Raw genomic sequence first — 271399 nt, 5'->3', positions numbered from 1 at the left:
TATATATATATATATATATTATAAATTCTCTTCTTTTCACAAAGCTTTGAAATAAGCAGTTCCTTGATGGATATACAGAGGTTTGATTTTCTGTGATTTAGACTTCAGGCAGTGTGGTGTAATAGCAAGACCTTTGTTACAAAAATGACTCCAGAGTCTGGGTTTCACATACTATTACATTGCCATCTAATAATTTGGTGACCTCATCATGACATCTCTCTGAACTCTAGATTCTCCTTTCTAAAATGATGTAGCTAACTGTCCTTTTGGATTCTTTCATTTTTTTTTAATGAAAATATTCTTGTTGACTAGAGGAGAGGAAAGAGACAGAGCAACTGAAAATTATTTAGGGCTTAGATTGTACAGAAGTGCCTGATTTGGAAATTTATTTGGTTGGAGTTTTTCTTTTGCTTTCTCTCTTTTAGCTTTCTTTCTTTCTTTCTTCCTTCCTTTCTTTCTTTCTTTCTTTCTTTCTTTCTTTCTTTCAATAAAATGGGCCACTTGGATGAATTTCCTCTATGGTTTGTAATGAACAAACTCAGTCGAATCACCTGCCATGTTTGTGGAAAAGCCTAATACTGAAAACTAACTGAACTAAACAATAAAAACTCAAAAGAAGTCTCATAGGACAGGGAAGAAAATAGTCTAAATATTGTTCACCTCAGTTTACCCACAAGATGAAATGTAATTTGACAATGAATTAGCAAATTTGGAAAGCAGAAAAGGATATAGCAAGTAATTGTTAGATGAAGTGAACACTTAGCAAAAATACAAAAGTGGCAAAGTGAAGCATGGTTCGATGGGAATGAAAAGTTAGAAATAGATAGCTTCAAGAGATCATGCATAGAAAGAGACAATAGATATTTTTGTCTAATTAGTAAACACAAATTTTTACTTACGTATTTATGTATGTATGTATGTATGTATGCATTTATTTATTTATTTATTTCCTATCCTTGTATGATAAGCAGAATGATGGCCTCCCCATAGTCCATACCCTAATCTCTGGAACCTGTGAATATGTTATGTTACATGACAAAAGGGGACTTTGCAGCTATGATTAAATTAAGCGTTTTGATGTGAGGAGATTATCCTGAATTGCACAGCTTTGTCTAATGTAATCATAGGAGTCCTTGCATGAGGCAGGTAGAAGAGTCATAGAGAAAATGTGATAATGGAAGCAGAGGTTCATAGCCAGAGAAAGATTTGAAGATATTATTCTAGCTTTGAAGATGGATGGATATCGTAGTTATCTGACTATCCCCATTGTGGACCAGCTACAGACCTATGTCAGATTCCCTAACCCAGTCTACCCTCCTTTCCTCTGGCAGAGACCCATACTACTATGGTTCTGCAAACTGCATGGCAGGGGCTGTCCTATTGATGACACGTCCTCTGCAGAGGAGAAAGAAAGAAGCAATATATTTTCTCTTTACTTGTAGTATCAAGGCTATGAACCTATAAGTATTTTTTCTGAAAAAATATCACTTTTCAAAGAAAAGGAATTTCAGTCGAGCATTGACTATTCCCTGCACTTGAGCAAATGGAAGGTAAAATTACAAAGGCTTAAGTCTCCAGTAAGGAGCAGAAGGAACCCCCAGCCCAGGGAAATCTGCAACATGTGGTGTAAGGCCTAAAATTAAGGCTCAATATTACATGCTGCCTTGACATCTGGCAAAATCAGAAGGGCTGTGAATGGTCTAATGGACTACAAAGTCCCCTCTCAACTCCACTCCCTGAGATAAGGTCCTCTAGCCAAACAGTTCTTCTTATCAAAGGAACCGGCACAGTTCCTGCTCATCCCTGGGTAGGGAGTTTCAGTTTCCTGCCAACCTACAGAATGATTCAAACAAGCCAGTCACATCCTCCCAAAGGAACCAAGGAGCATCTCACCCTCTTACTACTACACAGCCTGTTTGCTCTGTATGGCCCTCAATGGCATACCATATCCGCTCCTACCAGACCATAGGCTTGTGTGACTAGTAAACTGCTGTCAAACTCATTTGTCCAGTGTCAGGTGTCATGTGTTTAGCCAACTCCATCACCCCGGGATGGGAATCTTTCCCTCACCAACAGCGTGAACAGGAGGCAATTAAAACATATCAAAAAAGGGACCGCTTGAAAATGTTTACCATTCTCATGTATGTGAGTTGGTTTTTTATTTTTTCCCCCTCAGACTTGAGTTCTTGGGAAGATGTAGTTTCTTCTTATAAAATCTTCTCAACTGGATGTAGCTGAGTGGTGGGACAGCATCAACTATGAACTCAGGGCTGCTCTCAGTTTGTTTCTCTCCAGCACCCAAGACATAGTCAGCAATATCCAGAGCTGCCAATCTCTGTTTTCTTCCCCTAAAGCCTTTAAACAACACACACAAAAAATATTGTCATTGTTTTAATCAGCATCCAAGTCCAAGTCAAGGATTTCCGGGAAGGCAGGACCAGAAGATGAAGATCTCTTAGTATACTGATAAAAGAAAGTTGTTCCTGGCAAGTGTTTTCAAAAGTTCCTAAGCCTGAATCAAAATACCTTCAGATGATAATTTGAATAGGCATTCTATATTTTCCATCTGTTTCTTTGTTTTTGGGCTTTTGCTCTCATCCTTAAGGAAACAAGGGAATAAATTAAAACATGCTGTGGCAGGATGCAAGTTTGCTTCAGCAGCCAGTCTTTAGCCATCATCTTGATTATGGGATAGAAACATAGCCTCTCAGTTGACAGACTAGATTTTCTAGGCTTGCTTGCTCCTACATGTGATGCTGTAGCTAAATATTAGACAAAGAAGTGTAAAGAAAAATGTTGCATGGGTCTTCAAGGAAGTCTTTGTTTAAAAAGGTGCCATACCTTTCTTCCCTCCATTCTCCTACCTTCCTGCTGGCTGGAATATGGCATGATGACTGGAGCTTGAGTCACTGTTTTGAACTGTAAGACCGAATGCCGAGTATGACAGAGCATCAGAAAAGAAGAGGAGGAACTGAGATTCCTAAAGACTATCAAGCCACCATACCAGCCCTGAACTTTTCAACCAGTCTATATCAGTATAGCCATGCTAAGCATGCAGTTATGAAATTCTTTTATATGGGTTATGTGGATAAACTCTCCACCTAAAAATGTTGTTCAGCAACAGCAGAGGCAGGAAATTGAACCTGTGAATCTTGCTAGTACCAACATGGGCAACACCTGGTGGATGTTGAGTGGACAAAGCTGGTGGAAGCAACAGTGCAGGGTCATGTTCTTAGGCCCACCTGCTGTCTGGAGGGAGCCCAACATTTGCAGAAGCAAGTTGGCAGAGCAGCTGGTAGCCCTTGTGGCAACATTATCCTGACTGGTTGAAATTCAGACTCTCCTCACATACAGGGAGGGCAGCCAGCTGCCTTCAAAATGCTAAAAGTACAAGTACCAGGAATGTATTCACTATCCATTTAATGAAGAAGTCACTGAAATAGCGTATGTGCTTCCCAAAATCAAATCATGACTCAGCCAGGAGAAACATTTAGTCTGTGACATGACAGATAAAAGATCATGCTCTCAAATTTCTAAACAAATCAACAACTGATTTGAAAAGTATTAAATTGGATGAATGATTTATGTCACTAGGTAAATAGTTACATGGTTTTATACATATACATGGATATTTAACTTAGAGGTTAAAAGGAGCGTGGCAGTTGTTTCATATTTTTATATCATCCCTGATCATTCTCAGATAGGAACAAGTCTTATTAAGTTAGAATTTTGTAAGAAGAGCTGCTTTTCTACTTTTCATACTCTAGACATCAAATTACTGATGCCATTCAAGACCTACCCACTGATAACTTGCCCATTTATAAAAATAGATGAGTGATAGTTTACTTTGGGACTTCATTTTTTTAGAAAAAAAGCAATTATGATGAAATGACATCATTAAGTGAGAACAATAAAACACCTGCAATGAGAAAAGAACTATAAAGATGTCACAATAAACATAAACTACAAAACACTGTGATCTAACATTAACTCACAATCCATCTCTAGTCGCAACTGGTGAAACCATCGGCCAGGTGTTGATAAGGGAAATGTGTCTCTTCTACTTTACTTTATTTTCTATTTTTATTTCACCACAATGATTCACCGATCCTCTTTTACCATGTTTCAAACTCTAAAATTTTGGAGGTTGTTCAACTTCTTGTGTCAAGAACTTGCATAATAATTGCAGAGAATTCTATCTCCTCTCAATTGCTCTTTTCTCAGACTTAATTAAAATATAGAGTCTTTATCAACTATGTCTTTTAAGATTTTTCTTTTTCTCAATTATGATCTTCATAATTGTTATCCCCAGTTACCAAAAGCAGTGGTTCTCAAATACTAATGTTTTGGCCCTGTGCATCAGAATCAATTGGAGAATTTGTTAAATATTCGTATTTCCATAAAATATTCTAGGTGAACCTACAAAACTGTACTTTAGCAAGATCTCCAGCCCTGAAGTCAAAAGCACAGCCATATTTGAGAAATTACTAGTCAGAGAAAGGCTGTCCTCGCTACCCAGTGAGGCTAAAGCACTGCTCTGACTTTTTGCCACTCCTACCAAGTTCTTTAGGGTCTTCCCCTTACTACATCCATTGGGTGAGGAATAGGAAAGGGTCTGAATTGTGTTAAATAGTGTACTTCCCAGATTCAAACACGGTATGAACCCAACATGGAAAAAAGTTCAATCTCTAAGAGGCAGAAATTTTTATTATGTTTTTATTGCTCAGAAACATCATCCCAGACCTCCTGTGGTTGCAGTCACCTTGGATTTTACTGTATATTGAACATTCATCCTCAGGTAGCCAACTTAGATAACTTTGGAATAGAGCAATGAAGAATTATTAGGAAAACTGTAGAATAACTAAATGAAAGCGTGAAGTCAGGCCCAAGCATTGAAGAGGGTAGCAATCATCAGACAGAAGCAAAATGAGAAGTTTTGAATTCTAACCAGAGTTGAACAAATATGAATCTGAAGTCAGGAGAGGCGGCCAGTCAGGAATCCAAGATGTCCTGCAAACTGGGACTCATAAAACAGAAGTCTGAAGTCAGCAGAGAGCAAGAAGGGGTTAAGTCCACAGTTTTAGGAAAGACTGGAGATATCAATAGAATCTTGAAGGTCATAGCAGGTTCAGAATCCCAACAGCTTCAAGAATCTGAAGCAGTAGCATTCATGAGTAGAAACAGTAAAGAGGCTCTGGGCCCAAGGCAGTGAGTGGTATTCTCTGCTCATGTTGTTGTCTCCCTCCTGTTGGATATGTGCGGCCCCCAAGACCACAGATGTGTAATCACTGACAGGATGATTAGAGACTAAAAGGAACCCTGTGTACCTGACTGAAGTAAGGGCAGAAGTGTGACAATTACTGGAAGCTCTTCAATATTAAAAGTGTCCAGCAGACAATTCATTCCTCCTTGTTTATTAATCCCTTCCCTGTACCTCACAATGTACAAAGGCAAGTCCTGGTCCCTGCCTGTATATCCTGGACTTTGTAAACAGTGACATCAAGATATAGTTGCTAGATGGAAGATTGCTACATCATGTCCAGTAGTCTCCCACTGAAGAAGAACTTAGCATTAGTTACACCTGTCAGGTGGACAGGCTATCACTTTAATTAGAAAGTAAATAACATATTTTGAAAAATGTATGCTCCATGCCAGTTTCTATCAGAATTGTCATGAATTCTAAACTGAGAATCTACAAATTTATTAAGTTGTATAATAATGCTAATTTTCTGTACATACCATACAAAGAGAAATAATGCTGAGGGAGAAAATATGAGGAGAAGCAACGTACATTTCTTTGAATTAATAAATTGAGGCATTTCGTTCCAACTTTTTTTGGCATGGTTGTTCATATGTCCTGACTCCTAGAGCCACCACAAAGGTCTGGTGCAGGTTTTCCAAGCTTTCTTTCTTGTCCTCTCCATCCAAACAGAGGATTTGCATCCAACTTGATTCTTGCCTTTGATAGGATAAAAGCCAATTTAATTCAGCAAGGCCCACCTTTAAGCAGCTTCCAGAAGCAGAATATGTACTCCATAAGGAGTCATGGACATCACTAAAGCCTCTTCAATGGCAAGAGAAATGGAAAAAAAGAGCATCCAGATGGCTATGCTGGAAGTCTTTTCTCTCTTCTGGATCTACCCAGGGATGGATTCTGATCAGATGAATGCTACTGGACTCCTTTCAAGGCATTAAATGTAATTAGCTGTTAATTGTTATCGTTAAAGGACTCTGCTGAGTGGCTATCAGGGCACCATCTGGACAACTCATCACATTCACTGGGGAAACCCTGAAATCTCTATCCAAAAATGTGTGTGTCACTCGAAGACATTTACAATACCTGTCAAAAACCTTTGTATCCAGTGAGAAACTTGTTTGCAAATGGTTGATATTTAGAATAGAAATGCTCTTTTGTGGGTCAAAATTTCACTTTATTTGCTCTTTAAAGCAATCCGTTTTGAGTGAGGATAAAGAGTGATATGTTTTCTTACAATTTTAGCAACACCATCTATATCACCTGGGCAGTTGGTTGCAAACAAAAGAAAATGACACATATAGTCTGAAGCAAAAAGAATTTATTGAAATGATATCAAAAGACTGGAGGACTAGGCTTGTAAACTTGACAGGTACCAAGTGAGTTCTAGAGAACTATGCAGAAGAAAACCAGGGAAGGTCACACAACTCTAACAGTCTCACTGAATTGTGCCATCACTGTCTCAAGATTGGAAGTCCTACCAGATAACACCTGTTGGCCAAGTGCATGTCATAGCTTTACTGTCTGATTTTACTGAGATAAAAAGAGAAAGGGGACATATCTCCTTCAGTTCATACAGTAGAAGGTAACCACTGCCTTCAAGGAAGGGTCTCTGAATTAATATAAGAGTACAACTACGAAGCATGCTGGAAGCCAAACATCCCCCAAATGGCAAAAATTTTCTTTATTTTACCATAAATCAAACCCCTATATGACAGCCAGAAAAAAACTGTCCTCCAGTTGTATTTGGAAAATCATTCCTGACCCAATCATGACCTAAATTCATATTTTGTTAAGAAGGTATTATAGGGAAACCCTGGGAATTGTAGATTTATTCCTTACTTTTTGAGATCAACGTCATAAAAGGGAAAAAACATGGTGTTCTCCAAGATAGACTACTGGTCTCAGTGACCCATTTTCATGACACGTAATGTTATTTTAGAGGTTTCGTTTATTCTTTTTCATTTATTTATGCCACATGCATCTGTTAAGTTTTTATGTGTACTTTTGTAAGGTGGTGGTGGATGGACACAAAATAGCATTTAACACTGTCTCAACTTCTTCTAATCGGGGAAAATAAGATACATCTACCTCCAAACAATTAGTGGGTACTATAATACAAATCATATGCTTTGATTAAAGTCAATTAAAATTCTGAATAGCCTGATGCTTTCTTAGTATTCAGTTCCCAACAAGTCTTTCTGGGCTAGGAAAATAGATATGGCAGGAAAGCTCATTTTATTTTCTACTTTCCCATCTGCTATGTAATAATATGCCAAAATGTTCCCATTTTCTCCTTTTACCCAGATATTTAGGTGCATCTTATCTAGTTCCAGGAACCTATCTGCTCCTCCCTTCTCATCCTGTTAACTCCAGTTCATCCTTCAAGATTCATTTCAGATGTGCCTTCTGTAGGAAGAATTTCTTGATACATACTCTATGGATTAGGTATCCTTAATCTGTGTTCTGGACATCCTGATTCATGTCTTCTTTTTTTTTTTTAATTTTTTTTTTAAATTTTTTTTTAACGTTTATTTATTTTTGAGACAGAGAGAGACAGAGCATGAATGGGGGAGGGTCAGAGAGAGGGAGACACAGAATCTGAAACAGGCTTCGGGCTCTGAGCTGTCAGCACAGGGGCCCGATGCGGGGCTCGAACTCACGGACCGCGAGATCGTGACCTGAGCTGAAGTCGGCGCTCAACCGACTGAGCCACCCAGGCACCCCATCTTCTTTTTTTTTTTAATGTTAATTTGTGTGTGTGTGTGTGTGTGTGTGTGTGTGTGTGTGTGTGTGAAAGAGAGAGCCCACAAGCAGGGGAGGGACAGAGAGAAAGGGAGACACAGAATCTGAAGCAGGCTCCAGGTTCTGAGCTGTCAGCAAAGAGCCCAATGTGGGGCTCGAACTCACGAACCACGATATCATGACCTGAGCCGAAGTCGGATGCTTAACTGACTGAGCCACCCAGGCGCCCCCCTGATTCATGTCTTCTTAATGGCACCATACTCTAATCCCCCAGAAAATTCATCCTTACCCCTGCTCCTGACTTCACTTCACCCACCCCTTAAAAAGAAGAAAGAGTACCAATCAGTGTACCAATCAAGGACAAAATGGAATTCTCAGGGACATATGCGTAAAGCAGAACACCATGGGATAACGTTCACAGTTGGGGGTAGGGGTGGGGGATGAAAGGATTATAAAGAGAATTTGAGGAGAGAAAATGCTTGCCCATGGAGATTTGGCAGGGCCCAGAAGTTCTAAACAAGTTAAATAATGACCTCTCTGCAGAATCCAACATGTTTCCCTTTTTTAGCATGCTTAGCTGATTGTCAGCTGTGCTATGGCAAGACCTGTGGATCGACATTATTATTGTATCTCCGTGTGGAATAGATAGAGGGTTTCAGGCTATGCACTCCCATGGTGAAATTAAAGTAGCACTGGGGCTACTGTAAATAGTCCTGCAAAGTACATGTATCAGTCACGGTCACATTTATCAGTGACTTTAATAGATATTTAATATAAAGAATTAATGAAAGACAAAAAAAATAGTGAGGTATTACAGAAATGGTAAATGCAACAAGCAAGTATGGCCCTAGGGAGCTAAGAACTTAGAAGTGTGGAAGAAAGGTCCTAAAGAACTTGGCACTCATCTCTAAGAAAGAGGTACCAGTGCTAGCCCTGGTACCTCAGGAGTTCAGAAGAGGACCTGTGCAGAGCTGATACTCAGACTTATGGGGAGGGACACAGCTGGTGAGTGTTAGTGATCTGGAAAGATTCAATGAGGCTGGTGCAGGAAATAGAAAAAAGAAAATGAAACCTGGAGCCACCTGCTACTACTAGTAGGGCCACTGGGGGGACCCTGATGGGATCAGGAGACAAAAAAGTAGGAGCAGTCTCCTTTTCCATCCTCAGCCTTCCCATTTCTCTCTAGTTCCCCATCTTAACAGTGTCCACTAGGAGCCAGCTGACAAAAAGGAATTGTAGCCTGCCACATCCCGACCACTGTATTACCAAGCCAAAGCTGGGAGATACGCACTTCATAGTTGGCAGGGAAGGCCAGTAGACAGGGAAGGAATCTCTACTGTTAAAGTTAGGTGTCAATTCCTCTCGTTTTTAGATTTTCGACTCTCTTAAGGTTAAGTTTTCTAGACTTCTAATGGAGGCCATCCCAAAGACACTACCACAGCCTCGCAATTACACTTTTTATCAGACTTCTGACATGAACCAACTTGTCCATACATTAAAGGCTGGCCTCTAAGTTGCCTCTAAAGTGCCAACTTGTCCATTCTTTAAGTTGCATTGCTGATTTTTTTTTAAGTTTCCAGGGGGCGCCTGGGTGGCTCAGTCAGTTAAGCATTTGACTCTTGATTTCAGCTCAAGTCATGATCTCACGGTTCATGAGATCAAGCCCCACATTGGGCTCTGTGCTGACAGCACAGAGCCTGCTTGGGATTCTCTGTCTCCCTGTGTATCTCTCTCTCAAAAAAAAGTTTCTAGAAAGTGACTAATTCCTTGCTTCTTCCTTCATCACCGTAATTACTGATCCAATTAGAAAAACTTAAAAATGCAAATTTCCCTTTAAGTTCCTGGGAACAGGACTTTCTTTATCTTGTCTGCAAATGTAGGGACCCATTTCTACTCTGAAAACTTCTGACCTTCTAGATACAGAAAGAATTACTACACTGTACAGAGAATAATGAGTCAGTCTGTTCTCTAGGCAGCAATGAGCTGTCAATCACATTTTGTTTTCATCACATTTATCAACTTTTGTTCTTAAAAAGTGTTTGTAATCTCTGCATGCCCTTCTCTAAACGCTATTAACCAATACAGACAAAAATGAAAAGTAAGTTCTCCATGAGCCTCATAAGATTGTTGAGCACTGAGCACAATTTTATCAGTAAATTAATGATGAATGTTTTTTTCATACCTAAACATAACATTGAGTTAAAATCAACACTACATGAGTCTCTTTTAAAATTCTTCTGAAAGTTCTACCCTGGAGCTTGGCCTTAAGCCTGTCTTGTCTTTATGGGCTCTCAGATTTGTTCAGGAATCTCCAACAAGCAGCAGCCCTCAGTACCTGCAGCTTAGAGGTTCATGATGGAGGAAACATTCTTTCCTGGCTTTGAATCTACTAAAGCAATTTCTCCCCCACTGATTTTATAGCTGGTGTCCAGTTGGTCAGTCAAGCATATCTGCAATGAAAGGAAAATAGCTCTGGGTAGTAACATGAACTGCTTAGAGTAAAACAATCAACATAGGAAAGGTCCTACATAGTTTATTCTCTCTCAACTTTTAGAAGACATCTTTCACACTTCCCCTCAGAAATTAAGCAATGTAAAAATCATTGTTCAATTCAACAAATTAACTTTTACAATGACAGCCTTAGAACTATTAGAAATAGTAAACCAGTGTCTTAAAATTCAAAGATTTTTTACAGTCTAGTATGAATAACATATTTTTTTCACTAAACACTTAAAAAAATTAATGTTTATTTATTTTTGAGAGAGAGAGACAGAGTGTGAGTAGGGCAGAGACCAAGAGAGACAGAGACAGAGAATCCAAAGCAGGCTCCAAGGCTCTGAGCTGTCAGCACAGGGCCCTACGCAGGGCTCAAACTCACAAATGGTGAGATCATGACCTGAGCCAAAGTTGGTCACTTAACCAACTCAGCCACCCAGGTACCCCTTTCATTCAACATTTTAATTTAACCATGGATAATGGGGATCTATGACCCTTCCTGTGTGCACTCTGTGATTGTTTTAATGAACAGAATACTGCAGAATGCACCTGTTTCTCAGCCCAAGACTTATGAAACTGACAGAACATTCACTCTTTTTGTAAAAATATAATTTACAGGGGCCCTTGGGTGGCTCAGTTGGTTAAGCGTCTGACTTCAGCTCAGGTCATGATCTCACAGTTTGTGAGTTCAAGCCCTGTGTCAGGCTCTGTTCTGATGGCTCAGAGCTAGGAGCTACTTTGTATTCTGTGTCTTCATCTCTCTCTGCCCCTCACCCACTTGCACTCTGTCTCTCTCTCTCTCTCTGTCTCTTTCTCTCTCTCTGTCTCTCTGTCTCTCTCTCTCTCATAAATAATAAAGCATTAAATTTTTTAAATATATATGTATACATATATACACATATATGCATATATGTGTGTGTGTATATATATATATATATATATATATATATATATAATTTACATATACCAAGGCATAAGTTTAAAGTGTACAACATATTGATTTGATACACGACTATATTGTAATATGATTACCACCATAGCATTAGCTAACATCTCTATCACATCCCTTAATGATTAGTTCTTCTTTGCAGTGAGAACGTTTAATAGTCAACAGGCACCCACTATCCAGGGTTCTGTCGCCTCACAGGAGATAACCTTCTTAAGACATTTTGAGATTTTTAGTCTAGCACACTAGTAATCCCCTTTATTTTCACCCCCAGCATATACATATTTCCCACCTTAGAGAAATGTATACTCTGAAAGAGGGAAAAAACGTTGACATACAAATATATGATAAGATAGAAAATTCTAAGTTCCATGTCCTGTGATTTACCTTGATGTGAGCAGCATCTCAGGAAGGAGGATTAGTGGCCTTTGCCTCTTATTTCCCTCTCATCTTTCTTCCACTTCTCCCTCAGCCATTGTGTCCTCCTCACTTATTCCCATCTCATCTCTATTTTTTTATCTCAACAAATCCAGAATGAAAACTCTGGCCACAGAGAATAGAACAGGAAAAGAGGTGTCAAACCACCCAAAATAATGCTCCATCAGCCACAAAGCATGGTTTTTGGTTTGGAGTTTGGTTTTGTTTTGGTTTTATTTTCTTTGTCTGTGTTCACAACTCCTGGTACATTTCTTCAACCACTGCAATGAAAACCACCTATTAAAATTGCAGCCGTACCGATGCACTCCATGTCCCTCTTCCTGATTTGTTTTTCTCCATAGAACTTACTGCCAGATGCTATACTATATATTTAGTTATGTGTCTTTTTGTCCCCCCTAATATAATGTAAGTTCCAAGAAAAGAGGAATATTTGCCTGTTTTATGCACTAATATATTTCTATCCCCTAGAATAGAGCCAGGCCCATGGAAGATTCCCAATGAATATTTGCTAAATTATTACTATTAAATTGGGTAGGTTACCCTCAGAACATATCATTGTTGATATTAGAAAAATGTGCTCCAAAATCCAAAGGGCCTATTTTTGAATATTATCTTTAAAGCAGTCTACTCAGAAATAGAGGGTTCATTTTTTTAGTTATCTTTATAGCATCTAATTTTTTAAAAAATTCAGCAGTGTAAAAATATTCCATGAGTTAGTATTAAATAATATCAAATGCATAATTTTCTTCTTGGATTTTTCTCAGCCTTGACCTTGATCAAGCCAAACTATTAATAACTTGCTAAGGAAGAAAATCTTTCCTGCTCACTAATGAAAATTTTCAATACTTAAACCATTTCAGTGAACACAATCTGGTCACCTTCTTCCCTATCTAGTTTTTAGCATTGGATTTATCTCTACTGTTTCTTTTTTTAAAATAATGATTTATAAATGTTAAGAACTTCTAAGCCATCTGTACAGATAAATAGGTGACCACAATAAATATATATCATTTTGAACAATAAAAAAATATTGACATAATAACTTGAACCCTTAGGTAAATGCTAGAAATAAGTAAAATCTGTGTCTTGTCACTCTTCTGTGTCTTCATCTCCAATAACCCACATCTTAAGGATTTTTAACTCATATTTGTATATTACTTCACACTTTGCAAAACTCATTCATGCACTGTCTTATCTAATTCCCACAGTAACAATGAAGTATTTTTATCAGTTAGCTACTGCTGTGTAACAAACCATCACAAAAGCTGAGTTGCATAAATCATTTATCTTTGCTCATGAGTTGGTGGCATTTGCTGCACAGTTCAGCTGAGTTCAAAGAGGGCTCATGTATGCATCTGAAATTAGTTGCAGGTCACGTTGACAGCTTTGATGACCTTAGCTCGGTTCTCCCACATGCCTCGGGCCCTAGCTGGTCAAAGTGGGCTGTCTTGACTGGTTCACATTCCTCATCCCCTAGTTTTGTCATGTTCTCATGATAAAGACAGCAGAGCAAGAGAAAAAGCAATTCTTTTTCAAGCCTCAGATGGCATTATTGACTACTGAATCATTGGCCAAAGGAAGTCACATGCCTGACCCCAGAGTTACAGTGTAAGGGAAAAGATGTTGCTACAGAAATGCCATTAATTGTGGTCATGAATGAAATCAACCTACCACAAGTATGTACTGTTATTTTCATTATTTGATATGTAAGGAGACCAAGACTTGAGAAGTTTAGATAATTGCCCAAAGGGAATCAGCCATGTGAATGAGCCAGAAGCTCAGGTCTTCTGACTCCAAATATGTTCTTTCCAGTAACATGTCTGGCCTATTCATTTATAGTCATAGAAGCTGATTTTTTTTCCTCTGGAAAGACAGAATGATTTCAAATTATTATGATACTTCAGGTATTCCAAAAACAAAAGTTAAGATGTCAATCAGATTACTTACTCCTTTGTTTAGCTAGATAAATGCAAATCCTGAGTTCTTCACACTGAGATTAGTTCACATTAATCTCCATTGTTTTTAATTATTGAATTATTATTGAACTTCTGATGTATATTGTTTGTCCCTCCAGCTATATCATCACCTTCTTCCAGATGGAAACTCCCTATTCTACATGTTCTATGCCTTTGTATTTCTCCTAGTGCCTGACACAGTGCTCATGCAGATAGTAGTGTACTCCTTGATTAACAAAGCTTAAAGAACATGAGGTCAGCTTAACGAAGTTCTCTGTTAAAGAAATTAAGATGAAAAGGGGAAATAAAAATTGATCTGGGATTGAATGAAAGGTAAGAGAGAATTTCCAACTGTGCTTTCTTAAGAAAAGAAAAAAAGAAATACATTTATTTTTTATTTTCAAACTCTTCACTCCAGCTAATATATATGAATATTTTCCTTATATTTATTTGCTCTGCCCTCAGAGTTGAAAATCAACTAGAGTGAACTGCCAACAGCTAATTGGTGAACTAATGCCTTCATTCAGTGTAATAGCCAACACAAATGTTGGGTTCAATGAGGTAATCACTTTTCCATTAACAAATACAGATTTTCTTCACTATACTCAGAGATAACTGGGTTGATGTCATCTCTCTGTCCTCTATAGCTTTTTAATTCAAAAACTATATCAGACCTAGGAAGGGTAACTGTTCTAAGGAATGTAAGATTTTGTCAACATTTTTGTTTATGACTAAGTCAGGTTGCCCCCTTTCCCATGTCTGGGTCACCCTCCAGAAATGGAAGAAGGGAAGAAAAAAGTAAAGTAATAATTTCCTGTGAACACTCCAAACATGCCATTCTCTTTTAGCAGTGTTTGAGTTTTAGAAGGAAGCACCAGATGATCCATGTTGTTAAGTTCCCATTGACAACACTCTCTATAGAGAAAGGTAATGGAAAAACTCTACAGTGCTAAAATATATGGTCATCAACTTCCACATTTCAGTAAAAACTGAAATTCTTTCTTTAATGTTGAGTTTTCGATCTTCAGTTGGGAGCAACTCAAAGCCACATCAAAGTATACTGGCACCTCAGAATCCTTGAAAGGGGGAACTTATCTTCCTCGTAAATAAGCCTCTCAAAAGGATCCAGTTTATAGTCAAGGCTAACTTCACTATTAAAGCAACAATTAAGTAGCTATAAATGTGAAGAATGCTTCGCATCACCTTTAAACAGGTCTATACTTTTTGAAACACATTGCAGTAATGCCTGAGGATAACGCTGTTTCCTTCTGACTTAGAATGACATTGGTTGAATTGTTACAGATATGGAAACATTGATTGATAGGGACAGGCAAACCAAACTGCTATACAAAATGTGAGATAAGGGTGGATTCAATGGTAGATTATTTTTCAACAATAGGACAACATAGACACTAGAATTTTGAGTTCAGAGTTAAACTCAATCAATGTCAGTTTCTGAAAATAAAAAACGTAACCACTATGATGGTTGATTTTACGTGTCAACTTGAGTGGGCTAAGAGATGCCCAGATACTGGTAAAACATTGTCCCTGGGTGTGTCTGTGAAGGTATTTCTGGAAAGATTAGCATTTGAATCAGTAGATTGAGTAAGTAGATCTGCTCTCACCATTGTGGGCTGGCATCATCCAATCTACTGAGAAACCAAATAAAACAAAAAAGTGTAGGAAGGGCAAATTTTCTTTTCTTAAACTGGGATGTCCATCTTCTCCTGCTCTTGGACATCAGAGCTCCTGGCTCTTGGCTTTAAGATTCCAGGACTGAATTATACCACTGGCTTTCCTAGTTCTCTAGCTTGCAGATGTCAGATCATGGGACTTTTTGGCTCCCATAGCCATGTGAACCAATTCCCACATTAAATCTCCTCTTTAATATCTATATGTATACTATCAGTTCTGTTTCTCTGGAGAACCCTGACTAATACAACCACTAAGAATCTTTTCCTATGTGCAAAATGGCAATAAACAATTCATCCCTCTCTCCAATAATAGCATTCGCATAAAATGAGCCAGCAGGAGCAGCTACACTGTGGAATAACATGGGCAACAGCATGACCCTAAGATGTTTTCCATCAAGACTCTTCATTAATTGTAATAACAAGCATTCATGTATATTAAAATCAGACAAGGCCTAAAGGAAACAAGATTTCCTCTAAGAATTTTTATAATGTAGAATAATGAAGTATTTTTTTAAGAGACAGCAGTTCATTATCACCAGATACATTTCATGGTAATAATGATGAGGTTGAAAAAGATGCCAAAAATTTAGTGGAATAATGATTACAACCAGCATGATTACAACAGTTAATAAGCTATCTGAAGACTGATGTTAGAAGAGGCACCTGGGTGGCTCAGTAGGTTAAGCAGCCGACTTCAGCTCAGGTCATAATCTTGTAGTCTGTGGGTTCCAGCCCCATGTCAGGCTCTGTGCTGACAGCTCAGAGCCTGGGAGCCTGCTTCTAATTCTGTGTCTCCTCTCTCTGCTCCTCCCCTTCTTGCTCTCTCTCTCTCTCTCTCTCTCTCAAAAATAATAAACATTAAAAAAAAATTTTTTTAAAGACTGGAGGTTAGAAGAAATGGGTGCTGCAAGCTTATGTGCCACCAACAAGCCTCAGGAAAGTCATTTAAACTCTCCTTATGGTTTTCTCTCCAACGCAGTAGGAGATCGGATTATGTGATTCCTTCTACCATTGTGACTCACTGACCTTTCTCTCTCTGGATTTTGGGAAACCATACAGTGAACCTCATTATTACCTTTTCTGATTTTCATTATGTTTTAATTTATTCTCTATGATAATTTTCATAAGTTATTTAATACAAGGGAATAATACCTCTTGTTTGATTCACAATGATGATGTGGTTGTTAAGTGTCTAGCATTTATTTTAATTTCTTGGAAGAGAGAAATAGAAAAAGAACATTTTATACTTTAAATACTGTTCTATAATGATTGTAATTTTTTATAAAGTCACAATTCTTATGAAGAAAAATTACCCTTATTAATAATGAAATATTAAAAATTTTTCAAATGATATTTTATGGCTGAAGATTATGTAACAAAAGTTGTACTTTCATAAAGTGTTAGTGAATGATGTAGATTAGTACAAGCCTAGTAGAATGAAATTTAATGGCCTGATCAAGAGTGAGGAAAATGTCAGTATTTTATTTCAGTGTTGGCTATAGAATTCAAGTAATTCAGTGCTACAGAAATAAGCAACTTAGAGCTCAAATCTGATTACTATATATTTTTAAAATGTATTGAGGGGCACCCAGGTGGCTCAGTTGGTTAAGCGTCCAACTTCGGCTCAGGTCATAATCTTGCTTTCCATGAGTTCAAGCCTCACATCAGGCTCTGTGCTAACAGCTTAGAGCCTGGAGCCTGCTTCCGATTCTGTGTCTCCCTCTCCCTCTGCCCCTCCCCTGCTCCCGCTCTGTCTCTCTCTCTCTCAAAAATAAATAAACCTTAAAAAAATTTTAATGTATTGAGAAGACAAAATGGGATCAAGCAGGAAATCACAAAATCAGAACTTTAGCTCATGGATCTTAAAAGATGTTTCCAGGGATTTCAAATCCAGAAGCTCAGATTGTTTCAACTGTTCTATTCAAAACAAAAGTGACTACTCCTGAAGCCCAACTCCAGAAGTAGGAAGAAAAGGAAGAAACAGGAACAAATCAATACATGGAAAAGCATGTCTATTATTGCCTAAGTCTAAAGAGGTTAAGATACCAATTTATTCGCAGTAAAACTCATTTGATTACATCAACAAATAATGGCTTCTATCCTTATATTTTTGTTGTCATCATCATCATTGTTGTTGATGTCCAAGGGAGAGTTTGCCAAAAAATGATCATAGCCAGTGGCAGGAAGGCAAGCTGCTGCGAGTAGCTCAGTGCTTGGGAATAAAAGATAGCAGGTGCTCGTCTAGTCCACCAGGTGCCATCTCTGAATGAAGAAGTAGGCTTGTAGGTACTTTTTAATTGCAAAAAATGTGTATTTTCTTCACATGTGTTACTCTTTTATTTTCCCTTTTCCTGTATAATCAGCAGCTAAGACATTAAAACCAGCCATTTTGAGTTGTCATCCTGGTATGTGACAGGAAAGGAAGTTGAATGGATAGGACTACTAGGAAGCCCAGGGAGACAGTTCCACTTCACAGCCATATCCTGGGAGAGCATATACCCAAGGTGTGGGGTGAAGGATAACCCAAATTTCAAAGAAAAGAAAGGAGATACAGTCCAGATCTGAAAAGCAGGAAGATTCAGTTGGATAAAAGTTGGGAGAAAGGGATGTGTAGGGGAGTACAGGCAGCCCAAGAGTGACCATAACAATTTTAGAAATTAATTTGAGATAAGTCCAGAAAATCAGTTTTCTAGAAAAGTGAAGCAGTTGCTTTTCTGCCAAGGTTTACAACTCTATTATTTTCATGCATCTATATTAAAATCCTTACATTACCATGTTCCCTCCAGGGACTCCCCATTGTATCATACCTCTAGCACACTCTGGATTTCACCTCAAATGAAAGTGTTCACAGTTTGAATTTATAAAGCACTGATACTAATTCCCTATAAGGCACCAACCACCTATTGAGAGGTAAGAAACTTCATATTGTTTAAATTTCTGAAGTCCATATAGCAAATATGGCATATATACATACATATGCATTTATATACGTGTTTATACTATATGCATATGCATACGTGCACATATATATTCATGCATAAATATACAAAATATACAGATACACATGCTGGAAAATGTTAAGAAAGTGACCGAATCAAGAAGTTTGCTGTATTTTCCTAGGACACTTATCCTATTTCTTGGTAGAATGAAATCTAAAGCACTCCATCCTATAGGGAACTGAAAACTAGAGGAAAATAGTCTGGAAGCTCCATTTTAGGTAGTTTTCAAGGCAAAACAATTTAATTATGACCTAAACATTGCACTAGCCACAAATATTGGAAAAGCAATACTGTCTATGTATACTGCTACACAGTCAGGCATTGCTCACTTCGTTTAACAGCCTCTTGGATGTGGTTGACCAGCATATTCCGAGTTGAGAGAGAGAGAGAGAGGAAACCACAGTTATGAAAATAGAGCCTACCAGAGCATGAAATGCTGTAAGATGGTATTCCCTGAGTAGGCCCTCCTAGTATGATTCACTTGGGAGAGGACTCACTAGATTAACACAACATAAACTAGAAAGCCGACACTAATCTAATCTATGTGTAGTATTAAAAACCCACATCTCTTCCTTTTTTTTTTTTACCAGCAACTCAGAAGAATTTCTTGCTACCAGATTAAATAACTTAGTGAAAGGCACCAAAAAAGTGCATATTCTAAAAAACATCCAGTTTCCCTTAATTATATCATTTTTCGATATTTTGTTAAATGTCATCTGTCCTTTTACCACTGTGTAACTTGTGCCCTGTGTCAATGCACTTGGCCAAGAGTGTGAAAACAGAACAATCCAGTCCTGGTTCTCTTGAAGTCATGCACCCTGTGGAGGGGTTCCCTCTGCAAGAAGGAGAGGGCAGGTACTTTTTTCCTAATTCACTTACAGGCGTCCTGGCGCTAACGTCTTGTCTGCTCCGGTCTCCTACAATGACACCTAAACCTCCATTCTCTCCCTTCTTTCTTTTCTGTTTTTCTATCTGCTTCCAAAATCCTCTTCTTTTCTAAGGCAATCCCTTTTGGTTGTCACCTATTTTCGTGACCCCTTGTGACCCATTTTCTCAGGGTCTGACTTTACCCAGAAGTTCCTTACTTTGGTGTTGGCCATTGTCACAATATATTTTAACCCCATTATTTTTGCTTCTGCTTCTGTGACACCGTGGCTTATTAGCCACAGCTCCTGCAGCAATGGGGCACAGAGCTGCCTGCAGTGAAGGCTGATACATGCAGCGAGCAGAAGATTGCTTTCTCAGGGCAGGAAGTAGTGCCAGAGACATCAGGCAGGGGTAACTGCAGGATCCACATTGATGGGCATCCCCAGAAGTGCAACATTTCCATCATGGGCATCAGCATCCTTAGGAGTGCAACACCTTCCAGGGACTTCCAGAAATAGTGGCAAGAGACTTAAAATGCAGTGCAAGAAAACCTTAAAATATAGATATGACCATATTTGAGAACTAGTTTGATCTGGAAAACATAATTTGTTTTTGTAGCAAGTTTATATCTTAATATCTGAAATATCTCAAAAGCTTAAGTTCAGAGTATTTACTTAGGCATTAATTTGTGTGACCAGTGTAGAAATGAGACTGTATAACTATATCTAGTGCTAGAATATGGAACATCAAGGCTTAAAACATACAATATGGAAAATAGAAGGTAGACATAATAGCCTACAGAAAGAGAGGGACTAGTTATAAAGTACAGTGATTGCATATTCAAGGGATGGAGACTATAGGCCAGTAGATTCAATAGGTATCTATCCTCTAAAGGGTAAAACTATCTTTATAGTCTTCATTTAGTCTCTCCTTAATTTAAGAGAGGCACTCCCTAAAATTAAACAAATCTATTTTCATCAAATGAGACTTCTGATTAAATGTTGTAGCCTTTGTCTGTTGCCTACAGGGAAAGAAAATGCTGATCTGCTAACAAGAGTAATTCAATCCTAGCTACAGTTATATTTTTCATTACAAGTGAGTAAATTGATATTCTAGTTTATACATCTCTCTCTCTCTCTTTATTGAAATGAAGCAATTTCCTAGGGTCTAATTGTCTCAGAGTTCTGACAAGATCAAATTTCTGGCCTTGCAAGGCTGAAGACTAGACCCTGGAACGTGATAAGTCAACCACTGGACCGAATCTCTAAATGGCTCTTCCTAAGCTGCACCCACAATCCCTGGTGGGTGTTGCACTGCCATGAACCTGGGAAATCAACACACCTTGCTCACTGAATTGCATATGAATTTCATTTGTTTGCTTTCTTAATACTTTCATTTGGTATATTTACTAAAAGATGCTCACCACATTAGCAGTTAGGGGATATATGTAGTTTATACATAGTGAGTAATGTAAATTTAATAATTTAAGAAAGAAGTCATTTTTTACACATGCATAATTTAAGTTAAATGCCAATATTTCTAAATTTTTCTTTAACAATTTATTTTTTGAGAGACAGACAGAGCACAAGTAGGGGAGGGGCAGAGGGAGAGGGAGACACAGAATCAGAAGCAGGATCCAGGCTCTGAGCTGTCAGCACAGGGCCCGACGCAGGGCTTGAACCCACAAACACTAGATCATGACCTAAGCCGAAGTCAGCTCAACCGGCTGAGCCACACAGGCACCCCTAAATGCCAGTGTTTCTAAGGCTGGAGGTGATATTTAATAACATAAAATAGGAAGGAATATGAAGCCAATATCTTTTGCATAATATGCAAAACATTCTCCATTACTCAACCTAGAAGCCATTGTCATTCAATCAAAAGCTATCATGGCCTGTAAAGTCCTGTTAAACCACAACAGAAGAGACAGAAACCATTCTGGACCAAAGATAGCTTCAACAAGAATGTTTCAAAGCTTGTATCACAGGAAAATTAAACTCCTCAATTTCTAATTAAAAGAAATAAGGGGTTAAATAAAGAATTGATGATGAGTGCACTTAAAATTTTATAGTTGGAAATTACATCTAAAGACTGGGAATTCTCTGCAATTCGTACAATATTAAAGATCTAATAGTCCACCCCACTCCTGTGCCGCAAATAAAAGCCTATTGCAATACTGTGATTTATAATAGAAATATGTATTTGGTCTTCATCCCCGTGTCTGGTGCAAAACTCTGAAAGCCTTGGAATTTCCTAAGTGATTAGAGGGATAAAGATGTCTTTTGTTGTGTTACTGAGGTGACTTTTGGAAAGTACCTAAGGCTGGAGGCCAGTTGCCAGGGGACCAAACCAAATGGATCAATCACCAATGGCTAGGGATTAATCAGTCACACCTATGTAAGAAGCCTCCATAAAAATGCAAAAGGACTGAGTTCAGATGTATTCTAAGTTGGTGAACACATGGAGATTTGGAGAAATGGTGCTCTTCGAGAGGACATGAAAGCCACAAATCATTTCCCCGTACCTTGCCCTATACATCTCTTCATTCTGGCTATTCCTGGATTATATCCTTTTATAATAAACTGGTGATCCAGTAAGTAAAATATTTCTCTGAGTTGAGCCTCTCTATTAAATTAATCAAACCCATGGAAGGAGTCATGAAACCTCTAATTTATAACAAATGGGTTAGAAATTCAGGTAAGAACCTAGTTGCTGCTGGCATCTGAAATGGATATGAGAGGAGGGACTGGTCTTGTGGAACTTGAACCCTTTATCTGATGCTCTCTGCTGGGTCGATAGTGTCACAATTGAGATAAATTGTAGGACACCCATCTGGTGTCTGAGAATTGTTTGTTGGCATAAAAAAGCCCCCACTGCCCACTCCTAATACACACACACACACACACACACACACACACACACACACACATTGGTATTGGGTTCAGGGACCCAAAGACCTATGCTCAGGTAGATCAGCAAATCTTGTGTAGAGGTCCTAAATAAGTGGGTGTGCCACATGTTTACACACTTAGAATTTTCACATAGACCATTAGACAAAATGCCTAATATTCCTTTCTAACAACAAGGAATTCACCTCTCTATCTAAAATAATTAAACTGTAAAAGCTTTCAGACAAGTTTGCAGAATTATCTTTAGGTATATGTACATAGCATATTATAGAAGAAGGGATGAATCAAAGGCTACCACTGACTTCTGGCTTTGTTTCAGTAAAGAGATCATATAATGTCCCTGTGTTCCCATATGTGAAATGAAAATAATCAAACCAAATGATCTTTCCTTCCATTTCTGACTGTCCAAGATTCTCTAAGACACCAAAAGTGGGAGGTTTTGAGGAACAGTTGAAGAATAACCATAGTGCCCTGCAAAACAACAACCTATTGGAAAGGTATTAGGCAGTTATGGCCAGTAAGATTCTCAACTGATTGTTCTTCACCAATTTTGACACAGTGTTTTCACTAAACATCTTCAAACTACCATCACTATGTCTCATAACTTTATTTTTTTATTGATTTGTTTATTTTGAGAGAGAGAGAAAGAGAGTGTGTGTGTGCATGCACACGTGTGCGTGCATTCACATGTGCATGCAAGTGGGAGGTAGAGAGAGAAGGAGAGAGAGTGGGAGAGAGAGAGAGGGAGAGCATGAAACCCAAGCAGGCTCTGTGCTGTTAGCCTGGAGCCCATCACAGGGTTTGAACTCTCAAACCATGAGATCATGATCTGAGCTGAAGTCAAGAGTCAGATAATTAATTGACTGAGCCACCCAGGTGCCATTCTCATAAGTTTATTTTTAAACTCAAAGGTTTTATTTGAAAGACACATGCCTTTTTTGTTTGGTACAATTTCCTGGCTTTCTACATATATAAGTAATATGTTTATATTTTACTAAATTTAGAAAATATAGCAAAATAAAAATTATATGCAATTTCTCCGATGACTCCTACAAAGATCAAAGATATTCACTAATAATATCTTTCGGTCTTTTTTTCCATAAAAGGAATAGAAAGTTGTTATTTAAAGTTGGACATCTTTAAATAATTTTATAACTAACATTTTCCATGTTATCTTGTAACAATGTATCTTAAGAACTTAAATATGTTATTAAATATCATTAAACGTGACTTTGATAATTGTACAATATTTCATTCAACTCTTTATGGGAAGACATTGAGTCTGTTTTAAATATTTCAATATTATAAATCATGCCTCAACAAAGATTCCTGTATATAAATCCTTTGGTTGATCTCTTTAGATGTTCTAAGAATATATTTCTAGAGGAAAAATTACCCAGTCATAAAGCGCAAGCATGGGGGCGCCTGGGTGGCTCAGTCAATTAAGCATCCAACTCTTGATTCTGGCTCAGGTAATGATCTTGTGGTTCGTGAGTTCGAGCCCCACTGCAGGCTCTGTGCTGACAGCATGGAGCCTGTTTGGGATTCTCTCTCTCCCTCCTCACTGTCTCTCTCTGCCCCTCCCTTGCTCATTCTCTCTCTCTCTCTCTCTCTCTCTCTCTCTCAGTCTCTCAAAAATAAATAAATAATGACACATTTTTTAAGTGCAAGGCTCTTCTCTGGCATACTGCGACATTTCCCTCCAGGGTAGTCATAATTGCACCCTAGCCCAAACTAGGCATTACCATTTTTCAAAGCATGCAAATTTCCAAATGTAAAACTGGTAGCATGTTTCTACTTATTTTACTTTGGTTATTCTTGGAATTGAACATTTTTTCCGTATTTTATTGGCTAGCTTCCTCCTTGTGAATTATTTGCTTTTTTGACCTGTTTCTCTATTGGGGTATTTGTAGTTCTTGTATTGATTTCTATCACTGTTTTTTTATATTAAAGATATTAAACTCTCTTTCACAAACTATCCAAGAGACTTAACACCAGTTTGCTATGTGAACTTTAGTAGGCATATATATTTATTGTTCAGATATTTTTAGTAAAATCCATTATAATGCTTTTTTCTTTGATTTTATGTTTGGAGAATACTTTCCTACCCTAAAATTAGAAACATATTCAACATTATTTTTTTCCATATTTCTATAGTTTCATTTTTTCTCTTAACTCTATTCATACTGAGTTTATTCTGATATGGAATCTGAAACAGAGAACTTACTTCATCTTATTTCCAAAGTCTTTATCAATTGTTAAAATAGTATTTGTTTAATAATCCTACTTATTTGAAAAGCTAGCAATTCATCCATTCAACAGATGTTATTGGATGACTATTATGTTTACTTTTCTGTCATACAACACATTTTTTACATATTCTGTGATCTGTAGCTAGGCTTCATTTGGATCCATTGACCTATCTGATTATCCTCAGGCCAATACCATACTTTTTAAATTATTATAGCTTTGTATGTCACTTAAAGAATTTCTCTACAACTGTTCTTATTATAAGTTGTCTTTAGCCATCACTTGATTTTAATTCTGGCCCAATGCTTATTGAGAATGTCTTTTTTTTTTTTCATTTCCCACGTAGATAGGTTTGGATTTGTATAGAGGATATATGAACTTTCATTAATTTCAAATTTTACACATTTCGATCAAGGCATATGGCCTTACTTTTCCTAGTTTTGAAGATTAATTCATGCTTTTTGTAGCTTAATTTAAGAATATTTTTGCACAGGGGCATCTGGGTGGCTCAGTTGGTTCAGGATCTGACTTCAGCTCAGATCATGCTCTCACGGTTTGTGGGTTTGAGCCCCACATCAGGCTTTGCTCTGGCAGCATAGAGCCTGCTTCACATTCTGTCTCCTCACTCTCTGTCCCTCCCCTACTCACACTTTCTTTCTCAAAAGTAAACATTAAAAAAAAATTTTTTAAGATTATTTTTGTACATGTATGGAATTTTAAAAAGAAAGTATATTCTCTGTGGCACACAAAGTTTGCTAGCTGTCTATTAGAAATGTTTTTTCTTTAATAATTTTCAAATAGCTTGTTTTTCTAAGTTATTCCTTTTTCTTCAACAAATGATTATTGAATTCTGAAAGGCACTGGGTAAAAAAGTGAGCAGAAAGCTCCATGGTTCTTACCTTCAAATATGAAAATTAGGTATGTTGATGTTTATCTGAATGACTTACATATTCTAGTTTGAACTTTGTTTCCTCTCCTCTCGTCTCATGGCTTTGGTTCTCATTGTTGTTACTTTTTCTTCATGTCTGCCTTGGGTAGAGTGTCTCTGTTTTATCCAGCCATCACTGATGTGATTTTTTTCATATTGTTTTTCTTGGTTTTCCTGTCAATAACTAATTTTAGTTTGTTTGTTTTTTTTATTTTTTTAGGGTTTTTTTTTTAATACTTATCTGTTTTTTGAGAGAGAGACAGAGTGGGAGTGGGAGGGGCAGAGAGAGAGACACATACAGAATCCGAAGCAGGCTTCAGCCTCCGCACTATCAGCCCAGAGCCCCACGCAGGGATCGAACCCACAAACTGTGAGACCATGACCTGAGCCAAAGTCAGATGCTTAACCACCTAAGTCATCCAGGAGCTCCTGCCTTTTTTTTAACAATGCATTTTAGTTTTAAATCCAAGATAAACATTTCTTATTTCCTCAATCTCCATTTTTATCTAAACTTGTTTTCCAATTATGACTTCCTTTTTTTCTCGACCATGTATTCTTGCATCACATTGAAAACACCAAACAATCATCTGTGTCCCACAGAATGAATTTTCAGGAGTATACCTTTTGACTGAGTCTTCAGAATGTTGTTCCCTTTCTATTGTTCTGCTTTATTCATTCAATAGGTTTATATTTTTCTCTTTAGTCATCTTCAAACAAGGTAAAATTAGTTCAGTTCAATTCTTGTCATTAGAGAGGGTTTGCATTTTGCTTTCAGCTTTCATCACTTTATTATTTACATGGCAGTTGAGTTCTATTCTCAAAATCTACAGCTAGAAGGTAGGCTAGCAATTTTCAACCCAATTTCCTAGAAGGTATATATTTATAATAAATATATATACACACACATATATAGATAATTATATACAATTATAATTATATATCTGATTTTTTTGTTTTTGTGTTATAAGAGTTCTTGGTGTATTTGGATATTAACTCCTTATCAGATATATATGTAAATATTTTCTCCCACTCTGTAGGTTGCTTTTTCACTCTGTTGATGAGTCCTGTGATGCACAAAAGTTTTTAAGATTGATGTAGTCCCAGTTGTCAACTTTTGCTTTTGCTGCCAGTGGTGACATTTTTAATAGTATCCCCAGACACTTGGTCAACAACACACCTTATAATCTCCAAATGACCAGATTAATTTGTTTAAAAAGTATATTAGTAGAGCTACAAATCCTAAAGGGTCATTGTGAACAGTTGTTATCTAAGCATTCCGTGTGAAGTTTCCAAATTTTCTCACTTCACAACACCCTTAGTGTCTTGTGAAATAATGGCACCCCGCCCCCCCAAGTCAAAAGAAACATCTAAGAGTTCTAGTTATTAAGTAGTTTGGTACTAATAGAGCCTAGAGCAAGTCTGCTAACAAGATGGTGTCTTATATACTGTAACAATCAGAGGCATGACATCCCATTACCTTTGCCCTATTCTATTTGTTAGTGAGAGGCAAGTTACAGATCCACCCACATTCAAGGGGCAGGAATCACACAAGGACCCCCAAATCACACAAACACAAGGACCCCCAAAAGTTGGGGGTCATGGAGGCTGCCTTAAAGTCTGTCCACCACAATTGTTAATATGAAAGTAAGTATACACTTCATTAGTATTAATATTTTATATTCAGTGATATAAGTGTGCTAAAAAAAAAAAACTTGGAAAATCCAAATCATGTCTACTATCTTAATGAGCATTAGTTGCTATTGCATTTATTTCAATGTCAGTTTTGACAAAAACATAACAGCAACTCACAGTCAATTTCAGAATACTGAAAATGTTGTTAGCAATAATTTGGTCCTACATCAGCACTTAGCAGTGATGATCATGACTCTTTTCTTGGAGGCATCATCTTATCTTCAGTTAATGACATGTCATAAGTATATTACCTATTGGAAGGTGTTAAGCTGTAAATGGGAAAATCATACCAAGCAAGGTATACAGCTAGATAGATTTATGAAAGAGTACTATGGTATGGTTTCTAAGAGTTCTCCTGTTTATTTATTCAGCAAATATTTATTGTTCATTTACTATATGCCAGTTACTGTGCTAGTTATTAAAGATACAACAAAAATAGGTAGTTACAATAGATCTGTCTTCATATTAATCCCTAAATATTTCCTTAGGAACTTATCTGATTTGCTTAAGGTCCAGATTTCTTACAAATTACGTTTTTATTAATGGTTTGGCAACATCTTCATTACTCTCTAATCAGCCACATTTATTTTCTTTCCTTTTCGTATTGATGAGCAATGGACTCATTATTGCCTTCATTTCAGAGTCATTAATTTTACACTCTTCATTTCTTAGAGTAATAGAATAGAGTGACAGAAAGGAACTTCAAATGTCATTTTCATGTAAAACTCCATCTGATCCTTGAATCCTGTATACAACATCTTGGCCTGCAGTATTTCCAGTTCATATCGAATACCTTCCATCATGGGCAACTCCCTCCCTCCAAAGGCAACCTATTCAGTGTATTTGCCCAGCAAATGTTCATATCAAACTACTTACAATCAGTACAATACCTACCATCAGTATTATACTAGACGCTGGGTATAAAATGGGGGAGTAAAACACACATGGCCCTTGCACACAGACAATAAGCAAGAGTGAAATAAGTGATTGCATAATGGGAAGTAGTTATGGGTGTTCAAAAAGGAGTGAGACTGATGCTATGACAGAGAATGGCAGAGGATTGTCAGAAAGGGACTCTCTTAGGAAGTTAACAGTTAAGATCTAATTTGGGATGATGAAAATACAACCTGAAACTTCTTGGTGGTCTTCAGAAACTGAAAGGGAACCAGTGTGGCTCTGGCATGGCAGACAGAGAGGGAGAGTGGCATGAGACAAGGCTAGAGAAGAAAGTTCTCATTTTAAACTGAAATCAGTCTCCCTTTCATTCCTACTCATTAGCCCCTATTTTTCTCCCTCTGAACCATTCAGAACAGATGGACCTGCTCTGCCTCTGAGAGCATTTACTTGAAGCATCTCTCTTGGACATCTGTGGCTTCCCTGTACCCAGTGAAGCCTCTCCATCCCTCCACTCCTTCCTATGACTAACAGGCCTCACTTTCAGAGTATGGTCTGGGTTTGAAAGGATGTTCTTAGTGGTAAAACACAATCATTACAAATTGCCTTCTAACCAAGTAGGAAATACTTCCTGCTTAATCCCTAGTTTTGAGTCTTTTAAAATATCCTCTTTAGACCTGGGGATTTCCCAATGCTCTCCCTGCTAGACTTCCCCACATTGTCCTAACTTCTGTAAGGAGTACCACCTTATCCCTGGCTTCCAAAACTCTCCTGATTTTGTATTCTCTCACACCCTTCTCTGCACCACTTCAAATCACCTCTGGTCTGTGACTCTCTGCTGCCCTCTTTTGGCCATAATGAGTGTGAGCTGATGACAAGCCCTCTGCACCACACATCCCCCTAGATACTGAAGACAGAAAAACTCCACCCTAAAGTAGGGCACCTCCCCTGAGCACAGGTACATCAGTTCCTCAGACAAAAGGTACAAAAACCACAGAATATACTAGCCATGAATAGGTAAATATTTCACTTGCTAAGCCACGTTTCTGAAGATACATCAATAGGTCAGAAATTCCTTGTCCTTTAAAGAGTATGGCCTAATGGGGGATATAGATATATAAATTGCCAATAATATATTTTGGCCAGTGCTATGATCAGGAAATTATCTAATGCTATAGGAGCATTTAAAAGGAGGAATAGAACTATGATTTGGGGACAAAAGAGACTTCAGGTCTCAAATTATGATCGGAAAATGGGGGTTATGAGTATTTCATATAGAACAAAGCTTAGTTAGCACATAGAACCCAGTATGCTTGGCCACTCTGCAGAAAGTTCAGTCACTCAAATAACACATGACATCAAACCAGACCTTGGCTAGCTTATTCTGCTTCAAGATCTACTCATCCATCAGAAGCTAGAGTCATCTTTTGGCCAAAGATGACTTCCAAGACCTGACAGTTAAACCCACCTACCTCAAATCTCTGCTATCTCTATAAACACCTAAAGAAGTCCTTCTGTTTGCTATCTTTAACCATATCACCAGCCCATAATACTCTATGCTCCCCTTAATACAGCAGCCAGCATTGCTCCCCTCTGTCCCAAACCTTTCCACTGTGTCCTCTAGAATCCTGAGTTATGAAATCCCTCTCTCTCTCTGCAGCCTTTTCACTATTGCCTTCATTCCTCTTATGCCATAAGTTAAACTTTTTGTTTCAGCCATTTCAGGCTGCTATAACAGATTCCTATAGACTGGATGGCTTGTAAACAATAGAAATCTATTTCTCACCATTTTGGAGGCTAAGTCCAAGATCAAAGTGTCGACAATTCCCCTGCAAGGACTGCTTCCTGATTCATAGATGGTGTCTGTCAGTATGTTCACATGAAAGAAGAAGTGAGGGAGCCCTCTGGTGTGTCCTTAATAAGGGCCCTAATTGCATTCATGAGACTCCACCCTCATGACCTAATCACCACCCAAAGGGCCCACCTCCTAATACTGTCACATTGGGGATTAAGTTTCAGCATTTGAATTCTGGGGAACCCAAATATTCAGTCTGTAAGCATTCCCCTCAAAACCTTGAGGAGGAGAGGAACCTTCTTTTGAGGAACCTTCCTTCTCTCCTATCCACAACTCTGTTCCTAACCCCCATGAAGGATATGCCATCCTGTCATCCAGTCACACTCTCCCCTCCTAGTCATCATCAGTCACATCATCTGCTCTCACCTGATCCTTCTCTCTCATGAAAGACCTTGGCAGTAACTGTCTTCATCTCCACTCCTCTCTTGTCCTGGGAAACTTCAGGATCCACATAGATAATAGAAGCTATAATGGGTCCATCACTTTTGGATGTGGTTTTCTTCTTACTCTCTGGCAACTCCATCTCAGTGTCATTTACAGGATCTTATTCTTTGCATACCCCTGTAGTAGAAGGCCACAGTATTGTGTCTCTTTTCTTCTCATCCCACACTTTCCCCCGGTAAATAAGTGCTAATAAATACTAAAGCTTTACTTCCATCCAAGTATTTCTCTTGAGTTCCAGAGACACATACCTAACTATTAAAACAGGTAATATTTTTTGATGGCCCACAGGTAGTGAAATTCAGTATATCCACAGATGAATTCATTATCTTTTTCCCAAACGAGCTGCTTGTCCTCAGAATGACATGTAAGTGCTCCAACCAGAAATATGGGTTTCATCTTTTGTTGTTCCCTCTCCAGTTCCCCTGCCTACCCCACCTCGAGACTATTTCCATTGCCATTTTTCTCATCCCAGGTCATCACCCTCCCTCAAGTAGATTGTCCTGGATCTCATCCTGCCATACTGCCAGTCCTTTCTTTACGCTGCATCCATAGTGATTCTCCACATATGCAAATCTGATTATACCATTCTCCTCATTTTAAATAAATAAATAAATAAATAGATAGATAGATAGATAGATAAATAAAAGCACTTCAACAGAGCCCTTCTGCCCTCAGGATAAAGTTCAGACTCCTCAGTGTAGAATCTCTTCTGATCTGGCTCCCCATTACCTCCCCAGCCTCATCTTCCATTCTGCTAGTACCACCCACCCCCACATGCCCCAACCATGCTGAACTACTAAACCTAAAACCCTTCTCAGAATAATTACAACTCCGTTTACATCTAAGACTAGAAGACTTCCTTATTAATCGTCTGAGGGTGTAAGACAGGTTTCTAATGAACCCATGTCAATGAATCCCCTGATTTATGAATAAATACAGCTGGTTACACATAGATTTGGTTTCTACAGAGAATTCTGGTAAGTCCTGAGGAGGCCATTAGAGAAAGGTGGGGGGGGGGAGGACACCATTAGCAAGAAAATGTTAGCTCCACTGGGCTCCTTAAATTATGACAATGCTTACACATGATTGGCCCAGAATTCAGGCTGCAGTGAACCATCCCTAATGACTCAGTTCCAAGGCGAATAGACCCAAGCAACTCCTGGAAGATCTTCTGTGTCCTCTCATTTTTAAGTCTCCAGATGCTAGCACATAATCAGTGCTTCACTATGTGTTGAAGATCCCTTTTAGAGATTGTAGCCATGTAACCTAGATCCTGCAGCCCAATTATAAGCTCAAATATTCCTCTCTGTAAACCATGGAAATGTTACATAAATTACAGTTTTTATGAAAATAATCATGGAGAGGATCAAGTAAGTAAGCACTGCAATAAAACTATATATCCTTAAAGATGAAGAATGGAAAAGTTTTGAGAGATCAGAACCCAGGGAAGTACTGTGATATATCATGACAATAATGCATACTAACCCATGTCACACATGTCTTGGTATATAATGCTAAATGTGTACACAAATAGATCACATAAAAATAAACCACATTAAGGCAACATTCTGCAAGGATGTCATTTTCCCAGTTGGCACAATTTGAGTCTCAGAATTGAAATGAAGAGCAAGAAGGCTTGTTGCCTTCTTTTCTTTTTTTCTTTCAACAATCCTTGGGACTTCATAAAGAAATTATATTTTTATTTTATTTTTTATTTAAAAAATCTATCTCTTGTGGTTTGTTTCCCTCTCTTCTATTCCCACCCCCCTTCCCATATGTTCATCTGTTTTGTTTCTTAAATTCCACATATGAGTCAAATAATATGGTATTCATCTTTTCTGATTGACTTATTTCACTTAGCATAATACATTCTAGCACCATCCATGTGGTTGCAAATGGCAAGATTTTATTCTTTTTGATGGCTGAGTAATATTCCATTGTGTATATATACCACATGTTCTTTATTTATTCATCAGTCGATAGACATTTGGGTTCTCTCCATACTTTGGCTATAATTGATAAGGCTGCTATGAACATTGAGGTGCATGTACCCCTTCAAATCTGTATTTTTGTATCCTTTGGGTATATACCTAATAGTGCAATTGCTTGATTGTAGGGCAGTTCTATTTTTAGTTTTTTGAGGAACCTCCATACTGTTCTCCAGAGTGGCTGCACCAGTTTGTATTCCCGCCATCAGTGCAAGAGCATCAGTGCAAGAGGGTTTCCCTTTCTTGATGAAGTCCCAATAGTTCATGCTTGCTTTTGTTTAACACCCTTGCCTTCAGCAATATGTCTAATAAGGAGTTGCTCTGACTGAGGTCAAAGATGCCGATGCCTGCTTTCTCCTCTAGGATTGTGATTGCTTCCTGTCTCACATTTAGGTCTTTCAACCATTTTGAATTTATTTTTGTGTATGGTGTAGGAAAGTGGTCCAGTTTCATTCTTCTGCAGGTAGCTGTCCAGTCTTCCCAACACCATTTGCTGAAGAGACTGTCTTTTTTCCACTGGATATTCTTTCCCACTTTATCAAAGATTAGTTGACCATATGGTTGTGGGTCCATTTCTGGGTTTTCTATTCTGTTCTCTTGATCTACATATCTGTTTTTGTGCCAGTACAATACTTTCTTGATGACTACAGCTTTGTAATATAGTTTGAAATCCAGAATTGTGGTACTTCCAGTTTTGTTTTTCTTTTTTAGGATTGCTTTGGCTATTATGAGTCTTTTGTGGTTCCACACAAATTTTAGGATTGTTCTAGCTCTGTGAAGAATGAAGAAATTACTTGAGAAAACAGAAAAATCTGAGTCAATTATATAAAAATAATATACATTTTACAATGGAGTTAGGTCCATTATAACAATTTATAATCACTTTGACCACAGTTTTGAGAGACTCTCATAACCTCATTTATTCACTCACTTAATACCAATCATCTCCTATGTGTCAGGTACTGTTCTAGCTACTCGGGATATGACCCCAATGAGTAAAACAAAGAGGTGCCTGCCTTCAAGAGGCTTACATCTTAGCAGTAGAGAGACAGTATCAATAAGTGTGTAAATTAGTATGTTAAGAGATGATAAACTCTATGGAAAAAAAAAGTGTAGGACACAAGGATTGGAAGCACCAGTGATGGGTGTGGGGTGGCGGCTGTAATATTAACAGGGTGATCAAGAAGGGCTTCATTTGGAAGACAAGATTTGAGCAACCACTTGAAAAGGGTGAAAGAGGGAAACGTGTTCCTGGGCAGAGGGGACTGCAGAACTGGAAGCCCCATAATGGGAGGACTTTTCACAGTTGTGATTTTACATTTATATTTGGACTATTTTCTTTTTTTTTCTTTTATTTATTTATTTTGAGAGGGGCGGGGATAGAGAGAAGAGAAGAGAGAGAATCCCAAGCAAGCTCCATGCTGTCAACACACAGCCCAACACCGGACTCAATCTCATAAACTGCGAGATCATGACCTGAGCCAAAATCAAGAGTCAGACCCTCAACAGACTGAATCACCCAGACACCCTATTTTGATTATTTTCACAATCTTCCTTCTTCGTTTTCTTATAATCTACAAAAAGGCAAGGCCCATATCTACTTTGTTCAATTTCTCTCCAGCATGTAGTCCAGGGGCTGGCACAGCCAGTCAGTGCTCAGAAAATATTTGGTGAGTGATTAAATTAAATGAAGCTGATTGCCTTGTACATTTTACCTAATGAACTGGGGAGACTCTTAACCTGGTTTGACTAAGACCACATTGTCTAATCTATCCTACTCTGTATTTTGCTCCTTCACTCATTTTTGGCTGGTTCTGGTCTTACCCCATTACTGACCCAACCTAGTCTATAATGGGATGATTGTTTCCTTGTATCCAATACCTATTACTAATTGCAGAAAATTGTCAGCCTCATTGTCTATCTGATAACTTTAAGTATGAGAATTCTTATGAACCTTCCAATACTTTCTAATAAATGTCTGCAACCAGTTACTTTTCTCCAGAGAAATTATTTCTGCTTTCACTTGCATAGCTGAACAGATCTTTTCTCTGTTTCTTTATTTTCTGGCTAGCTTCCTATGTTCTGCAGAATCAGTATTCTGCGCTACTATGTGATGGACAGGGGGCTATCCCACTTCTTTTTGGCAGGAAGAAGATCTTCAGATTTGGCTCTGAGTTGAAGATGGGTAACACATTAATAAATAAGGTCACCACTATTCTTCCTGTATAACTCATTATTCAACATTTTCTTTGCATGAATTAGCTCCAGAATTTTGCTGTTTAACTATTTGGGCCTCAATACCATAAAAGATATAAAGATGCATTAGACTGACTGAGCTGCATGAATTCCACAGCACAGTTGGAAATCTGTGCAACTGTGGTTGAGAGAAAAACAAAATGTCGTTCTTGTAGTTCAAATTTGTATGAAATATGTTTGGAAATACTTCATTGTTTATTTTATCATTCAAATAAAAACAAAGCAAATCAAACAAAATACACAAGGGAAGTGTCCAGATGAAAGGATAAAGAAATTGTGAGATATAGATAGATAGATATAGATATAGATATAGATATAGATATGTGTATATTGATATATATGATATATATGTGATATATATATATAATGTGTATATAATATACAATAGAATATTATTCAGCCTTGAAAAAAGGAGATCCTGCCACTTGCAGCAACATGGATGAACGTGAAGGATATATGCTAAGTGAAATAAGCCAGGCACAAAAATACAATAATTGAATAATCTCACTTATATGTGAAATATAAAAAAAGTGAAGTACATAAAAGCAGAGAGTAGAATGGTGGTAAGGAGAGGTGGAGAAGTAGGAGAAATAGGAAGTTGGTCAAAGGGTACAAAGTTGTAGTTATATAGGATGAATACAATCTACTGTAACCTAGAGATCTAATATAGAACATGTTGACTACAGTTGATAATACTATATTGAATACTGGAAATTTTCTAAGAGAATAGATTTCAGATGGCCTTATCACCAAAAAATAAATTGAAAAGGTACAGAACCTTGGTGAGAAGATATGTCAATTAGCTTGACTACAGTAATCATTTCAATGTGTATATGTCTCAGATGATCATGTTGTACACATCAAGCATATTTAATTTTTATTAATGAAATTAAATACACAAGAGAAATCTTTCAGTACAATATTTAAAAAGGAATACTTCTCCTAAATGGACCATTTACTCATAATATTTGGTGTTATAATGGAAATAACATTTATAGAACACCTACTATGTTTTAAGATTAAATAATATACATGTAAAATGTGTCTGCTCATAATAGACACATAATGAATGTAATACATTTTTCTCAGCATGAGTTCACCTTTACGCTGCATTCATCCATGGGTTAAGTACAGAATAATCCTTAAATAAGCTTTATGTGTAGAAGAATCTAATCTCACTTAACAAATTTAATCTAAGAAATACCAGTCATCCCTCAAATGTGTAATATACAGAGATTCAACAAAAATGTCAAATAGAGTTTGTATCAAAGGAGGAGATAGTTCTATATTGTAATGTTTACAATTATGAGTTTAGCATATTGATTGAGTATACTTTCTAGAGGCAGCCTCCCTGAGTTGAATATGTTCTGTTACTTATTAGCCTTGTGTCTAGGAGCAAGTTATCTAATCTTAAAGCCATAGCTTTTTTCATCAATAAAGTGAGGCTAAATTCCACTTTATTTCATATTGTATTTGTCTTTCTTTGTCCAATTTATTTCACTTAGCACAATACCCTCTAGGTCCATCCATGTTGCCACAAAGGCAAGGTCTTATTCTTTTTTATGGTTGATTAATATTCCATTCTGTATATATGCCACATCTTCTTTATCCATTTATCCATCAATGGATGCTTGGATTGCATAGGGAATATAGATTGTATATTATAATAAGATTGTAATAATATTTGGTGACAGATGGTAAACATGATGAGCACTGTGTAATGTATAGAATTGTTGAATCAATTGTTGTATACCTGAAACTAGTATAACACTGTCTGTTAATTATACTTCAATAAAAAAAAAAAATTAGGGGGGCACCTGGATGAGCATTGGACTCTTGGTTTGGGCTCAGGTCACGATCTAATGGTTTTGTGAGTTCAAGCCCCACGTCAGGCTCTGTGCTGCCAGCTTGCTCCCCTGTCCCCTCTCTCCCCTCCCCCACTCACACTGTCTCTGTCTCTCTCAAAATAAATAAATAAACTTGAAAAAATAAGATAAATTAGGCTAAAAATATTATCCACCTGTGATGGTTAATTTTATGTGTCAACTTAGCTACACTGTGGTACCTACTTATTTGTTCATATACCAGTCTAGATTTCGCTGTGAAGTATTTTTAAGAAATGATTAACACAAACTTTGAGTCAAGCAGATTACCCTTCATAATATGGGTGGGCCTTATACAGTCAGTTGTAAGCCTTAAAATAAACGATAGATCTCCTAAGAAGAAAGGAATTCAGCCTCCTATTTCCAGACTCAAGACTACAACACCAATTTTCCCCTCAGTCTCCAGCTTGCCAGCCTATCTACAGATTTTGGAATTGCCAGCCCTCACAATTATATCAGCAATTCATAAGAAGAAATCTCTTTTAGGATAGATAGATAGAGAGAGAGAGAGATAGAGAGATAGATAGATAGATAGATAGATAGATAGATTTTACATCTTATTGGTTCTGTTCCTCTGGAGAACCCTACTACACTACCCTCCCTCATAGTAGTGTTATAAAAATATTCTGAAATTTACTTTGACTTGACATTAATGTAGTCACTTCACCTTCCTTGTGGTTATTGTCTGCTTGTTTCTCATTTTCTATCTTTTTACTTTTAATCCATTTGTACATTTAATGTAGGTAACATATAGTTGGGTTTTGCTTTTTTATCCTGATAATTTCCGCCCTTAACGGGGGTGTTTAAAATATTCCTTTGTTTAGCTTCACACTTACATTTGGTATAGTAGAATAGTCTTTTTTCTTTGAAAGATATTTATACTGGGTATAGAATTCTAGGTTGGCAAGGTTTTTTTTTTCCTGTCAGACCATTGAGGATGTTACTCCACTGTCTTCTCACTTGCATCACTTCCAGTGTGAAATCTGCTGCCATCCTTATCTGTGTTTCTCAATACATAATGTGTCTTGTTTTCTGGCAGCTGTTAAGATTTTCTCTTTGTCATTGGTTTTGGGAAATGTATTTGTGACATATTTTGATATAATTCTCTTCACATTTCTTGTGCTTGGGGTTCACTGAGCTTCTTACATTTGTGGGATCATCCAATTGGAAACTTTTCAGCCTTTATTTCTTCAAATATTTGCCTGCCTCTCTCATCTTAGGAACTCTGATTACACACATAGTAGGTCATTTACAGTAGTTACACAGCTCACTAATGCATTCTTAATTTATCATCATCATCATCATCATCATCACTTATTCCTTTTTCCCCTTTGTGCTTCATTTTGGATATTTTCTACCTCTATGTCTTGAAATTCACTAGTCTTTTTTACCTGCAGTGTCTATCATTAATTCCATCCAGTGAACTTTCATCTCAGGCATTGTAGTTTCTATCTATAGAATTTCAATCTGGATCTTTAAAAATATATTTCACATCTCTACTTAACACGTTCAGTCTTTCATTTAGTTTCTGAACATATAAAATGCAGTAACAATAACTGTTTAAACATCAATGTCTGCTAATTCTAACATCTGAGGCAGTTCCTAGACAGTTTTTCTGGCTTTTCTGGTTTTTCTCCTTATTATGAATTGTACTTTCATGCTATGTTCCTGATAGTGTTTTTTTGGATGTCAGAGTTTGTGAATTTTATCTCATCTGGTGTTGGATTTCTTTATGTCAATAAATACTCTTGAACTTTGTTCCAGAATGTGCTTAAAAGCAGTTTGATCCTTTTGGGCATTGCTTTTAACATTTGTCAGGCAGAACCAGAGCAGAATTTAGTCTAGGGTTAATGACTCTCCATTACTGGGGAAAGACCCTTCTGAATATTCTAATGCTCATGAATTATGAGGCTTCAAGCCTGGATAACAGGAACAGGCACTATTTCTGGCCCTGTGTGAGTGCTAGGTACTGTTCCCTCCAATCCATTTAGATTTTTCTTTCCCCCATGCCTCAGTGGTTTCTTCATATGCATATGCTGATCACTACGCTGCTGAATACCCAGGGTGAGGTTGGGGGGGGGGGTACTCTGCAGATCTCAAGTTCTCTGTAACTCCCCCTCCTGTCTAATACTCTGTCCCATGAATTCCAGCTACCTTGATCTCTTCAGACTTTCATCTTTGTCTTCAAGAAGTCCCCTGGGGTAGATCTGGATTTCCCCTTCCCTATACTATGGCATGGAAATACTCTCAAGTCAGTAAACTAGGAAAATTGGAGAGCTCACCTCTATTGTTTCCCATCTCTCAGGGATATCTCTCCTCCATTGCTTCATGTACAGTGTCTTGAAAACTGTTCATATACTGTGTGATATTTTTTAGTTATTTCAGACAGAAGAGTAAATCATGTTCTTGCTAGCCCATTTTAGCCAGAAGAAGTCCAATGTTATAGAAAATTTAATAAGATAATGAAAGAAAAGTGCTTGAAAAGAGTTCAGTGAATGTTAGCTATTTTATTATTATTATTATCATCATCATCATCATTAGCATCAGAATTTTAAGCCATTTGGATTATACTTTTAGGCAAATCTTATTGTATGAATTAAGTTTTCATAAATATGGGGAAAGTGTGGAACAATGAAAATATTAATAGCAATAATAATTGAGCACTAAGCGCTTTAAATTAATTGTCCATTTAATTTCAGTTCAACACTATAAAGTAAGGTAATATTATCAGCATTTTATAGATGAAGAATCTCAGGTTCAGAGAGGTTAAATAAATTGTTCAAGGTTAAATGGCCCTCAAGTGGTAAGTAGAGAACAGAGCCAACGTGTGTCTAATCCCAAAGCCCAATCTCTTAACCTTCATACATCACAGCCAGATCACTTCTAAGCAACTGTGGAAAAATTCTTGTTTCATAGACCCAAAGACTTTGGAAAAGAATTGATAAAACTGTGTCTTAATGTTACCATGGGCTTTTCCTACTGTGAATATCAGGAAGCCATTTCCATAGATATAAAGTATCTTATAAAAGCATGGGTTCCAGTGTGACATTCTTGAGCTTGAAGTCCTGCCACACGGGCCAAATAGCAAATTTAATGATGATGTTTACTCATCTCGGAGCAAAGCAAATTTGCTGATAAGATGGCTAGCACATCAATGGATAACATGAACTCCAGCTTCAGTAGTGCAAAACACAAAGGTAATAAGAATACTTTAATAAAGCTGTCAGTTAACTGAAAATGAACAAGATTAAGACAAAGGGGCAAGGGCCAGGTGTGCAATCACTGTGCCAAATGACTCATCAGATGTTTCTCCAGTTGATATGGTAGTTTTTATAAAATACTCTATTGTTTCCATAGATACACCATACAAAGAATTAAACTTAAGACATTCTATGGATTCATCCAAGTAAAGTTCAGACAGGTTTTTTTCACATGCAAATGTAAGATTTTTAAAGCCTGTGCTTAATCCTAGAACAATATCAATATTTCATAGTTATTTTAATACAGAAAATTTTAAAGAAAAAACATCCCCATAAAAAAACATATATGTGGGCAAAAAATTCAAGCCATAAAGAAATGTTTAAAAAATTAAGCATTTCTGGGGCGCCTGGGTGGCTCAGTTGGTTGAGTGTCTGACTTGAGCTCAGGCCATGATCTCATGGTTCGTGGGTTCAAGCCCCACGATGGGCTCTGTGCTGACAGCTCAGAGCCTGCAGCCTGCTTCAGATTCTGCCTTGGGCTCTCTCTGCCCCTCCCCCACTTGTGCTCTGTCTTTCTGTCTCTAAAATAAATTGAAATTAAATTTTTTTAATTAAGCATTTCTTCTCTGTTCCTCTCATCCAAAACCACCCTACCCCTTTAGTTCTTCTCCTCAAAGGTAATTATGATTAATTTTTGTTACGTTCACTTTCTGAAAAAAATTGAGAAAGATGTGTAGATAGGTAGAAATTTTCCTTTTTAAAAACCTATTGAAATTACTTTCATTATTTTTAAGATATTTTTAAGAGATTATACCACCACATATACTCTAGTTTCTATTACTAATTGAATTTATTTTAATTATTTCCCATGGTATTATTTTCAAAATGTCCAGGCAGAGTGTATCAAAACAAATACAAATACCTGAACTTACACTGAGATTTAGACTGCCAGTAAAAGTGAGAAAATTGAGGATGCCCATGGTTCAATGGTAATCACTACAGTTGGACCAAGTCAAGGAGGTGCAGATTGGATTGGTGCAAACTGATTGGATTGTCCAGATCATCGAAAAGAAATACTGCACCATCTTATCAGTTTTCCTGATTGTAGTTAATAGAAAAGTAGAGAGAGAATCTATGAAAATCTGGCATATTTTCTCTTTTCTCTTCATTTTATTTTTTTATCTGCTTGCTTCTTTGCAGTTTCTGGAAAGTTGCTCTCATTTGGGGTTTGGGGATTTTTGTGAGACTTTTTAGATGTCTTGCCTTTTGTTTGTGATATCCAATTAATAAACTCTAATCATAGTGAGATATGATTATCAGTTTGGGAGTTTCTCTTTACACAATATCTTGATTTATTCTTAAGACTTAGATTAATTGGATCAATGATCTGAACTTAGTCTCCCACCTGCTAAGTCTGCCTTTTGCAAAAATTAAGAAAAAGTGGGACTTTGATTGGGCATGAATTCTGTTCTTAATTGCTGTGATTTCATACTTATTCTCTCCTTTGAAAACCAACAAGAAATTTTGTGGAAAGGAGAAATGGGGGGAAATTGGAAAGTTCTTCTCACCCTTCTCAAGAAAAAACTTTATAAGAATGTGGATCTGGGGGATTTCCACTAAACAAACCAAAAAATAAGTAAAAAAAAAAAAAAAAAAGAAAAGAAAAGAAAAAAGAAAAAGACTATGAAAAACTCAGCCCTGTTAATATCTAAAGTCAATAACTGATAAATGGATGTAATTTTGAAATGTCTTTAATTCCCATACTTATTTCCATTTTTCTCTGCATAGGATCCTGTGGTGATCAGCAGTACAACATCCAAACAAAAAGTATCCACATACCTGTTTAAAGGGGACTTAGGGATACAACCTAATAGGCAAATAGTTTTCTAACACAGTTTTCTCACTCTGGTGTTTGCTTGGGTTCAAATTCTAACTCTGTAATTTAGCACTTGTCTTCACAAAGGTTATTTAATTCCTCTAAGGCTTGGTTTCCTCGAGTGTAAAATAAAGTAATAATACTTAACTCACACAACTGTTGCAAGGATTAAATGAGAAAAATGTACCTAGAACAGTCAGTACTTAATAAAAAGGAAAAAGAGAGGAATCTAATGTGATATTGTATGTCAACTCTTGCCAGACATTTATGCAATGTATTGCATGGTTTCTAATTCTCACACATAGCAGCCATGATGTTTGATCTAAAAATAAGGTATCACAGGCTCAAAATGAGTAAACAACCCAAGAGCAAACATTTAGCAATTGATGCACTTGGGATTCAAATCTAGTTCTAACTTAAAAGATTTCCTTCCCATTATACCACAGTGTCTTCCAAGCAGAACATACTGGTTTAAATATGGACATAGTTCTTAGCAGGAGATGGTATTATTCTCCATGGAATTACTTGTGAATGTTTTAAAAAGATAAAATATATTAAGCGTTTGGGCCAGTAGTTGGCACTTACTCTTCATCATTATGATGATGTCCCATTTTGCTTCCTAAAACCCTTGTGGGGTGTGGGATTTTGTCTTCCATCCCCATATTGATCAGTCTCTGCTGTACTTTCTTTTTGAAGTATATCAGAATTGATCCATTGATTCATGGGTTAGATAACTAGAAATTCTTGTTCTGTATTAATACCGCACATATATATATAACACTATAAATAAAATAGAATGCTTGATGTTAAATTTAATATTAATTTTTTCCCAAATATACATACCCCGACCTACCCTGTTACTTCAAATGATCAAAGCCGGGGCACCTGAGAGGCTCAGTCAGTTAAGCGTCCTACTTCAGCTCAAGTCATGATCTCACAGTTCCTGGGATCAAGCCCTGCATTAGGCTCTCTGCTGTCAGTGCAGAGCCTGCTTGAAATCCTCTGTCTCTCCCATTCTCTGCCCCTCTCTCACTCTCTGCACCTCCCTTGCATGCTCTCTCTCTCAAAAAAATAAACATTTAAAAATTAAAAAAGAAAACAAATAAGTCAAGTCTAAGGGATATCTTCAAGTCAAGGAGCCATCTTTGTGGGTACAAATTAATATAAAAATATGAAGAGAAAGTTCAGGCCCCCTACTATCCATAGTATTCAGTGTATCTGAATTTTAAAAAAATTTTCCAGCTTTGTTGAGGTGCAATTGACATATAAAATTGTGTAAATTCAAGATGTACAATGTGATGATTTGATACACATATATATAGCAAAATGATTGCCAATATAAGGTTAGTTAATACTCTACCACTTCACATAATTGCCACCTGTGTGTGTTAAGAACATTTACGATCTAATTTCTGCAAGTTTCAAGTATTTAATATAGTATTATTAACTATAGTCACTATGCTGTACATCAGATCCCCAGAAAGTATTCATCTTATAGCTAGAAGTTTGTACCCTTTGACCATTATCTCTACATTTCCCCCTACCCTCCAGCGACTGGAAACCACTATTTTACTCTCTGTTCCTGTACGTTTGGCTTTTTTAGATATCACATATAAGTGAGACTATATGGTCTTTGTGTTTCTCTAACTTATTTCACTTAGTATAATGCCCTCAAAGTTCATCCATGTTGTTTTTGCAAATGGCAGGATTTTTTCTTTCTCATGACTGACTAATACTCCACTGCATATATACCACATTTCCTTTACCCATTCATCCACTGATGAATATTTAGGTTGTTTCTGTGTCTTGGCTATTGTGAATAATGCTGCAATGAATATGGGAGTGCAATATGTCTTCTAGACACGGATTTCATTTCCTTATTGCTGGATCATATGGTAGTTCCTTTTTCTTTTTTTTTCTTTTCTTTTTTCTTTTTTCTTTTTTTTTTTTTGGAAACTCCATGCTGTTTTCCATGGTGCCTGCACCAATTTTCAATGGAACTGGATTTATTGAAATATTTTATTTAAGGTATCACATCTTCCATAAAGGAATTTCAAGGCAGGTCAGAGCACCTATCTCATTATTCCTGGTTTCCTTTGATCTACATCAGTGGTTCTCAAGTGGAGGCAATTTTGCCCCCCGCCCCCAAGGGGAATTTGCTGATGCTTGGACAGATTTTCAGTTGCCACAACTTGATGGGCAAAAGAGTGTTACAGGCCTCTAATGATTACAGGCGAGGGATGCTGTTGAACACCCTAAGATGCACAGGACAGCCCCTACTGCCCCCACAGCAAAGAATTACCAGCCCAAAATGAATAGTACTGAGATTGAATTAGATAAATTACCTAGGGAGCTTTTGTAAATGACGATATTGCCTGGGCCTCCCCCCAACCAAAAATGTGGACCTAAGTGTCCTGGGGTAGATACTGGTTATATATGCATGCCAGTTCCACAAGTGATGTGCAGGTTGCCATTCAATCAGCATTGTGAACCACTCGTCTAGATGTGGCTAACTAGTTTGTATAAAGAAATGGAAAAGACAGTTACAACGTGAGAAAATTCTTATTGGGATTTTGCCAGATGGATTCCTGTCCCCCCTTCTCCCTCTCCAGTTGTGCCAAGAGAGTCCTAACTTTTTGCCAGAGATCTCATTAGAATTTGCTCTTTATTACAGCATTTCCCCAAATAGTGTGTTCATTAGTGGGAATAAATCTCATTTAAATTAGACAGACTCAAAAAACTCAAAATATTCACCACAGCCAACACCATATATGTGGCTTTTACCTAAACTCCTTCCTGTGAACAGCTATGTGGTTATTTTTTTTTCTTTGTCCCCAAAATACCTTTGTTTACCTCTCTTAACTTGAATCTGCAGTGTTGCTATCCTTCCTGCAAATTCATCCTGTCCTTGGCTCCTCCTTCATATGCTCTCTTTGCTCCACTGCTTAATTACTTCTAATTCATCCCTGAAACAAACCTCTTCCAGCCAGATTTTCTCATGTGATCCTAAGTCAAAGTGCAGAAGAATGTGGAGTCCCCATTAAACATCAGTGATTCAGAATCCCTCCAGGGTCTTTGCTCTGTACCAGAGTAGCTTATTAAATTACTGCTGTTATTGTTTAATGGGAAGTCAAAATAAGTGGGGAAAAAAGAGGTTATTTAATTTCTCTAATTTAAGTTTCCCCACACAGATTGACTTAGAAAGCTCACTAGGCTGAGTGAAAGATTTTAAAATATACTATGGAAAATGATTTGGGGCACATTTGCAACAGGGCTGATGATTGTGAATGTTATACAATAAATGTACAGATCATTCCCTCCTCCAGATAACAGTTTTACCATCAGCTGCTGGAAGTCCAATTTCTGCCAAAGGAGCAAGGTTATTTTAAGTTATTTGACAAAATGGTTTTAACTCCCAGAAATAAAGCAAGTTGCTCTAATGTATATCAGCGATAGACTTTATTTCCTCCTCATGTGACATGCTTCTGCAGAGTAAATGGAGAACTACAGAATATGGAACTTGGACATATTCTGCCTTTAAAAAATGACAAATGAAAATGAGAGAAGCAACATAGTTAGAAATTTCTGAGCTCTGATGGTTGCCATATGGCAAAGGTAATCCAGTAACATATACCAAGAAGGGCAGAGCATTAAAAATAATGTGATTTGTATCATGGAAATATTGATCATCAGTGCCAAAGAGAATCTGAAGTGTGTTTGAACAAGAAATAATGGTGGGGCCATAAAAAAGGATGAGATCTTGCCATTTGCAACAACAAAGGTGGACCAAGAGGGTATTATGCTAAGTGAAACAAGTCAGACAGAGAAAGACAAATACTGTATGATTTCACTCATATGTGGAATTAAAAAAGAAAGAAAAACAAAGAATAAGCAAACAAAAAGCAAAACCAGACCTATAAATCCAGAGAACAAACTGATGGTTACCAGCAGAAAGAGGGGGTGGAAAGGATGGGCAAAATGGGTAAAGGAGAGTGGGAGATACAGGCTTCCAGTTATGGAATGAATAACTCACAGTACTAAAAGGCACAGCATTGGGAATATACTCAATGATATTGGAATAGCACTGCATGGTGACAGATGGTAACTGTACTTATGGTGAGCATAGTAAACATATAGAGAAGTTAAATCACTATGTTGTACACCTGAAACCAATGTAACAGTGCATGTCAACTATACTCAAATTTAAAAATTATTTTAAAAAAGAAGTAACTTGGGAAAAATAAACACATATGCTCATGAATTACAAAGGAACTATTATTCCTTCCTTAGCAATTTTACTCCTTAGCTCCCTGTATTGAGTAAACCCAAAAGGTGTTGCTTTACAGCTGCGGTCTATAATTTTTTTTCCACAAAAGACCAAATAGTAAATATTTTAGGCTGTGGGGGCCATACTGTACCTGTCTCAATGACTCAATTGTGCCACTGTGGTGTTAAAGCAGCTATAGACAACCCAAAAACAAATGGGCTTGGATGTATTCCAAAAAAACTTCACTTACGGATGCCGAAATTTGAATTTCATGAAATGTTCACATCACAAAATAATATTCTGCCTTTTTTTATGCTTGTAAAGTATTAAAATTATTCTTAGCTCATAGGCCATTTGAAAGAGGCAGTGTACTCGATTTGGCCCATGGCCCCTAGCTTGTAGAGAACCCTGCCTTACAGTATTAGTATTTCTCTTCTATTGTTGAAATTCAAGGAACTGAGAGGCCAAGAATGTTGGATGGATTTTCTATGTGGATATTGAAATCAGTAACATTTAGAATGGGAATTGTTAGAGTGACAGTGAACCAAGAGTTAAACTTTCTAAAAACAAAGGATAATGATCTAGAGGATGTTAGATGACTGCCTCATAAAGAGATAGTGGATGTTAGATGGGGCGCCTGAGTGGCTCAGTCAGTTAAGCTTCTGACTCTTGATTTCAGCTCAGGTCATGATCTCACAGTTCTCATGAGTTCAAGCCCCATGTCGAGCTCCACGCTGAGAGTGTGGAGCCTGCTTGGGATTCTCCTTCTCTCCCTGTCTCTCTGCTCCTCCCCACTCACATTCTCTCTCTCTTTCAAAATAAATACATTTTTAAAAAATGTTTAAAAAAGAGATGAGGGTGTTAGAGATAGATGGCAATAGTTCCAAAGCCAAGTTTTAGTGAGGAAGGGTGGAGAATAGTCTGGATGCATTGGTGAAGGCTGTCCTGTATATTGTAAAATGTTAGAAGAACTCTTGTCCTCTATCACCCAGTTGCCAGTAGTACCCATGGCCCCAGTTCTGGCAATTAAAAATATCTCCAGACATTGCCAAATTTCCCCTCAGGAGAATTGCCCCAATTGATAACCATTGCTCTACTGCAAAACTTCACACCAAATTCTCCATTTTATTCAATTCCTTTCCTCCTGTTTTTTCATGGCTTTCCTGTCTGGCATTCACCTCCACCACCCCACTAAAGGGGCTTTTATTAAGATCACTAGTAACTTCCCCATTACTAAATTCAGTGTTCAATGTTTGGTCTCCCTTATGTTCCTCTTCACATTTGACAGAGTTGATCTCTCCCTCCTCCTTCAAACATTTTCTTCATTTGGGTAATAGGACACTTCACTCACCTGATTTTCATATTCTCTTATGAGCTGCTCCTTCTCACTTTCTTTCCAATCTCTGATCTTGGTGCAGTGGCCTAAGATTCGGTTTTTGAGCCTCTTTTCTCTCCCCATTTTTTCTATTGACACTCATCCAATCCTACGGATTTAAATACCATCTGTGTATTCATGACTCTTACTCTCATGTCTCCATCCAAGTCATCTTCATTGCACTGAGACTTACGTAGCCAGTTACTGTGTGACATATTCACTTCTATATCTAATTGGCATCTGAAATTATATCAAAAATGGATAATCCAATATTTCCTGTAAACCTGTCCTGCCCACAGCCTTTCTCATTTTGGTTGATGGCAACTTCTTTCCTCAGTGACTGTGGTCAAACATTTTGAGTAATCTTTACTCCTATTGCTCCCATGTCACCTCCAATCCATTGGAATATCCTGTTGTCTTTACAACTTCAAAACGTCCAGAATATAATCACTTTCCATTCCTTTGGTCCAACTCAAATCCAAAACATCATCTTCTGGCATCTGAATTATTTTAGTAATAATAGGAGGACATGGTTTTCCAGCTAGTCCCCCTCTTCCCACCCCTGCCCCCTACAGTCCATTCTAAAGGCAGCATCCAAACTAATCCTTTTAAAAGCTAATTTGGATCATATCACTTCTTGGCTCAAAACCCTCCTATGGCTTCCCATCTCCCTCAGAGTAAAAGCCAAATATGTCACAGAGACCTGCATTATTTTGTTCCTTGTTATTTCCTATATTGGGTTGTATAGTATTCCCCCAAAATTCATTGTCTACCTGGAACCTCAGAATCTGACCTTATTTGGAAATAAAGTCTTTTATTTCCATAGTTAGGACATAGTTAGGAGACATAGTTAGGAGAAGGTCATACTGGATTAGGGTGAGCCCTAATCAATGACTGATGTCCTCAGGAAGAGAAACAGAGATAGAGACACAAAAGGGGTGGGAAGGGAAGAGAGAAAGGCATGGGAGGCAGAGACTGGAGTGGTACATCTACAAACCAAGAAATGTCAAGAATTGCTGGCAACCACCAGAAGTTAGGAGAGAGGCATAAAACAGAAGCTCCAGAAGGAATCAACCGGCCAGCCCTTATATTTCAGACTTCTAGTCTCCAGAACCATGAGAGAATACATTTATGTTGTTTTAAGCCACCCTTAAAACAACTTGGTGGTACTTTGGTATGGCAGCCCTGGGAAATGAATACACTTCTTTCATCCCCTTCTGCTCTTTCCCTTCTCCTTCTCCTCCAGCTACAACCGACTTGCTATCCTCAAAATTATCCAACCCTTCTTTTTCTTTATTCTGTCTTTTTCAGAATAAAGTTCAAAGTTCCTAACACAGCATACTTCCCTAATTATCCAGTGTCTATCTACCTCTCAGCTTTATTTTCTGAAACTCCCACTATTTTTCAACTTTACGAAAATACCCATTTTTTCATTCTTTACTTAGCCATTCACTAAGCATTTGTGGAGCACCTACCCACGTGTGAAAATTCTGTCTTAACAAGAAATTTAATGAAGCCAGATCATGTCCCTATTCTCATGGTGCTTATTATATTTCTTTATTGAGATAGTAAGTGGCAAAATTAATATACTCAAAGAGAGATAAATGCTATGAATAAGATAAATCAGAAACTGTTACAGAGTAACTAGATTGGAAAGGTGGGCAGGAAAGGCCTGAATAATAAGAAGTCAACTTTTGAGCATTTGGAGAGAATTTTCTAGGAGAGGGAACAAAGACAAAGACTGAGGGGAAAGGAGGTCAGCAGGTTCAAGAAACAGAAAGAAGGCTGATGTCTTTGAAGAGCCTCAGGCAGGGATAGAGTCTACTGGGACAAATAAGAGATTTGGCATTGTAAAGCCAAAAGAGGGTACCAGCAAGGGAGTGATATAACAGATTTTTGTTTTAAAAGGGGCACTTTGGGTGCTGGGTAAGGAGTGAATTATAGGGAACAAAGGGAGGAGCAGAATTTGTAGGTTCCTGAGCATACCACGCTTGCCCACACATCTCTATTTTACAACTTCAGCACACTTTTCTCATCCTTTAGATCTCAGCCAAAATATTGGCACCTCTGTGAAACCTCTTGTCATTTACCCAGGAAGATCTGAGTACTTTTTCCTCCAGAAATCCCATTGCTTCCGAGGGAATCAGAGCACATTGTTAAGGCCCACAGTCCTTTGGAAGGATCAGAGAATAATGTATGTTTCTGGTGTCTGTGTTGTTTTTCTTTATATACTAGAGAAAATGTTGCTACTGTCACTCTGTCTCAATTTACTCCAGCTTCCCATGTTGAAGCTGGATGAAAGAATCAGTTGCACTTTTAAAGAGGTCACAGTCATTTCTATATAAAGCCAACATGCTAGAGCAAATTTATCCTAAAATTCAGTACATACAAGTTAAAAGGAGAGCTTTAAAATATCAAGTGCTAAAATAAATGGCTATATATAATAAATGTTTTTATGTTTGGTTTTTGTTTGTTGCCTCCAATGCTGATCTCAATGCTATGTAATAGACACTACCCTGGACAGCTACCGATGTCTTCTTAAACTTTCCCAATAGTCTTGAGAGAGAAGTCTCCCCACTATAATCATTACCCTGTGGATTTCTTTCAAGTACATCACTATATTGCATATTTATAAAGTTCATGCTGCTCAACTTTCAAATTCAGTCTTCATTTCAGCAAGAAGTGAAGTGTACGTTTGACGGTTTCTGGTAGAAGAAATATATTTTTCTCTGACTTACCTAACAAGCTTTTGATTTCTCTCTTTTGTCCTCAGAATACTCCCTTGGGGGTTTCTCATCCTCAAGCTACTGTCAAACTCTAATACTTCTTACAGGTACCGATATCTAGATACTGAACCCACAGATGACAAGCAATTTCCTCCTGAAGTTCCCTGATGGGAGTCACAGTGGACTTGCAAGAAGCCACATTGGGAAATATTATGGAAACTTAGAAGGAATTACACCCTTTCCTCTAAGCCTTCAGGCTGTCTGAAAACAAATCAACACATGCTGAGTGCCCAAGTACCCTTCTGCCAGCTAGTTTAGGTGAGGTTAAACCTCTGCAACCCTCTCCCATAAAAAACAAGTGAAAAGCTGCACTGAAGCTCTAAAAGTCTGTTTAAACATGCACTGCAGTGGAAACACAGATTTCTTGATTAACATGATGCTCCCCCTTCACCTTTCTCCTAATGAATGGGCCATCCGTTGCCTCGTTGTCCAATCATGCAACTTTGAGTTGCCACAAATGAGAAGGCCTTTGCATGAACATAGTTCCCTACATGGAAAAAGCAGCCCCAGCTCACTAAGTTGTTCAGGGCCAGCTGTCAAATCAGAGATGAAAGGACTGATTTTTTAGGAGTTCACAGAGCAGATGAGGAAAACACTTTTAAAGTGCTGTCAAGGTGCGGCTGTCCTTGAAGAAATGGCTTCCTGACAGCTGCTGGTACATTCCTTCCTGCCAATGTTTAATTTCTCTCAGATAGGCACGGCTTTAATTAGGTTCCTAGGGCAGCTAGCTCTGTATCTTTGACCTTATCAAGGATGCAGGATTTCAAAGCACAAGCTTAGATAGGTCTTCCTTCATTACTGATCAAAAGTCTCCCCAGGAACACTCCTGGGCTCAGACTTCAGTTCCTCAAAAACCAAAGCTGCCTTTTCATGCTTCCTTCTAATGGGTAGTCTCATACTAGCATCCCTGTCATTGCCAGGTTCTTCAAGGGAGCAGGGAGTGTTCAGGAGACAGAAATTAGATGCAATTCATATAAGAAAATGTTCACGTCTGAAGCTACTTACATACTTCGCTACAAAGGCCTTCTAATATTTGGGAGAAGTTTGCATGTGGTTTATTGACTTGATTTTCAAATGTATAACATTCTGAGTGGAAAAAAAAAATTCCTGTAATTGAATACTAGGGCTTAGTTTCAACCTGGTTGAGAGTGAGTAACTCCTCTAAAAAGACAGATGTTGAATTTTAATAATAGAATTTTTTTGGCATGTAAAATTAAGCATAGAGCATCTGCTTTTTACAATGCCAACATCTGTTTCTTTGACATCCCTGTCTTCCCTTCTGCTAGATCCAACTGTGAATTTGCTATAGAATCTGATATGAAAAACAGATAAAATTGTTCTTGACATGCTGAATTCTACAGGGCCAGCATAAACTAGACTATCAGAATTAAACGCACATTCTAAAAGAAGAAAAACTTCTGAGTCACTCCTGCTCATGATACTCAGTCTCCAACAAAAATCAGGAAATGTAGAATTTTTCAAGGAAAGGGTGACATTATTTACAAATGACATTGTATGTTATAGGAAGCTTTTTGGAAAAATTATTTAAAACGCAACTTTTAAGTCTGTCATTAATAGAATCATGCAGTAGATGTCAGTCACCAAGAAAATTCACCCAAGAAAAGACATTACTTTGATTATGAGCTTTAAAAAAGGTATTCAGAGAGACTAAAATCACTAAAAATGCAATACAGTTTTGTAGTAAGAATAACATTTTCATTAGGTGACCATAATGATCTTGTATTGAACGAAAATAAATAAGTGATTCAATAATGGACTGTTCAGCTATTCCTATATCACTTTAATTCCCACATATTTATTTATTCATTCATCAGATATTATTAAAGATTAATTCTGTGCCAGTAGGGTTAGGTGTTAAGGATACATACATTACTATGGCAAACATAGGCCCTACCTTTGTGAAATGTAACGTCTAGAGGGAAAACATACATTTAACATATAAAAATGCAAGTAAAGATTACAAATATTGTTAAGGGCTCTAAGATAAAGTAGAGATGTGGTGTATTGGGGAATTATTAGTAAAGGAAGGCATTCAGAGGAAGGGAATATTAACCCAGTACCTAAAAAATGAGTAGACACTAGTAATGAGGAGAGAATAAGATCTTTGGGGGAAAAATTTTGAGCAAAACTTGCTGAAAAAGGCCAATATGGCTAGAAAGTATAATGAGTCAGGGCAGAGGATGAAGTGAGACAGGAGAGATAACAACTGGATCCATGTCAATTCCTGCAACCATCTCAGTATTGCCCTAGGTTCAGAAGCCACTGTTGTTCCTGGCTTGGAAGAAAAAGGATGCCCCAGAACAGAGACTCGCTGGTCCACTGACAGGTAGTATGATCTCACTGCTGGCATACCCATGGTCACAAGTTCAACCCTATATCTCAATTTGAGTAATGAGTCACCTGCCATTTTATTCTTTGCCTGAGTCCTATACTGAGGACTTCCATCAGTGTTTCTGGTTCTGCTGGGCCTGAGGTCAGCCTGGCACTGGTAGTGCCTCTGAGCTGACCATCAAACCTCTGCACCATGCTTAAGCACTGTATTGTACTACACTCTAGGGTTATAAAGAACAGCAATTCTGGGGCGCCTGGGTGGCTTGGTTGGTTAAGCGTCCGACCTCGGCTCAGGTCATGATCTCACGGCCTGTGAGTTCGAGCCCCGCGTTGGGCTCTGTGCTGACCGCTCAGAGCCTGCAGCCTGTTTCAGATTCTGTGTCTCCCTCTCTCTCTGCCCCTCCCCTGTTCATGCTCTGTCTCTCTCTGTTTCAAAAATAAATAAACGTTAAAAAAAAATTTTTTTTAATAAAATAAAATAAAATAAAAAAAGAACAGCAATTCATCCAAGTTCCTGCAGGCAATAGGAGTGGCTTTTAAAATGTGGACATCTAGGTCTCAGGAACCAAAGAAACTAGAGACTTGTGTTCAGTTCATGGCAGCTCTAGGAACATTATGCCTCTCCCCTCAAAAGCTCATCCATTTATATAACATGGCTACTCTCTCCATGATTTTATCTCCCAGCTTCTTTACCAACTGTGCCATTGTGTCTATTACCCATAGGTTCTCCCTTGTAAATTTTGTTCTGTGTGATTCTGCCATGTTTTCTCAGTATTCTCTAGAGATAGAATCTGATAGGCTCAATTTGTCTTTTTGCATGAGACCAGCTTATTGATTACTTGAACTTGGATCAGTATCATCCTTTAATCCCATCAGCTATGTCCAAAAAGCATGGAATCTGATGTCAAAAATATTGCTGCCCTTCGTGATTTCAAACTATACTACAAAGCTATGGTAATTAAAACAGTATGGTACTGGCATAAAAATAGACACAGGCTAATGGAACCAAATCAGGAGCCCAGAAATAAACCTTCCGATGTAAAATCAAATAATATTTAACAAGGAAGCCAAGAATACTCAATGGAAAAAGGATAGTTTCTTTAATAACTAACATTGAGGAAACTGGATAATCACATGCAGAAGATTGAAATTGTACCCCTATCATACTTCACTCCCAAAAATGAACTAAAAATGGAATAAGGACTTAAACATAGGTCCTGAAACCATAAAACTCCTAGAAGAAAACATAGAGAAAAAAACTGCTTGGCAATGGTGTTGGCAATGATTTTTAAAATATGGCACCCAAAGTGCAAGCAATAAAAGCAAAAACTAAATATGTTAGAGTGCATCAAACTAAGAAGCTTCCACACAGCAAAGGAAACAATCAACAAAATGAAAAGGCAACCTATGGATTGGGAATAAATATGTGCAAATTATATATCTGATAAGGGTTAAAGGATATCACCTCACAACTGTCAGAATGGCTATCATCAAAAATACAGGAGATTACAAACGTTGGCAAGGATGTGGAGAAAAAGGACTATTGGTGGGAATGTTAATTGGTATAACCATATTCCTCAAAAAATTAAAAATGGAGCTACCATATCATTCAGCTATCCCAATTTTCTGCATATATCCAAAGGAAATGAAATCAGGATCTCAAAGAGATATGCGCACTTCATGTTCCACTTCTTGTTCCACTGAAGCATTATTCACAATAGCCAAGATAGACAAATGACTTAAGTGTCTCTCTACAGATGAATGGATAAAGGAAATGTGATAGATAGATGATAGATAGATAGATAGATAGATAGATACATAGAGATACCACTGTGTATATACACACACACAATAGAATACTATTCAGTCATGAGGAGAAAAAAATCCTTCCATTTAGGACAACATGGAAAGACATTGAGGGCATTATGCTGAGTGAAATCAGTCAGAGAAAAACAAATGTTATATGATCTTGCTTATATGTGGAATGTAAAAAAGCCAAGCTGAGACAGAAGAGAATGGTAACTATGAGGGGTTGGGGAGTGCGAGGAAGATGTTGGTCAAAAGGCATAAACTTCCAGTTAAGATGAATAAGTTCTGGAAATATAATGTGCTGCATGGAAACGATAATTAACAATACTGTGTTATATACTCAAAAGTACCTGACAGAGTAGATCTTAAACTTTCTCACCACAAAAAAAGAAATGGTAATTATGTGAGGTGGAAAGGCATTACCTCTTCCTACTGTAGTAATCATTTCACAATATATAAGTCTATTAAATCAACATATTGTACATCTTAAACTTACATAATGTTATAGATGTCAAGTGTATCTAAATAAAGCTTGGAAAAAAATAAAATAAAAATGAAAGAACATTGCTCCCTCAATTTCCTCATTTACAAATGAGGGCAAGGCCCCCTTTACTTCCTTCTGAAAAATTATGATTATAATATGAGACGTGGGTCCTGAAATCACCTAAAAAAGTTAAAAGCCACATATTATGATTCAGGTATTATTATACCCTAAATACTATTACCATCATCAAATTTAAGATATAACAACAGAATTCCACCATATTGCTATCATATTTCAGAGAGAAGGATAATACTGTGGTCTTCAAACATCATCTTTCAGCATCATCTCTCCTTCTTCTTCCTGTACCATTTATTATTATGTTTATATCTCTATTTCTTCCACTAGACCATTAATTCAATAAATATTTTTTGAGCCAAGCACTATGCTAGGAATCTGATATGCAACACTGGGCAACATAGAATGGTCTCTGAACTCAAGAAGTTTATTGTCTAACAAGAAAGACAAACAACTAAAAATCTATGCCTATAAGCAGTGATAAGCATGCAATAGCTTTCTATGTCCTACTTAATATGCAGCATCTAAGTAAGTATTCACAAGGCAGTGACCATGTGTAATTGTTATCATCATGCCTCCCGGTAGATAACCGGAGTGTTTGCTGGAGGATCTGGGACCCATCCAGGAAAAAGATATAATTTAGTCTGAAACTGAGAGGAAGAATTCTCAGGAAGAAAGTCTTTGTCAAGTTAGAGAGGCCAGTACCAAAAAGTCAGTTGCTATGTGTATGTATACATATAATTATTATATTATATTATATTATATTATATTATATTAGTATATATACATACATATTCCATCAGTGAAAGTAATAGGCATGTAGTAAGCACTCAATAAATGTTAGCTGCCATTATTTCTTTAATTTTAATTGTCTCTGGGCTAAAAATATGCCACTATAATGAAGAACCAAGCCAAGCATTTAGAGGTTTTTCACGTTGTGTTTTAAAAGCTGCAACAGAAATTATGTACAAAGAGCAAATTATTTGACTCACATTATAATTGAATCAGGGCTAAAATTAGGTGTCTCCTAGTGGGGGCTTCAAAATCATTTTTATTCCCTTGATTGTCTTTGAAAATGATCCTGTTAATATATGATAGGAACAATAACATAGAGGAAATGATCAAACAAGGTATAGTTTGGGGAGAACAATGACTGTTGTGTTTAAATTTCTAGGAATGTGATGCACTTCATAACTGTTGTTCACTCTCATTGCATTCCATTAAATCTGGAAGATTATTGGTTGGTTATGCTGAGTGCTTCTTTTCATTATCCTTAGAGCACAAATAATAAGTTGATTTTCAAGCTGCAAATGCTTTCTTTTTAATCAAGCTTTTGCCAGAGTGGAACTTAAGTTCAAGAGTTGTTATTACTTTAAAAATCTGTATTAACAACGCAAATCACCATGGTTTCTAAGCACTCTATTGCCTCCAAATCGTGTTAACATGTGCACCCAGAGACTTGGGTGTTGGGCCAAATCTTATCAATCTAAATGAGAAAGAAAACAAAGTTCAATGACTATAGATAGGAAAACAAATACTGTAAATGCCCTGGGTTTGAACACATTGGGTTATTTTAAAGCTTATACAGATAAATAATGTGAATACATTGTCTACGTATTTGTTGCCAAATTACTGCTTCTGAAAAGTACAAAGAATGTCTTTATTGGGTACCTGCATGTATACCAATTTAAAGAAAAAAATCTTTACAACAACAGGATCTTCACAATTGGGAAGATGTGCTATGAATAAACAACTCTACTGAATTTATTCAGGAGCATTTAGGGTAATAGTCCAGTCAATTAAATAATAAGCCCAGGGGCCACTACCCAAATTAATGGTAGAATATCTATTGTATTGCTTTTCCAAAAATTCAAAATATACTACACTGTATTTCATAACTCCATATAATGTTTGACTAATACTGAGAATTTGATCATTCTAAATCCTGGGATTGCAGGGTTTGTTGTAGTACCACCCCACTATAATTTAAGTCCACCTGCCTTGAAAGTGATGTACAAACACCAGGAAGCCTTTGTCGTTAATCTGCCTTGATGGTAGAATAGCCTCTTCTGAGAATATAGAAAAAGATCAAAGAATAGCCCTCGTCTGTAGCCATCATTTAAAAAGCAAATAAAACAGGGAAGGATAGCATGAAAGACACAAATTCTCTCTACAAAGACATACTGTACATTTATTTTATTTTTAAAATTTACACACACACAAAGCCATGAATATTTTTGTGTATGTAGGTATAAAAACTTCAAAGAATAGTGTCTCCACTTTCCAGATGTTTTCTCCAAGACAGCTGCTACTCTATTTGGTTTCAAAGCATATGGCACACGTGTTCATGTAGAGATATGTAATTTTACATTTCCTTTTTAGGTTAACTGGTGACTTTATTTATTTTTCTAAAAGTTTCTTTTTGGCCTAATAATATATCCTAGAGCTTTTCAAATGTCAGTACATATATATCTACCTGATTCTTCAGAATTGCCACAGACATGGTGTTCTATGAATGTGAGCACCACCACGTATTCAACTAATTACCAATTGATGGATTTTGTTCTTACCAATAATGCTGTGGTAAACATACTTCTATTTACCATACCCACATCTGAATAGTTGTCTAAGGTACATACCTAAAAGTGGGATTGCTACCTTGAAGATTACACATATTTAAATCTTTATGAGATGCTGCCAAACTACCATCCAAAAAGGCTATATACCAATTTATATACCCAGCAGCACAGCAGAAATGGGACTTCCCAGTCCCTTATACCCCCGTGATTATCGTGATTAAAATTTGCCAACGTGTTAGGTGAAAATATCTTATTATTTGTATCTGTATTTTCCTGATTCCTAGTGAGGCTGAGTATCCTTTCATGTGTTTATGGGGCATTTGCACGTCTTCGAAATCCCATTACTTGTTACTATATGTCTTCTATTAGGACTGTTTTCTCCTGATAAGACAATTCAAAGAGCTGAGCTTTGAGGGAAAGGTACTTTAATAGGGAAATGAGAAACCCTGGACAAACATATCTCACATTATTACTGAATGTTTTAACCCAGAACTACTTGTGGATAAACAGAATTAATGACTATTAATTGAGTGGATTTAATGTACTAACATGAAATAACATAAATTCTAAAGTTCAGAATCCTGTGTAAGTTTTACTTAATGGTATTTCGGTAACCTTTGACAAATTACTTAACTTCTCTACAGCTTAGTTATCTCATCTGTAAAATGGAGAAATCTTACCTACCTGATAGATTGGTTTTTTTTAATTTTTTTAATGTTTATTTAATGTTTATTTATTTATTTTTTAATGTTTATTTATTGAGACAGAGAGAGACTGAGCATGAACAGGGGAGGGGCAGAGAGAGAGGGAGACACAGAATCTGAAACGGGCTCCAGGCTCTGAGCTGTCAGCACAGAGCCCGATGCGGGGCTCAAACTCACGGACCGTGAGATCATGACCTGAGCCGAAGTCAGACGCTTAACCAACTGAACCACCCAGGTGCCCTCCTGATAGATTGTATTGAGGATTATGTGAATTTGATGTATATAAAGTGCTTGGAATAATGCCTGGTCTATAGTAGTTGCTCCAAGAAGAAGATTGTGCAAATAACTCATTGCACATGTACAGTTGAATAGAATGTGTGTGGAAAATGGTGATTTGAAGAGCAATTCAAGAGTTACGTTATACATATATATTTACATATATTTACATATGCATAATGAGAATTTCTCATTATGTGAGTGGGGAATCGGGTGGTAAGCAATAATTATGAAATCTTCCAAGAGAGGAAGAGGCATCTGAGAAGGCTACCTGATGCTGCCATCTGGCTATTTCGGTTATAATTCTCTTCCTGAAGTGCAGGTAGGTGCATGTGTCAGGAGCAAAAAGCCAACTAGGATAGGGTGTCCTATTGGAGGGCATTCAAAGCAGGGAGCACTAGTAAAACATCCATGTCGAAATCTTTAAGAATGACATGAAAGTTAGGAGCTCCTCTGACACAATGTGAAGAGTGGAAAGGACTCAGCCCAGTCCCAGAAACTGGACAGGAATTGAGTCGGAATGAGAACAGGGAGAAATTAAAGAGGAAATGAGACAATTACTTCACTCTTCCTTGAACTATATGCCTCACTTTTATGAGTCAGTGGATGTTAGACAGGCTCACACACATAGGACAAAAAGATTCAGCACTGAAACCAGATGAACAATTACTATGATCTAGGTTAACTAGACTAAAACCACCATGATCTTGAATGTGTATATTGTTGCTTTGTGCCATAGACATGATATGCAGCAAGCATATCACACTGAGGATCTGCTCGTCAAACTGCAGTCAAAGACATAAATCACTTTTATATAGTATCTAACCAACATACATCCAACATTAACTCCGCTCCCCATTGATAATCTTAACATTAAAATGGATTTTAAAAATGTAAAGAGGCTTCTATAACTAGCAAAAAAAAAAAATGACATTAATGAGACAGCAAGAGATTATATTTGCTTTCCTAAACCATGAAGTTGAAATCATGGAGAATTCTTCCTAAACTAAGACAACTGCAATGAAGAGTTTGCTTCCATGCCCTTCTCCTGCAGATTTTAGTCTATGCTTTGTATTTGCAGAAAGGTATCTTTCATTTTCTTCTTAAAATTCTGTCTGAATATTTAAGTTTGACATATCCTCTGAGTTATTTCTGGAGACTCATTCTGGTATGGTGACCATTCACAGTTTGACATATATGTATGTTATTGAAACCTTGCAGAGATTTCCATGAGTGATTTTAGTGATAGTATTAATTTTGAGCATCAGGTGTGTGCTATTATAAATTTATATCAACAGCATACATTGTAACAGCATCTTGCCCATATTTTGTTGGGGAGGGGAGAGCGAGGTGTGAGGGGGGCAGGGGGAGTGGGAGGAGGGAAGCAGGTTGTGGAAAAGGCCCTGTAACTGGAGTCAAAACTCCATGACTGAGACAAGTATCACCACTTCCCACCTAGGCAAATCATTGAACTTCCTTTCTTACATTTGTACAATAAATAACTGTGGGGATTAAAAAGCTAATATGTGTAAAAATTTTCCGTAATAATAACAGCTAACACTTTGGAGTGCATACTATGTGCCAAGAACTCAGCTAAGTGCATTATATGGATCATTTCATTTAATCCTTCCAACAACCCTGCGAGTTAGGAATTATTAGTTGCATCATTTTACAGATGAACAGCTTGGAGAAATCAGATAACTTGCCCAAAGCTACAATGCTTGTAAGTGTAGTAAGTGGGGTTTCAAGCTCAGCACTAACTCCAAAATTAAACTTAATCACTGCTTTATACACTACTTTCTTCCATGTTTCATTGGCTCCTGCTAAACATATCAGCACAAAATAACTTTCCGCTGTCGTGCCAACTCTGCCTCTCAAGAACTCTCTCTTTGACAAGGATTTTTCTTAATAGACCACTATTGCTCAATAAAACATTGTGCTGTTTCAGATGTTTTCACTTACTCCTCATAACAATCCTATATTATAGAGTTATCCCCATTTTACAGAGGAGGAAAATGAAGCATAGAGAAGTTAATTGAATTCCCCAATATCACACAGTTAGGTATGTGGAAACCATGCTTTGAATCCAAATTCACCAGACTCCAGAGTCCATTTGCTTAAAGACAGTGCTATACAGAGTCACATCTTATTCAGGGGTTAAGTTCTAACGTCAGCATATAAGACAAAAATTGCATATAATCAAAGCTACCACTAAAAGTTCCTTTAATCACAGATCAAGTACCATACATGGACGTATTCTATACTGCTATGGGGACCCATAAATGCAACACCAGAAATTTTTCCTCCAGGACTGGAACAGATTGCTGTTTCTTCATTTGAGCACAGATGAAATAGTTAGTTTATGTTTAGAGGCCATGTTTTTGAAAAGTAAGTGTCTTTAACATAAGAATCATGCCCAGCTCAATAAAGTGTTCATATTATAAGAAGTAAATGGAAACTGAAGCCAGCTGACTGAATAGCAAAGTAATGCTTCCCATTTCATGCTCTCTCCAGGCATATAGCCATTGAATGCAATGGCTCACCTGTACTACTAAATTTTTACTTTTTTTTTTCTTTTGAACACATGTAATGTGCTTCTACTATATGCCGTGAGGCTACATCAAGGGTTGGGGGAAATAGCATAGTCATTAATGATTCGTGTAGGGTATAATGATATGAGTGGCAGTTTTTGCCATAACTGTACTAAGTACTTAAATATTAACTAAATCTGAAGCTCTCTCTCTCTCTCATATCCACATAGTTTATATTTATGTTTTATAATATTAAACACACTTTTCTTATTTGACTGTAAGTCCCCAAGGGCAGGGACAATGACTGTCCTACTAATGACTTTACCAGAGAATCCAGCAGAATAGCTGGAACAATGGCCCAGCTCAAAACAATACTGTTGAATAATGAGTGAATAAACAAATAAATGATTATGTTCTCTTTAAAGTTAGAATCTTTCTGCAATGTCTGGAGAACCCATATTATTTTGTGAAGTTAACCTTCACTTGGTTTGACCCTCTCATCCAGAAGGCATGGAGAACATAATCTATTAGATTTCCTGGACCTCTACCTGTCAAGTATGCTTAGTACTTCATTACACAAAATGTTCAATAAAGGTAAGAGAATGGATGCAGCAGTCAAGTTGCCTGAGCTCATGTGCCTGAGCATTTACTCTCCAAGCCTCAGCTTCTTCATCTGTAAAATGGGTAAGACAATAGTTCTAAGTAACCTTTCTTCAGTATAAATTATATGACAGGCACCGTTCTAAATGCTTTATACAGTTAAGTTCACTTAACATTCCCAGACACCCTGTGAGATAGCATCTACGAACCTAAGGATCTTGTTCTGGTCTGTGCAGCTGGGAAGCAGCTTTGCAAATACTGCAAAGCCTGTATTTGTAACCAGTGCTGTATATTGCCTCACAGCATGGTCATGCTTAAAGTGGCCAGCTTCATGAAGCATTAAGCACAGTGTCCAATACATAAAGACGTCTCAATAAATGCTAGGTCTAATCAATAATAACATAACAATTGCATGCTATGCATTCAACAGAGCACGGTAACCACAGGGAATGCTGTGGTTAGGCTGCCTAATCCCCCTTCAGAACAAAGACCTCATGAACCCAGCTACGAGGAATGTCGATGGCTGATAACTCATGACCCAGTCTAAAGTAAGAAACGTCACCGAGATTCACACCCTTTCGGAGCAGTTCTCTTTCAATGTCTGGCTGATAAGGGAAGGGAGGGGGAGAGGGAACAAAGGCCCTGTCCCCTTGCCTCAATTTGGGACAAACCTCAAAGACTAGCCATGCTCCAGAGCTTCCTGTGGCATCTCCTGAGACTTCTGTCACAACTGCATCACCTTCTCCCTCTGCACAATCTTGCTTCCCTCATCCCCTTTGGTGCAGTTCCTGAGCACATACTCCAATATTTCTTGCAGATCTTTCAGATCAATATTTCAGATCTTCATGTGAGAGTCTGTTTCCAGAAAACCTAGCCTAAAACAATAAAAGACTCCCAGTACCTCACAGCTTCCTGAAGCCATGGGATGCTCCATGAGTGCTTGGTTTCACACAGAGAATTGTATCCCAGATCTCTTATAGACCCAGGAGAGTGGAACTCTCCCGTGATGGACCCACTCTTTCTGGAATCATCTTTCTTTGTTACATTCCTACCCAAACACTTTTCCTGATACATACTTTTCTCTACCCACCTGTTTCCATATTGAATTTGTCATAAACTCTCGTTGACACGCTGATGACAAAGGTATATAAAATTACTTAACAAGTACGGAGTCAATTTATCTATTATAATAAAAACATTAAAACATGCCAAAACTAGTTTTCAAGGAAATATAAACTTGAATCCAATTTAAAATGTCCTTACATTCATCTCTTAATTTTGGTGCCTAAATAGGAGCATCATCCTCAAAGTAATCTCAATTTAGCTTATGCACAAGGAAATATTAATTCTTATGTTTGTAGCTTAAAAAACTCAAGTTATTAATACAAAGTTTATAATAATCTTGCAATTTCCCTCAATCATACTGTAAAAACAGAGTCTCCATCTCACTTTACCCCTTGCTGGAGCCCAAGTGAGGCTACAATTTTATATGCTCTGGATTGGCTGAGTTGAGATTTTCTTTTTCTTTCTTTCTTTCTTTCTTTCTTTCTTTCTTTCTTTCTTTCTTTCTTTCTTTGTAATTTATTGTCAAATTGGCTTACATACAACATCCAGTGCTCACCCAACAAGTAAGTGCCCTGTGAGTTGAGCTTTTCTGACCTGGGCCAAACAGTCTCCAACCTTGACAAGTTATGGAAAGAGTTATGTATAGGTTAATGGAATTAACCAGGGAAAAAAATGGGAAAAAGAAATGTTCCTGATTCTTCAATGCCTGAGCATAAGGATACAAACATTCACTCCTAGTTCTTGCAAAAGAATTATGGGGTTCACTTGCCATGCTCCAGGAAGTGGTATTATTTCACCTGACAATTGATCAAGTCTGATTGGAATATCAACTTTTGAGTGAGCTCGGATTGATGTTATTTTGAAAATAAAAAGCCTATATACGTATGTATATCTTATCTATATCCAAACACTTGCTCATATGACAATAAGGCAGTTTTACACTAATTGGCTAACTGAACATGTGATGTGCTGAAGTGATACTAACAAAGCGCAAACATAAGAGAAAGAAAAGAGCAAACACAAGCTGTCATTCCAAGACTACAGTCCTCGGAGGAAATGCGGCAGACATTTGCCCATGAAGAAATTGATGCCCATGGTCCTCCATATGTGGGTATCGCTCAGGCTATTTTTGGTACTGGTATACATTTAAATGGAGAAACAGAAGGACGTTTTGCAGAGGGGTTGCTAAGGTTGAATGTTTGTGTATCCTCATCCCCCAGATTCATATGTTGAAATCCTCACCCCCAAAGGTGATGTTATTAGTAGGAGGAACTTTTGGGAGGTGATTCGGTCATGAGGGTGGAGGTCTCATGAATGGGATGGGTGCCCTTATAAAAGAGACCTCACAGGGCTCCTTAGACTCTTCCACCATGTAAAGATACAAGGGGAAATCTGCCACCCAGAAGAGGGTCCTCACCTAACCACCAGGCTGTTCTTGAACTTCCAGCCTCCAGAACCATTAGAAATGAATCTCTGTTGTACACAAACTATCCAGTCTGTGGTATCTTGTCACAGCAGCACGTTGGACTAAGTTTCTCACATCTAAAGATAACTTCTCTAAGTATCCACAGACACTCTCCCCCACAGAAGGAGTGCTTTCAGTTTACCCAAAATAAGTAAGTGAAACTTTTTTCCCTTTCCTTATCAGGGAAAGGGAATGTCACAACCATCTACACATGACCTTTGGAAGGAAGTGTTTCCACAAAACAGTGCCTGGGAAGAGGCTCACTGAATCCAGAAAGTGGATGATTCCAAGGGCAGGATTCTACCCCAACAACTTACAGAAGCTTCTTCTCTCAGTACAGTCCAGCAACCCCAGCTGTGATGACTGCCCATTCCTACACAGAACCAGCCAGAACTAGCGGTTTTATTTTCATTGGCAGCTCCTTTTATGATTCAGATGTTCCCAATTCCTCAGTTAATTTGTCCAGAGCTGCTAAACAATCTTTCCATATTATCTGCAAGTTGACAGGGTGTTAGGGGGGTGGGATGTAGTTAACTGACTGTATTCTCTACAGCTTCCATTATTCTTTACAGCTAAAGGTATACAGGCCCCTGCGTTTGGGATTAACTATTTACCAAGTTTCTAAATTTTTAAAATATACTACATTTTTTTTTAATTTTTTTTTTCAACGTTTTTTATTTATTTTTGGGACAGAGAGAGACAGAGCATGAATGGGGGAGGGGCAGAGAGAGAGGGAGACACAGAATCAGAAACAGGCTCCAGGCTCCGAGCCATCAGCCCAGAGCCTGACGCGGGGCTCGAACTCACCGACCGTGAGATCGTGACCTGGCTGAAGTCGGACGCTTAACCGACTGCGCCACCCAGACGCCCCTAAAATATACTACATTTTAAGCTCAGGACAAAATGTAAATAATGATAAAATAAATTGCTTTACCTTTTCTTTTTCCAGATCTTAGAAAAGTTTACAAAGACACAAATTAGACGCTGTTTTTAAATAGCAGGTAACTCTTACCTACAGCATTCAGATGCATAGAAGTAATTTAGAAACAGGTGGTTGGAATGAACTTTAGGATATTTTTATAAATATATAAATTATGAGAAAAATAAAAAGCTATCAAGATACTTTCTCTTTTAGTTAAAAGTATCCAATATGCTGCAATGTGCATTATCGGTATTGAGCATTTCGCCTTAATTTAAATGAGTGTATTTTTAAAATGTTTGGTTATCACAGAGTTTTTACATGGAAGAATTATACACTAAGCATTAAAAAATCTTCAGAAACAAACCAAGAAACAGATTATTAACTATAGAGAAGAAACTGATGGTGACCAGAGGGGTGGGGGGAGAGGATGGGTTAATAGGTGATGGGGATTAGGGAGTGCACTTGCGACGAGTACTGGGTGATGTGTGGGATTATTGAATCACTATGTTGTACACCTGAAACTAATACAACACTGTGTGTTAATTATAATGGACTTAAAAATAAAAACATAATAAAAATAAATAAATAAAAACACTATTAAAAATCTTTAGAAAATATGGCCTCAACAAGAATGCAAAAGCTAAGAGAGTGAAATTATAAATAGATGACCTCTGAAGTGCTCTCATTTATAAGAGTCTAACATCTAGAAGTTCTTTGTTTGCATTCGGGTTGAGTGTTTCCCTTATCAAATGTAATAAATTTAGATAAATGCATAATGTGTCATTTGCACACTTCTCTCTAAATTCAAACAGAATACACAGAACATGTTGGGATTGATTCATTGATTCATTGATTGGATGATCGAATTTTTATCTATTTTTTCACACAAAGGATTTGAGACAACTGGCAAGCAAAAACCATGAAATGCAACAGTGGGATATAAATGGATGTCAAACGCAAAATCATGAAATTAAAACAAAAAAGGCAGGGTCCCTGGATGGCTCAGTTGGTTATGGGTCGGACTTCAATTCAGGTCACCATCTCCCAGTTCCAGCCACACATTGGGCTCTGTGCTGACAGCGTAGAGCCTGGAGCCTGCTTAGGATTCTGTGTCTCCCTGTCTCTCTGCCCCTACCCTGCTCACACTCTGTCTCTCTGTCTCTCTCTGTCTCTGTCTCTCTGTCTCTCTCTCTCAAAATAAACATTTTTTTGAAAAGGCAAAAAAAATAATAATAATAATGTCAGTATGCTTGCTTTACCTGAATCTCTAAATCAGTACTGAGCCTTCTGGTAAAGACAGTGAAAGGGGTAATTAGAACCAATTATTTTTCTTATTTCTAGAAAGGGGGAAATAATGACAGTTCTTAAAGGGAAACCAAGATTTTTCTATAAATTATTTCTAAAAGAGTTACTCACAGGTAATTTTATATAAGCACAACTAAATTAGATAGTAGAGAAAATCTTCAACCTTATTTCCAGCAAATGCTTTAGCAAATTTTGTTGTAACAAGTAAAAGACAAGTGCATAATATTAAATATAATTTATTATATGCAATTCTTAAAGGGAAACAGCCCACGCAATCCAAATGTATAGATATGTGGTGATTGAATCTAATTGAGAATAAAGTGATCTGTGCCTCCCTATTGCACTCAATTGCAATGCAGAGATGCTTTCAAAGACTTTGAGTTAAGTAACAACCGTTTGCATATATACTGAAGCCCTACACTTTTCAGAGTTTTGGTGGTGCTGAGTTTTTATGGTATACAATGCAGAAGTTCAGAAAGGTTACTCCACTCAAAATTTGAGACTTCTTTCCTACTCAGATGTTAGGTCCTGGGGCTGATGATTGACCAATTCACGTCACTCTGTGCACCACTAGGGTTAACTTTCTCTTTATGAATTTTCCAAAATCACCAGAAACACTTCTCATCACCTCCCATTTGTGTTAAGATGGACACTTATGTCATCTTAACACAAAGAAATATGTACTAGAACATTTCAACCTAAGATTAGTTCCCGGCTGTGGCTGAGTCTATTTGGCCACAGACATAAGCTCATATGTGTATAAGGATTGGCATTTTATTTATTTTTTATTTATTTATTTATTTATTTATTTATTTCTTAGGATTGGCATTTTATTTAAAAAAAAATTTTTTTTAACGTTTATTTATTTTTGAGACAGAGAGAGACAGAGCATGAATGGGGGAGGGTCAGAGAGAGGGAGACACAGAATCTGAAACAGGCTCCAGGCTCTGAGCCGTCAGCAAAGAGCCTGACGCGGGGCTTGAACTCACAGACCGCGAGATCATGACCTGAGCCGAAGTCGGCTGCTTAACCGACTGAGCCACCCAGGCGCCCCAGGATTGGCATTTTAGAGAGATTGTCTACATTTGTAGGTCCTGCTTCCAGCAGCTTCTAGCAGGTGCTTCTTTGTCTTGTTTGTTTGTGGGTGGGGATTTTTGTTTTGCTGTCATTCTACTATTTTGTTTTTGTTATGAATCACTTTTATCCTCTTGCAGACCAGGGGTGGAGGGTGTGAAGAACCAAAGCTGAAAACCTCTAGTAACCCCTACCAATTTTTTATGCATCAGTCCATGTATGTGATACATCTATACTTGCTAGAAAGCAAGTAAAATGTTGGGAAATACAGCTAGTACCTGGTGTACTAGAGGTAGGAAAGTCTGCCACCTGTTATTGCACATTTATTTGGTATCATAAGCAAGTTGGGGGAGATACCAAAGAGTTAAGTTCATATATATCATCCAAGGAAGTGTGGATTCCATTACCTTTTTGTACAATCAAACCTATTTTCCTGGGTGCAAAGTTTCACTTACTAAAACAAAGGCATGCCAAAAATGCAATGCAATGCATTTAAGAATATAAATGCCAGTGCTATGTGGGGTGTGTGTGTGTGTGTGTGTGTGTTGAAAAATTACCAGCACCAAAACTGTTTCCCCGACCAGTCCTTTCATGGGTTCAAATGAATCTAGAAAATATCGATTCATTTGGCCAAAGGACTTCAGAAAATATTAAGTACCTCATAAAGCCAAAAGACAACATGAGAAAGGATAACATGATGCCTCAAGCTCACTTCAAAGGAGTATCATTTGAATCAGGTTTCCATAGATCACGGAAGTCTTTGCTTATGGTGGAAGCTTTTAATGTCCATTTATTCAGGACCTTGCCTTCTTTCTACAACCCATGAAATAAAGCAGCACCAAGTAGAATTCTACATATTTCCATTCATTAAGATGTTCTGGAATGAAAATTGGCACCTGTATATGAAAAAGCTCAGTGTTCCTAATTTTTTTAATTCCATGATTAGAATGAATACCATGAAGGCCAAGAGAAGTGTGAAGATTCAGAAGCACGGGCATGTTCCAAAAGAAGAGAAACCAACATCTATACAATTGTATGACCCTTGAAGATATTTCACCTTAAAATAATGCCAAATCCCAAAATGGATACACAGTAATCTGTCTATTCAGTTAATTCCATACTGTGTCCTAACTTTAAGTACATGCTTACTGTGGGCATTTAAAATTTTCCATACCACTAGCTGGACACTCTACCAAGCACTTCACCTGGCTCTTCTCATTTAGTCATCATACAAACCTTGTAAGTGCTTTCCCCATTTTACAAATGAAGATGCTGAAGCTTAAAATTGTCACAAAGCAGATAAATCAGGAGACTTACTTCAATCTGAGTGATGAGGAAGCTGCTATGCTGACATTCCAAGGTGGCAGATGATCAGATGTCACTTCACACGATTGCAGGACAGAGGATGCAGTGAAGGAAAGAGAATTAGGAATTTCAGTTTAGGACACCTGAGCTTAAGTCATGTGCTCATGGACAGACATGTGCTCGTCTATAAGACGGACACAATGAAAAAATAGTATCTCAAAGTTTTTGTATAAATCAAATGAACTGCATGTGAATGCATTTTATCAATAGCATGAAATACTGTGTGGCTCTTATTATTATCATTAATTTCCTGAGATTTGTTCCCTGGCTTCTGATTATCTCTTCAAATCTGCACTGGTATAGGAATCAGGCTCATTAGAATGCTTTCAGGAAAAGTTGGAAGTGTTTCTCTATAAATAAAATGTGTGAACTTCAAGAGCATCCATGCTCCAATATTTTTTGGTTTTTGTTTTTTGGCTCCTTAGAAATGTACTTGCCTATTTTCTGGTTCCCAAATATGTTTCAAATATGAGAGGTTAGTGGGTAATTACTTGCTAAATTAGTTATAACTTTAATTTGCATAGCACTTTTTTACATTAAAGTGTGTAAATGAGGTGCTAATTTTTAAAAAATGATAACCATTATTTTCTATTAATAATTCTTTCCAATGTGGAAATGGAGGTTCTATATACAAAATTATAATTCAAGTGTGTACAATCCTTACTTTTTTTTCATATTTGTAGGTAATTTACCAAATGCTAAAATTTTTATGTTCATCATTTTTACTGACTAAATGAAATAACATAGAATTAACATGCCTTAAAAAACATATTCAGGGGTGCCTGGGTGGCTCAGTTGGTTAAGTGTCCGACTTCAGCTCAGGTCATGATCTCGCGGTCCGTGAGTTCGAGCCCCACGTCGGGCTCTGTGCTGACAGCTCAGAGCCTGGAGCCTGCTTCAGATTCTGTGTCTCCCTCTCTCTCTGACCCTTCCCTGTTCATGCTCTGTCTCTCTCTGTCTCAAAAATAAATAAACGTTAAAAAATTAAAAAAAACATATTCATTCCCCTATTGTTAAATATTTATGTTGCTTTCCAGGTTTCCACAATGTTTCAGTTGTGCTGCAAAATACCTTTCTACTTATACTTCTGGTTTTTCTTCCTTTTTTCCTTCCTTCTGTGTTTTTTCTCTTGTTTGTGTTTTTGGTCTGAATTTCCATAAAGCAGATCATTTTATCAAAAAGAATGAAAAGTTGTGTGATTCCCCCATATGTGTTGACAACCTGATGTTGCAACCAGCATAAAAGTATTCCTGTTTCTTCAAAGCATCAACAACATGGCCTTAAGTACTTTGATCTATATATTTTAATTTTCCCATGTGATTATACTTAGCTCTTTAACTGACATACATCAGGTAAAGAGTGAGTTTTCTCAACGTTAATATGCAAGGTTCCAAGAAGCAGTCGCTTAATAATAGCATTGCCCAGTTTTTTACACCTATGGAAAAGAATTATATTTTGATATATTTTTCCTTCTTGATAATTAATTTTCCTTAAATTGGCCAATTTAAGTTTTTCACCATCAGTAGAAATGTAACTTTGAGAGTTAAATTAAATTTTAGTTATACGGAAGTAAAGTGACATTTTTACAACCCAAGATGTCACCTCTTTGGAGATGATAAAATTTGGAAACACCTATAGTTAGTGTGACAAATACAAAATATAGATTTATATGTGTGTATACATCAGTTAGCCTAATATTTAGGCTTTATTATATCCTATTAGTTTGGCTTCATGATTTCTGGCATATATTATATTTTCTTTTATCTGTCATTCTTCTGTTGATTCCTTATGTTTGATGTCCTTACAAAGAACCCAACTGCAACTCAAGAAATATCTTCCATTTCAAGCTTTATTCCTCAAATGTTTTTAACTCTTTGATGGAATGACAAAATTTTCCAACACTAGTGAGATCCCAAAGCAGGGACCTTTTCATTTGTTTCTGCATTCTATAGTATCATGTCCCTAACACAGAGAGAGCCATGACATGTGATGTGTCAACAGTTATTAAACTATGAGGATTAGGCTTTAACTAACTCTGGCTACTGAGTAAGATTCTGGTTTGAACTCTTCAGTCCCCTGACAACTGGATTAGGCCTGGTTCTTTTGGGGTTTGTTATGCAGAATGAGGAAGAAAGCTAGAGGCAGAGAAACATGCTAGCACTGAGGAAATCTTCAAATAAAGAAAGGCTGGCAGATTTTAGGGACAATTTAGGATGAAAGAAATGTGGAAGCGCTTACAGTGAAGAAAGGAAATGAATGAGAAAGATGAAGAAAAATTTAAAATATTATGCAGTGTATGTATATCTTCATGCTATTTGAAAAAAATGCAAATAAAATATTTGTTATTTTAAGATTATTTTGTGACTGGATGTGTTCATTTTAACCTCGATGCCACTTATACTAGGCACTATATGAATACGTGGAATGCTTTTTTATAAGGACATGCTGAGTATGTTCAATTTCATGATGGCTTAAGACCTTTGTTGTGTTGGATCATGCAAAGAGGCGAATTTTCACCACGTGAGGATGTAGAAATAAATATAAGTGCTTAGACTGAATGTGAACTATCCTCAGAATCTACTCTGGAGACACTTGAGGGTTTTTTTCTTCTTAACCCATAAATCTCTGCTTTACCTTTGGGATATTTCTCTTAAAAGCAAACAAGATGCATCTAATTAAAGTGTTTCCCACAGATTTATACATATGTGTCAGTCACTTTGCTGCAAAACAGATACCAAGAAAATCTCAGCAATGCAGAACATAGCATGTATTTGTCACTCTCCAGACTCTTGTTCACTGGGGTTCAGCTGACCTAGGCTGAGGTCAGTTGGACTTGGCTTCCACCTGCAGGTGGGCCTGGGTCTGTTTTACAAACCTCTCATGGTCTTTGGAACAGCAGCCATCCAAAGAATGTTCTTCTATGGGCAAAAGGTAGGAGCCCAAGAAAACAAGTTCAGCTGGGCAAGCACATTTCAAGCCTTCGTTTGCGTCGTCCTGTCCACTAAACTTCCACTGATCCATTGATCAAAGCAATGAGTTATCCAAGCCCTAAGTCAAAGCCTAGGTAAATGCACTCCTCCTTAGAATGAGGCCATACTACTACTATAGGGAAAGACAGAATTGAGACTAATGACTTAACTTGTACATCTTGCTAAATTATATTTTTATTATACATATGTTACATTTTACATTATATTATATGTGAATGCATTGCTAAAGCCTTTCCTGCTGTAATCATAGGATTCAGTGTAATCTCACTATCATCATATTTTCTGATCTTGTGATAAATATAGTCAAAGATTTTATCAGCTAGTTTCATTTCCTTAAGCCATATCCCTTGACCATGTAGGCAAAGACTTGCTGGCATTAGCAGAAGCAGAATGAAATAATGCATGGCAACCTATAGACATTGTAGTCAACTGAAAACTGGATGCCAAAGGGAACAAGCTATAGGCAACCTCCGCTAGCCATCCCATACACATACAGAGGCCAGCAGCACTAACCGTGGATGCTGCCAGGAAGAGGTTTCTGGCCACCCACTTCTGGAATGAGGATGATGTATTTTGGCACTGGGGAAGATACCAGTAAAAAAAAAAAAAAAAAAAAAAAAATCTGTAATAGCAAATTTAAACCCCATGATGGAGAGGCTGATAAACCAGGAAACTCACTGCTTGATTTAGAAAGCAGCAGGGAGCTAGTAGGGAGACTTAAAGAGGAAGATTGAATAGCTGGTACAATAGAAAAGAAGATTGCTTTTGCTGAAAACCATTTCGAAACTCCACAGAAACATGACTGTGCCACCAGCCAGATGAAGGACTTTAGGAAGAAGCCATACTAAGGTGGGAGGAAACTGCAAATCTCCCAGTTAAACATGAATGAAGATTAAGGCAGATATGGCCATTATAAACAAATGGGCTGCAAGTGCTTTCATTATCAGAAAAGCTGAGCCCTCACCTTAATGGCATCAAACGTCAGAACCGAGCAGAGGTCTTTCTGCCCAGGAGCAGATTAGAGGATAAACACCAGCCTACATAGCACCAGCTCCACCATCTGTGGTCATAGTAGTATATGCTGCCTCCCCATTTTGATTACTGCAAAAGAAATGGGGTTTTAGTTCTATGTCTGCCTTAAGCTGTGGAACCTTGGGCTATCATTTATTGACTCTCCGCCTCAGGCATCAGCTATTCATAATTGATTTAAAACTATATAAATATATTAATATGTCTAATCTCTTCTACTTGAGAGAGAATTAAAAGAAAAATTCTGCAAGAAAGCATTAAGCTCTTCAAATAAAGAGGTGTCATCCCATTCCAGAGTACAGTAGTTATTATTTTTATCCTGCCTCATCCTAATCAGTGTCATTGTACCAGCATTCTTAATGAATGTAATGTTTTCCCATTGAGTTCTTGGTAGGGTTCCATTGATCACGAGCTAATCATTGCTGCTATTGTCTCAGTCTTGCTCAGTCTGCTTTCCATAGTGTACCCCGCAGTGATAGTACTGTTGGGGGTAGGGGCCAACTGGCTTTTTTTTAATCTGGTGATGGAACCCCAAAAGAAAAGGTACAGTGTATACTGAGGGGATTTCAAATTCTGGAAGAGAATAACAATTTCTAGATGATTAGCCCTCATTTCAAAGAGAGGTTCAGTTCTCATAAGGTTCTCCTTCAGCATAATCATGAGATTTTTTTTCGGTCTGCATCAATTCTAACACCTAGAAATGGCATGGAGAACCGTTCTGTTTAGCAAAAGGTCACATGTCACAATATGAAGTATATCCAAACTCATTTTTGAGTGATCTACCTTATACCATGCAAAGTCTTCAATCCTTTGAGCAAGATAGAAGTCTCGCCAATTACAGTATGTGAAGAGGACGCTCCCGTCTGCCTTAGAGAGAATAAAGGTTCCCTGTGAATTGAACTTCTCCCAATGAGGACATTCCAGAAGCGCCATCTCACATCACATAGATTTTCATATATTAACATATTCCTTGAGATCCTGAGTGTAGTGTAGGCTGCTAAAAAGAGATCCTAAGGAAGAGAATTAATTATAAGATAATATTTCCAATGACATTTAAAACTGTAGCCAAGGTAAAAGTCATTTCACATATGAAATAGACAAAAACAAAACAAAAAAAAAAAACATCTGCTGGAAAGTTTGTGGCCAATAAGAAAATGGAAAATCATAATGATTCATGCCTGTTTATGTGTAGTATTAAACAGTAAGGAAACCATTTCCTAAGATCTCCTTAAGTATTAAGACTTTTAGAGTTTGCACTAATATACTCAGACAGTGAGAGTCAAGTAACTTTATGATTATGTTCATCCTTGTACATTAGCTAGATAGTGGTCCCAGAGTCAGCCAGGCCTGATCATTATGCTTCCATTCACACTTGGAAATGGCAATGAAGATTATGGACTTCAGAGTCAGAAGATCAAATCTGATTTTGCTTCCCAGTTCTTAGCAAATGACTCGACTTTACCAAGTACAAGTTTCATCATCTATAAAATAAGGATAATACCATCTATTTACATATTTAGGAGATCATGTAATCAACGTGTCTGGCATGTAGAAGTCACTCAAGATAATAAGCTCTAGGATGATAAAGATTTCATAATTCTTATCTTCTTGTGAAAAGCCTTCCTGAAAGCCTCTTTCTAAAGAAACAAAAACTGTTTTTTCTTAAACAAAATGCTTTTACAGACACAAAGCATAAGAAATATGAAGAAAGTAGTCTTTACAAAAGTCCCTAATTCTTTGGCTACAGCTGTAAAATTTGTGCAGCAATGGGGCACCAAAAAAGGCCCTTAAAAATGTTGCAGTCTGTGATGGGCCAAGTTTTATTCCAAAACTCATTTGGATAAACACTAAATTGGGATGATTATTACAAAAAGAGAGAGAGAGAGAGAGAGAGAGAGAGTGACCGAGAGCGAGCGAGCAAGAGAGAGAGAGAGAGAGAGACTGAGAGAGACTGCCATATTGGCCTTTCCAAGTCCTCTTTGAGTTTCCTGTAGTGTGTCCTTTAGGAGAAGAATCAGAAAATCCAAACACTCAGCTAATAATCCTGGTGGATGTTGAAAAGGCCACACACTTGTCACAACTGATAACTTACTCCCCTGACAATAACTAGACTGAAGACACCACAGTGTTCTTTTTCATAGCTGAAAGCCAAACAACTATTGGAAGTACATAATTTATAGATAGGTAATAGTCCTGGCCTGAATTTGGTTTCCTGGGTGTAGGTGATCATGTGGTACAAGAGAGGAGACATTCCCCTTTATATTTTCCAGTGTCATGGCAATGCCTGAGCACTGCTTGAAAGAGATAAGACAAACTAATTTTTTGCTTCCTTTTCTTCACCCCATTTTCCTAGCTCCTGATGCTTTTTTTCCCTCTTATTCCAGTTCCTTGGGTTGCCTAAAACAACTAGTGAAATCCTACCTGGCCCTTTCTTATGTCCCCAAATCCCCTTATAATGTGAAATGAACTCCTCCTCCCCCATCAAAAAAAAATTCCCAACAGGATATTCATTTTGCAACAATCAGGGCAAAATAATTTATCCTAATAATCCCATAATGATGAGGGGATCCCATACTTACATTTTTTGAAGAGGATGACTATTGCCAAAATTAATGCCTAGTTAGTAGAATAGAGAACAGTGTTACAAGGTACCAAGTGAATATAGCCTTTTTTTAATTTGGGGGGACATAAAAAAAAGAATAATTAGGCTTTAAATAGATGAGCCGTTAGGATCTGCCTCTTCTAAGAATTGGAACTTGATCCAATTTTTTCATGATTCATTCCCTCCTCAAATTCTGTTACCATCACTTCTCTACCAACCCCACACATATTTTTTAAATTTTTATTATTAAGTATAGTTGATATACAATGTTTTATTAGTTTCAGGTGCACAACATGGTGATTCCACAGTATTCTATACATTACACAATACTCACCACAAGTGTAGCTACCGTCTGTCACCACACAATGTTGTTATGGTGTTGTTGCCTATATTCCCAATGCTGTACTTTTCATCCCCGTGACTTATTTATTTTATAAACAGACTGGAAGTTTGCGCCTCTTCATCCCCTTCATTTATTTTGCCTATCCCCCCAGCCCCCTCCCTTCTGGCAACGACCACTTCGTTCTCTACATTTATGATTCTGTTTCTGGTTTGGGTATGTTTGTTCATTTGTTTTGTTTGCTTGTTTTTACCCAGAAGGATGCTCATAACAACAGGGTCCCTGGCGAAAGAGACAAAGAAGTTGATGTGGGAGAGGGCCACAATTTGGGCTTAGGGGTGTTATTAGCTAGAGGTGAGCATGTTTTTCATCTGAATATTGATTTTTTAAAAACCCCTACAATTGCTAATATTGCATACAAGGCTGATCCAGAGATAGGAACATGTCATTTGATATTATTTCCATCCACAAAAACAAAGCTAAATATGGGTAGAACTTGAAAATTTGTCAGGGTATAGGCAAAAAGAAAGAAAAAAAGGTCATTTTCCAAACCTTTATAAAAATGTGACTGAACTGAAAGCCCTACAAAAAGCCGCCCACTCCCATGGAACTTCAAAGGGTTCACAGGAGTCCACACGCTGCCATGTAGACAACGCCAAGAGCTGTCACCACAGCCCCAGTACAAAGGAGGAATCTATGCTTCAGGAGGTTAAATGTCACACCCATAGGGAAACGGTGCTGAAAATAGAATCCAAGTTTCTGACTCCCACAGCATCCTTCACCACAGCCTTTCCTGGGCTACTTCCAGAATATCTCCGCTTCTAGTTTACCCGTTGCTGGTACCAGAAAGCACAGATGTGCACAAAAGCACATTTTAAATTGTGAGCATTTGGATTTGTTTTTGTTTATTTGACTCTCCAACATGGGTTCTTAGATCAGTAGTTCTCATTTAGAATCTGGTAATAAAAAGAGCTTCATCTTCTCTGGGTGAGCCAATTTTGAAATTTGGCTGATTCTTGCTACCAATAATGCAGCTGGGGTGAACTTAGAATCTTGAATCCATGCTGCCACTCACTAACTATGCAATGACTTTGTGCAAATAATTCAACTTTTCTCAAATACAATTTCCTGTTCTATAGGATGGGAATAATAACACTAATCTGGTAAGATGGTTTTCTGATTTGACAGTAATGTTATCTCTCATACGCATTATTGCCAACAGCCTTATATCTGGTCTCCTGACTTCTACCCTTGCCCACGTTTCATCTATTATCAAAAGAACGGCTAGAGTAGTCCTGTTAAAACATAAGTCCTGTCACCCTTCTGCTTAACACCTGCCCCCATACCTTCTCATCCCCTTGAGAATAGAAACCCAAATTCTTCACTGGCTTGTATTATCTGCCACCTTCTCATTGCCTCTCTGGCCTGACCTGTCACCACTCTTAACCCCGGAGCATGTTGCTCCAACAACTCTGAGCTCCTTGCTATTCCTCACACATACCAGAAATAACTCCTTCCTCAGGGTCTTTGCACTTGCTGGTTCCTCTACTTGGAAATTCTTGTCTTGAATGTTTATATGAATCATCCCCTCACCTCCTTTAACCTCACCTCCTTTAAGTTTTTATTCAAAAGTTATCTTCTCAGAGGGGTTTACCCTGGTTCCCCTATCTAAAATTAAAGTCCATTCTCCTCTTAATTCTTCCTCTTTGCTGGTTTACTTTTCTCCTTTGCATCAAATGACATATCCCACATTTACTTCTTTATATGTTTTACTGTCTGTCTCTCCCACTAGACTATAAATTCAATGTCAGCATTTTGTTCACTCATTAAATATGTGACTTTGCGGGGGGAAAACCCTCAACTTCTCTGATCTAGAGTTTATTCATCTACCTCCGGCAGAGTTCTGCAGCAATGTCTGGCACAGAGTAGGAGCTTCATAAATGGTTGTTTGAACTGATGTTTGACTCTAGAAGAGCTTTCAACATTATGAATCATTGAACCATGAAAAAAGAGGAGAAGGAAAAGAAAAAAGGCAAATGTGAGGAAAGGAGAGAAAAGAATCATGCCATAGATGTTCAGATTACAGTGATATGGATAAAAAGAACCAAGCAGCAGGCCTGGGTGGCTCAGTCTGTTGAGCAGCCAACTCTTAATTCAGCACAGGCCGTGGTCTCATGGTTCATGAGATGGAGCCCCCCATGGGGCTTTGTGCTGACAGTGCAAAGCCTGCTTGGGATTCTCTCTCTCCCTCCCTCTCTCTCTCGGCCCTTCCCTTGCTTGCATGCACACACACACTCTCTCTCTCTCAAAATAAATAACCTTTAAAAAAAAAGTTTTTAAAAATACTAATAAGAAAAGAACCAAGCAGCAAAAGAAAATAGAAAGGGAACCAGTGTATCATCATTGAAAAGCCCAGAAAGAAACAAAAAAAGAAGCCCTGGAAGGAAGGGCTGTTCTTCACTGTTCACTCCGTATTTGCAAGATGTAGCTGTGGTTTATCCTGAGCTGGTACAGCTCTTTCCTGGGAGCCTTGGGAATCTTCCCTTCTTCTGTGAACAAGCAGTTCATCTGTTCCCTCAAGGTGGTCATGGACTTGAGAGGCCTAAGAATGCCAGTGACTCTTAAGATCAAATTAACAATCAGACCCATCTATTCTTCATCACCATCTAAACATGTATGTAATGCGAAGTACATACTAAGGTAACCACTTTAGCGCACGGTCTGTTACACTCCTCAGTGCACATATACACAAACACATCTTCTCACTACACAACTAAGAGATTCCCAGTTTTCCGGCAGTGCACGGGGCAGGAAATTCTATACTTTTCTTATTCAGATCCCAACTGATGGACTCTTCTGAAACAAGAAAGAGTCTCCAGGACCCACGCAGGGGACGCACTCTAGGGCCTCAGGAGGGCCCCTGTCCCTTGTGGTTTATCCTTTATGATGACTCTCACTCTTTTCTTCTCTGGCACCCCAGCCTTGCAGCAGCCATTTTGGTTATCAGATAGGTTTTGCACTGAGATGCCTTTAAAGGTCTGTATTGAGGGAAACGGCATGCACTTTTTATCCTTGTTGGGAATTTTATTTAGCTAGAGCCTCTTCATCCCAAGGATTTAAAGCCTGATGGAAACTTTAGCTCATGAATCAAAACAGCCCTCCAGAGCTAAAAGCTAGCTGTATTTGCATAACAATTTAGCAGCTCCAAACAGCAGGGCAAGGTGAGGTGAAATAAATTGCCAAGGTCATGGTTCTCTTGAAGTGGTATTGAAATTCAGAACTGTTGGTCCCCAGCCTTGCTCCCCCGCCCAAGGATGTGTCTCCTACCCTCCTTCTAAAAGATACCAAGGCATAAAATAAATGTACTGTACGCGTGGAAACCACAGTCGTGCCCTTACCCCTCTCTTTTGCTTCTAATTTCAGATGATTCAGTTCCTGGAGGAAGAGACCAAATCATAACCCACTGACTCCACTGTATTACCATACAAATGAAAGAACTTACTAGAAACGGTGATCTGGATGGGCTCTTGGTCTAAACTAGAAACTACTGTTGACTGTGCTTGAAACTCTAAAAGTATTTTGAATCTCTTTAATTTCTGGATCAAATCATTGCTTCCAATTCACTTTTTAATTCCGAGAACCCCAAAACGTAGGGAACCCTTCAAAACCGCAAAGGCCCACGTGCCCGAGAGAAGGAAGCGGAGATTAAATGTGTAAATGATTCTGGCTTTCGTGCCCTTACTAGAAAAATTTTTAAAGCGACACATCGAAGAGAAGAAGCTCGTTCAAGTTGCAGCTTCTCAGAACCTATCCCAGCGAACCACTGGATTTCGGATTCCTCAGGCACAACTCCGAATTCGGCATTCTCCGCGGCTCCGAGACCTCGCCCTCTGGGGTCGCAAGGAATTTCGCAAACCGAGACGCGTCGCGGTTGCGGGGAGCGGACTTTCCGGGGGCGCGGGAAGCGCCACCCGGGAATCTCCCCATCAGCGGGCGTTTGGCGCAGCCAAGCGACAGGCTGGCGCCAGGGCTCAGCAACAGGGAGGCGCCGGCTGAGGCGGGGAGAACTTTGCGCTCCGAGCAGAACCACCCTTTGCTGGCCAGTCGCGTCGCTCCGCCGAGGAAGCAGGCGGCGGCGGCGGCCACTGGGCGGAAAGGGGAGCGGAGCAAGGAAGGGAGGAAGTAGCGAGACAGGAAGAAAGATGAAGCCAGCGCTGGGGGGCCCCGCCGGAGGGTGGCCGACGGCGGAGCAAGGACGATTTGGCTTGTTTTTCGCACCCCGGGCGTGAACGCCTTCTCCTGAGCGACCCCAAGGAAATAAGGGGGTCTCGCCCGGGCAGAAAAGGGAAAGAAAAGAATCCAAGTGAGCGCATCGCCTCCTGGGTCGCGTTGGCCCCTAGGAACTCGGGCCGCCTCTCAGCCCAACCTCCCCGCGTGGCCGGACGCAGTGCCCGAGCCGCCCTGCAGATGGGGCGGGCAGAGAACGGGCGTCCAAGCCGCGGGTGACCGGCGCCGGCCCGCCCGCCTGCCTGGCTCCGCGCAGGGACCGGGCGGGCGGAGGATGCGCGGCGGGGGGACCTGGGCGCGCTAGGCTCCCACTTGGATGGCCCGGGGACCGCTTCGGCTCCTGGGAGCGCTTCGCCGCGAGGAGTGAGCCGCCGGCGGGACCTGGGGGCGGAGACGTGAGGCAGCGGCTGCAGGGGGGCGAGCCGGGCGCACGAGGGGGCGCGCTTTCTCCCTGCGGGTCTCAGTAATGAGGAGACTGAGTTTGTGGTGGCTGCTGAGCAGGGTCTGTCTGCTGCTGCCGCCGCCCTGCGCTCTGGTGCTGGCCGGGGTGCCCGGATCCTCCTCGCACCCGCAGCCCTGCCAGATCCTCAAGCGCATCGGGCACGCGGTGAGGGTGGGCGCGGTGCACTTGCAGCCCTGGACCACGGCCCCCCGCGCCGCCAGCCGCGCTCTGGACGGCAGCCGAGCAGGCGCCCAGCGGGATGAGCCCGAGCCAGGGACTTGGCGACCCCCGGCGCCCTCGCCGGGCGCACGCTGGTTGGGGAGCGCCCTGCACGGCCGGGGCCCGCCGCGCGCCCGGAAGCCGGGGGAGGGCGCCGCGGCGGAGACCCTGTGGCCTCGGGACGCCCTCCTCTTCGCCGTGGACAACCTAAACCGCGTGGAAGGGCTGCTGCCCTACAACCTGTCTTTGGAAGTAGTGATGGCCATCGAGGCGGGCTTGGGCGATCTGCCGCTCTTGCCCTTCTCCTCCCCAAGCTCGCCGTGGAGCAGTGACCCTTTCTCCTTTCTGCAGAGCGTGTGCCACACCGTGGTCGTGCAGGGGGTGTCGGCGCTGCTCGCCTTCCCCCAGAGCCAGGGCGAGATGATGGAGCTCGACTTGGTCAGCTCTGTCCTGCACATTCCAGTGATCAGCATCGTGCGCCACGAGTTTCCGCGGGAGAGTCAGGTGAGAGGAGTGGGGACGCCGCTTGGGGGCCGGGACCTTGTGGAGGGGAGGGGGGACTTGGGGCTTTACAACTTTGATAATGTTATAGGGGTCGGACCATATCCGTAGATGGTTGGTAGAAGGACCTCAGTAAAAGTAAAATAAGACAGTTTAAGTGCGGATGGAAAGAAAATGAGAGGTAGGGGTAGCAGATGGAAGAAAGGAAGTGGGGGGGAATAAGCGAAAAAAATCCTCCTGTTTTGACCAGCTGAGCAACCCTAGTGGATGCTGGAGGGAAGTTAGAACTCAAAGTTCTGGATCGTGGAGAGCAATAGAGGTTCTAAAGACTAGCGCTGGGGTGGGGGGTGGGGTGGGGATGGAAGATCTCAGGCAAAGCTAGAGCCTTTCATTCCCTAGAGGAATTGAGAGCACATGGCGGGAAACGTTGCATCTGCTCCGATTCCTGTGGAAGGTGTGCCTGAGGCTTGGGCGGGGGTGGAAGGAAGAAAACCTTCCTCAGAATTCCTTTGAGTCAGTCAGTAGAAAATCTGCAACTACTACGGAAGCAACCGGTAAAGATATGTGGTTAATTAGGCTTAGGCATTGGAATTCATTAAAAATATCTGAATGGATGGGAGGAACGCATTTGGGATTGGTGGTTTTTGGTTTGTTTGTTTGTTTTCCCCTATCTTCTTTCTGTGTGATGTGGGCTCAGAGACTGGTTGTATGCAGTTGCTGTGTTGAGCCATTTCTGTCTCAATTATCTAGTAATAATAAAAAAAAAAAATCTAATGATTCCATTTCTTAGGGGTTAAAAAATTGAATATATTTTCAAGAAAAGAAGCTATTTGTGAACTTACTGTTGAAGATAGTGATATTGAGGACCTGAGGGCAGAGTCCTTTCAGCAATAGGAGTTTTCTGCATTTTGCTCATTACTTTTATGAAAATATCAAGCTAAATTTAGCCTTGCACAAAGTATTTATGAAACAAGTAGGTAATTGTTGTTGGCCTCATGTTAAAGATTGAGAAACTAAGGAAAGTTTTGGTCAGTGTGTTGATAAAAGAGTTCAGACACTGGAGAATTTCTGACTGTATATCATTTTACTATCCCTTTGGCTGAAAAAAAATTTTCTAATCTCTCTTCCTCCACTTTTGATATATATAAACAGAGGTAAAAGCTCAAATGAGTAAGGCCAAATACAAGTGAAAAGTTTGATAGAATCTATGCATAAAATATCAAGAGAGCACTAAAGGTTTCTTTTTCTAGAAAAATGGATCTTACATTTTTAATCTTAGGAAGGCCGGGCACCCGTTACTTTCAGCAGTTGCCCAGAATATTGCTATTTAATGCTGAACTATAGAGATTTGATCTGCAGAGTGCAGGCTAATTAACTTTTATCTAAAACATTTCCGTCACCTGAATCTGAATGACTATAGGCAGCAGATGGGAAGGCATGGAAAACACAGGTGCACCAGGCTGCCAATGGCCAAAGTGTTATAAACATGAAGTTGCATCCATAGGGTGCATCATTATTAATATATATGCAGAATCAGATTGAACGAAATGCGAGAGTCAGCATCGCTTGCTTCTCATCATTGCTTCTTTATTAATACTTCATAAGTTGCCAATAGTGTTCAGTCTCCAGACTCCATTTCCATTTGTAGATTGTTTGGCAAATCATAAATAGCAAGAATTTTCCCCAAATTAGTGGTTGTCAGTTAGGAAGGAGATTGTGTTCCATGATGGGTTTGTGCAGATATAGCACAGTACAAGGGGACCAGAGAAACCATGAAGCAGCGTCTAGAATTGGACAACTTCAAAGCTTTAGGACCACTGTGGGAACAGTCTTCCAGGGACAACCCTTACAAGCTGACAATAAAATGAACACTCTGCCAAGCACATTTACTTCTGTATTTCAAATCAGAAATGTATTTTAAATCACATTTGTCACTGTTATTTTCATGGTACACATCTTGAAAGGGAGAGATTATTCTATTAACTCAGATCTTGTTTGCCCAAGTGACGTTTTCTTTCATTTGTCTTTGTATTTTATATTCAAACATATCTAACTTGTCTTGTTTTTAGTATATCATTTAAATGTCATTCTACAATGTTCTATATTAAGAATGTCCAACTCAATGCCAAGTCACTATAATACGTAATTTTAGGAGAGGACCATAATCTGCTTTCAGCAAAAATAACTGATCTTTCTTTCCCTTGCTTCTCCTAAAAAGTAGACCCATACACTGACGTGATTTAAACACACACACACAAGACAACTTTCAAAATATAAAACAATGTCAGAGTCATTTTAGGCATTAAATAAAATGGACTTAATTTAGCCACCATTCTCAGTGAATTCTACTGCCCAGTGACCTAATACATTGATTGGGCCAGGGACTGAATAAAGGATGCTAGCAGAAAGTGGAATTGTCTACACAACCAAGTAGAATAAAATTGTGTCTCTTATTCAGACAAGTCAAAATTGCTTGGAGCAGTCGCAGCAATTATTTCTCTCACTTTCTTTTGTACTGCTAGTTTCTTTCATATGAAACCTTTAATTAATAAATAATAGTTTTGATAGTATTCTACCACAGCTCATGAATGGAAAGAGATACCCCTAAAATGATTAAAACCCTGAGAAAAGCATAATAGTTTTATTTCAATTAACTATTTATGGAAACAAACACATTGGATCATCAGCTTGTAAGGAACCAACTTTATTCAGTGTGGGAAATCCATTATGAGTAAGATAATAAACTATCCACTTTGGAAGCCATATGTAGCATCACCACATAAATAAAAGCTTCAGGCAGCATTACACATAGGATAGGGTCAAAGCACGTTTCCATCCAAAAAATTGACTTTACTACACACTCAAATCTCCACTTGAGGCTAATTCCTTATATTAAAATGATAATTTCTTCTAAATTCTGTTCCCATGACCTTCAAATAATGATGTTGCATATGGATCCAGTTACATTTACATTTAAGTTATATATAAAGTTCCTATAACTGTTCTTTCTTCCTCTTCATCCCCAAACTACTTTTTCTTTTAGGGTTTTTGTATAGTTTCTCTAAAGTTAACTTCTTGAAATTCACCTGCTCAGGTAGTGACAGATACATATTTCTTTCTAAAATGTTTATCTCCTGTTAATTCCGTATTGGTTCCCTTAGGTAGGGTTAATGGAGTGATATAATTTGCTTAGATCCAAACTCTCATGCAATTAAAAAGTGACTGTGTCACTATTTTCAACTCCAGTTGAACATACCAACTGCAGTTTGCCTGTCTCATGAGTCATACATGCTGTAATCAGTCATATATGCTGTTTAGTCCCATGGAAATACAAGTATTTCGGATGTTCCCCTTTCTCTGACAACACAGTGCTAAGTACAGAAGCTTATTTATTAGAATTTGGCTAGCATAGTGCCACTTTTGTATGATACAGGGACCAGAACAATGATACCACTAAGGTGCAGGTTTTCCCTCTATCTGAAAGTATACTTTACTATCTGAAAGTAAAACATTCCTGTGAACCCTTTTGTAAGCCAAAATGGCAGAAAGTGAAGAGTATTCTCCACTTTCCAAAAGTTCATGTAATGTCACTTCGCTTTAAGGAAAGACCTACATTAGCACCTGTTTTCCATAATGGAAAAAAAATCAGAAGAGGATTTTCACTTTCATGAAAACAAAGTGGGAAAATGTAGAGTTTCAGAAAGTGAGAGATACCTGTAGTGCCCCTTTACCCAAGGTTTTGCTTTCCACTGTCAATCATGGTCTGGAAGCAGATCTCTCCTCCCCTGACTTAGTGTCAAAAGGTCAATAGTAGCCTCACTGCATCACAACGCCTATGTCTTTCTCCTCACTTCATATTATTACATAGGCATTTTATCATTTCACATCATCACAAAAAAGTGAATTTAGTACAATAAGATGTTTTGAGAGAGAGACCACATTCACATAACTTTTATTATAGCATACTGTTATAATTGTTTTATTATTAGCTATTGTTAATCTCTTAATGTGCCTAATTTATAAATTAAATTTTATCATAGGTATGTATGTACAGGAAAAAAACCACAGTATTCATAGTATAGGTGCTATCCCTGGTTTCAGATATTCACTGGGGCTCTTGGAATGTATGCCCCACAGATAAGGGAGGGGTACTACTATATATAACTTAGGTGCATTATTAGGGGACAAGTAAAGGACGTTTATTTTTAACAGATTTTCTCTCAACTGTATTGGTTTTCCTTGACTTGCTTCATGCAAAGCACTGCTGTCTGTCCTCTGAGGGAAATATATTCTTCTGCAATTCATGATGAATGGCTGATAGTAGCACCTAATTGTTGCTGACTTGAAGATAAATGATTTCAAATTAAATGTCAAGTGATACAAAACTTTTCTTAGAAGTGATCTTTTACAGATTCCTCTTGAGGAACAGAGACTTGGGACTAATTTGGAAGTTTTTATTTTTAATTTGGGGATTTTTTTAATAGTACTTAAATTTTTTTTTTCAGATAAATACATCAGAACAGACTAGCAGATACATTCATTGGGCAATTAATCTGTCTCACCCACTTTTCTTTGTGTCTTCCGCAGTATAATCATAGAGAATATTTGGTTTTGACCTTCTTTGACTCATCTTGGAGCTAATTTATGATGAATCAACTGAACTGAGTATCTGAATCATCTGAAGACCAATTTCAATGTCCCTTAATGTTTTATCTTTTGGTGTTGTGCAATCCACCATGGATTTTGTGCCATTAGATCTTATTTCATGAATACCTCCAGTCAAATTCCAATAATGTTGGTTAAAAGGGCACAATATAATGGAAGGTATATTAAATAATAGTCAAGACTCTCAGTCTACTTCTGCCTTTTACTGGCCATGTAATCTTGGGCAAGTACCCAAGTTCTATATACCCATTCAAATGAAAATGAAAATGTGTTGCTGAGCTCCATGCTTATCAGTCAAAAGAAGGTACTTACCAATCTGACACAGTTGTTTTATAAATCAAATAAGAAAATGAAGTACTTTGGGAAAATTTATAGTATTAGCCCAATGACTGGTAGAGAGGTGTTGGTTATGATCTGATAAGAATCATCCAAGTCTTAATTCTTCACTAATTCTCATTAGTAGTTACTGATCAAATTGGGATGTGATTCACAGTGTAACATGTCTTCATTCTCCACCTTACTGTCTACTCCCTCATTTTCTTCCTCATTAGAGAAAAAAAATAGTAAGTAGGTTTAGTCCTCCCCCAAAAAAGGGGGAAAAGAAAAAACTTTTAAGTATGTTGCACACTTGCCCCAAAATAGAGGACACGCCATAGGTACTATTTCTATACTGATGGCAAATTTTTACCTTTCGCACATCTAACGCAGTTTCTAGAGCCTTAGGTATTGCCTTAGAAGCCTCAATAAGATGCTCAAGGTTTTTCAGAAATGTTGGTCTCTCACATTGGTCATAAGTTTTTCCTGTGAGCAAACTTACAATAATAGATTGTTTATGAGACTATGGCCATACAGTTAACCCACTCCACCTACTATATCAGTAAGCACACTGGTTGGCTCATCTGACATTATTTTCACAGCAAGTCTTTCTTGATGAGAACAGCAGTGTGTTGGTCCATTCTGGCACAAGCTCCTTATCTCATCATGGATAGATTACAAAGAGTTTGCAAACCAGCTACTTTGAGTACCACGGCCCTAGATAATTATGTGGGGGCTCTCATAGCAAGGTATTGCTCAATTTGGTGGCATCACTAAATGTAGAGATGAGCACCTCATCGTCTCTTTTCCTGCCTACTCTAGCTTCTGCCACTCACATACACAGAAAATTAGAGGAAGTGTAGAGCACCAGAAATGAGGCGCTACATCTATAAAAGTAGGCAAGAAGGAGGAAAGAACATCTCAGCATCTGCCATGTTGCTTTTGGAGAGAATGCATGAATAACAAACTAATGGAAATCTTTAAGCCACTGATTTGTCTTTCTCAGATCTTTTCTTTATGGGGTAGTGGGAGAAAAGAGCAATAGGGAAAAGGTGAGCAAAGAGTAAGCTAGCTGTCCGCCCCCACTCTTGCTTCTTCCCTCCCCTTCACCCAACCTAACACCTCAGCCAGATTTTCAGGTCTCCTTCTGAATGGGCATGATTCAGTCACTTTCAGAGGACACTGTGATCTTCTGCATTGAGGGAGCAGGTTGATCACACGGACCTGGACTGGTATTGCGTCAACTGGAGTAAATACTGATACTGAAAGACTAGTATCTGGTTTAGCTAGCGATGGTCTACTGGTAGAGATGAGCCTTCAGAAGTTCAAGTAGTAAAGAATTAAGCAGGATGACTTCATTTTTAGTCAGGCTGAATTATGCCCAATTGTTAGTCTTTGAGTCATACATTTAGGAACAAACTAAATCATATATATTTTTGTAGCATTTATGCTTTTCAAGTCTTCACACATGTGCTCACAGAATCCTCCTAACAGCCTTGTGAAGTAGAGAACAATGTATAGAAAACATACAGGGTGCTAGAGAAAGCTATGCATTATAGGAAGTGAGGAGTCACCAAGAAGAAAAACAGACTAATAGCTTCTTCTACATTCAGTGTATTTGTTAGCCTACAATCCAAGAACAGACTGGATCCATCACTGCTTTTGAATTACCTCAGAAAGAGGATAAAAGAGAGCAATATATACTTCAGGTTTGATTGTTAAAAGCATATTTCACACTAAATAACCAATAATGGGAATTGAATTAAATGAATCATGATATAGTTTTACAGTGGAGTTCTATATACCCATTCAAATGAAAATATATTGACATATATAGAGAAAAATATTTTATAATGTATGTAAAGTGTGACCTTGATCCTATAAACGATGAAGTCTAGAATTTTATTTATAAAAATGATAAATGTGATTGTAACTGGATGATCTATGCTTCCCTATCTGTGCTCCAGTTTTTTTTAAAGTATGTATTACCTACATGATTAAAAATATTAAGAGAAGAAAAGACAAGTTACCTTCACCTTTCCTCACCAATGCTTTCAATACTTCAATATGAAAATATAGATTTTAGGAAAAAGTAAATTGTAGAGCATGTTTACATTTATCAAAGTCCTTTCCCATCTTTTTTTTTTTTTCATTTTATTCTCACAATTACTTTGTAAGGTAAGCAGGACAAATAGTGTACCTTTGTTTTGCAAGTGAGACAATAATAACATAAATGAAAGAAATACAAAGTAAGAGTTAAGGAAAAAGGTTTCTGAGAAGCACAGACCTATGTCTGAATCTTAGCTTTACAACTTTCTAGACATTTTACCTTGGGAAATATGCCTCAATTTCTTGATCCATGAAATACGACTATCTCAGAAAGTTATGGCGAAGACAACAGCATGTATGCGAAGTTCTAAGCACGGTACCTAGAGCACTGTGTGTTCTTACTATGTCAGTGATCGTTCTTTTAATACAAAGGGTTGGCATGGCAAGTTTAATAAAAAACTAAAATTACCAGAGTAAGTCCTCAAATATCCTGGGTTGCTCTCCAGAGTACCTCCAAATGCATTTTCAATATGCACGTGATAGTCAAGCTTAGGAGATCCAGTTCCAGTGGACCAACCCTAAGCAAAGCAAAGCAATCTACTGTTTTGAAACCCCACTTAGGGGTCCAATTCACTGAAGTGCGTTCTCAGCTTAGGTATATGTAAAGTTGGTCAGCAATGAGGTGAACTTTGAGGTCTAGTTTCAACTAGTTGCTCCTTTGTATTGGTTCTCAATGACTGGATCTTTGGATTGGTTATGTCAGAGATAAAAAATAATGCTCTATTTCTATTAGTTGGTGTACGTGAGGAATTCATAACTCTTGCCTTTATCCACTAACCTAATTTCTCATAGGAGGCTCCCAGAAATTAAACTTAAGAAATAGTAGAACCATGAGCCAATTGATATTTTAGACTTCTAGAGGAAAATGAGGTTGTGAGAAAGGGCAGAGTCTCACTTGACATGGATTGAAGGTTCAGAAGTTTCCCATTTCATACAGGATTTATCTGTACTAAAGTAACTGATTTGTGGCATGTATTAGCTCAAAAGTTTAGGGACAATAGCACTATTATATATACTAAGGCTTACCCAAAAAAGATACCCATAAGGCAAACTGTGGTTTATTGAATGCTGACGAATCAAAACTGATGCATACAACTTTGAGGGACTTTTTAAATGCATATTGCTGTTCTGATTATAAAAGTCATGAATACATGTGCACTGCTTCGCATGGGTGTCCACAGATAACCTTGAGTAACATTTTGATATATTTTATTCTCTCAAGGCTAATGGTTTAAAATTTTTCTAAACCATTGGGTACAGTTAAAGAAAGCCTTACTGTCAGTCCAAATGGGCTGGACAAAAGGACAGGAGAGGGGAAAAAATTTTTTTTGTTAACTTTCCAAAAAGTCAGAGTTGATAGGGCCTTTTGAAACTTGGGCACTCCAGGGGCGCCTGGGTGGCTCAGTCGTTTGAGCGGCCGACTTCGCTCAGGTCATGATCTCGCGGTCCGTGAGTTCGAGCCCCGCGTCGGGCCCTGTGCTGACAGCTCGGAGCCTGGAGCCTGTTTCAGATTCTGTGTCTCCCTCTCTCTGCCCCTCCCCTGTTCATGCTCTGTGTCTCTCTGTCTCAAAAATCAATAAACGTTAAAAAAAAAAAAAAAGAAACTTGGGCACTCTGAATTGATAGTATTTCTATATTAAAAGGTGGTATTTTCCTTTGTATGTGCAACCTAGCTTTATATATTCAACATTCTACAAGTGGCGTGTCTGTACAGTTCCAAACAATGGCTTGGTCTGGATCTTTCAGTGCCATTCCTAAGAATGACTTGGAAATGGGTTGCCACTACTCTCTTCTCAGTTTGGGATGGTCATTAGCAGAACTTCCAGTGTCAAGCACTTTCAGGGCCACACAACCTACATGCAGTCTCTTGCTGTTTTTTGTATTGAAGGCCCCAACCCAAAGCCAAACAAAAGTGGGGTTAATACTCTCCAGATTAAAAATAAAGAAATTTTATCTGATAAACAAAGTGAGCTGCTCAGCATGTCTTCATCTAACAGAATCACAATCTGCCTGTTGCAGAATTCCATTTGTTCAGTCCCAACTGGAGGTGTTTAAATAGGGATTCCATTAAACAAAGAATTTGCTTCTATATATTATGAATTTAATAGGTTCAGACAGAGAGCTGTTATTGTTTTGATACTATACAAGAAATTCATTTGAGTCACGTCACACACTGTTTTATACACACAAAGAAAAGCTTCAGTGTATACCTGAAAATGAATGATAAATCCATGTCTGAATCAATCCAGTGTGCCTTCATCTGGTTGCAGGCACAGAGAGCCATCTAGTGTTCCCTAAAATACAGCTTTTAGGTAAAGCATCCTAGAAATCCAGCCTGACAAGGCAGGAAAAGGATTCCAAAGAGCTTTTAGTCCATGTCCCAGCCTTTTAAGTCTGTGGGAAATCTAGGTTAATCCACCACAGAAAGGACCTTCTTTTGCCTTCTAAGAAGATCCAACAATCTCTGTTCTTTGGCCACCGTACCTATAATTGCAGTTATAAACCTTAAAGTAAGACTATCTTGAAAGTGTATGTTTCGAGGGGTTGGGAGGCAAATGTGAATGACTCTTACCAACTCTAGGAAGGCAGTGGCTAATTGTTGTAGTAACTGTATTTACTATCACTTTGGTTTATAAAGCAACTTGAAAAGATGTAGCAATTTTATTGTGTTAAGCATATCATTTGCTCCTTTATGTCCAACTATAAAAATTTTATGTCCTTTGTGGATAATTCCAAAAATAAAAAAATACTAAAGAATAAAATAAAAATCACCCATAAACCTACAACCCAGAGATTTAGACATATGTATGTGTGGTAAAATTGGGATCCATGCTATTTTATGATTTTTAAAATGTATATTATAAACATCTTCCTGTGTCATTAATATTTTTTTCATTATTTTTAATGGCTATATAATTTGCCTTGGAATAGATTGTTTCATTTGTTTGACCCCTGTTGTTTGAATCCAGGTATTTCCCCCCAAAAAATCAGTAACACTTTAACTAATGAGACTTGACCAGCCTGGTCCTTCTTGTAGTTTTTGGTGCTATGGAACATCCACTACTTGAGTTCTAGGACATCATCATGGTTGGGGTTTATTGTGTGTGTCTTTTTTTTTTTTCCGGCTCTTTCATTATCTTTCACTGATTATACTTGCTGTCTTTGACCACTTGTAGTAACAATCCTAAGGCTGTGCTAAAATGATAGCTACTAGCTCTGTATGAAAACATTTAAATACATTTAAATTAATTAAAATGATATAAAATTTAGAACTATCTCAGATGCTCTCACCCCATTTCAAGTACTCAGTGGCCACATGTGGGTAGTGGCTACTGTATTTGACAGCACAGATACACAACATTTTCTGTCTTCATAGAAAGTTCCATTGGACATTCTATTGCTGTCAAAGGGCATGCAGTTGTAAGAAGCAGAAACTCATTCTGTGGAGCTCAAAAGTGAGGAGTTTATGCTGAAAACTGCAGGAAAATGACAAGGAAGAAAATTGCAGGAGCTGCTGGAAAGTGGTAGGGCAGCTACTCTGCCTGTCTTCTGGGGCCCAAAAGCTCTTCTTCTCTTGGCTCCTTTCTTCACATCTGCTCCATCCTTCTCTCTGGATACCAGCTTCTTCCTCTGCCCTGCCATGACTTCTGCATGAATGTGGTTCTGATTTACTATGATGATTAAATGTAGCGTGAACTCAGTAGGATTTACAGCTCTAATCATCTGAGCAGGGTAAAGAATTAGAGAATGACTATGGTTCTTCACCAAGGCCTTTCTGAAGAGGTGACATCTGAACATAGAATGAAGTAAGAAGTGAATCATGCAAATTTCTAAGGGAAGAGCATTGTAAGCAGAGAGAACAAAAGTACAAAGCTCCTGAGGTAGGAAAGAGCAGAGCAAGAAATGTTTGTTGAATAAATGAAAAAATGGGCTATCCTTAGGTACTATCCTTTATGACATTTGTGAGTGGGCACAGTTTCAAAGAAGGTATAACTAGTGAGGCAGTATCCAGATCTGGGGTACTCATATACATGGGTATTTCCCAAGGTTTGGACACCCCTGAATTTGTCTCCTGGCATAGGGCAATACCAGGAATTTCTAACTGGAATTTCCAGTTCTATCTCATTCTCACCTTAAACTCAAAATATCTAAAGATACCTAAGGTTGTGCCCCCTCTTACCTATAAACAAGAATTCTCATACCATCTTGGACCTCTCTCTCTTCTTCTCATCAGGTTCTGTTGCCTTCCTTTGAATACTTTCCATACCTTCATCCTTCCTTCTTTTCACAAGACATTAGCTGCTCCCACCAATATTCTTGAGTAGCCTCTAGATCTCTAGTTTCTTTCCCCCAAGCCATTCTACAATCTTCTGAAAGCAAAGCAACTTGCATTCATTTATTCATTCTTTATTTTAAATTTTTTTAAGTTTATTTATTTTTGAGAGAGAGAGAGAGAGAGAGAAAGTGTGTGTGTGTGTGTGTGTGTGAGCGAGCAAGTGAGGGAGGGGCAGAGAGAGAGAGAGAGAATCCCAACCAGACTCTGCACTGTCAGTATGGGCCTGTTGCGGGGCTCGAACTCACAACCCATGAGATCACGACCTGAGCCAAAATTAAGAGTCAGGCGCTCAACCAAAAAAAAAAAAAAAAAAGAGTCAGGCGCTCAACCAACTGAGCCACCCAGGTGCCTCTTCATTCTTCATTTTTTATTCAAGTATAACACACTAAGCTTCATGCCAACTCCCTGCTCAATGTCCATCTTACTATTGCAATATCATCATCCTTTTTCAATGTCCCAACACTCCTGAGGGATGAAACACAAACCTTAATCACAATGATGCACTACAAGAGTAATTCACAAAATTGGAGCAGGGTACACTGAGCTTAAGAGAACGTATCAGATTCTCCAAGTTTTGTGAGTATAGTTCAAGAGTATTCCATCCCTCATTCTCAAGATTCTGACATGCCTCCCCTGAAGCCAGAGAAACACAGGTTAATGATGAGCAAACTTACAGAATCTGGTCCTCAAGACCTTTCACAAACACGTGCAAATAACTCTTTCCAATTCATGACATTCTTTTGGGATACAGGTGCCCAGAAAGCATAAAATCTCTAGGAATAGAAATGTGTGTGTGACATAAAAAAAAAAATCAATAGATGTAAATTATTATATTAAAAAGCATTTCTCTATTATATATCTATATAGAAAGACAGGTATATACCCAAGTTGTCATGATTTGCAGATGAATTAAGCTCCTATTCAGAATTGATTTTTCCATTGAAACAATGTTATCTGTGGCTGTTAAGACCTCAGGCCAGGCCACAAAAGCCTGTTTGACCCATGCTATAAGAGAATTCTGTTAATAGTGTTTCTGCAGACGCTGAACACTATCTGTTACAGGCTCTTTTTGTTTGAGACCAAGGGGATATGGAGTGAGGAGGCCAACCAGAAGACCTGACTTTAAATTATCATTCCAGAGTCATCTGTACAGTCTTGGAAAACGTCTCCTGAGTCTCAGTTTTTTAATATTATAAATTATAAATAAATAGTCCCTCATTAAGCAGGTATTGGTTGTGTACTTACTATACTGTTTTAAAGAATCGATATGGGTGCAGCAAATCAATATACATAAAAACACTTTGTAAATTCAAATTTAAAAAACAGATGAGAAGCATTCTTACTGAAGCATCTGTTTCATCACGAAGACGCTTGTAGTTCCGCTTTTGGAAAGCCAGGACATATCTTCTCCAGTGCTAATTTGGCCATAGGAATAGCCCACCCTTGTCCTGCCCTCCTACACTGAACCACAGTAATCCCACTGTAACTTCAATGGTCACCAGCAGCTGGAAAGGGAGGAAAGGAGGGCAGGGTGGTTTCACACTTTCCAAATGGAGACTTTAAAAAGTGCTCAGGGCATCTGGGTGGCTCAGTCAGTTAAGCATCTGATTTCGGCTCAGGTCACCATCTCACGGTTCATGGGCTCGAGCCTTGTGCTGGGATTCTCTCTCTCCTGTTCCTCTGACCTTCCCTCATTTGCTGTCTCTCTCTCTCTCTCTCTCTCTCTTCCTCTTGAAATAAATAAATAAACAAAAAAGTGCTCATCCTAGCTGCTCGTCTCAGGCCTGAGGAGGGGAAGAAAGGGCTTTGAGGATCTGACAGGATAGGAAAGCTACAGCCAGGACAAGGTTGGAATGAGAGACACTTTGGAAATCAAATATTAAAGCTCAGATTGCCTGCTAATATTCATAAAAACACATTAGTTCAGATTTAAGATTTCATCAGTTTCTAAATAATATTTCATAATGGAGTGGGATCCTGGAAAATAATCAAACCTCATTCTAGCGTTCACTCCAAGTCTGCCTTTAGCACTTGCTGGACAGCAGCCACTTAAAAATCTTTTCCTTTCCTTAGGTCAGAACCAGTTCTGGATTCACCGCCCCACCCCCACCCCAGGCCAGGAGAGCCCTTAGGATCCTCTTTATGCAAAGTAATGCTGGGAAAGATCAGGAATAAACCAGCAGGCTTACCCTTGGCCACACCATCCATGCCTACAGTATTTCACTGTCCTCCTAGCTGACTTCTCTGCCTCCAGTTTTGGCTCTTCAGTTACATTCTCCAAGCGACTGTCAGAAAAAGAAACAGTTCACTGGCCTGCTTAAACCTGGTCGCTCCTCCCTAAAAACTACAGCCTCGTTTCCCATTTCAGGGATTGTGTACTGCCTTCATAAGTTTTGCCATATCTCTGCATCACCTGTTGCCATTAATTTTTAAAATCACTCTTTTTACTTAAATAAGTGTATTAAAAAACATTTTTTATCATCGCATTAGTGAAAAACCAGTCCCCCTTTCCATAAATAGAAATAAGTACACAAAAGGGACACATGGGTGGCTCAGTTGGTTAAGCGTCCCACTTCAACTCAGGTCATGATCTCACAGTTCAGGAATCCGAGCCCCGCATTGGGCTCTCTGCTATCAGTGCAGAGCCCGCTTTCAGTCCTCTGTCTCCCTCTTTCTCTGCCTATCCCTAGCTTGTGCTCTCTCTTTCTCTCTCTCAAAAATAAACATTAAAAAAAAAAAAAGATTCTTAAATAAGTACACAATGAAATAAGTACAGCATGAAAATAAAATCGTTCTAGCTGGGTAGGTAGCTGTGCCTGAGCCCTTCTTCAAAAGGGAAAATTTCCAGGTGTTAGGGAAGTGTTGAAGGCATATTGACACCAAACGGAGGCTTTCTCCTAGATTTAGCAGAAGGATTAAATACTAATTGAGAAGGGATTAACATTCTCACTGTGTGATTCAGTGTTACTTAATGTCAAGTCCCTGATCAAGATCCTCTCATGAACCGCCTACACTCTGCCAGCCTCTCACCTATAGGTTGAATTCTAAGCAGCTTAGTGCGGCATTCAAGACCCTTCATTATCTGAGCCTTGATTAGCTTCTTTTTTAAAAAATTTTTTCAAATGTTTCTTTATTTTTGAGAGAGAGACAGAGTGCAAGCAGGGAAGGCGGCAGAAAGAGAGAGGGACACAGAATCTGGGGAAAGGGCAGAGGAAGAGAGAGGGACACAGAGTCCGAAGCAGGCTCCAGGCTCTGTGCTATCATCACAGAGCCTGACATGGGGCTCCAACTCACAAACTGTGAGATCATGACCTGAGCTGAAATGAAGTGTCAGATATTTAACCAACTGAGCCACCCCGTTGCCCCTCTTCTCATTTCTTCTTGATACTAACCCTTTGCCCTTGCACTCTGCTCAACAGTGCCTAAATGCACAATGCTGTTCCAAGCCTTGGCACATGCTACTCTCACTCTTTGGAATGATCTTTCCCCTTGTGTCTGCCTGAAACTCCTATTCAACCTTCAAACCTTTGCTCAAATATCACATATGCACCGTTGACTGCCCGTCCTCTCCCTGCCACAGTTAGCCAATTCCACTTTTGTGGGACATCCTTCTTTTCTAGATCTATCAAACAGCAGGGTAATTATTTATTAACATGTGTCTCTGTCCTCCATTGAATTAAACCCTAAGCTTCTAATATAGTGCATGGCTCATAATAGATGTTCAGTGACTGTTGACTAAAGTGAATGAATGGTACATATCCATCCCTTCCAGTGTAACAGAACTAAGTACAGTAATCCCTATGGGAAACCCACTGACTGTTCAGATGGGATGATGTGAACCTAAGAAAGTGTACCACCTTATGAAAAAGGATGCTCATTCACTGTGGTGGATAGAGTTCATGACCACCCAGAATTTACTGTTATGTAGAACAAAGCTGGAGGAGTAAGGCCTTGGGGAAATTGATTTTGTAAGAAGTAGAAAACCTGTTTCTACTACCCTATTAAATTTTTTATATATCTTTCATTGTCCCCAAATCGGTTTTCAATTTCCTAGAGATCACAAGTGACAGGAAAATGACATTGTTCTCATGTCTGTGAGCCACTGCTTTCCCAAATTTTAATCCCCCCTTCAGCCAATTTCACTATATTGTATAGACAAAGATTCTTGACATGTAAAATTAAAGAAAGTCAGAGCTGATGAAAAGTAAAGTTACTGGAAATAATCACCAGTTAAGAAGAGAAAACTCTAGAATTGTATTTCATCCTGTCATCCCTTGTCAAACAAAATAATCAGGAAATCAGACAAGAGTTCAGTTCTGACTAAGACTAACCAGTTCTATTCCTGGCTCAGTTTCTTTCATTAAGTATAACTCCTTAGGCTTTCAGACCTCTGGAGTGGTGGCCATCTGTGTGTTAGCAATACCCAGATAACTTTTCAAAATGTAGATTCCCAAACATGAAAGCCCAACTTATTCCCCTGGGTTTGGAGCACAGAAATCTGTCTAAAAACCAACAACTTCACAGGTGATTGTGTCCACAGGTGATTCAGAGTATCATATTTTGGGACACCATTATCCTAAGAGTCCCCCCACTAAAGTGATTTTCACATTGTGACCAGGCACCACCTGAAACAAAAGCCCAAGGAAATTTTTTCTTACTTTCCATAATTTATTTATTTTTTATAATTTACATCCAAGTTAGTTAGCATATGCTCCAACAATGATTTCAGGAGTAGATTCCTTAATGCCCCTTACCCATTTAGCCATACCCCTTCCCACAACCTCTTCAGCAACCCTCTGTTTATTCTCTATATTTAAGAGTCTCTTATGTTTTGTTTCCCTCCCTGTTTTTATATTATTTTTGCTTCCCTTCCCTTATGTTCATCTGTTTTGTATCTTAAAGTCCTCATATGAGTGAAGTCATACGATATTTGTCTTTCTCTCACTGACTAATTTCGCTTAGCATAATACCCTCTAGTTCCATGCATGTAGTTGCAAATGGCAGGATTTCATTCTTTTTGATTGCCGAGTAATACCCCATTGTATATATATACCACATCCTCTTTGTCCATCCATCGATGGACATTTGGGCTCTTTCCATACTTTGGCTATTGTTGATAGCACTGCTATAAACATTGGGGTGCATGTGTCCCTTCAAATAAGCATACTATGTATCCCTTGGATAAATACCTAGTAGTGCAATTGTGGGGTCGTAGGGTAGTTCTATTTTTAATTTTTTGAGGAACCTCCATACTGTTTCCCAGAGTGGCTGCACCAGTTTGCGTTCCCACCAGCAGTGCAAAAGAGATCCTCTTTCTCCACATCCTCGCCAACATCTGTTGTTGCCTGAATCGTTAATGTTAGCCATTCTGACAGGTGTGAGGTGGTATCTCAATGTGGTTTTGATTTGTATTTCCCTGATGATGAATGATGTTGAGCATTTTTTCATTTGTGTGTTTGCCATCTGGATGTCTTTGGAGAAGTGTCTATTCATCTCTTTTACCCATTTCTTCACTGGATTATTTGTTTTTTGGGTGTTGAGTTTGATAAGTTCTCTGTAGATTTTGGATACTAACCTTTATCTGATATTTCATTTGCAAATATCTTCTCCCATTCCGTTGGTTGCCTTTTACTGTTGCTGATTGTTTCCTTTGCTGTGCAGAAGCTTTTTATTTTGATGAGGTCCCAATAGTTCGTTTTTGCTTTGGTTTCCTTTGCCTCCAGAGACATGTTGAGTAAGAAGTTGCTGCAGGCGGGGTCGAAGAGGCTTTTGCCTGCTTTCTCCTCGAGCATTCTGATGGCTTCCTGTCTTACATTTAGGTCTTTCATCCATTTTGAGTTTATTTTTGTGAATGGTGAAAGAAAGTGGTCCAGGTTCATTTTCCTGTATGTCACTGTCCAGTTTTCCCAGCACCATTTGCTGAAGAGACTGTCTTTATTCTGTTGGATAGTCTTCCCTGCTTTATCAAAGATTAGTTGGCCATAGTTTGTGGGTCCATTTTTGGGTTCTCTATTCTGTTCCATTGATCTGAGTGTCTGTTCTTGTGCCAGTACCATACTGTCTTGATGATTACAGCTTGTAGTATAGCTTGAAGTCCGGGATTGTGATGCCTCCTGGTTTGGTTTTCTTTTTCAAGATTGCTTTGGCTATTGGGGGTCTTTTCTGGTTCCATACAAATTTTAGGATTATTTGTTCTAGCTCTGTGAAGAATGCTGGTGTTATTTTGATAGGGATTGCATTGAATATGTAGATTGTTTTGGGTAGTATCGACATTTTAACGATATTTGTTCTTCCTATCCAGGAGCATGGAATCATGCTCATGTATTTCTTTTTCCATTCTTTTGTGTCTTCTTCAATTTCTTTCTTAAAGTTTCTATAGTTTTCAGTGTATAGATTTTTCACCTCTTTGGTTAGATTTATTCCTACATATTTTATGGGTTTTGGTGCAATTGATTTCTCTTTCTGTTGCTTCATTATTGGTGTATAGGAATGCAACCAATTTCTGTGCATTGATTTTTATTTCCTGCAACTTTGCTGAATTCATGGATCAGTTCTAGCAGTATTTTGGTGGAATCTTTTGGGTTTTCCATATAGAGTATCATGTCATCTGTGAAGACTGAAAGTTTGACCTCCTCTTGGACAATTTGGATGCCTTTCATTTCTTTATGTTGCCTGATTGCAGAGGCTAAGACTTCCAATACTATGTTGAATAACAGTGGCAAGAGTGGACATCCCTGTCTGGTTCCTGACCTTAGGGGGAAAGCTCTCAGTTTTTCCCCATTAAGGATGATATTAGTGGTGGGTCTTTCCTATATGACTTTTATGATCTTGAGGTATGATCCTTCTATCCCTACATTCTTGAGGGTTTTTACCAAGAAAGGATGCTGTATTTTGTTAAATGCTTTCTCTGCACCTACTGAGAGGATCATATGGTTCTTGTCCTTCCTTTTATTGATGTGATGTATTACATTGATTGTTTTGTGTCCCTGCCTCCCAGGTATAAATCCCACTTAGTCTTGGTGGATACTTTTTTTGATGTATTGTTGGATCCAGTGGGCTAGTGTCTTGTTGAGGATTTTTGCATCTGTGTTCATCAGGGAAATTGGTCTATAATTCTCCTTTTTAGTGGGTGTTTGTCTGGTTTTGGAATCAAGGTAATGCTGGCTTCATGGAAAGAGTTTGGAAGTTTTCCTTCCATTTCTATATTTTGGAACACCTTCAAGAGAATAGGTGTTAAATCTTCCTTAAATGTTTGGTAGAATTCCCTGGAAAGCCATCTGGCCCCAGACTCTTGTTTTTTTGGAGATTTTTGATTACTAATTACTAATTCTTTACTGGTTATGGGTCTATTCAAATTTTATATTGCTTCCTGTTTCAGTTTTGGTAGTTTATATGTTTCTAGGAATTTGTCCATTTCTTCCAGATTGCCCATTTTATTGGTGTATAATTGCTCATAATATTCTTATTATTGTTTTTATTTCTGCTGTGTGGGTTGTGGTCTCTCCTGTTTCATTCTTGATTTTATTTATTTGGTCCTTTCCTTTTTCTTTTTGATCAAACTGGCTAGTGGTTTATCAATTTTGTTAATTCTTTCAAAGAACCAGCTTCTGGTTTCCTTGATCTGTTCTACTGTTTTTTTGGTTTCGATAGCATTGATTTCTACTCTAATCTTTATTATTTCCTGTCTTCTACTGGTTTGGGGTTTTATTTGCTGTTCTTTTTCCAGGTCTTTAAGGTGTAAGGTTAGGTTGTATATCTGTGACCTTTCTTCCTTCTTTAGGAAGGCCTGGATTACTATACACTTCCCTCTTCTGACAGCCCTTGCTGCATCCCAGAGGTTTTGGGCTGTAGTGTTATCATTTTCATTGACTTCTATGTACTTTTTAATTTCCTTTTTAACTTCTTGGTTAGCCCGTTCATTCTTTAGTAGGATGTTCTTTAGTCTCCAAGTATTTGTTGTCTTTCCACTTTTTTTCTTGTGGTTGAATTTGAGTTTCATAGTGTTGTGGTCTGAAAATATGCCCAGTATGATCTCGATCTTCTTGTACTTGTTGAGGGATGATTTGTGTCCCAGTGTGTGATCTATTCTGGAGAACGTTCCATGTGCACTCAAGAAGAATGTGTATTCCAGTGCCTTAGAATGAAATGTTCTGAATATATCTGTTAAGTCCATCGGGTCCAGTGTGTCATTCAAAGCCATTGTTTCCATGATTTTCTGTTTAGATCATCTGTCCATTGCTGTAAGTGGGGTGTTGAAGTCCCATACTATTATGGTAATATTATCAATGAGTTTTTTTTTATGTTTGTGATTAATTGATTTATATATTTGGATGTTTCCACATTTAAAAAAAAATTTTTTTTAACATTTATTCATTTTTGAAAGGCAGAGAGAGACCGCAAATGGGGGAGGGGCAGAGAGAGGGGGAGGCACAGAAACAGAAGCAGGCTCCACGCTCCGAGCTGTCAGCACAGAGCCCGACGCGGGGCCCGAACTCACGGACCGTGAGATCATGACCTGAGCCGAAGTCGGCCACTTAACCAACTGAGCCACCCAGGCGCCCCTGGATGTTTCCACGTTTGAAGCCTAAGTGTTTACAATTGTTAGATCTATTTGGTGGATAGACCCCTTAATTATGATATAATGCCCTTCTTTCTGTCTTGTTACAGTTTTTATTTTAAAGTCTAGATTGTCTAATATAAGTATAGCTACTCTGGCTTTCTTTTGGTGACCATTAACATGTTAGATGGTTCTCCATCCCCTTACTTTCAATCTGAAGGCGTCTTTAGGTCTAAAATGGGTTTCTTATAAACAACATATAGAGGGATCTTGTTTTTCTTATCCATTCTGTTACCCTATGTCTTTTGATTAGACCACTGAGTCCATTGACGTTTAGAGTGAGTACTGAAAGAAATGAATTTATTGCCATTATGTTGCCTGTAGAGTTGGAGTTTCTGGTTGTGTTCTCTTGTCCTCTCTAGTTTTTCTTGCTTTTGGTCTTTTTTTTTTTTTTTTTTGTCTTTTCTCCCCTCTGAGAGTCCCCCTTAAAATTTCTTGCAGGGCTGGTGTAGTGATCACGAACTCCTTTAATTTTTGTTTGACTGGGAAACTTTTAAGCTCTCCTTCTATTTTGAATGACAGCCTTGCTGGATAAAGAATTCTTGACTGCCTATTTTTCCAATTCAGCACATTGAGTATATCCTGCCACTCCTTTCTTGCCTGCCAAGTTTCTGTGGATAGGTCTGCTGCAAACCTGATCTGTCTTCCCTTGTAGGTTAAGGATTTTTTTTTCCCTTGCTGCTTTCATAATTCTTTCCTTGCCTGAGTATTTGTGAATTTGACTATGATATGCCTTGTTGATGTTCGGTTTTTGTTGAATCTAATGGGAGTCCTCTGTGCTTCCTGGATTTTGATGTCTGTGTCTTTCCCCAGGTTAGGAAAGTTTTCTGCTATGATTTGCTCACATAACCCTTCTACCTCTTTTCTCTCTCTTCATCTTCTGGAACCCCTATGATTCTGATGTTGTTCCTTTTCAAGGAGTCACTGATTTCTCTAATTCTTAAATCGTGCTCTTTTGCCTTAGTCTCCATCTTTTTTCTGCTTCATTGTTCTCCATAAGCTTGTCCTCTATATCGCTGATTTGTTGTTCTGTCTCATCCATCCTTGCTGCTGTGGCATCTGTTCGAGATTGCAGCTCAGTTACAACATTTTTTATTTCATCCTGACTATCTTTTATCTCCACAGAAAGGGATTCTAATCTGTTTTCAACCCCAGCTAGTATTCTTATTATCGTGATTCTAAATTCTGGTTCAGCAACTTGCTTGTATCTGTGTTGGTATCTTGGCTGTCATTTCTTCCTGTTCTTTCTTTGGGGTGAATTCCTTCGTTTCATCATTTTGAAGGGAGAAAAGGAATTAATAAGGTAAAAAAATTAAAAAATTAAAAACCACACAAAAAATCAAATAAAGGATGCTAGATCCTAGGTGTGTTCTGGTCTGGTTGTTGAAAGTAGCTTGATAGATTAGAGAAAAAAGGAGAAGTTAGAAAAGAGAAGAAAAGAAAAGAAAGACAAATGATAATTTGAAAAAATAAATACAATGAAATGGAATAAAAAATGATGGAAGTAAAAAAATAGGATTTGAAAAATTTACAAAAAAGTAAAAAATATAGTAGAAAAAATAAAAATATTTTTAATAGATATGGAAAATAAAAGTAAATTTTTTCTCTTTCTGTATTCAATAATAAAAAAAATGGAGCAGTAAACAGACTGAAGTATGATTGAACTTACGTCGGTTTCCCCTAGAAGTCAAACTATGAAGCACTTTATAGTCTGTAAACTAAGCAGGCGGAGAGACTTGTGTTGTTCCCGAAGAGCGAGGTTGGCCCAGTTGGGCAGGGCTTAGTGTAACAGCACCGTTCTACACTCAGTGGTGCTACTTAGCGCCTGGATTGTTGTGGCACCTGTAGGTGTGTATGCGCATGGGCAGGAGGGGTTAAAATGGCGTCCCCTGCTACCCAGTGTCTAGTATCAGAACTCTGTGCTCTCCCTGACCAGCAATCGCACACCTCTCCTTTGTCTCCAGCTCCCGTCCACTCCCTGCTTTTACACTGTCCATGACCAAGCCATCAGGTTGCCAGGCGGCACCTCCCTCCTGAGTTTTATCTCAGATGCAGCTGCGTTTCCCAACCCCTCACTTCTGAGTGGCTTTGACCCACTTAGACCTTCTGGGGGAGGGTCTCACTGAGCAATGGACAGTTGCTGGCCCACCTCCAGGAATGTTCGGGAGACCACGCTGCTGCCAATGCCCAGAGACTGCTGCTGGGTGCCAGCCCACCCCAGAAAAAGTTCATGCGATCATGTAGCAGCAGCGTTTCAGGGATTATGGAAAATCACAACACACATCTAGCGCCAGGCTTCTCCCTTAATGTCCTTGTTCCAGCACCAGTGAATGTGGTTGTTCTCTGGGGTCCACTGGGACCTTTGCCTGCGAGGTGGCTGCACAGCCTCTACCAAATGTCCTCCCAACAGGGAACCGCCTCTCCCCATGTGGCCCGAGGACCCTGAGGACCTCACTCTCTACTCCTGGGGATTCGCCCTTCCCACCAGGGTACCACCAGGTGTCAAGCTGCGGAGTTTAGACTCTGCACTCCCCCTGTGTATAGAGTCTTAATGGAATTTAAGCCTGCTCCTTTCTCCTTTCTCCCTTTTTTGTTCAGTCCCTTGTGTACTCTTTATTTTCTCTCCAGCTGCTTTCAGGTGGGGAGGGGGGCGATGCTTTCTGTACTCTCCCCCTGTCTCCATCTTCCCTCCTCAAGCAAAAACCCCTCCCTGCCCTCCATGGCTTTCTCCCCCAGTTCACCTCTCCATACCACATACCTGCTGAGTTCTCTGGTTCAGGTCATGCAGATTGTTTTGTTAATCCTCAAATCAGTTTTCTAGATGTGCAGGATGGTTTAGTGTTGATCTAGATGTATTTCAGGGATGAGAGATGCAAAACAACTTCCATGCTGTTCCACCATCTTGCCCCCTGCCCAAGCCCAAGGTAATTTTTAAAGTGTAGATCTGAAGTGTAGATCGACCTCACTGAGCTCCACTAAATTATATGCTATGGCCTCATATATGCTGTGGGTTTGTTTGTTTGTTTGTTTGTTTTTAAAGAAACTCCCCCTGGGTGATTCATTTATTTATAGTACAGTTTGAGAATCAATGACCTGGGGCAGAGGTCTCAAGCTCAGATGCCTTATAGGGGCCAGGAAGGTAATGGAAATGTGAAAAATAATCCCAGATAATACAGTAGGAAATAGTAAAAACTGTAGGCAACTGAAGAGTGACCTTTCTAAAGGAGGCAGCTACCATCACTCAGCTGCAACCAGCTATTCACCCATGGGGATGTTGCCAGATACTTGGAATTTTCAAAGGAAGCCAGGCTGTGAATTTTTGTTAATATAAACATTTCCTTAAATGTTGACAAGGAACTCATCTTTTTTTCAGCTTTACTGAGGTGTAATTGACAAGTAAAACTGTAAGATATTGAAAGCATACATCATGATGATTTGATAGATGTATACATTGTGAAAGGATTCCTCCCATCAAATATATTAAGTAACTCACATTTTAAAATATAATCCGCAGGCCCACTAGGGCTGGAGGGTCACCTGTTTGACACTTCTGGACTGGGAAATGTCAAGGCATTTGTCATAGACAAGTATTAACCAGAAATCTTCAGTGACTGGCTAAGCAATAGGAGGTGACATAGGCCTGTCACTGTAAGTAGTGTAGCTTTAAGGTGCAGCTAGAAAGAACTAAAATAAAATACATATCGTAAAGGAGAGGTGGCTAACCTCATTTAAAAGCAAGAGAACAAGAGAGAAAAAAAGGCACTAAAAGATAATGAATGTAATCAATTCCAGGTGTGGTCATAAATGAACTCTTAGAAACCTCACTCATAAAATAGAGATAATGAGATAATGATAACTACTCATAGTGTCTGAGGTATTGATTAGGAAGAATAGTTTATATCAAGTGGGTTAGCAATATCATCTGAAACAAAGTAGGCACCCAATTAAAAAAAAAAAAAAGAATATGCTACTGCTCTTATTTTCCTGTTCCTTAAGCCACTCTTCCCTCCCATTAAAATTCAACAGACACTAAAGAAAAGCAAGCTCATGGCAAAAAGCTGACAAATTCCCTTGATATTCTTGTTTTTGTTTTAGGGATAACTGATAATACTTCTGTAATGAGATAATTAACAAAGTAGTGATGACAAAGTGATTCCAGTCCCTCATAAGAAATGTCATTTCAGAATGCAGATATGCCCTTGCATCTCATCCCTGGGATTCTTCCCTCTACCATGGGTTCAGTGATTCTAAATCCTGTGGAAAGGAAATTACTAAACGAATGGCCTGAAGAATTCTGGGTAATTCTGAGAGAGCTGGTAACACTGTGGTCTAGGAAGATTGCCTTCACTTTATAGCACTCTGTTATTTGTTGACTTTAAAAAATAATAATAATAATTTTTTAAAATAATAATTTGAGGGACGCCTGGGTAGCTTAGTCAGTTAACTGTCCGACTTGGGTCAGGTCATGATCTCATGGTTTGTGGGTTCGAGTCCCACATCAGGCTCCACACAGTGTGACAGTGTGTGACAATGTAACAGTGTGGAATCCCCTGGGATTCTCTCTCTTCCTCTCTCTCTGCCCCTTCTCTGCTCACTCTTTCTCAGAATAAAGACATGTTTAAAAAAATAAAGAACATTTTAATATGAAAACAGTGTAATGGTAATGTTAAAAAAATGTATTCACAGTTTTAAAGACTAATAAATTCATCACCTTCACATCTATTTCCTTCCAGTTTTTATCCTCTTGTGTACATTTTTATCTCTGTGAGGTCAGTGTTTTCTGTTTTACTTGCCATTACCATCCAAGGGCCTATTGAAGTCCTTTGCACATTGTAGTCACTTAAATATTTATTTAAGGAAAGAATTAATGCACTTCTGAATGATAAATGTACAATCCATTTTGTATTCTCACTCCCATTAAGTCATGAATCTTATGTCTCCACAAACTTCAAACAAGTCATATTTCTCTACCTGTTTTATCGATTTTCTTCTAATTATAAAATCAAGAAAATATGAAAGTCTAGGAAAAACCGTCTTAATCTTGCTATCCAGAGACACTCACTCTTAATTTGCTGAGATGTTTCTCCTAGTTTTGTGACATAAAACTTTTGCTTTAAACATGGAAAATTTCTTTTCAGATTCTTTCATTTGATGTGACATTCCTAGTGTTTCCCCATATCATGGGAAATCCGTGGTCACTATTATTTCATTAACTGCACATTATCCTATGCTTTTGGATATGTCTAGAATCTTGACATTTAAGTTTTTTACAATTTTTGTCATAAAATTTTCCACATTAAAAATCTTAGTTCACGGGCATCTGGGTGGCTCAGTCAGTTAAGCTTCCAACTTAGGCTCAGGTCGTGATCTCGTGGTTCATGGATTTGAGCCCCACGTCAGACTTTGTGCTGATAGCTCAGAGCCTGGAGCCTGCTTCAGATTCTGTGTCTTCGTCTGTCTCTGGCCCTCCCCCGCTCATGCTGTTTCTCTCTGTCTCTCAAAAATGAGTAGATGTTGAAAAAAATGAAAAAATAAAAATATCTTAGTTCATAGACTTTTTGTCCACATTGTAGCATCGATTCCTAGAAGAGGAAAATAAAGGCTACTTAGTTGGGGTATATGAATGGCATATTTTCTACACACCTATATATCTCAGCATGTCTTTGTTATTTCTCTTACACCTAAAAGACCAGGTAACAAGACATGAAATTCCCAAACAAATTCAGTTAGATATCCTTTTATTGTCTTTGAGCATTTACTGTAGCAAAAACGAGAAACCCATGATATTTATAATTATCCTTTGGAAGGCTACTTTTTTTCCCTTTTCTTTCCTCCTGAGTGCTTGATAGTTTTTTTAATTAAAACCCTTTGGCAGCTATGTCTAATTCATTTTTATTAATTATGCCAAGAAGGAAGTAAATCCATCAGATCAAGATTTATTTTTTTTAAGCAGAAAATTTTTCTTCAGGTAAGTCTTTGATTAGTCCTTCGGGTCTTGTGGTTATGGTTTCTTTCTTAGGTAAACCATAATTCTTAGGTTTATCCCCCATATTTAGGTGACCAAATAGCTTATATTCAAACCAGGACAATTTTGAAAGTGAAAGGGGTTAATAATTACACAGGACAATAGGGATAAATCAGGAACTGAGACATAGCCTCCCTGCCATTTTTTTCACTTTATAGTTCCTTGATCCTTTTCTGTATCCTGATTTTCTATATTTTGTGTTCCATATCACTAATTCAATCCTTCGCAATATTTATTTTACCTTTTATACTTCCAAAGCATATTTGAAATCTTGGATTTTGTTGTTGGACTTTTAGTTTCCCTGTTTCTTTACATATAACACTGTTCTTTTTCATTCCATCCTATTAATCATCTCAACATGTCCTCTCTTGTGAATTACTCATGTTTCATAAAAGTCATGTTATCTTGCTAATGTTTAAATGTTGGATTTTGTGTTTGTTTTTCTAATTTTTCATTTTTTTTTAATAAACATCCTTTTCTTTGCCTATTCTATAGCATTTGCATAGGGCCCATGTTGCTTTTGTATTTTTGTTGAGTAGGAGAGTTCTTACTATAGAACAATAAGAAATCTATCTATACCCTCTGTTTGCCAATAGACTAGCTGCTTAGATTGCTAATTGCCTTACTTTGAATTCAGTTATGGTCTGGCTGAATCTCTGTCTAATAAATACAGGTGGATGTGAAGTTGCTGTGTATAACATGTAAGACAAATCCCAGTTTTTAGCAGCCATTAGCATGTGGTCTGACTCTGCTGAACCAGCTGGAATCTGCTTGTCCCCTGCTGAGTTGCTTTTTGATCATATGAACCAGTGGCTCTTAATCAATTCCTCAACCTAGGCAGCCTTTTCAAAATTCACACTTAGGCTCCATCCTAGATCTCCTGGCTCAAAACCTTAGAAAACATAGGCTTGTGAATGTAAAAAAAAAAAAAAAAAAAAAAAAATCCAGGTGTCCACCCACTAATCAGAGGAAGGAAATGATTGAATTTCATTCTGACTACCTCAAAACGCAAGACACATACAGTAGAGGGGCCATCGTGACTCTTCTAATTGAACTATGTGGTAGAAGAAAAGATATTATAGTCAGTGTACCAGTTAAGAGCTAGAGGGCCCAGATTACCCAAATTTGAATCCCATCCTGCTGCTTACATTAGCTAAATGCAACTAGGCAAGTCACTTAACCTCTCCATGCTTTAGTTTCCTCATTTTTGAGATAAGGATAATAAGATCTTTCCCACTGAGTTTTAAAAAGATTAAATGAAATAACCTATAGAAAGTGTTAAGAAATGCCTAGTAATATTAAATGTTCAAGAAATATTATCTACTATTATTTAGAGACATAATATCCATTTAATATTTTTTCTGGTTCCACCAGCTTGCAGTTTGTGCAACATCCTTTTCTAGCAATAAGTTAATCGCTAATTGAAGTTTTTAGAGCTGTGAGCTTTCATATTTTTATGTCTTATTTGACATTTTAGTGTAAAGTTGAGAAATGCTGCATCAGATCAGTTTGTGCATTTAATTGGAATTTTATGAGTAAGTTCTAGAATGGTTATCCATCACTGTGGTTTTGGCTTGAACAGACAATCAATCATTTTATTTCTATCCATGCCTTCATGCCATTTCCTACTGGTGCCTTGTCTACCTCATTTCTTCTTCTTTCTAGTTCTGTGACTTTTGAGCAGTAACCTGGTTTGAAACATGCCAACACTGGATGAGCTAGTGACATTCAGGAAGAAAGTTGTCCTGTGGGGTTCCAAAGGCCCCCGTGGGTGCTAGTCACAAGGAGGAAAGTTTAGCTCAAAAGCAAGATCTTTCAAAGCTGTCCAAGTGATTAAATAAATTGTAATAGAACTGAGTGTATCAGTGAGGGCCACTCAGTACATAGAAACCACAGGTATTCAAAGAGAAATTTTAATATAATGAATAATGAAGTAGGCACAAAGTTGTTAGGTAACTGGAAGGATAATAAGAGAACTCCATGGTCTGAAGATAGCAAATCTTGGAGCGTTACCATCCCAAAGCTGAGGAAACAATAGGGGGAGGCTGCAGATACTAACACTAAAATATTAGAGGAAAAGACCTGTGAAGCTGAAACTCAGATATCTGAGAAAAGTGGGACTATTCAGTTGGTGACGGTATCTCTGAACTCTAACTAGGGACCTAAGGGGCCCAAATCCAAACCGCAAACTGGCCTGTTGGTGCTGGTATCTCTGAGGGTGCAGGATAAGGTGTTTCTGCAAGTGTTAGAAAAGCTGCCCTAGGTTTAATGCTGCCCTGAAAAGGAACTGCTGCAGGGATGCTGAAAAGAACCAGAAGCAGACAAAAAATCCCCAGGAAGTAAAGAGAGAACAGACAGGAGTAAGCAAGTCCCTGGTCATGGCAGAGCCTACCAGGATCCTCCTGGCAAAGCAGAAGTGTGATGTGTACGAGAGTACTAGCTCTCCCATCCCAATGCAGAGAAGGGAGAGGTGGGTTTAGAGAGACAATAGCCATATGCACACAGTGGGCCATTCAAAGTATCAAAGAAATAGTAGTATTGATTGCCAGCATTCATTGTACCATTACTATGTACTAGGCATCATGCATTTTCATATTTAATCCTTACTAAATCTTCTCAGGTAGCTAATATTTTTTGCCCCCATGTTATTGGTGAAGAAATTAGGAGTTACTCAGTTAAGGTCACTTATTTAAGGACCTCACTTGCTCAAGGTCACTCAACTCGAAAGCCATAGCTAGGAGTCAGGTTTGTTCTTTGTAGCTCCAAAGTTTCTGTGCAGCTCTGCCTTCTGTTGTGTATGGCATTGATGCTATGATTTCTTCCAACTCTGAGATGTGTTTGTGAGTAATTAATGTCTCTTTGCTCAACATTGTTTGATTTTGTTTTATTCTCAATAAAATTATTATTTCACAACATTTAACTTATTATTTAACTTGTTATGTTAGGCATGTGTGCCTAACTGCTGAGAGCTGTGGAGACTGGGCAATTTTCCAATTCATCTGAACTAAACAGATAGTTGAATCAGACAATACGAAGTTTAGGAAAATATATTAATGTGAATTATTTGCTTTGGCCATGTACTTTGTCTTTCAGATTGCCTGGAACAAGGCCTGGTTGCCAATTGACTTTATGCCTTGTAATGTCACTGTAATTACTTGGCAAAATTCCTCTCTCGGGTACCTCATCACCAACGGTTGACTGTCCTCAGTAGCCTCTCCATTAGAAAAGCAAGTTGGATAAACTGATTATACATTTTTGCCATAAATAGAAATCTCTGAGTTATAATATGGATCTATGGAAGAGGGTAGAAATTGGAAAGAATTAACCTATTATAGATCTCTAGACTAGTAGAGATCTCTCTTTAGATAATAAATTACAGCTTTTGAGAATAGACTTAGGACATCAGTCACCTTCAAACCTTAATATACCCACTAATATCTGCAAAAGATTGCTAATATTTGCACATATTTTGGCATTCTCCATGCAACAATAAATGAATATTTATCTTAATTTGTATTTCTGTTTGAGACTCAAAAAAAATAAGAAGCATTCTCTGACGTAGGAAATTTGGTAGGAATACAAAGTCACTATTATCTGTTATTCAAGATTTTTTGGCAGTTGGGATTTAGATCCTTAAATATGTTAGCTCCCTAGTTTCTACTCACCCACCCCTACTCTGCCCAGACTCCCGTTTTTGTTTACCTATAAATACTTCTCCAGCTTTTTTTTATTTGTTTAATGTTTATGTATTTTTGAGAGAAAGACAGACAGACAGAGCATGAGTTGGGGAGGGACAGAGAAAGAGGGAGACACAGAATCTAAAGCAGGCTTCAGGCTCTGAGCTGTCAGCACAGAGCCTCTTGCGGGCCTTGAATTCACGAACCACGAGATCATGACCTGTGCCGAAGTCCAACATCTAACCGACTGAGCCAACCAGGCACCCCAATATTTTTCCAGTTTTTAAAGACTGGACTAATACTGCCAATACTTCAAATCTAATCTCTTTATAGCTCTTCTGGCCTCCCAAATTACTGGAATTCATTCAGAATCCTCTAAAATAAAGGATTTTCATGAAAAACAATTTAAAGGAATAATAGTAAAATTGTGTATAGAGTAAGTTTAAGTTTGGGATATGCAAGTAACACTTTTTCAAAGGTCCTTTCTTTACACCATCATATTGATAGATTATAGAAGTACCATTCCTATATTTTCTCTTAGACTCTATCATAACTGAAAGAAGTATTTTAATAAGTGCAATGTGAATTTAGGGTAGAGTGGCTCATTCCCCTTAGGTCTTGGGTACAGGGCATGGACCTTTTTTGGTTTGTGTATAATAAGACAAACACTCTCATTTCATGAGGATTTTACAATTTACAAAGTAATTTCAGTACACATAACCTCATGTACACATAACAGCCTACAACAATTCTGGGAGGAAAGAGTTACTCCCCCAAATTACAAATAAAGTTATTAAGAAACCGAACCTCAGGTAGTTTTAAAAAGCAAGTATTAAAAAGAAATTTGCTGATTTTAAGTCCAGTCCTCTGTCCTCTAAATCACTGTGGATTAAGAGAGTCTGCTTCTGAGAACTTAGTATTGAGTGTATGAGCTACTATGGCACCAACTTCAAAATCCAAAGTCCTGACTCCTCTCTTGAGACTAATCACCAGGCTCTGCTCTCTCACCAAAACCAGGGATATTCCACCAAAGATCCTATGAGCAGAAAGGTGTACTCTGTTTCAATAAATGCTATATTCTTTAAAACTGCCTTTAGATGACCCCTTTGGCATCTTAAAATGTTATTTACTATCACCTGAAGCTGCTGAGATGGATAAATAATCTTATTTCTTTCTGGAAAAGATTGTTTGAATTTTCTGAGACCTATTTGACCTTGAGTACATGCTAACATATTTATCATTAGCTTCCCTTATTCATGTTCAGCTTCTAGGTATCTTAAGCAACCCATCTTCTCAGGAAAAATCAGTTTCAAAAGAGAAAAAAATACTTAAAGAGTTGCAACACAGGTTGTGGCTGGGAAAATAAGAACATACAGTTAAAAGTGTAGATCCGTTGCCAAGGGTCAGTGGAGCATTTTGGAATTGCCTGTGTGTTATGGTCATTTTGAGTTTTTTTCAAAGGTTTATGAAAACATTTACAAGTTAAAATTTTAATCTTGAGCTTTCTACTATTATATGGGATTCATAAAATACGTTCTATGACATATTCATATGTTGGAGATTTACTGCAAAATTTTATGTGAGAGTCTGCAAAGTTACTTTGAGGACTTTTAATAAGCATTTGGGAGACATTGGTGTAGACCTTATAATTTTGGAGCTGGATGCTCACTCATCTGGTATAAAGATGTCAGGTTAGCCATAGAAGTGCATAAGACAAATCATTATCCCATTATTTCTGAAGATTTATGCTTTAAGCAGATGATAAATTCTGGATCTCTAAATCAAAATTGCTCACTCATTATTAACTATAATTATATAAGTAGAACCCTATCATAGTAGGTATCACATAGATAATTCCTAGGCCTTATTAATATCTTGACCTTGAGCTAATTGGGGGCTAACCCCCCCTTACCCCATCTCTCCTTTCATACAGAGCATTCTACTCCCACACTGTGGCTCAGCAATACTATCACATAGATCCCCATTGTCAGTGGAGCAAAATACGCTTTAATCAGTTCTATCCATAAAGCCATCACAAAAACCATATTATCTTGTTTGAAAAGATATTTAAAGGGCATATAATGCCCATCTCCCCCAACCATTGGACAACCCATTGCCCATAGTAAGTAATGTTAACTCTGAAAATCATAAAATCCAATTAGCTATTCAAGTCTTAAAATGTGATTGCATTAGTCACTTAGTGATCTATTGACTACTCTTAGCACTCAATCACTGACATGGCCTCAGGACCCTTTAGAATGAAAAATATTTTATCCTCATTAGCGAACTCATTTTACACTCTTCATCCAAATGGCCGGGTTGTTCTCATTCTCTTTTTATCTGAATCTATTACATATTCAGTACCTCTCAGCACCACCCCCACCCAAACCTTTTGCATTGAGAAACTGCCTCTTTTCTTCACCAGATATTCAGCAAGATACAATTGGTGACATTAAAGGGAAGGCCTTGCCAAAGAACTATCAAAAGAGCAACTTCTTACTTCATGCTCCTTTCCATTCTCCTCTGCAGAAATATTCAACTTGAGAAGAGTAGAACATCACCCTTGGCTGGACGTACCTAGCATTCCGAGAGGAGTAAAAGTTCACTGTCTACTGATCTAAAATCCTTAGGATAGATTGTCTGCTAGAGTTAAGAATAAGAACAATTGCACTGATATTATCTTAAAACTGTAGGCATATTATGCAATGTTCAAAATGTCTCTGTTAGTGCTGGGAGCATCTGTAGAAATCTAAAAACAAAAACAATGCTTACTTAACCTAGAGAGGAAAGTGTATTAATAATTAGTCTATTTTTAAAATAATATGAACTCCATTTATACCTATATCTTATATCTGAGAAGCTGCCAATCTGGGATATTTTAAAACACATATGAAGAAGGCATCACAAGGGCAACCAAAAGGGAGGCCTCTCTACTGTGCCAAAGATACGCAGGATCTCACAGTAAACCAGCCATAAAGAGGAGTGGTCAGATGGGTATATATGGGATTTGGATTGAGTTCTGTTGTTTAACCTTATTAAATGTAGACAGTTATTGGTGATAATAAATTAGGCTAGCAAGCGTGTTCCCAGTTCAGTTCATTAACTATTAGCATGGACAGAGAAACAGAGGTTTCTGCTGATGTAGCTACAACCCTGGGGCTACTTATGGACTATTGTGCAAGATGCTACACTCCATAAGACAAAATATACTGCTGGGAAATTTTCCACTGCATTTTTAACATACTATTTCCACAGTTGACATTTCAACATCATGATTGTTTGTTCTCCTGGGAGATACTGGCATCTTTTGCAAATTTCAGTGGCTGTTGAATAATTGCTGTTGGGATGTTTCTTGCTTCTCATTTGCTGATTTAGTTTCACCATCTCATTACAAGTCTGTGATTTCTTTTCTGAAATCTGTAAATTTCATCTGCAAGTGGAAAAAAAAAAAAGGAGATCAATCCTCTCAGACTTGAGAGACTATAAAATTTGGTCATTTGGCAACACATTCATTCTTGTTCTTTCTCTTGGTTTCCCTTGTGTGCAACGTGCTACATTTTTAGATAAGTGCTGGGCTGAAGAATGAAATTTGTGTCCAAGGAACAAATTGAAGCTTCCTGGCCTATCTGGGAATTAAATGAGCTGTTGCTTAAAAAGAACGTGTGATGACCTCCTCTGGCACCACATTCTAGTGTTCTGCCACATGGACAGTGAGGAGTGTTTTCCTAATGACCTGCATTAAAAGGAGAGGCTCCATTTCCCTGAAATGGGTTACTACATAATGTGTCATGAATTAAATGCAATAATGTCAGTCCTTCCAGCTCCCTGATTGCATAATCTGATTGTGTTGTTCTTAAATAATTCCTCTCCAAACTGTAGCTTTATCTACAACTGGCTAGAATGGGTTACAAAAGAATCATAGTTAATATTATTTACTTCTTAGGGTTATTATTGAAGGTATCACATTCATCCTGAATTCATATTCATCCTGAGACAGACCATGGCCACCCAGGGAGTTTTTACGTGCATCTGACCCATATTCATTTGTTCTGACTTTGCATTATGTTAAGCAACAGCAGAGATTGATTATTTTGCAGGAAGTGGAAAGGTCAGAAGGATGAAGTAGCTACCAAATTGTCAACGAGCAGCCTCTGTAATCCTTTGAAATGGAGGTTCTAGTAGGATTAGGTTGGGCAGAACTGAGTTGAAGGGAATTAAATATAAATTAATTAAATCCTTCCCATCTCAATTCTAACACCTTTTCTCTAAGAAAATCTTGCCTGATTCCCCAGACTAGGTCACTCTAGAATATTTCTCCATACTCTTTACTTTAGATTCATGGAATTTATCATTATAATTATAAATTTACTTGGAATGAATCTCACCTCTCATTTTTTTTTAACAAGTCACACCAGGCAGTGCAATGTATTTAAAAGGATGACTTCTAGAGACTCATTTTGAATCCCTTCTTGGCTTCTTACCAGTTGTATGTCCTAAGTTTCTTTCTCTCTAAAATGGTCACATTAGTAGTTCCTACATCATAGAATTGTTTTAAGGATTGAATGAATTAATAGTTGTTAAACACTTAGGGGCACCTGGGTGGCTTAGTTGGTTAAGCGTCTGACTTGGGCTCATGATCTCACCATTGGTGGGTTTAAGCCCTGTGTCGGTCTCTGTGCTGACACCTTGGAGTCTGGAACCTGCTTCAGATTCTGTGTCTCCCTCTCTCTCTGCCCCTTCCCAACTCACACTCTGTCTCTGTCTCTGTCTCTCTCTCTCTCTCTCTCTCAAAAATAAATAAACATTAAAAAAAAATTTTAAAGAAGTTGTAAAACCCTTAGAACACTGCCTGGCACACAGTAAACATTCATCTAGTAAATATACCTATTAGCATTTTTTATTATTCTTAAACTATTTATTTATTTATTTAATTTTGAGAGAGAGAGGGAGAGAGAGAGAGAATCCCACGCAGGCTCTATGAGCACAGAGCCCAAAGTGGGGCTCGAGCTTACCTGGTGGGGGGCTCAAACTCACGACCCTGAGATCATGACCTGAGCTGAAGTTGGATGCTTAACCGAGTCACCCAGGTGCCCATGTTTTATTTTATTAATATCTGCCTCCCTCTAAGACTCTAAGCTCCGTAAAGACAGAGGGCATGTATGTTTTGTTCATTCCCATTACATTTCCAACTTATGTTACAGTGCCTGGCACATAGTAGCGATTTTCAACAAATATTTTCTGAATAAATATGTATCTAAGGGGCTCCTGGATGGTTGAGTCAGTCAAGCATCCGACTCTTGGTTTCTGCTCAGGTCATGATCTCACAGCTCATGAGTTCGATCCCCAGATAGAGCTCCACCATGACAGTGCATAGCCTGCATAAGTTTCTCTCTCTCCCGCTCTCTCTGCCTTGTCCCTGCTTGCACTCTCTCTCTGAATATATATATATATATATATATATATATATATACACACACATATATAGTGTAGAAATATGAGATTCTCTGGAAGTGAATATGACCTCAAATACCAAAGGATTAAATTTTGCCTCCATAACATTACATTAACGTAGTGAATGAATGAGCCCTATTTTATCAGCAAATACTGTATGAGAATATTTTAGGAAACATGATTTCATCCACAGTTAACCAATTTTGCAGTAAAGAGCTATGCCATAATGAGTTTTTAAAAATAATATCTAAAAGGTCTCATCTTTTTCGGACAATAGCCAAAGCAGCAAACTGTTTGAATACAATGATAATTGTTTCTAATGTTCAGTAAATACAGTCACTTCCCATTAGGATGCTCCTTTTAAAGAAAGGCCTTTCCCTGTGGTTAAATGAGAGAAAACTAGAGATAGGGCCACAAAAGAGGTAAATGTTAAGATAAAGAAAGTTAGAGACAAGATAGAGATCAAGATCAACAACAGAGACAGGGATGGAGGTGGATGTGGAGGCAAAGGGAGCACCAGATGGGCTTGGATGGAGACAGAGGTAGCAAAGAAAGACAGATTTCTATAGGTCACCCACCCCAAATTAATTCCACAGGGACAATTTCTAGGATATGTCTTATCAGTCAAAAAATCAGCTTTTGAAGGTTTTTAGTAGAAAGACAAGTTTTAGGGCGCCTGGGTTGCTCAGTCAGTTGAGCGACCAACTCTTGATATTGGCTCAGATCATGATCTCACAGTTGGTGAGTTCGAGTCCCATGTTGGGCTCTCTGCTGACAGTGCAGAGACTGCTTAGGATTCTCTATCTCCCAGATTCTTTGCCCCTCCCCTACACTCACTCTCACTCTCTTTCAAAAATAAATAAATAGGGGCGCCTGGGTGGCGCATTCGGTTAAGCGTCCGGCTTCAGCCAGGTCACGATCTCGCGGTCCGTGAGTTCGAGCCCCGCGTCAGGCTCTGGGCTGATGGCTCGGAGCCTGGAGCCTGTTTCCGATTCTGTGTCTCCCTCTCTCTCTGCCCCTCCCCCGTTCATGCTCTGTCTCTCTCTGTCCCAAAAATAAATAAAAAATAAATAAATAAATAAATAAATACCAAAAAAAACCCACTCAAAAACAAAAATAAATAAATACATTTTTTTTAAAGACAAATTTTAATATGTGATAAGGAGACGTCTTGAGTCAGCATCAGTCAGCCAACAAATGCCATTAAACATTATTCTACGCCCTGAGATGTAGTGTCTGGATTCTCTAGAAACTTTCAGTTTCATGGTGAGTGAATGTTCAACAAACGCATCAACAAATAACATAATTTCCATCACTGACCAGTGCTCAAGAAGAGGAAGTTGTGTTCTACGAAGGTGGTGGATTTGATGGTGGGCAATACAGTGGGAAGGCTGCTAATGTTAAATAGAGAGCCTAGAAATTTGAGCCTGAATGTTGAGAAGGAATCAGCCGTCTGGGGGAAGTGCTCTCACTTTGCATAAACAAGGAGCAGCAAGAATTGTACTGTAATTTGGTTGTCCACTTTCCCCTCTCTCCATCCTTTATGCCATGTATAGCTGTGTCTCTGAATTCAAGTAAATAGAAGCCTGATTACTTGCTTTTTTATGCTAAATGCTAAGATATTTTCAGTTGTGCATAGTAATAATAGGTATGTTTAAGTTTCAAAATCCTGATAAAACTTCTGTCATCTTCCTTTATCTGTCCTCTTCTTTTCCTTAGTCTTCTTTATACTATCCTTTCCATTTACTTTGTTAGAGTACCATTCTCAGTTGGTCACATTCTCAGTTGATCACTGAGATTTCAGAGTCATTTCTGCAGTTCTATTACGGTACTTCACTTTATTTTTTTTTCCCTTTTTATTTTTTATTTTATTTTATGTTTTTCAATATATGAAATTTATTGTCAAATTGGTTTCCATACAACACCCAGTGCTCATCCCAAAAGGTGCCCTCCTCAATACCCATCACCCACCCTCCCCTCCCTCCCACCCCCCATCAACCCTCAGTTTGTTCTCAGTTTTTAAGAGTCTCTTATGCTTTGGCTCTCTCCCATTCTAACCTTTTTTTTTTCCCTTCCCTCCCTCATGGGTTTCTGTTAAGTTTCTCAGGATCCGCCTAAGAGTGAAAACATATGGTATCTGTCTTTCTCTGTATGGCTTATTTCACTTAGCATCACGCTCTCCAGTTCCATCCACGTTGCTACAAAGGGCCATATTTCATTCTTTCTCAGTGCCATGTAGTACTCCATTGTGTATATAAACCACAATTTCTTTATCCATTCATCAGTTGATGGACATTTAGGCTCTTTCCATAATTTGGCTATTGTTCAGAGTGCTGCTATACACATTGGGGTACAAGTGCCCCTATGCATCAGTATTCCTGTATCCCTTGGGTAAATTCCTAGCAGTGCTATTGCTGGGTCATAGGGTAGGTCTATTTTTAATTTTCTGAGGAACCTCCACACTGTTTTCCAGAGTGGCTGCACCAATTTACATTCCCACCAACAGTGCAAGAGGGTTCCCGTTTCTCCACATCCTCTCCAGCATCTATAGTCTCCTGATTTGTTCATTTTGGCCACTCTGGCTGGCGTGAGGTGATATCTGAGTGTGGTTTTGATTTGTATTTCCCTGATAAGGAGCGACGTTGAGCATCTTTTCATGTGCCTGTTGGCCATCCGGATGTCTTCTTTAGAGAAGTGTCTATTCATGTTTTCTGCCCATTTCTTCACTGGGTTATTTGTTTTTCGGGTGTGGAGTTTGGTGAGCTCTTTATAGATTTTGGATACTAGCCCTTTGTCCGATATGTCATTTGCAAATATCTTTTCCCATTCCGTTGGTTGCCTTTTAGTTTTGTTGGTTGTTTCCTTTGCTGTGCAGAAGCTTTTTATCTTCATAAGGTCCCAGTAATTCACTTTTGCTTTTAATTCCCTTGCCTTTGGGGATGTGTCGAGTAAGAGATTGCTACGGCTGAGGTCAGAGAGGTCTTTTCCTGCTTTCTCCTCTAGGGTTTTGATGGTTTCCTGTCTCACATTCAGGTCCTTTATCCATTTTGAGTTTATTTTTGTGAATGGTGTGAGAAAGTGGTCTAGTTTCAACCTTCTGCATGTTGCTGTCCAGTTCTCCCAGCACCATTTGTTAAAGAGACTGTCTTTTTTCCATTGGATGTTCTTTCCTGCTTTGTCAAAGATGAGTTGGCCATACGTTTGTGGGTCTAGTTCTGGGGTTTCTATTCTATTCCATTGGTCTATGTGTCTGTTTTTGTGCCATACGGTACTTCACTTTAAATAACAGATGAGTAACCGAACAATTGCCTCCATACTGATACCTTTGTATATTCAACTCTGTTTTAAATGCATCGGTGTTGAACATTTAAACAAAGTCAATCATGAATAATTTATAAGGCACAGTAAATATGTCCCTGCAACCATCTTTAGTGTAAAGAATATGAGTGACACACATTCAGTTTGCACATGTCATGATGCACTTGTATTTCTAAACAGTGCCTTGGGCACATAAGCACTTGAGCAATTCTGTCAATCCTATCAGCATTCAGGTGCCAGTTTTGTGATTGACATCAGAGGAAATTTGTGTCATCTGGAAGGATAAGATTTTATGGGAAGGCAGATCATAATTACTCTTGCCTCTAGAGAGAAACCCTATTAGTCAAATAGGAAGGAAAATGACTCATAGAAAATAGACCCACATCTCAGCTAAAGGTCAGGTATCTCTGTCTAAATCTAAACTACACATCAGTATTTATTCATTCAACCAACACATCTTCACTGTGAATGTCTTATTTTCTGGGCACTGTTGCTCAGGATTTTACTACAAGAGACAACATATCTAGCCCCCAAATAGTCCAGGGAAGGAGAGAGATGAGGAAAGGAATATTAACTATGCCATGTAATAAATGATTGGGAGGATGTACAGAGTGTGGAAGGGAAGCATATAAAAGTTAGACAAGTAATACCACTTGAGTGTGAGGCAAGTTAGCAATGTAACTGCAGGAAAGCTGACTGTAAGTTTGTGAAGCCAAAAGAGAAGTAAAGAGTGTTCTGGGCAGAGAGAATGACCCACCCACGCATGTGGAGGCAACACAGCTGGAGCACTTGGTGGTTTCCAAGTTTTGGGGAATGGGCTTCCAAGATAAAAGGAAACTGATATGTTTGGACAATTGAATAAGCAGGACAAGATGACACCACTGTTGTGCTTCAGAGGAGATAAGCATGAGGGCTAGAATACATAGAGATGTCGCTGTCTGCTCTGATGGATCCTGTGTAATCTGGGAAGGGAGGCAAGAGATAGGATATTAGAGCTCTCCAGGATCATCCAGGACACACACAGAAAGAGAAAATTATCAACATTGTGAATTTAGCATTTTGACTGCTGGTCTATATTATAAAGCCACAGTTATCAATTCCCTTTTTTCTGGAAAAAATAAGGGCCTCTCATGGTCCCTGTTCTCTTTTTCGGTCTGTGCTACACATCTGACTTAGAAAACAATGATGGGCTTTGGAAGTTCTTCCCATTTTAAAGCCTAAAAGCTTTTGGTGTGGCATGCAAGAGTTTCAAAGAAAATAATGCCAATAGAGGCTAAAAAAATGTTAATGGAGTGACAATATAGGGACAGTAATAGTTCCAGAAAGACACAATTCCAGGGCTCATATAGTAAATCAGTTGGAAACCCAGAAAATTAATTGCATTTGATTTGATTCTTTTTAGCACTAAATATATTAGTAATTAATGTTTCTGTGCTCTCAAGATATGATGTGATTATATATGTTTGTCACAGTGGGGAAGAAAAATTATTGAATTCATAAATCAATGCACTCTTTATACCTCTCTTATAAAGGGCAGTTACTTGTGGGTTGAGGACTACAGAGAGAAATTAGAGTGTGGAAGTTTGGACTGAGCCTAAATGTTTCCTTTAAAATTCAAGAATAAAATTAAACACAAGCAGGTATTCATAAATATTAAAATGTAGTCATATTCATTTAAGATCACAAGACAGACCACCTCAATTAAACAAACTAGTAACATTCCTAATTTGAGAAATGCCTTTAACTCATTCTTACCTCTTAATTCATGGCATTCTTTAAACTGTACAGGAGTTTGGGTCAGGTAAACTTTAGGTCCTTTCTAAACAAGATGATAAAATCATAAGTACACTAATTGGCTTTTGGTAGTTCATTCAAACTTAATAGTCCTGTCCTATCTGATTATTAATGGGCTTGAATGAATACTGACAATAATTTGACAAGTGAGTTCACAACAGGGACAGAGGCAATCCAAATCTTAAATTTGATAACTAACCAACTAGGTCTTTTTTCATTTCGTAATCATCGACTATGCTCACATGGACCATCCTGAAAGAACATAGACCCATTCATTCAGGATTCATTGACCTGGACCTGAGGTCACCAGAACTGCTTAAAGAGCCCCTGAATTTGATCACTAATTCATAAGAAGGTACTGCCTCTGTGACTAGGGACTTTATGAACTAAAATCAATATTCCCAATGCCTTCTTACTTTGAAACAGGATTTGAAAGGTATGAAGAATTAATTATGCTAATGTGTGCCTAGCAATGCAAGTGAAATAAAATGTCATTGCAGCAAAGCTTAATCATAATTAGTGGATCACAGGTTTTGAAATAAGGTACTAAAATGGGAACACTGAGATATTGCTTCATGGCCTGCTAATACTCTTTATAGTGTTAAACCGATCAGAGTCTGGTAGCAGCAATGAATGTGAGGCTATACAAATTTTTTAAATTTCCATATGAAATGAGAAGCTGTTGTGTGCAAGTAAACTGATTTTATAATTATGAAATTAATCCAGGATGCTAAACCCAGTACATATAAAAGCCATATTACATCACAATTAGCTGAACCATAGTTTAAATGTGTAAAACATATACTTGTATCAGTTAAAAAAAAAAAAAAAAAAGACTGGCTGAAGGAACTGAGAAAAAAAGCTTATGCCAACTGTGGTGTCAGTCCTGGAGGGTATTTAAAAATAGAAATAATCAACATTTAGCTGAGTTTTCATTCTTACTGTAATGAAGCAAATTAGCATGTGACATAAGCCATCTCTTAATAATAGTTTCAAGCTGCATTGACATAAAGTAATCAAATTTCCATAGGAAATTTAACTTGCATGCTAGACAGTTTAATTATCTGGTGCACATTTCAATAGTTCCCATTATAAGAAAATATGCCAGAGTTTGTCACTGAGAGTGTCTATAACAATAGTTTGAACACTTCAATAAATTTTAATTATCTTATAAATCATCTGCCTGCTGATACATATAAATGTGTACATTCATTCAAATATTACTTAATTTGACCAAAACTGGGTGGTGAAACAGTAACTAAAATTAGTCTTAAATTAACATCTTTATTCCATAAGTTCTTAAAGTATAACAAATAATCTTGTCGTTTTATAATATGAACTTTAAAAAGTTGGCATAGAATATGACAATTAAATCTAGCTTTAATATCCTATTCCAGAGATCACACAGAATTACTCAAAGCTCAGTCTCTGGAAGGCTTCCCACTTCCTGTTATGGTAAATATGTTATATTAATGTCTGTATAGTCGAAGACATGAAAACAAACCAACAAAAAATATCCTACTCCAGAAATGCTTCCTTTACCTCTCTCTAGGTTATAAGATCCTACGACCTCCTACTGTCCAGGAAACAGATATGCGAACACATTGTGTCTTGTATTTTCATAGTGCTCCATAAAAGCACCTTCACATACATAACATCATGAGGCCCCCGCTGCCCTGAAGTAGTTGGTTGACTGTTAGTCTCTTGTTACACTTGAAGAAATGGAAACCACAATCCCCAGCACAGTCTTGATCTCAAAACAGTCCACAGCCTCTTCAATACTGCTAAAGCTGATCCATTTTGCTTATAGGATGGTATTGATATATTTTATATTCTTATTTTAGATAAAATTGTGACATGAGAGTTATCCTCTTTTTCTCTGTCAAAGTATCTGAAAGGGGGCTGCAAGAAGTTGATGAAGATGGGCACACCGACACAGTGAAAAGGGATAATAGATAGCCTTACACTGTGGCAGGAAAGAGAGAAAATACACTTTCTGAAAAGACTCAAGAGTTCCTGCATTGCCGTAAGCTCAGCTCCTGTGGTTCAGTCAACATGGACACCCACTGATGCCATAGCCCCCAAACACATCATGGTCCTGTAGCCTGGTACAATGACTAGTGCTGACATCAGAATGTGTGAGTCATCAAGGAAGGATTAACTACGCCAGCTCAAGGAAGTGTGCTAATTTTATTCACAATGCTAATAATAATAATAATTAATAATAATAAGGCTGATATTTACCAGATATTTCCTACACATGAGGCTTGTGGTAAAGCCTCCCTAATCATCATGTTCTGTGTCATTCTAGCCTCCCTCCTCTTCTCTTCCCATTCACCCATGGTCCCTTGACTCCATCTGTAGACTTGGTCTTTCCCCAGTGTCCAGGTCTTGTCCAAAATGCAGGCAAGAAAGCCGTGATGATATTTGCCTCACAATTTAAAACTCAAAAACCAAGTCACCATTCTTCTTAGTCTGGCTTAAACTTTGGGACCTATTTCTCATCTCATCTCCTGCTTTGTTTCAAACTATCAGTTTGTGTCCTGGTGGTGATGATAGTACCTGGTAGACTTTAAAGTTCATGAAAGAAAAGACAATATTGGTCTTATTCAGTACTGTAGTCTCAATAGTCAGCACCCAATTACTGGCATGAAATAGGTATTCAATTGTTTGTTAAATAAACCAAATTTACCACCAGTCTAGCTGGCCCTTATACTTAGATTCTCTTAGTGTAATGTTCCTAATGCTGCAGCAGCAGCATTATTATAAACTATCACTTATTATTTACTGTGTGCTGATGCTTTATATATATTATGTTATTTAATCCTCACAAACTTTGCAAGGTAGGTATTATCATTTTAATGACACAGAAAGGAAAATGAAGCTCCATGAGGCTAAATGATTTTCACAAAGTCCGTCACACACAAATGGTAAGTGAACCACAGTTCAAAGATCTGAGTTACGCCAAATAGAGCCACCATGTTCTCCTCTGGACTCTCCTGGGAATTGCAGTGACCTTCTGAACCCCAGACCAAGGCTTTGGACCTTGTTGCTTGCTGATAGTCTTTCCTGATGTCAGATGCCCACATTTCCAATGTCTACCTGTCCTTGGTTCACCCTTTCCTGTGTTGGGACATTCCTGAGCACTATATGACTGTATCTTCCATAGCCACATCCTTTTGATTGAAGCCCTCCCTTCCCCAAGTATACCAAATGACAGTTTTAAGCACCAGAGGTTGCACCTGGGGAGGGTAAACTTACGTGAGCAGTCTAGGAGAGCAGGGCTCAGAGAGTGAGTGGGAGCCAAAGGCTTTCAAGATTACAGAGGGTCAGGTGAGAGAAACAAATTATAATCATCTAGGACAAAAGGCATAAATGGGGTGGAACCTGGATCAACAAATTGGGTATCAATAATTAAATGGAACTAGAATGAGAAAAACATGTGTGATCAAAAGCTCAGTGTAGGAAATTTGAGTGGCCACCACAAACCAACCTGCTATGCCCCTGACTTCCGTTTTTGGAAAACGGTGTGGGATGAAGAAGGATTGAATTGGTTCAAAGGGTATAACATGCATACTTCCAGTGTTTCTTCTGCTTGAAGACATGTATCACTCTGTCAGTGGCCTGGCATATGATAGGCTTTCAATGTGTATTGTTGGATGAATAAATCAGCCAGTTGTTTTTGAAGACAATGTTACACATACCAACACTTACTCCTACGACGAGGTCAGCCTACCAGTGTCATCTCTATTCCAGGAGGTGAATTCTAGTCTTCCCCATACTGCTGCAGTGAAATAGACCGCACCTAGCCTGATGGGCAATAAATATTATGCCAACTGCACCATACATCCAAAATCCTGCTTTCTGAAGCATTCATTGTATTTTACTACTTTGTTATATATTGTTTTATATATCACTCAAAAATCCTGAGGGAGGTGTTCTAAGATCATTACTGACATCCCCATACATGATAGTTGACCACCATTATAGATTATAGTTTCAACCCTGAAATTCAGTAGACTCTAAATGAAAAATTTGTTAGGCTTTCCAAACTTTTCTTATTCTACCAAACACAAAACTGATGTCACTAATTATATAACTAGCTTGTTAAATTTCTGTTAATGAAGAAATACAAGTGTTGTCATCTCACAAGAGTTGCTACAAATGGAAGGACGAATGAAGAAAACTGCTAGGAAGCCATGTGTGTCCGGGACAGCAGGCCAGCACCCCCACTGGCCTCCAAGTGCCTGCCACACAGGACACGTCATTCTAACCCATGCCATGACACATCTTAAAAGTGACTTGATTCCTTGAGCCTTTAGGATTACTTGCAAACAAACAGAACTATAAATATTAGATCCATAAATGTCAGTGCTCTTCTTCATATGATATTCTTCTCAAGTGGAAGAAGCAGTATAGAAAAGCCAAAAGCACAGGCTTTCCCATCCTACAAAGTTGGGTTTTGGATCCAGGTTTCTATTTCTTAGTAACTGCGCAACCTTGGAAAAATTACTCTTTCTGAGCCTCATTTTTGTAGTTTATTTAAAAAGGCTAATCATTGTATTCACCTCGTGAGGCCGTTGGAGGATAAAATGAGACAATCTGCATACAGCACTATGGCCATTGGTAGAGATTAGCTCTTCATTTGTATTATTATTAGATTACAATTTCTGGGCAGGAACTATGCCTTTTGTTTGCCTGAATCCCTAATGCAACAGTAAAAAAAAACAGTTAATTTATTTAAAAGCCTAGGCTTCTAAAGGAATAAGCTTTAATTTTCGGGAAAAAAAAAAAAAAACCTTCTGTATAATATAGGCCAAATGAGGTGTGAGATAATGAGAAACCACAAACCTCCAGCAGCCTCTTTGGCTGCAGAGAAACGAGAGCAGGGGAGAACGCCAGTTCTGAGCCCCTTGAACACTTTCAGTCATCAACAGACTTACGAAAGGAAGGGAATTTCATCTCTGTTAAAAGTAGTCGAAGTATTATGCTCATTTGAGATTTCCGAGCTTTGGCCTAGAAGGCAAAACTAAATGGTTTGCTTGCCCAGGAAAGAGCTGAGAGAATTTCACCTTTTCTTCACTCTCAAAGCAAACCTGGCTTCGTTTCCTCTTTTCTTCTGTCAGGGAACGTCTCAAAGCAGCTGGCAAGCTCTTTACTGCAGCCAATGCTGTTTTTGAAACTTTTGCTGATCCAGAAAATAGCTGAATCTGTGCTCTCGGGAAGAACAAAGATTGATGGGGGATTTCCAGCAGTTGGTACCAAAAAATTCCTTAACCTGTAGAAGTGACACTAGAACCAGTACCAAAGAAAGAAGCGTTGGGGGAGGGGGGGAGGCCGGTACTCTGCTGTGAACATAATGTCTCCCAAATAAATAGCCTCCTCCAGCCTGAGACAGAGCTGCTGTTTTCCCGCTAGCGAGTTACTGTAATTGGTGTTTGCAAAAGATACCTATTGCAGGGGCTGTTGTGTGTAAGTAGATGAAAGGGAAAAGAACAATAGCAAAGACAAAAATTACATTGCAGTCACTTTAAAAAAAAGCACGTCCATCACAATGACTTCACTCTAAGCAAATTCTAACAGCTCTCACTTACTAGGCCCTTGCTCTGTGCCAGGCACTTTGCATGCATTATCACCTTCTCACATTTAATTCTCCCAATGAATCTGTAAGGGAAGAGGTAAAATGATCTTCGTTTTAGAGATGAGGAATTTATGACTCAGAAACACTAAGTGACTTGCAGAAGGCCACTCGTCTCATAAATGATGGAGCCAGAATTTAAGAGTAGTTTGGTTTTTTTTTAACCGTACTTTTGTTTTGTTTTTTTTTAAATTTCCTTACGTAATCTCTATACCCAGCATGGGGCTTGAACTCACAACCCTGAGATCAAGAGGTGCATGCTCTATCAACTGAGTCAGCCAGGCAGCCCAAAAGTAGTTTGCCAGGATTACTAAACCCTAACTGTTATACTTATTGCCTCAGAAAAGGAGAGAAAAGCTCAGTTGACTGAAGAAGGCAGTAGCCAAGCCAGCAAGGAGTGTTTAGTGATAAAGTTTTGGGGTGATGGTCGGGTGGTCCAGAGCCAACTACCAAGAAAGAATTCTTGAAGACGTCTTTGGTGCAAAAAGGTGATTTTATTAAAGCATGGGGATAGGACGCATGGGCAGTTGGAACTGCACTGGGGTCCAAATGGGTAACTTATTATATGCCCTCAGGTTGAGAGGGGGTCAGGGATGGAGTAAGTCTCTAAGGAATTTTGGAAGCGAGGTTTCCAGGACCTTGAGGGGCTAGCTGTTGCTAGGGGAAATGCCATTTATTACCATTTAATAAAACCTTAGTCATGAGACCCTTTAAATGTATATCAGAGAGCTATAAACTTGGAGTATGATTGCCAGCATATGTCTTGGGGCAGTTGAGATAAAGGAAGTAGACTTACAGGATTCTCGAGGTTGGGATACTGTTAAGCTAAGGTTCTCTTTTGCCCCTAGCGAAGTGTCATCATCTAGGCAGCTGAGCTCCTAGAGAGAGGTCACTCTGCCAGTTTCAAGGACTTGTCAATGGGCTGTAGGCAGTAAGGGAATTTAATTTTTCATTTGCCTTAGTTACCCACATTACCATGGCAAGCACTGTTAAACCCCTTTCCTTGTTCTGGAGTATCTGGGAGTGTCCAAGGACACACATAGATCCCACTTGGGGTGGGGGTGGGATGCTAGCTTGTGCTTTTTTTGCCCCTCAGCCTGCTTCATGCTCCCTCATCATGTAGGACTTAAGGGAAAATATTGCAGACACTACAAAACAGGAGAGTAAAGAATCAGAGGGAACACAGAAGCTTGTGATGGCTCCAACCATTTGTCTGGGACTAGAGAGTACCTAGTCGAAGGAGAACGGATGGTCAAAATGAGGCCACAATTTTAGTTAAATGTCTGTGGTTTTATAAATCATTATATATGTTTACCTATATATAGTGATTAGTCATTTTATATACATTCCTTATTTTTGCTAAATTCCCAATTGCAGAGTGCTTGTATAGTATGGATACTTGCGTCCACCTACCCTATGAATCATGATTAGTACACTTTTCTTCGGACCCTCTTCCCCCTTTCCCACTCTTGCCACTCCCTACTACTTTCATTTACAGTAATTTTGATCATTTATAACTAGTGTTTATTTGTCTACATACCTATGTATAGTCTATCCCTCACCCCCTATGCAGGCAATGGGAAATTTCTTGCAGGGGCATGGCTCACAGTAGAAGCTTAAAATTGTTTTCCTTGATTGAATGAGTGCTCAGTTGAGGATTCTATTTCCTGATGGATCAGTAAATGTTCTTCATATTTTGTAACCATTAACTCTTTGTCTATTCAGATTTGTTGCACATATTCTCTTATTTATTATGTTCCCTTTGGGTTTTTTTGTTTGTTTATGATAGGTATTTAATGCTAGAAATAAGATATATTGTAATGTTCAGTTTACTGTATTTTTTCATCATTATGATTTCTGAAACCTATGTACCAATCTTTTAATGATTTCTCATTGTACTTTTAAATGGTCTGGAGTTGATTTTTAATATATGGTGGAATTAGGAATTTAAATGAAAGTATATCCATTAGTGATCTTTTTTCTCAACTCCTAATCTCGTATATATTTCTTACATATTCCTTTATGATTTGCAATCTATAATATACTAATACAGTCTATTAAATTAATGTAGTTCTTTACATACATCAACACATCTGTTCTACTTATTTACCTGTTAATCCTTTTGTTTGTACTTCCTTGTTTTAATTATTGTTTTATAAAAATTGTACTTTCTGGTGTATTTCAATTATCTTTTAAGGCAAGACCGCTCTATCATTTTTCTGTTTCCAAATTTTCTTACCATTCTTGCCTGATTTTACTTTCTGTGGAATTTTAATATTTTACTTATTTTACTATTTAATGACTTTAATATTTAAATCGAGTCTGATCATAGCCAGTGAAGCAATCTTTCCTTACACCATTGAATGATTCCTGGACATTCTTGCAGTCCTCTGACACAGGCAACTGCATTGCCATCTTGGCAACTCCTCTCTCCCTCCAGCTCTGCACTTGACTTGTTGAGATTTCATTCCATGAGTGCATTTCAACATGACCATTTTTGCCCTATACTTTTGGGAATTTAAGCCTCCAAAGTAATGTAGAAACAGATTATGATGGGAATAAAATTTTAAAAATCAATGGAGCGAAGTGGCATGTCATCGTAGGTAGAAATAAAGATTCAATTCAACATGTAGGAAAGTTATATTTGAAAACCCCTTAAATTATCTGTTTAGTTTGGCATATAGGGTTTTGTGTACACAACTATGGGCAATAATATACATATATTACAATGTGTAATGATATCTATAATGTCATATATAATAAAGAGTACACTCATTTAGGGGAGTCAGAATTATCAGTACTATTTAACATATTTTCTCTCTCCCTACCTTCCCCTATTGAGTCTTTATTTTAAAAATTTATATAAATTAAATGCACTTAAGAGGCTGCTTCACTCTGTCTGCATGGTTGAGAGATGCTTCCTAATTCTTAGTCTGTTTTGTTATTGAATCTCTGATTTAGGAGGTAAGCAATGCACAAATTATTTTTCTTTAAGTACATCTTCTTGGGGCACCTGGGTGGCTCGGTTGGTTGGGTGACCAGCTTCAGCTCAGGTCATGATCTCATGGTTTGTGAGTTCAAGCCCCGTGTCGGGCTCTGTGCTGACAGCTCAGAGCCTGGAGCCTACTTCAGATTCTGTCTCCCCCTCTCTCTACCCCTCCCCTGCTCACGCTCTGTGTTTCTCTGTCTCTCAATAATAAATAAACATTAAAAAAATAAATAAAATCATTAAAAAAGTGTATCTTTTTTCAGGCCATGGGTTTGCTCTTTTGCAAACAGCAAACTATAGGTAAGACATAGACTTTGATTCTCAATTTGGTTTGATGAGTCTTTTTTATATTTTGTCCAGGATTTTGATGGAAGTTTTACGATTAGGCTTGAATTTTAGTGTCCTAAGTTTTCATATCTGTGTGTGTGTGTGTGTGTGTGTGTGTGTGTGCGCGCGCGCGCGCGCGCACGCGCACACTTGCATGCACCTGTGCTTTTATTATTATATGTTGAGAAATTGGGAGATGCTGCATCTGAGGTGGCTAGATAAAGATAATATCACAAGATGTTTCCACACTATTATTTCATAAGTATTTGTTTGAAGCATGGTGTTTCTCAAGTCTGTTAAAAGATTAACTTCAACAACTGGAATTTCTTAATAGAATTGTTTGTAGAGATGAGTGTGATTATATGGATTAATAATTATCCAAGGTGGGGTGGGGAGGTTGTCCTTCATTTTATTACCATGTCCTTCTCATGCCAAGTGCATTTGTTTGTGTCTGGTGCTAAATGCTCAATATGATTAGTTAATTTCACTTCCATCCCTGCCTCCATTAAAGCTTGCTCCTTAACGTACCAATGTAATGAATCCCTCCTGAGGAAGTGTATGGATGGGACTTTGTTCCAACTAGGGGCAATATTAGTTCTTGAAGTTCTGCTAGAAATGGCCTTTTTCTTAGTCTTTCAGTGCAGAGATTATGACCATAGTCTAGGACTTGAGGTGAGCAAAAGAAAACCACGGTTGACAAATACTGTCTCTGATTAACTAAGAGCCATGTGATAAGAGATGGCTGCGATTTGTTCCTTATCCTAAAGAAGCTTCCAGTCTAGTGTGAGAGATAAACAGTTAATCAAATAACTATGTTATGGTGTGAAGAGTTCTGTATTAGAAGGACGACCAAAATTAGACCATTACACAGACATGAGATGATTACTTCTGCTTGGTCAGGAGTTAGAGGAACAATCAAATGAACAAAATCTCAATTCACCATTACAGGAAATCAACATGCCAAAATATTGTGGAAAAAAAAAAAAGATCAGCAGTTTTGTCGACTATACTTCAATTTTTAATTTTTTTTAAATACAAAAAAAATTTGAAGTTTAGCAGCAGCAGAAACAGTAGTAAATGCTACATGAACTAGTTTCTGGAAATCTGCATGGAAGAGCTGAGTTTTGAAGGATGAATATGAATACAGACGAAAACATCCTGGAGATGTTGAAAGATCAGCATACCCAATTTGTGTAGGTGTGAAAATGCCTACTCTGATATAAGAAAAATAAATTGTCCACTATGACTCATCTTGGTGTGCATGTTTGGAGTGTTGAAGGTGAAGTTAAAGACTAGGATTGGGCTCCTAAGCCATACTACTGATTTTGAGATTTGTTCTCTGGGTGACTCAGAGGTTATGGTGCAGAAGAATGATATGGTCATATTTATGTTTTAGAAAGAAAGCTGGCAACAGAGTAGGGAGCCAATGCCAAGAAGATAGTTGGGAAGAATTTGTTCCTGCCAGCTAAACGTAGAGTTTGCCTTCCATTCCTCTTTGCTTCTGGAAGAGGGTTAAAATGGAGGAGGAAATAGAAAGGAAGAAAACCAGAAGAGGACAAGAAAAACTCTCTGGAGGAACTTATTTTAATCAGTAGTAGGAGTGAGGAATCTTCCATTGTTCTCATCTCAAGATCTTGTATGGCATCTCAAGCCTGGAAACCTGGAGCTACCTACTGGATATTGTCTCCCGGTTTCTAACACCTCTCCCTTTTTTGCCTGTCACATCTGATTTTGTCACTAAATTTTAATTAAAAAAAAAAAAAAAGCAACACGTTTTCTCATGCCCTTCTTACCATTACCAACACTGGCTTCCAGTTTAAACACTTAGCAGCTAACCAAGATCCTGAGGGGCTTGTTTTCTCTCTCACTGTTGAGTGTTGCTCATAGATGATCCTCTAAGAGTTCTGCTTTTATCATTACAAACCCTGCTTAAAAGCTTAATTTGAAGGACAGAAGTTAAATTCGTAGACTAAATTTTAAAATTTCATCCTACCTACCAGCATGATTGTTCTCATTTAGAGCCTTTGGCCATAGTATTCCTCCCATAGTCCACTCCTTAGTCCACTCATATCAAAATTCTTTCGGTCCCTCATAGAATTAAAACTTCAGCTCAAATCCTATTTCTCGTGACACGTTTTTTAGGTGGGTAAGGGGAGGCCATACGTCCCTTTTGTTCAGCGTTTGATGCTTTATTGAGAAAGCCCTCCTCATTTCTCTACATATATTATTTGCCTGAATGTTTGCCAAGTTCTCAGAAATAGTCCAGTAGTCTAATAGTTTCCAGTGGGAACGTGTTGAGTTCAATTCAGCCAATATTTATTGCGTACCTAATATGTGTAAGGTATTGTGCTAAACATTCTCAGGATGCCAATGTTGAAGGATAAGTAAGTCAAATGTCTGCTCTCAGGAAGAACAATTAAATTTATTCAGTGGAGGACTATTTCCACTTCACCTGTAATATTAATTTGTGACTTTTCAAATAAGATACTCTTCCTTCATTGATTTGGTGAGTTTCATAAGTAAGTGAAATCATGATGGAAGTTGCATAAATGTGTTTAAATGGCACACATTTCACATTTCACAGCAAAAATACAGTCTCAGTAGACACAAATGTAATCAAACCTTCAGTACAACTATCCAATGTATATATGGCTAATTATACCAAATGTCTTAATCCATCCGGGCTGCTGTAACAAAATACCACAGAGTGTGTGGCTTGTAAGCAACAGAAATTGATTTCTCACAGTTCTAGAGATTGGAAGTCTGAGATCAGGGTGCGAGTATGATCGAGTAAGGGCCCTCTTCTAGGTCACAGCCTGCCAACTTCTCACTGTGTACTCACACGTAGAAGGGGCCAATGAGCTCTCTCAAGCATCTTGGGCATTAATCTCATTCATGATGATTCTGCCCTCATGACTTCATCACTTCCTATAGGCCCCATGTTCTCACCTCCTCATACCATCACATTGAGCACTAGCATTTCAACATGACTTTGGGGGGATCACAAACATTCAGACTATAACACCATATATATTGAAAAATGCCATCCTCAGAGGCTAAAAGTTTAGGAAATGGATGTATCCATTTTCCACACCACCTTTATACAAGTGCCTGCACTGTTTTGAGATTTCCCTGCTATTCGTTTTAAAGGAAAGCAAACATAATTTCTTATTTCTTATTATTTAAAATAATTAAATTTCACTTGAGAGGAGAATTTAACCAATAAGTTAATAACAGCCATAGTTAGAAATAGAGTACATGAAGGGGACAAACTATAAGGAGGTAGGCAAGCCTGATAAAAATGTAAGACCGGTTGCATCAGCCCTGACATTTACATCAGAAATCATTTACCCTCTGGTACCCTTAGCAAGGAAATCAGTTGTCAGGAATCAATAATTCCATTAGATAGGAAACATAATTTTCCAGATGATGGGAATTTTATCCCAGACGCATTTGAATATCTCAGGGAAAAATAAAGGATTAAGCCTCTTAAGAAAGCAAACGTACCCTGTGTTATCATCTTTGGCCAATGCTTTCTAATTCTTCTTTTTCATATCTTTAAATACAGAATCCCCTTCACCTACAGCTGAGTTTAGAAAATTCATTAAGTTCTGACGCTGATGTCACTGTCTCAGTCCTGACCATGAACAACTGGTACAATTTTAGCTTGTTGCTGTGCCAGGAAGACTGGAACATCACCGACTTCCTCATCCTTACCCAGAATAATTCCAAGTTCCACCTCGGGTCTATCATCAACATCACCACCAACCTCTCCTCCACCGAGGACCTCTTGAGCTTCCTGCAGGTCCAGCTTGAGAGTATTAAGAACACCACGCCCACAATGGTGATGTTTGGCTGTGACATGGAAAGTATCCGACGGATTTTTGAAATTACCACCCAGTTTGGAGTAATTCCCCCTGAGCTTCGTTGGGTGCTAGGGGATTCTCAAAACGTCGAGGAACTGAGGACAGAAGGTCTGCCCCTAGGGCTCATTGCTCATGGAAAAACAACACAGTCCATCTTTGAGTACTATGTACAAGATGCCATGGAGCTGGTCGCAAGAGCTGTAGCCACAGCCACCATGATCCAGCCAGAACTTGCTCTTATTCCCAGCACGATGAACTGCATGGATGTGGAAACTGCAAATCTCACTTCAGGACAATATTTATCAAGGTAGGATGCGAGGCCTGTGTTATATTCCCATTCATAGGGTTTTGACAAGAAGCAGAATTTCCCTATCTATCTCCTTTGTAGAAATCTTGATTTTGAGTAGCTTTAAACTCTAATAATATTTCTGAGAGGCTTTCTGGTTACATAGGCTAGTATCCCATGATCTGTCATCTGGAATTTGATCTGTAGATTTGAAAGCAGTGGTGTACAATAGGGAACACACAGTCCTGCTTTTAAACCCTGGCTTAGTTGCTTACTAGCTATTTGTTCTTGGCAAGTTATTTTAAAACTCTGACCCTCAGTTTTCTAATTAATAAGCTAGGATTATATTGAATAGCTTGACCTATGATCATTAAGGTATGAAACTATATATGAAAAGTACCTAACCCTGCTCCGCTCATAGCAGAAACACAACAAATGTTTCTGTTCCTGCCCACTGTTTCTCATATCAACAGACTTGGACAAATCTCTCTGAATCTATATAGAGAAAAAAATTAGTCAAGCAGGAAATGGATTTTTCATTTTCCTCCCAGGCTGTGATGCTTAAGGCAGTATAGAGTAGTAGTTAAAGACATGGACCCTGGAGCCAGACTCTCTGAGCTTGAAATTTGGCTCTGCCACTTACTGTTTGTGTGACTTGGTCGAGTTACTTAACTTCTCTGAGGCTTAGTTTCCTATGTCTTATATCCATTTATGTAAAATGGGCATAACAATAGATCCTACTATCCATGGGGTCCTTGTGATTGATAGATAGATATATAGATAGATAGTCAGCACTAGGGTTCCACAAGGGTTTTATTTAAATACATACATGCACGCGCACACCACACACACACACACACACACACACACACATATTCTTTTTAATTAGGTACCTTTCTTCTCCAGTTTCTCAATCTGGTTCGAAGATAGAATGAAAAAGTCCATTTAATTTAAAGAATAACCCATCATTTGGAACTAGTTTTCATGATACTTGGGAAAAGGAGAATATCCTTAGAAGATATTTTATAGGGACCTAGATTTTTTTTCCTGAAAAGGACCACCTGTGATCAGAGAGACCAAATCAGAGAATTTTTGACTATTTTGGAGGTGAGGCCTTAGCTCTAGGCTTGTCCCATTTTTAAAGTTTATTTACTTTTAGTAATGTCAACACCCATTGTGGGGCTTGAACTCACGACGCTGAGATCAAGAGTCGCATGCTCTTCTGACTGAGCAGGCAGACCTTGGAACAAGGACATCTTACTATATTGAGAAACAAAAGACCATTGTATAGTGTCTTGCCTTTTTTTTTTTTTAATTTTTTTTTTTAACGTTTTATTTATTTTTGAGACAGGGAGAGACAGAGCATGAACAGGGGAGGGTCAGAGAGAGGGCGACACAAAATCCAAAACAGGCTCCAGGCTCCGAGCTGTCAGCACAGAGCCCAACGCGGGGCTCAAACCCACGGACCGCGAGATCGTGACCTGAGCCGAAGTCGGCCGCTTAACCGACTGAGCCACCCAGGCGCCCCTAGTGTCTTGCCTTTTAAGAAGACATGACTATGTGATAAGATGTGAGGAGGTCGTAAGCATTTTACATTGAATCCTATATATATGGACTGAGCACCTATTATGTACAAGGCAATATGCCAAATGCCATGTATTGGCAGTTTACCCACAGCCTATACACTCCCTAAAGAATGTTGTTAAAACAATAAAATAATTCAAAAGTCATTTATTAGGAATCTACTGATGATAAAATTAGATATTCTGTCATCACCTGAACTTTCTATTTTCCCCATGTTGTATTTTAATTTCCACAAGATTAAAGTCTTTGCATATTTTATTTTGCAGCCACTACTAAGATTTAATCTACTATTTTTGAACTAACACATAATTGAGGCCCAGGATTTTAACTGGGATAAGAAAATTCTCCTTCATAACAAAATATAAGCAAAACCTTTATTTATGATTTTGAATAGTCATCATTTTGGAAGGATAATCATAAACAGCAGATAAGAAAAAAACCCTATGAAACCTACATTAAGTTATTTAGTGTCTTTCTGTCTCATGTACAATGGAGAGCACAAGGAAAATGATTCTGTTTGGATCTTAAAAACGTTTACAAACTACAAGGAGAAATATTTGTTGACTTGGGTTGTATATACCCTAGGGGTTCATTTTATCAAGATCAAACTGGTCTTTCTGGCTCCTCAAGGTTTAATTTATATTAAAGTTATATGCCTCCTTTCACAAGGATCCCATGGTACTTTGTACATGAAATTAGATGATGGTACTTAGCCCATTCCATCATCATTATTTGTCCATGTGCCTGACTTCTGAGCTAAAGTAGAAATTCTGTTGAGACACTATTATTCAGCGTAGTTTAATGCCTAGCACATAGCAGCCACTTAATAGACATTTATTGGAACAGAAAGAAGGAAAGGAAATTTCTTATTATATTTACATCCTGCATTATCTGCTGCTGTAGAAGAAAAATAGGTGCTGGTAGACAAATAAAATTTTGTCTGAATTAAAAACATGGGTTTTTGTTTTTTGTTTTTTGTTTTACCTTTTTGATGAAATGTGAGGGTCTTGGATAACTTTTGCCCTTGTGGCTGTTTCTACATGTTTATCCCACAAAATTTGAAAGTTTAAGAGAAGAATGTAAAGTTTGGTGCCTGGCAGCAATTCACAATGTATGAGGGTCAGTGGCAGTATTTTCACATCCATGGATGTGTTTGAGAGCGAACTCCAAGAACTTCAGGAAATAGGGCTAGGACTTCTTAGACTCCCTGAGGAGTACAGTCAAAGAGAAAGTTTCAAAGTGTTTCAGGAAAGGTTCAAGAGAAGTGGGCTAATCTCTGGAAGGAGTCTTTATAATGCATAACTGAAAAGCTGCCTGAAGCCATAAAACATCTGTGGAATTTCCATCAGTCTTATTTATTTTGTTGAATACAGTCTTTTAGGAAGTTCGTTATCCTCAGTCCATAAGTCACATCTGCATATAGTAATTTTCTTAATTGTTTCTAAATTTTGTGAGGCTGACCCCACTTCTTCACGGCGTAATGAAAAGTCCCAAGGATAATGAGCCATGAATAGCGAGTGTCAGTTATGCAAGCTCTCATTTCTCACACAGCCATTTTTAGTTTGGGCTGACAGAATTGTTAGCGTTTTAAAATGTTAATGAAATCACCCCAAAACATGGACTTTTGAGCATAGGCTTTTAGACTAGAAAAAACAGTTCTCATGACAGAGTACATAGATGTAATTACAGGTATAAGGGATTTTATTCTTCCAGGGTCCCCACATGCCAAAGCAAATGCCCATCATAATTAAATGTAGGGGCACCTGGTGGCTCAGTCAGCTGATTGTCTGACTCTTGATTTTTGGCTCGTGTCAAGGATCCCAGGATCATGGGATCGAGCCCCGCATCAAGCTCCTTGCTGAGTGTGGAGCCTGAACCTGCTTGAGATTCTCCCACTCTCCCTCCACCCCTCTACCCTGCTCACAGTGTGCTCGCTTTCTCTCTCTCTCTCTCTCTCGAATAAAATAATAATAATAATATGTAAATGTAGACAAAACCACTTGGGGACTAAGTTCATAGTGTAATCTTTAACATTTATTTGCAAGTTGTTTTATTAAATGTTAATTATTTGAGGTGATGATATCTAGTATATTATTCAATAATAACTTCCTAAGTGCATATGTGCCGGTGTTTTTGTGCAGCCAATAACTCTTTGTTAAACTAGGGTGAGGTAGACAGAATGAAGACATGCCTCCTGCCGTTTTCAAGCTGACAGCCTAGTGCATGAGGTTGAAAAGTAGGGAAATGATTATAAAACAAAAGGATACGTGATTCTTAAAAATAGAGATGTGTCCATATAGACAAAGACTGAGGGGGAAACACTGGAATCGGATCTTACGATAAACAAGTCATTTTCTGGTTTGGAACAAATTCATAGGCATAGGAAATGGCATATGTAAATGAACCAAGACCTAAAAGAGAAATTTGGTACTGTTGGAGCATACATTGAATATGAAAGGGATTCAACATGGTTGTGCAAAAGTAGTTAATTTGATAGCATGCCACACAGGGCTTTTATACCAAGCTAAGAAGTTTGCATTTTGTATGCATACTGGATGTCACCTGAATGGCAGGTAACAAATTAACCAAATAAAGTAATACAGCATAAAAACCTAGAAAGCAATTTTTTAGACCATTACAATAGCAAAATTGTTTTTATTTCTCAAAAATAGTTTTAGCATTTCCCACCTTTACTCCTTATTGCACTGTAAACACCAGACTCTAGTGAAAGTGAGTAGTTTGACCTGCTGTTCCTAGGGTTAGGCTTTTGCCCGTGCTTCTCTTTGGGCCCTGCATGCTAATGAATCTATTGTTGTTAGAGAAAGAGCTCCCTTGGGTTAGTCTTAGCACGAACAAAGACTGTTACTGGGTCTTTAAGAATTCCAAGAGTCTAGTCACTGACAGACCCCTCATTCTCTTGGCCCAAGAAGTCCCTGACCCTTTGGCTTACTAATTATAGTCCTGATAGTTACTCTAGCTTCTAAACAGGCCATAGAATCTTGTCTTTATTCTTTGAACAGCTTCTGCAGGTCAGTTCTCTATCAGGTAGCCATGATTAATTCATTTGTACATTCAAAAACATTTGTTGTGAATATCAGGCGAGGCCCTTGGCTAATGCTGGAGACATAAAGAGTAGAAAACCAGGACCTTGATCTCAGGAAGCTTACAATCCCCCTTCTGTTCTCTCACTAAGAGAGGATATGCTCCTCTAATTATCCGTATTTTTTGTAAGTTTGTTTATTTATTTTTGAGAGAAACAGAGAGCGCAGTAGCAGGGGAGGGACAGAGAGAGAGGGAGAGAGAATCCCAAGCAGGCTCTGCACTGTCAGCACACAGCCCGACACAGGCCTCGATCCCACGAACTGTGAGATCCTGACCTGAGCCAAAATCAATAGTCAGACGCTGAATCAACTGAGCCATCCAGGTGCCCCCCCCCCCCCCCGCCCCATGTATTTTTTAATCCACTTTCTTTGACTGAGCTGTTTATCATTCGTGAGACAACACCCATTCTACTAGTGATTATTCTCTTGCATTAGCTGGCATTGTTAGGCCCTCTCTTCATTTGTCCTTGAAGAATGGTCCAGCATGCTAGAGACTCGTCCAAGCTGTGTTCATCTTTATACTTGCATAGTCGAGCAATACCAAGACAATACCAAGATTCACTAGGCTTTCATTAATAACAAATGTTGCTTTACTTATTGATTCTGCACATATTGTGTACAGCCTACTATGTGCCAGGTATTGTGAGGCACTAGGAAACTTCAGAAAAAAAAGACTAAAACAATCTCTATTAAAAAATCCCAAGGTATAAATTGATGGGCCCCATTTTACTCCTGGATGTGAAAACAAGTCCAGAAGAACTTGAGGCTGCAGGATAGAATTCTAATTTTGAATATTCTTACCCACGTTTACAATAATTTGCTGGCACCATGACCCTAGCGAAGTTATTTAATCTTTGGAAACTTTAATTTCCATAACAATAAGGATTCCCACCTTGAAAAGTCAAGTGGTATACCTAGGGTCATTCAGCTAGTACTTTATAAGGGAAGGTTTAAACCAGTTCATCTAAATCCAAATTCTCAATTCAGAATTGATATAAACCTTCCTTAATTGGGATTCCATTACTTTGTAATTCATATTCTTTCAGTCAAAAGCTATATAAATCAGGAGGCATGACTACTCTTGTGTAAGCATTCTTGTCCGAAGGACCCTACTGAGCCAAACTAGTTAGCCTATATGTTTCAGTTGTACTTAGAGAAGATGCAGTTGCATTCAGCATAGGAGCCAGGGGTTGGATGCTGGTAACTCTGGTTCCTTGTATCTTCAAGCAGAATCCATTGCTGTGTGGTGACCTAGTGTGTCCAACTGTTACTCCTAAGTTAGCGCTGTCTGCTAGAGCATCCAAGGTGTCAGTACTTCTAGAAAGCACATGCCTTGGTGTCATGAATCTTAGGGACCTGCGCTTAAGGTCTGTGTTTCCAGATGTTTCCAGTAGGAACCCCTGCCACTGAACTAACTTCACTGAAATCCTTTGAACTTGCTGCTCTCTCTGTGTCACTTAAATCATGCCAAGAGCTGAGTCTGAAATTTTCACTAAGTCATGGAAGCCTCAAATAAGGAACATTAGAAAAGAGGTATTCCCTCAGGACCCTATTTTGATAAAAACAACTCAAATTTGCTTAGTCCAGCATCCAGCAAGTTTTAAACTATGGAATTTTTCCAAATGAGGAGAGCTTCCAAGCTTTTATTTGCCAAAGAGGATATTGTGCTCTTTGTTGACTTTTTCCTTTGTATGCATCTACTATAAAATTTGGAAATATGTGAAGAAGAGGTATGAAAGTATAGAGGGCAATACTGCAGCTCCACTCTGAATTCCAGATCTATCTCTCAGGCCACTTCAGTCTCCAAATCTTCAATCTCTGGATGGATGAATGACTGGTAAATACTGCATGATGTGCCAATGCCAGGGCTATGCTATTACTGAAGGGATATCAGCACCTGGGTTAGTGCTGGAGCCAGATCCGGAGAGCTAGAATGAATTCATTTGGGGTATTACACAAAGCAACCAGGAGCAGTCCAAGGGCTGGGCACAGACCACAATTATGGAGAAGAGTCAAGGTCCATACGAAAATGCAGAAGGAAAGGAAAACAGCTTAAGAGGGTGGAACAGCTCTAACACAAATGTGAGAGAAAAACACAGAAAGCAAAAGGCGCCAGCCTGTCGCTTGTGGCTCACGAAAGCAAGAAAAGGGAGAGTTATATCCATGTGTCTGATTTTTTGAGGTGTACTATTCACACCAATAGTAACACAGCCCAGAATGTATATTAACACAATCACATAGGTTACTATTTTCCTCCTCTTGGGAAAAAAGCCAAGAAGGACAGGAACTGTCCTTCCACTCTGCAGTTTCACTTGTAAGTAACTGAGTTTTGCTGATGTTGGCAAAGCATAGACCCACACGATTCATGTTGGTACATATGTATATTTAATATGTTATTAAATTCCTGTTGCTCTTGTCCCTTAACTGATAGAAATTTATTTTAAAAGGTGAGCTTTGTAAGTTGATGTGATCAATGATTAAAATATGTGGGGCCCTCTGTTAAAGGAAATTTAGCAATTTCTAATTCCTTTTAAATTCCTTATCCTCAGAGAGGTTTCCCATTGAACCAATTTCTATTTTTGATACTGTCCATCATTCGGGGGAAAATGTATTAGAATTTTAATTCTTTGAACAATTTGTAAATTGCAGATACAAATACTTCCTGGCTGGCTGAGCCCTATTCTTTTGGCAAAGTGATGAAGAGCTCTCATGTCCGATCCGAGCAGAAGACATGGGTCTAATTGCATTTACCCCACAAACATTACTAAGCAGTAACTCTGGCCAGGCAGATTCAAAGATGACTCAGTACCCTGGGTGCTTAGATGAACACTGAAGTCTCTTTCAGCTTGACAGCCTGCAGTGTTAGGAAGCAGAGCAGTAGGAAGAAAGGATTTACTTATTCCTACCAGTCACTCTGTGGAAGAGACTGCTTTCTGGAATGCGGAGAATGTCAAAATCCACACCCTCACAGGCTTAGGGCTAGAAAAGTCAAAGATGGAGGTAATCATCTGCCAAATACTTGCACTTTAGGATCACTAAGAAGGATTAGAAAGAACAGTTAAGGCATCTTTCACATACAGCTCAAGAAATTGTCTACATTTAATGTTTAATTTGGAGTGCTGTCCCATGCACGGAGAACAAAATGAAAGCAATGTCCTCTGATAGAATTGTACCTTGGGTAACTCTGTGGCTATGGTGACAAATTCATGTCATCAGGCAAGGGTCTGCTGCAATGAAAGAGGCCACAAAGTGAAAGCTGAACTAATAATAGCTGGCCATACAATTAGGAAACGGGTCTCCGGCGCTATTGAAAAAAACGGGGATGGGGGGAGGGGTGGCTAGATGGTAAAAGAAACATTGAAAATAATAAAGGGAAGTAAATAGATGGATTTCAGAGGGAATGGGAGGGGGCCTAGAGTGGCAACAACAGCAACAACAAAATAGTAATTAACTATTACTGTTAACTCAGTGATTAACTGAGGATGGTCAAGAGCTGATTGAACATAAGATCTCCTTTTAACATGACAGAATATTGACAATTCTGTTATACAAAGTCCACCGACAGGAAGAGAGGGAAAGAGAGAAAGAAGAGAAAATTCAGAAAAAAAAAAAGAGAGAGAAAGGGGCACTTGGGTGGCTCAGTCGGTTGAGCGTCCGACTTCGGCTCAGGTCATGATCTCACAGCTCGTGAGTTTGAGCCCCGCATCAGGCTCTGTGCTGACAGCTCGGAGCCTGGAGCCTGCTTTGGATTCTATGCATCCCTCTCTCTCTGCCCCAACCCACTCACATTCTGTCTCTGTCTCTCTCAAAAATAAATAAACATTAAAAAAAATTTTTTTTTAAATAATAAGAGAAAGAACAAAAAGAAATAATGAGATAACCATAGATTAACCCACATGCCAGAAACTAAGAAACATGGAGGAAGGGGAAACCATCTAGAGCCTGGGGAAGAGACACAAAATGAGGATAATTTAGAGAATAAGGAGGAATAGAAAAAAGTCTTGAAGAATTATGAAAAATCACACGCATGGATTAAAATAGAAACATCAAATATAAATAGCTAATAATTCAGACAACTGGATCTCTATAGTGGTTGTAAAAGATCAGAACTGGGTGTAAATTCTCTAAAAGACATAAGACTATCCAAAGAAAGAATAGTTTGGGGCCCTTCAATGATAAAGAACAGGGAAAAAAAAAAACTGTGAGTACGAATTTGTGACAAATGTCAAAGTCTGGAACTTTGGAGAATGTGAGTTTTGATTGGCAGTTAACATGATTGTAGATAATGAGTCACATGGAGAAAAGATGGGATTTCTGAACATTAGTAGATCTCTTCCCAACTCTCCTTTTTTTCCCCAACCCCAGTAAAAGAAGAACAGAAACTTTAAGAATATTCATTTGTGGGGCACCTGGGTGGCTCAGTTGTTAAGCCTCCAACTTCAGCTCAGGTCATGATCTCATAGTTTGTGAGTTCGAGCCCCACATCAGGCTCTCTGCTGTCAGCATGGAGCCCGCTTTGGATCCTCTGTCCTCCCCCACTTTCTCTGCTCCTCCCCGCTCTTGTGCGTGCTCTCTCTCAAAAATAAATAAATATAAAAAGAAGTATTCCCTTCTTTCTTACTCAAAGGGCTTTATTGAGCTTCTGGTGTAGTCAATAGCTCTGGAGCTAAATTAAAAGTGACCACAAAATAAATATTTAGATTCACTGCATAGGAACAAGTCAACCTGACAAGAATTAGGTGGTGTTGGTGGGAGGGAAGTTGGAGAGAATATCACCAACAGTAATACAGGCAAAGGCAAAAAGTCCAAATGAAGTTCTCACAGGCTAAAAAATGTTATGAAGCTTTGTGGAGGATGAACAAATCTCTCATTCCTCAGGGGCGGAATATTAAATATGATGAGATGATCATAGAAAAAGAGATTCAGCTCATTTTTCAAGACATACAAGAATGAGGATACAGATCTTTTTAATGATACAAAGAAAGTTCCCAAAGGGAAAAATAAATTTTATGGCTCTACAGAGCAAAATAGATTTCCTTATGTACAAATAAGATTAATGGAAGGTGGCAATGGTGGGGGAGGAACAAAGATAAGAGGAAAATTTAAAAAGAAATAAAAAACAGGGGTGCCTGGGTGGCTCAATCGGTTAAGCATCCAACTTCAGCTCAGGTCACGATCTCGCGGTCTGAGTTCGAGCCCCACGTCAGGCTCTGTGCTGACAGCTCAGAGCCTGGAGCCTGCTTCAGATTCTGGGTCTCCCTCTCTCTTCCCCCCCACCCCCCCTCCACTCACACTCTGTCTCTCTCCCCTTCAAAAATAAATAAACTTTTTTTTAATTTAAAAAAGAAATACAAAACAAAGGAGGGCAGTAGATATACAAAGGTAAGTTGAGTGAAGAAAAGATCAAAGTAGAAATAAACATATGACCTATAAACAACTGGGCCAAGGAAGAAGACACAGGAGGAGGAAGATGTATTTAAACAATGGTTTGGTTCCTATGGGGTGAAAATGAAGACTGGAAACAATGGGGTTATTCCAGGACTAGTTCAAAAGCAAGAAAAGATCCAGATTTATGCTAAATATAAAAACATATTACTGGTAAAACTACATGCTATGAATGAGAAGTCAGGGGGCAGCAGATCTTAAAATCTATAAGAACATGACATTATTTTTGGTGAGAGATTTTTCTTTAACTTCGGTAAATTTTAGAACAACTTTTTAAAAAGTAAAAATAGTACGTGAATAATGTAATTAGATAAACACTGCAGTTAACATTCTATTATTAAGGAATGTAGAAGCATTTGACACACTTGATCACTGCCCCTCCTTGAAACATCTTTTTTACTTGGCTTCAAGCACCCAAAACAGCCTGCTCTTCTCTTATTTCTCTGGTTACTTCTCAGTTCCCTTTGCTAGTCCTTCCTCAACGGCACCACCTTCGAGTGTTAGAGAGCCCCAGATTTACTCCTCGGACTTCTCATCTGCAAAAATATCGTGTCCAGAGGGAAGGCTTCCAATTTTGTAGCTCCAGTCCCACCTCATTCCTGAGCTCCACACCATCTCTAACCAACTACCTGACATCTACACTTCAATTTCTGTAAGTTTTCTCTAACTTAACCTAAGCAAACTGAACTGGTGGTTCTCACCTACCTCAAACCTGGTTCTCCTGACAGTTTTCTCTCAGCGGAAACTCCAGGCCTCCACTTGTTTGGGGCAAAAACTTTGGTGTCATCCTTTCCTCTCCTTTTCCTAGCAACCATATCTGAGCCATCAGCAAATCCTGTCATCCCTTCCCCCCCCCTTCAAAAATCTGACTAATTCTTCACACCTTCACTGCTACCACCTCCAGCTAAGCCATCATCACCTTTTGTATGGGTGTTGGAAACCGCTCCTTAACTGGTCCTTCTGCTGCTGCTCTTGTCTTTTTTCAGTTCTTTGTCAACACAGCACTGTGGTGATCCTGTTAAAATGGAAGTCATGTCAAATTGCTTCTCAGCTCAAAACCCACCACTGGCTTTCCGTCTCATGCAGAGAAGAAACAAAGTCTTTACAGTGACCTACAACATGTGTTTTCCCCAGCTCTCACTACCCATAAATTTTCTCTGACTTTGTCTTAAACTTTCATGCCCCCTCACTCCCCTCTGTGTTCCTCACACATCAGATACGACCCCACTTCAAGAAAGCTGCACCTGGTGCTCCCTCTACAGGGAATGCTCTACCCGGATCTCCTCCTCCCGGTTAGCTCCTTCCCTTTCTTTACTCTTTACTTCTTTACTCAAATACTTCTTTCTCTGAGAGGCCTTTGTTGGCCTCTCTCATTTAAAATTTCACCCCACTATGGCCGCCCCAGGCACATCTTCTCTCCTTACTCTGCTTTATTTTTCCTCCTTTGCCCTTAGCAGCTCTAATATCCCATACACAGTACCTACTTATCACATTTACTCTGTCTCTTTCAGTAGACTATAAGCTACATAGATTTACATCTGTTTTGCTCACTACTATATTCCCTACCTAGCACCTAGCACAGTGCCTGGCACATAGTACTGTTAATGAATCCATGAGTGAATGGGGGAGGTGTTGTTTTTAGTATCTTTGTTCATTTGTTTTCATGAATAAGAAATCCTTTAGTTAGCATGTCAAGTCTTGTGTGCAAATGTGCCTTCTAAAATGTATCTTAAATGTAGTTGACACTGATCTTGCTTACACCGTGAACTGTCTCAAAAACAGTTTTTACATAATTTGCAAAGTACACATTTTATCTCGGTTCCTGTACAACTCAACACATATTCTTAATTAGTGAGATAATTGGGAGCTTTTACTAAAGTGATAAGTTACCTCAATGCAAATTCACTAATGAGCTTCATTCTTTCAAGCAGAGTGGTGTCTTGGGAGGTGTACTGATAAAAAAACATGGATACCTGACTGCTTTGTTAAACAGCCCACACGAAAGGCATGGTGCTAAACTAGGTTCTTACTCAGAGTGAGATCCAAGCCCTTACCATACATGACAAAGCTATTGTAATATTCTTCTAAGTGGTCTCCTGGTCACCATCTCTTCCTTTCTATATGCACAGTGTACCTGTCTCTAGATCAATATTAACAATGCAGACCTCTGGTTATATCCATTACTCTGCTCAGAAGTCTTCACGGGTCCCCTTTTCCTATTAAATAAAATCCAATCTCATAAAATGGACATGGAAAACCTCTACAGTCTAGTTGCAGTCTGCTTTTCCTACATTATTTTCTCATATTTTTCTACCCTGGTCTCTAATTAGATTGTTCCGCCTTCTACCCGTTGTTATATTTTCCACCTCCCTACCTTTCCTCAGAACATTCTGGAAGCCGGAAGTTTTATTTAGAATTCATTTCTAGGCTAGAGCAGTAGTGTGATCAACACAGAGTGTGGTGATATTATTGGTCCCTGTGACTCAGGCTCTAAATTTCTGTTGAAAGAATTTAAGATCACATTTCTCTTTTTTAATACCCACATTGCTATATGGGCTTACACTGAGCTGCTATTCAGCTAAATACTCCAGGACTTATATATGTGACCTTCCATCAAACTGAGTTTCACACATTCTTGGTGTGGTTTGTGTGCTAAATGCAACGCTATACATTTGGTGCCTTAAAATCACTACTTTTCTTTTTGAAGAATATATATCTCCTGCCTCTGCCATCTCTTCTCCACTTACACTGCTATTACCTTAGCTTTTGCCACCTTAAGCCCCTTATGAAGCTAGCAGAGAGAGAAGCAAGAGAAAGAGGGAAGGAGCATTATTCCCACATAATGAAAGTGTGCTCAGCCCCCTCCTTCTTACAGATCATTGCCTATATAGCTGACTGGGGAAAAAAAAAAAAAACTTTTTAAAATCAAATCTGATGGTCATGCCCTTCCCCAGATAAAATCTCTGCAATGGCTCCCCATTACCTTCATCATAACCTCAGACCTTTTGAAATTCATTTCCCACCTTCATCTCCAGCCTTATTTCACACCACTTATCATCACGCAGCTTGCACTCTGTGGCTTTTGCACACACATCTCCCTGAGTGAATAGCATCAGTCCCCAGCTTCTCTTCCTGGCTAACTATTCTTTCTTACAGACTCAACTCTGGCACCTCCTCCCCTAAGATTTCCTATCATCTCTACAGTAGAATGTGCAAGTGCCTTTGCTCTCTGTTCCAATGGCACCCAGATTTACCTCTAACATGACACTCATTATACTGGTTGAGCATTGCCTGTTTGCCTTTCTTTCTCCCCATTGGTAGACTTTAAGGTCCTTGAGAATGAGTGTGCCTTTCATCTCTGTAACTCTAATGTTAAGAACAGTGCTTTTATCAGTTTCTCTTGCCAATAAAGTTATTCCCGATTTTTCTTTTTCTTGTTCATCCAAGAAGAATGTAGGGCAGAATAAAAAGGAACACGATAGAAACTGATTTAAGCAAGAGTAAGATTTCACCCTTTTAATTTTTTTAACTAGTATAGGGAGGCACTGAAACTTTGCTACACACTCTTATTACATTACAAAGAATACATAGTGAGGGTGACTATAACTAAAAGCTATCAGTGAGATTATTTTAATTTGCCTTCTCCATTAAATGGAAATAAAATAGACAGATGATCTGTAAATGGGGATTCTCTGAGACCCAATTTCTTGGTGTCAGTTGCATAATGAAGCAGGCACTGGGTTTTCTGGCCTGGGAAAATTGAAGACATTTAGATGCAGATTGATTAGTCTTTCTGTGAGAAATGAATGCCTCGGAGACAACTGAGCATTGCCCTTCAGTTACGGCCATATTGAATGTGACTTAACATATTGATGAAACATACTTTTTACTGCAATGAGAGTTACACAATCTCTGAAAGATTTCTTTTCGGAGATGATTTAAGTATGTATTTTTTCAGTGGCAGTCCTTCAAGGGTCCATCCAGCTAAAAATCTATACTCATTAAGCCCCAGATATTCTTAAAATAGTAAAGGGCATCTCCTACAACTCCAGATTTACTTTCCTGATCAACAAATTGACCAGATGAAATTAACCTATTTACTACAAACCATTTTGTTCCCTAGGCTGTCAGCATGTATGTGTGTGTGTGCACGTGTGTGTGTGTGTGAACACAGCTAATAGTAGATTGCTCATTAAAAACACAATTGTAGTCACCCTTTATAGTACCTAGGTAATTATCGATTGATTGATTTGTATATTTTAATGATTTGGTTCCTACTTCTCTGAAGAAACATAAAACTATTTTAAAATCTAAGATAACTGAGACTTCATTACTTGTTGCAAAATAGAATTTATTCTAACTGGTAGAGTCCCACCGGGGAGTGCTAACATGAATAATTAACCATTACATGCAGCCTACCAAAATGAGCAGTTTCATTGCATTTAGTGATAGTAGCAATCTCAAAATGTGATTTACATTTATATCTCTAATGAAAATTAGTACATTCTTCACACTTTCTGATTTTTCTATGCCCCTTCTGTGGCAGCATAACTTCTTACTACTTGTGTTTGCATTTGTCAATTACTGAGTAATGCTGGTGGCAGGTAATGGATGAATGTGTTTTGCCGAGAACCTAGACTTGTATCCTCTGATTCCTCAAAAAAACCTCTATGTTATATTCCACGTTTCATTGTAATTCCTTTTAGTTTAACATAGGTCTTGGGTAACCTCTATGAGTTTCTCATAATGCAGTACTTTGTGTCTCCAACAAGAGAAATCCTATTAGATGATAGGGAAAAGTGACCTGGGGACAGCCTTGATTGAAAAAACTTGAATGACATTAAATAATAGCTACCATATCCAAAACATTCGCCTTGTGTAAAAAGGTGTGGTATATATTTTACATGCATTATTTCCAACTCTCGTAGCGGAGGAAGTACTATTTTCCCCATTTTGCTGAAGACAAAACTGAATCTTAAGAGTTTAGTAAATTGGTCTCCAAGGACAATGCTAGAAGGTGGCTGGACCAAAATTCAAACAGAGATTATGTGTCTGACGTTAAAGTCTAGGCTTTTCTTCTGTCACAGGCCATAATTAAGAGTACAAAAGTGCCCAAGCTTGTATGTTACCTTGTAGTGCCTTATCTTCCCAGACTGTGACCAAGCATTTTCCTGTCTTGCCCATATCAGAACATACTTGACAGTGTCTGGTTTCAGGGTTAGGAATCAGGATATCATTCACTTGGTAATTTTCCTTTCTTTGACTTGGGCAGAGAAGCTCTCTCCAGAGCCAGAGCCAATTGTTTTTCTCTAATGACTTAGAGGGAGGGCAGCCTGAGGCTATCCTGAGATCTGCAAGTCTATTTATCATCTTTCACTTTGTTCCATGGATGATATCCAACATGCCTGCTGCTTTGACTGGCCTCATGGGGACAAATGTGTTACACTCTGAAAAGAGAAGTATTGAAAGTATAATTTGGCTGTTTTCTGGAATTACGGATGCAGTTTTTAAGTAATTATAAAAGTATAAGCATACTTACTAAAACTCATTCCCTGCACCAAAAAAAATTTGGTGAGCTGATTTCATTGCAACAGAATATAGTGAAGAGTAGAAATGAAACATGTTAAAGATGCTGAGAACCTCCATAGCTTAGAAAGTTGTAAGAATATAGAATAAACAGTTTACAACGGGAAACAATTAACACATCCCTTAACTGAGAATAAAGGTATCTGGAGTAAGACCAAGAGCCAAGCACCTAACCCAGATGTTAGAACCTGAGGGTGAGATCTCATTTGCTCAGTGAAATAGGACTCTTTTCTTAGAAGGAGTCCAATTTATTAATTCCAGAAGAAGTTACAGGCAATGCCTTTAAAAAATTTAGAGTTTCTTTTTATTAAGATAGGGAAGCAAAGATGAGCACTGTTTCCTGTCTTTGGCCTCACCTCTCTTCCTTACTTTTTGCCTTTGCTCCTCTCTGCCAGGTTTCTAGCTAACACCACTTTCAGAGGCCTCAGTGGTTCCATCAGAGTAAAAGGTTCCACTATCATCAGCTCAGAAAACAACTTTTTCATCTGGAATCTGCAACATGACCCCATGGGAAAGCCAATGTGGACCCGCCTGGGCAGATGGCAAGGGGGGAAGATTGTCATGGACTATGGAATATGGCCAGAGCAGGCCCAGAGGCACAAAACCCACTTCCAACATCCAAGTAAACTACACCTGAGAGTGGTTACCCTGATCGAGCATCCATTTGTCTTCACGCGGGAGGTAGATGATGAAGGCTTGTGTCCTGCTGGCCAACTCTGTCTAAACCCCTTGACTAATGACTCTTCTGTATTGGACGGCCTTTTTAGCAGCCTCCATAGCAGTAATGATACAGTGCCCATCAAATTCAAGAAGTGCTGCTATGGATATTGCATTGATCTGCTGGAAAAGCTAGCGGAAGACATGAACTTTGACTTTGACCTCTATATTGTTGGGGATGGCAAGTATGGAGCCTGGAAAAATGGGCACTGGACTGGGCTGGTGGGTGATCTTCTGAGTGGGTCAGCCCACCTGGCAGTCACTTCCTTCAGCATCAATACTGCACGAAGCCAGGTGATCGATTTTACTAGCCCTTTCTTTTCCACCAGCTTGGGCATCTTAGTGAGGACCCGAGACACAGCGGCTCCCATTGGAGCCTTCATGTGGCCACTCCACTGGACAATGTGGCTGGGGATTTTTGTGGCTCTGCACATCACTGCCATCTTCCTCACTCTGTATGAATGGAAGAGCCCCTTTGGTATGACTCCCAAGGGGCGAAATAGAAGTAAAGTCTTCTCCTTCTCTTCAGCCTTGAATGTCTGTTATGCCCTCTTGTTTGGTAGAACAGCAGCCATCAAACCCCCCAAATGCTGGACTGGCAGGTTTCTAATGAACCTTTGGGCCATTTTCTGTATGTTTTGCCTCTCTACATACACGGCGAACTTGGCTGCTGTCATGGTAGGCGAGAAGATCTATGAAGAGCTTTCTGGAATACACGATCCTAAGGTAATACTCCTTTTTACTCTAGCTTTCTTTATCACCCATTATAACTCCATATATTGTGTCTTAAGCTGTGGTATGTCTGTGTTCTTTCATCTAACACAAGAATATTCTCTCAGCCATCTATAGAGACCAAGAACTAAATTAAATATTTTATTGTTTTACTGAATGAGACAAAAAAAGTGAGGGGGTTCTGGGGTGTTTGTGCTAGAGAAGGTCTTTTTGTAAGAGCGTCTATTAGTAAGTTTCTCTTGTGTTATTTGTGCATCTGACAGAATGTCCATCAAAGAATAGACTTACAAAGTATTTTTACCCAACGCAGACTGCAAAAACTGATTTATTACTTCTCTTGGGAATTAATGAAAATAAATAGTAGGATCTGTGTTTTAAATTGTAAAGAAAAGTTAGAATCAAAGAGAGTTAAAATTAATTAACATTTAGTCAGACACGACAGAAATCAATGGGCATAGAATAAGGAGTACTAAACTAACTGAAGTGGCAAGATTAGTTATGAACAGGGTGTCTTTACACAATACGGAAAGCTGTACAGCTGGCCACCTTGGCTGAGGGGATGATGCCAACAGTCACATTATAATGTCCAAGGACATTCAAAGAAGTATATCTATTCTAGGCTGCCTTTGATATCCTAGATATCTACCTGACCCTAAGGGTTGAAGGGAGGAGATGGATGGAGTTCGGGCAAATAGGTAAAGCAGTGGTGATACTCAAGGAGAGCCATATTTGTGTTCTCTCTGGATTAAAACAGGACCCCTTCCAGTGACTAGGAGTATGGAGAACCTAGTCCAACCTGACTCGTAGTGAGGAGGTGGTTGTCAGGGTTGAAGGAAATTGGAGTAAGACCCAAGGGAGCACTACAGTCCTGACAGGGAACGGAATTCAGATCCAGGACAAGAGTGTTCCAATGTGCACGACCCACCTAGGAGAGATTAGAGAAAGTTGTAATTCAGTGGGCGTTCCTGGGATACACTGTATTTAAAACAACTTGAGCTCAGCTGAGCATTTCAAATTGGGAAATACTCATGCCTTTTCAGATACTCCTTTCACACCAAGTCTCAAGGTATTGAACCTTTACTATAAATTTATATTAAACATTTATTTTTTTTAGTTTTTTTAGTGTTTTATTTATTTTTGAGGGAGAGTTGGAGTGTGAGTGGGGCAGGGGCAGAGAGAGATGGAGACACAGAATCCAAAGCAGGCTGTGGGCAGGGAGAAGGGCACTTGTTGGGATGAGCACTGGGTGTTGTAGGGAAACCAATTTGACAATAAATTATATTTAAAAAATAAAATCAGAGAGAAATTAAAAAAACAAAAAAAACAAAGCAGGCTCCAGGATAAGCTGTCAGCACAAAGCCCAACGCAGGGCTCAAACTCATGAACCGTGAGGTCATGACCTGAGCCAAATCAGATGCTTAAGCGACTGAGCCACCCAGGCGCCCCTCCATTAAACATTTAAAATTAATTTCATAGATCACCAACATATAAGACATTTGTAACTGTCTTTATCAAATGATGGAGTGGCCCAGAGGGCTGGTGGCAGCTTTAGAGAATTCTCATAAATGGTTTGTACTAAGATATATGGTCTGTTCTGCAAACAAATGTACATGAGAAACTTGACCCATACACTGCAAACCTCCTGGTAAGTGACATGAACCTCATGAGAAGGTTCAACAAACAATGGCTTACTGATTAGGCAAGGAACTGCATTGCCTTTTAATTCACACTCAGGGTTTTAGGTTAGGAGCTGGAATTTAGTGAACACCAATAAGTCTGTAGCATAAGTAAATGTGTCACCCTTAAGAGAGATTTTCATGATGCTTCAGCATTTGTGCTTTGCAGTGGTATTAGCAGCCTCTGTTTATTCTTTGCCTGACTAGACCTGTAGATCTCCCAAAGATTCATTGTCTTGTTAGAGGCTTACCTAGATTTTTTACATGAATCTTGCCAATGTGATGCTTAAATTACAAACTCAGAGTGGGAACCATTCAATCCAATCTAGTACAAAAAACAAACTAATATATGGCTGTCATGAAGATTCCAGACCATTATCTAACGTAAAAAGGTGAAGACAATACTGACTAAAGTTTCATTAATCAAAACCAAGGATTATCAGAATGAAGTCATGGATCCTGTGTGCGAGAAGCCTGAAGCAGTGATTATTTTAGGGGATTAAATAAAAAAACACGAAGATAAACTGTACACGGCAGTAAAACAATTTCTTTAAGCAAAAAGAGACACTCATTCCATCCCCAACTCCACCAGAATAAAAGGTGAAGTTTTTATAAATCTAACCCCACCCCCAAGACAAAGTGAGCAGAACTAGACAAAGCCGACTTTGTGTTATAGCTAGTAAGTTCTTAATGCAGTGAGACAAGCCTAAATCTAAAATGCTTTCAATTTGAGATAATAAATGAATTTCCACGAAAGTTCCCCCCAGTAATATGTGTTTCTTCCCTAGTGTTGTTTCTGTGTTGCAAAGTCTCTCATTTATAGGTTTTGGTCACATGAAGATACCCAGGTTATTTAACTAAGCAGTACTTGACATTCTGGACTTTGGGCGAATGACATTAGTGACAGAATTGTTCAGTTTTCATCCAGATATGTGGTATTATGCAAATGATAGAATGTCTTCACCCTCCCACAGAGAGATATGATTAAAATCCTTATCATGCCCTTTCAGTCATCAGCATTCATTCTTAAGTGTATTGCAGTTACTTACGGACACTTTTTGTCCTACCGATGCTAAGCTCTTTAGGGGACTTATCTTTTTCTTGTACTAAATGATGTCAAGAAACTCAGAAGTAAATAAGACCGGTATAAGAGAAAACAACTTAGAAAGTTGTAAACATGCTGAAGTTTAAAAACATGAAGTACTGTCAAAGTTCAAGGAAAGGGTGATCACCTTCCACCTTAGTATACCAAAGGAAAGCTTAATTAACAAGGTAAAAATGTGCGCTTATTCTTGAAAAACACTTGGAAGTTGGACATGTATGTGTGTCAAGGACATAGGAATGGTCATTCCAAGCAAAGCAACAGAATGAACTACTTTGAGGTGGAAAGTACAAGGCACAATCAGGATATATTGAAGAGTTCAATTTAGCCATAGCATATGTTCCACGAAACGAAGGAGGTGAAGTCCTTGTCTAAAAGTTAAGTTCAGTGGCGCCTGAGTGGCTCAGTCGGTTGAGCGTCCAACTTCGGCTCAGGTAGTGATCTCACGGTTTATGAGTTCAAGCCCTGCCTGCATCGGGTTCATTGCTGTCAGTGTGGAGCCCACTTCGGATCCTCTGCCCCCATCTCTTTCTGCCCCTCCCCCCTCAGAATAAAATAAACATTAAAAAATAATAATAAAATAATAAAAATTAAGTTCACTTGAGATAACAGAAGATCTCTGACATCAAGCTAAGACAGGTGAACTTCACCTGACAGTAGAGATCTACTGACATTTAAAAAAAAATTTTTTTTAATGTTTATTTATATTTGAGAGAGAGAGACAGTGAGCAAGCAGGGGAGGAGCAGAGAAAGAGAGACATAATCTGAAGCAGATCTCAGAGCCCAATGCAGGGCTCTAACTCCCAAGCTGTGAGATCATGACCTGAGCCAAAGTCGGACGCTCAACCGAACGAGCCACCCAGGCTCCCCATCACTGACGTTCTTGAACAATAGAATAGTAGAGTGGAACAGTATCCATTTAGGAGGATGGTTGCTCTGGCAGCAGCATGTAAATAAGATTAGAAGAGAAAGACAATGAATAGAGTTGAAGTTGTAGCTATAGTCACTGATAGAAGACAGATACAAGAAATATGGTGGTGATCAAGTCACTAGGACTTGACAGTTAACTTAGTGTGAGAGGCAACAGAGTCTCCTTCAAAGTTGCAGGTCTGAGTGTCTGACATGGCAGTACCATTCAAGGAAGCAGAAAAGGCAAGTCGTGGACTAGAAAATACAGTGATCAATTCAGTTTCATACGTGGCATTTTAAAATCTGTTTTGGACATTCAGGCAACATGCAGCCGGCATTTGGAAGCCCAAGTTCAGGAGTGAGATTGAAAGCTGGTGGGACTCCTGGCCAGAAGGTGATCCTGTGTATTAAAGCCGTAAGAGAGTATGAGATTCCCAAGGGGGAAGGTGGTAGGGAGAAAAATTGCTATTTGAAGGAAAGCAACAGGCATAAAGGAATCCCAAGCTGTTGGAGAAGAGGAATTGAGGAGAGACAAGGTAGAAAATAAGGGGATAAGGTGCCCTGTAATGAAGTCACACAGACCCCTCTTTCTGTAGCTTGAATTTTTACTTTTTTGAGGTGAAGATTGATATTATCCTACCTGCCATGTCTAGCTTCTTGCTAGTGTTATCAGAGAGGACAAGGGCCAACCAGCACCCAGTCCAAACCGTGAGAATTATTAGTGTGTGCGTGGGTGTGTTTTATGTCTGATGAAACTGGGTTTATATGGTTTGCTTTTTCCTGGTATTTTTCCAGACTCCATTTTCACTTTTCCAATTCACTTGGTGGCATTTTAGTTCAGATAAGTGAAAACATGTCATCTACATAAAAGTCACATAGAAGTGACTTTTAGTTCAGATAAGTGAAAACATGTCATTTACAAAGAAGTCTGAGTTTTCTTGGGACATTTGTGTGTCTGCTGTATGGTGTATTGGTCACCCTCTGAAGATTCTTCCACCCCCAACTCACTATCTTACTTCTTTTCATCTCCTTTTGTGCTCCTCATTTGCTAGATGTTAGGACAGCCCACATTATACCTTGCTGCCATTTTCATCCCAGTTGCAATCTTCTGGCTCAGTTAATTTACCTCAGACAGATTTCAGTGTGCCTCCACATGAATGCTCTTTTCCTTCTCCAACTCTTCTTTAGTTACCTCAGGATAATCTCCCCATGCCTCCCTGTTATAGTTGTGTGCCTGAACACTTTGAGAATTCTACCTCTCAGACTCTTATAGAAGCACCTTATGAAGAAACATGCTCCTAGGAATAGATGTCTTCAGCTCTTAGAGGCCGTGTAAGCCCCCAGATCTGAAAAAGGGACTCCCCAAAGTTCCATCTCTTCTTTCCTTTTCCTCTTACCATTCCCTTGCATTATAACGTTTTAAATTATAATAATAGTGGTGTTTTGTAAGTGGTTTCTATTTCTCACCCCAAATTTTGACTACATCTTTTTTTTTTAAACAAAAAAATGTCCATCTTGGAATCCAAACACCACTTATAAAAGTGTTTGGATGAAAACCTATTGACTTAAAAAGTGAGATTTGTGATCTGTATTTATATACAACCCATCAGTAAATTGAGCCCTGGCCACATAAGTATTTGTTTCCATGATATTAGATAACTTAGAGCGAATGTAATGGCACCATATTTCTTCGTGGTCATAATTGTTTAACATGCTGGCTATACATTTATCACAATTAATAAAACTGTTAAGAGCGTGAATATTTTATCACCATCTCAGAATTGAGATTCACTGGCTTCAACGAACTATTTGAATCAAGTAAAATTAAAAGCAAAATGCTGGGCAGAACAGACCAGTTTATGATTCACTACGTGTTACAGTAGCCAGGGCAGGTTAGAATACTTCTTTTTTTTTCTGACTGAGGTTGGAGGGAAGAAATCATCTTGTTGCTGGTTGCTCCCATAGCTAACCCCAAGGAAGAGGGACTGAACTGCTGTGCAAATGAAATTCAAAAGGATGGTTCTATCTTCACTTAACTGTTTTTGCCAGAATAATTTATTTTACACTAAAAGTAATATATGTAGCTTTTCCCAGCCTCCCACCGACTCTTCTGGGAAGCAAGCTCCATGCTTCAAAGCAGGTGGGCTCTTGAAGCATGGGACCATGAAAGCTAGAATTTATGAGTGATATATTTAATAGAGCTTACATGGGTATTTCTCCGACATAAAACTAGCACTATTCATTATAGGCAATGCAGAAAATAGAGTAAGGCAGACACATGGAAGCAAATACCCATTGCCTCATCATCCAGTTATTTCCTCTTAGCATTTTGAGATGATTGACAGGTGGATAGAAACCACAGTATTATTTTTATCCAGCAAAGTCTTCATCTGGGCCTATGATCTAAGGTGCAGAATTAGACGTTCTTAGAACCTTCCAGCCATTGACATTCGATCTGCAGAGATACGAGACAAGATGAGAAAATCCCTTCACAAATCACAAAGCACACTAATAAATGAAGCCTCCCCTCATAGAGTTGAATGGGCCCAGTTGAAAGGATACATAAGCATTTGAAATGAACTATTTGCTGATTTTAATGGACCTTCTAGCTCTTTTCCAGCTTCTCACATACAATGCCCCCTTAACTCCGTGTGTCTTAAAAAAACAAAAAGTCAGCTCCATAGAGGAAATAAGAGGCTAGTGTCATTTTTGTACAGGCAGATGATGGTGCTGCTTAGGAAATACAGTCCTGGCCTGGTGAACATTCAAGTAAATATTAATAATTAAATAGACCTGCTGTGAAGGCAAGAGCAAACTTTAACCAGAAATATTAAAGTAAAGGACACTCTCGAAGTCCTAGTAGGAAATGATGAGCATTTCCCAAAATAATAAAAACCACCTTTATTGATCTTCATATAACAGCATGTGCCTGCCCAATAAAACATATGAATTCATGTAATAAAAGCTGGCCTTGAACAAAGGAGGGATGCCAGAACTCCAAGGCAAACAAGACTGAAAACGGAGTTTGAGACGACGGGAAAGAAAACTGAGCCTCACCAAACCATTCATTCGTTCTTTCTCTAATTCAGCTAGTAACAGTAACTTCTGTTCCAGGCACCAGGCTAGGTGGCTGGGAATTTAGCAGCGAGAAAACAGACGCTGCCTTTGCAACATGGAGTTTAGTGGGAAAGAAAGACATCAATCAAGGGAGCACATAAATCAGCTAGTGATGTAAACCGTGTTAAGTTACTGCAAAATAAAATACAATAGAATCTGAGAGCCTCACAGGAGACCTGATCTGAATGGGGAATCTCAGCCTCCAGTCTGGCTGAGATCTGAAGGATGTAAATGAGCTAACAAGGAGCCAGAGAGGGTATTAGGAGAAGAGCACCTCAGGGTGACATGGCAGCGTGTGGAGAAGCCCCAAGATCAGAGGGAGAGAACCACAGTCGTGACTACTCCGTCATGAGCTACGAGATTGGAAAGCCAGGAAAAGGGGGACAAGAGTAGGACAAGAAATAGATAGAGGGGACGGTCCTTCTAGAGAGAAAACCTCTTAAAAGAAGAAAATTCTGAGAACGCTATAGTCTGAGAAGAGCTGCACTTCCCACGGGTTCCATGTACTTCCAGCTAGAAAACATAATAGGAGACACATCCCATTCACTCTGGCAGCAGAAACCCATAATAGATCAGGGAAGTGTTCTCTGTGAGAATTGCATTAAAACACTTTCTAATGTACAAAACACAACATGGTTTGGATAAAAAATAGAACATGCTGATGGTTGCACCTATCTTGCACATACTAAAACCTATCCAATTATACACTCTAAATGGGTGAATTATATGGTATGTGAATTGTATATCAGTAAGGTCGTTTTAATAAATTATAAATTAATAAGCAAACTGCCATATTACTGAATTGGAAGACTGAATATTTAGAGATGGTAAATTTCTGCTTGATTAGTTAATAGGTTGTAAAGCAAATCCAATTAAAATCCCCAAAAGACATTTTTGTTGACTTGTTTGTTGCTGAATCTTCTAAAATACATATTGTTAGGGTGGCCAGTGACATGCATGACAAAGAGCAGAACAACAAGCAGGGCAGAGTTTATTCCCTCTCCAAGGGAGGAGAAGAGCCAGATATCTAGAGAAATGTTGCCCCAAGTTTCTGTGAGACTGAGCCTTTTTTTTTTTAAGAGAGTGTGTTCCTGCACACCCGCCAGTGGTGGAGAGGCAGAGAAAGAGGGAGAGAGAGAATCCAAGGCAGGCTCCACTCCCAGTGTGGAGTCCCACTGGGGGCTCAATCTCACAACTGTGAGATCATTACCTGAGCTGAAATCAAGAGTCGGCCCCTTTAAGCACCTGGGTGGCTCAGTCGGTTAGCGTCCGACTTCACCTCAGGTCATGATCTTGCGGTTCTTGAGTTCAAGCCCTGCATCAGGCTCTGTTGCTGACAGCGCAGAGCCTGGAGCCTGCTTCGGATTCTGTGTCTCTCTCCCTCTCTGTCTCTCTCAAAGATGACTAATCGTTTAAAAAGAAAAAAAAGAGTGCCCCCAGGCTGGGCCTTTTAAGGGGGTGTGAAGTCTGTGAGAGGGTTAGAGCTTGCCCATGTAGGGAGGGGGGCAGCTCTTGGCCAGGTGGAGCAGGAGGTGGTGGGGTTCTCAAAAGGCTCCATCCAGGGACTGGTCCAGGATGTGGGCTGTGGTCAGGCTAGAGAAGATTATGTTTTGTATTTGGGTTCTATTTTCTGAGAATGAAGGGCACCATGACCTAGGAAAACAAGGAGCTAGGGCCAAGTACAGACACCTGTGAGTTTTGTCTTGTCTGGAAGGAGTGGAGGGGTCCGGACTTTGAATAGATTTCTTTCATATATATTGAATTTAATCTAAAAAAAGAAGATTCAAGGGATTTGTTCTTCTAGATATTGAAATACTTAATCTTAGTAATAATAACAGAAAATTTAATACTCATTGACCACTGTGATATGCCAGGCACTATTGTAAACGACGTTAATCCAGCACCCGCTCCCACTGAGTAGTCATGAAAATTAAAATAATCTAAGTAAAACAATTCGCATTGTGTCTGACAGCTAGGAGGTACAAAATAAGAATAGTTAAAAGTTTTGTCAGATTTTAATACCAATATTAATTACATTTATCTTGAACAATTAGTTCTCTGTCTCTCTCTCTCTCTCTTTCTCATTCACTGTGAACTGGGTAAATGGCAAGGTTCTCTTTCTGAGCTAACTTCTGGAAGGTTTGGAGGCAATTGCTTGCCCACTAATAGCAGATTTACTTACATTGCGTTATGCATCTTAAAAAGCATCATTCCTGGCTTCAAATTGTTTTTTTTTCCCGTACTTCATCCTATTTTAATTTATGCTGTCTTGTATTTTGTGTGACCTTTAAGCTGCTTTAAATCTTTTCAGGAAGAGAGCAAGGTATACATTAAGTAATGTCAAAACCAGATAATAAATAAGAGTATTAACAGCAATTCAGGGGCGCCTGGCTGGCTCAGTTGTTTACACGTCCAACTCTTGATCTCATCTCAGGTCTTGATGTCAGGGTTGTGAGTTCAGGCCCCACAAAAAAAACAAACAAAAAAAAAAAAAAAAAAAAAAACAAAACAAAAAAAAACGAGAAAAAAAAAGAAAGAATGTTAACAGCAATTCAAAAAAGAAATACAATGACCAACAAATATAAAAAAAGTAAAATATTACTTATAATCGAAGAAATGCTCACTGAAACAGTAATGAGATGATATTTTTATCTATCATATTAGGAATCTTTCACTGATAGTTTTCAGTCTTGGTTGAAATACATTAAGACCAGCACCAGCACATACTGCTATTGGGAGGGTAGGTTGGTACAATAGGCTCATAAATCAACTTGGCCATTTGTATCAAGAGCCTTAAAAGGGTTTATGCCCCTTCACCCTTCACTTCCTTCCACTTCTAGGAATCCATCCAAAGGAAATAACTTAATATATGGACAGTAATTTATTACAAAGATTCACTGCACTCTTACCCAAAATAGCAAAAACTAGGAAACCATGTAAATGTCTAACAATAACACAAGGAATACATTATAATATTCCTCTGTGCTATAAAAATGTAGCCGGTAGAGATGATTCTGAAGAGCTTTTAGAATGTTAGACAATCGTACACCTGAAACTAATATAATAATATATGTCAACCATACTTCAACTAAAAAAAATTATAATAATTAAATGTGAAAAAATCAAAATATGAGTAAGTGAAAAGCTGGGATATAAAACCATATACTATATTTCTAATTTTTTAATATGCATACATAAAACTATAAAGAGAAGTGACCAGAAGGGAATATAATACAGTATTAACAGCACTGATATCTGAGCAGTGTAATTACAGGAAATATTTTAGTATTTCCCTCCATATTTTCTACAGTGTTCATGGCTTATTTATGTAATGAGAAAGTACATAATAAGCCAAGAATGAGAATAATTTAGACATGAGACCATACTTGCAGCAGCGATGTTTGATTCACATTCACTGCTGCTGTCTGCAGACTTTTGAATCCAGGCAGAGTGAGGTCCTCAATCAGTGGCACTCGTGTAGTAAAATGTTTACATTTTAAAGATGCTGGGGCACCTGGGTGGCTCAGTTGGTTAAGTGCCCAACTCTTGATTTCAGCATAGGTCACAATCTCACGGTTGGGTTAGTGAAATCGAGCCCTGCATTGGACTCTGCACTGACAGCCTGCTTGGGATTCTCTCTCTCTCTCTCTCTCTCTCTCTCTCTCTCTCTTTCTCTTTCTCTTTCTCTTTCTCTCTGCCCCTACCCTGCTCTTTCTGTCTCTCTAAAAAATAAATAAACATAAAAACTATAAAGATGCTGTGCTTTCCACAGAGACTTTCTGAAGCAAATTTTTATTCCCACTCAGTTTATTCATAGGACTTGGCACAATCTGAAACTGTCATGTCATCTATTTGTTTACTTGTTAATTGTCCTATTGTGTCTTGCTTACCACTGGATTCTCACCATATATTCAGTAAATGTTGTTCGATTAATAAATGAATGGAAAATGTCAGCATCATTGGAATAGGGCTATAGCCTTCTGTAGGGAGAAGCATCATTCAAAAAGACCATTCAAAACCATTCTCCTGGGTTGCCTCGGTGGCTCAGTTGGCTCAATCTGACTCTTGATTTCAGCTCAGGTCATGGTCCCAGGGTCGTGGGATTGAGCCCCTCATTGGACTTCACACTGAGCATGGAGCCTGCTTAAGATTCTCTCTGTCTCTCTCTGTCTCTCTCTGTCTCTCTCCCTCCCTCCCCGCTTCCCTCTCTCTGCCTCTGTCCCCCACTTGTGCTCTCTCCCTGTCTAAAATAAAATTTAAAATTTTTAAATAAAACCATTCTCCTACTAGATGCTATGGAACAAATAGAAGGAAAGCCACAGTAAGTGACAATGTACCATATGACCCAAAGGGCAAAATTCTAGTGTTGGACAGATCCAGGTTTGAAGTATGCCTCAATCATAGGTTAGCTGTGTGAAGTTCGGCAAGTCACTTGCCATGGCCTCTGCGACCTCATTTGGAAAGATTACAAGAGAAAATGGATGTGAAATATCTAGCTGAAGTTCTGATTCCATCTACCACTAAGTTATAAACTCCATCAGAGTGGTGACCAGATCTATATAAAATAAAGCACCTATGGAAACCAATTTGACAATAAACTTCATATATTGGAAAAAATAAATAAATAATAAAATAAAATAAAATAAAATAAAATAAAATAAAGCACCTATATCCTTAGAGTCTAAGTCTATAGCAGTCACTCATTAAGTGTTGGGTAAATCATGGACTTGTTATGAGGCCAAGCAGAAGTGATCAACATGTGTCCAGGAGAATAGAGAGGCAGAGGGTAGGAGGACCTCTCACTTGCAGTTAGAAAGTATACCCAAGTGAGCTCCAAGTTGTATCCAAGAGTGACCTGGAGTGTTTGAGCCATGAGATTGGTTTAATCAGATCATCAAAGCAAAGAAAACCTAAGATCATGATGCCTGTACTGGAGCCAAGGATCAGGGATGTTGGATCCTCGAATGAGAGCATGAGCCAGGCCAGGTCACATGGCCCTCCCCTGGGTGGTTCTGGGTCCCTGGTGGCAGATTATGGAGTTGGGTTAGAAACATTTAGTGTTCCAGTAAAGATCAGACACACGGTACCTGACACCTATTCAGAGTTGAAAAATTGGGTTATTTCCCTTCCCTTCCTGTTCTTCAATATAAAAAACTTTGGAACACCAAAAAGATTTTACTAATTCAGATTGATAAATAGAAAACTGAACAAATGAGCATGTCATCTGTTTATTTCCTCACCTACTTCCAAAATATTTTTGAGAAAGCCTCTTTATAGAATTTTTAAAAATAATTGCTGCTTTGTTACTTTCAAATAGATACAGTAATTCATACTAACAGCAGCAAAGTGTCTTCAACTCGACACCCTGCTGGGTTTGCATTCATGAATGTCTAAGATCACTTCCTTCATTTGAATACAGAGAATGTGCCAAATTTTTACAAATGTTTCTCTTAAATTAGGGGAAAATTGGCTTATAACTTTGTTTACATTATAGCCTGCCTAGCAAGCACTATCTGTATGCATAGATACTTCTGTACCAATAAATATATCATAGGACATCTATGACTATTCACATCTTAATTATAAACAATTAGTACAGATATCTACCAACTCTGTGTTCATACACATAAATTTACATTAAACACATGTTAAATGGACACATACATTTGTAATTAGGGAGAGCTAAGTTACTCCAAGTCATTTTTGGACATAATGTGGACATCTTGTGGCTACACCCTCCAAATGCAGGTGAGAGGGGCTCCCACCCTCTGCCTCTGTCCTGCTGGACACGTCTTGGCCACATCTTGGTCTTACAAGCACTTGAACCACTCTCATATTAGATGCTATGGAATGAATAAAAGGAAAGCCCCAATAGGAGATAATGTAGGATGATTCAGAGGACAAAGTCCTGGTGTTGGATAGATAAAAGTTCGATGCATCTTAGGTTTGAGGGTTTGCCCTGTGAAGAATCTCATTTTCATGCTTAATAAATATATCTATGTGTCATAAGAAGTTGCAGGCAACCCCTGAGGGGCTTCTTTTATGTCTAAAATACACATTTTAGCTCCTCACAGTGTGAATTAAGATGAGGGCCTGTATGTTTATGATTTAGCATCAATTTCACATTTTGATCCTTAATCAGATCAGGAGCTAGCATGATCTAACCACCCTTGGTATCCATCCAGTGGCATGTCAGGAGGCTTAACTGTGAGCTCAGCTCCATTGTGAACTCTGTCTGGGAAATTCAGCCAAGTTAGGGTTCACTTTCCCAACTGCAACTGCGTACAAGCCTGCTCCAGCCAAATGCACAGATACATATGTGTGTGTGTGTGTGTGTGTGTGTGTGTGTGTATACACACACACACACACACACATATAAAATATATTGTATATATATTACATATATGTGTATATAATGTATGTACGTATATATTAGGTAGGTGTGTATATGTGCAATGTATACATCATATATAATGTATATAACATAAATTATGTTATTTATAGCTTGAGTTCAGAAAGATGTTTTGTTTCTCAGAATCCATTATTTTTCAAACTCAAGAACTGCACTTATCATGGCAGTTTATTAGGAAGCTCCTGCTTAAAAAATGCCAAATGACAGAAAATTCTCATGCCAGCCAAAACAAGACCTGTCAACATCTCCTTAAATTATGTTTGAATTAGAGGCTTTTTCATGTGTGATCTGAAGATATAAAATTAATGGAGGTGAATCTACTGGCAAATAAGAATATAAGTGAATGTATGCATATAAATATATTTATCTCCCATGATTTACGTATTTAAAATGATGATCAACCCTGAGGGTCATACGTATGAACTTTCATATGTATGTACCTGTTAGCTTCATAATAAGGCCACTGATACAGTTTCAGGGACAGGAACTGAAAACAATATCAACAAGTAATAATGATAATAACATTTATTGGATACCAGCCATGTTCCAGGGACTGTGCTAACTGCTTTACATGGATTTTTCTCATTTAAATTTTACTGCATCCATACAGATGAGGAAATGGGGCTAAAAGAAATTAGGAAACGTGTCCAAGGCCATATAGCTAATGAATGGTAGAGGCAGGATTCATATCCAACAAAATCTGACTGATTATTCCTACTCAGTATTTCACTTACCCGTGTAGTAAGAATGTTCTTTCCAACCTGATGTATTTGAAGTAGCCCTTTCCCCACCCCTGGACTTAGTCTGGGAAAGCTGCTCACACACAAAGGTGATTCAAAGGCAGAGACCCCTGCTGAGGCTGTGGCATTTGAATTTGTGCGCACAGTATGTATGGGATGAAGAAGTGAGAGACACAGATCCGGGAAAGATTAATTTCCACCCCACCCTCCCCATCATCATCACTAACACGCTACCCAGGGAAGTGTTGCAGCAGGAATATGCCCTTCCGGGAACCTCATAGACTAAGGAGGGGTTATTTATCTGCAGAGTGTCTTCTCCCCAGCACCACTGTGGCACACTGTCACAGTCGCAGATGCCGCCCTTCTCCGCTGCCACCACTCCTATAAAATGGCACCTTCTCTCCTCTTGGCTACAGTTCAGAGTCTCCAAACGAAGCTATAGTGTCCAGGTATGAACCCTGGTGCTAATTAATCTCTGGGAAATCTCTCAAACTGTTACTCCACTCTCCCTGAGCCCTACTCAACTCACATAAATTTTGTTCAGAGAGAAGAGAGACTAAATCGGTCTCTGTTCATCAAGATATTGTTTATACTACTGAGGGGCGCCTGGCTGACTCAGTCAGTGGAGCGTGAGACTCTTGATCTGGGGGTCATGGGTTCAAGCCCCACATTGGGTCTACGTAGAGATTACTTAAAAAAATAAAATCTTTTTTTTAAGCTTATTTATTTATTTTGAAAGAAAGAGAGAACATGAGAGAGAGGAGAGAGAGGCAGAGAAAGGAGAGAGAGAACCCTAAGCAGCCTTTGCATTGATAGCACAGAGCCCAATGCCAGGCCCAAACTCATAAAACATAAGAATATGAGCTGAACCAAAATCAACAGTCAGACAATTAACTGACCGAACCACCCAGGTGCCCCTAAAAAAATAAAATCTTAAAAAAAAAAAACGGATATTGTTTATACTATTGAAAGTCTACAAATCATTTCTAGCCATTAAGAGATTGGCTAAAGCAGGGTACATTCTTTCCCTGAAATATAATGTTGCTGTATAGAAAACAAAATGAGCTAGATATATAGTCAAGTAAAAAAAAAGTAGATTATACAAAACAAGCATATAAAATGAAATACTCCTGGGATGCATGGGTGGTTCAGTCAGTTGACCGTCCAACTTCAGCTCAGGTCGTGATCTCACGGCTCGCTGATTCAGGCCCCATGTCGGGCTCTGTGCTGCCAGCTCAGAGCCTGGAGCCTGCTTCGGATTTTGTGTCTCCCTCTCTCTCTTCCCCTCCCCTGCTCGCTCTCTATCTCTCTCAAAAATAAGTAAACATTAAAAAATCAAATAAGACAGTCCATCTGTAAAAACATGTTACTAACATTTTTAGTTTTACTGAATTGGCATCTATGTACAAGGGTTGCTGGCCACTAGAATACAGTGGTATCAGGGACGCCTCAGCTCTTTCTTCCTGGCACAGGTCCTGAAATTCTTCCAACAGCCATTTCTTTGTATTAGGAAATTTTCCTCCAGGTGGCTCCTATATATACTGCATACATTTCAAGATAAGACAAATGCTCCATGAAAGAAGGGAGACTTCTGTTAGTTTCCTGTATGGGTTATTAATTTAGACTAGATAGTTCTGCTTACATAAACAGCAAGGAAAATATGTATCATTGGACCATTTGATGAATTTTAGGGAGAAGACACCAACCATCAAATCTGTGCAAGAGCCCAAAGGAGGCAGCCAGCATAGCTTGCCTCCAAGATCCAGCTCCCCCTCGCTCTCGACTTCTCAGAGTTGAGGACACTTTTGCCTCATGTTCAGACACAGGCTTCTTCCTTACTTTGGCCCCTGAAGCTCAGAAACCAATCTCATTCTCATTCAGGGAGAATTTAAGATGTCCTGTCTAGATCCTTTCTCCCCAGAAGTGGGGTCCAAGGACCAGCTGTTTTAGTATCTCCAGGGACTTGTTAGAAAAGCAGAATTTCAGGCTGGATCTCAGGCCCTACAACAGTCCTACTGAACCAGAATCTGCATATTAATGAGACCCTGGCTGTTTCATTTCTGTAGGACAATTGGAGAAGCATCGCCAAGTCAGTTCCCACTTGCCCCAGCATCCGGTTACTTTGCTGGTGGTTCCACTCTTACCTTTCACCTCCAGCAGTGACATGTTCCAGGACTAAGCTCCACAGGCATCTTATAATTAGCATCATGCCTTATTGACAGTTTCAGAGTTCCAGTGATTTCTAGCTCCAGTCCTCTCCCAACACCTGAGAGATGCTTTCACTTAGAGCCCCAGCTCACCAACTACAACTTTAGCCCAGCTGGTAAACATCTTGGATAGTGGACCTATACCGTTCTGTCCATTATCCACCTGCCTCAACATCAAACGGATCTATACTACTTCGTGCCTTCTAGGCAAACCAGCAACACAGCAGTCCACCACCTAAAGAATTTCAGAGAAGGGGCGCCTGGGTGGCTCAGTCGGTTGGGCGTCCGACTTCAGCTCGGGTCACGATCTCGCGGTCCGTGAGTTGGAGCCTGGCGTCGGGCTCTGGGCTGATGGCTCAGAGCCTGGAGCCTGCTTCCAATTCTGTGTCTCCCTCTCTTTCTGCCCCTCCCCCGTTCATGCTCTGTCTCTCTCTGTCTCAAAAAATAAATAAACGTTAAAAAATTAAAAAAAAAAAAATTTTCAGAGAAGAATCCCTGGTCTCTGTCACCACTCTACCCTCAGTGCGAAGTTCTTCATGTTGCTTCTTAAGCCTTTTTACTCTTGCTCTTTCCTCTTTGGAGATAGGAACCAGTCAGTCAGCTTCTTCTTTGAACCATTATTAAACCATTTCTCACCCTGCGCTTCACATCTTGTGAATCACTTGACAAGCCATGGTTTCCAGCTCATCAGGAGGAATGAAGGGTGCTGGCCCTGTTTTCACATCATGTTAACTGCAGGCAGGTAACAGGTTCTTGGCTACAACTGAGTACTGAGAGAAGAAGTATTACATGTAGGGAATTCAAGCTCTTATCCTGATCCAGCAATTTTCTTTTCACTTTTACACGCTGGTAGAAAATGACCATTTTGCTTCACTAATATGACAGATAAGAACGACGTGAACCATTTGTAAAGCAATCCATTGCTTCCCAGATGCTGCAGTCCAGCACCTCAGTTTATCTCCTGCATCTCTGCAGCAGAAAAGACATTTAAATGGAGAAAAGACCAGGGCACCTGAGTGGCTCAGTCAGTTAAATGTCCAACTTTGGCTCAGGTCACAATCTCGTGGTTCGTGGGTTCGAGCCCTGCATCGGGCTCTGTGCTGACAGCTTGGAGCCTGGAGCCTGCTTTGGATTCTGTGTCTCCCTCTCTCTCTCTGCCCTTCCCCTGCTTGCTCTCTGTCTCTGTGTCTCTCTCTCAAAAATGAATAAACATTAAAGCAAAAAATTAGTAAATAAGTAAAACAGGGAGAGGACCAAGGCTCAGAAAAGTTAAGTGACTTGTTTCCAAAGTTCAAGCTGCTACCTAAACCCAAGCCCCCTAATTTCAGACCCGTCATCATTTCAGTACAATGTGCTACCTCATATAAGCCATATTCAAAAACTTATTAAGCATACAAGGGAAGGAATACTCGCAGCTCCCAAAGGTTTGCTCTGCAATTTGAGGAAAGTAATTATCAGAACAAATAAGAAATTCATAATATATTTATTTACTGCTTGATATAGATCTAGTACTTTTGAATTACCTTAGGTTTTCAGATGGTTTAAACTTTCAGGAAGCTGAATATTTTACAGGTCAAATATAAAATCAAGCAGCCAATATACTGAGAGCCAACCTGAAGTCCAAGAATGCACAATATATTTTGCTTTGTGTCATGTACCAAATGACTAATAGGCAGCAGGGGCTTTCAGGGTTATAATTTTAGCCCAAGGTTCTGGTAACTACATGAAATCCTTGAGTGGTTTATGATATCATAAGGTGAAATTATAGCTCCCCATGGGCAAGAGTTGTTGAAATGCTTTCAGCCACTGAGTACCATAACTAGCCTGTTCTCTATAGCAATTATAGGAAAAACTATATTAAATGCCTAGTCATATTGACTAATGACTTCAAATATAGAAATTATTTTTTAAAATGAGAATGTTGGGCAGGCAATTCATTCATCCATCCATTCCATAAATATGTATAAGTCACCATATGTCTGCCACTCTAACACAAGGGCTGGGTTTACAGCAACTGACAAGTCTGATCTCTAATCCTGCCCTCAAAGCGCTTTCATTTTAGCAGGGGAATCAGACATTAAATAACCATAACTGAGATAAATGTTATAATAATGAGGGGCGCCTGGGTGGCTCAGTCGGTTGAGCATCCAACTTTGGCTCAGGTCATGATCTGGTGGTTTGTGAGTTTGAGCCCTGCATCGGGTTTGCTGAGGTCAGCGTGGAGCCCATCTTGGATCCCCTGTCCCCCTCCCCTCTCCTCTCTCTCTATCTCTGTCTCTCTCAAAAATAAATCATTAAAAACTTTTTAATGTTATAATGACGAATAGAATGTTATGCCAATGTATTAACAGGAGCCTGACCAACTGGGGTAAGAGGGACACTGTCAGAGAAGGCCTCCTTCAGGAAGTAAGCAGAACTAAACTCTGTATGATGAGTCAGAATTATAAAGGGTAGGAAGATGGGGAAGCTTTAACAAGCAAATATTGAGAGTAAGATACAGCGATCTGACCTCCCTCCAAATGGTAGGAACAACTAGGTTGATATGCTAGAGGAAAAAGTGAAATGGAATCAGAAAATAATACCTTCAGCACATTGTGCTAATTGAGATAAGTCAGGAGAGAAAGACAAGTACTGAATGATACCACTTATATGTGGTATCTAAAAAAGTCAAGCTTGTAAAAAACAGACTAAAATGGTAGTTACTAGAGGATAGGGATCTAGGGGGATAAAATTGATGTTGTTCAAGCATGCCAACTTGCAACAAGCAATAAATAAGCCATAGAGATCTAATGCACAGTATAATGGTATAGATAACAATATTGTACTATAACTATGCAATGTGATAAAAATCACTACAACCGGCATTCATTACAATATATAAGTGTATCAAAGTAAGACGTTGTGCACCTTAAATTTACACAATGTTATATGTCACATATATTTGCTAAAAAAAGAAAAAGAATACAGTATAGTAAAATGTATATACACGTTTCTCAGAATATACACACCTATTACAAATATTATGTGGATATACTGTATAATGTAGTAACATGTGTATGTGATATATGTGTATATGACAAGTATACAGTAGATATAATATAGCATATATGTACATTTTATATGTGTGTATGGATGTATATATGTACAGGCTTGTGCACCAGAGCAGAATTTGCAATGAGAAAATACTAGGCCACTTTAAAAAAAAAATTTAATGTTTATTTTTGAGAGAGAGAGAGACAGATCATGAGCAGGGGAGGAGCAGAGAGAGAGAGGGAGACACAGAATCAGAAGCAGGCTCCAGGCTCTGAGCTGTCAGCATAGACCGCGATGTGGGGCTTAAACTCACGAACAGAGAGATCATGACCGGAGCCGAAGTCAGATGCTTAACCAACTGAGCCACCCAGGCGCCCCAACACCAGGCCATTTTTTATAAAATGCCTCATTTCCAGTCACAAAAGGAAAGAAGAATAAGATGCAAAGACTAGGGAGACAATATTCAATGGGTAAGTAATTAGGATGACAAAATCAGATAAGATCATAAAATCTGTATTGCCTGAAACTAATATAACACTGTATGTTAACTACATTGGAATTGGAATTTAAAAATAAATAAATAAAAGGTTGTGTTGAATGGAACAATAAGTACAAGATTCTAAGAGAGACCAAGAGGTCATTTAATGTGAAACAGTTACCTAGTGAAGATGTCACATGTGATTCACTTGGAGAATATAAAGATCGCCACCAAACAGGAAAGGCCCAAGACTTACTGACTGCACAGGTCACCTCTCAGTAGTATTTCAGTATCATTTCAAACAATTAAATTCTATTATTATTTTCAGTGATAATATAATTTGCATTTGTTATCACACTTTATGTATACATGTTTCCTCATCTTGTGAGGAGGTACACTGACAGTAGAGTTTTAGCATAGTTAAATATAAACAAGTGATCTAAAGTCATACACATTTAAATGAAAAGTAGACACAATGAAGATTATGTTTCAGAATATCAAATAATAGGTGGAAGGAAAACACAAATTAAAGACACAAACCAACAGGACAAAATACTTAAACACATGCCCCACGCTCTAAGTAGATATCCTTAGATACAGGAAGAACTGGTTTGGGTTTTATGGTAACTATTAGTAATTCTCCCTGAAAGTTGGTTTCACTAAGAAAGTGACATTTTTAGAAAAAGTCTCAACAATGTGACATTTACAAGAAGCACCCTTAAAACAGACCTGGGCTAAAAAATTGGAAGCTTGATTAATATAATTCAAGAAGCATAAAAATTATTTTAAATGTATTTTGTTACTTTAGAGTTCTTCGTAAATTAAAAAATAGTGAAAGTAACCTAAATATTTATTTTCTCTCTGAAAAGCTGTGTGTCAACCAAGCATTACAATAAAACTCTGAAAACAAATATTTTAACCATTTTGCAGTAAATGGTATAATATAGTTTTATAAAGAAAGAATCTAGCCGACATCCAAGACAAGTGTCATATAATGACTGAAGTTTTAATAGCCATTCATACCTGGAATTTTTTGTGTATTAATAATACTTGGAGTAAAAATGAACAGCATTTTCCAAATACAATAACTCAAGAATAAATGGAAACGTTTGTACAAATGTTTCATTTTTTAAAATCACCTTGGGCTGAGTCAAACCATGGAACATTTTAGCTCAAAGGAAAATTCTTCCTCCCCCCTAAGAAATCACAAGGATGTGAAAACGGGATTATAATGGAAGCTGTCTTGCAACATTAACTGCAATGTTCATTCCCCTAAAAGCCATAATTCATGGCTGTTCTACAGCTTTTTCTTTCAGCAATTATGCATATTAGAAGAAAGTTTGAATACATAAAAACTAAATACTGATAGAAAATCAAGCCTCAGTAAAAGACATGTTTACTTGACTAGTTTGCAGTGAAGGGAAATATGAAAGCTAACCAACCTTCTTCCCAAACCCCAAGTGCCCTGGTCCAAGGAGGTTGGAGGAAAAAAAAATTCCAGCCCCTGGGCATTGTAGAGCATTTACTGCCTGGTGTCCATAATCAACGCACCAGTGGTCAATTCCATCACTAAGGGACAGTGCCTTGAGTGGGAGAAGAAACGTTGGCATCTATTGGCTCTCCGGGGAATTCAGTGCAAAAGTTGCTCTTCTAAATAGACAAACTGCTACAGAGAATACCTCAAACCCATTCCTGTTTCTTTTGGTTTCTCTTTTCTGAGGATCATAGGGTGACATAAAAGTATCTGATGAGAATTGTCCCATGCCATTTTGATTATCTATGTATTTCCAGTGCAGAGTGTGGCACTTGATAAATGTTTGCTTAAAAAAAAAAAAAAAAAAGTGAAAAATCTCTAAATTCTGTTTCAAGTCAGAAAATGTGCGTTTAAACCTTATCTCTGCTGTGTAACTGGGCTTTGTGATCCTAGGCCAGGTACTTAAACTCTAAGCCTCAAATTCCTTACCTAAGGAATAGAAATGAAAATAATTCCTACTCATAGCACTGTCCTTAGGCAGTTATGAGATAATGCATATAAATCCCTGAACACAATGCTGGCCTCTGAAAATGTTCTGTGATAATTTGTTAAATCTAAATTCTCCAGAGCTATAGATGACCATAATCCCAGAGTTGTAAATGACCAGGTGAATGAAGGACAAATTATATCTAACATAAAGGCTGAGGATCCACTCTAGTACTTTTCTCAGACATCTAACAATGGGCCAAGACCAAATGCATCCTTGATTTCTCCAGGCAGAATTACAGCCAACATTCATGGCACTCAAGATTTATGCTTTGACATACATCTTTAAAGCAAAGCCAGTGACCATTTTTAAATAGGAAGTCTCAGAAGAAGCCCAGAAGTATTACCAAGGAATATGAAATTTATTTGTAGAATTTACAGACTTATAATAACCCTCCAAGCAAATAGCATAAATTTTAAAATCTGAAAGGAACACACACGCGCGTGCACGCAGACGATGAACTTATTGTGCCCTCTCGTTATCAGATTAATAAATCAGCCAGCAAGTTATTCTCCATGCCTAGAGTAAAACATAAAGAACAGTGCACATAATTTTTGTCCTCAGAAAATGTGTAATCAAGTCGAGATTAAAACACTGCAGTAAGGGGCACCTGGGTAGCTCAGTCGGTTACATGTCAGGCTCGATGTCTTCTCAGGTCATGATCTCACAGTTGGAGAGTTCAAGCCCCGCATTGGGCTCTGCACTGACAATGTGGAGCCTGCTTGGGATTCTCCTCCGTCCTTCTCGCTCTGCCCTTCCCGTACTGGCTCGCTTGCTTGTTCTCTCTCAAAATAAATAAATAAACTTAAAAAAACAACAACACTGCATTAAATTAGGGAAGGGAATGTGTTCACCATTAAGTACCCAGTGAGGATATCCCTTTCTCTGACTGCCCTATGAGAAGTGGCCTCCCCACCTGACTTTCTGTCTCATTATACCATTTTTTCTCTTGTTCTCTTCAATTTATCACTAATCTGTGATTATCTGGTTTGCTTTTTGTTATTTTTTTTTTCTATAGGAGTAGAGACATTTTCTATGTTATTCATGGTGATCATCAACTGGTACACGGTATATATGATATAAATGTGCTGAATCAAAGAATTCTTTGTTCACCTGACCCAGGGGCCCTAACTCAGATGGTAGGAAAGACTAAATCAGAAATATGCTAGAAAGCCTTAATTTTTTTTTTTATTTTTTAGTGTTTATTATTTATTTTTGAAAGAGAGAGAGAGACAGAGCGCGAGTGGGAGAGAAGCAGAGAGAGAGGGAGACACAGAACCCAAAGCAGGCTCCAGGCTCTGAGCTGTTAGCCCAGAACCTGATGAGGGGCTCTGAACTCACGAACTATGAGATCATGACCTGAGCTGAAATTGGACCCTTAACTGACTGAGCCACCCAGGCGTCCCTATTTTTGAAAGCTTTTAGCAAGAAATCATTTGGGGTGGGGGTGCCTGGGTGGCTCAGTCAGTTGAGCATCCAACTCAGGCTCAGGTCATGATCTTACGATTCATGGGTTCGAGCCCCACATTAGGCTCTGTGATGATGGCTCAGTGCCTGGAGCCCACTTCAGATTCTGTGTGTGTCTCTCTCTCTGCCCCTCTCCTTCTCACGCTCTCTGTCTCTCCAAAATAAATGTTAAAAAAATAAAAAAAAAAAATCATTTGAGGTGCCTGGGTGGCTCAGTCTGTTGAGCATCCAACTCTTGGTTTGGGCTCTGCTCATGATCCCAGGGTTGTGAGATCACATTAACATGCAGATTCTCTCTCTCTCTTTCCCTCTGCCCCTCTCCCCCACTCACAGACACACTATCTCCCTCTCTAAAATAAAAATATTAAAAATTTTAAAAAAAGAAATCATTCATTTCTTCTTACATGTTCTTTCTACCAACTAATAGAATTCCTAAAATGATAATGAGGCACTATGGTGGTCCTAAAGAAGTTCAAGGAAACTCATATTCCCTTAAGAAATACATTCAAGTAAGGGCACCTGGGGGGCTCAGTCGGTTCAGCATCTGACTCTTGAATTCAGCTCAGGGCATGATCTTACAGTTTGTGGCATCGAGCCCATGTTGGGCTCTGCACTGACAGCGCAGAGCCTGCTTAGGATTCTCTATCTCTGCCCCTCCCCCACTCACATGCTCTGGCACACATGCACTCTCCCTCTCTCAAAATAAGTAAATAAAACACTTTTAAAAAAAAGAAATACATTTAAGTAAACAACTAGTGCCACACTGTGATTAGTAAAATAATAAAAATATGTCGAAGGGAGAAGTGGCTCCCACGAGGATAGTTGACTCTTTCTTAGGAAGATCAGAGAGGCTTTTAAAAGATGTGCCTAATCTGGATTTTCTAGGAAGACCAGGAGGAATGGAATTCCAGGCAGAAGTAATGTGTGCAAAGGCACAAAGGCAAAATTGGCCCAGATAACATGAGCACTAGGCGTAGAGACAGAAGATCTCAAATTTCTGGATTCTCATTTGTAGTTGTTACCACTCTATCAGTTACCTATTGCTATGATAATACCATATAATAAACCACAAAACATCAGTGGCATACAACAAAAAGCATTTATGCGGCTCTCAAGTTTGCCAGGTTTAGCAGACCTAGTCTGGGCTCACTTACGTATTTAGAGGTCAGCTGGCTGTGGGCTGATCTGGGGTTGCTTCAGGTAGGTTACTTGGCTCTGCTCCACGTGTCTTATCCTCCAGCAGACTAACCCAAGTATGTCCTGCTCATGGCGACAGCAGATGGCTACAGCACAAAGCAGAAGGTCCGAGCACTTACCAAGACTGTGCTTACATCATTTCTGCTAATATTTCAGTGACCAAAATTAAGTTCTCTGGCCGGAACCAAAGTCAAAGAGGGAGGGCACTCACGGTGACGTGGCAGAGGGAAGAATTGGAGCCATTAATTAAATTAGTAGACTATACACATGTAATGTCTTTAGAGTTTGGTTTCCTATTCAGTAAATGGAGAACACAACAGCTCCTCCCTCCTGACATCCCAGGGTTTGGGGGAGGATATGTATAGAAGGTGTTTTTGAAGTTCTTTGGCTGAGAATAAATAGACAAAGTTACTGTGGAAATCTGAGAGATTCGTGTCTCTCTGTGGTTCACATACCAGCTAGCCACACCTTTAAACTGGAATTTCTATTTCATTTTCCTTAAACAAAACAATGGTCTCAAACAAAGCTTATAAATTTTCTAGGCTGTAATCAAAAACAGACATCTAGGGGCGCCTGGGTGGCTCAGTCAGTTAAGCGTCGGACTTCCACTCAGGTCATGATCTCGCAGTTTGTGAGTTCGAGCCCCGCGTCGGGCTCTGTGCTGACAGCTCGGAGACTGGAGCCTGCTTTGGATTCTGTGTCTCCTTCTCTCTCTGCCCCTCCCCCACTTGTGTTCTTTCTCTATTAAAAATAAATAAAATATTTAAAAAGTTAAAAAAAAAAAAGACATCTAAATACCAAATTCAGCCCCTTAGAGCTCAAGGTAAGCACAAGAATACTCATGATAACCACTAAAATATCTGCAACAGCTACTTCTAGAGGAGGCAATAGAATCAGGGAGGAAAAAGAGATACTATAATGTTTTATGCTATGAAAGTTCTGTTTGCATTTTACAGTGAGAATAGATTCATGTATTACTTTTAGCATTAAACAAATGAATATGTGTTTGAAATTTTTTCATAAAGTGAAACTAGTTAAGTATTTCCATAATATCCATTTCAACAGTTTAAACATTAATCCAGATATCCAGGGTTGTTTCTGTTCACTTTTCATTCTGAAATATCTGTGTATGCACACTTTATTTTTATTTGTATGACTCATGGATTCTCAAGAGTCCAGGAAACTTGGTTCTTCTCTCAACTTTGCCATAGTCAAGTCTGTTGAATATTCATTTAACTTTGGTTGACTCTAGTCTCTTCATCTGCAAATTAAGGGTTATGAATCAAATGGTTCTAATATAACCTTAGATCTAGCATTCTATAATTCTGGAAAGAAATGGTCCATTTGCAAATAAGCCCGCTCATCTGAATATTACCAGTCAGAATATGAACCAAAAAAAAAATTTTTTTTTAAAGAGGAAGTATTAATTCAGGGTTTGATAAGTAAACAGTTTTTTAAAATCAATATTTTTAGCTACAAATAGTTCATTATTTTTTAATGTATACTGATGTAACAGATGATGAATTTTAAAATAATCAAATAGCTTCCACTTACAATTACTTTTTGAAAAAAAATTTTTTAACATTTACTCATTTTTGGAAGACAGAGACAGAGCACAAACAGCAGAGAGCTAGAGAGAGAGGCAGACACAGAATCCAAAGCAGGCTCCATGCTCCAAGCTGTCAGCACAGAGCCTGATGCGGGGCTTGAACTCATGGACCGCGAGGTCTTCACCTGAGCTGAAGTCGGCTCCTTAACCGACTGAGCCATCCTGGCGCCCCTCCACTTACAATTACTTTTAAACTGATGAAACAGGGGCGCCTGGGTGGCTCAGTCGGTTAAGCGTCTGACTTCGGCTCAGGTCATGATCTCACAGTCCATGGGTTCGAGCCCCGCATCGGGCTCTGTGCTGACAGCTCAGAGCCTGGAGCCTGTTTCAGATTCTGTCTCCCTCTTTCTCTGACCCTCCCCTGTTCACGCTCTGTCTCTCTATTTATTCAGGATTGGAGGTAGAAATGGAGAGAATGAAAGAAAGGAAAACCCCTCAAGAGAATGGGAGGAAAAAGAAGGGGTGCCTGGGTGGCTCAGTCGGTTAAGCATCTGACTCTTGATTTGGGCTCAGGTCATGATCTCATTGTCATGGGATCGAGCCCTGCATTGGGCTCCATGCTGGGCGTGGAGCCTACTTAGGATTCTCTGTCTCCCTCTCCCTCTGCCCCTCCCCAACTCAAATGCTCTGTCTCAAAAAAAAAAAAAAAAAAAAAAAGAGAGAGAAAATGGGAGGACACTGACATCAGTCAAGTGAGATGGTTAAGAGTATAGGCTCTGGAGCCAGACTGCCTGGGTTTGAACCCCAGCTCTAACCTTTGCTAGTTATGTGACCTTGGACAAGTTGCTAAGCTATTTTGTTCCTAAGTACCTACCTCATAGGTTGTTATGAATAGTAAGCAAGCTGCTACAGTGATAAAGTGTTCAGAGCTACGCCTTCCACAATTAACTGCTAAATAATTATTGATGATGACAATGATGGTGGTCAAAAGCCCTCAGCAGAGGGATGACACCAGGCTCCTTAGCACTGACATGCTAAGTGGGCCCTGTTTCTCCCTCACGACACACGCCTGCTGCACTCTCCCCCTCAGCCATATTGGTCTGTTTCACAACCTCTTCCACCACTGCACCAGAGGTCACTTCTTTCCCTCCGTTTCTGCCGCCTTCAGAGTGCTTACTTTCCCACCAAGCCTCCACGTTCTACCTCTCTTACTTTAAATCTTATCTCACAAGCCACCTCCTCTACAAAACTGAGGAGACCTGGATCAGCGTACGTATCATGGGGTATAAATGTTTGCTTCCTCCCTAGACTCAAGCTGATTAAAGGCAGGGACGTGGGGCGCCTGGGTGGCTCAGTCAGTTAAGCGTCCGACTTCAGCTCAGGTCATGATCTCACGGCCCGTGAGTTCGAGCCCCGCGTTGGGCCCTGTGCTGACAGCTCAGAGCCTGGAGCCTGTTTCAGATTCTGTCTCCCTCTTTCTCTGACCCTCCCCTGTTCACGCTCTGTCTCTCTCTGTCTCAAAAATAAATAAATGTTAAAAAAATTTTTGAAAAAAAAAAAAAGTAAACTGATGAAACATATTTAACTTGTTTTAGAATGTATGCTTTTATTTTTACTTTTTAAAAATTTTTTTAATATTTATTTTTAAGAGCGAGAGAGAGAGCATGAGCAGCAGAGGAGCAGAGAGAGAGGGAGACACAGAATCCAAAGCAGCCTCCAGGTCTGAGCTGTCAGCACAGAGCCTGATGTGGGGCTCAAACCCACAAACCATGATATCATGACCTGAAACTAAGTCAGACCCCTAACCGACTGAGCCACCCAGGCACACCCATATGCTTATTTTCTGTAAAAAGTTTATTTATTTTGAGAGAGAGCAGCATGAGTAGGGGAGGGGCAGAGAGAGGAGAGGGAGAATCCAAAGCAGACTCCTCACTGTCAGCACAGAGCCTGATGTGGGGCTCCGTATCTCCTGAACCTCAAGGTTGTGATCTGAGCCTAAATCAAGAGTCAGATGCTCAACCGACTGAGCCACACAGGTGCCCCCAGAATGTATGTTTTTTAAACTCAGTGTAGATTAATTATCATAAATTTATTTTCAATTCTGAGTCAGCTTTTGTTTTTTCATTCTCTGCACTATGGGTATATTAATTCATCAGACACTTACTAAGCATTTACTTCTACTGTCTAGTCACTAGAGACACTTCATGGATCTGTTCTTCCAGTTTGCACCAAGCCAGTTTCTGCCTATGAATTATAAATTCATTTCATTCTCCTAATTTGTTTGCTGTGAGGATTACTTAAAGTAGTGGAATCAGAACCTACATTCAGGTTCAATTCCAGAGGCACCACACAAGTTTACTGTGTTAAATGTGTGTATGACATAACTCCACCTAGCTGTTCATACTCTTGGCCAAATTGCTTAATCTTGCTGATCCTCATTTTTCTCAACTGCAAACTTTATGAATCGTTGCATGTTTTTTTTTTTTTTTTGGTTTGTTTTAGTTTTTTTGTTTTTTTTTTACTGCTACATGAAAATTTTCTCAAATTTGCAGAAGAAGGAAAAAGAAAATGCCTTTTTATCTCAGCTGACTGCTGCCCTCTGATGCTTAGCTCAAAAAGCAAAACGCTACTTTGTGATTCATTTAACAGGAGCAAATGTGCTGAACAGAAAAGAAAGATAAGCAAACACCAGCTCAGTCATAAACTGGAAGTTGGTCTCAAGTGGGAAGAAAAGCTGGGAGCCATGGTATAGGCAAGCCGCCCTGGTGGGAGGAGAGGCATCTTCTCCTGGATACATTTAGTCAGAATAGATGCTTGAATCTTTGAGGGCCCCTCCATCATAAGGGCTCAATCCCCAACTCCCTTGAGCTCCAGAGCAAAGACGGATTGCGTATTCAACCATGGCAAATAAAATTATTGGATACAGCCCAAGTCATCCCCGAGAACTAGCCTAGGGAAAAAAGAAAAATGAAGCAAAAGGAAAGGATTTCTCTTTTTACTGTTACTCAGAGCGTGTCTTTTTGTTTGATGTTTTCCTTTGGCAGCTTCTCCAAGAAGCTGGTTTCCTGGGGTCCATGCTGTGGGATTACTGACCTTTCCGCTAAACCTCCTACTGTAGTTTTACACCCAACCCACCCTGAATGAAGACCAAACTGGACATACTTTAATATTTCAATCTTCTGAATTTTATAATTAAATAAAAACTGGCATTAAAACAAGTTCCTATGCACAAGGATTTGGGTGGAGTTGTGCCAAAAAGCTTACATCACATAGCCTGGAGATAAATTCATTGCTGTTTTCATTCATTTGCATTTAATCAGCCCAGAATTGCTGACTCCAGGTTCAGCAAGGACCTGCCTGCCTGCTCAGTCTGCAGGGTACAGTACTGGTGATGGGCAATGACTCAAGTGAGAAGTTTGAGTTCCACAGTCCAAAGGTCATTTTTCACCTTGAAGGTTGGCTGGATAGCCACTCAATTACATAAACAAAAAGCCAGGGTTATTCTGATGCCACGGGCTTAAAGAAATCCTCCCCTTTTCCGTCAGAGGCGTTGGTTCTGGCCTCGGCCGACCCAGTTCATGCCCCAGTTCTGCCACTTACAGTAGAATCACATCTTTGGAGGAATTATGGTTCTAGACTTATTGCATTATGATCATATTTAACCTTTGAAAATCCCATTAAGACAATATCTTACATGTAGTTGGGTTCTAGTGTCAGCTGATCAGTATGCATACCAACCGACTCCAGCACTATGGGCTGAAGAAAGTGATTTCATAGCTCTGAGCTTCATTCTCCATCCATGAACCGGAGTTATTAACAGAAGCTACCTCATAGGGGTATAGGAAGGCTGAAATGAGATGATGCATGTGGGCATATATATATATATATATAATCAGCACAGTAAATGATAGCTATGGGTATTAGCAGATTGTTAAGAGCTAATTAAGCTCCCATAATCAGCTGTTGAGCTCTGTGTACAATGGCTGAACTCTTTCAATTAACCATTTTGCAGATAAGGGAACTGAGTCACAGCAGTTAAGGGGATAGCTGGTAAAACCACAGTGGTCAAGAGCATAAATGGAGCCACACAGACCGCCCACCTCCGTCATTCATTGGCTCCATAAGCACAGACAAGTCAGTGGCTCTGTGCTTCAGGATTCTCTTCTATAAAATGGAGAGATTGAAAGAATCAGTCTCTTAGGACTGTTGTAAAGATTTAAAAAGTTGGTATGTCTAAAGCGTTGAAATAATTCCCGGCACATGGTGAGCTATATCATCATTGTTATTGTCATCATCATCACCGCCATCGTGTTTATGATTATTCCATGCTTCTTCATTTGGAAACACCACTAGTGTGGTAGTACCAGTAGTGAAATCATTCATCTGGCATATGAGGGAGAAATGGACTTAGCTCCACAAGATCACTGAGTGTAAAATGGGGTTTGAAGGGGATTTTGAATAAGACAATCAGAAGGATCTCAGTGAACTGAATAGTATAGGCTGGGATGCATGAAATGGGTGATGGGTATTAAGGAGGGCACTTGTGATGAGTACTGGGTGTTATATGTAAGTGATGAATCGCTAAATTGTGCTCCTGAAACTAATATAATTACACTATATGTTAACTAATTGGAATTTATTTTGTTTATAATATTTATTTATTTATTTACTTATTTATTCTTTTTTTGAGAGAGAGACAGAGTGCAAGCAGAGTAGGGGCAGAGAGAGAGGGAGACACAGAATCTGAAGCAAGCTCCAGGCTCTGAGCTGTCAGCACAGAGCCTGATGCGGGGCTTGAACTCACGGACCACGAGATCATGACCTGAGCAGAAGTCGTATGCTTAACTGACTAAGCCACTGAGGCGCCCCCTAACTGGAATTTAAATACAAATGTCAAAGTATAAAAAAAAAGGGGGGGGGGTGAAAACAAATGAAATAAATCAACTAATGTCAAAACAAAACACACACACAAAACAAACAAAAAAATAGGATAGGCAGTTCCAGATGAATACATAAGACATTGAGACCAGGGCCAGAAAAGACCAACAAAGTGTGACTCATATGAAGGAAAGGGAACAGGAAACAAAAGACATAGGTAGAACATTTGTAGCACAACAGCAATAATTCCCCTATAGAAATCCTATTATTCTTGGGGTTACTTTCTCTAGTGTTTAAAGGCTGGATACCATAAAAGCCATGATAATAGGCCCTCCCTTGTCTTACTGTACATGACTCAGAAATATACCACAGACTTCCAGAGGCCTAGTAAATGAGTACTGCAATGCCATTTCATGCGTGTTGCTGAACAAATTTAATTGTTTAAAGAAGGAAATAAAGTCTGGGAACTTACAGTTTCATAAATAGTAGATGGGGAAGTGTTACTGAACATGACACACCAAAAAGAAGAAATAACAATTACTTTTATCAACCATATTCATTTGGGAAGGGGATTATTTATTTAACAGGATTATATGTGAGCCTGAGTTAGGGTTTTTCAAGCTTACCTTTACCTTATTTGTGGGACCTGGAGCAAGTCCCTTCATTTTCTCATTATGAGCCTGAATCTTCCTATGGTACAGATCAGGAATGTTTAAATACAAAGACTCTGGAGTCTAAGTTCAGAATCCTCCTGTATGCTTATTGGCTGAGTGATCTTGGACAATTTATTTAAATGCAAGTCTTAGTTTCTTGTATGAAAGTTGGAGATGATAATAAATACCTCATAGGGTTGTTATGAGGCTTAAAATATATAAAGCATGTTAAAGTTTTAGCATAATGCTTGACATACAGAGAGTGCATAATAAATAGAAGCTACCTATATTGTTAGCTATAAAAATAAGTAAATGGACTAAATGATCTGTAGCATGTCCTCCAGGCTGGACTCCATAGTTTTATAGCCTTCCCGACTTTGGCATCTCTTTTCAAGTTCAGTCCCTAGGCCCCACCTGTAACTCACGTTACAGTGACAGGAGCATTAAGATGGCCGTTGTGGCAGCAGAGGTGTGTGTGAAGATGTGGGGATGCTGGCAAGCAGGGGAAGGATCAGGGTTTGGTCCTTCTACAGCCACCCCAAGACTGCTAGATACTGAGCACAAGCATTTGGGCCCCGTGGGATACAGGATGAATGTGATTGTTTTTGGGAGCTTGGCCAAACCATCTAGCTTATTTTTTGCCTTTTATGAATAGAACACAGAAACATCATGCTGCTTGCACCTTGTGAATGGAATAATATGCATGAATGAGTTTTGTAAACAGCATAGTTCAAATGTTGCTGTTTTTGCTGCTGTTGTTATGACCGTGATAAATACCTTGTTTAAAAACCCAAAGCGTATAGGCTCTCGGTCTTATGTCTTTAAACTGGCACTTGTTCACATTAAACTGAACAAGTCTTGAGGAGTGCCTATCATATCTATAGCTTCTCAGAGAAGACGAATCTTTCCTGAAGGCAGTATAAACTAGAGATGAAGAGCACAGGTTCTCTGGATTCAGTTCCTTGGTCTGCCATTTTCTGGCTATATGGCCTGGGGCAAGTTGCTAAACCGCTTTAAGTTTCAGTCTCCACCCATCCTCCCACTCCATACAACCATATAACCATATAATGGTTATATGTAGCACAAAAAGACACTGTGAGGATTACATGAGGTGATGAATTTAAGATTTTGGCACAATGCCTGGAATGAAGGAAATACCCAATAAGGGTCAGCTGTTACCATTATTAAAATAATGAAGGGAATAATATAGAACTCATAAATACCTGCAGCTTTGATGAAACAGCAGCTACATGAAGTCTGCATCAAAAGGATGAGGACTGGAGGCACGTGGCAAAGAAGAGAATGAAATGAAGGAAGCATCTCCACGAGAGTGATCGGGTGTGTCACTGGCCAATTCTCATAACTTCAGGCCTGTGCAGACGGCTTCAATGGCACCTGCCCTGGAATTTAAGATTTAATTCAGAATTAGTCCCAGCATCATACGAATGCTTCAATTTGAAATTCTGTGACCAGAGCTTTTCGATTACTGGCCCTAAAAAGACACAGAGGACTTGTAGTTGCCGGGAACGTGCTGTTGGGACATTGATACTCCAAGCAGCTCGAAGTGAGATGTGCTGTCCAACTAAAGCCTAAATCTGTGCAGCGCCAGGAAGCCTGCAGAGATTTATCAACCCCACTTCTGTTCATTCACCTGTGAATGTGGCATCCCTTAAATGATCGATGGGGTTTTAGAATGGAGTAAAGTTTCAAGTATGGGAATCAGTGAAATAGATCAATATTATCTATACCCTGGGCTGGCAAACATTTTCTGTTTGGGCCAGATAGTAATATGTGAGGCTTTGTGAAACCATAGTCTCTTTCACACCTACTCAACTCCACTGTTGTAGAACAAGAGTAGCTATAGACAATATGTAAATGAAGGGCATGGCTTTTGTTCCAATAAAACTTGATTTACAAAAGCAAGTAGCAGGCCGGAATTAGGCCATGCAGCATAGTTTGCTAACCTCTAGTTAGGGTTTGGATGCAATGACTCAGGTTGTCAGAAGGACCTGGACTAAACCTCATATAAATTAAACATGATGTCAGAGAATGATGTTGACTAGAGATTAGCTGACATAACATAGACAGCTTCGGACTAAAAATCAAGAGAGGAAGTAAAATCCTTACATTTAAATGGAGAGCCCAGCTTTCGTAGAAGAAAATAGGATTAACATGGAAAAAAAGAATTACAACATAAAGTGTACTCAGTAATTCACATTAGAGAGAGACTGAGCGGGGCTCAGGAACATTGTTTCCAGCCTCAGTTTTCTGTATTCTGATGTTCTGAGCATGAGTAATAACTCCGTGAACACATATCCCTGTTTGCTGGGAGGAGTCTTGGTGGGTGTGCTCTTCCTTTGTAACAATCAGTAGTGACCTCTTTTGAAGAAGTGTCCAGTTTGCAATATAAATTATATGGCCACACCTATAATAACCAAAAGGACTTTGAAATTGTAGCATGTGTTATTTAAAGTTAAGCTTTAACTCCATGTGTTATTTAAAATTAAAACTTGGACAATAACACAAGTCTATAAAAGCAGAATGTAGTACTAGACAGGGTGAGAGCTGCAAGTCATACAGAGTCAGATTCAAATCTTAATTTATCACTTTCTGCTGGTCTTACACAATATGCACAATCTCCCTGAATCTTAACCCTTCAGAGGTAATAATAAATAATAAAAGTAACAATCTCATTACATTTAAATGTATTAGCATACAGTAAGTATATGAAAATATTCACTGTTATTATTATTATTATTATTATTATTATATTCAAATGGGTAGTTTGATTAGGTGGGGCATAGAGTCATCTCTCCTATACAGAAGATAGGCTTCAAGAGGAGTGATTTCCTTTTCTCTGAAAACTTCCAAGCAGAGACTTAATAGGCACTTAATAGTGATTTTATAAATAAAGCCTTGCTACTCCACCTGTGGTCCATGAACCAAGGGTCAGCATCAACTGGGATCTTGTTAGAAATGCAGACTCTTGGGGTGCCTGGGTGGCTCAGTTGGTTAAGCGTCTGACTCTTGATCACAGCTCAGGCCATGATCTCATGACTTCTCAAAATTACCTTGAAGGGTAGGGGTACCTAGGTGGCTCAGTCAGTTAAGCATCTGACTTCGGCTCAGGTCATGATCTCACAGTTTGTGAGTTCAAGCCCCGTGTCAGGCTCTGTGCTGACAGCTCGGAGCCTGGAGCCTGCTTTGGATTCTGTCTCCCTCTTTCTCTCTCTGCCCTTCCCCCTCTCGTGTGTGTGTGTGTGTGTGTGTGCGCACGCACATACTCTCCCTCTCTCAAAAATAAATAAATGTTAAAAAAATTAAAAAAGAAAAAGAAATGCAAGCTCTCATGCTCCAACCTAGACATAGTGAATCAGAATCTACATCTTAAAGAAATTCCAGGTGGTGTGCTTAGCTTTGCTATAAAGGATTCAGAAATCAATGGATGATTACAGTAGGTGACTTTTAAAGCCCCTCTGAACTCTGAGATCACTCCATATTATAGAGGCCACAGGTTTTAAGTGGATAGAATTATGGCATGGGGAGGAGCTATGGTCTCAATAACTAGTTTATTCCATTCCACCAGGCAGGTTAAAAATTCCCCTCTCCACTCAATTCCAAAGGACATTAAACCAAGTCTAGTGACTACCTGCCATTTATTAAAGTACAATCTCAGAAGAATACAAATGTAGACCTTAAATGAAAATACCCACCATTAAGACTGTTTTTAAATCTAAAGCATCATATCTTCTTGAACATAGCCCCTTGATTATTCCTTGAGTTCGCTTCCATTTTGTTTTGAGTACTTCTCTGCTTTCTCCAAAACGCGTATCTGATTATTCTCCATGCAGGTGCTCTGCATAGAGTTCCATTAATGCTGAATAGGTCACATACAGATGGATAGTTTAACCTTTGATATTTCCCCAGGCCTGAAGAGGTTGAAACAAGTATAAACAGAACTGGAAGAGCTGGCAAGATATTTAGCTGAAACTTTAAAGAAATTTTTCTCTCTCTGGGACTTCCCAGTGATGGCTGTAACACAGCTCAGCTATCTTCCCTCCTTGATGCGGGCTTTCTGACATCCCTGGCTGTTTGAATTACACACCACATGGACACACAGGATGGACTGTGCTGGCCCATCGGTTGCATCCATTCTTAGATCCCTTTTCTGATTCCATTATTCTGTGACTGCTGAATAGCCCATTGTGTTTTCCCATTAGAATCGCACATGGAGAAATTTAAAAAGAATATATTGTTTCAGAAGAATTAAGATAAGAATTAAAAGGAAAAAAAATAATTTTTATGGGGAAAGACAACATGAAATGTGACAAAAGTATCAAGTTTGTAATGTGTCTAACCTAAGGGAATGTTAGATTAATAATGGTGATTTATGACACCAATCTTTGTCAGGCATCTGCTGTGTGCCAAGCACTATGTTTGTTGCATAACCATGATGATGATAATGATAATGATGATGACAGTAATAGTAGCTAACATTTGTTGACGACTTGTGACCATACAAATGAGATAGGCATGGGCCCTGCCCTTGTGGGAACTTACAAGCTAATAGGAAAAGCAGACATTGAACAAATAATTCCAAGTTTTATCAGTACTATGGCAGGGTATAGTGGGAGAGTGTTACAGGTGGCCTAATCTAGACTAAGGGTCAGTGAAAGCTTCTGTGGGGAAGCAATGTTTAAGAGTTAGCTACACAAAGGAAAGGTTGGGTTGAGGAGAAAGAGCATTCTGGGCAGAGTGAAGACTATGGACAAGAGCTCTGATCAAGCAAAAAGTATATGTTGGAAGAACTGAGAGAACTGACTAAAGCTTAGAGGACCAGGAAGAGAGTGAGGACATGAAACTGGAGAAGAGAAGGCAGAGAAAGGTTATGCAGAATCTCGGAGTTCTCATGAGGAGGCCAGTTTATCCCAAGGGCAATGGAGAGCCACTGAATAGGTGTTAATAAGCAAGTGAGTAATATGATCAGCTTTGGGCTCTAAGATTACTCTGACTGGACTGCAGGGGAAGAGAGGAAGTATGCAGGGGGCAGAAATGATGGTGGCTTGGCCCAGAAAGGTGGCAGTGTTTGTAAAACATCTCCAAAGTAGAGTAGGGCCCCTGTTGGGCTAATAAAATGCTTCCTCCCATTGGAGTCTGGTTATTTGTGTTAGTGTTGAAGGAACTTTCCTTTCATAGGCATTAGAGCCCCGTGAGGCAGATTCGGGAGCCCATTAGCAAAAGGCAACCCAAAAGGCATGGAAAAGAAGAAACACAAAGGGCTAGTTCTCCGCTGGAATATGAGCTTGGATCTGCTGGTTTGTGACTCTTTCACACAACATGGGAAGGAAAGAAGCACTGATGCGTTCAGTTTGTCTAGAAACAGTTTGTAGGCCATAAAAGTATTGTCACACGGAGTGATGTGCGAAAATGGACTTCTGAAAGGGATTCTTTTCATATATAAGACAAAAGTATTGAATTACTGACCTAACATCCCTTTACCTCTTAAAAGGAGGGTTCATTTTGAAAGCTGGAGTTGTAAGCTAGATTGTTAGCCCCTCTTGTGCTAAGTAGGACGACAAAGCCCTCGCTTCACTCTGGGTTCAAAGAAGAGTTATCAATCATTGGTCAAGCATTTTAATTGAGCAACTATACAATGAAAGTCATTGGAATACAGTGGTTAATCACACGTTTATCACACACAGCTTCCAGTCCAGTGAAGAAGCTGAAAATCTAGACACTAAACTGTCACACAATTTAATTTAAGAAGTGATCTGTGATAGCTTCTAGCAAAGAAAATTCTGTGTACTGTGAGGGCTTACAGAAGGAGGGTGTGGTGCATGCAGCAAGTTAGGGAAGTGAATGAACTTCCCTAGTTAGGGAAGTGAATGAACTGAGATGTCAGGCAGGTGGAGAGAAGTAGAGAAGTGATAGAGCAAGTTAATTTGACAAACGTATAGCACACCTGTTGGGTGCCAAGTGTCATATAGGTCACCGTGATATGCAAATGAATGAAACTCAGTCTGCACGTCAGGGGGGAAAGAACATGGGCTGAGTCATGCTAATTGCTAGCTGTGAGAATTAGATTGTCACTTTAACTGCCCAAACCTCAGCATCTTAATCTGTAAAACAAGAAAATCACATCAATCTTGCAGAATTATTGTGAGAATTAAAAATATTTAGAGCCCTTAGCTCACCGCCAGGCACTTAAGTCACAAGTTTTGTAATGACCACACTCTTGCCACACAAGAGTCATAGTATCAGAAGCAGTGTTCACATTGTTCAAAAAGTCACTGTTTTCCATCATACTGCCTACGTTCAAATCCATGTCTGAAATTTACTAGCTCTATGACCTTGGGCAAATAACAAACTATCTAATCAGTAGTGTCTTCATCTATAAAAGGAAGAAAATAAAAATACCTCATAAGTTTCTTGGGAGAACCAAAGGAAGTAATGCACAAGAAGAGTGGAAGATGGTTAAATAAACAGCTAGACTACATATTATATACATGCAAGGTGCTATACCAGCACAGATAAAGAGTAAACTGTTTATGGTTTTGTTCTAGAGAGGACGGTGAAGCTAGTTAAGACCAAAGATTTCAGATAGAAAGACTTGGTCTGGGCCTTAAAAAATGAGTAGGTGTTGAGCAGACAGAATGCTGTTAGCTTTGCCTTGCTCAAGCTACGGGGCTGCAGTTTGCAACTGTGAGAATGCCAAGAGGGGCCTAAGGCTTAAGGAGAATATTTTAAATGTGTATTGATTTATTTTGAGAAAGAGAGCATGCATGCAAGTGGGGGAGGTGCAGGGAGAGAGAAAATACCAAGCAGGCTCCGTGCTGTCAGCTAGGAGCCTGACACGGGGTTTAAACTCACGAAGTGTGAGATTATGACCTGAGCCGAAATCAAGAGTCAGATGCTTAGGTGCCCTGCAAATATTTTAAGAGACTAGTGAGTTTATTGTAATAAGCATCTTCTCTCCAGTTGCTGCCATGAGCCACAAGGCAGGTTAATAATAGCATGGGCTTCGGCAGTCAGTTAAGCATCCAACTTTGGCTCAGGTCATGATCTCGTGGTCCATGGGTTCGAGCCCCACGTCGGGCTCTGTGCTGACAGCTTAGAGCCTGGACCCTGTTTCAGATTCTGTGTCTCCCTCTTTCTCTGACCCTCCCCTGTTCATGCTTTCTCTCTGTCTCAAAAATAAATGTTAAAAAAAAATTTTTAAAAAGGGGGTGGCGCCTGGGTGGCTCAGTCGGTTAAGCATGGGCTTCGGAATCAGACAGGCTTGGGTTCTAACTCAGTCCCTTCTGCTTGTAACTGTGTGATCTTATGCCAGTTACTTTGCTTCTCTAAGCTTCATTTCACTGATCTTTAAAAAGGAAGTAATAGGGGCGCCTTGGTGGCTCAGTTGGTTAAGCATCCAACTTCAGCACAGGTCATGATCTCACGGTTTGTGAGTTTGAGTCCTGAGTCAGGCTCTGTGCTGACAGCTCAGAGAACTGGGTTTCAGATTCTATTGTCTCCCTCTCTCTGCCCCTCCTCCACTCTCTCTCTCTCTCTCTAAAAAATGAATAAATGTTAAAAAAAAATTTTAAGGAAGTAATAATAGTGCCCCCTTCATGAAGCTGCTATGAGGAATAAACAAGATAATGCATGTAAAACATGTTTGGCACATAATAAATATTCAGTAAATATTAGCTACTGTTATTATTGTTGGTGCCTCGTTAAGGTTATGCTGGCAGAGAACATTAGAATTTGTTTAGTGTGTGGACAGTTACATTAAACACATGCCTTATGCTTTATCACCTACTCAACAGTGGGATCTGCAAAATATAACATAAACCACCACATTCCCCTATGTGGGAATGATTGCGGGTTTTTACCTCTGTGGCCCCAATAACTTTGAAAGTCATACAAAGTAGGCCCTCAATAAATGTTGAATAAATTAGTGAGGAATTTGTTTCACTGATCATAAAATAAACTTTTTTCTAGTTATAGACATGAGGCATACTTCTGTAAGTCTATAAATAAATAAGTACCCCTGTAATTTCACCAGCAATGGGACGACCATTGTTAGTATCTTGATACATTTTCTTCCAAAGTGTGTGTGTGTGTGTGTGTGTGTGTGTAACATATATGATGTATGTTGAGGATCACAACATTTAAAGTAACTATATAGATATTTAATTTGATCATACCATACAAAAGCTTTTTCTCCATTTGTCATATGAGCATTTGTATTGTTTTATTAAATATGCTTCAAGGGCATCTGGGTGGTTCAAAGGCAATTCAGTCGGTTGAATATCCAACTCTTGATTTTGGCTCAGCTCATGATCCCAGGGTCATTGGATTGAGCCCCATCCCAAACTCCATGAGCATGGAGCCTGCTTAAGATTCTCTCTCTCTCTCTCTCTCTCTCTCTCTCTCTCTCTCTCTTTCCTTCTTAATCTCGATCTCAATCTCTATCTCTCCCTCTGCCCCTCTCCCAGCTCATGATCTCTCTCTCCATATATATATATATATATATATATATATATATATATGCTTTAAAACATGATTATACATTGCATAATATCCTATAAGGATGGCCATGTAATTTGTTTATTATTTATTTTATTGCCATATTGTTAGATTTTTATCATGTTACAAAACTAATTCATCTTAAATATAAGTTGTTACCATATTTAGTGAGTCCTTAACCTTTTGGCATTATTGACAACTTGAAAACCTAATTTATTAAAAAATAAATAAAACTGTAAAAAAAAAAAAAGAGGGGTGCCTGGGTGGCTCAGTTGGTTAACTGTCCATCTCTTTATTTTGGCTCAAGTCATGATCTCATGGTTCATGAGTTCAAGCCCCGTGTGGGCCTCTGTACTGACAATGTGGAGCCTGCTTGGAATTCTCTCTCTTTACCCCTTCCCTGCTTGTGTTCTCTCTCTTTCTCTTTCTCTGGCTCTCTCAAAATAAACTTAAAAAAAAAAGAAACTGTATTATTTTCTTCATCAAAGAAAATTACCTATTTAAATAAAATGCTGCCTGGGGCACCTGGGTGGTTCAGTCAGTAAAGCAATCAACTCTGGCTCAGGTCATGACCTCACGGCTCGTGGGTTCGAGCCCCATGTTGGGCTCTGTGCTGACAGCTCAGAGCCCAGATCCTGCTTCAGATTCTGTGTCTCCCTCTCTCTCTACCCCTCACCCGCTAGTGCTTTGTCTCTCTGTTTCTCAAAAATAAATAAACATTAAAAAAATTATTAAAAAAAATAAAATAAAATGCTGCCTACAATTTCAGGAGTTTTATAAACTTCATGAAGCCCAACCATGGATTCTCGTCCCAGGACTTCATGTCATAATCAATAATATCAAATATATTAACATGAAGCAGAACAAAAAGTACGGGAACTATAATTTAACAGTTGTGGAGAAGTATCATCTCTAAAATACTGCTGACTACAGGATATTCAACTATTTTTATAACGTGGCCCAATCCCAGTTCAATCTTATATTGGAAATAATCTTAAATTTAGATGCTACATTAATACTTCTGTACAACTTTCATGAAAAATAGTGTTGCACGTGCTGTATCTTTATTATCCTTGGTGACAGAAAGCCTCTGCAGAGCTCCTGGGGTGCTACTTCTCCCCACTGCAAGGTTGTGCACTGTATTAGTGTGAGAACTATAATAGTGTGTCTACCCCTGCTCCCCTTCTCCTCTGTGGCTCCTAACTGTCCCACATCCCATTCCATTTGAGCAAGTATACAGCATGATTCAGCACTGAAAAATACAGTTATCTAAAGGAAAGAGATAATTTCATAATTATACCAAATATAAATTCAACAAACCTAAAATATAGCATAAAACAGATAAACAGATGTATTCACTGCTTTGGATCGGGCATATTTCAATCTCAAGATCCAAGGGTTTTTTGTTGTTGTTGTTGTTAAAAATTTTTTTAACATTTATTTATTTTTGAGAGAGAGAGCATGAGCAGGAGATGGCCAGAGAGAGAGGGAGACACAGAATCCGAAGCATCCTCTGGGCTCTGAGCTGCCAGCACGGAGCCCAACGCAAGGCTTGAACCCACGAACCGTGAGATCTTGACCTGAGCCAAAGTCAGATGCTTAACCAACTGAGCCACCCAGGCACCCCTCAAGATGCAAGGTTTTATCTTGGCCTTTGTGTAGTTCTAACCAAGGAGCACAACCTTTAATTTATTATCTTTATACCTTTGTCTGATATGCAATTTGTAATAGGCTGACTCCACATGCCAGTTTATACAGTGTCTGAAGAATTTTGATAGGTTCTCAACATAAAGTAAAAAATTGTTTTATGTCCGTTGTTTCCATACATTTGCTTCTGAAGTTGGAACAATTACTTATGTGAAAGCTAGGATATGAAAGAGCAGGTACGTATCTGCACATTTCTATGTACATGTTAATGACGATGTGTGTTTGGAAAATTCTAAATCACTATTAGGTCCCAAAGAATGATGGAAGAAGAAAATTTTGAAAACAATTCTAAGAATAATTGATATTAAATATCTTTTTTTTTTCCTCCCTCGTAGCTACATCATCCCTCTCAAGGCTTCCGCTTTGGAACTGTCCGGGAAAGCAGTGCTGAAGATTATGTGAGGCAAAGCTTCCCAGAGATGCATGAGTATATGAGAAGGTACAACGTTCCAGCTACCCCTGATGGAGTGGAGTTTTTGAAGTGAGTGTCAACCTCTTGGGTTCAAAAAGTTCTCACTGAAAGAGAAGTCTTAGCTACCAATATATATAGTATGTGTTGGTTTTTTAAAATGACAGCTAAATATACCCACTGTGTGTTCAGTAATGCCTCACACTGTGTGAGATTGAGAAGGCAGTATGGAATAGTGTGCATTTAATTATGTGACCTAGATTACTAGTTACCTGCATAGTCCCCAGTTGGCGGTAGCTTTGCTCAAAGTGCCAGTGGGGTCATTAGCGTAGCAGATGGTGGGGGAAGTAAATGTTGGCTTGACATCACCGAGGAAACAATGGTGCTGAAATGATCAAACAGTCAGGGAATGTGGCCAGAGGATAAAGTGTCCCAAGGCAACCCTTTCCTGCACGGTGAATCTCTAAGCCCATGGACTGTCTCCTTTGGCCATAAGGAAATGGAATTTATCTTAGAGATTTCCTGTAGAAAGGAAATAAGATAAAAGGCAATGATTCCCATGCCTGCATTCTTCTCATCAGAATTTATGAGAAGCAATCAAGAGCAATCACATTGCCATGGCAGATTATCAGAGCCTGTAATTCAACGAAGCTGAATGCAAAGGAGGATGGTGCAGTTAGGGATTCACTCATGTAGTCTGCCTGGGAGAAGGGGATGAATGGCTCCTGATAGGCACCACAGCATGAGGGTGAGCAGTCCCATCTCCCTTGTGCCTGATGGTCTCAGGACAATGACATACATTCAAGCCTCCAACCCCTAAAATTGTGCTGCCCAGGAAACTGGTTTATCTGTGGTCAACCACAGTAATCCTCCCAATGGATGAAAGGACTTGCCACTTCAAATTCTCTTTTAAGGAAGAAGGGAAATAGGGGCACCTGGGTGGCTCAATTAAGCATCTGACTTTAGCTCAGGTCATGATCTTAGAGTTTGTGAGTTTAAGCCCCACATCAGGCTTCCTGCTGTCAGTGCAGAGCCCACCTCAGATCCTCTGCCCCTCCCCTGCTCATTCTCTCTCTTTCTCTCTCCCCCCCCCCCAGAATAAATTAATTTTTTAAAAAAAGAAGAGAAATAAATAAATAGCTTCATGGGACATAAGGGCTTTATGTTTCTCAAGAACTCTGGTGACAGGCCCCTAAAACTACTTACAGACATTTTACAGAGTCTAGAGAGGAAGCCTTAGGTTCTCAGATTTATAACATTCTGTAGGGTGTGTAAGCACTAGGAAATGGCACTATCAGTTTTGCAAGAACACTAAAATGTTAGAGTCCATCTGTAACACAGAGTGTAGTGCTCCTTTGCCTTCCAGCCCTTCTTCAGTACTCTTCTGTACTTCAAGCAAATTCATGGCTGAGAGAGTAAGATGTCAGGGAGATGGCAGTGGCTCCCAGCTAGGTAGTAATCTGACAAACTGGGCTCTTTTGGCAGTGTGAAAGAGCAAGATGAGCCACTACTGTGGCAGTCCCCAGGTCCACTTGACTCAAGCTATTCATTTATTCTGGAAGCTTCACCTGAGAAGGCCCTGGTGCTCAGAGTTGTCTCCACTCTAGTCTGGAGAGATGAACTCGTTAGAAAAGCAGGTACACAACTGACACATGATAAAATGCTCAACATCACTCATCATCACGGAAATACAAATCGAAACCACAATGAGATGCCACCTCATACCTGTCAAAATGGCTAACGTTAACAACTCAGGCAACAACAGATGTTGCAAAAATGTGGAGAAAGAGGATCTCTTTTGCACTGCTGGTGGGAATGCAAGCTGGTACAGCCACTCTGGAAAACAGTATGGAGGTTTCTCAAAAAATTAAAAATAGAACTACCCTACGACCCCACAGTTGCACTACTAGGTATTTATCCAAGGGATACAGGTCCTGTTTCGAAGGGGCACATACACCCCAATGTTTATAGCAGCGCTGTCAACAATATCCAAAGTATGGAAAGAGACCAAATGTCCATCAATGGATGAATAGATAAAGAAGATGTGGTATATATATACAATGGAGTATTACTTGGCAATCAAAAAGAATGAAATCTTGGGGCACCTGGGTGGCTCAGTCAGTTGAGCATCCGACTTCAGCTCAGGTCACGATCTCACAGTTTTGTGGGTTCGAGCCCCGTGTTGGGCTCCATGCTGACAGCATAGAGCTTAGAGCCTGCTCCTAATTCTGTGTCTCCCTCTCTCTCTGCTCCTCCCCTGCTCATGGTCTGTCTCTCTCTCCTTCAAAAAATAAATAAAAAGACATTAAAAAAAATTTAAAAAAAAAAGAATGAAATCTTGCCATTTGCAACTACGTGGATGGAACTAGAGGGTATTATGCTAAGTGAAATTAGTCAATCAGAGAAAGATAAATATCATATGACTTCACTCATATGAGGACTTTAAGATACAAAACAGATGAACATAAAGGAAGCAAAAATAATATAAAAACAGGGAGGGGGACAGAACATAAGAGACTGTTAAATAGAGCACAAACAGAGGGTTACTGGAGGGGTGGGTGGGGGATGGGCTAAATGGGTAAGGGGCATTAAGGAATCTACTCATAGATTATATATAGCTATATATATATAATAATCTATATATAATATATCTATATTATATATAGATAATGTATATAATTATATATAATATAATCTATATATATATAGATTATATATAGCAAATCATTGTTGCACTATATGCTAACTAATTTGGGTGTTAAATAAATGAATGAATGAATAAATAAATAAATAAATAAATAAATGAAAAGCAGGCACAGATGAAGACACTGAGACCTTAAAGAAGCAACTTGTCCATGGTAATCTAACTAGCAAGTGGCAGAGTCTGGATTAGAACCAGGTGCCTAGAATCCAATCACTGCTGCAGGCCAGTCTAGGAACCATAACAGAAAAGCAGGTCCTTGATATTCAAAGAATAGTCCATGTTCCAGCAACATCCATGTTCCAGTTAGCACTTAGGAGTTTGTGAGAAATGCAGACAGTCAGATCCCATCTCAGAAACTGCATTTTAATAAGCTCCCCCCCAGGTGGTTCGCCGATGGAGGTAGGTGAAATTGTTATACAGGCAGAATTTACCATTAATGCCCTCTGACTCCTTATCTTTGGGCTTCTCTCTCCACTTTTGGCCCAGTCACTGGGTATGCTCTCGGCCACGACTCCAAGAAATCACAGTCCTTGTATTACCGCCCCTGCCCCAATATCCCAGAGCCCTGACCTGCAGAACACAACCTCTAGAGTCACCTATAGTATATGTATTATTGTCGTGTATGTATTATTTTGTGGTGTGGGTATTATTAAGTGAACTCTCAAAAAGACAGCAGGATTCTATAATGGGAAAAACAACCAAGGGCCCTGCCAACTGTAAGGATGATTCAGCCAGTCTAGAAGCTGCTTATACCTGGATCACACCCAGCCACATCCTCACAGTGATTCAGGGCCCCATGGGAGTCTGTGAGCTAATTGCTTCTTGCCTTCCTGTGCCATAGACACCTGTCATAACTAACTCCACTTTGCAGTCCAAAATCAAGAGTAATTATTTAAGGATACCACTGAGACTGGACCTCAGCAATTACTGGTTAGAAAAACTGAACCCCAATTTTTTTCTATTGTTATTGCTACCTCAAATATTTGCAGAGTGTTGGTAAATGGTAACTTGTTGCTGTGTAGCTCCCAAGGTACATTCTGTTTCTGTGGCAGTAAAACTTTTATTGGAGAAACATCTTTCAGCTTGATTTTTATTTTATTGCCAAGATTCCATTAAGGTTCCTCATCATCAGCTCCTAGGAGACAGTTCACATCCTCAACCCTTCCTGAAGCTTCCCACAGCTGTGGAGCTGAGAGATGTTTTTTTATTTTGGTTAACGTTAAAGACAGTCCTCATTGCGACTTAAATCCAATACCCCTGGAAAAGGGAATGCATTTTGAATAAGCTGTTCACTTCCTGGAAGAGTAAAAAGAGGAAGCAGTGGTCATTGGCATTAAGAAGGGAAGTTGATCTGTTTACTCTGTGTCCATGTAAATATGTACTTCCTTCCCACTGATGAATCTTAGAGGGGTCTATGGGTGTCTTTTGCTTTTAGATTTTTGATGGGCCCTAGCCATGTTCTATTCTGAGTTTGAGGCCACTCCACTATACCGAATTCCAATAGACTCATCTTTGGCTCTAAGAGAGGAATGATGAGCCCAGATGGAATAGAGAAGGGTTGTTCTCTTTGCCAAAATGGTTGGACAGCCCTGAGGGTCGGAAAGCCTTTCTCAAACGGATGTATGTCCTATAACTTTCCAAAAAGGATTTGAGGTGACTGAAAACAAGAGTCATTGCATACACTGTAAATAGTTACTTTGGAAACTCCTCCTTCCTTGCCTCCTTTCTAAATGGGAACTCATCCAATGCTCAAACATCTTCCTCTTCCTCTGCACCATCTCTGTGCCTACATTCAAAAAATGGGGAGAACACATGAAGAATGCACAAGGTATCTGTTGGCATCTTGAGCCCAGTCCACGTCTGATTCACTGGTACAGGCCAGGGACACCTACCTTAAATGATTCTTGCCTGAACCACTTCCTAGGATGGGAGTGAAACGTGATTCTCTGGAGATATATTAATAAAGCAGATCACTGAGATCTATTACCTGTGCTTCCCCTCCCTATTTATTGAATGCTAGCTCATGGGCTTTAAAGAGACCTCAACCATCTTTTCCCTAGGAGTGCCAGATCTCATATTTGTATTTCCTTAATATGTATTCCTAAATATGAAATGATGTCTGATCTCTGAAGAATATGATAGTGATCATAACAGAAAGAAATAAAATTTTCCATATATTGATTAATGAGACCACCTGGTTCCAACACTTGCTAGCTATGTAACCTGGATCAACCTGCATGCAACCTGGACTTTGACTCTCTGAGCTTTGTCATCTGCTAGAATGGGATAATACCAACCACTTCAGAGTCATTATGAGTGATATAGGGTGCAGAGAATAATAAATACCATGTCTCACACAAAGGAGTCATTCAGTTAATGTAAGAGAAGTGAACCGTGGGGCACCTGGGTGGTCAGTCAGTTAAGAGTCCAGCTCTTAGTTTTGGCTCAGCTCATGGTCTCAAGGTTCATGAGTTCGAGTCCTGTGTAAGGCTCCACGCTAACAGTGCAGAGCCTGCTAGGGATTCTTTCTCCCTCTTTCTCTCTCTTCCCCTCCCCTGCTTGTGCTCTCTCTCTTTCTCAAAGTAAATAAATTAATTTAAAAAAGAGAGAGAAATGAACCTTTCCCTTTAATTCACAGTCACTCTGGCTTTGTTGTTGGATTTAGTAGTAATAAAAGGAAATGGTAGATAAACCATTGGAAAGATGTCATGCTGTCTTAGAAGAGTATCTGTTTCCCCTGCTCTGTTCTCTATGGGTCAGGGAGTTGTCAACAGGCTGAGTCAGCAGCTACCTAGATTGGGCTGCCCTTTGTGTCCAGGTTTCTGTCCCCTAAACAAAAACCAGCTGTCAACCTTTCTGTCCATTAATGAATCATTTTTCTCTTTTCTTCTCTTGGTCTTAAATATAGGAATGATCCAGAGAAACTAGACGCCTTCATCATGGACAAAGCCCTTCTGGATTATGAAGTGTCAATAGATGCTGACTGCAAACTTCTAACAGTGGGGAAGCCATTTGCTATAGAAGGTATTAGCCAGTCACTCTCGATTCCCTTTAACACAGGATGTGCTCAGTTTGCCAACCTCACAAGTCAGAAACGCAAAAGTCAGAGGCAAAATGCTATTCATCTTCCCTTGTTTTCATTTTCAGCTCATAAGCACTTAGCTATTAAGTTGCTGAACTTAGGAATTTATTTTTCACCTACCCCACAAAAATTTATTCGCCCAATTACTAAAAAAACAACAACAAAAAACATTGCTGTTACCCAAATGATGTTGCTTCAGATTATCTGAGAGGGGTGGCAAGCTGACAGTGTAACAATTTTCATTTAACCTGTTTTTTCTTATGACCAAATCCTTTAATGAATCCGGCACAAAACTAGAATGATTGCATTCTACAACTGGAAGGACCTCAGTGTTGATTTACTCTAATCTACTTGTTTTATCCACAAGAAAATCCAGGGACATTACATCATTTTTACATAATCACACAATTAAATGATTATCCTGGAATAATCGTCTAAACCTCCTGGTTCCTAAACACATGCTTTTCCACTAGCTGGGAAAACAATAAAAAGAAATCTCCTTCTGTACCTTAGGAACCTTTAAGAGTCCTAAACAAAACCTTGTTTGGGACCTCAGTTTTGCCTTTCTCCCCACTGGCAGCAAATTTTGGCTCCCAACGTGATCAACCAATCAGTCAAACTTCAGAACCAAAGGATTGCTTTGTCAGTCTCTCCTTTCATTCTGGACAGCAGTTGATACATGGAGCTGATAGTTTGAACCAGCAAATTTCACATCTCCCAATTCCCAGCTTCCCTTCTCTGACAGTACATGCTGGCTTTCAAGACAGCCATGCTCACTTGTCAGAAAACACTTTGACTTGAAACAGTCCCATGGGGGTGCACAAGCCCTATTTCCAGAAAACTCTTCTTTCCTATATGTTAACTAGTGTATCAAAACTATTCTGATTCCAATTTCCCAGCCACAGTTGGTTTCTGTCTTCCCTAAACGTATCAGCAAATTTTTTACTTCAGTCTTTGTTTTTGTGATGAATGAGAATGTAAGAGCTGATGCTGTTTCTTCAAGCTTCTCCTAAGAGAAATCAATCTTTTCTCCAAGCAAAATGACCTCCACCTGAACCAGGGATAGAACTCAAGAAGAGAGAGATTTAGTGGTAGTTGTCTTCGCTTAAAACTACAATCTGAAATAGCAAAGTCTGAAAAAAAAAAAAAAAGAAAAGAAAAGAAAAAAAGAAAAAGAAAAGCAAGAAACCAAAAGAACATTTATTATATAAACCCATTTTGACGTAACAATGGAAAAAAATCCCATTTTTGTGGCATCTGGGGATATGGAAGGGATGTTAGATTTTTTTTTTTTCTGTCCTAGATGCACTGGGTAATTGAGGTCCCTTCTGCCTTTAGCAGCTACTAACAATGAATCATTTGTAGCGGGCATAAGAATGAGGGACTCCATTCTCCACCTTTGTCTTCAGGGTGCAACCCTATCTTGTCAAAAGACAGTGGTGAGATGGCTTTTTGCCTCTGCTAGACCCCAGTGCCAGATGCCACACAATTAACTCCCCACTGGTTTCCTGTTTACATTTCCATCTGTGCTCCTGAGACTTAGTGTCTTACAGTTCCCATCATCTCCACATACCACATTGTTTTCAAAGGGGATGAGGACAAAATGGCGCATGAAGAGCTCTCTCTGCAAGAGAACAGAAAGACTACAGATTTGAATAGAAAACATTCTCATCATTGTTGGTTTATTTTAAAAGGAAAAAAAAAAACATTGCTGGTTTAGTCTGGATGAGGTGCAAATCAGAAAATTTAATTCAGTACTGCCCCTGCCAACGAGTTCACAGCTTACAAACAGAACTTGGTAAAACACAAAGGGAGGATACTTCTAAGTTACAAAAAATGGTGTGATCAAGATACTAGTAAAAGTCTTGATTGCTGCTTTAAAAAAAATTAATCTCCTAACTTTTTAGGGAATATTTCTCTCAATGCAATTTTAAAAAATATTATATGCTTTAAGAACATATATGTTTCTTGAACTTATAAAGATGTGGACTTATTAATTAATCAGACCTTATAGTTATATAAAAATGTCATGAAAGCAATTTATGACCAATTCTTACCCTTTTAGCTTACAGAAATGTTTTATATATATGTATCTGTATCAACTGTGTTATAGCAGGTATGTAATAGACGATGTATTACCTATGATGTAACTCATTAGGTTAAATCTGAAATAAGTACTTAATTCACTTACTGATATAGTTCATCAAAGGATCCTGAGAGTCTGCACCTACTTTCCCAAGTGCTTAAATGGCTTTGAGAACTTAAGAGGGAAAACAGTCCTTGGATTGCTTCATGTTGAATGTACCTTCACTTTATATAGTATTGATATCACACCAACTGCTTGTGACTACTGATTCCCCCTCCCATCTTCACCATTCTGCATTTATTTAGGCTTAAAAGGTAAAACTGAGGCAAATGTGAGCCAGTGGGTTCACTTTGATTTTGAAACCTTTTCCTGAGGACTCAGCACAGCAAACCAAAACTATTAAGAATTCAGAAGCATGTGGAAAGCCTTTCGTCATATTAAATACCACACATCAGGGACACAAAGACATATAGTGTGCTCTGGAAAAGAAGAAAGTGTTGAGATAAATGAATACATGTCCCAAATTTATGCATTGGAGTTAGCTGACAATAAAGGTCAAATGAGAAGAAAGAGTAATGGAACCGCACAGTAATGATTTGTGACCTTTCTGCCAAAGACCTTTGCCTGTTTTTGAGTTTGTTCCTTTACTTGCTTTCTGCTGATACGTAATACAGTGCCGGAGTCTGAGCGCTTGGGTTAGAGCAGAGCTACTGTTACTAACTGTGCCCCATTGGTTTGGTCATTTCATCTGTTCTCCAGGCTCCTCATCTGCATGATGGGTTTATGAATAGTACATCTAGAGTGGGGCTATTGTGAAGGTTAAGTGGAATAATACAGGTAAAGCATGGACAAGCAAATAGTGCCCAATAAATTATTATCATCCGGTATATTGAATTCATAGATTGAGACCAATTCCCTATAAAATTATTCCGGATAGATAGCCTTCACATATCTCAACTTCTCCCACACACTTCCCTCTCCACTTTGATGTTCTGGGGGTAAGAGAAACCTATTTTTAAAGTCTTCCTTATACCTGGGGCTATTACAATGTGTTCTCAATGGCCATTGCCCCAGCGTAGCTAAATACAGTATTCCAAGGACAGACAGCAAAAATGAATTAACCTTTCTTCCTGAAGTCTTTTTAACCCTATCTAAGATCTCATTTTCAAAATACCTATTTCCCAACTATATTTCAGGAAGATTCTTTTAGTCTATGGATTTCTAACTATACATTTGCTAGCCAAAATATATTTCTACTACTCTTAGCTGAGTAAAGCTGATTTATCCATGGGGAAAAGATCTGAAAATTGTTCTCTTGGGCTATTAAGCTGTATCCAATTTCCAGGGTGCCTGATGCCTTCATCTTTAGGGTTGAAGGATTCCATTTTGCTTCATCCATCAACCACAAAATAGTCAACCTCGTCTTTATTGCAAAGCCACGTTTCTAATGATAGTGAAAGCAACTCAGGCTGCTAGGTTGAGTCAGCAATTTAAAAATCAGAATTCTTTGACCAATGAACACAATCAAATTTGAAAAGCAACTGATAAAAAGAAGGACAGAAATGAAACCTTCAAGGTTTTACTATTTTATGTTTCTGAATAAAGTGGATTTTTATGTCTTTTAACAAACACCTCTTCTAATCACCACTAACTTTTTTCCTATTTCTCCCTTTGTTCTGTATGCATAGTTTGTTTTAATTGGTTCATAATTATGATTAATGCCAATAATCATTTAAATGCCAATACTCAATATACATATTAAAATAGAAAATTAAAAAGGACAGTAATCTATTTTTAGCAGTCAATTGCAAATTGACATGATGGAATAGGGTGATTTAATATTTATTATTTCCTATGTAATAATTTTTTATAAATGTCTCTCTGCAAATTCAACATAGCTTTTTCCCCAAGGCGTTTTTAATACTTCTGTTGTAGTGCCAAAAAACTATTCTTAAAATATGTAGATTCATCGTAAGTATTAATTTCAGCTTTTTAAATTTTACATCATGTATTTTGTTTCATCTACCCCAAATGCCACTATCAAGAATCAGTCTAAGATGCCTCCTCTTACCCTTCTCATCTGGTAGCAAGATCGCATTCCTCTGAACTCCAGAGTTTCATCCATCCTCCTCATCGCATCTGGTTTTTATATTTTACCTTGTTGAATTTATGCATCATCTACCTTGTCTTCCAGAAAAGTCCTATAACTTTCTACCACATTATGTACTTATTTATGTCTGTCTCCTCTCCCCCTTACCACCATGAGCTTCATGAGGATAGAATTAGTGTCTGACTTAACTTGGAAGTCTCCACAGCCCTTGGCAGAATATCCGGCACAGAATAAGCATTCAACACGTTTGTGGAATTAATGAACAGATGAATAGGTGTGCAACAAATGCTTATCAAATGAGAACTGTAAAACAGTTCTGCCATTATTACACTAACCTAGGCTGCGGTTGTTGGCTTTGAGAAGATTTTTAGGAGAAACAATATAGTCAGGGAGTGTCCTTGCTAATTAATTCCCTCATATAGGTACAATCACATACCTATTAGGGCTGTGCTTATGCTATATTTACACAATTTATTGAAAAGTTTATAAACAAAATCTGCTTATGAATAATATATACTTGTGTCTGCTAAAAACAAACCACCAGTTTAGATGATTGTGTTTTTTTACTGAATTACCTGGTTTGAGGAGTTGACATCAATATGACTATAGTGATAGGGCCTGTGTTGAAGAGGAAATAAGCCATGTATTCTCTTGTTTTGCTCACATGCTGTCCTGGACACAATGGAAAGAGCATTGGTTTTGGACTCAAACAGACCTACTTTCAAATGCTAGCTTTGACAACTATGAGCTCTGTGACCTCGGGCAGTTTACTTACTCAATCTTTAAGTCTCTAAGTAATACGTATTGTGCCGTAAGTTCATATAAGGGCTAGACACATATGGAATATTATCTGGTACACAGTAGGGCTTAATATGTTCTAGTTCTTGTTATTAAATTCCAGAGTGATTTAACTGAACTGTATACCATAGTCTACAGTATTCATCTAGTGCATGAAGTGCAAAATGGGGTAAGGTACGTAAAAAGTTTATTAGAGAACATGGTATATAGTCATCTCTCAATTCACATTAGAAATTGTCATGGAAAATTACTGCCTCAGGGAAAATACAGTAATATTCGGCAAATCTGGCCTACTTGCCCTGACCATCAAGCCATTTCTACCAGACAGTTCCAATTCCTCCTGCTATATGTTGTATATGCCCCAGTTCTCTCTCATGGCGTTTATCTCACTTGTAATGGTATAATCATTACATGGTGCAGTGAAAACTATCTCCCTGTTAAGGTACATACTCAATGACCGCAGGGACTATATCTGCCTTGCTCACTGCTGAATCCTGACCACTGAACACAGTGCTTATTCACTCAAATATTTGTTCAGTGAATGAATGAGTGAATGAAAGATTGCATGAGTCAGTCAGTCATTGAATGTTATTAGACACTTGACCGTTATTGTGTCTGACATGTAAATAAGGGCTGAATGAGTGAATGTACGACTGAGTTGTCAATTGCATTCATTATAATAAAAGTTTCTAAAGAAAACTGCTTACTTCCTTATAGTTACCTATTATAAAAAATGTTATTTAATGATAACATCAGCAGAAGAACAGGCTGCCTATTTAAAGTCTTTTCTTGTCAGTCTTGCTTTTCAAACCAAAACTACTAGGCACAAAGTAGGCACTCAAAATAGCTTTTTGGATGGAAAATTCTAATCATGCTCTTGACATTGTCATCATTTCCTTGACTTGCCATTGTTAGGGAACAAACAAAATTATCAGGGGAAAAACACCATACAGCTCTTTAAAACTCAAAAATTTTTTCTGCATTTTTTTTTGTCTTTTATTGGTTATAAACGTATCTCAAGCCTCATTTTTTTAAAAAAGGATTTGTGTATCCACAATAAAAAAACAACAACAAAAGCTAATGTCCTTGGAAATAAATTGTAGGATGGAATAATTATAGCGAGCGTTTGTTTTCATGAAGCATCTTTGAATTCTTGACAGCATTTTAGTCTTTATCGGTGAAAAAAGAGCTAGCTGTACCTTTAATTTATCTTCCTCAATCATCCTGAGGGCAAAACATCTTTTTTTGACCATGCTGTCCAATAGTTAAAGACAAAATGTAGTTAATTAGCTTTTTCACATGGTTCATCAAAGAAAAGAACAGTGAATTAATAGTTTGGAAGGGAAGTAAAGCCGCACAGAGTGAGAATACAGAGTCCATGCTGATAAATAAAACTCTGACAACACATTACATCCACCTTTTTGCTCCTCCTTAGTCTTCCCCCCTGCCTCTCTTGCCTTAAATAACCACTGTCCTGGATATTTGGCTTATCATTTCCTTGATTTTCTTCTAACTATACTTTTGCCACATACATACGAATTTCTAAAATAGACTGTTTTGTTGTGAATGTGTTTACATTTACACAATGGAATCATGCTGGAATCTTCTGGGACTGATCTTTCTTATTCAGTATTGCTAGAAATCATCCATATTATCCCATGTAGTTCTAGTTTATATGTTTCACACTGTACAATACTACAATTGTGTAAACATTCCACAATTTATTTACTCATTCTCTTGTCAAAGAAAATTTGGGGGGCACCTGAGTGGCTCAGTTGGTTAGGTGTCTGACTTCCCTTCAGGTCATGATCTCACTGTTTGTGAGTTGGAGCCCCACATCTATCCTCTGGCTCCCTCTGTCTCTCTGCTCCTCTCCCCCTCTTGAGCACTCTGCCTCTGTCTCAAAAATAAATAAATATTTTTTAAAAACATTTGGGTTGTTATCAGTTTTTGCTATTACATACAGTGCCTCTAGGAACATTCTGGTACATATTCCCATGTGGTTGTGGAGGAGCTCTTTAGGAATGTACTTAAAATTGCTCATGTTAGAGCATGTAAATGTTTAACTATACAAAATAATAGCAAACTATTTTCCAAAATGGTTATATCAGTTTGTATTTGTACAGAAGCAACATGTAAGTGACCTACATTTTACTGACCTACATCTTCTCCAACACTTGGTATTACCAGACTCTCTCTCTCTCTTTTTTTTTTTTTTGACATGTTTTTGTGGATGTTTCAATGCTCATGCTATATTCTATGCTTACATGGTCTCATTATTAATAAACTAACAAAAGTGACCAATGATAAGAAAATGCCATAAACAAGAGATAGTAATTAATCCAGTTTTGTGTGTTCAAGGTTCAAAGGAGGGGTTTAGGAGAGGTGGATAGGGAATCCTAGCCCTGGTAAAGGCCTCAAAGATAGCTTCTCAAAATTACCTTGAAGGGTAGGGGTGCCTGAGTGGCTCAGTCAGTTAAACGTCTGACTTCGTCTCAGGTCATGATCTCACAGTTCGTGAGTTCGAGCCCCACGTCAGGCTCTGACAGCTCAGAGCCTGGATCCTGCTTTGGATTCTGTGTCTCCCTCTCTCTTTGCCCCTCTCCTGTTCTCTCTCTCAAAAATAAATAAACATTAAAAAAAATTACCTTGAAGGGAGGGGCAGAAGGCCTTGGAATACAATGTGCCGCTAGAACACAGTGTGCAGCCCATTCCTCTCCTTTCCAGTCTCCTCTCCTTCTCAGAAAGGCAGCAGATCCAAGGTAATCATACCTTGGACATCTCTGAGTCCTTTGAAGGAAAGATAGTGAAAGCTCACCCTACCCTTGTTACCAGGTCTGATGGCAACATCACACAATTGTGGTGGCAACCTCTTAGGCACCTCTCAGGCGAAAAGCTGATCTGAGATTATATTTTCTTCTAGGATATGGCATTGGTCTTCCACCCAACTCTCCACTGACTTCCAATATATCCGAGCTAATCAGTCAGTACAAGTCTCATGGATTCATGGATGTGCTGCATGACAAATGGTACAAGGTGGTTCCCTGTGGAAAGAGAAGCTTTGCTGTCACTGAGGTAAGGGAAAAAGTGCTGATAATGTTGATGCTTCATAAAGCCTTACTTTGAAGGATGTGACGAAATGCACTGTTACATGTGTCTTGTGGTACAAACCAGGCCATTACATCTACTAGAACTCACCATGATATTTGAATGACTCCTACCTTCACTTGAAGAGTGCCCATTCCTATAGGAATTTGCAATAACACAAGTTTGTCTTATATTTGAATGTGATGCTATTTTGATGAGTAAATGTCTGAATTTCCATTTTCTTCTCTATGCAATATTCTCAAGTGCAGAAGAAATGCTGTTCAAATTACAGCAATAGTATCTGAGATTCTCATTAACTATGTTTGGTTTAGGGGCATCTGGGTGGCTCAGTCGGTTGAGCGTCCGACTTCGGCTCAGGTCATGATCTCGCGGTCCGTGAGTTCGTGCCCTGCATCAGGCTCTGTGCTGACAGCTCAGAGCCTGGAGCCTGTTTCAGATTCTGTGTCTCCCTCTCTCTCTGTTCTTCCCCCATTCTCACTCTCTCTCTCTCTCTCTCTCTCTCAAAAATAAACATAAAAACAAAACAGTGTTCAGTTTAAGTGTTAATTGTTGGTCACGATGTGGACTTCAGACTGTCCTTCAAGATCCAATCAAAGCTATTTTCCCGATAGTCCAAAGATGAATCCTTTGTGGGTTTACAAAAATAGACATACTTTACCCAGTAATTCTTCAATACTGGATCGTAGATTTTTTAAACTGAAAACAGCCAATACCTTTCTTTTACAGATGGAAACTAATACCCAAAGGTCCTAAGTGATTTGCCCAAGGCAAACAAATAGAATCTACATCTTTCTATTGCAGTGCTCTGCTTTTACAATGTAATGGGAAAGAAACCATCAAAGTGGATAATTAAGATAGGAGACTAAAAGATATAACAAGAACCATGGGTTCAGGTATTTAAAAGAGAAGCCAAATAAATCAGTACAAGGTCAGCCAGACATTTCCAAAAAAAAAAAAAAAAAACTATAGCCAACAACAATAATGGATTCATATAGCCTCTATTTGTCAACAACTCCCAAATTTGTATTTCTACACAGACTCTTCTGAGCTCCAGAACCATATGTCTACCTTCCCGTTTGACATCCCCACTTGGATATCCTACAGGCATCTCACATTTAACTTGTCAAAAACTGAACCCTTGATCTTCTCTCCTAAATCTGCTTTTCCTCCTGTGCTTCACATCTTGGGTAATGGCGCTTCTGTCCATTCCAGAAACTGCCAAGGATCCTTAATGCCTCCCACATCTCACCTTCCGTATCCATCAACAAGCCATATTTTTTCCTTCTATAAAATATGTCTCAAGTATGCCCGTTTATTGCCATCTTTGCTGTCATGGCTCTAGTTCAAGCCATCATCCCTCATCTGGGCCACTGCAAAAGCCTCCTAACTGATGTCTGTTTTCATGTCTGCCTTTCTCCAATTTATTCTCCATGTGGCAGATCACTCTTCAACTTAGAAGCCTGCATTGGCCTCCCGTGTTAATTAGGGAACAATCTGAAATGCAGAACATGGCCTACAGTGCCCTGTGGGACTTGATCCTGCCTACAGCTTCAGCCTCGTCTCATGCCACTTTCCCCTGGCTCATTACAGCCCCACCACAGTGGCCATTTGAGATAGAGATACACCAGTGGCTTCTGTGCCTTGGCATCTCAGCACATGCTATTACATCCTCCTTCCCCAAAAGTCTTACGCCTGGCATTTACCAGCTAATGCCTTCTCATTATAAATTCCCAGCTGAAATCTTGCTTCTCCAGAGCCTGCCTATAATCCCTGTGCCAATCTGAGTCATATCTTCCTTTTTAACCTCATATTATATCTCACTGAGAAGATAGTCATAGAACAAAGATTTAAAGGAAGCAAAGAGGAAAATGGGGAACTAGGGAACTAGCATGTTCTGTTTTTTTACTATGTGACAAAAGCTGTACTGGGGACATTAATTCATTGGTTCTCACTACAACCCTGTTAGGCAGGCATTTTTATCGTTATTTGGAGAGGTTTGCATGGCATTTTCTAAATGAAGTAAAATTGGGCTGATACTGGTAGCTGAATTAAGTCAGCTGAGAAAGAATAAAAACCAGTTGCTTAAATTGTGCAAAGCAGCAGTTCACTTGGTGTTTTCTACCATTTGCTGTGACCGTGGTTAACTCATGCCAAACTTCCAAGTGATTCAAAGTTGACAAAAAAGACATTAGACAAGGCAAAAGGAGCCTCTCAGTCATGTCCCCAAAGCCAGCCATATGGAATGATCTGAACCTGCTTGATCACATGAACACCTCTAGGCTGTTGCCATTTCAGAGGACCATCAGACTGAGATATCAGCTGGAGGGACCATCTGACTCCACTGGACAAACCTCCACTGGAGGTACAGGACTCTGCAGACTCAGAACCTAACTCCACCAGGCACATAGAGGGGAACATCCTTCTGGAGACTAACATAAATCTATTTATTCCAGTATGAAAAGAGCTACCACAAAGCATGATAAATTTGAAGCCATATATTTCTGGACTTGTATCCTGACTCTACCAATTAACAACTGAATGACTTAGCTGCTATTAAGTCTCAGTTTCCTCATCCATGAATGAATATGATAACACCTGCCTTGCTGTTTTGTTCTGAGAAGAGGAGATCATTTATGGAAAGACACCTGACACAGGGGCACCTGGGTGGCTCAGTCAGTTCAGCATCCAACTCTTGATTTCAGCTCAGGTCACGATCTCACAGTTCCTGAGTTCGAGCCCCATGTCAGGCTCTGTACTGGCGTTGCAGAACCTGCTTAAGATTCTCCCTCTCTCTCTCTCTCTCTCTCTCTCTCTCTCCCCCCCCCTTCCCCTGCTCTCTTCTCTCTCTCAAAATAAATAAATAAATAAACTAACTAAAAATAAAAAAAAGAAACCTGACACAAGTAGCAAATGATGGAAATATTAATATACAATCAGTGCAGGGAGAATGAAATCATCATGATGGATTAGACCAACCATGACTCATCCCCTAGGACTGATGATGGGACGGCTTCCCTTGAAACACATGGTCACATAGAGAATACCTAAACGAAAGCAGCATTCCCTTAGGAAGAGGGACACGGGAGAATGGATGCCAAATAAGCAATCACTCACCTATTCCATACCCACTCCATAAATGGAAAAGTTGCTTCCTCTCTCATCCCAACCACTTCTTATCTGTACAATGAGGTGTTTGGGTTTTATCATCTGCAAGCGCCCTCCTAGCTTTGATCCAGTGGATCATCCTGAGATAATATTAATATTCTTTACAGTACAGCATAATGGTTCAAAACATGGGCTTCAGAGACCGTTCTGGATTTGAACCCTATTGGCTATGTGATACAGGACATGTTAGTTGGCCATTCTGAGCCTCAGCTTCTGCAAATTGGGGATGATAATATCTACTTTATAGGATTATGGTGAAAATTAAGGTAGATAGTGCTTGTAAAATACTGAACTATGCCCAAATATGGTAGCCACAAGATCACTTATGTTGTTAAGGATTTTGAGGTTTCACTATAAATGTTCCAGGATTTTTATGAATTTAGCAGCAATTTTGAACAAAACCAAATTACATGTGGACAAGTAAAAAGATAAGTTTTGAATAACAAATAGTCATTAGAAGCCATAAACTGTTCAGGTCATGCATACAAAATACACTACATTTTTTTTTCCAGCCATGGTTTTTAACAGGTCAAATTCAGGAGAGAACTGTTTGGGAAATTCTGGATGTAGTGAATTAGAAGCAGTTGGATAAGAGACTGACATCAGGATCAAGTTATAGTTAAGACCACCCTGGGCCCTCTCTCCTGGTCAGCTGAATTTGGAAGGAGGAGAGAGGTAGGACTGAGAAGAATGGAAGGGAAGTGTATCATTAGTTGGAACCTCAGACAAGAAAAAAAAAAAGAATATTCTGTGTGTGTAGAGGTAAGCAGGCCACCCCCAGCCTCGGGGAATCTTCTGAACACGCATGGAGCTGTTCTTTCTCAGGAACGGTGCTCTGCAGTATGGTGCATCCTGGTCTGTGCAGTAGCAAACTGCCATATGATGATGCTCACCTGTGTGCATTTAAACAGCAGTGCGGGGGCGCCTGGGTGGCTTGGTCAGTTAAGCGTCCGACTTTGGCTCAGGTCATGATCTCGCGGCCCGTGAGTTCAAGCCCCGCGTCGGACTCTGTGCTGACCGCTCAGAGCCTGGAGCCTGTTTCAGATTCTGTGTCTCCCTCTCTCTCTGCCCCTCCCCTGTTCATGCTCTGTCTCTCTCTGTCTCAAAAATAAATAAACGTTAAAAAAAAATTATTTTTAAACAGCAGTGCGTATCCTTGTACACCAGCCGGCACATTTGTCTTGAACAACCTATGACAGAATTTCAGAATGTCTCCCTCACCGAACCCAAAGGCAGAATATAATTAAATGAAACCAGTCTTTATCTCATTGGCTGAGCTTGGGCTCCTCTGTGAAGGCCCTCTGCCTGCTGGATTTCCCTTGGCTCAATCCATGAATTTCCACCTGCTTTTTTTTCCCCAAGCTTTCAGAAAAGGTCAGAAGAAGGAAGCATTTACGTAAGTGCTTTGCTTCCCATACCTTTTGCCTCAAATGCCGTACATTGCTGGGCTGTGCTAGTGTAGAAACCAGGACCAGCCCTGAAATGGAACAAGCCAGATTAGAAGCCTGCATCTACCATCAGCTTGCTTGGGGCAAATGACTAACTCAGCTCAATCTTAGCTTCTTCATCTCTTCAAGGGCTTCTTGGGTGGAGTAAATAAAATAGCGGTTTAATGAACGTGTCCCACCTCCTTCACCACCCAGGGGGAGGAGTGCTGCAGGGTACCTCTCCCGACAGGTGCCCTTGAGGAGGACATTCCTTCGTTTATCTCTGGCCCGACTCTCCATTTTCCACATCCAGTCCTAGTCTACATATGTTGCCACAGAGTAATTAAACACCCTTTCACTCCGAAAAAATAACCTACTTTGGCTAGTAAGCGATATGGTCACCTAGTAACACTATATGAAAGCTGCATTTTCTTCTTATCTCTGGTAATTGGACATTAATTAGTATTTCATCCCCTGTGAGGACTTTGATCTATTCACCTCCCATCTCTTGACAACCCCAGAGCTGTCTAGCTGCAGTCTCTCTGGAGGATAAACTCATTTTTTTTTTAACTTCAGGGCTTTATCTGGTCCCCCAGAGTCACCTAGAAAATCGCACGTCCAATTCTGCCCACCAGACTCCGGCAATTCTCAAAGGAACTTTAAATGACCTCAGATGTTTCTTCATGATGCTCCTAGCACAGTTGTGCCTACGCTCACAGTAAACTTATTGTCCATCAGTTCCACTGGGGAAAACGTATGGCAGACTTTAAATTCCTCCGTTTTCCTTTGACTCAGGAAAAAAATGTAATTTTTTTGGTAAAGTCACTGAGTGAACTTAGAGTTCCAGGGCAACAGTTTTGTAAAATCTGTTATTTGCAAACTAGGAAAAGGAAGTCAGCAGATCACAGTTTAGCAAACTCCCAAAATTCTCCAAGAAATTATTAAGGTGTATAATGATACCTTTTTTTCTTTTGAGATTCAGTGGGGGAAGAGCAGAGAGAGAGGGGGACAGAAGATCCAAAGTGGATTCTCACAGAACCTGATGTGGGGCTCAAACTCATGAACCACGAAATCATGACCTGAGCCAAAGTCAGATGCTTACCTGAGACTCAGGCACCCAATGATACCTTTTTATTAAAAAAAAAAAAAAAAAAAAAAGTCTCTTTTATTTAAAAAAAATGTTTTTTTTAATGTGTATTTATTTTTGAGAGAGACAGAGACAGAATGTGAGTGGGTTAGGGGCAGAGAGAGAGGGAGACACAGAATCCGAAGCAGGCTCCAGGCTCTGAGCTGTCAGCACAGAGCCCGACGCGGGCCTCCAACTCACAAGCTGTTGTGAGATCATGACCTGAGCCGAAGTGGGATGCTCAACCAACTGAGCCACCCAGGTGCCCTCCCCAAAAAAGTCTCATCTACTCAATGGATTGAGTAAATAATTGGTTTTACCTTTTAACCAACTGGAAACAATAAAGAAGGAAGAGGAAATAGTGATCTTGGCAGAGAATGGATAGCACTCTCAATCAGTCCAAGAAGAGTTTTCAAGAAGACATTTGCAATTGTATGGGTTAAGGAAACCAACAGAAATAGCAGTGTCCCAGAGCAGGTGAAGTGAAGGAGTCATTACCACATCTAGGCTCAAGGGAAAAAATGGAGAGAGCCATTCCTAGAACTCAGGAGTAAGGGATCAAAGGGGGTTTTCTAACAGGAGCTATAGCCTTTGGTGAGGGACATAGCCAACCAATGGTGACCTGGCTGGAAGATGGCCAGAGAATAAATACCTGACCTTAGTTTCCTCCCACCTTCTCATTTTCCACCACTGCCTTGGGTCAAGGGAGCCTGTCAATGTGGTCCACAGAGGACCTCCTCAGGGCACAAAGCCCAGTGGGAAAAGGTGGAGAGTGTTCTGGAAGGCCAAAAGAATGTACGGCACAGCCCCTGGTAGCAGACAAAGATGGGGATGGAATAGCTAGGGGAAAGTGCCTGCAGCCTGACCATCTGAGAATGTGTAGCTCTGTACCAGAACACGGAGATCCAGCCTGCAGGCAGACAGCTCATGCCTTGCCCTGGTCAGAAAGGAGAGAGTACAACCAGGTCCACTGGAACAACACTGGTCTTGGGAGCCAGAACATCTTAGCTCTGCCATTACTACAAGGAAGCAGCTTTATGTCTGGAAAAGTTACTTAACGTGTCTCAACCTCGGTCAAAGCCCTATCTTCCCGGATTGTTATAAGGTTTTCTGCCTCTGAATCCAGGTGTCTCCTTGTGTTGTTATATGTGGGAAACAAATACATACTAAGCAGGAAATTGGACATTGCCATGAAAGGAGTTCCATCTCAGGAATTCAGAGGCCTTGATTACATGGTATAAGGAAAAGGAGAAGTAAATTTTGGAGCAGTCTAAAAGCAAATCATTGTACTTTTCGGTGTTTCTGAATACCAAGGAAAGTGCGCCATAAGAAACTTGCCACCATTCCATCCTGAGCTCATCCTCAACTTGACTTTCACTACATCCCTGAAATTTCTCCATCCCTGGCCTTCCCAATCCTGAACATCATCTAATAAGGAAATCACTTAGGTTCTCTTAAGCTTGTTTCCTCACCTTAAGATTGAGCTGCGTAGCTTGTGCAGCTTAGAGAATGCTGTGCTTCTCAAGCTGATACATTTAGAGGGATCCTGACTTAACTAGCTGAAGAGATGGGTCCTGGAAGAAGGACAGGGAACTGACTGGCCTCCAGTCTGGGCTCTCTATCTCTGACCACTACCCCAGACCACCAAAACGTGCATCCCATGTAAAACTTTCTAATACTGTTCACGGAGAAAACAGGGTTTTCTCATGATAAATACATTCTTCCTTCTATTAATTTTGGGGGTGGGGGAAGAGGAAAGGGTTAGTCAACTAGAACACTGAAACCCAAAAAAATTGCATGGGTCACATCAAGAAGCTTCAATGCCGGGGTACCTGGGTGGCTCGGTCGGTTAAGCATCCCAACTCTTTTTTTTTTTATTATTTGTTGATGTTTATTTATTTATTTCAAGAGAGACAGAGAAAGTGAGAAGGCGAGAGGCAGAGAGAGGGGGAGAGAGAGATTCCCAAGCAGGCTCCACCGTGTCAGCGTGGAGCCCGATGTGGGGCTTGAACTCACGAACCGTGAGATCACGACCTGAGCTGAAACCAAGAGTCAGAGATGCTTAACCAACTGAGCCACCCAGGCACCCCAAATGTCCCAACTCTTGATTTCAGCTCAGGTCATGATCTCATAGTCACACACACATCAACCAGGCTCTGTGCTGATAGTGCAGAGCCTGCTTGGGATTCTCTCTCTCCATCTCTCTCTGCCCCTCCCCTGGTCATGCTCTCTATCTCTCTCTCTCTCTCTCTTTCTCTCTCTCTCTCTCTCTGTCAAAATAAATAAACATTAAAAAGAAGAAGAAGAAGCTTTAATACTGGTCAATTTTCTTTCCAGTTTATCTTTAAAAACCCAAAGGAAATAGTATGGGGGTGGGGGAGGGGTGAGTTTCCATGCAGTCTGTTCTGCTCTTGACAACTAGGTCACATCTCAACAGCCTCCTGCCCCTCTCATCCCTACCCCTTCCTTTTTCAATTTAAAATGTCACTGCTATTCAATCTGATGAAAGTTATGGTGAGGCAAGGAGAGTTAATGACTGTAGATTGCTTTAAATTGAAAACCCGTGTATGTCGGGAGCCACCTTGACAGCTGAGCGCTTCCCTTGGAATAGCCTAAGTAATTAAGTTTAATATTTAAGCCAAGCATAAGGTCAGATGGAACCTATCCAGGTAGTGCTTTCTGGAAACCTGAAGAAGCACAAAGCTCTACGTGTGTCCTTTTATGATGTGGAGTGGGATTGCACATGAAGAAAGGGAGGCCAGTCTCCGAAAGGCCTCACTTTCTTTTACTCTGCTACCAGAACGGATTCATTCATCCAGCCAGCCAGCCAGCCATTCATCAGCAAACATGTACGGAACTCCTGTGTGCCAGCCCTGCACGAGGTGCAGCTGATGCAGAGATGAATACAGAAGCCAGAGGCAGGGAGACAGATCTGCGAACAAACCCCCTACCCCACACCGTCACAGGGGCGGCAGCAGCAGGAGATATAAGAGAGAGGTAGCACAGGCAAGCCTGTGAATCACTCATGGAAGAGGAAGAAGGAATCTGAGAAGGCTTCCTGGAGGAGGTAACCCTTGTAGCGGGAGGAACCTTCCAGTCTGAGCATGAGCCAGGCACTGAGGCCTGGGAAAGCAATGCAATTTGGCCCCATCCTCCAGAGACACTGCACCCAATCATGCTGGATGGACACGACTTTATGCCCTTTTAGTGGTGCCCTCCTCAGGGATTTTGAAATCATAGATGGCCACCTTTCCTTGTGTTCTGCCTCATAGCCCCCCTGTTACCCCCAGGAGAGCAGGGGCATCTTTTAAAATCTCCCTATGGAAGGCAGTCTGAAATAACAAAGACTTTCAGCTCCAAAAGTAGACATACTGAGGTTTGATGCCCTGCTCCATCACTGTGTATCCATGCAAGCCATGCGACTTCTAAAACTTCAGATCCTTACCCCCAAACTGGGGATAGATAGTAGTAGAATCTACTTATAAGTAGTGGAATATATTTAATGAGCTATTTTCAGAAGAATACTTAGCTTAATAAATGTTCGCTCCTCTTTCCCTAAGTATAGAGCTACGTGTGCAGAAGAAAAAATATGTGGTAAATAACAAGCACATGCAAGAAATTACAGTTGGTGCACCCTCCCTTTTGGACCCATCTCCAAAAAAAGCAGTGTCAGGAAGTATAAGCATAATTACAAGCATCTTACAACCCCAACATAAAGACTCTTATGTATTAGTTACATACGTTATAAAACTGAAGACTGTTTTACTGGAGGACTTGAGAAAGACATGATTCTGGAATTTTCTACCTTGTAAGTGCTGGATTAACCAGCTATTATATCATAGTATTCCTTTCTTCAAAACCAGCTTCTAGACTTGAGTGGGGAAACCTGAAGGTAGTTTATGCAGATCATTAAGATGCACTGAAATCAGATGTTTAAACCAACAGCAGGAACTCTTTTTCTTTAAATGTGGTCAGTGGTTTTTCAAAGTGCGGTTGCTGGGCGGACAGGCTGGAGACCTACCATTCTCCCGTGTTGTTTTCCTCTCACGCCACATCTTCACAAAGGTAGGGCTGTTTCTCTGTTGCTCTCTGCTTACAATATATGACAAAAGTTTTGAATTTTACTACAAGGAAAAACTAATTCTAGCGAGTGCCCTCTTCACCCTTGCTAATGACCAAGTAAACAGAGCGCTTAGAATAAGGGTCTCCTCCTTTATATACCAGAGATGCTTGGGCATAAATTATAGCTGGGACCAAATACCGTTAACAGTTTTTGCTTTTCCCCTGGTTACATTCCATAGACTCATGAATATTTATGAATAGTTATTTCCTATGCAACCAAAAGGTATGAATAGTGCTCAAACTGGTTACTACTGTGAGAGAGTCTTCCTTCCACTTTTTAAGATTTCCACACACTGAAATCTATAGGCGAATCACATGAAATGAGACTCCTCCCTAATTATTCCCTGTGCTAATAAGTATTTGCTTCCACGCTCTAAAGATTCTCGCTTGGAAAAAAAACAGAAAGCTTGGAAATGTGTGAAGATTGCCATCTAGTGGCTATGATGTGAAGTGTCGCCAACTATCAGAAAAGCCATCTTTTGTTCCTCACTTTTGTTCCCAAGTCTAACAATGTGACAAATTGCCTTCACATTTCCTCTGTCATATCCAATGCCTCTGAAGACACTTTATCCCCATACAGCTGTAGGAATTGGTGGGATTTCAGGACATGCTAGATGATAAGGCAGCATCGTTGGCCCAGGGACCCATAAATGTGCCCCTCTTATCACACATTATAGATGGCTTCCTGCAACATCTTAGCACAGGACTAGTCAGCCAGAGAAGCCCATACAATCACATCTGGAGCCTTGCCTCTGCTCCCTCCTTTCATCCTTCTATCTAGTAAGACTTCAGGCCTGGTGATAATGGGTTGAATTGTGTCCCCCAAAAAGACATGTTGAGGTCCTAAAGAACTAATCCCCTGGTACCTCAGAACAAGTCCTGGTTTGGAAATAGGGTCACTGCAGACACGGTTAGTTAAATTGAGATGTGGTCATACTGTAGAAGCATGGCTCCTTAATCCAGCATGACCCATGCCCTTATAAGAAGACGGTTCCTCTGTAGAGATAGACACAGCGAGAACACCATGACCGTGAGGCAGAATTGGATTTATGCAGCTGCAAACCAAGGGATGCCAAAGATTGCCATTAAAATGGCAGATGCTCAGAATAAGCAAAGGAGGAGTCCTCTATGGCTCTCAGAGGGAACATAGTCCTGCTGACATCTTGACTTCAGACTTCTAGTCTCCAGAACTGGGCGACCATCAACTTCTGCTTAAGCCCCCGGTTTGTGATACTTTGCTGTGACAGCCGAGCAGACAAATACACCTCGCCTTTCATCTCCAGCGCCTCTTTCAGCCTAGCTGTTGAGCTGTTGAGCCGAGAGCCTAGCACAAGCTCTCATTTTCCAGACAAGCACATGTAGTGGTCCTTGGTTGCTAGCTGCTCTCCCAGCTGCCGGTCTCTTCCCTGTTCAGCTCACCCTTCACAGTGCGATATTAATCTTTCTAAAACAAAATTCTGATTCAGTCATTCTTCTGTGCTTTCAGCTACTCTTTCTGCATCCTATAGAAACCAGATGTCTTGGCCAAACGTTCAGAACTCTTGTTGATCTGGTTCTGTCCATTTCACTTTGATATTTTATTCAAGTACTTCAGCCACACTGCGTGGGTTGCTACTAACTCCACTCCTCCCTTTCCCACTCGTGTGGTTAGGGTACCTTTCCCCCTTGCCTTCATCAGAATCAAACAACACTTCTTACAAAGAAAAGTCTTCCTCCATTTGTTCCCAGCAAGAATGCTAGGAATTTCCCAACAATTTCTCAATTCTCTGAATTCTTATAGCTCTTGGCCCTTATACCTCTAATGACATCTTTTCCATCTTGTGTTATAATTAAGTATAACTGTAATGCCTCAGTTCACTCAGCAGTCAGTAAGCTTTGAGTAGGGACCATCCCTGAATGCTCTCAATGCTCTACATGTTGAAACATGATTGGATACATGATGCCCTGTAAGGAATGATTGAATAAATGTTGCATTTTCTTCAGTGTCTAGGGAATAGTCAGACATTTCTTCACTTCATCTAATACCATGCTCTCCTTTGACCTCCCTGTTCTGGCCACAGTGGCCTTTTTTAAGGTCTCCTACTTGATATGCTCCTCCTGCCCCAGGGCCTTTGTACATGTAGTTCCTTCTTCCTGGAACACTCATCCCTGCCTAGAACATCCAGTTAATTTCTTCTAATCCTTGACATTTCAGCTCAACCATCACTTCCCCAATAAAGGTTTAGTTTATCTTTCTGACCAGATCAAATTCCCATTGTGTAAACTCCTGTGGCACCACAAATTCCTACTGTGTTACCTCTTACCTGGAACACTCACTGCAGGCACCCCTTTAACATTTCTGGTCATGGTAATTTGGTTAATGTCCATATTCCCTGCAAAACTATAAGCTCTATGGGGACAGAGACAGTTGGAAAATTATCTGCTTTAGATCACTATTGTATGCCTGTCATATAGTAGGTGTTCAATAAACATTCATGGAGAAAACAAATGATGAGTATAGCTGCGTTTACATTTGTGTAAATAATCTATTAAAATTTTCCAGGCAAACCTAATGCAGGCAATAATTATAGCACCTATAATTTTTGTGCCTACTATATGCTAGACCTTGAGCCTAATTCCTTATGTGCTCTATCTCATTTAATCCTGAAAATGACGCTATGAGTTAGCAATCATTGTCCTTGTTTTAGAGATGGGCAGTGATTCAAATAAGTAATTCTGCCCAAGATCACAGAGTTGTTAAATAGCAAAATGGTGATTGAAAACCATTGCCCATATTAAACACCATGCCAGAATTACAAAAGAAAATCAAACAATACCCTTGATCCTTTTGAATACACATGATAAACATAAAAGACTGGCCAGATAGTGCTACATCCTTGCAGTCACATTATTTATTAAAGTGTAGATTTCTCAATAGCAAAGCTGTATATTTCCCAAGGGACTGTATCTTGTTTACCAACTAAAGACCCATTAGCTGGCACAGGGCCTGGCACACAGTAGGTGTTTGATATATACTTGAAAAAAGGTTTGTCACATCTTTGTGAAAAATAAACACCTATAGCCAGGGCCAAACATCTGCTTTGGAAAAAGCAAATAAAGAAGGAAGAAAGGGAAAAGAAAGGAGATAGGGTACAAAAGGTATTGAGCACCTACTGTGTTTTGGTGTGCTAATTTAGATGGCTTTATTATTGTAGATGTTCTCTCACCTAAACCTAAAATAACACCGTGACACCATTATATTATTCCTGCTTTTTGCAGATGAGAAATCTGATGCTCAGAAAAGGTTTTAACCTCAGGGCTGAGTGGTTCCACAGTCTGTAAGGATGGGCCAGTATGGTGACTGGCAACATCACAGATAGGTGAAGGCTTCTAGGTCAAGGTCAACAACCACCTGTGAAGCTCCCAGAATGGCTGTGTGATACTGCTCAGAAACCCATTCTCCTGACTAACTTGGAAGATGAAGGTTTAAGTGAGCCACAGGACTCCTCACTTCCATTTCTGTTGGTTTTATTTCCCAATGTCAGTTATTTTTGCACACAACCATCTCATAGTTCTTTACCTGAACGTTTGAGGGGGGAAAAAAATGGCTTGCTGAAATGGAAGTGCCATCAGGCTCCTGATTTCTTCCAAAACAATCAGTCAACCCTTTTAATTTACTTACTGCAATGAATGTCTGACAGTCCAGATCCCTCCACAGTAATAAACAGAAAGAGTAACAGTGAAAATGACTGAGGATAACAGCCAGAGAAAATTGAAACCATGGCACTGAGCCCCATAATAATGCTCGAGGACAGTGGAGCAGTGGGGAACTCAACTGCACATTGACTAAAACCTAAGATCCAGCATGAGGTTACATCCTCTGCAAGGCAGGTAGGGCACTTCTTGGGTGCACACTGAATTATTTTAGTGAAGTGGTACCATCTTCCTGATACCGTCTGTTTGACCGTCAGGTAACTCTTGTGACAATACTTCTCTTATGTAACATTTCTACATGCACTCCATCATCTTCCTCTCAGAATAACCACATGCAATGGAGAAGGCAGTTACAATTACCGTTGTACAGTTTAGGACACGGAGGCTGGGACAGTAATGGCTCCTCTAAGGGCTTACAGCTAATCGGGGCAGAACAAAGACTGGAACTTGGTCTATTGAATTCTTATGCTCTCTCCACGACCCCTCACTACTTCCTAATAAGACACATAGAGGAATAGAGGAATACGCTTACTAAAAGTTTCCCACACGAATAACTCCTTTCCAAGTGATGCCCACCAGGGGAAAGTTGGTGAGGGCTCTGTAAGGGTGCTTGATGGGCCAGTGAGGTCGGTCGCTGTGTTCCTCTAGCCTGCGATAGGAGGTCTGCAGGCAGTCCTCAAGGAGTGTGCTGAACCAGAGAAGCCAAAGTTGCTGCTGATAAAGTGTGAGAGCAGTGAGTAGCATACTGTAAAAGGCGCGCAAGGGTGCTCATCAAATGACATCCATACACATGAGTGCCCAGGCCGCCGCTGTTCTTTAAGACCTCATCTCTACCTGCAGGCTAAATAGTACTGAAATTAGTAATAATAATAATAATAATAATAACGATAATGTTTTATCATTTTGGGTAATATCAGCTTTAATCCTCATCCAGCTGTACAAAATGTATTATTAGCCCCATTTTACAGATGGGAAAACTGATGTTTTTCAGGGTGTAAGGATTTACTGCTACTAAGTGGGCAGTTTTCAGATCTGATGCTGGGTTGTTCTGTCTTAGATTTTTTTTTTTCCACCCTATCATGTTTCTTTCAGATGTAGTTAATTCAATCAGTTGGGATAATAATTTAGTAAGTTAAATATTTTAGCCTACAGACCTTTTCTTTCTTTTCCTTAAGCTGTCTAGATATTGTGGTGAGGTATCCATCCCATGGCTTTGTTTGTGCCAGTTTAAGCATGCTTGCCTCTAGAGTGTTATTTTGGCTTTACTTAAAGCACAAAGGAGATGCTAACATTTTTTAAGTGAATGTTTGCCCCCTTCAGTTTGATTTAGTGGCCTGGGGTTCCCCCTAGTCCCTTTGAATCGAATTTGCTCTGGAATCATGTTTATTTCTTATGCATTGGGGATAACTGATGTGCTCCTAAAGGAAAAAGGAATATGGGGAGGGAGAGGCAGCGTGTGAGATTAATCTTTAACAGAAAGGACAAATCCAGTTTAAGCAAAAGGAAAAGAGACAGTGTAAGGGCCACTGTCACTCTCAAAACCTGCAAAAGGCTTCTCTGGGCACATTACAGCCATTCCCAAAGCAGGAGAGCCACCAGGCACCAGTTCAACAAAGATGAAGGCCAAGATGACAGATTCCAAGTAATAGAACGACCAAGGCTGTATTCTTGGGAACTGTGTCTTCTTGAAAAATGCCCTGAGTTCAGCATTGTGTGTACTCCTCAGGAATATGTTACTGCCTATAAGTGATCCATGTGAGAAATTACGTGTGACATCTGGGTGGTCTCTTACAAAGACCCTGAACCCCATGTCCTGAAACAGGTCAGTGACCACCGTAGGAAGGATGTCAATTGTGGCTTCCCCTCCCCCGGAGAATTTAGGAAGTATGTATAACCACCAAGACTTTGATGTATCATCTCATTTAGACCTTACACGAGGCTTGCATAAAGAGCCCTTGACTGCTGCTCATTCATTTATTTGATATGTATGTTTATTAAGTACATACTGCATGTCAGGCCCTGTGCTGGGGATACTGCCCCATTGGAATTTACTTTCTAAGGAAAAGAGAGAAAGTGAGAAGATAAAATACTAGCAAGGGGGCTAGGGAGAAAACCACCAGTGGTGGAGGGAAGGAAGGAGGGCGTGGCATCCTCTCAGCCTTGCTGTGCTGGGCATCCATCCACCACCCCCCCCCAAACCCCCATACCTATCCCCACCCTGCTCCACCCTCCACTCTCTCCTACCCATCCTCCTGGCTTCTCCCCCTCCGCTCCGTGTCCCCTCCCCGCTCCCTCCCTGTTCCGTCTGGTCGTGGGTGTCCCTCGAGCCCTCCAAGCCAGCCGAGCCCTCCCACCGCGCAACTGTCCAGCCTGAACCCGCCCGCGCCCACCGCCCCTGAGAACGGGTGCCTGCATCCACGATGGGAAATGAAGCTAGTTACCCGACGGAGATGTGCTCCCACTTCAACCACGATGAAATTAAAAGGCTGAGCAAGAGGTTTAAGAAGCTGGACTTGGACTGTTCAGGCTCTCTGAGCGTGGACGAGTTCTTGTCCCTGCCCGAGCTGCGGCAGAACCCGTTGGTGCAGCGAGTGATCGACATCTTCGACACCAACGGCAATGGAGAGGTGGACTTTGAGGAGTTCGTCGTGGGGACCTCCCAGTTCAGCGTCAGGGGGGACGAGGAGCAGAAGTTGAGGTTTGCCTTCAGCATCTATGACATGGATAAAGACGGCTACATTTCCAACGGGGAGCTGTTCCAGGTGCTGAAGATGATGGTGGGGAACAACCTGCAAGACTGGCAGTTACAGCAGATCGTGGACAAAACCATCATCATCCTGGACAGGGATGGCGACGGGAGAATATCCTTCGAGGAATTCAGTGCGGTGGTTGGAAACCTGGAGGTCCACAAGAAGTTGGTGGTAATTGTGTGAGCCTTTTTTTAAGAGCACCACCCACCAACTCTCACTTAACCTGTCTCTTTCAAGATCAGCTCCAGGCAGCCCAGCACCTGTCTCTCTTGACTTATTTGGAAGTGTTTCTCTTTGTGAAGCCACATTGTCTAACGTGAACCTCATGACCAGCTCAGTGTTATTAATTCTTCTCTCAGTGATTCAGGGTAACACCCCAGAGGAGCGTGGTGGGGAAAGAAAAACAAATGGCTTTTATAAACGTCTTTTTCTTTGCTTTGATCCAGAAACCAAACTATAAAGAGTCCAGAAGAAGTTGAAAACTTCAAAAATAAGAATATATACACTTCTTTGCCTCTACTTCTCATGCTTGTACATAGGGGAGAAAACTGCACAATTTCAGTCAGGTGTTAGGTGAACTGCTTTCATTTATCTGTGGTATCCAGGTATTCTTTGACAGATTGTTAACTTCCTATTGTGGCAACAGGAATAAATATATTTCTCTTGGCTGAGCACCTTTTAGGCAGCTCTCTCTGGACAGGGAAAGCCCATCCTTCCCTTTCCCAGGCTGCAGCCCCCTTCCCATCTTCATCCAGAAATCTCTGAGCATGTCTGAAGGGCTCCTCCTGTCTCATTGTTCCAGCTCCTGCCCAGAGGCTGGTCTCAGGGCTCTTGCAAGAAATACTAAGCCTGGACTGAATGCCCAGCCCAACTATCAGCCTCAGTGGTGGTCAGTCTTTCAGGATGGGCTACCCGCCCCCAATATTAAGTTTGGTTAAGGTTGCTTCCAGACAGACAGGGCAGGGACCTTCTTAGAAAGCTCTCACCTCCAAAACTCACCACACCCGCCAACCCCCAATTAAAGGGAAGGGGACAGATTCAGAGTCGTTCTTCCCACAAGGCAGAGTCAGTGAAGATCTCAGCTGCAGCGGGCTTCCCCTGGGATGCTGAAGTGGTGTTGCTCCTGGTACTCAAAAGATGAAGAGATGGGCAAACATATCTCTGCAGCAGGCAGGGGGAATGCTGTCTGCACTGACTAAAACTTAGCTTTAAACATAAGACCTGGGGCCTGGCAGGGAAACTGAGAGAAGGGAGGACTTTTCATTCCTCACACCCTAATAAATCTGCAGCAAAAGGGTGTACCAGAGCCTGTTCACACTGGATCAGTGTGTATGCATCTCTTCCTACCCCTGTGTTCAGTGATGTCATGTCGATAGTTTGAAATTGGTTGTGGTGGAACTAGTATACCACAGAAAGGAGCAAAAGGTTTTTGTTTTGTTCTGTTTGGAGAACCATCGTACCAGTAAATCTACCACTGCCTGTATCCCAGATGTTACCAGCTCTCCAAGGCCCCACTTACTGTCAGTTCTCAGAAAACATGCTGTCCTTGGTCCCAGCATCTGCCACTTCCCACCAATCCTCTTCCTCAGAGTGGACACTCCCCCTGGTCTCAAAACACCAGGACAATGAGACATACTCTCCCTACACTGGACAAAACTCAGGTGATGTTGCTCAGGATGAGGAAGATCTATTTGAAAGATATTATTATTCCTATGTTTTGAAGAAGACAGTAGCTCGTCTTGAAAAAACAAAAGAAAAATAAGTCCACAATTTTACTGTCAGGGCACCCATCTGCCAAAGGCTCTCCTACTTTTTATTTAGTAGATTATCTTGGAACCACAAAAGATAGGACTCTTTGTTCCCTTAATTCCTGTACGGTCCTAATGTATTAATGATTAGTAAATGGTACCAACCCTGTAGTGTTATAAGTCATACCCCTGTTGCAGGATAACATCATTCAAAGGTTCAGACACAAGTGGGTTTGGATTCACTTACAACTGGGTTTTTATGACAGTCACTTATTAGCTGTGTGAGCATGAGCAAGTTACTTAACCTCTCAGTGTCATTTCTCCTAATTAAAACAAGGATCCCTCCTATGGTTATTTAGAGGATTCGAAAAGATAAAACATGGTTGTCTCGGTCAGTAGACCATACGATTCTTGATCTAGGCATTGTGAGTAGGTGTAGAGCCTACTAAAAAAATAAATAAAAATAAATAAAACATGTAAAGTGCCTAGAACACAATGGGTTCATTCTAATTCCCTTCCATTCATATACGTGTGTGTGTGTGTGTATACATACATACATATATATATATGTATATGTGTGTGTGTATATATATATATATATATATATATATATATATATATATGAAACAGGAGGCCTATTGGTTCTTTTTGAACCCTTACTTAGTACTCAGCCACACCACTCTAAAATTAACTGAACATTTGTGTAATCCAGAAAGGAAGCAATGTCATAGTCCTTCCCACCCTCTCATTTGCAGAAGGAACAAAGACTTCTTGACTGGAGAAAGTTAAAATGAAAGACCCTCATTCTGATAAAAAGATCAGGTCAGAGGTTGCCAGAAGCCCCGAAGGAGAGGAAGATGGACGGGTGGAGCACAGGGCATATTTAGGAGTGCAAAACTGTTCTGTATGATACTCTAATGATGAATATATGACATTGCCCATTTTGGAAAAGTCCATAAAAGGCACGACACAAAGAGTGGGCCTAATGTAAATGATGCAATTTAGTTAACAATAAACCTATCAAGTTGGTCCATCACTTGAAAGAAATGCACCCCTTGAAGAGCTTACTAACTGAAGCTGTGTAGGCAAGAAGGGATATATGCATATATGCAAACGTTTTATACTTTCTACACATTTCTGTAAGCCTGTTCTTCAAATAGTCTATTAAAATGTTTTTTAAAAAATAAAAGACTCTCATTCAAGCCCAACCTATTTGATTTTTGTGGAGGAAACTTTGCATGAGGAAAGCGAGCATGGTAGTGTTAGCCAAGAAGGCCTCTCGGAGACATTATTTATGTACTCTGCAATGTGTACATTAAAATACAGAAATTTTAAATTATGACCAAGGGTTTGAAACATGTTGGATTACATGTTTAAATTTAACAAGAAGAGGAAAAATATTTCAGCTTTTGGACTGGCGAGAATTAACAAGCTAATTGCTCAATCAGGGCTTTATGGCAATGACCTTGAACTAAGAGCCTGTTCCTAGCTTCAGCAATTGGAAAGATCTGACTGTATAGGTGTTTGGTTGTATGGATATTTGGGAAGAAAGATCACATTCATTTCCAAGTTAGAATACTCTGATTTTTCTGTTAATTGTCGGTTGCCAACAAATCTAGTTCTGTACAACTTCTTGGAGTGATAATGGTAGTTAACACTTATTGAACCCCTGTCCCAGGTATTGTTACATTTATTATATCATTTAGTCATAACAACACTGTGAAGTAGGTGCCATCATTCAGTTTAACAGATGATGCTGTAGAGAGATCTAGAATCTTCTCCAAGGTCTCCCAGCTGGTGAACAGCAAAGCAAGAACCTAAACCAGGCTTTCTGACCCCAAACACTGAGCTTTTTCCACCTCACCGCATTGCCACCTATTTTTTATAGTTCTTATATTTACCCACTTCAGATTATTTCTGATAGTCTTTTTTTGTTTTTGATTTTTTTTAACATTTATTTATCTTTGAGAGACAGACAGAGAGCAAGTGGGGGAGGGACAGAGAGAGGGAGAAACAGAATCTGAAGCAGGCTCCAGGCTCTGAGCTGTCAACACAGAGCCCGATGCAGGGCTCGAACCCACGAACAACAAGGTCATGACCTGAGCCGAAGTCGGACACTTAACCGACTGAGCCACCCAGGCGCCCCTCTGATAGTCTTATTAATGTAATCAAGCCTCAGTTTTCACCAAAGGTATGAACTGTCAAGAAGCAAGCAGCCCCCTCCACTTTCATTCTGCACATTGCGGGGGGGGGGGGGGGAGGGAAAGGGAACGCACTTTTTTTTTTTTTTTTTTTTTTTTTTTAGAAAAGATTAAAAAAGTGTTTTAATTTATTGTTTAATTTACATCCAAGTTAGCACATGGTGCAACAATGATTTCAGGAGTAGATTCCTTAATGCCCCTTACCCATTTAGCCTATCCCCCCTCCCACAACCCCTCCAGCAACCCTCTTTGTTCTCTATATTTAGGAGTCTTTTAGGTTTTATCTCCCTGTTTTTATATTATTTTTGTTTCCCTTCCCTTATGTTCATCTGTTTTGTCTCTTAAAGTCCTCATATGAGTGAAGTCATATGATATTTGTCTTTCTCTGACTAATTTCGCTTAGCATAATATCCTCCAGTTCCATCTATATAGTTGCAAATGGCAAGATTTCATTCTTTTTGATTGTCAAGTAATACTCGATTTTGTGTGTGTGTGTGTGTGTGTGTGTGTGTGTGTGTATACACATATACCACATCTTCTTTATCCATTCATCTGCCGATGGACATATGGGCTCTTTCCATACTCTGGCTATTGTCAGTAGCGCTGCTATAAACATTGGGGTGCATGTGCCCCTTCAAAACAGCACACCTGTATCCCTTGGATATATACCTAGTAGTGCAATTGCTGGGTCATAGGGTAGTTCTATTTTTAATCTTTTGAGGAACCTCCATACTGTTTTCCAGAGTGGCTGCACCAGTTTGCATTCCCACCAGCAATGCAAAAGAGATCCTCTTTCTCCCCATCCTCGCCAACATCTGTTGTTGCCTGAGTTGTTAATGTTTGCCATTCTGACAGCTGTGAGGTGGTATCTCATTGTGGTTTTAATTTGTATTTCCCTGATGATGAGTGATGTGGAGCATTTTTTCATGTGTCAGCCATCTAGATGTCTTCTTTGGAGAAGTGTCTATTCATGTCTTTTGCCCATTTCTTCACTGGATTATTCATTTTTTTGGGTGTTGAGTTTGATAAGTTCTTTCTAGATTTTGGATACTAGCCCTTTATCTGACATGTCATTTAAGCAAGACAGTCTTAAGTTATCTTCTACCTTCATCTCATTTTGAAAAATAAGTGACAGTATTTAGATTAAACTGATAACAGCAACCAATATACTCCGCAGCTGTACAGGTCAGTAACAATATGTTGTTAGGAATCCTATATTAATGAATTGTCTCTGCTCTCTACCATATGTTGTAATCCCAAACCACTAAACACCTCTTTTTTTTAAACACAGGAGAAAATACAGCCTTAGCACTGTTGGTTTATCCTCTTAAGTCTATCATGCTTTAGACACATTCTCAGGGAAAATGCTCAGGAAATTTTTGTGTTGTTTAGTTACAAATTCTATTCTTCACTTCTCTATGCTATTGATTCTCTCTGTTAGCATGTAGGAGGCCATTGGTATAGCTACTGTGTTTTGTCTATTTTGCATGCCTCAAAAAGGAAGAGGTTTGGGTGTTTTTAAGGACAAGGTGACATCATAAAAGTCAGGCCACTAGACTGAGAATCAGAACTGGACCCCTCTCCTTTCATATTTGCTACTGTAGCTATCCCAAAGGCTGATGACTGTGTGAAGAGCAGCAAATCATGTGTCAGCTTTAAAGGCATTAGCTGATTCACAATGAAAAAACAGAACACTGAAGGGACACCAGCAGCCAGAAAGCTGCATACAACCTGACAGTTCAGAGGCTTACTCTGACCCACCAGTGAATTTTTTTGTTGTTTGCTTTACATGATGTTTGTCCTCACAAATTTTTAATGTTTCTTTATTTATTTTGAGAGAGAAAGAGAGAGAGAGCTCACAGGCATGCGAGCAGGAGGGAGGCAGAGAAAGAGGGAAAGAGAGAATCCCAAACAGTCTCCACATTGTTAGCGCAGAGGCTGACGTGGGGCTCGATCTCACAAGCCATGAGATCATGACCTGAGCCAAAATCAAGACTTGGACACTTAACTGACTGAGCCACCCATGCGTCCCCGTCCTTACAATTTTTTTATTTTCCAATATTTTTAAAATCTGAAAATTTTAAATCAAAGCCCATATCATAAAGGAATGCATGCCACCCCAAGATGAGTGTGAGCTTTCATTGACTAAGGCACCTCTGAAGCAAGGAGCTGAAATGGAAAGTCTCAACAAAGAGAAAATAACGTGTTCCACTCTTTAGTATAAAAGCTCAGGATGGATTAAAGTGCCCGTTATTTTTCAGAAATAAAGCAACTGCTCATAAAACATTTATCCCAACTGATACTCTTGTAACAACAGAAACAATAGAAGAATTTATAATAGTCAAAATAAATGTACCATATAAAATTTCAAACTTCTGTATAATAAAATCTAACAAAGCTAACAGTAAAACTTAAAAATTAGAGAAACATAAATAACATGTTTGGAAAGAGGTTAATAGCTTTTTCCAGTAAAAAGCCTCACCTTGTCTGAAATCTATAATTGGCAAAGGATACAAATATAGTATTCATACAAAAGGAGATAGGAAAAACAAACATCAAAAAATAGCCTCACTAAATAAATACAAATCAGAACATTTAAAACAGGAAAAAATGATTAATTATGAAACAGGCTTGGGGTGCCTGGGTGGCTCAGTCGGTTGAGCATCTAATTTCGGCTCAGCTCTTGATCTCACAGTCTGTGGGCTCGAGCCCCACATCAGGCTCTATGCTGACAGCTCAGAGCCTGGAGCCTGCTTCGGATTCTGTCTCCCTTTTTCTGCCCCTCCCCCACTCACACTCTGTCTCTCTCTCACTCTCAAAAATAAATAAACTTAAAAAAAAAAAAAAGAAAAAAAGAAACAGGCTTGGCAAGAATGTGAGCAATCTGTGCATTGTGGCAGCCCTGGGAATGATTTTCTTCACATTTTGTGAGGGCTGTTTCACACACTACAAGGCATCAGAATGGTTATACTCTCTAACCTGTTAACATCACCCATTGCAATATGTATGTCAGAGAAGCAAAAACAATTTTTAAATGCTATACACAAATTATTTTTTGTTGCAGCAATATTTATCGTGTATGTATAATGAATAATATTAAAGAAAATCAAACACTTGACAGTTTGAGATTAGTTAAGTCAATTATGATAAATAATAGGTGATAATATAGAGTCATTAAAATTAATAAAACGACTAAACTCACATTTTTTAAAAATTGTATTGTTTTTTAAAAAGGATGATTGTTATATGTTATGGTTACATAACTCTGGAAAATACATATGTGTATGGTTCATATGCAGTTCAGAAGAGAAAATGAAGAATTGAAAGAAAGTATTTGTAGGGTCATCTGGCTGGCTCAGTTGGTAAAGCATGAGACTCTTGACCTTGGGTTTGTGAGTTTGAGCCCTGTGAGAAGGAAGGGAGATGATTCATTTTCAGAAAAAGCAAACAAAAGCTGTGCTGTCTAATTAACAGTAGATTTACAACCTATTGGAAATATATATATATGAAGCTCTCCCTCCCCCATAATGGAGTCCCAGACCCTTGAGCCCTTCACTTCCTGGTTCTTCTTCCCCTCTCTGCTTCACTAGGCTTATTTTCATGGCCTTTGCAATAAGCATGAACCAAAGAACAAAGGGGAGAGGGACCAAAAGTCTCTGCATCACCTCAGGGAATGTACATTTGTTCCAATCAGACTACTTTTTGCCTTAGTAGGCATAGGACATAGGTGATGTCTGCATAAGGCTGTAACCTCTGTAGTACTCAGCCAATGAGGAGCCAGGGGAGGGACTTGCAAGCTAGGAGATAGATTGTCTGCTGTAACTGCCCCAAGTGTGCCTGCCCATCAGACGCACTCTTGCAAGAACGTTGATTAAAGCCTCACTTCACTGTGCTCCTAGTATCCGTGTCCCTCCTTTGATTGGGTCAGTGGCTTATTTCTCACAAGCCCCATGTTGGGTGTAGAGATTACTGAAAAATTAAAAAAAAAAAATTTGTATTTATTTTTGGGATAGTGCAAGAGGCGGAGGGATAGAGAGAGGGGGACAGAGGGTCCAAAGCAGCGCACTTCACTGACAGGCTGATAGCAGTGAGCCTGATGTGGGGCTTGAACTCACTAACTGAGAGATCATGACCTGACTGGAAGTCGGACACTCAACCAACTGGGCCACCCAGGTGCCCCTAAAATATTGTTTTAAACAAGAAAGTATTTGTATAGGAAAAGGATTATGGTTAATCATCTCTAAGTTTTAGAAATATTTTTCTGAGTTGTTTTAATAATAAATTTAGATTTTCAAAAGACTGCACAATGGAGCTAATGTGGCAAATTGAGCACCAGGTCCAAGGCTAAAAAATGGTTGTCAAAGCCTAGAAGGAACAGGGGCTTGGGAAATGTAAGCAACAGAGAGAGAGAGAATTTCTTCAGCAGCATGGGCAGTGCCATGGTGACAGAGCCATTAAGCAGATTCCAGGTTAAAGAAGACAGAGGTAGGGGCTACTGGGTGGCTCAGTCAGTTAAGCAGCCCAGTTGGGCTCAGGTCATGATCTTGCGGTCTGTGGGTTTGAGCCCCGTGTCAGGCTTTGTGCTGACAGCTCAGACTACCCTCAGAGGGTAGTATGTATAGACGCAACAACGAATCTGCCAAATTTATTGAGCTGCTGTTCTTCTGGTCAAAAGAGTGGGTGGCAAAAATATATATATAAATCAGGTTTTCTAAATTAGAAACAGCATTTGCTTCCTACTCATCTTGCTTCCAAGTATCTAGGAGTCATCCATATTTCAGAAGCTCCACAGCCTTTCTTTTCTTTACCTCTCACTAAAACCATTATTCCCCCCACCTACTCCTATTCTTTTTTTTTTTTTTTAATGTTTATTTTTGAGAGAGAGTGTGAGTGGGGAGGGGCAGAGAGAGAGGGAAACACAGAATCTGAAGCAGGCTCCACTGTCAGCACAGAGCCTGACACGGGGCTCAAATCCACGAGCCGTGAGATCATAACCTGAGCTTAAGTCAGACATTCAACCAACTGAGCCACCCAGGCACCCCTTTTGTTTTTCTTTAATAAGAACAGGAGTAGGGGCTGTTCTTATGAAAGAAAATCAAAAGGGGCACTTGAGTGGCTCAGTCTGTTAAGCGTCCGACTCTTGGTTGCAGCTTAGGTCATGATCTCATGGTTTGCGAATTCAAGCCCCACATCTAGGCTAGCTCTGTGCTGACAGTGTGGAGCCTGCTTGGGATTCTCGCTCTCCCTCCCCTGCTTGCTCTCTCTGTCTCTCTCTCAAAAAATAAATTAAAAAAAAATTTTTTAAGAACAACGAAAATTATTGTGAACACCAGGATTGGATTTTGCAGACTCAAAGAGGAGACCATGCAAAGTTTAAAGCACTAAATCACTGAAATATGAAATGATCTCCCCTGGTTCTTGCAGTTATTTTGCTCTGAGAGAAGCATATTTACAAGGTGTTGGAAATCATGAGAGTAATAACTAAGTTTCTTTTCAGATATATACTGTATTTAATAAGCTATTTATTGAGCACCTACTATACACTGAGCTTTTGGAGGCAGAGAAAAGCAAAGCCTCACCCTGTCAGAGAAATCTGCCTAGAACAGGCTCACCCATTCATTTCAGGGTTCTGCATGAGAAATAAAGTCTATATCAAGAGAGGTTGTATTTGTACCTCAGAGCTAGAGGAGCTTAATCCTTTAAGCAGTCTGTCAGCTCAGATTCTTTGGTTGCAAGCAACAGATTAATTTAAAGCAAGGGGAAAAGAAGAGATTATCAAAAGAATAGCGGGGAACTCGATGTTTTGGAGTAAGAAAGAGAGTAACTGATGATGCCTCTGGAGCCATGGGATTCAAGGGATATTAGTGGCAGGAAATAGGGGCCTATGCCTTTGAGGCACTGACATTGGAAATGACTCAGCCTCACCCACTTTCGATGCCAAAAGTCTCTGCTTCAAATGCAAATTGGTTTTACCTTGGGTCACATGCTTGGCATTAGGGGGCCAAAGAACAGGGAATCTGTGATTGGTAGACCCACCAAAACTACATGAAGGGAATAAAATCAGTACAATATACACAAGCCAGCTAAAATTATTACATTCTGTCTCCAATTTTTTACTTTTTTAATTGTAAATATATTTCCCCCCAGTGAGGTCCCCAGAGTGATGAATGATGAACACTGGCATTAGAAGTCAGGATGGCAAGTTTTCCAAGGTCTCCGGAACTGTATTCTTATCTATCAATTGAGAATATCCATCTCTATCTTTCCCTTCACAGAATTATTCTAAAAATCTCCTGAGATATACGAAAGTGTTTGGGGTAAAATTTTGTGTACATTTACATTATCAAAAAAAAAAAAAAAAAGATTCCAGCTTTCATATACTTTCATCCATTCATTCAAAAAATATTAATTGAACACCTAGCAAATGCTAGGCACTGCTCTAGGCAATTAGTGTGTGCTCAGAACAAAATGGGCAAAATCCCTGGCCTCTTAGAGCTTACATTCTACTTGAGGAGTGAAATAGGCAATAAACTAATACATATTATCTCAGTAGGGAAAAAGAACAGCGAGGGGGATAGGTTGTATCCAGGAAAGAAAGGGGAGAAGGGCAGGATTTGTCTTTTTAAAAAAATAAAATTTTTTAATGTTTATTCATTTTTGAGAGACAGAGTGTGAGCAGGGGAGGGGCAGAGAGGGAGAGAGAGACACAGAATCCGCAGCAGGCTCAAGGCTTGGAGCTGTCAGCAGAAAGCCCGACGCAAGGCTCCAACTCACGAACCGCGAGATCATTACCTGAGCCGAAGTCAGATGCATAACCCGCTGAGCCACCCAGAGGCCCCAAGATTTGCCTTTTTAACCACACGGTTAGGGTAGACTTTACTGATAAATGACATTTGAGTAGAGACTTGCAGAAAATGTGGGGAAGGAACAGTATTGATTGCTGGCTAAAGAGTTATAGGCAGAGAGAACAGAAAACGAAGACCCTCACCTGCTCCGTAGACTTAAAGAAGCATGAGAAAGCCCAAGTAGCTAAGCAGAATGAACAAGTGAGAGAAGGATATGAAGTCAGGAAGTGTGGGCCTAAATCATGAAAGGTCGTGTAGACCATTGTAAGGACTCTGATGTTTACTCTATATGAGATGGAATACTGTCACCAGTCATTGAATGACATGGTATTTTGAGGAGGTTAAGCTGAATCCTGTGCAGAAGACAGATTGAGGGGGTCAGGGAATCAAATAGAAGCCTATTTCATTAGGCTAGGTAAGAGATGATGGTGGCATAGACCAGAGTGGCTGGTGGAGGTGGTGGAAAGCCATCAGACTCTGGGTAAACTTTGAAGGTAGGGTCCACCATATTTTCAGCCACACTAGGTATGGAAGGCTAAAGAAAGAGAGGAGTCAAAGATGACTCAGGATTTTGGCCTGAGCAATTTCAAGGATGGAGATTCTTTGATGAGAAAGACTATGAGAAGCAGTTTCCAGTGTGTGTATGGTGGTGGGGGGGGGCGGGGAGTTAGCTTATTTCAATGTGTTAAGTTTGAGATGTCCATTAGATATCCAAGTAGAGAGACTGAGTAGAGAGTTGGGGAAGATGTAAATGTACAAGTCATTGACATATAGGTAGTATTTAAAGCCAAGAGTCTGGATAGGAAAGTGAACGTAGCCAAAGAATCAAAGGCATGCCAACGTTTATGATCAGAAAGGTGGGGAGGGACCAGTAAACAAGACTGAAGTAGAACAAAGGTATCCTTGAAACAGTGAAGAAAATATGTCAAAGAGGATGAAATAATCAATGGTGTCCAACCTGATACATGAATAAGGTGAAAACTGATCTGGCTTTGGCAATGTGGAGGTTATTGATGGCTTCGACAGGAGTCATCGAGGTTATAGGTTGGGACAAAAAGCCTGATTGGAGTGAATCCAAAAGAGAATGAGGACAGAGGACTTGAAAACAAGTATAGACAACTCCTTAGAGGATACAGAAAGTGGTAGTTGTCGTGTGTTGAGAGATGTGCACTGGGGGCTCGGGACTTAGTCACATCTAAGGCAAATGGTGCATGAAATACTTTCAGTGCATTTCCTGCTGGAGGTTTCAGAACTAGTCAGTTATCTAACCAGCTGTCAGATGTTTCAAATGTCCACATCTGAGCAAGACACAAAGCACAGTTTAGGCAGCAACGAAATTGGTGGTCTTGGCCTCTGTGTATCACTGGGAGCACTGATGGTGTGGGCAGAGACCACTCAGGACATTTGACAGTACAGGCATCTCCCTTTATCTGATTCTAGTCCATTCCTAGAAGTATGTTGGCTAGTGAATTTCCAGATGGTGGGAGTCCTTTCCATTGTTTTAAATGAAAAATGAAAACCAAAAACAAAAAAGGACACAAAGCATTCCCACCTCACCCAAAACCCCAGTCAATTTCTTTAAATTGTCTAAAGCGGTCTTAGACACGTATAAATGTTTAATAGCTTAGACATGATGCATGTATTGTTATAAATGACAATCCATCACCGATTTCTGCATAATATAAAGCATTTAAAATACTGCTTCTTGAAAGCATAATTAGTGGATATTCACGGGTGCGGTATGCGGAGTATGTTTTCCCTCCACAATGCAATGAATTTATACTAACGTAAATACTAAAATAAAATGTTAAAAAAAGCATAACAAATACAAATAATATTTAGTAAAATAAAATAAGCAAGCAAGGCAAATTTTTGAGCGGTTACTTATTGATTAAAGAGGTAGCTCAGTGACATCAGATGGCCTAGAACGAGCATGTGAAGGACTAGGTGAAGCCATGAATGCGTGAGATTTGCCCATGGCTAAATCCTAGGACAGTCTTCTCTCTTTGGCACTGGAGCCCCCAGATGTGTGTGGCTGCAAGCTATCAAATGAAGCTTCAGAAGAAGCAATGGGATGAGGAAAACACGAACCTCATGTCTGTTGGCATTGCCTTGCCGTCACTTATGCGGCTCTTGACAACACACCCCTGGGCCCTGACTGCACTTCTGAATGATGTCCATACTCCCGTCACTTGCAACCGCCATCATTTTGTCTGCATTGCTTAAATTTATTGTCAAGATTTGACGTTGAATATCCACTGCTTCTCTTCTTCTTCCTCTGGCCAATGTTAAATGTGAAGTTGAGCAAGTTCCACTTTATTAGAAAGAAATTTTTCGCATGATATGTGGAGCAGATGCACATAGCTAATGCACAGCACATTCATTCAACATGATCCTGGGAGAAGAACAACTGAATATCACAACTGCCGCGAGACATCTTATCACTCAGACTCAGACCCAATTTAAACACATTCGGTGATGCTCACAGGAAGATTATAGTGGATTTTCAATTCAGATGGTGGATTTTGAATTAAAATATCTGCAAGTTGTTCTAGGGAATAAATATTAAGAGTTCAGATCACAAGGGATACCTGTAAATGGTGTTCGCTTGAAAAGCAGCACAGGCTTTAGCATCAAACAGTCCTGGATCCATAGCCAGACTCCTTCATTTATTAGCTTGTAAGATCTTGGGTAAGGTAGTTAATCTCTATGAGACTCAGTTTCCTTGAATGTGAAATGGGGATAATAATACTAATAGGGTTATCATAAGATCATAATATGCATGTATGATGTCTGGCACACACATTAGACACCCAATAGACGGTAACTATCTGTTAGTCTATTAAATGTATGTGGGTGTAAACAACAGAAATTGAAAGAAAAATGTGTAAAATAAACTGAATATAGCTTATTTGTTATTGAGGCAATGAGAGGAAAATGAGACCAGTTCTTGTCATGCACAAGAGGGGGAAGCCACGCGTGCAAAGGCAAGATGTGATGTTTCGCCATAAGTTACATTTGTCTCCCTCATCTTGGCAGCAACTTATAAGAAAGCAGTGCCAGTATGTTGAGTGTTTTGCTGAATGTTTGATGATGTTAGTGTTAAAGTTGGAAATGAATTCCACCATTTTATTCTTCTACCGTAGTAGTAACAACTCATTGAATCCTTATATAATAGACATACCATACACATTACGACAGGTCCAGCCCAAGGACTATTTTCAGACACATTCATAATCTACTTTCTGGGGGTCAGCATTATATGGGTGGTCACCACTGGTACAGAGATGTCCCAGGAGAATCCATGGGACCTGTGTAGTTCTCGGGACCTGATACACCTCTTGCCTTTCCTAGACCAGCATTCTTTTATTCCCTAGCGCTGGGCATCTGCCTCAATCTCAGGTGGTCTCCCTAGTCCTGCCTTGTGCTCAAGCTCCTATACGTGGGGCATGCTCTGTGCCCCGGCTCACCTAGAGCCATTACTTCTCCAGGGATCCCAGAAGCTGTCATTGATACAGAGCCATTGCTGCAGGTGCTGTCATGGAAGAAAAAAGACTCCACTGGAGTCTGAAATCCCCAAGCTCTACCTCTGCTGCCCTCAGATGGACTTCCTGGTATACCCAGGAGGCAGACCCATGCCTGAATCACATCTGGCTAGCTATTTATTCAGGATTGGAGGTAGAAATGGAGAGAATGAAAGAAAGGAAAACCCCTCAAGAGAAGGGGAGGAAAAAAAAGGGGTGCCTGGGTGGCTCAGTCGGTTAAGCATATGACTCTTGATTTGGGCTCAGGTCATGATCTCATTGTCATGGGATCGAGCCCTGCATTGGGCTCCATGCTGGGCGTGGAGCCTACTTAGGATTCTCTGTCTCCCTCTCCCTCTGCCCCTCCCCAACTCACATGCTCTGTCTCCAAAAAAAAAAAAAAAGAGAGAGAGAAAATGGGAGGACACTGACATCAGTCAAGTGAGATGGTTAAGAGTATAGGCTCTGGAGCCAGACTGCCTGGGTTTGAACCCCAGCTCTAACCTTTGCTAGTTATGTGACCTTGGACAAGTTGCTAAGCTATTTTGTCCCTAAGTACCTACCTCATAGGTTGTTATGAATAGTAAGCAAGCTGCTACAGTGATAAAGTGTTCAGAGCTACGCCTTCCACAATTAACTGCTAAATAATTATTGATGATGACAATGATGGTGGTCAAAAGCCCTCAGCAGAGGGATGACACCAGGCTCCTTAGCACTGACATGCTAAGTGGGCCCTGTTTCTCCCTCACGACACACGCCTGCTGCACTCTCCCCCTCAGCCATATTGGTCTGTTTCACAACCTCTTCCACCACTGCACCAGAGGTCACTTCTTTCCCTCCGTTTCTGCCGCCTTCAGAGTGCTTACTTTCCCACCAAGCCTCCACGTTCTACCTCTCTTACTTTAAATCTTATCTCACAAGCCACCTCCTCTACAAAACTGAGGAGACCTGGATCAGCGTACGTATCATGGGGTATAAATGTTTGCTTCCTCCCTAGACTCAAGCTGATTAAAGGCAGGGACGTGGGGCGCCTGGGTGGCTCAGTCGGTTAAGCGTCCGACTTCAGCTCAGGTCATGATCTCACGGTCCGTGAGTTCGAGCCCCGCGTTGGGCCCTGTGCTGACAGCTCAGAGCCTGGAACCTGTTTCAGATTCTGTGTCTCCCTCTCTCCCTGACCCTCCCCCATTCATGCTCTGTCTCTCTCTGTCTCAAAAATAAACATTAAAAAAATAAAAATAAAAAAAGACAAACAGGGACATAACCCTCCTGTCTTCATCCCATGGTACTTCAAGAGTGCCTGACATGTAGTAGGCACCCGGTGTGTCAGAAGTCTTTCTTTCTGCAGGATTGACTGTCATTATTGATGTCTGTGACCAAGTAATACCCATTTCATAGAGAATTTGTGAGGATTCTGTTAGATCTCATATGTAAATCACTTAGCAAAGTGCCTGCCCCATATAGTCGTTGTAACTATTGTTATGTAACTACTGCTGTTTGGTTGTACAGCAGAAAGAGCCTAGTCTTCGCAGCTAAACAAACATGGAATCATAGACCAGCTCTGCCGCTTAAAACCTGAAAGAACTTCAGTCCAACTGTCAATTGTGGTTTTAATGCCTATCTCAGTGCAAAAAAGTAAGCAATCAGTAAATATTAGGTCCTTCCTTTTTCTCCTCTCTGGCTGTCTAATTTTGTGACCTGCCTGATTTTACTTCACTTCCCTGGTCCCAGGTCCCTCATCTGTAAAATGAGGACATTGAGGGGTGCCTGGGTGGCTCAGTTGTTTAAGTGACCCACTTTGGCTCAGGTCATGATCTCACAGCTTGTGAGTTCAAGCCCCGCATCGGCTCTGTGCTGACAGCTCAGCCTGGAGCCTGCTTTGGATTCTGTGTCTCCCTCCCTCTGCCCTTCCCCTGTGTGCGCTCTCTCTCCCTCTCTCTCTCTCAAAAATAAACATTAAAAACAATAAATTAAAAAAATAATAAAATGAGGACATTGAACTAGATGATCTCTATGTTCCTGCCAGATCTAAATGTCAAAATTATCGAATTCATCATCTCTTCCCCTTAAACCTTCTCATTCTGTGTCCCTGAGAAAGGTTCTTTCCTTGATAACTGTTCGGTGCTTTAGTTTGTTAAATTGTCTCAATTCTTGGTGTCTCCTGCTCTCTCAGTCTCTCTGTAGTGACTGTGGGGCCTTCCAGACGCAGGAACCATTCATAAAATAGAACTATGTGTGTGCAGCTCCCTGGAAAGTGTGCTGCTCAGGAGCCCTTGGTCCTGGCTGGGTTCCTCTCACAACGTATAGTATGGTGAAGGCTGCCGAGCTCGCAGGGAGGGATGCTCTCCTACTCTGCTTGGGTCCAAGGAAAAAGTATCTGCATCTAAAAACAACCCTAGGGGTGCCTGGTGGCCCAGTCAGTTGAACGTCCAACTTCAGCTCAGGTCATGATCTCATAGTTCGTGAGTTCGAGCCCCGCGTCGGGCTCTGTGCTGACAGCTGTCCCTCTCTCTCTGCCCCTCCCCTGCTCACGGTCTGTCTCCGTCTCATACGTAAATAAAGATTAAAAAAAAATTTTTTTTAAACAAGCCTGGGACCAGGAGGAGAATCACACTCATGGCCTTTCCTTTCCTACTCTGCCACAGACTTTGCAAATGGGCATCAAACACTTCTCTGGACTCTTCGTGCTGCTGTGCGTCGGATTTGGTCTGTCCATCTTGACCACCATTGGTGAGCACATAGTGTACAGGCTGCTGCTTCCACGAATCAAGAACAAATCTAGGCTGCAGTACTGGCTCCACACCAGCCAGGTGAGTGCCGCGGGTGTCCTGCTCCAGTATTCTTAACTGTCAGAATTCCCAGTGGTGGGAGAGTCCAGAGCCCCGAGTCAGAACGACAGGTGACAAGTTCCCAAAAGACCTAGGGTGGTGTAGACAGTGTAGAAGATGGAGTTCTTCTATCCCATTAATTCACTTTCCCCTTGAATTAGCCTATCCCACAACAACCTGTCCTTTCCTATAAACCTCCACTGTTGTTCACATTGGAAGCAACAGAATTGTTTTTAACCTGATTTCACTTAATAGCGACAATCTGAAGAGATGGTATGAAAGATTTATTTCCTACAGACTCCATTCTAGCTAAAATTGAAACTCATTAAATGAGCTTCGAATCCCTGTTTCCCTTTAGATGAACCCACTGAGCTCTATTCTGTCCCCATTTTCAATGGTCCCAAAGTGCCAAGTCCACTGGTGCCAAGGCAGAGCCACACAGGATCGAAGGCCGGCCGGGTAAGGCAGACACCAGCACACTCATTCACGGAAGGACTGAAACTGCCAGGCCAACCAGCCCTTCAGGCACATTCCCTTGCACAGTGCCCCCTGAAGGCAGCTGGCACGGAGGGCCAAAGTAGAAGAATCCAAAGGGTACTGAGAATCAGAAGGGGAGAGGTCTGGCAGCAGCATCAGCTGACCCCGGTGAGGCAGAGGCCCACGGTGCCATCTTGATCTCCTGCCAACGGCTCCCTCGGGGCTCCCTCCAGCCTCCTGGGCCTCATTGGGCTGTCCGGCTGCCCAGATGCCAACCTCTCCGTTGTGTTAACACCATCCCCTCCCCTCCCCCCTTTTTTTTGATAAGTCAGTCATTGGTTTCCTCACTTGGAAGAACAGGGTTCCTGCTTCATCCTGGAAAGTATTTGGTCTCCTCAGGAGAACTCCACAGACAAGTTACCTTCATTGTGTGCTAACCATCCCCTCCCCCCTTTTTTTTGATAAGTCACTGTCATTGGTTTCCTCACTTGGAACCCTGTTCTTCCTGCTTCATCCTGGAAAGTATTTGGTCACCTCAGGAGAACTCCACAGACAAGTTACCTTCATTGTGTGCTAACGTGACTGGCTTCATTCATTCTGAATGCTTGCCTGCTTTGTTTTGGCTGGCAAGAAGTTCAGACTTAAGTTTCTGACTCACCTTTAGCAATTCCACAAGGCCTTTTGCCACACACGTTGTGACAGCTCTTCTTTTTGTCACATACCTTTTTACAACCCAGAGCGTTTTTTTTTAATTTTTTTAAATCTTTATTATTGTTTTTGAGAGAGAGAGAATGAGCAGGGGAGGGGCAGAGAGAGAGGGAGACACAGAATCAGAAGCAGGCGCCAGGCTCTGAGCTGGTAGCACAGGGCCCGATGCGGGGCTCAAACCCACGAACCACGAGATCAGGACCTGAGCTGAAGTCGGATACTCAACCGACTGAGCCACCCTGGTGCCCCCAACCCAGAGTGTTTCTAAGCTACTTATCAAATTACTTTTTTCCCTCCAGGTAGAATAACAACTTAGAATTTGGTTCTTTTGAGATTCAGGGCTGAAGGTTGTTGATCTGTTTTGGGGCATCCCTGGAAATGTGTTTAAAGAGGCTAAAATATTAGTAACAACGAGATACACTGTTGAATCTCAGGAGGTACTTTGTCCCAGACTGTGTGTTTCTAATGTGTGAATCTGTTCTTTCTGCCAGAGATTACATAGAGCACTCAACACATCATTTGTAGAGGAAAAGCAGCAGCGTTTCAAGACTAAACGTGTGGAAAAAAGGTAAGAGACCAGCGCCAGGTGTCTTTATGTTGGTTAAAATAAAAGTGGAGAGATGTTGAGGTGTCTGGGTGGCTCAGTCGGTTAAGCATCCGACTTTGGCTCAAGTCATGATCTCATGGTTCGTGAGCTTGAGCCCCATGTCAGGCTCTGTGCTGACAGGGAGGAGCTTGGAGTCTGCTTCGTACTCTGTATCTCCCTCCCTGTCTCTCTGCCCCTCTCCCACTTGTGCGCTTGCTCTCTCGCGCTCTCTCTCTCTCTCAAACATTTAAAAAATTTTCTAAAAGATAATAAAAGTGGAGAGGTGTAACTGAGACTCCCTGCTCCAAGGGGAAATAATGTATAAATAATTCAGATCAAATCAGGACCAAGGTAATGATAGCACCCTCAGTAAAAGTATATGTGATTTCAAACAGAAATAGAACAGAGAATAAAAAATATATCTGTACGTACATGGACACTGAAATGCAGTATAGGCAATATATGTCATGGTTAGCAATGAGGCTGTGGTCTCTAAAGTCAAGCATCTGGATCCAAATCCTGTCACAGACACTTGCTATACATGTGGCCTTGAGCAAGTTACTTATTTAACCTTTTTGTGCTTCAGTGTCCTCATTTGTGATTGTGATAAAAGCAGTACCTACTTCCTAGAGATGCTGTAAGGATTAAATGAGATAATACATGTAAAGCCCTGAAAACAAAGCCATTTTAGCTCTTGTTATCATGCACAGAGTACACATAAGACTTAATTCATGAGTACTGCAGGCAATTCGTTTCACACAGTATTGCCTTTCTGGCATGTTTCTGCTCCCTACTCCTTTCCAGCACTCCTAGGAATATTTGAAATATGCAACAGACATGTTCTGCTTAATCCATTTCCTGGCATTCTTCCTACAAACTCCCTAGAAAAAGCGTCTCGTTAATAGGAAGTAAAAAGCATTAAATGCATTGAGGACATCTGAAAACCGAAGCTTCACACCTTCCCCACATCCAGCCTGGGAATGGCTGTTGTGGCTGAAGACGCCGGTAGCATTTGGCCCAGCTCCTGGCTGGCCTCTGCTGCGTGCTGCCTGGGGCCGCCCACCTCCTCCTTTCTCAGGCCCAGAGGCCTCAGTTCAGGGCACCCCCTCTAGGCAGCTCTGGGGCAGAGCTTCAGCTCAAAGTTCAGCTTTCTGGGTAATTTTGAAATCTGCCACTCACGCTTCTCATAATAGTGGAGAAGGAAAAAGGGGTGAAAAAGCATGATTTTTTTTCATCGTTTGTACCTCCTCTGGGCCTGCTGCCATCCCATTGTCTCCAGTTTGCATCTAGTTTGTCAGAATCCTTTCTGTTATCTCTCGGAGCCCCTCTTTCCAGTCAGTGAGCACCTCCCACCCTCTCAGTCTGTGGTATTCCTGGATCATATTGCAGCCCTGTCAGCGACAAGCTGTAGACTAATCAGGTCACAGCTGTTCTATGTCATGTTACATAGGCTTTTTTTTCTGTAATTATTTTTAACACAAATTTTTTAACCAGAGGAACACAAGAAGACATAGCAGCAAAGAAATTATCTCATGACAAAGCATTTGTTTACCAGCCACAATAGAAACAGGAAGCCCAGTGATCCCATTTCCAACCGTGATGTGATCCCTAGTCACCTCTCTCTCACCTCAGTTGAGAACCAAATGTGTCTTCCACTCAATGGATCCATTTTTCTTGGCAGATTCCCTTTTGGAGCCCCTTATTTTGAGGAGCTAAGACAAAACACACCCTCATGGCCTATCCTGGGCCCATGCTTGCTGTGCCGCCTCGCTACAGCCAGACACCCGGCTGTACGTAACCTTTCAGATGCCGTGAGTGTTTGAGGTCCCCCCAGCTGTCACGTCTCCTCGGAATGGTCTCATGGAGTACTGAACTTCAGTGTTACATAATTGGTCTGTGGAAGCTCGTTTTGCTCATTTTTAGTGTCAGATGCAGTTCACCCACAGGTCACATTACACTCTAAGGCTGAGGAAGGTTCAATACAAAACATAACCTAAACCCTGTAGAGGCTTCCAATTAGACACCAGTATCTGTCATCTTCTATTCATAGGGAGCCCAGAGCCACATGTCGATTACCAGGGCACTTGTAAATGCTGGCAACCAGACTTTGTCATGGAAGCCAGCTTTTGCTTATTCTTTATTATATATACTCCCAGATATACATACAAAGCTCTGGAGAAAACCACATGGGCTATCTCTACTTACCTGATTTCTGTGGTTGCCCAGACATACCAGAAGAATTCGCAGACACCCTTCTCCTAGGTTTTCCTTAGGAATCATTCTGTGGTCCCAGAGTTAGGTCTGTTGGGTTGAAAACGCTTTCCCTCTTTTCTTGGAAGAATATCTATGCAAATGCCTGTGTCTGCTACACCTTGGCGTCCCTCCAGTGTGCCCCATATTTATTGAATGGATAAAACAATAAATTAGTGGGTGAATGCAGATGAGTATGGCCCCGAGGACCAGGGATGGTGGATTGTGTGTCTACCTGCTGGAGAATAAAGATTTGAGTTAAAAAAGAAAGATAGGTGAACAAATTACTAACATGTGGATTTGAGGAAAGGCTTAAAGAAATTCTGGGCCATGATATGAAAGTAGATGTTGTTCCTTTTCTATTTAAAGCAGAGAAAAAAAGATATTGCAAGAGACTACGCCTAGTCTTTGGTTTATTGAACCTGGGATTTCATGTAAGTTTTGGTTTATACTTCACCCCACTGGGTCTCCAGTACACCCCCATTTCCCCTTTCTCCTCACCCCCAGATACACGAAAACTGTAAACCAGATGAGACGGTCTTGGAATTTCTCAAATTCAACTGGAAAAGATTTGAAGGAAAAATTCAAGGGAACCGTAGGGCTGGAAGTAAAATTGTAACTGCACGTCTGATCTAGGTGTAAAGCCGGTGGAGCTGTTTCACAGCCCAGGACCCTTGAAAGCTAAGCTCTGGTGCCACCTGCTCATTGATATGAGACTTAGATGATGAGAAATGTAAAGGAACCGCAGGGTAGTTTGGAATGTATTTTAATGGCTTGGGGCCTGTATCTCTTAGTTTTTGCTGTGTAAGAAAATTATCTCTAACTTTCTTACAACAACAGCAAGTTGCTTAGTAATCTGTGGGTCAGCTGTGCAGTTTCCTGATCTGGGCCAGACTTGGCTGAGCTTGGCTACATTTGCTCATATGTCTGCAGCCAGCTTGTGGGGAGGGGAAAAGCAGCTAAGCTGGCTGGTCTGTGGCCTCGGCTGGGTCAACTGGGAAGACTGGGGACTCTCTGCACATGATCTGTTATATCAGCAGACTAGTCTGGACTGGTTCCCACTGTAGCAGCAGGGTCTGAGAGGGACCCTCAGTGAAGGTGCACGAGGCTTCTTAAAAGTTTAGGCTTGGAACTGCCACGTGCCATTTCTGCTATTTTCTGTTGCCAAAACCAGTCATGAAACCAGACTACATTCAAGGGGGAGGGAAAGCCAGACTTCCCCCCTGCCCTTGAATCCCCCTTGATAAAGATGAGCTGCAAAGTCACATTACAGAGGGACATGGATGGAAAGGAGGAACAAAGGATTGTGACCATTTTTGCAGTCTACCACAGGGCAAGATGAAGCCCTTGTGTTTCTGTACTCATCCATGTAACTGAATCAAGACTTTATTACCCCTCCCTGTTCCCCTGCCTCTGGAGGTCCTCCCCTTCTTCTGGAAAGTAAGAATCCAGAAATAAAGTCTTGATTCAGTTACATGGATGGGAACAAAAACACAAGGACTTTATAATAGAGTGTTTCTACTTAGGTTTGCCCTGTGGTAGATTGCAAAAGTGGTCATAACCCTCCTCCTCCCCCCCACCGTCCTCCTCCCCGGCTAGAAGAAATCAGAAGCTATCCTGCTTAGGGCTCCAGTCTGTTCTTGAAGCAAGAAACTCTTCTCATTGCATCTGTCAGTGGATTTCAGGCACCAAATCCTCCTCCTCTTGTGCCTGGCCGACAGTAACTCTTCCTGTCTACAGCCATCTCTGAGATGGGGTAGTTGGTTTGATGGAAGCCTAAAGGAGGATTGTGAATCTATTTCTATTGACTTTCTTTATTCCAGCAAGAATTTGAGGCTTTCTTGGGGTTTCTTTTTAAGCTTCAGACCCAAGCTGTCATTCTCAGCCCATGTAGAGTCATCCCTCTAATGGAAAACTTTTTGCTGAAACCTGCAGCTTGTATGTTTTTATTCCGCTCAAACTCTAGTAAACATCAGAGTAGTCCTGTGGGACTAAGGATGAGCCGTTTGATAGTATCGATGCTTCGAGTCCAACAGATTCTCACTTTTCCTAAAGCACCATCTTTATGGCCAGAGACTGTTTCAAGGCACTGCTGCTCTCTGAGCCTCACCAGCAGGAAGGGACTGGAAAGACATCCAAGGTACTTCATAAAATATGCCACACCCTGGTCCATCAGCCCTCCAGATGACACACCCATTCCGATTTGCTAAGACCTTGAACTGCAGTTGAAAAAGAACTGTATTGACGCTTTTTGTCCCTGTGCCACTCCAGCAGGAATCTGTCCCTGGCTTTGTGGCTTCACCTCTGAATGCATAACCAGCTCCACGGCCACAGTTTGAAATGGCCAACAGTCGGGGGACAGCACTCTAAGAGCTGCAGAATGGAAGGTAAATCTGATGTGTCTTTGTTTCCTAGGTCCAATGTGGGACCCCGTCAGCATTCCAGTGTGTGGAATACTTCCAGTCTGAGTCATGACAACCGGCGGAAATACATCTTTAGTGACGAAGGAGGACAAAACCAGCTGGGCATCCAGGCCCACCAGGACATCCCACTCCCTCCGAGAAGAAGAGAGCTCCCTGCCTCGCTGACCACCAATGGAAAGGCGGACTCCCTAAATGGAGCTCGGAACTCAGTGATGCAGGAACTCTCAGAGCTCGAGAAGCAGATTCAGGTGATCCGGCAGGAGCTGCAGCTGGCCGTGAGCAGGAAAACGGAGCTGGAAGAGTATCAAAGGACAAACCGGACTTGTGAGTCCTAGGTGACCGTGCTGCTCCCCTTCTCAGTTCCTGGCATTCCTCTGAGCCCTTGAGACACTTTGTAATGCTCTTTTGTAACTACTGACACAAGTGTGGGGAAGGTGAGGTCTAAGTCTTCTTAGAGGTCAAGTCTGCTCATCCCATAGCCTAAAACGCAACCACAGCTCTTCAGAAGCTGACTCTCTAGCTCTCCAGGGTAGGGGTATTTCAAGAGCAGGGATCGTAAATTAAGAGTAAACTGCGTGGTAAAGGGTCTGTAAATGACCGGGCAACCCCAGCTCCTGAAAACCTTTTCATCGGGTGCCACACACATAGTTCTGGGTTTTAGCCCTTTCTCTGCCCTAACACCAACAGGAGATAAAACTGTTCCTCATACCTGGTTTTAATCTTTGTATAGAACAGGATTATCCAGGGTTGGGGCTTTTGATACAAGTCTCCCATCTACATTTGTTCCTACATTCTGAATGTAGAGCCAGACAAGGGCCAGAGAAAGGGCAGTGAGGCGGGTATGTAAAACATTAAGTGAACTCATTAGCATCACAGCAGACCAAGGACTGACTGGATCAGGCAACAGCCATGTTTTTGAGAGGGTCCTGATCTCCGACACCATCCTGACCCACATTTAGTAGGACTATGAAAGGGGAGAGGGATGTGGTGAGTGAGTGGGAACAGGACAGACAGAAGAGGTGAGTACATTAAAAATGTACACCATGCTGAAGAACAAAAGCTCCAGGCCAGAAAAGCTCTTTGGCTAAGGAATGAATAGGACTGTACTTCCAATCTAAGCGTCTCCACTAGAGTGTGCCTTTTATAAAGAAAAGCAAAGCACGGATGTGGCCTTAGGATGATACTGGAATATCCCTGCTTATTGCCTGTACGGGACATGTGAGCTGGCACTGTGGGTGAAGTGAAAATGCTCTGCAAACCACATTCCAGGCCATTTTCAAATCAGCACTTGCCTCAGCTCTAGGAATCCCAAAATCAAACCTCCCCTGCAAACACCAAGCTTTAACATTTGGGACTGTCCCCTGTGTTGTCCAGAGCTATATTGGTCACTACCCAGTCCATCTCCCAGCCCCACACCCACTCATCCCTGAGGGGCTGTGACCAGGTGTGGTCCCTCCCTTCTCCCCCAGGCCCCACCCAATGCCCCGAGAAAGTGATACCAGTACCCTGGCTTCCCCTCTGTGCCAGCATCCATGTCCTGGCAGGAAGGGAAAGTCCTGGCCAACTATGGAACATCAGTTCCCAGGGCTAGTGTAGGTAGGAAGCATCTAGGAACCCATTAGAACGTGATTGCCAGGGCCTTCCCCCAGCAGATGGGGTGAGCTGGGGAGTCTGGAGGTGAGCTCAGAAACCTACTTCTTAACGAACTCTCCCAGGTGATGGACAGGTGTGATCCAACAATTACTTTTCAAGAAACACTTCAAGAAGTATGGCTGCTCCAGGCCCGGGGAGAAGTAAGAGCCTTTTTGAGTTTATGTTGCAGCTGACTGACCTTCCATACAGCCACTTCCACCCCAGGGCACCATTCAGGACTAGACTTCTTTACTTACCAGTTATGTTGCTCCGCCCTCATATCAAATGGAACGCCCACAATGAATTCACAGCACTGTCCCAAAGCACGGTGCTCTGTAACAGCTGCCCATCATTGGAAAGGCTCCTCAATCACAAAATTTCTCCTGTGTTTCCGCCAAGCACTACCCAGTGCCCAGGGAAAGATAATTCCTTAAGCTGTAATTAGATAACACTTTAGTTAATTGTCCGAGAAAGCCCTGGGGTGGATGTAGGCACAGAGATACTGATGAGAGAGGTGGGAAGGTTCTAGTTGGACTTCAGCCTCACAGATGAAACAGAACGGGGAGCCCTGGAAACAGAAAGGACAATTCTGCTTTGAAATGCTCTATCCTCCCATGTTCTCGCCCCAGGCCCAGAAATAGGTTTGCAACTGTCTTTGGAAAATTATGCCTGGTAGCCATCCCCACCCATCTGCAACAGCTGACGATGCTGTAGACTCTTGCCATCATGCTCTGCACTCCCCAAACCTCTGCGCAGCCTGGAAGGCTGATGTACAGGTGTACCTCAACTCACGTAACAGCCATGCTCCTAATGTACATAGACATTTTTATAACTCAGCTCATATTCTGACTGTCCTTGAGAAGCTGGCTATTTAAAGGAACCCAGAGGTGAATTCTTTTGTAAAAAATCCTTTTGTAATGCAATTATCCCCTAGTATCTGTTTTGTAAGTTTGGACTTTTGTATAACGGGTTTACCTTAAGCTTCTCTCCTGGGGCGTTCTGAGCAGTGGTAACATGCCAGACGGCCCTGCCTATCCACAAAGTAGATGGCCAGTGCACAGCTTCTCGAATATCTTCTGAGGAACTTGGCCAAAACGGTGGCCAGGATGCGGCAAGCAGCAGCAGGGGCTGAAAGCAGGCTTACTGCTGTCAGCATTGCTTAAAATGCTTCCATTTTCTGGATAAAAAGAAACAGCGTAATTGCTTGTGGTGAGATGAAGCTGTCTTAAGTAGCAATGATTGTTTTTATTGGTAGTAATTGAACAGTGTTTTGCAATGTGTGAAACAGTGTGTTGTGTTTTATAGAGTTCATGAAATGGAGGGTCCTTTGAAAACCCTCCTTTCTGTTCTCCACCTCTGTTCTTTCAGCTCCCCTTAGGCTCAGAAAACACAAAGATCAAAATCTTCAGGTGGAGGGTGGTATTTTAATAAGGAAAAAAGATCAGGGATGCTACCTTGCCTCCTCTTCTGGGCTTGTTTCATGAGATCAGGAAGGCCCGTTCTTTTCCAATCCAAGCTCTGGTGTGGTGAAACCTGGAACATGACAGCCTGATTGTGTTACACACCCCATCCCATGTCCCAAGGGGAAATTCCTCTGGCACAGGAAGCACACAGTCAAGTACCACGGGGTGATCAGGAACCGATAGGGCTACACTTTGGTTCCTGTCAATAATAATAAGGGCCCCAGAGTGTGGATGCCTCGAGGTGGAGAGGCAAGGGGATCCTTCCAGCCATTAAAGAGGAGTTGGAAGAATGGGAAGACAAGTGAGGCAGCCACAGGGATACAACCAGTTGAGCTCTTCAACATGCCTGGAGGGGACTCTCCATTATTCATGGATCCTGCTGTTGCACAAGCCCTATCTGGGAGCTTCCACTTCTCTGCCAACCAGAGCAGCCACCAAGTAAAACTGAGCCATGTCTTCCAGGCTGGGGGCTTCCAGTGTTGGTGCTGGGTCCAACAAAGTCTTGGAGCTAATACGCACGTCCTAGGTGTGGATAAAGAATGAAGGGGAAAGAAAGTACTTTAGAGCCTCTCTTCCTCCCAACTCATTTTTGATAGGCAAACCAGAAAATCCTGTAGTCACGGAAAGAACCACTTCACGACCTGCTCTGTTGAGTTGTTCCTTTCTTCACCCACCAACACCACCCATCTAATCCAGGACTCCTTCACTTTTTCAGTTTAGTCCCCAATCGTTTTATGAAAATAACGTATTTAGAAGTATTTTCTTAAGGTTTGTAAAGAGTGCATTGTGTCTTCATTGTACTGTGTGTGCAATCACTCCGCTCCAGGAAGAATTGAAATGCTGTCTCGTGAGCATGAAGTGAACAGGCTGTTTTGCTCCAGCCACTTTTCTTGTACAATCATGTGGATGGACTAGATGTCCTCAGGTCTTTTCCATCTTCAGTTTCTATGACTGTGGAATAAATGTTCAGATAGAAACTTCATTTTCCAATGTACTGCTGGCATTATCTTTGGGGATTCAAATACGGGCATGGTACCAGCCCCTTCCTCATAGGAGACCCAATCATGCTGTGATTTATACATTTACTTAGTTGAGATAACATGGTCCCAAAACATACTGAGAAAACTCAGAGCCCAGGCATCACAAAGTAGAATCGAAGTGACTTCGTCTGAAAGACATTCTAGGAAATTCCACAACATTGAGAGATCTCTAAAAAATTCTGCCCGGACCACCCTCATGTGGTAATTCAACAGCCTTCTGCTTGTTAAACAGCCAAGTGCTAGAGACACAGCAGTGAGTAAGATGGGCATGCTCTGTAAGCTCGAAGACCTTCTCATAATCTGCCCTTTTCCCTACCTATAAACAGACAATACTGTCATAGCTAACATTTACTGAGCACTTATTTAATCTTCGTTAGAACCCCATGGCACAGGTTCTCTAGACCTAGTCTAAAGTAGATAAACTCCATGGGGCCCCTGGGTGGCTCAGTTGGTTAAGCGCCCGACTTCAGCTCAGGTCATGATCTCACGGTGCGTGGGTTCAAGCCCTGCATCGGGCTCTCTGCCCCTCCCCCACTCATACTCTGTTTCTGTCTCAAAAATACACAAAAAAATTTAAAGTAAACTCCATTTTACAGATGGCAAAACTACAACTCAGGGCATTATGGAAGTTGCCCAAGGTCACACAGCTAGTGAGAATAGTGGCAGGATGAGACTGACACACAGGTGGTACAATTCCAGAACAGCCATTGTCCATTGCCAGGATTCTGATCATTGCCTTACAACTCCTCTCCTTCCTCCAACCCCCGTTCAGTCTGCCACAGCTCCCCCAGCCCCTGCCTCAGCCTGGTCCCCAGCTCCACAGAAAAGGAAGCCGATGCACTAACTGCACCACTGAACTCAACACTGTAGCCCCCGAGGCTCAAAGAAACAGGTGTTTTAGGCATCTCTGGCTTTCTGGCCCAACCGAGAACTGGTACAAATACAGCTGAAAATCAGGCAGCAGTCCCACAGCCTCAGGCACTCTGCAGTTTGTGACACACCCCACACTTTTCGTGGCTGGCAACCTTGCCATCATGAACCTGCTAGCAGGATGCATTCTTCACACACATTCTTTGGGAATATAACCAAGTTGAATATCATACAAATACAAATCTTTGGCAATCTAATTCAACCACCAGCTTACCCAAGGTTGTTTTGCATCATCCAGTCATTCATTGGATGCGTATTTTGAGCCAGATGTTGTGCTAGCTGCTGGAAAGAGAAAGATAAACAGCAGATTCTGACCCCACAGAGCTCAGTCCAGTGGGGAGATACTGGCAAAACAATGTGGCGTATATTCTGATAAATGCACATCAGGTACCATGGAGACAAAACACTTACCGTGTGTGTGTGTGTGTAAAGCAGAGAGGAAGCAAGCACTTTCCCATCTCTTCTTGTTAGGGCACTAATCCCAGCATGAGAGTTCAACACTAAGACCTAATTACCTCCCCCAAACCCCATATCCAGATACCATCACATTGAGGATTAGGGTTTTAATACATGAATTTTGGGGGTACACATTCAGTCCACAGCAGAGACCTAGCTAAGACTTTTTTAATGTTAGCGTATTTAAAACTTTGTCTTCCTTGGGGCACCTGGGTGGTTGTCAGCTAAGCGTCCGACTCTTGATTTCAGTTCAGGTCATGATCTCATGGTTTATGGGATCAAGCCCCACACTGGACTCTGTGCTGTGAGCATGGGATTCTCTCTCCCTCTCTCTCTCTGCTCTTTCCCCACTTGTGCGCACTCTCGCTCTCTCAAAATAAACTTAAAAAAAAAAAAAAAAGATAAATATACTAGGTTCGTGTATGTCTTCAAAAAGACTAAGGAGACTCAAAGTATTTTAATTTATTATCTTCCTGATAACATGCACTCTTATTTGTACAGGTCTCCACTTAGGGTAAAAGAAAACAGAGGTCTGATTGCCACATTTTGATTCTGCTGTTACTACTAAACTGAGTGGCCCTGGGACCGGTTTCCTCCTCTTTAAAATAAGGACATAGTTTATTTAAAGTTCCTTTCAGCTCCCACATCCTATCTTTCCAATCATTCTACTCCATAAAGTTTAGTAACCTGGAATCCTCAGAGCATAGCATTATTTTATTAATGCAAATGTACTGCTTCCAACTTTATCTATGATTTCCCTCAAAACAAGACTAAACCTACAAAAGACACCCTAGCTATCATGGGTTATCTTGAACAGAGGTAGTAGTTTTAGAATTCATAATAATTCCTTTTGTTATCACTACAAAAGGAAATTTAAAATATAGTAATATATTTTAGGAAAATCAAATTTGAAGAGTAACTTCAATATATGAGGAAAAATTGTTTCCACTTGGACGGTGAAAAAACGTGAGTAGGGTTTGAATTACACATTGGTCCAATTCAGCAGACTTCAGAGGACCTGTTAGCAGAAGCAAGGAGCTGAATTAACCTACCACGTGGACCTTCCTGGAGTGCTGTGTGCCAGGCCCTCTGCTGGGGACTGGGAACTACGTTAAGACACTGTTCTTTCCATGTCCTTATTTTAGTATCTGTGAAGTATGCTACAAATAAGACCTTGATATCTACCATTAGGAAGAGACCAAACTTGGACAGAAACCTCCAGAAAGTAAAGCTCAATTTTTCTTTGTGGTGGGACGATTACAGATCCAGGAAATGTTGAGGTTACTTCTACACCAGGGGTTTCCTACTGTGTAAACCAATCCAACATGCACACCACCCACCAGTGTCTACATCCTCTCAATATAGCTGTCTTATTGTCTCAAGTCAGGCTTCATGGTTAACAAGTAGTCGAAATTTTTCTGCAGACTCACCGGTACTTGGCTTTATCTATCAATCGACAGTCCTCAACAAAATTAAAAACCAAAGCATAAAGGCATTCCACACCAGCAAATGACCATGAAACTGATGAGAGCAGCACACAGCTTCCTTCAAGAAGTGAGCATCACCATCCCAGTTAGGTCTAAAAGAAGCCCGATGACCACTTCTCTATTGTCCAGAAGCTCCCCTTGAATCGCCACAGTATCAAATCACATTCATTACTCAAGTGACACGCATAGAGTACTACGTGCACAGAACGGCCCTCAAAGGACAAATATGCCTTTGGATCTGGATTGAGATTAAGAAAATAAGGAATCCCAACTGAAATTCATGTACGAATGCCACAACTAGCAGAAATGGCTGAGCACCTTTGAAAAAGATCCCTACAGAAGTTAGAGGGTAAGATGTAAAGACACATGCCTTAAAGCAGATCAACCCAGACTTTGGTCCAAATTACCAAGACAATTTCCAAGATAACAAAGGAAAGTCAAGAAAAAAAAGAGACCATCCCCCATAAGACCTGAAAAAAGAAAGAGAAGACTCCAGTACTTCTCCAATAATCTTTGAAATTGGCATTCTATTTAGGCATTAAAGAAATTGTCTAAAAAGTTCCTTATGGATCTACAGCAGTAAGTCTGAACTTCTTTGGGATTTGTGAAGTTTCAAAATTCCTTTGAGAATCTGAAAAAAGCTATGAATAATGTATATACAACACAAACAAAATTTTGTATACAATTTATGGGTATCCCTGAAGTCCCTTCATTGGCCTCGTCTGTAAAAAGAAGCCAGACTGTCCAAAAACCACCACCATTTTTGATAATTATCTCAAAATGACTATAAGAGCTCTCCATGTTGCCAGGACTTCAAACTAGTTGGGACTAGGCACTCCCTGCTCTTCCCAGCTAAAGGACCTTCCCCTAAACCCAGCTTCCCATGGGACTAGTGGTTTCCTCCACAATGTTCCACAGGCTGCAGTCCCCCAATCCTGGGCGGCCAGCTTTCCTAGCCAAGTGTCATAAACAGTCAATATCCAAACCCAAACCACCTACTGCCCAAGAAAAACACAAACACTAAAGCAAATTGAATCCTGCTTTAATTGAAGCTTATGGAGTATAAAGTCCTACAGAAACATTACAGAGAATCTTCTGGGGAACAGGGATCACAAGAATCCCTGTAGAGAGGCAGATGAGAGTAATTCATGGCTCACCAAGACCTCCCTGTAATCAAGTTCCCAGAGTACCCAGAAGATCTCTTCACCATCTCAGTCCTGTTCCCCATCCTCTCCAATCTTGATTTCATTATAAGATAAAAGGGGCGATTGCATTTGAAATTATTCTGGCCTCAAGAAATTTAAAGACCTTTCAATGAGTAGAACATTCAAAACTTAAATAACTTCAACATGGAAACCAGCTGACCTTAACAAGTTACTTTGTTAGTGAATAGGAAATGAACTAAATCATCCTGGACATAATTTCATTAAGGCTTCAAACCATCCAGGAAAAAGCACAATTATACCATTTTATAATCCGAGTCTACAAAAAGTTTACTACCCAAATCAAGAAATGTTTGTGCCCACGGATAGCTTATTTCTAAAAGATCGCCCTCACTCCCCAAAATAGCCATGTGTCTCCACTCTTCTTTGTTCCCTTCTCCATGTCAAGAGTACCAACTTGCTTCTTCAGGAGGAATGCACAATCCACGATTATTTATGCAGTTAAGCCTGAAGAAGAAAATGCTGAAAAAATCTAAAAGGAAAGAAACAAGCTGGTGGGGAAGACAAATAAGAGGTTTGTTTCTAATTCATCTAAAACCCAAGACTTGCCTTTACCAGTCCTTTTCCCTGAAGTCATGTAGCTATTAGGGAGGAGAACCTGGACGTACAGTCTGCAAAGGAAAGGTAGTTGACAGATAAACTGCCCGTAGGTGACAGTCAAGGTGAGAAGAGGTAGAGGTTTGATGGTTACTGAATAGGTGCCTGTCTAGCCATTCCCTCTTCTTCTCTTGGCTTGGCTCAACCAATGTAGATGCGATGGAAATCATTGGCACCAAATGCAGCGTTACACTTGGGACATTTGCGCTGACGGGTGTCATAGCGTGTCTTCACACACTCAAAGCAAAACACGTGAAAACACTTGGTAAGTACGGCATCCTTTTTACGCATGTTGCAACATGGACAGGTCAGGCGTGCCTAAAAAAAAAAAAAAAAAGAAGCCAGAATCTGATCAACTATAAAAGTTTAAATGGCTGTCATATGTAAGCAAACAACCAACCAGGAAACCCACTAACCACTGCCAAGAGTGCCACTTCCCCACACACGTACAGTAAACCTTCCTTGGAGCGCCTGGGTGGCTCAGTCGGTTGAGTGTCCAACCCTTGATTTCAGCTCAGGTCATGATCTCATTGTTCATGAGACTGAGCCCCATGTTGGGCTCTGTGCTTACAACACAGGGCATGCTTGGGATTCTTCCTCTCCCTCTTTCTGCAGCCCCCCCCCCCCAATCTCTCTCTCAAAATAAATAAACTTTAAAATAATAAACTTTAAAATAAATAAATAAAATAAACCATCCTCTGGTTACCTTCATGTAAAGACCAGTATTTATTCTCCCACTCTATTAGCAGGCCACTTCAGGCCTGGACAAAACACAGAGAAATCACTGAGGCAGTTTTCCCAACCTTGTAATCCTTAATCTCCTCCATCAGGATCTCATCACATTTGGGTACATTGTCTGGTTTCTTTGTGGTCTCCAGCTTCCTTCGAAGTCTAGAGATGTCCTCCTGTGGTAAGACAGCATACCCATTAGACACACTCCCCAAGACCTGCCAATTTTGAGAGAAAATTGCTTCAACTTGAACTTTATGCTGTGGAAAGAAAGGATTTTCTGTCCTTTTCTGTCCAATTATCTTATAGGTATGCAGAGAACTGAACCTAGAACACAAAACCATCATCTTTTGTTCCAGAGCCCAAAACCATAATCTATTAGCAAACCTGAGTTGCACCTAACTATTATCAATTCAGTTCCATAAAAATACAGTCTAAGAATTAAAAAAAAAAATAACTTGATAAGTCAATTTTAAGGTAATTAGTTTCAAGCTGAAGGTAGACTGGATTAAAATAATTACAGATATATGGATAAGGATAGGAAGTCATCATTAGAATCATTTGACATGCCAAATACAGAACAATTATGGAATTTAAAAATCCTCTAATTTGATACACTGCTACTTTACAAATTCACCAATTCATTCATTTAATAAATATTTATTTCATCCCACCATGACAGGCTCTGGGGATATGACAGTGAAGAAAGCAGACTTGGTCTCTTCACTCAAGGAACTTAACAATCAAGCAGGAAACGACACACATTAGACCAATGACTCTTCATAACATGGGTCATTTCAGAGCTCAGGAAACACCTAAAAAGGTGAAATGTAAAGAAAGTATAATCACTCTTACCTGGGCTCGTTTGAAATTGAACATGTCCTTTTCTTTGGTGACACTGTTCTCCACAATCTCATCCTGAAAATCATGTAGCTTCTTCTGAGCCAATTCCAGTTGTGTTTTGAGGTCATCTGCAAGCTGGGCTGCCTCCATCGCCTAGGCGGGACGTACAAATCACATCACTTCATTGCTAGTGAGGCAAAACATTAACCCAGTCCAAGGAAGAAAGTGAACCTGTAATTTCATCAGTGTCCTACTTATTTGCTCCTGAGACCAATCATCACTTTAGATTACAGAGTAAAGCAATCATACCTTGCGTTTATTCATCTCTAAGGCTTGAGTCCTAAGACCCAGTTCCTTCTCCCCTGTGCCAATGTTGCTTTGTAACAGATGCTCCTTCTCTTCCAATTTCCTTACTACCTGTAACTGAGCATCAACCTTTGAAGGAAAAAAAAAAAAAAAATCAGATTTTTAACAAATACGGAAAAAAAAAAATTAACTGACTAGGTGCCGTTAGGCCTACGAAAAGAGTTTGTTAGAAATCTCAAGCCATCACTGTCTTTACCCATGAACCCTTCAAAAAGCATGCAAGACTACAATAATCAAAAGCTTCACTTTTCATGCAAAAAACCAAAAAACAAAAAAAATGCTGTTGATGATTCAAGCAAGAGTCTAAGAAACCACTGAAAATATTCTTCTCCAAATTGCCAAGAACAAAGGAAATTATATTTCTAGATATTCATCTCCTTCGGCCATACTAACTCTCCATGCCTGGCGATTCACATTAAACCACATAAACTACAGCTCAAACAAAAGCCCAGGTGTATCATTTTCAGAATGGCTAGAAGTTCTAAAGTAGTCTTTCTCTTGAAATTCACACACAAAATAGAATAAACACCAAAGGGTAAAAAGTAAAATCACACACCCGCGAACCCTCATCCCAACATCCAGAGGTAGTCAGGTAACCAGTGATAGTTCCTCACACAGCCTTCCAGAGAATTTATAAAATACACAGTACATACACACAAAGATGTACACATTTTTAACACAAAAGGAAAGGAAAATAAATCAATAATAACATTTTCCATATTAGCAGATCCACATCTGTTTTAACAGCTATACTGTACTCCTTTGCAGGGATGTATAATTTATTTACCAGAATGCTAACAAAGTACATTAAGTTGGGTTTTTTCTTATTAAAAAAATGCCGCAATAATCATTCTTTAATGCATGAAGAAAGTGCCCTACTTCAACAGAATTCAGGAAAGCCGAGTTACCTGAGTCTTTAAAGTCAAAACCTGGTCAGCCAGCTCCTCCTTCTCTTCTTTAAGTAACTTGTGGATCTGATTGGACTTAATACGTTCTGACATGAGCTTGAAATTTGCATCATCCTTCTCCCGCAACTGCTGCATTAAACGGATATTCTGCTCCTGCATGTCTTCAAAGGCCTGGCCTGTAACATCCATCTCAGAGAGGAGAGCCTCTTCCTCCTAAAATATGGAGGAAGAGGGGTGCCTGGGTGGCTCAGTCAGTTAAGCATCAGACTCTTGATTTCAGCTTAGGTCACGTTCTCAGGGTCCTGAGATCGAGCCCTGTGTTGGGCTGTGCACTGACAGACAGCATGGAGCCTCCTTGGGATTCTCTCTCCCTCTCTCCTTGTCCCTCCCCCACTCACACTCTCTCAAAATAAGCAAATAAAAACTTTAAAAAATTGAATAAATAAGGGGCACCTGGGTGGCTCAGTCCGTTAAGCTTCTGACTTCAGCTGAGGTCATAATCTTGCAATTCATGAGTTCAAGCCCTACATTGGGCTCTCAACTGTCAGCACAAAGCCCACCTCGGATCCTCTGCCCACCCCTCTGTCTGCCCCTCCCCCCACTCAAAAATAAACTCTCTAAATAAATACATACATACATAAAACACAGAGAAAGAACCCTTATGTTAATACAATCTTTTAACTCCAAAGAAATGAGCACTGGAAACTAAACTTTCCCAGTATTCGTTAAGAAATAAATTAACCTAGGGGCACCTGGCTGTCTCAGTCGGTATGGTGTGTGACTCTTGATCTCAGGGTTGTGAGTCTGAGCCCCACGTCGGGTGCAGAGATTACTTAAAATCTTCAGGGGTGCCTGGGTGGCTCATGTGGTTGGGCCACCAGCTCTTGATCTCAGCTCAGGTCTTTATCTCATGGTTTGTGAGATCGACCCCTGCATCGGGCTCTGTGTTGACAACATGAAGCCTGCTTAGGATCATCTCTCTCTCTCTCTCTCTCTCTCTCTCTCTCTGCCCCTCCCCCCCAGCTTATGCTCACTCACTCTCTCAAAATACATAAACTTAAAAAAAAAGGTAGACAAAAACTATACATACTACAATCTAGCAAACTGATCAATTAGCAGTTGGTTACAAGAACTTCTCTCATGATGAAACCTCACATTTTCTCATAGTTTTCCACCACTGTATCGATTTTAACTACAGAGACTTTCCAGTAGTACCACATAACAATCTGACAGGTGAATAACAGTCTCTAAAAATATTTTTCACTTACATTTGTTATTATAAAACTTTTTTTTAATGTTTATTTATTTTTGAGACAGAGGGAGACAGAGCGCGAGTGGGGGAGGGGCAGAGAGGGAGACACAGAATCTGAAACAGGCTCCAGGCTCTGAGCTGTCAGTACAGAGCCCGACACGGGGCTCGAACTCACAACCCATGAGATCGTGACCTGAGCCGAAGTCGGACGCTTAACCGACTGAGCCACCGAGGTGCCCCTACATTTGTTATTATAAATGAGACTGGACATCTTTTCAGATGTTGAAGAACTATTTGTATTCTTTTCTCTGAACTAGCCAGATCTTTTGCCTATTCTTCCACTAGGGTGTTGGGTTTTCTTCTCTATCATTTTTGGAGACTTTTCTATATAGTAGAAAGATAAGCTCTTTTGTGCTAAGAGTCAGAAATATATTTTCTCTGCTTATCATATATCTGTTGGCTTTGTTAATAGTGGTTTCTGCCACGTAGAAGTTTCATGGGTTTTCATAAGTCAAAATTATCAATTTTTTTCATATTTTTGACTTTTATTAATAGTTAAAAAGGTCTCTTCCATTCCAAATTTATAAAGGAATTTGTTTTAACTCTTATGGATTAATTTCTTTGATATTTTATCTGTGATCCATCTGGAAATTACCGCAGTATACAGTGTTCAAGTACATATCCAACTTTTTCCCAGTATTATTTTGCTTCTTTCTGCCCTGCCACATTTAGTAGTCTTTCTTTTCCCCCACTGACGTAAAACTGTATCTTTGGCACATTTTTATGAAATAGCCATGTTACTCTGGTCTATTTCTGGACTTTCTATTCAGTTCCAACAGTCTATTAGTCTCAAGGTACTTTATCTACTGAAACTTCATATTTTTACATCTGATAGAGATAGGAACTGCCACCCATCAACCCCACTGCTTTTCCTGACCTTTCTTGTTTACTTTTCCATACTTTTAAATCACTGTTTAAAAAATAGTAATAAACATAAACATATATATAATCTGTCTAGTACCAAAATAAAACCAAAAATACTGAAACAAAACCAAAAATTTAGTATTTTTCTTGGGATATTAAATTTACACATTAACTTAGGCACGATTAACATTTTTAAGATAAGGTATTCTATATAAAACACAGTATGACTCTCCACTTGTACTAGAACCTATAGCAGTACAATTTCCTGATAAGTTTTTTTCTTAAAAAAGAGCAATGGAGACAAATTGGCAATCAACAGATTTATGAAAAGCCAAAACCCCACTTTTTATAGAAGAAATGCATATGGGGGGGCGCCTGGGTGGGTCAGTCAATGGAGCATCCAACTTCAGCTCAGGTCATGATCTCACGGTTTGTGGGTTTGAGCCCCTCGTCGGGCTCTGCTGTCAGAGCAGAGCCCACTTTGGATCCTCTGTCCCTCTCTCTCTGCCCCTCCCCCACTCACATTCACTCTCTCTCTCAAAAATAAACACTACAAAAATTTTGTAATGCATATATGTTCTAATAAAGTTCATCTTCTCAAGGTACTTAATAATCAAGTCACCACTAAAACCACTTCACTTTGTCATTTTGCTATTTCTTAGAAACAGTGAAGCTGTTCCTCACAGTGAACATACATGGTTTTTCCATCTTTGGTTATCTTTATTACTCAAAGTTAATATAATTCCTTGAGACTTAAAAATAAATATACGTTCATGGTGAGTAGGGGAAAAGTCTCTCCAGTTCTAGGGCCCAGAGGACAACCACAGTTAACATACTGGTTACTTATTTATAACCTATTTGGGGGCATGTTTTTCTTAGTTTCAGATATTTGTAATCATAATGCATATAAAAATTTATATATCTATTTTTTCATTAATACTCACTATATCCCTGATTCCAGATCAGCAGAGGAAGGACAGATGCCCCAATAAACCATGTCTGAACAACTGGCTATCCATTTGAAAATAATAGGAAATTTCCTGCCTCACAAATATGTAAAACGAAATAACTGAAGAATGAAACACTTCAATGTAAAAACAAACATATGTGTAGGGTAAAAGACATTCACAGAAAGAAAAGACTAGAATGAAAGCGCAAATTTCACTGTCAATAACTTAGCCGTCAAGCAACATTTACTGAAAAACCTAACTAAAGAGCGTGCACCCACCTGCTTGGCCATGGCCAGCTTCTTCTGCAGGTACTCTATCTGCTCCTCCACTGCCCGGATCTTCCTCAAGGCATCCTCATCAGCCATCTTCTTATTCTCCTTTCTCTCCTTATCCTCTAGATCCCGGAGTCTTTGCCTCAGGTCTTCCAACTAGAGAAAGTAAGGAATCGCACACACAAAAAGAAGAGGCTATGATACAATGTCAAAGTTCAGTTAATCCCGTGCACAGATGGAGGGCCCCAAACCGGGAAAACCTTGGCCAAACCGGGAAAAGAGACAAAGGGTATCCTAGTGCACCCATCACACTTCACACACTTGTACACGCACCGCTGGTGAGGAGCACACGTGCACCTTCCCTCGGGATGGTGGCTCTCACCATTTGTTCTTAAGGCCCCCAAATTTTAAGAGAATAAGACACTCTTCCCAAAAATAACCAGAGAAGAGACTCACCATAACAATGATTTATATGGGAAAGAGGTACTAAAAAAGTCTGAAAAGGTTACTCCTATTCCCAGAAATTCTGATATACCTTACCACCTAGTGGAGAGTACAGAAATCTATTTTAGATGGTCCCTGAAAGGGAAGAAAATCCTGAGTTTTAAACACTAACTTTAAAGATGAAGAAAGAAAACTATATCCTTCAGAAATGTGAAGGAAAATCCCACAAATGAAGATTCTAACCAGAATGACAGGTAATGGGAGACTAGATTACCTCCGCCTTAGACTTCTTCTCAGCTGCCATTAGCTGAACTTTGTCTCTCTGTTCCTTTGGGGCAGAGCGGTACATATCTAGCAATAGTTTCATCTCCTTTTGGCTCTCCTGTGCCTTCCTATGAGGAGGGTGATAGAGGGAGGGGGATGGTGCAATGAGAAAACAAAGGACATCAGAGCAAGGGAATTTTGAATTGAGCAAAATATTTTATAACCGTTCTATGTACACCTTACGTCACAGATCTGAAAGATAAAACTTTCACACAGACCGTCAGGAGACTTGTGGATACACTCAGAAACTACAGAAAAGCAAGCTGGATAATGGAGTCATTTCTCCCTTCACACCACGTTCTCCAACATAAGTTATAAAATACATGCCGTGGCCCTAATTAAATAGGCAAAATTCTGGTGCCCCACTCTTAGAAACTGACATTTCTAAGGTCCAGGAACATATTTTAAAGAAGTCATCCAGGTGATTCCGATACCACACTTAAAAAAAATATTTGCCTTAAAGCAATTAAGAGGAAGGAAGAAAAAAAAAGGGGAGAAAACTAGATCTGATAGTGGACTGATTAGCCATCAGCTGAAGGCTGAAACTTCCACCTCTTACTAAATTATCAGGCCTCTTACCTATACTTTTATATACCAAAGAAGTTCAAATGTTTTGAGCACAGTTGTCCTTCAAATCCAAGTATCAGTAAAGGCACAACCACAACCATTGGGAGGCAAGGAATAACCAGATCTACCAGAGAAAGTATTGGTTATGCAGGAAGAGAAGGGGCAGTATGTGATATTACGTTGGGTGTTTCATTAACCACAAGGTTCGTCTTACCATTTCAACGCCTGCAGGAGTAAACCTCCTAAGAAATCTCTTTAATGATCTGATACATACACAAACCAGCTAACTGCCAGGCAAACAGATCAATATTGCTCAAGTTACAGTGATACAAACTCAACCCAGTATAATTTAAATTAAAATTCATGCCGGCAAGCTGCCAGTAATTAGTTTCAATAATTCTCATGAGTATTACTTAAGTCATGACACACTGCCCCTTAATTTGGAATCATGAAGAATGAGGCTACAGCTGCAGCGTTTACGGAGACCCGACCGCTGAACCCGACTACATGGTAGCCCATGCAAGCCACCTGGGCTGTACACTTGATCGAGAACTAAGATCATAATTAACTGTGCATTTAGTTACACCCAAAATATTATAATGATCTGTAAGCCAGGCCATCAACCCAACATTTCATGCATGATGTCCTAACCCTAGCTTCTGAGTCAGAAACAGATACTTTAAATTCTGTTCTTACTTGAGTTCAATCTTCAATTGTTTGATAACTTCTGCTTCCTTTTTCCTTCCATCATCATGTTTCCCTTTCTCTTTGTCCTTAGCAGAGTCTCTTTCTTTTTCTGACTCTTTCAGTTTCTGCTTCTCTCGTTCTCTCTCCTTTTCCTTCTCCCGCTCTCTTTCTCGCTCCCTCTCTTTCTCCCTCCTTTCTCGTTCTCGCTCTTCCTCATCCCGTTTGGACTTAATTTCGTTGACTTCCTCCTGAGATGCCTTTGATGCAGAGGACTGGGCAGATAAGTCCTCAGGATCTTGCTTCAGCTCCGTGGGCTCGTCCTTCGGGTCCTCAGTACTAGACTGAGACTGCAGGAGGGCACTGCCGCTGCGCAGGCGCGTCTAGGGGACAGAGGCAGAAAGCAGCACATCACCTGTGGCAGCCACACTCCTCTCCTCACTCAAAACCAGCTCTCCAAACTCAACAGCAAACCACACTCATTCTGCACTTCCTGGTTACCTTGTTCAGGTCAGACTGGGCTTCTCTCAACTTCCGCTTATACCTTAGGACCTCCCCTTTCAGCTGGTGATTGTGATTCTGGAGGCTACTGATGAGGTGGCGCATCTCCCGGTTTATGGGGCCTTAGATACAGCAACAGCAATGTTAGCAAGAACTCTGATAAGGAAAAAGGCACAAGGATAGAAAGCGCAGTACCATCAGGGACCTCTGAGAAACTGGGAAAATTACCAAAAGCAAGATTCCTTCTCAGAAGAGGAAAACAAAACTGGCCAATCTTGAAAAACAAACACCCAGGCTGTGAGCCAAAATGAATTACAGTGATTTGATTTAAGGTTCTTTGGGACACCCGAGCCCCATTCATACCAACAAATCCAGGGAACCACATTGTGTTTTTCAAGGAAGGCGCTTGCAGCAAACCGCAGGATGGAGCGAGAATAATTATACCTGCTTGTTCGTTGGCAGCAAGGGTCTGCTCAAACTCTATCCTCAGCATTTCATACTCCTTGCGGACTTGGGCCAGAGTATCTTCCAGCTGGATCACTTCGGTCCTCAGCTTCTTATGAAGACTAACCTCATCTCGCTACACCCAGAAAAAGGACCCAATCAAAAATTCTTATCAAAATGTGAAGACATCATATCCTGTTACTAGGTTTCTTAATTTTGACCGATCTAAGAAGAAGAAAAGGATCTACTAGAAGGGATTACTCTGAAAAGTTCCAACTCAGTCGATATTTAATGAGCACCAGGCAGCTACAAAGACTGATTTGCAGACTGGCAGGATATTAAAGAAATAAAGGACATGCCTCCTCACTCTGAGAACGTAGTCATTTACTTGGAGTACTAAACAATAAAACAGTACATAAACATATGTAAGGCAAGACATTAAATTCGATTCTTTTGGCAGACATAGAGTAAGAGACCAACTACTACAAACCTTACCTTAACGACTGTGGAAGATACAGAAGCGAACACGTGAATAAGCTGCCTTAAAAAAAAGCATTCACATTTGCCCTTGCATGTCATAACGGCTTGTACGTTGGCCCTCGCATGCTAGAAAGGCTTGTAAAGTGAGGCAGCTTCCACCCACTTCTCTCTCCCATTCACATAAGGCTCTAGCCATTCTACACTATTTTTAAATCTGCTCTTTTCACTGCTGGAAATGCCCTTCTCCTATTTTTTTCTATCAGCAAACTTAAGATTCACACTTCACTTTGGCAAGTGGAATCAGGAAGTCTCCACAGTCAAATGAGATGCTCTGTCTCCTTAATCACTGCCTCTCCTGGCCATGCCTCTGTTGTACCTGCATTCTAATGGACTATACTCTCCCCACCAGGCTGTATGATCTCTCACGTCAGGATGCCCACCATCTAGCAGAGTAAAGACCTACGGCCCGTCTATACATGTTTGCTGGAGGAGCAGTAATTGCTTGCAAGGGGGAAAAATTATAAAATTTATGAGGCAGGAAAGCTGATGCGCAAAAGACAAAGCTGGGCTGCTACCTCGATGAGCTCAACTTGGCGCTGGTGGGTCCCCCTGGTGCCATGCAGCAGAGTCCGGGCCTCGTCCAAGTGCGCTTTCAACTGTAGGCTCTCGTTGTACAGGACGGAGAACTGTGACTGCATACAGCGGTATTCCGGAGTCTCCTTAACCGCCTCTTCCACCGCACTCCGCAATTCCACCTGAGGGGCCCGAAGACAAGTCAGAAGCACAATCTAGCGTCTGTGCCCCACACACTAGACAGGAAACAAAACCTTATAGTGATGTCCTGTGCGACTGAGACAAGCTTTATGAAGATTCTGGATTATATCTCCACTCTTCTAGTTCTGTAAAATCTGCATCAAATTAAACTGTCCAGGAGGTTAACACCAGGGACCTCTAGTCTCCACCCAAGAATTGTTTTAATTGATATGTGTTTTACACTGTGTGTCAGCCTACACCCAAGGACACTAGAAGAGCTCTCTGAAATCTGTCAGATGTAGAGACACGGAAAACCCAGGATGTTTGTTTTTAACAAATAATTGAGAATTTCTGTCATTAACTTGTTCTCTTTATTAACAGTCTGAGAGATATATTTTGACATTGTATCAAAAATAGTTAGGCTTCTCTTAAGCAATGGTTTGCTTGAATTACCCAAACACTTCAATTAATTTAAGTCAGGTTGGTTTTTTTCTGTTTTTTTCACTTCAAACATCTTTATTCATATATTTACCTAGAAACAAGTCAAATTGTAAAAGACACGTGGCTATGACTGAAAGAAGGGTAGGAAGACTCTTAGAATTCACTTTCTTTCCCCAAGAACCCGGGAAGAGAAAATTTTAACAGGCATGTTCAAAAACCAACAGAATCGGTCACTGATCGTTTCTCTGCTCTGGCGGCTAGAAATTGCACAGGCAAACCGTGTGACCCACATTTCGCAATTCGTAACACGTGAGCAGCCTACCCTACTATAGTATGTACATGCTCCTTGCATATATCTTGTATACAAGCCCCATTTTGTAAACTCCATTTTGGATCATCACCTTAGTTTACCCTACTCCTCATTTTTCTCAACAATTCCTAAGTTAGAGCACTTTGATTCAGTTTATATATCTTTGGAAGTTGCTTGAAATCCTTTGCAGAGCAAGGAGTGGGGGGGTCCAAATAGTAAGTAAATAAGTAGACCCACCAACAAAACTTACATCTTTCTCTTCCCTCATAAATTATGAGAGCTCACCAGTACATATGTGAGTTGATCAGCAAAACGTTTCATGGTACTGCCTTTCAGAGACGCATCTCCTACCTTCAGCTTTTCATTTTGTGTAGTGACCTCCTCGAAGTCTTGCCGAAGTTTCTCCAGCTCACAGTGACGGTTCTGAGCCAACTCTTTGTTCTCCTCAAGCTCTGCATTCATTTCCTCAAACTGGAGAAAAGAGGAAAATCACAAAATAAGCATAAAAAAGAAAGAATTTTTAAATCATTCCCATTCCTAAGCTTCCACCTTCACTGATCCATTCTTCTAGCAAAACCCCATTGCCTCTTGTAAACCCCTAAGTACCTCGCACAACACCTGACACTAGGTAGGAAATGTGACCTGAGTGAGTCACTGATTTTACCTTCCGGGCATTGATAGTGATTGTGCCACCATAGAGACTGCTCCCCGCTCCATAGACCTTATAACCTTTCGAATTCACCTATAGGAAGGACAAAGATTCTTTAGTGAGAGACCCTAAGATTTTAGTCTGATAACCAAAGCACTTTCAAAAGAGTCCATTGTATCCCCAGGTATTACTACCCCAGTCCATCAACCCCTTTTTTTTTTTTTTAACATTCATTTTTGAGAGAGACAGAGTACAAGCAGGGGAGGGGCAGAGGGAGACAGAGATACAGAAGCCAAAGCAGGCTCCAGCACCTGAGCTGTCAGCACAAAGCCCGACGCGGGGCTCGGACCCACAAGATGTGAGATCATGACCTGAGCTGAAGTCGGACACTTAGCCAACTGAGCCACCCAGGTACCCCGAAGTCAGTCCTTTCTCAGTAGACTCCTTAAAAATGATTCTAGTCTCTAAACTATGACTGAAAGAGCACTTGCCCGTTCTAGGACTTCTGCTAAGTGTCGGTTGAGTCGCTGTTCCCTCTTTCGGATTTTGTCAATATCCCACTGCAGGTCATCGATCATGGACTCCAGGACAGAAACTCGTGACTCAGCTGTCTCCACTTTACTCTGCAACTTGGAGAACTACATCCCAAAGACAGGCATTCAGAAAAATAAAGCCAAAAAAAGACCAAGTTAGGAAAGGAATGCCTTACATTACTACTGTACATCCCAAATCTCACAAAATTAACCCCTGCTTATGTATCATTATAGACGAAACTGAAATAGAGGATGCTTTACCCTCTTTCCAATGCATGAGTATAAAAATGAAATCACAGATTCCTTTAACCGTTCCGGGTCAGTTACAATCATGAAAACTGTAAAGGTCTCTAAGAACTCTCACTCTCATAAGGGAAAGACCACTTGGGATGCAACAATTTTTCTACTTCTGAGAAGCACCAGTTCCTTCTATAGACCACAAACCATCAGAAAATGTGTTATCTTTAAAGAAGCAAATAGTAATTTCTTTGATTTTACCAAGTATTTTCAGAGATAAAAATTCAAATATATATTCAGAAGACAGCTATCTTTGCTCCCAACTTTCCCTTTCCACATTCCCACAAATGATAAACCAAAGGGAATGAAAGGAAAATGTCCATTCTCTTTTTTAAGCTGACCTCAGGGAAATCTTGAGCCAGACACTCTAAAGATACAAAAACCTGTTTTTCTTTATTTGGGCACTTTGCACCAGCTAATGCTATTTTTATTAATTTTATTTTTTTAATTTACATCCAAATTAGTTAGCGTATAGTGCAACAATGATTTCAGGAGTAGATTCCTTAATGCCCCTACCCATTTAGCCCATCCCCCCTCCCCAACCCCTCCAGTAACCCTGTTTGTTCTCCACATTTATGAGTCTCTTATGCTTTGTCCCCGTCCCTGTTTTTATATTATTTTTGTTTCCCTTCCCTTATGTTCATCTGTTTTGTCTCTTTAAGTTCTCATATGAGTGAAGTCATATGATATTTGTCTTTCTCTCACTAATTTCACTTAGCATAATACCCTCCAGTTCCATCCACGTAGTTGCAAATGGCAAGATTTCATTCTTTTTGATTGCTGAGCAATACTGTATTGTATATATATATACACACATCTTTATCCATTCACCCATCGATGGACATTTGGGCTCTTTCCATACTTTGGCTATTGTTGATAGTGCTGCTATAAACATGGGGGTGCATGTGTCCCTTCGAAAGAGCACACCTGTATCCCCTGGATAAATACCTAGCAGTGCAATTGCTGGGTCATAGGGTAGGTCTATTTTTAGTTTTTTGAGGAATCTTCATACTGTTTTCCAGAGTGGCTGCACCAGCTTGCATTCCCACAGCTAACGCTATTTAATACTTTAATTACAATGCTATCACATGCTCGCGTTAATCTACACATAACCTTTGTACTGGTTGAAAAACATGTCCCCCAAAATCTTTGATATTCCTCCCATCAAGAGGTGGTGGCACTGTCTCCTCCCCCTGAATCTGGGTCAACTTTAGTGACCCAATGAAAATGATGCAGAGGCTACATCTGAAAGGCCATGCAGGTTCTGCTTTATGTTCTTGGGACATTCATTCTCTGGAAGACGACAGCTGGCATGTAAGAAGACCCACTACCCTGAAACTGCCACGTGGGAGAGGCAACATGCAGATGTTCCAGTGAAGAGCCTAAGGTGGGCTCCCACCCAACTGGCAGGTAATAGCAGCCAGCCACAAGAGCCACTGTGGACATCAGCTCAGTTGAGCAAAGCACTGTCTCTCTCCAGCTTAGTAATGCTAAACGAGATTGGTAAAGGGCCAGAAGAGGTGGACCTTCTCGTTTTGGTTGTACCTAGTTTATACCTTAAACATGACAGAAAGTTATTCTATTTCTCCACTACACTCCAATCTAATTTATAAGCACTGCTATACTCTAACCCTTTTGAAGGCTGATGAGGATCTACACGTATCGATAAACTTCCCAGACGATTCTCATACAAGCAGCCAGCATGGACCCTGGCAATGGAGTTTACAAAACAAGGGAATAAAGAACATGGGCTCTGAAGTAAAACAGACCTACATCCGAATCACACAGTTCAATTTCTTTGTGTGCTCAGAACAGTTACCAACCTCCTTGAATTTGTTCCTTAAGAGCAAGATAGGAGTTGTCTGACCATCAGAGATAATACTCATCAAGTGCTTAAGTGCTAGCCACTAGGGAGATGTTAACTACTAACCTACCAATAAGCGAAAGAATTGGGTGGTCAAACTAAAGTAGGTCAAATTTCAGCAGAATATCCTTTGAACTAAACCAAAATGATAATCAGGACTGGCAGAAAAATCTTTTAAGGGCTATTATCACTTTACCTCAATCACTGTGTGTGTGTGTACGCACACGCACACACAAATAAGTAAATACCCAAATCTTGACACAGTTTGGTCGTGGCACTACGCGTACCCAAGTTTGGCTGGAAAATCCACATTTCTCAAGCTCCCAGGATACCATCAATATAGTAGTTCGTACTGTCCATTCTCAGATGAATTTCTACCAACCCATTCCTCAGTAACATTGCACATGATCTTTTTTATTTGGGGTAATTCGTTATTTGGGAATTTGGTGCATTGTTTCACAAAACCTCTTATGATGGTATTTCTTCTTAAAAACGAACACTGTACACTGCTAGGAATTTATCCAAGGGATACAGGAGTACTGATGCATAGGGGCACTTGTACCCCAATGTTTATAGCAGCACTCTCAACAATAGCCAAATTATGGAAAGAGCCTAAAC

General features: G+C 39.8%; 3 protein-coding genes across 3 annotated transcripts in view; 2 read left to right on the top strand and 1 right to left on the bottom strand.

The window, feature by feature from the left end:
- Window positions 1-80317: 80317 nt before the first annotated feature.
- On the top strand, window positions 80318-249411 carry GRIN3A (glutamate ionotropic receptor NMDA type subunit 3A). Its single transcript, XM_049635284.1, has 9 exons — window positions 80318-81016; window positions 133843-134447; window positions 150538-151585; window positions 193587-193732; window positions 199273-199388; window positions 207364-207515; window positions 240792-240956; window positions 242651-242727; window positions 247411-249411. Exons 1-9 carry the CDS (start codon window positions 80318-80320, stop codon window positions 247751-247753), a joined length of 3351 nt encoding a protein of 1116 aa, XP_049491241.1. The 3' UTR covers window positions 247754-249411.
- On the top strand, window positions 223298-224500 carry PPP3R2 (protein phosphatase 3 regulatory subunit B, beta). Its single transcript, XM_049635398.1, has one exon. It carries the CDS (start codon window positions 223502-223504, stop codon window positions 224012-224014), a length of 513 nt encoding a protein of 170 aa, XP_049491355.1. The 5' UTR covers window positions 223298-223501; the 3' UTR covers window positions 224015-224500.
- A 3975-nt stretch (window positions 249412-253386) lies between the features above and the next one.
- The window catches only part of RNF20 (ring finger protein 20), a 29444-nt gene continuing 11431 nt past the window's right edge, over window positions 253387-271399 (bottom strand). Inside the window, exons 7-20 of the mRNA XM_049635318.1 lie at window positions 268579-268725; window positions 268103-268180; window positions 267790-267909; window positions 266510-266689; window positions 265455-265590; window positions 265011-265132; window positions 264522-264892; window positions 263209-263326; window positions 262497-262646; window positions 259093-259305; window positions 258128-258253; window positions 257831-257971; window positions 257050-257151; window positions 253387-256564 (exon numbers count right to left, since the gene is read on the bottom strand). Coding sequence (XP_049491275.1) covers window positions 256388-256564; window positions 257050-257151; window positions 257831-257971; window positions 258128-258253; window positions 259093-259305; window positions 262497-262646; window positions 263209-263326; window positions 264522-264892; window positions 265011-265132; window positions 265455-265590; window positions 266510-266689; window positions 267790-267909; window positions 268103-268180; window positions 268579-268725 — 2181 coding nt within the window. The 3' untranslated portion in view covers window positions 253387-256387. The remainder of the gene's footprint in view (window positions 256565-257049; window positions 257152-257830; window positions 257972-258127; window positions 258254-259092; window positions 259306-262496; window positions 262647-263208; window positions 263327-264521; window positions 264893-265010; window positions 265133-265454; window positions 265591-266509; window positions 266690-267789; window positions 267910-268102; window positions 268181-268578; window positions 268726-271399) is intronic.

Source organism: Panthera uncia, chromosome D4, assembly GCF_023721935.1.
Source record: "Panthera uncia isolate 11264 chromosome D4, Puncia_PCG_1.0, whole genome shotgun sequence".
Lineage (NCBI taxonomy): Eukaryota > Metazoa > Chordata > Mammalia > Carnivora > Felidae > Panthera > Panthera uncia.
Note: the sequence above shows the minus strand (reverse complement) of the source record. Positions and strands in the feature narration are given on the sequence as shown.

What these genes read in the sequence shown, in the direction of transcription:
- GRIN3A (XM_049635284.1), top strand. Translation starts at nt 80,318, where the DNA reads ATGAGGAGACTGAGTTTGTGGTGGCTGCTGAGCAGGGTCTGTCTGCTG. An exon ending in AGTTTCCGCGGGAGAGTCAG is followed by an intron (nt 81,017 to 133,842) that starts GTGAGAGGAGTG and finishes CTTTAAATACAG; the next exon opens with AATCCCCTTCACCTACAGCT. An exon ending in TCAGGACAATATTTATCAAG is followed by an intron (nt 134,448 to 150,537) that starts GTAGGATGCGAG and finishes CCTCTCTGCCAG; the next exon opens with GTTTCTAGCTAACACCACTT.
- PPP3R2 (XM_049635398.1), top strand. Translation starts at nt 223,502, where the DNA reads ATGGGAAATGAAGCTAGTTACCCGACGGAGATGTGCTCCCACTTCAAC.